At 39.0% G+C, this 243,704-nt stretch overlaps 3 protein-coding genes, 1 non-coding gene and 1 pseudogene across 7 annotated transcripts; 3 read left to right on the top strand and 2 right to left on the bottom strand.

Moving 5' to 3' along the window:
* Positions 1-10,392: 10,392 nt before the first annotated feature.
* Positions 10,393-42,538, bottom strand: ERLEC1 (endoplasmic reticulum lectin 1). Of its 2 annotated transcripts, XM_059187654.1 has the most exons (14): positions 42,199-42,538; positions 34,600-34,704; positions 33,391-33,471; positions 32,743-32,820; positions 32,546-32,609; positions 31,811-31,845; positions 29,519-29,742; positions 29,297-29,426; positions 22,290-22,451; positions 21,400-21,459; positions 16,990-17,114; positions 15,192-15,269; positions 13,574-13,649; positions 10,393-11,301 (listed from the first exon to the last, which is right to left on the bottom strand). In XM_059187654.1, the coding sequence occupies exons 1-14, from the start codon at positions 42,406-42,408 to the stop codon at positions 11,230-11,232; spliced, it is 1,500 nt and encodes a 499-aa protein (XP_059043637.1). In that variant the 5' UTR covers positions 42,409-42,538; the 3' UTR covers positions 10,393-11,229. The 2 variants fall into 2 exon arrangements, with proteins under 2 accessions (XP_059043637.1, XP_059043638.1); XM_059187655.1 differs by lacking the exon at positions 13,574-13,649.
* A 57-nt stretch (positions 42,539-42,595) lies between these two features.
* ASB3 (ankyrin repeat and SOCS box containing 3) lies at positions 42,596-147,553 on the top strand. Of its 2 annotated transcripts, none has more exons than XM_059187652.1 (10): positions 42,596-42,735; positions 70,658-70,866; positions 81,465-81,623; positions 103,775-103,887; positions 104,479-104,614; positions 107,921-108,098; positions 110,780-110,977; positions 123,916-124,173; positions 131,532-131,662; positions 146,860-147,553. In XM_059187652.1, exons 2-10 carry the CDS (start codon positions 70,671-70,673, stop codon positions 147,063-147,065), a joined length of 1,575 nt encoding a protein of 524 aa, XP_059043635.1. In that variant the 5' UTR covers positions 42,596-42,735; positions 70,658-70,670; the 3' UTR covers positions 147,066-147,553. The 2 variants fall into 2 exon arrangements, with proteins under 2 accessions (XP_059043635.1, XP_059043636.1); XM_059187653.1 differs by lacking the exon at positions 42,596-42,735 and adding an exon at positions 66,981-67,485.
* On the top strand, positions 53,295-53,428 carry LOC131808728 (small nucleolar RNA SNORA70). The gene has a single exon (XR_009344929.1). It is a non-coding gene; the product is annotated as a small nucleolar RNA SNORA70 (small nucleolar RNA).
* Positions 57,368-66,859, bottom strand: CHAC2 (ChaC glutathione specific gamma-glutamylcyclotransferase 2). Of its 2 annotated transcripts, XM_059187656.1 has the most exons (3): positions 66,597-66,857; positions 60,096-60,131; positions 57,368-58,394 (listed from the first exon to the last, which is right to left on the bottom strand). In XM_059187656.1, the coding sequence occupies exons 1-3, from the start codon at positions 66,729-66,731 to the stop codon at positions 58,011-58,013; spliced, it is 555 nt and encodes a 184-aa protein (XP_059043639.1). In that variant the 5' UTR covers positions 66,732-66,857; the 3' UTR covers positions 57,368-58,010. The 2 variants fall into 2 exon arrangements, with proteins under 2 accessions (XP_059043639.1, XP_059043640.1); XM_059187657.1 differs by lacking the exon at positions 60,096-60,131 and having other exon boundaries at positions 66,597-66,859.
* Positions 147,554-214,635: 67,082 nt separating the features above from the next.
* On the top strand, positions 214,636-216,793 carry LOC131807922 (large ribosomal subunit protein uL22-like; annotated as a pseudogene).
* Positions 216,794-243,704: the final 26,911 nt, after the last annotated feature.

Genomic DNA, 243,704 nt, shown 5'->3' with positions numbered 1-243,704 from the left:
CTTGGCAGTTTCTTACCTGTTCTGAATGGCCAGTTTCACAGTCATCCTCGGGCCCTTCCTATCACTGGTTCGCTTGGCAATCTCATCACCAACCATTTTTCCAGACAGACCCAGTGGGGCCAATCTTTGGGGCCAAGGCATATGTGGTACAAACTTCCCCACTTTGATCTCATTGGGGCCAAAAAATTTAGGCAGCATGGTGGAGGTTGCTGGTTTTAGATGAACTCAGATTCAAGATGACCAAAGACAGCTGCAATTTCTCCTCCTCTGAGCTAAAAGCCAAGAGCAAAAATGTGTATCCTAGAGTTGGTAATCTATATGGTGTGTATAAGCTGGGGGAAGCCTCAAAACTGTGGTCCCTTGACAAATAACTTAAGGATCTCTCTCTCTTTTTTTTTTTTTTTTTTTTTTTTTAAGGATCATTCTTTGAAACTATTATTTGGAGTAGTTTCTTGGTTAGCAGCTCTACATTTGGGAGAAATACCCTTCTACGATTCCAGGTTGGAATTCTTTTACGAAGTGGGAAGGGGGCAGTAACAGATGGACAGTGGCCAAGAAAAAGTAGCATGAGATCTTGCAGAGTTAAGGCACAGAAGCTTTTTTAAAAAAAATTTTTTTAAGATTTTTATTTTAAGTAATCTCTACATCCAACATGGGGCTCAAACTCACAACCCTAAGATCAAGAGTCCCATACTCTTCCAACTGAGCCAGCCAGGCATCCTGGTACAGAAACGTTCTTAAACAGCTCAGTTTTAGGGTATTAAAAATGAGCATCTGTAAACCTCCTTTTTCATTTTCAAGTCACTCACATCCCAGTTGGAAGACTTCCACTCCAAGCCACCAGCAACACGCCTTGGGTGCTGACAGTCTTGGGTTCCTGTCCAGCTCTGACTTGTGATTATAACGCAGTCTTAAATAATTCTCCATAATCTAGCCAGGCCAGGTCATGGAGGCTCCCTTTTCAAAGACACCCTCCTCCTTCACAGTCCAGGGGCAATGTGTACCTAGTGAGATTTTTTTTTTTTAAGATTTTATTTATTTATCAGAGAGAGAGAGGGGGAGAGAGTGAGCACAGGCAGGCAGAATGGCAGGCAGAGGCAGAGGGAGAAGCAGGCTCCCTGCTGAGCAAGGAGCCCGATGTGGGACTCGATCCCAGGACGCTGGGATCATGACCTGAGCCGAAGGCAGCTGCTTAACCAACTGAGCCACCCAGGCGTCCCCCTAGTGAGATTTTTGACTCCCAGAGAGACCTGTGTTTTCTCCTGTATCCACTGAAAGCAGTTTTCTTTTCTGTCAATGAAAGAAGCTTACGGTTCCACCAGAGAAACTCGCACCACTGTTCTCCTACTGGAGTTGAAGGAAGGCCAAGTGTCAGTGAAGATCCTAGGCCTATGGAGCGGTAAGAGAGGCAGGCAGGCTGCCAGGAGACAGCTCTTCACCATCAGAGATTCAGGCTTTAGGGAGGCTTTAGGTCTGGAGTGAGCCTAGCACACAAAGCAGCAAGCTTCACCACTGGGAAGACTCTGCTGGGGCAGGTGACAGCAGGATGAGCTTCAGTGGGCTCAGCCCAGCTGCACTGGCCCAAACGTGATGAGATGCAAGGGAGCCAAAGTCACTAGTTGGTGCAAAGACAATGACCACTTGAAGCCAGATGGGGTAATCTTTGAGAGGCTGAAGAATAAAAAGAGGAGAAGAAAGATAGGAAAATAGCCCTCTATTCCCTCCCCCTACCTCTACAGATGGATCTGTAAGCTGAGAAGCAGGTGCGGGCAGTAATTATAATGATTTTCCATCTTCTGGCTTTCCATACTATTTAAATGCTAATGACACTCAATTTTAGATCTCTAGTCCTAACCTCTCCCTGAACTCCATGCTGGTCTATCCAATTGCCTATTCAGCATCTCCACTTGGATGTCTAATGGGCATCTCAGATTTTAACATGTGCAAAACTGAACTCTTGATTCAACCCTACTCTTTACCAAACTTGGGTCTCCTGCTGTTTTATTATCTCAGTAAATGGCATGGCAATTACCCAGTTGCGCAGCTCAATTTGTTGTCCTTGACTGTTTCGTTTATAGATCACATCCAATTCTTCAGGACAAATCCTGAACTATCTTGAAAATAAATTCTGAATCCAACTCCTTCCTAGCTCTTCATCCCCATCCCCTCTAGCCCATGGGCCCGTCGTTTCTTTCTCAGAGTATGCAACCCGCCATCGCCATTTCCCAGCTTCCAGGCTCTCTCTCATGTAGTCTCCTTGCTTTGTAACTGGGGACACTTTGGAGGTATATTATATTTGCCATTCGTCTGATTAAAACTTAGAACAAAAGCTGAAGTCCTTTGCCACGACCTGTGTGGCCCTAATGATCTGGCCCTTGGTTTCCTCTGTCTCCATTTGTTTTCACTTGCACCCTACCTAACGTGCTTGGAATGCAACAAGCTTTCTGGCTCTTTCTCACATGCCTCAGTTTTGTTCCCATGTCAGGGAATTTAATTGCCCAGAAATACTTCAGCCTGGAATGGTCTTCCCCAGGGGTCTTTCCTAGTTGCCATATCCAACAGAGTTCCCACTCCATCTCTCTCTATCCTTCTGCCATATTTGTTCATTTCATGTTTCTTACCATTACTCAACATCATGCTACTGCATTAGTGTGCTTGGGCCACTATAACAAGTATCACAGTGTAGGTGGCTCAAGTAATAGAAATTTATTTTCCCATAATTCTATAGGCCCAAAGTCCAAGGTCAACAAGCCCTCAGTGTTGGTTTCTTGTGAGACCTCTTTCCCTGGCTTGTAGGAGGTCACCTTTTCATTGTGTCCTCACTTGGCCTTTCTGTGTGCATGCAGGGAAAGAGAGGGGCTAGGGGAGGGAGGGAGAGAGTTGGGATTGGGGGCTCTCAGGGTGTCTCCTCCTCTTCTTATGTGGATACCATTCCTCTGAGATTAGGGCTCCAATCTTTTGACCTCATTTGCCCTTAATTACGTCCTTAAAAGCCTTATCTCCAAATAGAGTCACTGGGGGTTAGAGTCTCAAATATGAATCTTGGGAGGGGTGGGAGGGACACAATTTTTAACAGTCACGTGTAATCGTTTACTGGTCGTTTCCCCATTAGAATAAAACGCTAGTAGGGCAAAACTGTGTCTGTTTTGTTCAGGGCCATATCCCTAGTAACTTTCAGTCCTTGGCCCGGATGAGTTGTCAGCGTGTAACTGTTGAATAAATGGGTCAGATGATAAATGATTGGCTGAAGCCTGGAAGTGATATTAGCCCAAATCTCTATCTGGCTGGCTTTGTTTCCCCGTGTTTGTTGTTTTTCATATCCCTCTCTACATTCCCAGGGTGGTTATCAGCAGGACTCCGATGAAAGGGGACATGGGTCCCGATTTAGGATTTCTGACTGTTTACTAAAGGAACTAGCTCTAAGGGCATCTTTTCCCAGGGGACCACCCTAGCTGCCCAGGAGCTGCCCGACGACCTGCATTCATCCTCGCTGGAATTCTTTGGCCCATTATGCAGCCTGAGGACATTGAAGATGAAAAGAAACTCCTCAGCAACCACAGAGGAGTTCAAGGAGAAAAGGGGTAACTGTTTCTTGGAGGGAGAGAAGGGAGAATACCAATTACTTTAAAGTATATGGCAATTTGGGGGGGAAAAAAAGGTTGCAGATTTAATGAAATCCTCGTTTCCATAAAGAGATAGTTCACAGGTAATCTTTCTAGGTTCAGTGCCTTTGAGATTAATTTTGCCGAAGTAAAAATACCACTTCATCAGGAGGGAAAGTAATGAATTTTCCCTCCTCTCCTCCAATAAACAGATAATTTTGCTTCTTTTTAAATACATTTAGCTCATGCCAAGATAAGTTGAGTTTGTTTCTCTGAGTTGCATTTATGTGAAAGTTTGCCCTTTTGACACTTTCTTGAACCTTTAGCTGCTTGTAGCATGCTGATGAGTGGGAGAGCTTTCATCCCACTCCCAGTGTGGGAACCTTGATTTTCATGCAAAGCCTGATGTTTTGCGAAATGCAGCTTGTCCAGATGCCAGATAGACCTTAAAAAGTGGAGCAGTCTACAAAGGCTGCTTTATGCCTGTCTTCTTGGACCTGTGGCGCTAGGGTGAGTTGACCTGGGTCACTGCTTAAGGTTCAGTACATTTCCTATCTGATTTTCGCAAGAGCTTATGAAAGCTTTTTGTTTGTTTGTTTGGCTTTGGCAACAAAGTATGTCAAAGAAATGTAAGAAGTGATTTTATTAATAATATTACAATGAGTAAAGATATGGCTGGGAATTGTGTTCTTCACAGAGAATCATAATGTTAAGACACTTTCTTTGAGGAATTCAGAGTACCTTGGAACTGGAGTGTTTTCAGTTCATGGAGTTGGAGGTGGAAAATTCAGTTCTTGACCTGACAGATCTGGGACTTCAGTCAAGGCCCACAAATGGGGGAAATGGAGACACAGACACTGTCTTCTTGTTAGGGAGTGGTGTGGAATTTGAGTGAAAAGGCATACAAATAGGACATCATTAATTCTTTTTATTTCCCAACCATTATGAAACTGGGGAAAATACTGTTTTCCTTAAAGGACCAAACACTCAAAAATCAGAGCTTGTCGGAAACTCCTCGGAATTGTGGTTGGGGAAGATTTTATAAGGTGTGGGCAAGGGAGGATGAGTGTTCATTCATTCAGCAAATATTTGTTGAGTATCAATGCTATGCAAGGTATGAGGAGAAAGTCCTGAGAATGAGAATAAGACATAGTCTTTACCAATAAATTAAAGATGAAAGAATTATTTTTTATCATTTACATAATAAATATAATCTGATTCTAGATAAATTGCCAGTGCCCTTGCATTATTTACCAACACTAAATGATTATCAGAGAAGGGAGGGCTTGATGACATTTAACAGAGCCAGAACTCCCAAGGTGACACTTTAATCTTATGAATTTCCTTTGCCAGATTGTGGGTTGCATTCACTTAAAAGAGAAGTTAGTGGCATTCCATGATTTAAAAACAACAACAACAAAACTGTATGGGGAAAAAAATGAGTACCATACATTCGTGACAAGATAAAAATCAATCATTTCGCTCAGCATTTTGCTGAGCCCTTTGGGAGTGTTCCTTCAGGTGGGAGGCGATGGCACAGAGAGGGGCAAAAGCTGGTTCTACGAATAGAAAGCTCTGTCATATATTATTTACAAACATGGACTCCACAGTCTGAACTGATTCCAAAGCTGGCTCAGCCACAGGCCTTTGAGTTCCCCTCTTGGAGCCTCATTATCCTTATCTGGGAGTTAAAGATAGTAAGGCCATCTCACAGGGTTGTGATGACAAGGTGTCTGACGTGTTTAGCATAGTGCCCCGTATTTATCAACGTGCAGAAAGTGGCAGCTACCATTTTTATTATACACCAGAGTCTGGGGTAGTCTGTCATCTGAGATTCAAGGAATAATGACTCAAGATTGTTCACAACTGGCTTGTTTGGGGCTGAAACACTTTCTTGAAGGTGGTTGACAAAAGCTTTTCCAACGAATGATTTCTGTAACCATGACTTAAGAACACTAAAACCTATAAATACAAAAACTAATTCAGGGGTGGGGCGCCTGGGTGGTTCAGTCCGTTGAGTGACCGACTCTTGGTTTCAGCTGAAGTCATGATCTTAGGCAGTGAGATTGAGCCCCCTTTAGGGCTCCATACTCAGCACAGGGTCTGCTTGAGATTCTTCCTTGCCCTTTGTACCGCCCCTCCCAACCCATGCCCATGCTTTCTCCCTCTTTTTCTCTAAAATAAATAAGTGAAAAAAATCTTTTTAAAAATTAAAAAAAAAAAAATGATCCAGGGGGAGAATGACTCCCAATTTCCTTGAACCGCTGTTGACATTTAAATCTATGGGTAAGGGGCGCCTGGGTGGCTCAGTGGGTTAAGCCACTGCCTTCGGCTCAGGTCATGATCTCAGGGTCCTGGGATCGAGTCCCGCATCAGGCTCTCTGCTCAGCAGGGAGCCTGCTTCCTCCTCTCTCTCTCTCTGCCTGCCTGTCTGCCTACTTGTGATCTCTGTCAAATTAAATAAATAAAATCTTAAAAAAAAAATCTATGGGTAATATTTAAAGCTCTGATAGGATTCTTTAATGAGTAAATCATGGGGCACCTGGGTGGCTCAGCTGGTTGAGTGCCTGACTCCTGGTTTCGATTGGGGTGTCCTGATCTCAGGGTCATGGGATCCAGCCCTGCACTGGGGCTCTGCGCTGAGTAGGAAGGCTGCTTGAGGTTCTCTCTTTACCCTTGGCTTCTGCCCCTCCCCAGCTTGTACTTGTTTTCTCTATGGTAAGTCAGTCCTAAAAAAGAAGTCTTAAATGTGTAAATTTGCTTTTACTGCTATTAAGGACCACTGGTGCTAATTTACAAACTAGTATTTTACTTTGAACATAGAAGCTGGTAAAACCTAACAAAGTTTGCTATTTTGGTCTATCTTTTGAGTGAATTTAGAAAGAAGAGTAGATTTGACTAATTGGGTTTTAAACCCCAAGTTGTTGGATTATAAAGGAATTTTTTTAAAAATTATTTTTATTTATTTATTTGACAGAGATCACAAGTAGGCAGAGAGGCAGGCAGAGAGAGCGGAGGAAGGAGACTCCCCGCTGAGCGAAGAGCCGGATGTGGGGCTCTATCACAGGACCCTGAGATCATGACCTGAGCAGAGGCTTTAATCCATTGAGATACCCAAATGCCCCTTTAAAGAAATTTTGAAAAATAAAAAAAATTGGTGGTAGATCACTTTTTTTTTTTTTTTTTTTAAGATTTGCCAGAGAGAGAGCACAAGCTGGGGGTGTGGCAGGCAGCAAGAGGAAGAAGCAGGTTCCATGCTGAGCAGGGAACCCCATGCAGGGCTTGACCAACTGAGCCACCAAGGCACCCTGCACTTTTGTTTTTTAACTGAAATATAGCTGACACACAATGTGGCACTGGTTTCAGGTGTATAGCATAATCATTTGACAGCTCTGTACATTATGCTTTGCTCACAAGCATAGCTATCATCAGTCATCATACAATGCTATTACACCATTGACTATATTCCCTAAGCTATGCCTTTCATCCATGTGACTTATTCTATAGCTCGAAGCCTGTATCTCCCACTCCTGTGAGAGTCTGACCTTTAACATCATACATTTACAAAATCAAAATTATGTACTATACAGGAAACTGGTTTTTTCCTTAAATTCAAGGCAAAGTACAATGTAGTCTATTGAAAGGTACTGGAAAGGAATTTAATAGATTTGAAATATATACACTGTTGTACGTGATGAGACGAGATGTTGAGCATTATTTTACACTCTCACAAATGTCTTCCATAGCTGAGATGGTTACCATTTCCATAAGTTTTACTAGATTTACTTGCTTTTGGTGAATACTTTTTGTTTCAAATGTAAAAAAAGACTTAAAATGCTTAAAAATTTACAAATAGGTATGGACACAGAACACTACAAGCCCTACATTCCACTTGTGAGTAACCTGGCTTTCTTCTTTTGAGTTTTGAGATTGTCAGGAGAGAGAGGCATTTTCTCTAAGTGTTAAAGAATGGAATTCCAATAGTCTTCATACTGTGGTTTCCTCTAACTGCCAGGGAGGAAAGCAGGCTCATTCTTCCTGACACTGCAAAAAATCATTTAAAAAACCCCTGTTATTTCTACTAGAGAAACGTTGTTAGATACCAGGACCACAGTGACTGGAGCCATGGCAGGTGAAAAGTAACCTGTTAACCTCTGATCGGTTATATACCTAATGATGTGTGGTCTTGATGGTAATATTTAAACTGTCAATTCCATTTTCTGGAAAGTGATGGAGGCAGTAATTTAACCTACAATGCTGTATAGGTGGAAGTAAATAATGACGGTATCTCCATCACCTCCACTGCACAGATAATGCTTAACCTTCCCTCAAGTCATTTGGTTATTAAACAAAACCTGATTTATGAATGACTCTGTATACTACTGTTAGTCCACCCATTAAATATTAAATAAAAATAAAAGCTTAATTCTTTTTTCACAGATGAAATTTTATAGAATTTCTAGTATTTCCCACCCCATAAGGCACTGGATCATCTTGCCTGCTTATACAACCTACTTGAAGACTACTGGCCTGTGAAACAAAGCAAGCCACTGGGTATGTAGTTGGCTCTGGTTCCTCTACTACCCCTGCCAAACAACTGAAAAAAAGAAATGGAGAAATGGATTTTCACTTAACCCATGTCACCATGGCAACATATTTTGAAAACTTTTACTTCAGTAACTTACAATAGGAAGGGAATTTAAAATCTGATCTTAGGATAGCTGATATTTTTATTTGAAACTGTGATTGCATGTCCTATTTATTCAAAACGTAACAATTCTTGATTTTCATTTTCCTGTTTAGCTTAAGCCATTTTAGGTTAGATCTTTGGTGCTACTAGGTCAACAATTTGGCCTGATTGTGTACTAGGAAGTTTAAGAGTTGTCAGAAATCAGGTCAGGCCTTTGTCAGACTGGGTGAGAAGTATTGCTCACCAGGGGAGATACACAAAGCTTACTATGCAGGTAACTGAGATAATGTTGCCCTTTGTTGCCAAAGTTCCTTTAGGGAAGGACATCAGGATATAAACTAGAGTTGGGCATAGGCCCCATCTAGTGGTGACTCAAAGAAAAGCAGGTAAAGCTTAAAAAAAAAAAAAAAAAAAAAAAGAAAGAAAAAAGGAAAGTCTTGCCCCAGTCTTTCTGTACAGATCAGCTACTAGTGATTTCCCTGAAACTCTTACCAGGAGGGTTAGAATGTGTGAAATTGTTAAAAGTGAAGTTCCTAAGTCTGTGATTCTCACTGGAGAATATATTTAAAATAAAGAGGACCACTCAGGAATTATGTTTAAAATGCAGATTATACTCTGCTCTGTATGGTGTGATCAGGTAGCTCTGGGACAGCACCCGCCTTCATAGACTTCTCCAAGTGCATCAAGTGTATTATAGACGAGCCCTTTCCTCTCCCTATTAGGAACTCAGTTACTTCTGCAGAAGAGAAGCAGCCTGCACAGCAGAGGTAGCCACACACAATTTAGAGCTCAAACAAGATTTCACAGACTACTAAGGAACCCAAGATTTAGAATGAATATGGAGATAGCTGGCCTAGTCCTTCCTTCAAAGAAGTTCAAACTGTTACCCAAACAGAAAGCTTATTTTTTTTAACTTTTTATTTTGAAATAATTACAACTTCTCTTTTTAAGTATCTTCTGCAGTAAACTATCCAAAGAGTTTTTTAGATTTTTTTTTTTCTCCCTTTTAAGACAAGAATTTGACCTAAATATTATAAAAGTATCTTCTGGCACTAACCTTTCACAGTTCTCATTCCCTCCCTTCCTACACCTATAATCTAAATGTGGGTAATTCTGTTTGCCTAATTAATTGTTGTTAGAAGTATATTATGGGGCGCCTGGGTGGCTCAGTGGGTTAAGCCTCTGCCTTCGGCTCAGGTCATGATCTCAGGGTCCTGGGATCAAGCCCCACATTGGGCTCTCTGTTCAGCAGGGAGCCTGCTTCCCCCTCTCTCTGCCTGCCTCCTCTCTGCCTACTTGTGATTTCTCTGTCAAATAAATAAATAAAATCTTAAAAAAAAAAAAGAAGTATGATTTTATATTAAAGAATTTTTTTTTTTTCTGTTTAGAGAGAGTATGTAAGAGATGGGGGGAGGAGAGAGGGAAGGAATCTATTGTTTTTAAAGATTTATTTATCTGAGAGAGAGAGCCCATGAGAGGGGACAGTGGTGGGGGAGTTCAATCCCATGACCCTGAGATTAAGTTGTGAGCCAAAATCAAGAATTGGATGTTTAACTGACTGAGCCACCTAGGTGCCCTCAAAGAAATAAATTTTAATGGCTGTAGTCTGTGATCTTACTCTTATTAGGAGACAAGGGCAATATTAGGAAGTAACCAACTCTTCCTGGGAACCGGTACTGGGCCTAGGCTTTTACTTACAGAGTAAGTAAGGCACTGCTACAACTATCTCCTAAAATGAGTAGTCTCTCTACCAGAGGAAGTGAGGCTCAAAATGTTACTGATCTGTGCAGGATCACACAGCTAGAAGTTAAAGAGAGTATCTGGACTTCGGTTTGAATGCAAGGTCTGTGCTCTTTCCCTATGTGCTGCTTCGCACTAAAATCTACAAACAGACCTGCAATAATCAACTGCATTAACCATTTCTCAAACGAAAATATCTTTGGCCGGAACTACTGAAAAGGAGGAAAAGTAAAGCATTTTATAGCCACTATTCTGTCCTTATTTAGCTATGTACATCCAAAACACAACAGGATAATGTTCTGTGCAACACGGTGATGGAGAAAATAAAGGAAAGTAATAATCTACTATTGACTACATGACAACGCTGCTTGTGAACTTTTTATTCACTTCAAAATAAATATTGTGCTGTAAAACTGTCCAGAACTAAAATCTGTAGTATACAGCAGACAAGTACAAAGGCTGGCCAGCACAGTGTGTTTTGTTGGAGTAAACCATTCTAAGTCAAGAGAGAAGAATGTCTGTCTACACCACATACACCTCGGGGAAAAACACATTCACATCAGGGAGAAAGAAACAGATTAAAAGTTCCAAGAGAGAAACAACCTCTTACAAGTAAGAGTTTCTTGAAATTAACAGAAGTGAAGAAAACTTAAATGTTGTGAGGCTCTATTATGTGCCCAGTTTCTAGTTTAATACCTGGTAGAGAGCAGTTGCTAAATAAAAATTTGTTGAAAGGATTTCAGGCACTAGAATTTACATATTTTACATGGTCTCTGATTTAAACAACCTCCTATCAATTTCCTTCTTCATTATCTTTAGTTCATTAACTAGTTATATATACTATAATTTACATAATAAATCTATTTTTTAAAACTTTCAATAGGTACAGTTATGATATTTCATTAGGCTGGACTGTGAATTGCTTGGATGAGATTTATTTTGGAATCACATTATCCAAGCAAGAAACACAATCAGTTCATAAGACACAACAAAAATGAAAGAAGTGAGACAATTATCTGCCTTAGAAGTTTATCAATAACCTCTTATATACACATACATATTCACAAAGTGGTTGAGAGTCCTTTTATACGATCCTTTAGATGAGGTTCAGTGGCTGAGAACTCTACAATGAGACACATGGTTGGACAGAAATCATGACTGTCAATGATCTTTTCTTTCCCTAAACTTTATTATCCTTTAGTTGGGGAGAGAAAGAAGTCCATTTTCATCTGCTGTATCTAAGATTTTACAGATCACTGGAGATTCAACCTAAAGACAAAAACAATAAAGCCATTAAAAAGCTGCTAAACTGAATACATTATTCAGTGTTCTACTGCATGAATACAGATGTATAAATGTTAAATGTATATTCATAAAAATGTAAAATTTCCCCAAACTGATAAATAATATCAACCCATACATGCAAAAAGCTCTGTGAACTCTGACCAGGAAAAATACAGAGAAAGCCACTCTTAAGCATCATATAACCAAAGGTAAGACCATAAATTTTCTAGATAGAAACATAGGATAATATTTTCTTTTTAAAAAATTTTTAAAGATTTTTATTTATTTATTTAAGACAGAGAGAAAATGAGAGAGAGAGAGAGCGCATGAGAGTGAGGAGGGTCAGAGGGACAAGCAGGGAACCCGATGTGGGACTTGATCCCAGGACTCTAGGATTGTGACCTGAGCTAAAGGCAGTTGCTTAACCAACTGAGCGACCTAGGTGCCCTAGGGTTATATTTTCATGACTTTGGGGTAGCAACATTTCTTAGAACAAAATAAAGCACTAGCCATAAAAAGGAAAAACTGGTTAAAATAAACTTCATCAAATAAACTTTTGCTCATCAAAAGACATTAGGAAAATAAATAGGTGAGCCACAGATTGAGGAAAGAAAGTGTGCACTATAAATAAAAGAACTCATATCCAGAATGTATTTGAACTTCTAAAAATAAGAAGACAAACCACAACAATAAAAAGGGGTAAAGACTAACAGATGACAGAGTCTCCTTGACCAAACTTAAGTAAAGATCCCCAATTCCTCTTTTTGGCTACGCCTCTTCTTGTACTTGTGCCCTGTAGTCCAGTTGTTGCAAGAATCCTGATAAACCAGTGTAGAGAGAACCCCTCACCCTCAACATCTAATCATCCATTCCATAGCTAATCAAATTCCTCATCTCTCACCTTTGAGAGCTGATCATTCTGGCCTGTCTTCAGCAGTAATCCTGTTGACTCAGTTAAGCTGATGTCTCCTTTTAGTAATTTTCCGTCCACTGAGCCACCCCCACGCTGCCACCTTCTGCTCACTGGCTGTACATCCCCAGCTGTCTTGGCTGTATGTAGTGTTAGGCTGGATCTCTCTTCCCTACTGTGAAAGTCTTGACACACTTATTGCCAACAGTCCTGAATAAAGACTGTTTTAATAAGTGTCAGAATAATTTTTCTTAAAAAAAAACTTGGCTAGGCACTTCACAAAGATCTATGAATGAACAATCACAGGAAAAGCTGCTCAACACCATTTTCCATATGGGAAATACATATTAAAATGACTAAAGTGGCTAAAAGAAAAAAGACTCCGGATACCAAATGTTGAGGAGGATGTGGAGGATGCAATACACTTGGAGTCTTGTGTATTACTGGTAGGAATATAAAATGGTACAAGCACTTGGATGACTATTTGGTATAAGCTAAACATGTATCTAAACTATGATTTAGCTCCACACCTAGGTACTTGCCCAAAAGAAATGAAAATACATGCTCACAAAATGACTTGTTAAAAAAAATGTTCACAGCAGCCTTATTCACATAATAAAAAATGAGAACCCCAAATGTTCATATAGAAAAATGAATAAGCAAATGTGTATACAAGTGAATACTATTCAGTACTAAAAAGAGAATGAAATACTGGAGTGACATGGCTGAGTCAAAAAAACATGCCAAGTTAAAGAGGGCAGGCATAAAAAACGATATACTGTATGATCCCATTCATGTGGAATTATAAAAAAAAAAGGCATAACTGCTCTATGGTGTCAGGAAGCAGAAAAGGGTATCTGTGGGGGCTGGGGTCTTGACATAAAAGGGGTATAAACCATTTTTTTGCAGTGACAGATACCTTTTGGGTGATAATTCCATCGGTATATAAAATTATCAAAGTGTATCAAACTCCACACTTAAGATCTCTGCATTTTATTTTTTGTAAATTGTACCTCAATAAAAAAGATTTTAGCTTTTATGAGAGAGTATGGGAACTATATTAAATTTTGGAGATTGGGGCACCTGGGTGGCTCAGTGGGTTAAGCCTCTGCCTTCGGCTCAGGTCATGATCCCAGGGTCCTGGGATCGAGCCCCACATCAGGCTCTCTTCTTAGCAGGGAGCCTGCTTTCTCCTCTCTCTCTTTCTGCCTACTTGTGATCTCTGTCTGTCTAATAAATAAATTAAAAATAAAATTTTGGAGATTACTGAGGGTCCTTTCAAGACTTAATTCTAAAAACAGAAACATGTTCCCAAACTGAATTCCTGAGTATTATTTCTGTACTTACCCCAAGGATATACTGACAGGAGTGAGGCTCTAGCATATATACAGTAACAGCATGAGGAGAATCTGATTCTTTACACCTGAAAGAGAGAGTACTTTATTTTTATTTTTTTCAAGATTTTAATTATTGATTTGAGAGAGAGATCACAAGTAGACAGAGAGGAAGACAGAGAGAGGAGGAAGCAGGCTCCCTGCTGAGCAGAGAGGCCAATGTGGGGCTCTATCCCAGGATCCTGAGATCATGACGTGAGCCGAAGGCAGAGGCTTAACCCACTGAGCCACCCAGGAGCCCCCAGAGAGCCCTTTAAAGTACTGCCCAAACCATACAAAAGTATTTTTATTTTAAAAAGACTTAATTAATTAATTGAAAGAGTGAGTGAGCGCACATATATGCACACAGGTGAGATGGGGCAGAGGTAGGCGGTGGGGAGGTGAAGAGGGAGAAGGAAAGAGAATCCCAAGAAGACGGCTTGCTGACTCCAGAACCTGACATGGGTTTTGAGCTGAATCAGGGCCTGAGCTGAAATCAGGAGTCAGCTGCTTAAACAACTAGTGTACAAAAGTATTTTTAACTGTTTTCCTTTTAAGCTATACAAATCTCATGTAGGTAACCCTGTATAATTTAATATAATAAATAATTGAAATAATATAAAAATCATTATAACTTACAAATAAATAATTATATTGAAATAATTTTAGTATTTTATTTATCTTTAAATATTTTATTTATTTATATTAGAGAGAGTGCATGAGTGAACAGAGGGAGGGGCAAAGGAAGAGGGAGAGTATCTGAAGGAGATTGCACCCTTAGGACGGAGCCAGATGTGGGGCTCAGTCTCAAGACCCTGGGCTCATGACCTGAACTGAAACCAAGAGTCGGCCACCCAGATACCTCAATGTTTTATTTATTTTTAAAAACAATTTTCTAGATCTTTTAAAGTTTCTTGCTCTCTCTCTCTCTCTTTTTTTTTTTTTTTTTAAGATTTTTTATTTATTTAACACAGAGAGAGAGATCACAAGTAGGCAGAAAGGCCGCAGGATGGGGAGGAAGCAGCCCGACATGGGGATCGATCCCAGAACCCTGAGATCATGACCTGAGCCGAAGTCAGAAGCCTACATCTCTGAGCCACCCAGGTGCCCCCTCCTCTTTCTTTTTTTAATCTCTTCAACCAACGTGGGGCTCAAACTCTCAACCTCGAAATCAAGTCACATGATCCACTGACTGAGCCAGCCAGGTACTCCAATTTTAATATTTTGGAATAAAGTAATAATTTTATATTAAATCAATCCATATATTATTATGCATAAATATAATTATTCACAATTATATTTTACATTTATGTAAACTTTTTTTTTTAAAGATTTATTTACTTATTTGACAGAGATCACAAGTAGGTAGAGAGGCAGGCAGAGAGAGAGGAGAGAGGGAAGCAGGCTTCTCGCTGAGCAGAGAGCGTGATGCGGCGCTCGATCCGCATCAGGACCTCGATCTCAGGACCCTGAGATCATGACCTGAGCTGAAGACAGAGGCTTAACCCACTGAGCCACCATTTATATAAACTTTTACCCACTGGAAGCAGATTAAAGAGAAGCATAAAGCATGAATTGACGGTCCAACTTACTTTAGTTTTACAGTGACCTGTCTTGGTTTGTCAGTTATATCACAAATATCTCCATTCCCATAAAAATGTGACACCATCCTAAACCAGAGAAACATACAAGTTTTATTAACCAAAACTTCATTAATTCAGAGTAATTGTAATGGGGAGGGTGAGAAGATGGTTAGAGGGATAGTTTTGTATTAGTTATATTTTTAGGGTCATGTCACCAAGAAAATCAGATTCTATAAGAAGAATATAAAACTGAAATACTGTGGAATGATTTAATTAATAATCTTCAATTTGCATATCATTTTTTGTGTACAAACAGTTAAGGTTAAAGGGTTTTTTAAAAAGTCCTTTTGAAGTGACCATTTCTTCAGCCCTAGGTATTATTTACTTTGTGGCACATTTTTCCCTTTCTGCCATCCTCCAGCCAGCTCCACTCATTAAAAGACGTCATGCAGGTATACAAAAGTAGAGGCTAGGTTAACATACAATTTTCAGATGAGCAGGATCTAAAAAATTTTTCAATTACCCTAGCCTTATGCTCCTGTGCTTCAATATGCATTGCTCCTAACACCATGAGCTACTTTCACATGAAACATACCTGAATGTAAGAAAAGTCAATCTTGTTTAGCATATTCTAATACTTAAATGCCCATCGCTTAATTTTGCTAACTTTGATTCTGGTCAGCCCAAGAAGTCAATACACTCTTTTTTATTGTTTTTTTTTTAGATGTTATTTATTTATTTGACAGACAGAGATCACAAGTGGGCATAGAGGGAAGCAGAGAGAGAGCAGAGAGCCCGATATGGGGCTCAATCCCAGGACCTTGAGACCATGACTTGAGCCGAAGGCAGAAGCTCAATCCACTGAGCCACCCAGGCGCCCCCATTTTTTTTTTTTTTTTTTAAGATTTTTACTTTTAACCCAATGTGGGGCTTGAACTCACAACCCTGAGATCAAGAGTCCCATGCTCTATGGACTGAGGCAACTAGGTACCCTGAGGTCAGCACACTCTAAAAACAGAGTCTCTTAATGCCATCTATGCTAGGAAGGACAAAGTTAATACCCAAGAAAGAAAGAATGAATAATTTAAGATTGTCCAATTAAGAGACTACAAGAAAACTAAAGCTTAGTTTTTCTTGGAAAAGCTTAGTTATTCTTGCTGTAACAAGATGTAACTCAAAGAAGTTGTGAGATAGTTTTTCAGAGAGCCACTGTTTATTTTCAATCATAACCTCACAGAGGTCAAGTGACAAGGGAAATGCTAGAATAAATTAAAATAGAATTAACTGACTTGAAAAAGGTAAACAGGACACATGGAAGAGGCAATGCTTTCTAACAGCTTTCTGACCTAATGGCTGGAATTAAGCCAGTGTCACGAAGGCAGCCCCCAGCACTCTCTCTTACCACACCACCACCGCTGCTAAAGGCAGCAGCCAGAATTTACTACAAGCTGTTGCAGGCACTTGTGTTACATACATGATCGTTAAAATGTCATAACAATCCTATGAGGCAAATGCCAGTAAACAAGAAAAATGAGACTTAAGAAGATTATGTGATTTACCCAAGGTAGTAAGTGAAGAGCCAGCATTTGAATCTAGGGCCCCCTGCCCCGCCCATTCCTGACACCCACCAATTCTGCAACTGTGTTCTTAACTGTGTTCTTAATTATCTTAGGAAAAGAAAATTAATTTAAAAGATGTCCCTGAGAAAAACTGACTGGAGATTTTACTTAAGTGTTTAAATTTTATGCTTCTCAATATTCTGAGTTTTAAATATTCTAATCCAGAGGCAAATAAGGTTAATCTTTACCTGACTGTCTGGGTACCATCATCTTGAAGGTGATAGGCTCTAGCAGTATTCTTCTTAGCCCATTCAATATGCTCTTCTTGGTTCCATGTACCCACAACCACAGAGGTCTTCCCACTATCTTTGTCCTAATATATGAAAAGGTATTTGTAAGGAATCCTTGATATCATCAAGTACACATTTATCCTGATGGCCTATAAGTTATAGTCCTTATCTTCACCTGCATACTGCAGACAAGTGTTTAGATGTTAGTCAAACAATGCTAGTCAAGTCTGTTACCTTCTTTGTTCCTTGTTTCTCTGAATAATGTAACTACTTCCTGGTCAGGCTAGCTCCACATCCACTTATGTTTGACTCTTTTATTTCCTTCCTCTCCTACATTTATTGGTTTTGTCCATTGTTTTCCTGCAGATGTTCTTGGCTTCAGACTCTTCCTCTACATTTCCAATGCCAGCATCTCACCCCTCCAACCACGAGTTTAATTTCTCATACCTAAGTGATGTAACTGCATACTACTGTGATTCTTCTTTTTTTTTTTTTTTTAAAGTAGGCTCCACACCCATCATGGAGAACAGTGTGGGCTTAAACTCACCTGAGATCAAGACTTGAGCTGAGATAAAGAGTCGGACACTTAACCAGCTGAGCCACCCAGGCGCCCCACTACCATGACTCTTAATTAAATCTCTGGCCTAGATCTCTTACCTGCAGACCCACTGAGCCTACCTCCATTCTACTTCTATTCTTTCAAATGCCAATCTGCAAGTATAGGAGTATGCACAGTACTTATTTGATATCATGCTTATTTCTGTATCAAGACTGTCTGTTCAGAAACTTCCTTCCTCATTATGTTAATTTTTTTAAACATGAACTATATACTGTCTTATATGAGGACTTCTCTCCTTTTATTTCCTCTCCCCTCCCTTCCTTCCAGTTTTCCTTTCCTTCTTCATGTTTCATGCTAGGCATCATGCTGAGCACTAGAATTTAGCATACATGTGATTAATAGAATTAGAAACCCTTACGGTGGCAGATGAAAGAGGCACAGCCACTGCTATTAAGCAGAGCTTACCGCCTAGTGGAAGAGACAATGATTTCACATTCTTTTAGCAACCACACTGTAAGTTACTAGATAGACAGGGACTGAAGCTGCAAAGTGAAATGTTTAAGAGGCTGGATATGAGGAAGTCTGGGTGCCTCAGTGGGTTAAGCCTCTGCCTTCGGCTCAGGTCATGATCTCAGAGTCCTGGGATCCAAACCCCCTTTCTCTCTGCTTGCCTCTCTGCCTACTTGTGATCTCTCTTTCTCTCTCTCTCTGTCAAATAAATAAATAAATAAATAAAATCTTTAAAAAAATCTTTAAAAAGAATAAAAGAGGCTGGATATGGAGCAAGACTGCTTGCGTTAGAACTCTGGTTTCATTATTTACTCTGAATGTGGTTTTAGGCAAGTTATTAAACTCATATCCTCACCTTGGAAGAACAACAGTCACCTCTTAATGGTTGTTATGAGGATCAAGTTAATATGCATACTTAGAACAGTGCCTGGTGTACAAGGAGTATTATATTTGTTAGCTACCATTATTTGTTTATCTTACAAAGCTCCTAGCAGAGTCCCTTAGAAAGTTCTAAGTTATATGACCTTGGGCAAAATGAGTTTGATAAAACCTAGTGTTGGCAAGTGTATGGGGGAAAAAAAGTCATGTGTGTGCATGTGTGTATTTTAAAGTCATTGTTAATGGGAATGCCTTACAACTTTTTGGAAGGCAATGTTATATATTTATTTATTTTATTTGCCAGAGAGAGAGAGCACTAGAAGAGGGAGCGGCAGGCAGAGGGAGCAGGCTCCCCGCTGAGCAAGAAGACTGATGCAGGACTCGATTCCAGGACCCTCAGATCATACCTAAGCTGAAGGCAGACGCTTAGCCAACTGAGCCACCCAGGCGTCCCTGGGAGGCAATATTCAATATGCACACATTTTGACTAGCAAATCCATTGCTAGAAATGTACCTTATGAATATACTTGCAGATGTTTACCAACAAAACTATTTATAAATGCTCACTAAGATGCTATCACAGCAAAAACTGGAAATCATTCAACCATCTGTCGGTAGAGATCTGGCTAAATACATTGTGATTGTAAATATACTCCTCTGTACCTGCTAAGAAAAAATGAGATCAGCTGTTGCTAGCACAGAAAGATCTCCAAGATACTAACTGAAAAGAGTAAGTGCAGAACAGTGTATTTACTAGTTATACTACCATTTATGTATATGCCTTTTTTTTCTTGAGGAGGGTTTTTTTTTTTTTTTTTTTAATTTAAAGATTTTATTTATTTACTTGAGAGAGAGACAGTGAGAGAGAGCATGAACGAGGAGAAGGTCAGAGAGAGAAGCAGACTCCCCATGGAGCTGGGAGCCCGATGCGGGACTCGATCCCGGGACTCCAGGATCATGACCTGAGCCGAAGGCAGTCGTCCAACCAACTGAGCCACCCAGGCGTCCCGAGGAGGGTTAACTAAGAAAATGTTAACAGCAATTACTCTTAGGAAATGGGACAATGGTGGAGGAGAATGTTACTATTCCTTCTAAATTTCTGGAATATATTCCTTTAATTTAAAACAAAGCAACTGGGGCGCCTGGGTGCTCAGTCATTAAGCGTCTGCCTTCGGCTCAGGTCATGATCCCAGGGTCCTGGGATCTAGCCCTGCATTGGGCTTCCTGCTTCTCCCTCTCCCACTCTCCCTGCTTGTGTTCCCTCTCTTGCTGTGTCTCTGTCAAATAAATAAATAAAATCTTAAAACAAAAACAAAAACAAAGCAACTAGGTATTATCTGGGCTATAGTTAGGTAGTATTTTTTTCTATTAATAAATGTTATTAAAAATAAATGAAACTTCTACATAGTAGCAAGAAGAAGTGAGAAGAGTCGTCAAATGGCATCTCTCAGATTTAAGCAGAGAAATAAAATCTCCTAGTTTACAGATGCCTCATAAGTTTTGATTGATTTAAATGTGGAAGGTTGGGGCGCCTGGGTGGCTCAGTGGGTTAAGCCGCCGCCTTCGGCTCATGTCATGATCTCAGGATCCTGGGATCAAGCCCCGCATCGGGCTCTCTGCTCAGCAGGGAGCCTGCTTCCTCCTCTCTCTCTGCCTGCCTTTCTGCCTGATTGTGATTCCCTCTCTATCAATAAATAAATAAAATCTTTTAAAAAATAATAAAAAAAAATGTGGAAGGTTGAGTTGATCTTTCCTGATATGATCTGTCTTGGAATTTAAGACTGACTCATAACATCTCAAGACGGTAAAGACAGTGTCTTTTTTTTTTTTTTTTTTTAAAGATATCATTTATTTATTTGACAGAGAGAAAGAGAGAGATCACAAGCAGGCAGAGAGGCAGGCAGAGAAAGAGGGGGAAGTAGGCTCCCCGCTGAGCAGAAAGCCAGATGCAGGGCTCGATCCCAGGACCCTGAGATCATAACCTGAGCAGAAGGCAAAGACTTAACCCACTGAGCCACCCAGGCGCCCAAGACAGTATTTTTAAATTACTAGTTATTATTTCTTTGGGGGAATAAAAAGAGATGTTTAAAAAGCCAGATGGATATTTATTAATCAATGTTTGTCTTCAACGTCTAGCAGTTTACCTTACCAAACAAGGTACAATTATGACAAATAAACTTATTGAAGCCTGAAGTTCAGAATTTTTTTTTTTTAAAGATTTTATTTATTTATTTGACAGACAGAGATTACAAGGAGGCAGAGAGGCAGTTGGAGAGAGGAGGAAGCAGGCTCCCTGCTGAGCAGAGAGCCCAATGTGGGGCTCGATCCCAGGACCTTGGGATCATGACCTGAGCTGAAGGCAGAGGCTTTAACCCACTGAACCACCCAGGCGCCCCTGAAGTTCAGAATTTAAGCAGTTTAGCTAAAGTGCAGAAGAAAATGCTATCTGATTTATTAAATTAGACATAAAAAGAAGAATAAAAAGCTAATTGTACAATCTTAAAACTTACTTGATTTTAAATATGGATGATATGGTATGTTCTTTTAGCTGAGAAACTTGCTGTATTTACCCTATTTTCCTAACCTGAGCCCTAACTACTATCTTACTACTCACTTTATTAATTTAAAGAATTTTAATGACTAATTTCTCAGTCAAAGCTAAAGAGATTAGTCATAATAGCCTATTATTACTCCAGAGTCCCAGTCATACAAGAATCTGAGGAGTTTATAAATGTTACTTTAAGATGAGTGACTTAGTTAAAACCAAGTTTTCCATTTTCTAGAACTCAGAGACACTTTGAGTATTTTCATATTAAAGTTACTTCATGATCAAAATGCCATTCCCCCCTCCTTTTTTTCACAAACGATTTTTAAAACTTTAATCTACCTAGTGGTAGAATGATAAAAAGGTTATTCTATACCTCATGATATTGATGTACATGTTTGCCATAGCAGAATTCATATTTCCACCAACCAACGCCCTACAGGAAAGAAAACAGATCAAGTTACACAAAGAGAATGGGGGATTGTGGTCTTCTCAGTATTGCCATATGAGAATAACAGAAATATATATAACTAGAAAAATTGTAAGAGTAATAATATGGTTGAAAATTAAAATAAAAAAGTTACTGAGAAATAATGTTATACAGTGAAAGATGATTATACTCGGTGTGATATGCACTGAGTAATGCACAGGGTTGTCAGATCTATATTACACATGCCTGAAACTAACATAACGATGTCAACCACACTTCAGTAATAAAAAGAAAAAAGAAATTACTGAGAAATAATAATTAAAAAAAAGACAAATACAGTGAATAGCTGCTGTATTGCCTTGGTAAAATAAAATAAAAATTCCACTTAGTGTATTTCCCATTGAAACTATTAGTTTATTAGGGGCAGAATTTAACCTTTGTAGACGTTAACTCAAGTTTTAAAAGTGATTGCCACATAAATAAAACGTAGGCTATTCAATTTTTTTTTTTTTTTTTAAGGCTATCTAGTCCTTGATGCCCATTCCAGCAATCAATCAGAATCCCACATGACTTAGTTGTATGTATTTTCTGTCAAGTAAAGGTCAAGTTTAGCTTGTAAGTAAAGGTCAAGTTTTAGCTTATGAGCAAAGGAAACATAATGGCTATTACTTAGATTATAGTAAGATGCAGACAGAAAATATCGATTAGGAGGCTTCCAGAATCCTGCCATTTCTCTATTGACAAAAATTTTTTTCAGTGCTGCTGATGCCCTGTGACTAAAGAGCACGTAAGTGAAGGCTGTTAAATAAATATTGAAACCAAAGTTCACTTCTCACCCCATGAAAGCAGTAGGAACCACTAAGGAACTCTTTTATGAGTTGGTCATCTGTCAATTTGGATATGTGGGTTGTTCCAACAGTGAGCATAGGCTGAGAACCAACAGCAATGGGTTTGTGGATTGCTGGAAATCTCTCTTCTTTAGTGGACTGCAACTCTTCCTAAAATTAAACACATATGTTAAGGGCTTCTATATCATACTTTTTTTAAGTTATGACTTTAATTACTATTTTTAAACTGAAGGAAATTAGGAAAATAAAAGTTGCCCACTCATTTTTAATGTGTTTTAAGAAAATGAGTTTTGCAACACTTAATACGATAGAGAAAGCTCTAGACAAATTAGTTCCCTCTATCAGGGGGTATGATGGCCATTCTTTTTTTTTTTTTTTTTTTTTTTAAAGATTTTATTTATTTATTTGACAGAGAGAGATCACAAGTAGACAGAGAGGCAGGCAGAGAGAGAGACAGGGAAGCAGGCTCCCTGCTGAGCAGAGAGCCCGATGCGGGACTCAATCCCAGGACCCTGAGATCATGACCTGAGCTGAAGGCAGCGGCTTAACCCACTGAGCCACCCAGGCGCCCCTATGATGGCCATTCTTAACATACAGAGATAATTGCCATTTCACATATTTTTTTTCATTTTTCTTTTTTTTGATCAGAGCAGCTAGAGTTATTCCAATGCAAATACCTAAGCTATGTAATATTCCACCTTACTAAAACACACACACACATTATATACACACAAATACAAAGATATATACACAAATAGACATCAGCACTTTTTTTTTTTACTATTTCTAATGGGACTGTAAAATTCCACAATTCTTCTCAAGTACAATCTGATAGTATATATCAAAACCCTTCAATATGTGCTTACCTTTGACCTATTTCTAGAAATTTATCTGGAGTAAAGAATCACCACTGATGGATGCAAAAATTTAGCTCCAGTGACATTCAGTGTGGCATTCTTCATGTTAGCAAAAAATTGTGGGTAACAAAAATATTCAAACCAGTAAATAATTTAAGTAACTTTTGGTACTTTAAACAATGAAATATGTGAGTTAATTAAAATAATATAGATGATTATGTCATAGGAATGTAAAAATGATATATTGTTAAGTGAAAACAAGTGAAGATATTTTATATATTTACACACAAACAGAGCACACAGTTTGGTCCTAATTATTTTTTTTTTAATGTCTATCTCTCTGTGTGTTATGTATCAAAAAAAAAAAAAAATCCCCAAAAAGACTGAAAGGAAATGCACTAAAATATTATTTAACCACTTGTTAGATTTTGTCTCTATATTTAGTTCTGGAAAATATGGTTACAATGGGTAAATAAAAGACAACAAGAAGGGTAAAGAGGAGCTGAGTGGGAGTAAATATGAATATTAATTATAATTATTAAAATGCAGCAGGATCTGGTTGTTGTCCTGAAGGATGCTACAAGTTGGTCAAGAAAGACATCCACTAAAGGGTGCAGAGAATAGCAGATTCAGAGAGGGAGTGGTAATTCAGAGAGATTTTGATGAACACTTGAAACATGAAGACTTGGGGCGCCTGGGTGACTTGGTGGGTTAAGCCTCTGCCTTCGGCTCAGGTCATGATCCCAGGCTCCTGGGATCAGGCCCTGCGTCGGGCTCTCTGCTCAGCAGGGAGACTGCTTCCACCTCTCTCTCTCTCTGCCTGCCTCTCTGCCTACTTGTAATCTCTACGTGTCAGGTATATAAATAAAATCTTTAAAAAAACAAACAAAAAAGAAACATGAAGATTTCATAAAGAGAAAACTCTTGATTCTTGAAACATGAATAATTTCTGATTTATGTAAATGTCTGCAGGTTTTGTGTCTGTGTGCACATACACATGTGAACCTGAGGAAGACACAAGAAGAGCAAAGACGTGGGGTGTAAAACAATATTTAAAACTAAAGAGATAAACAGGTATTTACTGGTAAAAAAAAATTGCATTAATTCTAAGAAATTTGGATATTATGGATTTTAGGCAAAAATATGGGATTAGATTTTTTATCAGATTTTAAGTAATACTGTCACAGTAGCAGAAAAGGAATAGTAAGAACAAATCCTGAAGTGGGGAGCCACATTGGCAGTTGAAGTAACCCAAGCCACAGAGGAAGAGACTCTAAAGGAATGACAGAAGTAGGGTGGAGAGAAAAGTTATGAAAGAGGATAAGGAGTTAGAATCCAGAAGAAAACTGGGTTTTGACAGTAAGAGGTGAAAATGAATCTAGATCAGAATTAAAGGAGTATACCAATTAAAACTGAATAACAGGGCGCCTGGGTGGCTCAGTGGTTAAGCCGCTGCCTTCGGCTCAGGTCATGATCTCAGGGTCCTGGGATCGAGTCCCGCATCGGGCTCTCTGCTCAGCAGGGAGCCTGCTTCCTCCTCTCTCTCTCTCTCTCTCTGCCTGCCTCTCTGCCTACTTGTGATTTCTCTCTGTCAAATAAATAAATAAAAAATCTTTAAAACTGAATAACATAATTAAAAAAAAATAAATAGTAAAAGGGTTCTTTGTAAGTATATAGTGGATATGACGCCTCCTTTCACCTGCTGTAGTTGCCATTAATCAACTGTGGTTCTTTTCTCCTTCTTTGGCTGGTGGGAGTCATTGGAAGGTCACTCTAGAAACCAATGACCTTACCCTTCTTCTCCTCCAAAATTATAGATGAGCACAAAGACTGCCATATGACATCTTATTTTTTGAAAGGATCTTGGATTTGGGGTTTATTTATTTTTATTTTTTATTTAAAAATAATTTTTAAAAATTAATATATAATGTATTATTTGCCCCAGGGGTACAAGTCCATGAATCATCAGTCTTACACATTTCACAGTACTCACCATAGCACATACCCTCTCCAATGTCCATAACCTAGCTACTCTATCCCTACCCTGCCACCCCCCAGCAACCCTCAGTTTGTTTCCTGAGATGAAGAGTCTCTTATGGTCTCCCTCCCAATCCCATCTTGTTCCATTTTTTCCCTCCCTAACCCACACAACCCCTGACCTCGTATCAGAGATATCATATGATAAGTGGAAAGGACCTTGGATTTTATGTATAGTCTTTCTACATTCAGAACATACTATGCTCCTGGTACTGTTTTAAGTGCTGAGTATTAAAGACGAAGATGACATAGTCACTGCTAAGTGACTAAGTAGCTAAGTAAGGTCTAACAGACTAAACAAATTACTTAGAATGCATGAAACCTGTAGTAAGGTTAGTGAGGAAAAACATTACTAATGCATAGTGAAACCTTTAGCTCAGATAGGGGAAGAGGTAGGAAGGACAGAAGTATGACCATTTATTATTGCTTCTTGTGGACAGAACATCTTGCATTGTTAAGAAAATTATTCCAATAAAAGCAAGATGATAATTTTTATGGTAGGGTTTGGAAATTCATAAATCATCTAGTAATCTCCAAATAAATGTATTATAATAACAGCACCGATAGCACCAAATTAGCCTCAGCAAATTCATCCCATTTAAAGGCATGATGGACCTATGCTGTCTTTCACTGGTCTGACCATTTAGCAAGAATATCTGTACCATCTTTAGGCACAGAAGATGTGATATAGCATATAGACAATTAATTATACCCAGAGGATCCTCAACAATAGTTACCATAGCTTGACACTCATGAACAACAGAGATGAGATGATAAAGATGTGAAAGGCCCTATCACAAAACAGAATGGCCTTGGATGTACTCACCTTAGCACAAGGGGGCACATCAAACCAAATGAAGCGTGTATAAGCCTGATAATTCAGGAAGTATCACTTATGCTTTAAAAGACATGCATACAGAGATACAGGCATAGATGGTCCTGTGCGCACTTTAACCCAGTAGTTATCAAACTGGTTTAGAGTCTGGGGGACATGGTAGCAAAATTATTACTCATTCTTAGTTGTGTCAACATAGGTCTCTTTTCTTGCTGTCTCTACAGCTGCGTGGATTATGCATTCAACCTGGACACTGTCCAGTCAAGGAGCTCCTACTGCAAAAAAGCCCTTCTCTGATGGCCTAGAGAATATCATCAAAGAGGTGGGCATATAAGACTCTAAGGGGTTGGTTTTGAGGGGTAGGTGATAGCTAGACTAACATCATCCTGGATCAATCTGCTACAATGACCCCCTCTGTCACTTGAAGCCTTCTTGAGTACAGCTCCCCCACCATTGTGTCCTTTGTTCAACTAGGCCCTTAAGGACACCCTTGGGGCGCAACATTCTTGTTCTGCTGGAGAAGTGACTATGACTCACACCTATCTTTTTTTTTTTTTTTTAAAGCCTCATTAAGACTTTATTTAGTGGGTTATCTAGCAAATAGTTTCTATAGTAACACTTATTCCTAAACATTCTCTTGGGTGGTTCCCTAGTGTGTACTCCCAGCCTTTAGGGTTAGAAAAGCAGATCTTTACAAGAGGTGGGGTTGTAGAGATCAGGATGTCATATTGTCTATTTGCCATAGCCCAAGAGGCCTTAGTCCTAATGCCCCTTAATAAACCCCTTCATGGGGGCGCCTGGGTGGCTCAGTGGATTAAGCCGCTGCCTTCGGCTCGGGTCATGATCTCAGTGTCCTGGGATCGAGCCCCGCATCGGGCTTTCTGCTCAGCAGGGAGCCTGCTTCCCCTTCTCTCTCTGCCTGACTCTCCGCCTACTTGTGATCTCTCTCTCTGCCAAATAAATAAATAAAATCTTAAAAATAAATAAATAAATAAACTACTTCATGTCAAACAAAACAAAAGTTAACAGGTATTAATATCAAAACAAAATTCTGATAGCCAGATATGTATTTCTGTTTAAAACAGAAAAAAAATTCATTATCTTTATGGTTACGTTTATTCCACATTTAAAAGGCAAACCATATGACAAATACCATTTTTTTAAAAAAGTTATGCATAATAACTAGATTTATAAAGGAAAGGATTTTGAGAAAAATATCATTTTAAATAACTACTTGCCCTACAGTATTACCTAAAGTTTTCATCTACAATATGTATTCTAAAGGTCCTAAGTATTTTGAAAGTATTATCATCTGTAGCTTTTTAAAAGTAATTTTTCTCAAATGGCAGATTAAACAGATTAATTAGAGAAAAGTAAGCTGCCATTTCTTCTCTAAAGAGTAATTAAAGTTAGGATTTGTTAAGCATTTTGATTGAGCTGACTTCTAAGTACCTGTCAGTATTTAAATCACTATCAGGGAGACAAAAGAAGAGAAATCCATGTCCAATCTCTTAATTGAGCACTTCAAATCAAACACAGATTAATAAGATAGTTTTTCCTTCCTATCAGAATGGCAGCATTCACAACAACTACAAAGAGTTGGGCAATACTTTTACCAGAAGTACTCAAGAGAAAGGGGAGAAGTAGGCTTTGCAGCTCAATGTTAGTTATTAGTTAATTAAACCATTACTAAGTACCCACAGTATACCAGGTATCATTCAAGGAGCTGGAAACCTCAAAGTAATAAAGCATAGCATATTCTCCCTTGATCTTAATGTAAGAATCATAGGAAAATCAACCAATTTTAGCCATGTAAGTGCTATAATGGAGGACTGAATAAAATACAAGATCAAAAAAGAGGAAACACTGATCTCTTCCTGGGGAAATTAATTAGAAGTCCTCTCTCATTTGCAAAGGAAGTAACATGGCTTTAAAAACATGGAGGAAGAGATGCCTGGCTGGCTCATTAAGAAGCATGCACTTTTAATCCTGCGACTGTGAGTTCAAGTTCCATGCTGGGTGTGGAGATTACATAAAAATAAATAAGTAAGTAAATGAATGAAATTAAAAAACAAATAGGGGAGATTAGGAAAAGATCAGATAGCACATGGAAAAGGAGAAGCAGCACTGAGAAGTGGTTAAGAGGACAGGTTCTAGAACCACACTGTTTTGATCTTCATCTCTAACCCGGTCACTTATCACTTCCCTTCTCTGAACCTCAGTTTCCTAATCTGTTTAGGAGGGTGATAATAGTATAGTTTGTAGGTTGCTGTGAGGATTAGATAACAGCTGTTAATATGCAATCCATGTTAACTACTGTGACTGTGGTTTGAGTTCAGGAGAAAGGTCAACGTTGAAGATGTGTATTTGGAACTCATGGGCGTATTAAAGGAAGTTAACAGAATGGGCCTGGATGAGTTCACTTGAGATGGACTATACACACTACAGAGAGAAGGAACTAGGCTAGAACTGTGGGGAACATCAACATTTTCAGCGGCAGGAAGTAGACAAAGACCTAATACACAGGAGAGAAGAACAGAGAGAACCAGAGAGAATGACTTCAAGTAAAGGTAGGAGAGAAAGTTTAAGCTTCACATGTTCAGTGTTTTATGTGCTAAGATCAAGTTATGCATATGTCCAGTGAACTAAGACCCAGAAGACTGATGTTGAATAAGAAGTTTCAGAAGAATGATGGTTTGCTGACATAGAGTAATGGGTTGAAGAAATAACGCATTAGAAGATGAGTTGTAGGGGCGCCTGGGTGGCTCAGTGGATTGAAGCCTCTGCCTTCGGCTCAGGTCGTGGTCCCAGGGTCCTGGGATCGAGCCCTGCATCGGGCACTCTGCTCAGTGAGGAGCCTGCTTCCTCCTTTCTCCTCTCTCTCCGCCTGCCTCTCTGCCTACTTGTGATCTCTGTCTGTCAAATAAATAAATAAAATCTTTAAAAAAAAAAAAAAAGAAGATGAGTTGTAGTCTGTTTCTTCAAGGGGCCTAACTGGGAAGGCCATTCAACTACCTAAAAATTCAACTTCACCACAATTAATAGGATGTCAAACTCTAGAGTATGAAATCATGAGAATAAGATAATGATAAAATAGTTTCTGAGAAGTACAAGAATTAGGAAAATAGTTAAAATATTGGAACTTAACATTTGAGTCAGAAAAATAAATTACTATTACCATGCTAAGGAATGATTAAAATATTGATACATGCTCTGAATTTTGGAAAAGAAAGCCCTGAGAAAATACCATTAGATAATTCTCATACCTCTTTATTTCTCCTGAAAGGCACCCTTAATATTTCTTCCTGTTGTTCCAGTTGTCTCAGGGTGAGGGGTTTGAATGGTGATCCTGGCAGGGACTGGCAAAATATGTCATTCACAGGGGATGCTCTGAATCTATTCAGTAAGAACAAAGCATTAAAGCTAAGCATATGACACTTTAAAGCATGTGAGCATTTCATGTTTAAAATACTAAATCCATATCCTACCTATATTTAGGATGATTGCACAAGAGTGGTGTCAAAATGACAACTTCATATTCACAAGTTGTAACTTCAGCTACTGAAAGAATTTCATGCTTAGATTCAGGATGACATATATACATCACTGTACTTGATCTGGGCCGGTTCTGTTTCAAACTACAAGGTGTACCATTTCCCATTCCCACAGGATAGTAGGGTGTCATCTGACCTTCGATATTTTTAGTGGGAATCTTAAAAAAAAAAAAAAAGAGTGTAAGACCGACTTTTCATTAGAAATGGAGGTAGGGGTGAGAATGGGAGAAACACTTATTCTTAAAGGAAGAAAACTACATTTTATTTATAAACTAACATTTATAAAGGTAACATTTCTATATTTTCTATAAATTCTTCCTCTAACATTCTTTTGATTCCTAAACTCTTATTTGAGCTAATACTTATTTTCAGACCTAGTTTTATATAGGAAAAAAGGGAAATTTTATTCAGTGCTAAAATTAAGATGTAAGATAAGTGTACATTTATATAAAAGGATATAATCTCTTGATTAATCTAATTACTTCTAACACTTAAGAAAGAGATTAAGATAAAATACAGGAACTTACTCTACTGGACTAGTCAGAATTTTCTATACTAAATTCTCAGTGAAGGGCTGTGTTATACTTTAGCTTCTAGAGGTTTGAAGTCTAATTTGTCAAAGTGGGGCTACTTAGTAAAACAATATCTTCTAAAACAGGAATCTTAATACTGTGCTCATTCATTAATCTGCTTACTCTTTTCCCCTGTCATTAATATTAAAAGCCGTACTTTTCAACATAAACTCCCATATAAATCTTTTCAAGGCCAGCAAAGGACAAATGAAGAAATGTTCATGGAATGGAGGAACAAAATAGATTACCTCAGAAGATAAGGATTATTAAGGAGCTAGCTCCCATATTTTATCTACATAAACCAAAGAAAAATCTAATATAAGGGCTCTAAAAAATATATTGTTAATAATATCTCCAAGCAAGCTCTTTGGAGGCAGGGAGCTCATCTTGTATCACTTTGGTACCCTGTCAGTGCCTTATCTAAAATAGGCAATAAACAAATGTTTCCAGGAAAAAAATATTTTGGTTTCTTGTATGCTATTTTCATGCTAGTATCTAGAATTAGAAAATCCTGGGTTCGAAGCCAAGCTTTGAATTCACTGGCTTTCTGACTTTGACCAAATTTCAGTTTTATCATTTGTAGAAGGAAAATAATAATATATACTCAGAGGTTGTGGGAAAAATTAAATATTACCGTTTGTTACATGCCTGACACAGTATGTGGCTTATAAATTGGGGCTCAGTAAATGTTAGTTTTCTTCCCTTACCCTTTTCTTCCTCTTCCTTTATCATTTCACACTTTGAATTCCATCTTGCTATCCTCCAGAGCCACAGTAAATAAATATTTTATCTCAAAGGTAGTCTGTAAAATTAAAATCTTTTAAAATAGCAATGCTATGTGTATTCAAGCTTAGCTTATCAATTCCCCCCAAAGCCACCCTTTTAAGTTATAGGCATCCCTTTTAAGGCTTTTTGCCATTTCACTTTTCTTCTAATAAAATCATCATTATGAGATAAAACCACTTACAGAAATATCTTCTAACAATAGGTTATTAACTCTATGGGAGTTCTTAGGATTCAGAATGTATTCCTTGAACTACAGGGGCATTTAAAAATTGTGATTAGGTACCCTAAGGAATCATTCTTTTTAAACAATCCTATTTTTCAGTCATCAATTATGCATTCACATTCAGTACACACTTATGAAGTGCCTATATTATATCTAGCACTGTGCTTTGCACTGCGGGGTAAAGAGATAAAAGACAGTCCCTGCTTTGAAGATGCTTGCAATCTGGTAGCTTGTTATTTACATATGTAGTTTATCTGTTTTACCCATGGGAGACAGGGACCAAAGCAGGGGGAAAAAGCAAAAGCTCATATTTATAATTGTTTCCAATGTCAAACAGAGGGAACTACTGTGAAGCCTGGAAGTGATACAGTGCCATTATGAAAACTTTCCCAGACACATCTTTGGCAAGTTCCTTAATTTTCCTATGATTTTAAAAGTAAAGAGAAGTATCACAGTATAACTATTCTCAGAAAAACCTAACATACTGCAAATTTTCTTTGGCTGAATCCTTTGAGGTATTTGATAGACAGGTAAAGAATGCACGACTACATTCTGTCATTTAAATTCTGTCATTTCAGTAGTGCAAATTCAAGTCTCACTAATAACAGATGTTAAAAGTGAAAAAAATCAACACTTGTCACTTGCCTCTTTTGATTTTTCCTTTTCATCTGACTCTTGATCTGTGGAATAATATAAGATATTACCTATGTAAGGTAGGTGTAAAAAATGACCAGTGACTTAAATACAAAATACAAATGATTAAGTTTTCAACCAACTTCGTAATTTTAAATTTCTTTCTAAAAAATGATAGAAAACATACATATAATTTTTATCATACTGCTTTTAGCTAGCTGCCTTGAAATGGTTTTGTTTGAAAGGACAGTCAAATTTAATCCTTACATCTTTACCTAAGAAATACTCCATTTGAGGCATAAAAATGGCCGTAACACTTTTCTTTTGAAGTATTTTTATATCAGTGAGAATTTTAATCTTAACTTAGTTGACTTTGAGTAATACAGATTAACAAAAATATTTCACAATTTTAGAGACACATCTACATTTCTATTTTCATGTACAGCAACTAGGCTTACAGCAAGCAAAACACTAACATTAACACTATATAACATATAAAGATATAAAGATAACATGTGTTACCTTACCAAATTTTGAAAAAATTCGTAGACAAAAAGCATAATGTTTGTTGACATAGAAAATAATGAAAAGATCTCTTCGAAAAAGTTTTCTAAGGGATTGTTCAGGAATTTATTTCAGTGTTTTAAAATGCATACGGTTTCCTAAAAGATCTTTTAAATTCCAATTTCAACATATGCTTTCAATGAAATTCCAGCATTACTATCACATCACTCTGTCGAAACAAACCTTTTTCAGATAGAAGGTTCTTAGCCAACATATTCCCAAGGTAGTACTCGTGAATATTTACTTTCTATATTGGAATAAAATAAAAATATAGTAAGTATTTTGCAAATACCTAGAACACAACTTTAAAATCACAAATCTCATTATTAAAGTTCTCATTTTATAATGTTCCATACTTCATTTTTTGAAGAAAAACATACCTGACCACTTTCTTTCTCTTCATGGTATTGTCGAATGTGTTTTCCATGACATACTTCGTAAGTCCAATAAGACTCAATCTAAGAAAAATGGATGTATTTAGATATACAAAAGTCATACAACTCAACTGATTACTTCTTGATATTTTATGTAGTTGAGTAGATTTCCCTCAAGATTTAGAGTAAGCTTTCATTAAATGAAACATGCCTCAGAAAAATGTGAAGATTCTGAAGCCTAGTAATTGTTTTTACTAATTAAATCTCTGTGAAAATTCTGTGAAGAAAACAGGTCTAGACTATACCTGGGATCTGAACCACCTGGCTTAGGGACCATATTATACATAGTCAAAAAAATAAGAATTAGCATTTTTTATTAAAATTGTGTATATGGAAATTTTCTTTTGATCTGAAAAACATTCAGGACAATTTGGGAAGTGATATTATTTGAAAATGGTTTTAGTGGGTGTTTGCTGCATCTACTATACAGGAATTAAAACAAATAAAATACTACTAAGCAATATCTTTGATTTACAATGAACTTAAAATCTGATACAACATAATAAAGTAAAAAGAAATGCAGAATTATTTTTAAGGGTCTACTGGCTATTGGAAACTTATTTTCTACTTATTAAGTGAACATAAAATACGTACTCTGTAGGAACAACTGCTTTGTTTAAATAGCGGCTCCAATAGCTCTCTTGGATTAGGGCCTTTATAATCCTTTTCTTCTTCCTATGAAAGAACTAGGATTTAATACTTACAATTATCTAGAATTTTACCCAACTCTGCTGTCTGGGTATTAACCCATTGTTCAAATCACAAATGCTTAGAAATAAAAGGGGAAAAACAGTCAAAACTTTTAAAAAGGTCCTATGGTTTGCCACTTCTTTCAAAAGAATTGAAGGATAAATAAGGAGCCATATAATCTTTCATTCTTTCTTCTCTTAAAAAAAAAGTTTTCTGAGTATCAGTTTCCTGAACAATTCTTATGAAACGATTTCAGAAGTTTTAAATATTTGCATCTGAACAAATTCTTAGAAAAGTTGAATCTTGTAGAAGGTATAGAAAAGTTTTAAGGTACATCCCAGTTTCCTATATATTTTTACATTTCAGACTTGAATGCCATATGCATATGCAGATGATTGTGCACATATGTATTTGTGTCTTAATAAAATTTAAAACAAAATGAACAGAGCTATCTTTCACAGATTTCAAATCTGAACAAAACCTAGGAAAGCACTCACTGAGTTTATAGTATTTCTATTTCACAGACTGTGAAAGTATTACATAAATAGCTCAATAAATTTATTGAGTGGAAGAACTGAGTTTCAAATTTGTTCAAGGTTCCACAGCTAACTGTAGCCTATACCTCAGCCTCCTGGCTCCTAGGCTGGTGTCCTTTTCATTTTATCATGCTGACTCTCCTGTTTCATCTTGAAAGAAGCCATTGCCTTGAAGGATGGATAAGAGGCAGTTAGGGCAGTTCTGGGAGGAAGAAACGGGCATGAGCTAAGGTAGGGAAAAAGTATAGGTACCTATAGATTTGTTGTTAGAAATTCTTTATAAAAAAGTCACAATTTTATTTAAAAATTATATCCTGTTTCAAAACCCTCATTTCTATTAAAGAAAGCAAGAGTGGAATTAGATTTTCTTTAAAACTATGAATAGTTGGTTGCCAATTTTCCCAAGTTGAACTGTAGAATCAAAGAATTCAAGAACAATAAAAGTGAATACTACTTGTATGATAAACAGGGTTACTGAGAAACTTGTCATTCAGTTTTACTTTAAAATATGTGTTTGCAATGTTTTAAATATGCATCTTTGGTGACAGGAATTATTTATATATTTATAAAAAGTTACCTCATCCCCATTTGTCACAAGGGGCAGAATGCATTTATATTTTTCTTTATGTGTGGTTGTCATGATGACATAATTATCTTCTTTATACAAAACTCCAGTTGTAGGCTAGAATAGAACAAAAAATACAGTTTTTTTTTGTTGTTGTTAAGTTGTATTACAGTGAATAAACTACAGTCTTAGGTCAAAGTAATTCATCATGTTCAAGAGAAGATTTTTAAGGGGGAAATATTCCACATATTATTTAAGATCAAAATGAGGATGACACACTATAACAGAGAAAAAAATGAATGAAAATGAAACTTGGAATATAGAAGAAAGTAGTAATGCAACAGACTGAAGTTAAAATAGGGATTAAACAGCATTAACAGGCGGGGAACTTGGGTGGCATAGTGGGTTAAGCATCTGGCTCTTGATCTCAGCTCAGTGTGGTTAAGATCAAACCCTGCATGGGCTCCATGCTCTGCTTGGGTTTCTCTTTCTCTCCCTCTGCATCCCCTATTCCCCCAAAGCTCTCTTTCAGATAATAAATAAATCTTCAAAAAAATGCATTAAGAGGCAATGAATGTTTACTGATACATCATTACTGAATACTTATTACACCTATTAAAAATTACCACCTATATGTGAGAACCAACAGCACTTTACAAATGTACTCTCAATTCTGTTGGAAAGGACACTTGGACATAATAGTGGTGCATAATTTTTCATATGTGGATAAATTACTTTTAAAAGAAAAATCTCCAGGGGGGCCGTGGGAACTCAGTAGGTTAAGCCTCTGCCTTTAGATCAGGTCATGATCCTAGGGTCCTGAAATCGAGTCTGCGTTGGGACTTCCTGCTTGGTGGCGAGTCTGTTTCTCCCTCTCTGTCTCCGTCTGCCTCTCTCCCAGGCTTGTGCACACGCGCGCTCTCTCTCTCTCAAATAAATAAATAAAATCTTTAAAAAAAAAAAAAAAAAGAAAAGAAAAGAAAAAGAAAAAGCGATCTTCTGTTCTGACTTAACTTTTTTTTTTAGTATATATCCTGGGTCAGCAAACTCTTTCTGTAAAGGGACAGGCAGTAAATATTTTAGGCTTTGTGGGTCATATGATCTCTGTTTCAACTATCCAACTATCAATTGTAGTAAGACATTGTATAAGCAATAGGAAAATGAACAGGTATGGCTGTGTCCTGAAAAAACTTTATTTATAAAAATAGATGGCTAGCCAACACAAAGGTGTAGTTTGCCAATTCTTGGTATGTATCAACGAAACTATTCAAACTTTCACAATATAAAACCAAACAAATTCACAAGTCAAACAGGAACCAATGTAATTCAAATGAACATTTCAGTTAATATAATTCACATTATTTAACCAAAAAGAAATCTTCGCTTTGTGATAGTAGATGTGTCACTAAGACAGAGGTTTTTTTTTTTTTTTTTTTTTTTTTAAAAGATTTTATTTATTTATTTGCCAGAGAGAGAGAGAGAGAGAGAGAGCGTGAGCAAGCGAGCACAGGCAGGCCAAGTGGCAGCAGAGGCAGAGGGAGGAGCAGTCTCTCCGCTGAGCAAGGAGCCCGATGTGGGACTCGATCCCAGGACGCCGGGATCATGACCTGAGCCGAAGGCAGCCGCTCAACCAACTGAGCCACCCAGGCGTCCCAAGACAGAGGTTTTTATGTTCTGTGATATGTGTTCTGTGATAATTCAACTCAACTTCTTATCTTACCATAGTGTGAAACCACTATACCATATGGCTATCCCTTAATAAGAGCCACTCTTATTAAGTAACTCTTCTTTTCTCAGTTTAACAAGGACTCATAACCTTAATAAAAGCACTACTTGATCCAATGTTATCTCACACACAAATGCAAATTAGGGCAATGTTTTTCTAAGACAATAAAACAAAATAAAAAAAATAATAGTAAATATAAGCTATATTAGCTATATTGAAGTTTTAAATCCTTAACATTTTTAACACATCAGTCTTCAAGACAGGCTTTCTACCTATTTTCAGAAAAGGAAACTGAAACCCAGAGATTAAATAATTTGTACAGGGCAGGACACCTGGGTGGCTTAGTCAGCTTAAGTGCTCCCTGCTCAGCAGGGAGCCCACTCCTCCCTCAGCCTCTACTGCTCCCTTTGCTGCGTGCTCTCTCTCTCTCTTTCAAATAAATAAAATCTTTTTTTCTTTAAAGATTTTATTTATTTATTTGACGACAGAGATCACAAGTAGGCAGAGAGGCAGGCAGAGAAAGGAGGAAGCAGGCTCCCTGCTGAGCAGAGAGCCTGATGCGGGGGCTTGATTCCAGGACCCCGGGATCATGACCTGAGCCAAAGGCAGAGGCTTTAACCCACTGAGCCACCCAGGCGCCCCATAATAAGTAAAATCTTAAAAAAAAAAAAAAAGAAATTTGTACAAGGTAACACAGCTAGTAAGTACCACAGTACAGAGATGAACCCAGTCAGACTGGTTCCATATTCTGTGTGCTCTTAACCGTTTTAACATATTTGAATCAGTGTTTGTTAACATTTTTTTAGATATATAGATTTATTTTTTTAGATATATAGATTTATAGGCTCCTGGATTATGATGAAGGATCCTTTCATTTAAAAGACCATTGTAAATGAAGAGGGGAACCAAAGAGATTTGAAAGTGAGAGTTGCAAAACCAAATTTATGAAAAAGGGATCCTTAGAACCATTTATTCAGTTGTGCCAACAAATTGCTATAAGATATAACATTTACAATGGTTTTCCACATTTTTCAGATAGATGCAGAATGTATGCAAAGTTGTTAAAATCATGACTCACACTTGCTTAGCAATGGCTGGTCTGAAGCCTTGCCATATCATTCCTGTACGGTAGTGAAGGCAACCAGCAGCATATGACTTAAGTGTATTTACCTCTATTTGTGAAGTACCTGCAACTCTAATGTTCAGAATTGAATTCCACAGCAATACTGATTTACTAAAACATTCAGCACAATGCCAACAATGGAAAAACAACTGCTTGCTTGGAACCACAGCAAAGACAGTAAGACAATCCTTTCTTTGTAATAAAAACCACTCTTGGGGCTTTATGTCTATATGTTAAGAAATTCATTCCTCTTGGAAAAGGACTTCAGCTCCCTCCATTTTGACCTCAAACTTTCTAGTTGGGTGTTTCCTTCCAGCTTGTCTCTTGGCTCAGACTAGAAGATCCAGGGGGCAAAGCATCCTCTGATGGGAATCTCAACTACCCCCTCAACCAAAAAGGACCATCTGAGCCAGCAAGACGTCTGCCTTCCCATGACTGACTTTAAGACAAGGTTTGATTTGACCTTCAATGCCTCCTTGAACAGACCCATGCCACCTATGCCCCATATATTTCATATATAAACATATATATTTTTAGCACTTTGGAGACAGTTTTTGAATTGCCAGTCTGTTGTCTTTTCAGTGCTGGTCTCACTGAAATAAATCCTTTCTTGTTTTACCATCATTCATTTCTCTGAGTTTGGATTTTGTCAGCTGTGAGTGGCAGAACTTCGTTCTGTATGGAATCCCCAGGCCTCAGTGCTTCTGCTTGCCTGTGTCCCAGCTATATTCTGCCTACTGTTTTTAAGGTCTAGGTAAGGGGTAATAAGAAATAAAAGCCATCACTTGTTTGAAGATGCAAAGATTTGTCTTTCATTAGTTTTGGAATGGTTGCTTTACTCTTCAATAAAACGGATCAAGGAGCAATTCCTCTGTCTGAAAACTGCTGAAATAGTGAGTCACTGATTGTGAACTAAAAATTTTAACAAATTTTACCCTCTTTTTCAGAACAGAAATTACTGGGAAAAAGTTAACCTCTTCTGATTTTCTAAGTTAAAAAAACTTTTTTGATCTGCTACTAAAAATGTTTTCTTTTGATTTAGTAAAACAGTTCCTTAGAAAAATGAAATATAATGAATTCTGAATGTATAGAATTGCAGATAGTGTAAAAAAGTTGTTCCACATAACATCTTAATGTATTTTCCATGTAAGAGGTCTTATTAGTGATTTGATAAAAATTAGATATTAATATAGTGAAATTAATCCAAGGGGGCATGGTACTTTAAGGTTAAAAAACTTAAAAAATATGTTGGCGGGAGAGAAATTCCTAATGTTTGACAGGAGTCTGGAAGAATTAAGATAGAGGATGAGAGACAAAAGAGAGAAGCTGTAAAATAAACTCAGTGGTACAACTTCTCAGCATATATAAACATGTTTGGGAAAAAAAACACAGACATGCTTGGAACTCTGGAGTTGGTTATCATTCTTCCCAAGCATAGTGTTTGGGTAATTTTTTTTTTTTTTTTTTTAAATTAAAGTAGGCTCAGAGCCCAATGCAGGGCCTGAACTCATGACCCTGAGATCAAGATCTGAGCTGCAATCCAGAGTTGGAGGCTTAACTGACTAAGCTACCCAAGTATCCCATAGGAAATTTTTGAGTGGGAATACACTTCCAAGAGAAGTAAAGACAAAACTGGACTTATTCTGTGGTTTTTACTATGGTGAAATTTGTGAACTCTGTGAAGTAATGAAGAATTGAATAGTTTAATGACACAGATGGTATTTCAGAAGAAAAATATATACACACAAAAAACTGAATGCTAAAAAACAGTAAAAAAGGAATATCATAGTCATTAACTAGTTAACAAAAACATTAAGAATATACACAGCTTTGGTGCTTAATAATTTTTCTAAGTAAATTTGAAAGAAAGATTATAAAGATTATATATTGTTTTGATATATCTGAATGGGGAGAGGATTTAAAGTACAGAAGAATTTTAAGACTAAAAAATAAAATTCACATCTTCTAATCTAGTCTCTTCCAGTTTCAGATAGTAGAAAGATAAAGGCCCTTATTCTCGTTCATACAGCTGCTTAGTTATATATGTCCAACCAAATGGCCCATAAAAGAAAACGACAGTGCCAGGTGAGGAGGGCTGTAATGTCAATTACATGAAGTAGGGAAGGAAAGCCTTAAGATTAAATAGTACTAAAACAAAACCCAAAGGCCAATGATAAAAGACTCTTACAGTTTATTTTTACATGAGGGCCACAGATATTTTGCCAACTCAGAGAAAAAGGTCTCTAGATTTTCCTCAAAATAACTTAAAAAAAATTTTTTTTAAAGATTTTATTTATTTGTTAGAAAATGGTGGGACACAAGCAGGGGGAGCAGCAGGCAGAGGAAGCAGCAGGCTCCCTGCTGAGCAAGGAGCCGGATGGGGATGTGGGACTCAATCCCAGGACCCCAAGATCTTGACCTGAGCTGAAGGTGGACACTTAAATGATGAGCCACCTTGGCGTCTCTCAAAATAACTTTAAAAAAAAATATGAAAAAAAACACTTCAGAGGTGTCCATCTTAGCTTACATTACACTGCCAAAGAGAATTTAAAAAATTAAAATTCAAAATAACATTGACAGACATATGGAAAGTTGGTACCGGATACATGTAAGACAGATCTTCCATAACCTCTTTTAAGCCAGCAAACAACAGTGCCAGAAAGAAAACAATAACATTTGGTAGTAACCTCTAAAAAGGCCAGTTTTAGTTATCCATTTAAAAGTCAGGAAGTTTTCAGGGCTGCCTATCAGTATGTAATTTTTAAATTAAAAAAACAAAAACAAAAACAAAAACAGGGCTCCTGTGTGGCTCAGTCAGTTAAGTGTCTGACTTCAGCTCAGGTCAAGATCTTGGGGTCCTGGGATTGAGTCCCAGGTTGGGCTCCCTGCTCAGTCTGGAGTCTACTTGTCCCTCTTCCTCTCTATCTGCCTCCCCTCGCTTGTGCTCTCTGCCTCTCTCGCAAATTGATACAATCTTTTTTTTTTTTTTTAAGATTTTATTTATTTATTTGACAGACAGAGATCACAAGTAGGCAGAGAGAGAGAGAGAGGAGGAAGCAGGGTCCCTGCTGAGCAGAGAGCCCATTGTGGGGCTCGATCCCAGGACCCTGGGATCAAGACCTGAGCGGAAGGCAGAGGCTTAACCCACTGAGCCACCCAGGCGCCCCCAAATTGATAAAATCTTTAAAAAAAAAACCAACCTGACAGGAACAAGAGTAAATTTAATGACCACATTCTGTAACACTTCCCATGTTTATTCTTTGTGGTCTTTTGAAAGGACAATAGAAGTTGGATTAAATTATTCTCACTTCAAGACTGCTAAAGTTATATCTCACTTACAACAAGCTTTTATATAAGTATTTTATTTTTTAAAAGATTTTATTTGTTTATTTGAGAGACAGAGAGAGAGAGCACAGCAGTGGGGAGGGGCAGAGTGAGAGGGAAAAGCAAGACTGCCCACTAAGCAGGGAACCCGACTTGGGATTTCATACCAGGACGCTGGGATCATGACCCCAGCTGAAGGAAGACACTTAACCGACTGAGCCACCTAGGCACCCTCTAAGTATTTTAATACAATAGTATTTCATGGCATTAATACAAAAATAAACCTGGCTCCTCAGGTAGATATTTATTTAGATAATGTTGAGAACCAATGAACTACCAGAGCAGGAGAACTGAAAAGAAGAGGGATGGAGAAACAGAAGAGTGTGAAATATTTGCAAAAAGCGACCATTTGTAAATGGAAAGCTGTTGGGGTAACCATAACATCCGTTGTCCTGGTAAATCTTGCTTTGACATCATGCTATCCCTTACTCTTGTTTCAACAAATTAGTAATAGAACAGAATGGTAATAGAACAAAACGGTCATCCCAAGTGGAATGACTGCAGGTAACTGGAACAAGAATTTTAAAAAAGCTTTTGTATGTTCCAAGACTTCAATTTGAAATAAATAAATTAATTACTACACGGTAAGCATCTTAAGAGCACAGTTTTTTTTTTTTTTTTTTTTAATTGGCCTACAGTGGTAGAAAGACTTTAAAGCAGAGTAATCCCTAAAGACAGAAGGATCGCACATTTTCCTTACTGTGAGGTTATAAAAATGTTCATCTCTAGGAAAACTGATCACGGAATTTCAAATTCTGGGGTGTTAAATAACAGTCGTAATACACCAGCGCTGTACTGCTTATTCTGAGTAGAATGTAGATGTTAATACATCTCAAAGGCCAAACAGCCCTCTCGGAAACAACCCTGAAGGAGAAAGAGCTGTGAGAATGTACATATGCACGTGTGTGTATACGAGACAGAAATAACCAGTCCGAGAGGGAACTCTTATCTGCAGTACCACCGGTTTTGCAGGTAGGGTGGAACTACTGAAGGAGAGAAGGCGGCTGGTGGAGGAAGAACTGCAGCTGACTTTCTAAAGAGAAGATAAATACCTGTGTCTGACGTGATTCTAAGAAAGCTTCTTCCACGGGGTGGGAGTGTTGGTAAGCACTGTCTAATGAGCCATATTGAAAAGGGGCAGAGCAGGTGACCGCTGGATCCTCAGTGCTTAGCATGGAGGGCAAAACCACATAATGTGCTCGCTAAACACTTGCTGTATGAATGAATGAATGCGAGGTAAATGAACCTTTGGATTAGGGAAGGAGGCATTCGCCTGCAGAGGTGGTTCTGGAGGAGAAAAGCGCAGGTACCGAGGGAAGGGCCAAACCCTAGTGCTAGGAGGGACAGAGATGGCTACAGGATTCGCGAGGGCACTGACCAGAGAGAACTCGGTGCCGGGCCAGTTGACTCGGAAAGGGATGTCATCGCTGAGCTGGGGGAGCGCTCGGCCGCCACCGGACGCCTCTAGGAGGCCGCAGAGGACCAATAACACCGGCCCGCCTGCGACCAGACTACGCGCGCCGCCTCCTCCTTCCTCCATCCTCCGCTGCCGATTTCTCCAGCCGCCGCCACAACCTCCTCTTCCCATAGAGGAGAGGAGGGGGAGGAGGAGGAGGAGGCGGCGGGACTTCTAAGCACCCAGGCAGCCCCGGGCCCAACCGCCGCCACGTCTCCTTCCGGAGAGCCGGGCAACCCCACCTCCGCCCCCTTGGGCCTCCCGCCACCGTTTCCGGGGCAGGCGGCATATCAACATCCGGGTCCACCAAGCCGCCCGCCTACGGAAGCCGGGACGCCGGTCGGCGGTCTCGGGGTCGGGGGAGGGGAGAAATCGAACATTGCGACCTGCTAGCTGCTGACTCCGAAAACCTGGCCTGAGTCCAGGCTTTTCCGCGGAGACGTGAGGCACCGAGAGTGGGTGAGTCCGGGAGGCGGCGGCTGCTCCCGCCTGCCCCCCTCGCGGCTCTCCAGCGGGTAGGCGGTGTCTTGGCTCGCCCTGGAGCTGGAAGAGCGTGAACTCGGCGGGTGTAGTCATTAGATGCCAGAATTGGAGGTGGCGAGGAGAAGTGGCGGTGTTCCTGACTTAGCCACCCTCCAGCTGCTTTTCTTTTTCTTTTTCTCCGCACGTAGCATCTGTACACTTCATTTTTCCCGCTTGAAGCTTCTCTCCGCCTCTTCTCCTATGGGTTGTGGTCATCTCAGTTCCTTGCAGCCACTGACAAACCCAGGGCCGTTTGCTCAGTCTCTGCAGCGCTAGCTTAGGGGATACCGGATCTGAGGAATCCTGTCGTACCCCAGTGTAAGAATCCTGTGATTCTCTGAGGTTGTTGTGGACAGAGACTCCTCGTGGAGAAGGCAGCTAGACCTCACAGCCCCTGCGTTTTCACCAGTGCGGCTTCTCCTTCATCCCACAGTTGACATTCAACTTATGAAATGAAGTTGACATTTATGGAATGGAGATGACATTTCAACTTATGAAGCTGTTAAGTTTCCGTATGTGAGGTTCGGGGCCAGGCGAATGTGAAGTTATGAATTCACCTGAGGTTAAGACATGCCTGATTGCGTTCAAAATAAGACAAAAAGTTTTAAATTCCCCTCTCTTTTAAAAATGCCATTGTTTTCATTTCCAGTATAATGGGTTATACAGTGGTAGCCATGGAGCACCTAAAATTTTCTTTCTGGATGTGGGTAAAGCTGGACTCTCCCCTCACTCCTCGAATTTGAACCAAATCAAAAAGCAGGAGGGGCAGGCTTATTTTTCATCTTAAAAGTTTTCTCTCCCCCATATTCTATTATTTATTTATTTATTTATTTATTTATATTCAGCGTAACAGTATTCATTGTTTTTGCACCACACCCAGTGCTCCATGCAATCCGTGTCCTCTCTAATACCCACCACCTGGTTCCTCCAACCTCCCACCCCCTGCCCCTTCAAAACCCTCAGATTGTTTTTCAGAGTCCATAGTCTCTCATGGTTCACCTCCCCTTCCAATTTCCCCCAACTCCCTTCTCTCCATCTCCCCTTGTCCTCCATGCTATTTGTTATGCTCCACAAATAAGTGAAACCATATGATAATTCACTCTCTCTGCTTGACTTATTTCACTCAGCATAATCTCTTCCAGTCCTGTCTATGTTGCTACAAAAGTTGGGTATTAATCCTTTCTGATGGAGGCATAATACTCCATAGTGTATATGGAAAAAGTTTCCTTTTTTTTTTTTTTTTAAATATAAGGAATCCACAGTTTCAAAGAAAATTACTTTGGTCCAGCTTTGAGGTGTTGTTTATTAATTTGTTTAGTACTTATTAGTGCTTTGTTTGTGCCAGACCAGTAGGTTTGGTAAAATGGTAAATAAATGTGTCTCCGCCTTTTGTCCCTCTTGGTCTAGAAGGCAAATTACACAAATAATTGCAACCTATTGTGGTAATAAAATAGTAGTTAACATTCACTTAGCATTTATTGTGTACTAGACATTAATCTAAATACTCTATATATGAAGCAGGTACTATATATTATAGAGTAGAGGGATGTAAAAGTGGAGATAGAAAAAAGGAAGTGAGGAACTCAAGGGTTGGACTCGAAAGGCTTTCCAAGAGAGGTGGCTTTAGACCTGGGGTTTTAAGGATTTGTAGGAAGGAGTTCAAGCAGATGGAGAAGTGCATTTCAAGCATAATTTTTTTTTAAGATTTTATTTATTTATGACAGAGAGGTAGCAAGGGAGGGAACATAAGCACAGCGGAGCTGGAGAGGGAGGAGCAGGCTTCCCACCAAGCAGGGAGCCAGATCCGGGGCTTGATCCCAGATGCTGGGACCGTGATCTGAGCCAAAGGCAGATGCCCAGCAACTGAACCACCCAGGCGACCCTCAAGCATAACTCTTTTTGATGACCCATTAGGACTTTTTGGTGTAGTCAGAGGACAGGATAAAATGGAGTCATCAGGCACCTGGGTGGCTCAGTGGGTTAAAGCCTCTGCTTTCGGCTCAGGTCATGATCCCAGAGTCTTGGGATAGAGCCCCACATCGGGCTCTCTGCTCAGCAGGGAGCCTGCTTCCCCCTCTCTCTGCCTGCCTCTCTGCCTACTTGTGATCTCTCTCTGTCAAATAAATAAATAAAATCTTTAAAAAAAATGGAGTCATCAGCAGGAGATTGGTACTACAGAGGGACAGAGGCAGTCAGTTCAGGGAAGGTTGCATATAGAGCATATTCTGTGCAGAAGTGTTTGAACTTTATCCAGTAAGTCCCAATTGTTGCAGACTTTTTGCATCGGAATTATCTGATGTGACCCCTGTTTCTCAAGTATACAAAGATTAATTCCAAACGGATTAAAGATTTAAGTGAATCACACACAGTAAAGAGAAAAAAATTACAAGAAAATTTAGGGGTATAATTAATCTTTGCAACTGAAATAGAAAATACTTGTGTCATCAAAGAAAAATACATATTTGAGTAAATAAAAATGAAAAGTACTTTCAAGGCGCTAGTTTAGTATCTGGGGGTTATAATAATGGAATCTGGTTCAATAGAGCTTATGTTCAAATAAGAGCTTCAATAAAAAATAAATAACATACTTTCTGGTACTGGCAAATACTGCTTAGAAACTTGGGTTATACGAAAGAGAAGACCTTTGAGATGTGCTGCTTAGGCAGATGATCAGAGTAAGCCTCTGTGATGAAGTAACACTTGAATGGTAACTTGAAATGATGAAGAAGGTGGCGCACCAAATTTTCCAGGCGGAGGTCCTGAGGCAAGGATGAGTGTGGTATGTTGGACTGACAGAAAGAAGGCCTGTGTGGCTAGAGTGTAAGAGATGATGTTTGAGAGGCAGGAAGAGGACACAGACCTGTAAGCAGGAGAGTGTTAGGGCCTGATGCACATTCATGAGGATCATTAAGACTGTTGTGTGGAAAATTGATTATAGGGGATGTTATGGGCTGAATTGTGTTCCCCTAAAGGATATGGTGAAGTTCTAACCCCTGGAACCTTGTGAGTGTGAATTTATTTGGACATAGGGCCTTTGCAGATGTGATCAAGTTAGGATGAGGTCATATTGAATTAGGGTGGGTCCTTATCAGCCATCCCCCGATGGTCTGTGTGAACAGTCATTTCCCCATTATGTATGTTTCTTTGGTCTAAGCTTGAATATGCCAGGATGGCTTGGCAGAAGCTAGGGGTCTTCTCTCCTTTTAAAGTCAGAAAGTGTTCATTCATGAAACAAGTATCTGCTGAGCACTTATTACACGCCAGCAGGGTTTTCAGAATACACAGTGCTTCGCTCTCCTGGTACCTCTCTTAGAGAGACCTCAAGTTTGTGTGGCTGCTTGATTGCTGTTAGTTGTCTGTGGTTGATGCAAAACCGTCTGTAACCAGGTGGATAACTTGTTTGCCTATAGATGATCACTGGGTCCTGGGTGTCTGAATGTCTTTCCTGGAGCTGGTCCATTGTTAAATGATACCAGCCTCTCATTCAGTCAGGAAGCGTTTTCTTCCCTCTCTGAGAAAACACTCCTGCACAGATTCTCATGGTGACACCATGATTTTAAGATCCAGCTTCTCCTTATGGGCAGCTCTTTGGATTTACAGAGCTGGGAAAGGCCTATTTTAAGTGAACGAAAAAAACATGAGCCTAAGACTTATTGAGATCAAAAGTAATTTGGTTTGATGGGGTGCCTGGGTGGCTCAGTTAGTTGGGCGTCTGCCTTGTCTCAGGTCATGATCCTGGGGTCCTGGGATTGAATCGCGTATCAGGCTCCCTGCTCTGCAGAAACTCTGCTTCTCCCTGTTCCTCTGCCTACCACTCCCCTTGCTTGTGCTCTCTGAATCTCTGTCAAATAAATAAATAAAAATCTTTAAAAAAAAGGTAATTTGGTTTGAGTACAAGAAGGGAGTTTGGGAATGACATAAGGAGTTTAAAATGTGAAGGGGTGACATTTCACTGTAGTGGGAAAGGATTTTTTTTTTTTTTTAAAGATTTCATTTATTTATTTGACAGAGATCACAAGCAGGAAGAGAGGCAGGTAGAGAGAGAGGGGGGAAGCAGGCTCCCTGCTGAGCAGAGAGCCCAACTTGGGGCCTGATCCCAGGCCCCTGCTTTCGGCTCAGGTCATGATCCCAGAGTCTTGGGATAGAGCCCCACATCAGAGGCCTAACCCACTGAGCCTAAGGCAGAGGCCTAACCCACTGAGCCACCCAGGTGCCCCTAGGATGTTTTAATTAATAAATGATGTGAATATAATTTGCTGTCCATTTATAAGAAAACCAACGAGATGCCCTCTTCATAAAATACACAAAAACTAAATTGTAAATGAGTTAAATATATATATCTATGTGAAGAGATGAGGAGAATATTTGTGTAACTGGAATAGAGATGACATTTCTTAGTAAGATAAGAAATCCAGATACTATAAAAGGGAAAGCTGGACCTGCTTTAATAAATGTTTTAAAATTAGTAGTTTCTGTTAAAATTAAAAACGTGTAAAACTCTGACCTAGTGATTTCACTTTTTGGACTTGCCCTGATACATAAGAATGTGGGTACAAAGATACTCATTGTGTCATAATCTGTAGCAGCAAAAAAACCCCTCTGGATAATCTGATTTTTCAGCAGTTAGGCTATGGCTGAATAAAGAATTAGGTACAAACTCTGTGCAACTGAGTTGGTTAGGAGCAGAGACTTAGGAGTTAGGCCAGTTAGGTTCTGATCCCAGTCCTACCACCTAACCACATGTCTGACATTGGGAACCTTACTTAACCTCTTTAGAGCTCAGTTCTTTTTCTTTTTCTTTTTTCTTTCTTTCTTCTTTTTTTTTTTTTTTAAGATTTTATTTATTTATTTATTTGACAGAGAGAGAGAGAGAGAGAGAGAGATCACAAGTAGTCAGAGAGGCAGGCAGAGAGGGGTCAGGGGAGAGAAGCAGGCTCCCCACCGAGCAGGGAATCTGATGGGGGGCTTGATCATGACCCTAGCTGAAGGCAGAGGTCTAACCCACTGAGCCACCCAGGTGCCCCAGTTCTTATTTTTCAAATGGAGAAAATAACAAGTGGTAATATGTAAGAACTAATGATGATTCAATTTCTTTATTCTATTCATGTACTAGATGTTGTGTCCAGGTACTATTTTAAGCACTTAAAAGATAAAAACTTATTTAATTGATTTAGGCTCATAGTCTAAAAGGTAGGTTTTATTGTTTTCCCCATTTTACATGAGGAAACTGAGACACAAGTTAATACAATATTGTAGTATAATTCACACAAACATAAAGTTAATATATTTATGCCACACTATAAAATATGCCTGAATAAAACTGTAAAAAATTTTTTTTAGTTGAAATTTTTATGAATCACAAATGAGAACTAAACAGTTGGGCTTTAAGTTAAAAGTTACCTCAAATCTCTTTATTATTTCTCATTTATTTTTATATATTTATTTATTTTTAAAGATTTTATTTACTTATTTGACAGAGACACAGTGAGAGAGGGAGCACAAGCAGGGGGAGTGGGAGAGGGAAAAGCAGGCTCCTGGAGAAGCAGGGAGCCTGATGTGGGGCCTGATTTCAGGACTCTGGGATCATGACCTGAGCCTAAAGCAGACACTTAAAGACTGAGCCACCCAGGTTCCCCTTGTTTCTCATTTATACACAGAAAGGGCAAAACCACTAAAAACAAAGCTATTTGCTCAACTGAACAGCTGGTGTGCAGTCTGAGGTTGTATAGCACTAATTACCCCAGAGGCTGCCTAAGAATATAATTGTCCTTTTCTCTTTATTTCCAGTACTGATTTTTTTCCCCTCGAGTTCCTCCTTTGAATATAATTTACTCTACAGTAATAAAAAAGAAGACATAAGAGAACTGAGATGCACATTTTGGGAAAAATAAAGGAAAGTAAAAGCTTTTGGCCTTCACACAAACACAGGTGACAGAATGCCAGCAAATATACAGGTGCACATGTGAATATTGTATGTGTCTCTTAGGCACAGGGGGAAAAAGGAGAGTGGACGTTTGATTTCAAACCAAGCTAGCATGATTCTTTTTTTTAAACCCATGCTTAGTATCTTTAAGTTTTTGCAAAGAATTTTCTACAAGAATGAATTTTTAAAACCCAAGTATACCACAACACCAGTGTAAAACAAAACATATGCTGGAAAGAATTTTCCAAACCTAAGAAAATAATCAAATCCAAATGTGGCACTGTACAAGACCACTGGCCTGGATGTTGAAAAAAGTCAGTGACTAAGAAAAGGAGACTGCTTTATAACCTAAGATTTATACTACTTTGGGTCTTGGAAAAATAACAATGATTTCAATTTTTACAATTTATTTACCTTTTTCCCTTTCAGGGTCCAAAGTTCATGCCTTGCATTTGATTGTTGTCTTAAAGTCTCCTTTAAATTGTAACAATCCCAGGACGCCTGGGTGGCTCAGTTGGTTAAGCGGCTGCCTTCGGCTCGGGTCATGATCCCAGCGTCCTGGGATCGAGTCCCACATCGGGCTCCTTGCTCCGCGGGGAGCCTGCTTCTCCCTCTGACTCTTCCTTCCACTCTGTCTGCCTGTGCTCGCTCTCACTCACTCTCTCTCTGACAAATAAATAAATATAATCTTAAAAAAAAAAAAATTGTAACAATCCCCATTTGCCATTTATTTTAAGGCTCACTATTATTTTTTAGTACTACTAAGAAAGTAACTGCTGCCAGTTAAAGTTATGACATGCCAGTGAGTATGAGATGCCTCTCAATTTCAGAAGTCATGACATTAATATATTAATGAAGTATGGCAGATTGCCAGAGGCCATCACCACGATAAGCAATGGAACTGGATATCAGACTATAAGCAGTCTGGCTCCTGAACCCATTCTTTTGGACAGTACTCAATGTTGTCATTTTTTTTTTTTTTAAGATTTTTATTTATTTATTTGACAGAGATCACAAGTAGACAGAGAGGCAGGCAGAGAGAGAGAGGAAGGGAAGCAGGCTCCCTGCTGAGCAGAGAGCCCGACGCGGGACTCGATCCCAGGACCTCGAGATCATGACCCGAGCCAAAGGCAGCGGCTTAACCCACTGAGCCACCCAGGCGCCCAATGTTGTCATTTTTTAATTCCAGTGTAGTTAACATATGGTTATATTTGTTTCAGGTGTACTGCAGTTGAACCTCCCTCCTTTTTAAGATTTATTTATTTTAAAGAGAGAGTGTGTGTGTGTGTGTGTTCATATGAGTGGGAGGAGAGGTAGATGGAGTGAGAGAGAATCTCAAGCAGACTTCGTGCTGCATGCAAAGCCTGAAGCAGGGCTGACTCCCAAGACCTGGCGATCATGACCTGGGTGGAAACCAAGAGTCGGTAGTTTAACTGACTCAGCCACCTAGGCACCCCTGCAGGTGCTCTTTTTTAATGGATGCAGTACCTTCATGAATTTCTTTTAGGATAGCATTTACAAATTTTAAACATTTATCTTCTGTTCGCAGAAACAGCTATATTTCCTTCAGGTCAGCTGTTTATTTTCACACTTTTTTCTTGTGCTTTTGCTTTCCTTAAAAAAAAAAAAAATAGTGATTGTTGAGCATGGTGTCAATTATTGGGCCTCACTTTGGGGTCCATGGATGAAATGCAGGAAGAGAACTGCTCTTTCATCTCCCTCTAGCCTATGTCCACATAAGGAAGGTTTTGTTAGGGATTATGAAGATCCTCTAACGCTCTCAGGGTAGATTGTTAAATTAAGAGAAACAAATGTAGTTTTAGCTAGAAACCAACACTGTTGCTTATAGACTTTCTGTGTGTAAAGGAATGGGGTATGAGGTTTGGGTTGACTGTTCATATACATCTTTTAATCATCCTAATTTTATTTATTTATCTATTATTTTAAATCATCCTGCTTTTAATCCTACAAACCCCTCTAGCTTTCTCTTGTTTCCAGGTTTGGTACTTTTCCAGGCTCTGTTGGCAGGAGTGTCTTCTCCATGGGTGTAGCCTTCTTGTAGGTGTGTGCATGTTTGTTTTAGACTGCAGTTTTTTTTTCTGCACTGGCTTAAACCCCAAAGTAGTCCCATCTGTTTTCTCTCTTCTAGAATGAATGAATGCATTTTAGTGGAATTTTGGTAGGAAGTAGAGGAAAACGATTGCCCTTAGTTTGTCTTATACAGAGTAGGTAATTCATAAATATTTGTTGAATAAATTAGTTAATGCTGTTGAGAAAATTGGGCAAAGCATATTTTGTTTAAATTTTTTAAAATTATGACTGTAGGGTATGGGTAATTTAATGAATCCTTTTTCTTTTTTCATCCTTTTAATTTATCCTATTTCAGGAAAGAATCTCATTGAGGTTAAAACTTACAAGCAGAGGGACAAAATGAGGAAACTCCTTTTTCTCACAATTCTTTTTTAAATTAAGAGCCTTAATTCCATTTGTTTCTTTTTAGTGTTTAGCACAATGTTTGGTATATTTTAAGTATTCAATAAATGATAGTTATTATTTTTATGTTTAACTTAAACTCTTTTTTAAAAAAAATTTTATTTATTTATTTGACAGAGAGAGAAAGATCACAACTAGGCAGAGAGGCAGGCAGGGGGTGGGGGAAAGCAGGCTCCCCGCTGAGCAGAGAGCCGATATGGGGCTCAATCCCAGGACCCTGGGATCATGACCTGAGCTGAAAGCAGAGACTTTAACCCACTAAGCCACCCAGGTGCCCCTAAACTCTTTGTCTCTCATTTTCATCATCTAAGAAAATGGGAATTAATATATCTATCAACAGAATAGATTTTGGCATATATACTGTTTGTTACATAAGGTTAATTATTATTCTTTGATCTGTAAACAGCTACTTATTTTTTTCCATGAGGCTTTTTCTGATCTTATTAGTTTGAATTAATAATTTGTAGTTCTGTATTATGTTTGTATTTTTTGTCACATTGATTTGCTTGGTTATATGTCTTTCCACTAAATGTGGTTCTTGATAGCTGGGTACTCTTTTTTCTTGGTAGTCTTAGTGCATAGTTACTGCTTGACACAAATCACAAGTCCCTCATTTTTGCTGGGTCTTAATGGATGAGGAGGATGGGGTGACAGGAACATGGGGTGGGGTACTTTAGTGGGAAGTGAAATGTGTGATAAGTATGCTGACACCATATTATAAATAGTTGAATACCAAGTTAAAGAAATTGAAATTTGTTTTGTATGCTGTGGGAGGCATTTTTGATTATTGAGCAGCTTAGTTCCATATTTTAGAAACATAATTCTCATTGCAGAGTAGAAAATGTATTGGAAAGAAGAAAAGAGATTGGTGGTAAGAAAAAGATGTAAAAAACTCTGGCTTTTGCGGCGCTTCAGTGGCTCAGTGGGTTAAGTGGCTGTCCTGGGATCGAGCCCTGTCAGGCTCTCTGCTAAGCAGAGAAGCAGAGAGCCTGCTTCTCCCTCTCCCTCTGCCTTATGCTCTGCCTACTTGTGCTCTTTATCTCTCTGTTGAATAAATAATAAAAATATTTAAAAAATAAAAACAAAACTCTGGCTCTTGCTATATTTCAAGTTTCCCATTTTAGCTGAGAAATCTTCCAGCTCATACTTGAAGGAAAGGTTTTATCATCATGTAGTATTTCAAGCCACATCACAGATAGGCTCCAGCTTTTCCCTGCTAACTGTTCTTCGACTTATTAAGAAATGTTATGTAAAATTTTAAGTAAAATAAAAGCTAAAATTTTGTATATTGGGAAAATATCATTCATTTTCAGAGCACCTGGGTGACTCAGTGGGTTAAAGCCTCTGCCTTCAGCTCTGGTTATAATCCCAGGGTCCTGGGATCAAGCCCCGGCATCAGGCTCTCTGCTTAGCAGGGACCCTGCTTCCCCGTCTCTCTCTTTGCCTGCCTCTCTGCCTACTTGCGATCTCTCTCTCTGTCAAATAAATAAATAAAATCTTTAAAAAAAAAGAAAATATCATTCATTTTCTCTAGAAGCTTGTTAATTGATGAGTATCTTAAACCTGTTTGTTGTATTTTCTGTTCAAGTAATTGTTCAACCTTTAATGTGTGTTATGTGGGATGAAGTTTTCTTCTTGGGAAAAGAGATGAATTCTGCTTTTAGTATGCTAAGTTTCAGGTGCTTGTGTAGCTCAATAAGGTATATGAGATACCTTACATATAAGACATAGAGTCATAAAGAATTTGAGAAAGATTGGAAGTTTTCTCAATAAAGATGGTGATTGAAACCTAGGACTTGGTGAGTTTGTGTATCTGATTAAAAAATCTAAGATGTAACTAAATACAACGAAATGTTCTACTCTTTTGGACTTAGTGAAATGAGATTCTTGCTTACTAGTCTGGTGTATCAGAATTGTAAAGGATGAAACAGAGATCTTTGGGTTAAATCAGGAAAGAGTCATTGGTGACTAAAGACTACACTGACTCCTTGAGTACAGCAAGAGCAAAGGTAGATTGGAGGGGCATTAAAAGGAGCTGATAGGGCAATAGAACATTGTAGTTTAAAAATTCTGTGAAGGACTGCAGCCAATTAAGCCGACTGTGCTCTTTGTCTATGGGGGCCCAGTGTGCCATGGCTGCAAACAGTAGCCTCCTCGGTAGTGTATGCAACCTGTTGATTGTATGGGTTGCCCTAAGGGACCTTGGAGACAACCCTTTTTGGTGGATGCTGGGGTCTGACCTCATGGCTATCTCCAATTTAGGCTGCAGACAGGTATGCGGGGTGCCTTTGGAAAGCACAGTAGCCAGGGTCCACATTGGCCAAGTCATCATGTCCATCCATATCAAGCTGCAGAACAAGGAGCATGTGATTGAGGCCCTAAACAGGACCAAGTTCAGGTTCCCTGGCCGCCAGAAGATCCACATCTCCAAGAAGTGGGGCTTTACTAAGTTCAATGCGGATGAATTTGAAGACGTGATGGCTGAAAAGCGGCTTATCCCAGATGGCTGTGGGGTCAAATACATCCCTAACCATGGCCCCTTGGACAAATGGAGGGCTCTGCACTCATGAGAATCTTGGCACTATCGCTTCCCATCATATTCATGTCCACAAATAAATCCAACTTTCTGTCAAAAAAAAAAAATAATTCTGTGAAGGATAGTAAAGTAGGAAGAATAAAAGAAATTACAGGGGTAAGTGGTGGTTTTTTCCAGTTACAGAATGTATGTTTATTTGTTGTCAAACTTTTTATAAAGACAAGAAGGCTTAGTATGATTAAATGAAACCACCAAGAGATTAGTGCTGAATATATAATGTTTTAGAAGGGAAAATGAACCTTAAGTAGAATGAAAAAACCCGGAGATTCAATAAGGCTTATTTTCATCATATCATTTTGACATACAGAAACAGAAGAATAATTTTAGTAGTTGTCTCTTGAGAAGTTAAAATTCTTTGAAAAGTAGCCACAGGATTAAAAAAAATCATCCCGCTAATCTTTGAGTTTCTAATATATGCTTAGGGTGAATTTATTTTAAGGCTTTAGAAGGCATAAAAACAGATTGTTGAGAGCTGAATAAATACATAGAAAATATAGTCACAGTATCTTTGGTGAGAAAAGATGAGCATAATTGGAATATTTGGTATGTAGATTTTAACAGGATGTGATGAGAGAGAATTTTAAGTGCATCCATCATTTGACTGACTGAAAGAATCAGGGATGATAAATTATAGGAGTATGATGCATCGATAGTTACAACTGTTCCAAAGTTATAATTTAAAAGCTATGTATCCATGGAAAAGAGAAAACTAATATAATGGAACGAAATGTTGACTATAAAATGTTTAAAAATTTATAATAGACCAAATATGGTTCTTAAATTACAGGCATGATTGTAATCATTATGAATCTCAAAGAGATGCTCAACACATGTACTCTGAATATATAATGTAAACCAATACTAGGTAATAGTTTTTATTATGTCAGGTATTCCATAATGCTTTACATATGTTAAAATTAAACGAGCACCTTCAAGATGTAAAATAATACACATTTCAGGTACTTTATTAGTAGAAAGTGAAAAAAAAATCCTTTTTAAGATGAAATGTATATCCTGTAGACAATGGCTAAATTTTTTAACTCCGTCTTAAAGAAATGAGTCAAGTTCATTCTTAAAGATATTCAGAGTTGACACCACAAACCTTTGTTTACCTAACTGGAAACCTTTTATGTATGGAGGCTGTATCTAGATGGTACTTAATATTTGTGGTAGATCAAAAAGTGACTGTGTTTTCCTGGGAGTGGGAAAGGGAAACGTAATAGTGGCCTGCAGTAAGAGTGTAAAGACCTACTTAAAAAAAACCCCACTTCATTAGAGATCTATATTAAAAGTTTCTTTTCTTGGGGCGCCTGGGTGGCTCAGTGGGTTAAAGCCTCTGCCTTTGGCTCAGGTCATGATCCAGGGTCCTTGGATTGAGCCCCACATCGGGCTCTCTGCTCAGCAGGGAGCCTGCTTCCTCTCTCTCTCTCTACCTGCCTCTCTGCCTGCTTGTGATCTCTGTCTGTCAAATAAATAAATAAATAAATAAATCTTAAAAAAAAAGTTTCTTTTCTCAATGCAGGGTTTACACTCATACTTTCTCTGAATTCCTGAAACTTGAAACTTAACTAGTAGTTATATTCTGAGGTATGAGTCTTGAGTTTTGTGTGTGTGATTAGGGAGGAATGAGAAAAGATGCTTTCAAGTGAGATCCAAGGACTGTAGAGAGACAGTTTTGCTGACAGGATCTAGGTTATGATTCCTTCTACCTGGGAGGCTTCAAACCCTAGCTTCTCTCTAATAAAGTACTGTTTAACTTTTCCATTTTAGTCCTGTTTCTCCCCATCCCAGTGAATATCCCTGTTTCTGGGCTTTGAAATATGGCTTCCATATAAATGCTTATGGTACACCATATGTGATATGTCACATTTTTCTAGTCTAATTGTAACTGAAAGCCTAGAAAGACATATAAATGGGGATCCCAGAGTTATCTCTTGCCCTTTATATTTTGTAGCAATTATATATTAAATGATTAAAGAATCACTTTGGGGAATTCCAAACTCCTTTGGACTTAGGTTTGTTTGTAAAATGAAAGGCTGTATTTCTGAATTCACCTACATGATTCTGAGCTATAGAATGTGAATCTTGGATTGGCTCATTATATTTGTGGGAATCAATATACATCTATCAAAATGAACTCTAACATCTTTATGTAACAAGCTACATACTATTTCCTTATGCAAAAGTTAATTTTGTTTACCTCCTGAAAAAAAAGATGGTGGATAGTGAAGATGGTGAAGTTCAGGTGGGTTTTTAAATATATTGTAGAAAGATCTTGTGTTTTAGAGTGAGAAAGACCTGGATTTCTGCTACTTAACATATGTGTGTAGCTGTGCAAGGTACTATGGAAACAAGCTCAGGGAGTTACCCAGAAAATGCTTCCATATGTAAAATACCTAGCATATTGTTATGAGATACTCATTAATGAATGCTAGCTCCTTTTCTTGTTTTATAGGACAAGTGAAATGCCTTCTAGAAAACTAATACTGAAAATGTTGGGAAATTATTTAAAATAGGTAGGGATGCCTGGGTAGCTCAGTGGGTTGGGCCACTACCTTCAGCTGGGGTCATGATCCTGGGGTCTTGGGATTGAGTCCTGCATCCGCATCAGGCTCCTTACTTGGCAGGGAGCAATTTGTCTTTCTGACAAATAAATAAAATCTTAAAAAAAAAAAATAGTTATGTAGCTGAGTAAATTACCAAGTTAGGTGTTCATAAATAAGAAAAACATGGAAAGGACTACTTTTCCTACTGTGTAGGACAACTTTGTTTAATGTGAAAATTTTCTGTTTTATTAGTTGTGCTGGGATTTGAAATGTTTTTATTAAGTTTCATAATAAATTTAATGTGATACTGAAATTCTTTTTTTTTTTTTTTTTTTTTTTTTTAAGATTTTATTTATTTATTTGTCATAGAGAGAGAAGCGAGAGCAAGCACAGGCAGACAGAGTGGCAGGCAGAGGCAGAGGGAGAAGGAGAAGCAGGCTCCCTGCCAAGCAAGGAGCCCGATGTGGGACTCGATCCCAGGACGCTGGGATCATGACCTGAGCCGAAGGCAGCCGCTCAACCAACTGAGCCACCCAGGCGTCCCCTGAAATTCTTTTTATGTTAAAAGATTTTAGAGACTGTCTTTTTGAAGAAGAAGGAACTATAATCAGAAATTATCTTGATTAGAATCAAGATCAATTTTACATGAGTTAATAATGCACATGTAACTTTCCTATTTGAGTAGCATCAGCAGCACTCCTAAGTGGATATCTTTGTTTTGCTGACAAGACAGAAGGATCAGGTAATGCCACTTCTTTAAAAAACTACAATTCTAAAGGTCATTTCAAACACCAGACTTTGAGCATATCTATGTTTCTATTAATTTATAATACCAGAATTGTCATCTCTCTTTTTTTAAAGTTTCAGTATAAGACTCATACAGTGACTGAATGACATGCTGCACTATTAATGGACACAACTTGTATAATGTAATTTGTGCCTTTTTAGCTGAATGAATTTTTTCCCATGTAGTAAAATGCATTTATTAAAAAAAAGGAGAGGTAGAGTACATTAGAATTCCAAGGAAATTTTTATATTAAAAATGCCAGTCTTTTTGACTTACATTGGAAAGGGTCTTTTTTTAATACCTGAACAAGGAGATTCACAATGAAGGCTGAAATCTTGTTTAATTACCATATATTTCTAATTACACATTATTTCAAGCTTGTGTATTTTAAACCATGGTTATACAATTATTGTATAGGAATATATTGAAGGTATTACCTTATTATATTTACTGGACTTTGGTTTAATTCTCTACAACTTCAAAATAGTATTGTGATAGTAAACAACAGAATTATTTTTTACTGTGATAAAAATAAGCTCTGAACTGAGTCCTTCACTGTATTTTTCTAAAGAACTCACTTCTTATGAGCAAGTGTTCAATATCATTTAGTTAGGAAACCATTATATTATTATTATAACTTGAATTGTTTCTTTAACTATATCCCAGTATTTTAAATATTTATGTGTTTCAGGATATATGAAATTAAACTACACATTTTGATCATATTTTGGCTACAACATTAAAATTAAATAAGACCTTCAAGTAAACAGGTTTCCAAATCATATTGCCAGTGTACGTGAAGCTATAGCTCTTCTCTGAAGACTAAAAGCTCTGCTTGTTTGGAAAAGTCAGTGATTGATTAGGTCTTTATAAGCAATTGAGGTTCTGTTCTCCTTCTAAACGCTCCTTTACTAATTTTTCCAAGGAGAAAAGATGTTCATCTGCATCTTCTGGCACAAGGTTCCTAATTGAATTTGCAAGTTCAAAAAGATATTCTGTATTTCTTCCACTTGGACCAGCTGCATTAAAAATTTGTTCAGCAATGTCTTCTAGCGGTGCAGGACCAAGATAATTGGGATTGTCACATGTTCCAATATATAGCACCACAGTGAATGGTTTTGTTGTGGGATCTTTTGGATAAAAAATGACTGTTGTGGTCCTGTAGCCTCCTTTCTCTCTGAAGTCAAGGTATGCTTTTACTTCTTCTTCCTTTCCTACTGGCAGTCTATAAGCAACACCCCAAACACAACCCTGTTGAGAAATGAAAATATAATATTTAGTATTTATAGGGCTAACTTAGCTGAAGATACATTGTGCTCTCAGAAAGTGTCTTATATATTCTTAGAAGTCAATGTAGTTTTGCATTACTTAAAGTGCACCTAGAGGTACAAGCTCAACAAAAGAGGAGGCCATTTAGTATTCTGGATGGAGTAATTTACAAAGGATATTTGAAAGTTTCTGCAATGAAAAAATGAACAAATAAAATGAATTTGCTATGGCCTTAAGTAGTTGATTACTTTCTTTCAGAATCCTTTCTGCAAACAAGGGAACACCTATTACATTAAAAAAAAAAAAAAAAAAAAAAGTGATGCTGAGCTCTAGCTGAAGCAGGTTTGGGTATCAAAGCCCTCTCAGCCAGCACCCAGCATTATATCCACTTATGGTAGGCTTCAGAGTGGCTACAACACTCCATGAAGCAGTTTGGAAACTACTGCCCTATACAATTAGTGAAATGTTTATGGATTTAAAACCTGAGAACTCTATTTTTAATGACCAAGTGAAGACCTGGTATTTTTTATTTCAGTTCCACTAGTTAAAAGACATAATTTTTAAAACTTAAACAATGATAAATAACCTAGCATACAAGGAAATTATTCCGAATGAAGATTTTTAAAATGCTAATTTCCTTCATTGTTTAGTTTGTCCACACAGTATTGGTAAAAATAATGTATTTTGGCTGCAAAGATTTTGTTTGTGTGTGTTAATACAATATCTGTGCTATAAGCAGGATTTACAGTTCATAGTATAGATTTTCTAGTTTATTCACAATCTTTAACTATTAACTTTAAAAACCAAACTTTAGGTTGCCAAGTATCTTCTTGAGTTAATTTAACATTCTATAGAAACGAAGTGCTGTATGTTAATTTTCATTAAGAGTAACAGTTACCAGTTCGAAGCATTTTTTTTTTTTTTAATTAAGTAGGCTCTATTCCCAATATGGGGCTCGAACTCAGGACCTTGAGATCAAGAGTCAAATGCTGTACCAATGGGCCTAGCCAGGCACCCTGAAGCCATTTTTATATATACTTTTCTTAATGCAAATTATGAAAGCATTTCATTTCACTATTTCACTTATTCATCAGCCGTTGATAGCTGCTTATTTTTTGTACATCAAAGTTCTTTCCAAAGTTAAATTCTTAACTTCAAAATATAAAAGTCTGTATCTAGACATCTATGAAATGATTGAAAATATTTAAGAAACAGAGAACTATCAGCTAATTATGTTTTCTAGTGCTCTAGATCTCTTTAAAAACCCATTTGCTATTAGTAAAATAAGGCCATAAAGAAAGTGGTAATTCCTGACTGGGATTTTTGCTGAGAATAGGAGACTCCTAGCAAATGTGACGAGTTTTAAGGGTTCCATTTGAATTTTGAGGGCTGGCTCCATCAATTCTTAATCAATAAACTGAACAAGAAAATTTAAAAAAAAAAAGAAAAGAAAATGAGACTATATGCCATTTGGTTTTATTTTGTTGTCTACTTGAAGTCTGCATTCCAACTTTTCCCAACAGTTGAAAAAAAACACAACAAATACAGAGAGGAATTCTAGACCTAGTGTTCAAACTGTCTGTGATGGTTGTTAATAAAATTTTACTGATTATTTTAAACTGAGAAACATCTCAACATTTTATATGATTAAAGACTATACAAAAAAGAATAATTATACCATACCCCAGGATCTTCAACAAGAGTCACAACTCTTCCAGGCTGTTTTAAAAAAAGTTAAAAAAAAAAAAATTTTTTTTTTCTGAATCAATTTTTCAACTAACCAAGCATTAGCAATTTATTGTTGACATGGAATATTTTAATTTCATTTGTTCATACTAAACACTTTCTTAGCACTTATTTTTTATGATAAATGTTCAAGTGGCTTAACTAAGAAAATAATATACCTTATGTTTTCTAAAGGATTCCCTTCAATTTGTGTATATTATGTTCATTTGAAATTGATATATTAGGGATGCCTGGGTGGCTCACTGGGTTAAACCTCTGCCTTTGGCTCAGGTCATGGTCCCAGGGATCGAGCCCCACATTGGGCTCTCTACTCAGCGGGGAGCCTGCTTCTACCCCCCCCCCCCTGTCTACTTGTGATCTGTCAAATAAATAAATAAAATCTTTAAAAAAAATAAAAAAATAAAATTGATATATTAAAATACACACCTGTGACTAAGTCTCATTTAAAATAAAGGTAAGGGAAGAACCTATTATAAATAAAAATTCTGGTCAGATTCCTTTTTTTTTTTTTTAAGATTTTATTTATTTATTTGACAGACAGAGATCACAAGTAGGCAGAGAGGCAGGCAGAGAGAGAGGAGAAAGCATGCTCCCTGCAGAGCAGAGAGCCCAATGTGGGGCTCAATCCCAGGACCCTGGGATCATGGGCTGAAGGCAGAGGCTTTAACCCACTGAGCCACCCAGGCACCCCTACTGGTCAGATTCTTATAGTTTTGTTTTTTTTTTAAGATTTTATTTATTTGACAGGGAGAGACACAGAGAGAGAGAGGGAACACAAGCAGGGGGACTGGGAGAGGGAGAAGCAGGCCTCTGGCTGAGCAGGGAGCCCTATGCAGGGCTCCTTATGCAGGGCTCCATCCCAGGGCCCTGGGATCATGAACTCAGCTAAAGACAGACACTTAACAACGGAGCCACCCAGGCACCCAGAATCCTATAGTTTTATTAGGGAACAAATATGCTCTTCCAGAGTGCTTTCCTCTAATAGGGAAGTAGTTCTCAAACTTCATTGTAGATCAAAATTACCTGGAGATTGGTTAACATATTGCTTAGTCTACAGTCCCAGAATTGCTAATCCTGTTGGTCTGGAGCTCTCTGAGAATTTGCTTTTTTTTTTTGAAATACACTTCCTACCTAGTGCCAAAGGCTATGTATCTGTTGACATGTTAGCGTTATTAGTTGAGAATGCTCTGTTGACATGTTAGCGTTATTAGTTGAGAATGCTGAATTGTAAGCATTTTAACATTTGTTTGCCCACTGTTCTGGTACACACTCTCTATAATCATTCAGATATTTGTGTCATCTTCATTACTGTTTCCTTAGTCTTTGTCTATTTGTATAGATAATTTGTAATCATGGAAAAAATAGGATTTTGGATTATATTTCTTATTTAATTACATTTTCTTTTTAGTCTTCTCATACATTTTAATAATTGCATAATACTGTATTATCAGTGAGCTATAATTTAAATATTTTTGTGTTATTGGTCATTTAGATTTGACTTGTTTTCTGTTTAAGAAAATGCTACAATGAGGACACATATATTGATGTAGGTATTACCATATTACTTTCGATTTCAAAGTGAATTAGCAGCTATTTGCTGAATCCCTAGCTATGTTGTAGAGAAAACAAAACCTTGATTCTTGCTTTCAAGAGCTTATACTGTAATTCTGGAACATGAACTTAACACGTGAAATAGAGAACACTTAAGGGCTAATATGTATAGTATGAATGCAGTAAGAATTCTGAGTCTTAGGTGGTCAGAAAGTAAGACAAAATTCTGGTGAAAGGGCATAATTAGTAAGTGTGGTCTCAAGTGTGGACCTAAAGGCAAGACTGACTATACAGGTTAAGTGTCTGACTTTAGCAGATGACCCCAACACATAGAGAAGATGATCCCAAGATAACTGGAGAAACAGGATAGTCAGATTTGAAAAGCCAAGGAATAGAGGTGCAGTTAGGGGACAATGGAAAATAAGAAGCCAATGACATCTGGGAGAAATAGGAATTTAGGAGCTACTGTAGCACTTGAGGAGTGGATGACTTGGTATGATAAAAGAAATGTTTGGGAAAGATCTGAGTGGTAAAGTGTATAGTATGCAAGTTAGAGTGGGATGGAAGTAGACTTTTGAGTAAGAAATGTTAGAGGTCCAGGTGATAAATTCTGTATTCCCGTTTTCCTTGTCTCCCTTATATCCAGCCCAGTCATCAATTCTTAGTAGCTCTATCTTTTGATTCTTCTGTATCTGGTTCCTCTGCATTCTTCAGTGGCTTCTTTAGGGACCTCACTGCCTGCCTGTATTTTGTTTACCTCTAGTTTGTTCTCTTCTTGACCCTGGAATAACTTTCTGGTGCAGAAATTGGGCCACTCACTCCTGTGCTTTGAATTTTTCAGGGTTATAATATTCTACAGGATAAAATAAAAATTCCTCAGCATAACTTAACTACACACCTCATTTCTTACCACTTTCCCTCTCAAGCTGTACTGACTTATTTGTAACTTTTACAAACATTCATATCTTTGTATATACCAGTACTCATTGTGGAATGCTCTTCCTTTTATATCTCTGGAATATCCTCCTGCCATTCCATCCATAAAGGCTTGGCTGACTCCCCAGGAAACTCTGTAGCAGAAATCTCCTAAAGTGATTTGTCCTTTTATACCTCACTTCCTTGTGGCACTTGTCAGGTATTGTTTTTTGCATAGGTGTTTCCTACTTGTATATGTACGCACTCAGTAGTAACTGTTGAAAGAGGGAGGGGTGGTAGAAAAGTCCTGGACTTTAGGTGGTGGCATATTTGAAACAGAAAACAAGGAATCATTTTAAGGGGAAATAAATGGACTCCCTGTGATTGCTTATATATGATACAGACATAGACTTTTGGCACTACTGATAAATTTACTTGGAAATATTTTCTTTCTTTTTTTTTTTTGAAATATTTTCTTTTTTAAAGATTGATTTATTGGGGCACATGGGTGGCTCAGTGGGTAAGCCTCTGCCTTTGGCTGAGGTCATTATCTCAAGCTCCTGGGATTGAGCCCCACATCCAGCTCTCTGCTCAGCAGGGAGCCTGCTTCCCCATCTCCCTGCCTGCCTCTCTGCCTACTTGTGATCTCTCTCTCTGTCAAATAAATAAATAAAATATTCACAAAAAAAGAGATTGATTTATTTTAGAGAGAGCATGCGAGTGGGGGGAGGGGCAGAGGGGGAGGGAAAGCATCTCAAGCAGACTCCCCACGGAGCAGGGAGCTGGCTGCACTGATCTCACCACCCTGAAGAATGACCTGAGCTGAAATCAAGAGTTGGATACTCAACCGACTGCGTCACTCAGGCACCCCTTGGAAATATTTTCTAAAACTTAAACTTTTTGTACCTAAAATAAACATGTTATTGAGAAACAGTGTCCATTTGTAAATCACATGAACGCTTTTTGGGGGGATTGAAACTAAAGAAGGGGTTTTTGAAGCTGAATAGGATTAGAAGTTATCATGAAATATGGGGCATTATGGGTGCTTTGAATAATGAGTTATTTTTCTGATCTAGACCTAGAACAGAGATTTAGTAAATGTTAATGATTATCTTTTGTGTTAAAATGCTTCCTCTTTTTGAAATCGAAATATATTCTCTCTGTTGTGAAAAAATGTTCACATTTAAATAAATCCTTAATTTGGTGAGATGCTATGAGTTTTGTTATATATAAATGAGATGCTTAATTAAACTTAGGAAGAAATTGAAGTTTAATATGCTAAAAAGAAAGTATGATTGAATAAACCAAGTAGGTTTGGTATTTTTCCCACAAATGTCACATTGCAGTGTGTGGAAATGAGCCTAACATTTGTTTAATAATATCACATTTCATGTGTACTGATGACTTACTAAGAGCATATGTTGCTGTAAGAAACAGTCCTATAAAACATCCATGTCATTCTTCTAATTTTCTGGGTATCTCTGTAGCCTTTTGTATTCTTGTTTAACAGTTAAGATTTATATAAAGCTGGTGATCCACTGTAATAAAAAATGTTAAGTAAAATAATAATGTTCTTTTCAGCTTTTTTTTTTTTAACAGAACAGTATACTTAGAAAATGTCCATAACTTAGACTTTCCTTTAATTTGCTATGTTGGATCCTTTAAATAAAAGTAGATGTAATAGGGGTGCCTGGGTGGCTCAGTGGGTTAAAGCCTCTGTCTTCGGCTCAGGTCATGATCCCAGGGTCCTGGGATCGAGTCCCACATCGGGCTCTCTGCTCAGCAGGGAGCCTGCTTCCTCCTCTCTGTCTCTGCCTGCCTCTCTGCCTATTTGTGATCTCTGTCTGTCAAAAAAAAAAAAAAGTAGATGTATAACTATTAGCCATTGCAGTCCATTGCAGTCTCCCTGTCCCCTAACTTACCTGCCCTATATTTTAGTAAATATAAGTTAAAAAAAAATACTGGCTTTTATACCTCCTTTATTCTTTTAAAGAATCATGAGCTGTTGCATTGACTTGACAACTTCTTATTGTTCTATTCCTCCATGTGCTATATAACAAATGCATCATACAATTGGATTGAAACTAGAGTAGTAGGGCACCTGGGTGGCTCAGCATCTGCCTTCTGCTCAGGTCCTGATCCCAGGGTCTTGGAATCAAGCCCCACATGGAGTCTGCTTCTCCCTTTCCCTCTGACCCCTGTTCATGCTCTCACTCACTCTATCTCTCAAATAAATAAATAAATAAAAATCCAAAAAAAAAAAAATCCCCTACAATAGTAAAATATGCTATTAAGACCATATTTCTGGGGCTCTAGTGTGGCTCAGTCGATTAAGCATAGGATTCTTGATTTTGGCTCAGGTCGTCATCTTAGGGTGGTGAGATCAAGCCCCTCATTGGGCTCTGTGCTGGACATGTAGCCTCTGGACATATAGCCTGCATGCACAAGGTTCTCTCTCTCCCTTTACCCACCCCCCCACATTTGTGCACAGATGGCTCATTCTCTGTCTCAAAACAAAACAAAACAAAACAGCATATTTGTAAACATTTAAAATTTGGAGGCTGGGTTAAGGCTTTTCTCTTCAGAATAGAAGTTTTAAGTGTTCATATCTGACAACTCAAAAGGCATTTTACTTTACTTAAACTTTTATTAACAAGTTTCACTTTACTTAACTCTTTAAAGTCTTAAATATTGTTCTATAACATTCTCTTTTTTTAAGAACGATTTTATTTTTTAAGTAATCTCTACACCCAATGTGGGGCTCAAGTTTACAATTACGAAATCTAGACGTGCATGCTCTCCCCGTTTTATAACATTCCTGAAGAAATTTTTGCCATTAAGTTTCTGTTGTCTTACCAATATGCATTTGCCTTAAGTTAGTCCACTGTTTTCAAGTTATCTGCCTACCTTAAAGCCAGATTGTGTTTTGGGGCCAATATTAATTTCTTTTTAAAAAACAGTAATCAAAAAAAAAAATAAAAAACAGTAATCAAGCTTATATAACTCTCAGAGTACTTTAGAGAACATATAAACAGTAAACAATTTTGTACCCTCCCAAAAGTTAGGAGATTAACTAAAACACGTATTTATGGTATCCAAATTGTTACCCAAAACTTAGTTTTCCTTGTGGATTGGTTGTTTTGCAGCCAATTCAAGTCTGATTTGCAGAAGCAGCTCACTGCTACTCCTTCGTAGACATATTTTGGGATGAATGTCTTTGTATGACCAAAAAATGGATCAAAGAACTTATATTTTACATTCATAATTCAAAAGAGAAACATGGAGAAACATTAAAATAATTTTGGATATAGTAATGGGTACTGTGTTACTCAAATTACAAACCAGGAACTCATTTAACTTTGCTGGTACCCGACAACCAAACTAAGTGATCCAGGTTAGCTCCTTAGTAACCGCAGATATTTTTGGAAACTAGTTCTGTGCCCTTAGGTGTCATAAAATAAAACCTTTGGAAAGATACAAAGAACCCTCAGAAATAACACGCTTGTTTAAACTAAAACCAATGAAAGTCTGCCAGAATGCAGAAATGCCAACAAATTTAACTTTAAAAAGTTGAATGTGCGAGTTGATTTTGGTATTTCAACTCCGTGGTGCCACGAAGATTGATCTTCCCGCCTGTTTTTTTTTTTTTTTTTTGGCATAAGTTGCCAAGAGATGGGGTCCCCTCCCAGCACGTCAGCCTTGTGCGAGCTTGTGTGCTTGTGCCCACGTTTCCTGCTTCCTTAAGAAACTATCCACCCGCATCTCAAGTGATTTCGGAAGGAATGCCCTTGGTTTGGGAGAGAGGTAGGGGGCAAGTGGTCGAGGAAGACGGGACCGAAATAACAGCTTTATTCCTAACCCACTTGCTCAGCCCTCAGAAGCGTTGGGGTGTAGCTCCAGCAAAGCTGGGCCAGGAGTTGGGGAGCGGCGCTGCGAGGGCAGTAAGGGTGGGGGTACTGGTTGGCGCCTCACCTTGCCGGGGACCCCGCGATGGTCGGTGCTTCCCTGCCAGAAGCGCCTGTTGTAGCCCGTGATGTATCCGACCATCTTGTCCTGATAAGGGAAGTCCACCTTCCAGATCAGGGACCCATAACCAAAAACCCACATCCTTCCCTTGCTCCTCTGCTGCGGTAGCGGTCGACCCTCAGCTGTGGTCTCTACGGTGCAGGCACCAGCCGGGACTGCAGCTTCACCGACGCAAGTAACCGGCTGGACGGCCGCAGGCGCAGTAGCTGCACTGTCTGCTGGTGGGGGGGAGGGCGCAAAGCACACTGGGGCACGTAGTTCGAGGATCGTCTTCCGACTCGGTCAGCGTTATTTTATTTCGTTGCTTAGGTAGGGTATCAAGTAGGAACGCCCTTCCGTATGTTTAGCAAAGGATTCTTTCGTAGTCGCTGCAACTCACCCTAACCTTCTAGTGCGTCTCTGCAGAGGACTACAATACCCACAATCCTTTCCTGGGATTTGTGACTTGCGGTTGGAATTGTGCGCTTTTGAGCGGGTACAAGGAGAAGCGCCTCGCCTGTAGTCGCTGCGGATACAGTCTAGATACCCGCAAGAGATATAGGGGCACCGCGTTTGGCATGTAGGAAGACATTTTGTTCTTTGAAAACTGGGTTTCTGCCAATTTAACAGCAGCCAGAGGAGCGCGAGCTGTGAATGGCGTATTTGGCTTTATACTTAAAAAACGGAAACAAAACGAAACCAAAAAACTTCTGCCTGTCTTCCTTTTACATAAAGCAGAAAGTGTATCATAGAACTTTTACGACTGTGAAAGAGCTATCGTTTCAACTCATTTAAATTTTACGCGCAAAACAACCTTATTCATCTTCAGTATTCTCAGCTGCTCACTCAGAAAAGGGTAAGCAAAGGTTCTCGCCTCATGCACAGGCTTTAGAAGGGATATGTGGAACTTAAAATTGAATACAGAATTTGAGGTCTGTGTGCATTCTTCTGGGGAAGTAGCTTTATAGCTTTCATGAGTTTCTCCAACAGGTCAAGACTCTAAAAAATGTTAAGATCTGCTGGTTAGAACTACTGCTCCAAAATATTTTTTTAGGGAACTGACTTGGACCAACACGGCTGTGTTTCTGAGTGTAAAAAGAGAAGCTTTAGCAAATTCTTGTTCTCTCTTGAGGATTTATTTCTATTTCACAGTCTTTAGCTACATAAAAGAATTTTAGAACACCCAGATTGGAAGAGTATTATTTGAACTCTTAAGAAACCAGCAGGAAACTGCTACAAAAACGAAACAAAACAAACTTAGCTTAAGAATCACCAGGTCCTTTCATTTATTACCCAACTTTAAGTTTCACATCGCCTGGAATGTTTGGTTTCTACCAACTCTGAACTTTTTCGAAAGATTTCACATATACGGAAACAATTTTTAAAAAGTATAGTCATCACTCATATACTCTCTACTTGGATCCAATAACTGACATTTTGCCAGCTTACTTTTTTCTCTATATATACTTTTTAATTTAAAACATTTGAAGTAAGTTGCATGTGTTACTTTTCACTGCTAAATACGTAAAGAATAAGGACTTTCTCCTAATAACCACAATGCCATTATCACATCTAAGAAAATTAACAAAACTGCATCACCAAATATATATTACATATTCAGATTTCCTTAATTGTCTCACAATTGCTTTTTGTAGCTGATACTCTCTGATACTGCTTTCACCATCCAGGATCCATTTAAAGTTTATACATCACATTTGGTTGTTTGACCTTGTACTCATTCAGTCAAGAACATTTAAAGGCTTTTATTAGAAAGACATCTTGTATACAGTTTATGTGTATTAACTAGTTGTAATTAAGGGTTGAGGGGAGTGATTATGCTGTGATAGTACATTTCTTTTGGCTTCTCCTTCCCTTAAGAGTTTCAAAGATCTTACCCAGTTCTGATTTTTTTTTTTTTTCAGGTTATTGCCTGTTAATCTAGATCCGTTAACATTATTTGTAACTGTAAGAAAAGCCAGTAAATTTGGAAAGGGATTCATACTTGTTTTTCCTCAAACGCTCTTTTTTAATGTCTTTGGAGGGGTATTCTTATGTGTGTGTGTTTTTCCTACATAGAAACAGTTCTTGTATTAGGTGAATATGCCATAAATTTGCCGTATATGTGTGGTCTTTTCTTTTTTTGTGAAACTTGGATATAATGACCTTAGCTGGGAATTAGCATCTTTCAACAAAGTGTAGCCTAGCATTCAAGGTTCTGCACAGTTTGGCATTCAGCTACCTCTGTAAGCTCCTTTTTCTCCTGTTCTTTGTTTAGCTAATCCTCCTTCAAAAGTGAGCTAATTGTTTCCCTTACTTGCTGGCCCTAATTCATCCTTGCTTGTTCATTTACATAATGTTTGTTGTGTTTCTCCTGCCATGGAACGCCCTTCTCCCCTTTTTCTCATTGTCAGATCCTCCGCATACTTTAGGAGCCAGCTCACATTCCTCACAAATTTAAGTAGTTTCTCCCTTCTTTGACTACCCCTGAACTTCTCTTGGAGTACTTTCTTCTTTTTGTTTTGGATAACATGTGTTTATCATTTCTCTGAGTCTGTGTCATCTTTATATCCACCACATTACTGATGACTAGTTGGTGCACAGTAAATAACCGTCAACTGCATAATTAAATGTGTGATAAAAATATTCACGTTCCTAGTAAGGGACCAGTTGATCCAATCAGACTTATCCATAGTGTACTGTTAGCTGTTTGGCGCACTAGAGAATCTACTTCTGCAGTTACAGCTTTCTATTTAAATGTGACCATGGATAAATTTAAATTTCCTATAGGAAATTCTATGCACTCCCTTTTAACCTCTCCTTTTAAAGATTTTACTTATTTATTTGACAGAGAAAGAGAGAGCAAACACAAGTGGGGGGAGAGGGATAGCAGAGGGACAGGAAGAAGCAGGCTCCCCACGGAACAGGGTGCCTGACTTGGGGCTTGATCCCAGGACCCATGATTCCTGGGATTATGATGTGAGCCAAAGGCAGACATCCAACCGACTGAGCCACCCAGGCACCCCTTAACTTCTTATAAAACCTTCGTTTTCTGGAAAAAGTATTTAGAATGTGGTTCTAGAAAGTTTTCACCTGTATTAGACTAGACATGTCGGCATTTCCAGAACCACCTCCTAAAATCATTAGAAAAAATCAGGAAGGCTGGGCTAGGAGTGCTACTGTGAATGATTGCCCCTTGGGAGGTAACTCTTCCCCTGAGAATCCTGAACCTTAGCATCCTAGTGTAATTAACAAGAAACTGTCTTTGTGAGAATCATACTGAGAGCTATAATGGGGGAACATAGAATGAACTTTAGAGGAAGATGATGAGGAAGAGGCACTAATGCAGTCAAGAACTTTCTAGGCTGGTATAGGAAAGCTAGACTCATCTTTTTATGATGCTCTTGTTCATTTCAGTATATTCAATATATTCCATCAGTGGGACTGTTTCATCAAGGAAAGAGAACATGAATGTTAGTCTCTTTTGGAAAGGACCAGAAGAAAAACTACAGTTTTTACTTATCTTTGTTTTTCCCTTTTGTTCATTCCTTTTCTAGCTTTTTTGGGTCTAGCTTTTTCCTGGAGAGGACTGCAAATTAATTCTTGAGGCTGAGCATTGCTGTTAGCTAAATGGCCATCTCTATGTAATAGAGTACACATTTGGGATTAACTGCAGGTGTTTAACTCCTTCATCTACAGAGTTCCAGTGAAGGCACTTTGGCGGATATGAACAGGAGCAGAAACTTGCAGGAAGGAGCTGCTCAGACATTTCCAGAAGTGGAATGATAGAACACTTGAAACTCTCTTGATATCTTTAATAAGAGCATTCCAAGGAATCCCAGTTCCCCAAAGACACTTCATGGTTTAGGCTCTAGAAGAGGCTGTGTCTTGACAGGTTGCTTTCTCCACCTCAGGATTTTCCACAGCGGTCTTGTGACAGATGCAGGACAGGCCTGCTTCGATCTGCTAATCTCTAGGAGTGCAGTGTTGTTTTATTGTCTATAGTGTTTTCTTTCTGCCTTGTTTTGTAGACTGGTCAAAAGAATGGATTTTACAGAGGCTTACTCTGACACATGCTCCACCGTTGGACTTGCTGCCAGAGAAGGCAATGTTAAAGTCTTAAGAAAACTGCTCAAAAAGGGACGTAGCGTTGATGTTGCTGATAACAGGGGATGGATGCCAATTCACGAAGCAGCTTATCACAACTCTGTAGAATGTTTACGGATGTTAATTCATGCAGGTAAAGTAAATTCAAGGTATGGGAGGCTGGGCCTACAAGCTGGATTAATAAAACAAAAAAATGGCAATATATGATTTATTAACGGTAGTGTTTGTTTTCTTTTTCTTTGACTCATAAAAGAACTGCCTGTGCATTATTAAGAATGGTAAGATTGCCTGCCTTGGGTTATATAAGTATGGTGTTTGAGCTGGATATCTGTAAATGTTGTCCTTGATACGTAACTTGCTGTGCCTGGCCAATTTTTACTGTCTGAGCTTTTTTTTTTTTTTTTAAAGATTTTATTTATTTATTTGACAGAGAGAAATCACAAGTAGACGGAGAAGCAGGCAGAGAGAGAGAGAGGGAAGCAGGCTCCCTGCTGAGCAGAGAGCCCGATGTGGGACTCGATCCCAGGACCCCGAGATCATGACCCGAGCCGAAGGCAATGGCTTAATCCACTGAGCCACCCAGGCACCCCTGTCTGAGCTCTTTTAATTAAGCATTTGGTTGTTACTAGTCATGTTTATTCCTTCTTCCTTTTCCAAACAGAAGGAACAATGTTACTGGAATTGAGGGTGTGTGTGCTTTGGTTGAATTAGTCTTTTTTTTTAAGTACTTTTCAGTTTTCTTAATTTCAGGACTCTTTCCAATTACTTTTTGTATTTTTTTTTTTTTTTTTTTTTTTTTAATCTGAGGTCACATTAGAGAAGAGGATAGACAAGGTCCCTGCCTTTATGGTGCTTAAATTCCTATCAGGGGAGACAGACAACACCTAAACATTTAAACAAGATAATTTCAAAATATAAAAGTATTGTGGGGAGAATAAAAGGGTAATGAGACAGAGACTAGCCATGTGCTATTGTGCATCTCTTTCCAATTCTGTCTTCAGTTGACTTCATGCTTGTAACCTGAGATCAGTCAGGTGGGAATATTTACATGGCAGAGGTCAACCGGTACTGTAAACCAAAGCTGTAAATTTGAGCTTTTTTCCCCTTTCTGAGAGCCAGTGATATATTTGTCAGCTCACTACTGAGAAAAGGGCTCAGTAAAAAAGACTACATGAGATTGTGACAGGAGATGGTGGGTGGGGGTGATGGGGATAATGGTGAGTGAGTATTGCTTTTTAACAGTCCTTGTACTAGGTACTTGATTTACATTGTTTAATATGTACCAAGGCTCAGAGAAGTTGACTTATCCAAAGATTATGTAATAAACTAGAACCCATTTCTTTCTGATTCTAAAGCCCACTTTTTTTTCACTATAGCATGCTTCCAACCTTTAATCAAAGTAAACATTTTTAACATCTAGGTAATTTAACTGAGATTGAATGTTAACACTCTGTTGTAACAGTCAGTGAAGCATGCTACTCAAAATTTAGCTACTCAAAATTTAGACTTCTGGTGCCATATTTCATCAGAATTACTAACTCATGGCTTCATGGGTGGGAAATAAAATAATTCTTCCATTTTTGGGGAGCACTGATTTTTATTTGTTTTGTTTTAAGGAATGAGGGATGGCAAGGCTAAATTCCCCCAGTAATAATACAGGAGGTTCATTTGACTGCTGGGCCCATGTTCTAGAGTCTGTTATAGTTGACTCTTAGAAGGTAGTAGAAAAATAGACTTTATGCCTTAAATTTTAAAAACTTGATATGCAGTTTTCAGAATTTGAAGTTAATTCTATAGCTTGAATTCCCAGACTAGTGATAAATAAAGGCATGAATTTAAATACTCTTTTCTAGTTAAAAAGGTCAATCCCAATGTTTTTTTCTCCCCACAGCAGGTTAGTAGTGTTTATGTTACAGTTTTTTGTATAGCTGCAGAATAAACTTAGGCATGCTTTTGACTAAATGTATTTGAATGAGTTGTTCAAGTCATCTGTGTTTTCTGTTAGAAATCTTAAGGGTCACTTTCATTTTTAATGATTATTCTTTTTTTATGCTTGTTGTTTTAGGAGGATAAGATACCCCCATGTAGTTAACTATCGTGAATAGTTGATATAAATTGTCAAATAAAAAATTCTCACTGTATTTTTATTAGAGTTCACTGTTATGAAACAAACTTTGGATAAATCTGATTCACCTGTAGTTTGTATACCAGGATTAGGAAGTAGGGTGTGTAGAGAACAGGAAGCAGCTATAGGACTTGTTTTAGGTGGTGACATTTTTGGTCTCAGTCTTCCGTGAGCTTGGTTGTTCTTTGTAGTTGGAACTAGTGCCCAAAATTCTGTCACATCTGATTATTGATTAATTAGGAAAAAACTGGAATGAGGCAGAAAGGCTGTATAGCCTATTGGTCACTTTAAAAAATGTTCTATATGTTCTTATGGCCCATCCCCCCCCCTTGGAAATTAACTAAAGTCCATAGTTTATTCAGATCCCCTGTCTTTATTTTAATTATTTTATTTTATTTTTTAAATTAACATATAATGTATTATTTGTTTCAGGGGTACAGATCTCTGAATCATCAGTCTTACACAATTCACAGTGCTCACCATAGAATTAATTTATTTTTTAAAGATTTTATTTATTTATTTGTCAGAGAGTGAGAGAGAGCATGCACAAGCAGGGAGAGCAGCAAGAAGAGGGAGAAGCAGGTTCACCCCTGAGCAAGTAGCCTCATGTGGGACTTGATCCCAAAAACCTGGGATCATGACCTGAGCCAAAAGCAGGTGCTTAACCAACTGATCCACCCAGGAGTCCCTAGATCCTTTTTAAAAAAAAAAATAACAGTTTAAACTTACCTGGATGATTCAAGTTCAGGAACATTGACCAGTGAGGAACAGTAGCTGCTTACTTTGTAAAAGGTCTAGCTAGGGTATAGCTACGTGTGAGTATGTATTTTATTTTTTGTTATGTTTTATTTGCCACCATGTAGTACATCATTAGTTTTTGATGTAGTGTTCAGCGATTCATTAGTTAAGTGTAGTACCCAATGCTTATCACAACATGGGCCCTCCTTAATACTCATCACCTGGCTACCCCATGCCCCCAACCCCTTCCTTCTGAAACCCTCAGTTTCCTGGAGTCCATAGTCTCTCATGGTTTGTCTCCCTCTCTTATTTCTTCCCCTTCACATTCAGTTTTCCTTCCCTTCCCCAGTGGTCTTCTGTGCTGCTCTTTATGTTCCACATATGAGTGAAACCATATGATAAATGTCTTTCTCTGCCTGACTTGCTTCACTCAGCGTCATCCCTTCCAGTTCCAGCCATGTTGATGTGAATGGTGGGTATTCATCCTTTCTGATGGTTGAGTAATATTCCGTTATATATATGTTCCACATCTTCTTCTTCTTCTTTTTTTTTTTTTTTTGAAGATTTATTTATTTATTTGAGAGAGAGGCAATAAAGGAGAGCATGGGCGAGGAGAAGGTCAGAGGGAGAAGCAGACTCCCCGTGGAGCTGGGAGCCCGATGCGGGACTCGATCCCGGGACTCTGGGATCATGACCCGAGCCGAAAGCAGTCATCCAACCAACTGAGCCACCCAGGCATCCCTGTTCCACATCTTCTTTATCCATTCATCTGTTGGAAGGGCATCTCGGGTCCTTGTGAAGATGTATTTTATTATATTTTTTAAAAGATTTTATTTATTTATTTGACACAGAAAGAGAGAGAGAGAGAGAGAGATCACAAGCAGGGGAAGAGGCAGAAGCAGGTTTCCTGCTGAGCAGGGAGCCTGCTGTGTGGCTTGATCCCAGGACCCTGGGACCACAACCTGAGCCAAAGGCAGATGCCAACCAGCTGAGCCACTCAGGTGCCCCTGAGGATGTATTTTAAAATAATGATGAAATACAGGGGTTTTTAGTCTTTAGGAGTGAAGTAAGGTCTCTTTTGCTTATTGCTGACAGTAGCATCTTTTATATCTATACCAGTTAACTTGGTATTCTGGGTTAATCTTAAAAGTTTCCAAAGCAAGTATGACATTTCTGTTATTCTTTATACTTGCTATATACTGTGTTTTATTTAATTCATAATTCTCTTATCTTTTATAGCTCTTCTGGTGTACATAGAGTGTCTTTTATTATATAATTTCTATCTTCTTGAACTTCATTTAATATTAGTGAACTGCCAGAGATTCTTAAAACATACCTTTTATTAGTGTGCTAAAGTTATGGAAGTGCTCAGGCCTACACAAAAAGAATGGAAGCATTTCAGATATTTAGAAGGTTGTGCTTTACTGTCTCTTCAGTTTAGATCCAGAATCTAGCCTAAGGATCATACATGGTCTTCTCATTCACGTTGGAGAAGAGCATTCAATTGCAGTATGGATTACTTAGAAATTTAATACACATGTATATTTTTTTCACTTTACCTTTCTATTTGAAGTATTAATATAAATAACAGATTTGCTTGTCTTCTTTCCTGTACTGGAAGTTTATGTGATAGATACTGAGATTTTGTGCATTTTTTCATCTTGGAGGACAATAATGATCTTCAGTGGCCGTTAATCATGCCATTCGATATTAAACCACTTACTAATTAAAGGTCACTTAAAATCTTGTAATTAACTGTAGCATATCCACCAATAAATATTTTTATTTGGCAAATATGTGAACTAATTCGTAGTACTTTTCATTAGTTCCTGTTAGAAAAATATTATGCTGTCATACGAGGTATGATAACAGATGCTGAAGATCATTAGGTAAAGACCAGTGTAGCAGTGATGAAGAGCTGTGTTCAGATGGACCTGGGTTCTGCTAACTCTGCCACTTTATTGGTGTGGTCTTAGGCAGGTCTTTTAACTTCTTGGTGTCTCTGTTTCATCTATAAGATTAGAAATATTCCAACATTTCAGGGGCGACTGGGTGGCTCAGTCTTTTAAGTGTCTGCTTTTGGCTTAGGTCATGATCCCAGGGTCCTGGGATCTAGCCCCATGTTGGGCTCCCTGCTCAGTGGGGAGTCTGCTTCTCCTTCTGCACCCCTCCCCCCCGCCATTCCTATTCTCTCTCTCTCAAATAAGTAAAATCTTCAAAAAAAAAAAAAAAAAAATTCCAGCATTCCAGCTCAGGCCAGAAGCTGTGGGCCATCTTTAATTACTTTGTTTTTCTTATATTCCTCACCCAATCAGCAAATCTTTATGTGTGTATGTGTGTGTGTGTGTGTATCTGTGTGTGACTACATGTAACATATATTCACATCATTTCTCACTACTTCAGAACCACTGAGATCTTGGACTGAACCACATATCTCTTGGCTTACATTGCTGTAATAGCATTCTAACAAATCTGTTTCTGCTTTTGCTTCTTCCATGTCCTACCACAGTCTAGTCTTAGTGTATCAGAACATTTTACAATATGTCAGACTAATGTCCTTCTCTTTTTTTTTTTTTCTTTTTTTTTTTTTATAATTTTATTTATTTATCAGAGAGAGGGGGGGGGAGAGCGAGCACAGGCAGACAGAATGGCAGGCAGAGGCAGAGGGAGAAGCAGGCTCCCCGCTGAGCTAGGAGCCCGATGTGGGACTCGATCCCAGGACGCTGGGATCATGACCTGAGCCGAAGGCAGCTGCTTAACCAACTGAGCCACCCAGGCGTCCCCTAATGTCCTTCTCTTATGCTGAGAACTCTGCAGTTGCTGAGAACTCTGCAGTAGCTCCTCATTTCATTCTGAGTTAAAGAACTGTTGCATGGTGTTTCATAGAGTATATGTAATGTATTTGATCATTCTTCTGTTGATAGGCATCTTGTTTCCTGAAATTTTGCTATTATAAGTCATGCTTCAGTTAACATCCTTATAACTTTGTCCACATGGGTGTGTCTATAGGATAGAGTTTGAGAAGTGATGTTACTGGAACAAAAAATATACAGGGGTGCCTGGATGGTTCAGTGGGTTAAGTATCTGACTCTTGGTTTTGGCTCAGATCTTGATCTCACTGTTGTGGGATTGAGCCCCGAGTTGGGCTCTGGGCTCATTGCAGAGTCTGCTTCAGATTCTCTCCCTCTCACATGTTCTCTCAAATAAATAAATAAATAAATAAAATCTTTTTTTTTTTTTTTTTTTTTTTAGATTTTATTTATTTGTCATAGAGAGAGAAGCGAGAGCGAGCACAGGCAGGCAGAGTGTCAGGCAGAGGCAGAGGGAGAAGCAGGCTCCCTCCCAAGCAAGGAGTCCGATGTGGGACTTCATTTCAGGACGCTGGGATCATGACCTGAGCCAAAGGCAGCCGCCTAACCAACTGAGCCACCCAGGCGTCCCAATAAAATCTTTTAAAAAAAGAAATATGCAAAGTTAAAATATTGATAGACACTGCTAAACTATTCATAATATTAATCAGAAAATTTCAGTAAGGAATGAAAAATGATTCAAACTAGCTTGCACAAAGATGTGTATGAGCACCAGGTGTTGTGTATAAGTATTGAATCACTAAATTGTATGCCTGAAACTGATATTACACTGTATATTAACTAACTGGAATTTAAATAAAAATTTAAAAGAAAAACTTACAAAAAAAAAAAGAAGGGGGGGTCCGTGATTGGCTCAGTCGGTTAAGTGCCTTTGGCTTAGGTAATGATCCCAGTCTCCTGGAATCGAGTCCCACATCAGGCTCTCTGCTGAGCAGGGAGCCTGCTTCTCCCTCTATCCCCCACCCCACCCCTCTGGTGCACTCTCTCACTTTCTCTCTCTCTTACTTATTTTTTAAATAAAAATCTTTAAAAAAAAAAGAAAAGGAGGGTAAGAGTGGTAGGTCCCTTTAGGAATTGCTGGATGCTTTTATTGAAACGATGTCAACAGGACTCAGGGTCTTACTTTTTCTTATCTCTGCATTTCTCTTATGTTCATTGTATCCTCCTTGTAGCTGTTCTCTTTGGAGACAACCTTTTCTTAGAATTCCTAAATAGGGCACCTGGGTGGCTCAGTGGGTTAAGCCGCTGCCTTCGGCTCAGGTCATGATCTCAGGGTTCTGGGATCGAGTCCCGCTTCGGGCTCTCTGCTCAGCAGGGAGCCTGCTTCCCTCTCTCTCTCTCTCTGCCTGCCTCTCCATCTACTTGTTATTTCTCTCTCTGTCAAATAAATAAATAAAATCTTAAAAAAAAAAAAAAGAATTCCTAAATAAAGCACAATGAGATGATGCACATTGTGCAAAGTATGTGACAACGTAAACTACCTAAAATGGACAGTCACCACTCATTGTGATTGGCACATGTTATTTGTTTAGTCATCAAATTGTTGCCCAGGTGTTGAGGTTCTGATCTTAATACTTAACCTGTGTTAACTTCTACTTAAATATTTAACCTCTACTTAAAACCATGTGCTTTTGCTTTCCTTCTTAGGGCTTTGCAGAAAAATAAAGTCTATTATCTTTCACTGAAACAAGTAAGCAAGTTTACTATTTATAAGTAAAGGGACACTTTGGGTTAGGAAACATAAGGTTGTGGTATCATTGCCAGAATGTTAAAGTCAACTCTTGTCATTGCCGTACAGGCATCAGATAGCTGGAATTGGTCCAGCAGACACGGCCCCAATCGTGAAAGTGCAGCCACGGAAGAACTTGCAGGTTGTTATAAAAGAACTGAAGTGCCTATTATGGGTTTGTTCACTGTGAAGTCTTCAATGCCTTTATGTTTAAAATTTTAATAAGTAGAATAGAAGCAGAAACTACTTTGCCTTCCAGTGAGAAGTGGAGGTTAAGGCATTAAAAACTGAGTATTATGAGCTATTTCCCCAAGAATCCTTTTAAGGAAAGGAAGACAGAGAGGTGGTTGATAGTGCAGTCCAAGATAGATAAGATCCCTTTGGTTCCCTCATACCAGTTAAGGAGGGCAGGATACTATTGGAATTTCCAAAATCAATTTATACTGGGTCCTGATGGTTTTCTTAAAATGTTATTTTGGAGCAGCACCTGGGGGCACAGGCGGTTAAGCATCTGACTTGGTTTCAGCTAGGGTCCTGATCTCAGGGTTGTGGGATCAAGCCCTGCATTGGGCTCCGTGCTCAGTGTGGAGTCTGCTTAAGGTTCTCTCCCTCTGCCCCTCCTTCATGTGTACACACTTGCACGCTCTCTCTCTTTTAAGTAAATAAATCTTTAAAATGACGTTTTGGGGGAAAAATGTTTTGGAGACTTTCCCAAATTTCTAACAACTGTGACAGTACATAATTATTGTAATTCTGTTGAACCCCATTGAGGGTTTAGGCCAGCTGTTTTGTTTTTGTTTTACTGTTAAGGAACCTGTACTTCAGAGAGTTTGAATAATTTGCCCAAAGGCTAATCCAATAGAGAATTGGTGGAGCCAGGATTGCAGCCCAAATCTTCTAACTCCAAATCTACTCTGTTTCCCAGATCGTTTTACTTTCCTGATCCAGTGGTTTTAGAGTTAGCTATTTAAATGTATCTATTTTTTTCTATAGGTAAAATCTTTTAGGATCTCAATTTAGTAGTTAACTGACTTCACTCTTTTTCCTCCTGAGTGAGAAGTGCCTTTTCTTTATTTCATAGTTAATTGTACAGGTGTTTTTATTTCACTTTCCTAAGATGGGTGTGTGTACAAATCACTAAGGGTGGCCATCACCTAAGTGGGAATTTAGCTCCTTTCCTTGGGGGGGGAATATCTACATAAATTATATGGAAGTTTTCTGATGTTTAGAATATCTCCTCTCTTCCATTTATTCAATCACTTATATATGCCAGGACTCATATGTATTAACTTTATACATTGGGTTCTAATTGAATATGATTTTGCTGATTTTGTTGCTCAGATTGTTCTGTCTTTTGTCATTGAGTGCTCTTTCAGATTGGCTCTTGTGTTTCTTTGATGGGTCTCCATGTATTTGTTTTTGTTTTTTAAAGCTTTTGTTTATGTGAGAGAGAGCAGCAGCGGGAGAGGCAGTGGGAGAAGGAGAAGCAGGCTCCTTGCTGAGCAAGGAGCCCTATGCAGAGGTTGTACTCTGGACTCTGGGATCATGCATGACCTGAGCCAAAGGCAGATGCTTAACTGACTGAGCCCACCCAGGCACCTCCCCACCTCCATGTTTTATTTTTTTGAACACTTCTTTTACTTGGTGAACTTGGAAGATGCACCAGGCTCATTTTGTATATTCTTTGTGCCACCCCTGGAATCAGCCTTTTTCTTAAGAGCCTGTTTCCTTTGAGAATGGTACTCAAAATTAAGATCTGGGCACTGAGTATGCTTAAGGCTACTGGCATGTCTTTACTTTTAAGCCCCTTTAGCAGACAGAGCTAGGAAATATATTTATTATAACCTATATGTATACACATATTTATAAGTATCTCTGTATCTATCCATCTGTATCTGTATTAAAGCTAAATCCAAGTTCATTGACATCTGGATTCTGATCCAGTACCATATGGTTCATTCTAGCTTTCTTCTTTTCTTCTCTGTAACCTCCCTTCTCAAAAGTGAGACCATCTTTGTCTACCATACATTCATTTGCTTATTTGATCTTATTGTACATAGATAGTGGTTTCAGAATTGTTAATCTTTTGCCCTGCGAAAAACAACTTTATCAACTGGACTACACTGTGTATGTACAATTCCTTTTGTCTTTAGCCTTACAGTTTCTAGTCATGATGGAACCATTTTCTAATGGGTCATCCATTTGTAATCCAGTTAGATGCTTTTGTCGCAGTCCCATTCCATCCTGAGATTTTTAAATGGCTAGGATTAAGCCTTATCTCTTTTTCTCCTTTCTCAGTGGAAGAGAACATAGCCACCATCTCTTCTCTTCTTGCTTCTGCTGACTCTTCCTCCTCTTCTCCCTCAGGCACCCTCCTCTTCCCTTGTGTCAATGCCACTTTGTTTTGCTTATTCTAACTTTAAGATCCGGATTAGTATATAGGGTAAGTCCAGTCTCCTCTCAGTACTTGCTTTCTTTATTTTTCTAACTTCTTTGTTATTCTGACCTGCCAACTCCTACCCCTATTAACTTTAGTCACTTTACCAAGTATAAAACCAATCAACCAAAGAACTGCCAGTTCTTTTGGCATTTTGATTAGAATTGTAATAAATTTATTAATTATTTTGGGAAGAATGAGCATCTTTAGAATATCAAGATTTCTGTGTTTTTGAGCTGTCTGTGTTTCTATATATATCTGTATGTTCCTGGTTTTTGTCTTAACCTTTTTTTTAATATTTTTTTTAACCTTTTTTTTTTTAAAATATCTGAATAAAGGTCAGTTTTTGACTAATCTGGAAACACTGTTTTTGTGATATGAACTACCCTCATGTTATTAGTTGAGTACAAGGAAGTAATGCTTGAGATGAGACCATTTCTCTCATAGAAACTTAGAAATAAAAAAATTTATCAGTTTTTCAGTAAATCATGTTTAAGCAAATATATAGTGCTACATCCTCTTCAGACCTTGCTTTTGTGTTACCTTTCAACTTCTGTCACACTCCCCTTCCCTTACCCATCAAAAATTAGAGAATAGAAAATGAGTTTGTGGGCAGAATTTGTATGTTAAGAATACCAGAGAGCTTTTCACAGCAAGACGCCTGTAGAACTTTTTAAAAAATTTTCTAGAGAGTTTTAAACTCAGACCTCCCATTTATAATTGTATTTTAATATTGCACTAAATTCTTCTTGGTGTCTTTGCTTTTTAATCACAAGAAATAGCAGTGATATCTTCCAGTTGACCTTTTTTTTTTTTTTTTATTTATACATAGATTCGTCTGAAAACTACATTAAGACAAAGACTTTTGAGGGCTTCTGTGCATTACATCTTGCTGCAAGTCAAGGACATTGGAAGATTGTACAGATTCTTTTAGAAGCTGGGGCAGATCCTAATGCAACTACTTTAGAGGAAACCACACCACTGTTTTTAGGTGAAGTATGCTCTTTTTGGTATAGATGTCATTTTTTATTTTTTATTAATTTTTTTGTTAAAGAAACTAAACTTAATTTCCCCTCAAGCTGTTGTACTACAGTATTTTCCTTTACAAATATTATATTGCCACTTCTTTGATTCTGAAACTGAAAAAGTATCCCTGTTGTTTTTCACCCTTCGGTAATAACATCTGGAAATATTTTCCAAACATTTGCTTAAAGTTGTAGAATCTTCTGAATTTTAGTCACCATCATTGTTCTCAATATTGTTCTGAAGACTGGATAGCTTAAATTGTAGCAGTAGTTGTAAGGTTACTTATAAATGTTTTATTTGCTTTTGCTTTTTCTTTGTATTAAGAAATTGAGGTTTTATGGAAGAAATCACCAGCTAATTCTTTAATGTCATTTAATTTGTTGCCTATATAGATTACTATTGAGACTTCTTCAATTATGAACTATTTTTAATTCCTTAAGGACTAAAGGTCAAATTCTAAAGGGCACAGTTCCACTACCTGTTTTCTTTTTCTTCCTTCCCTCTCGTTGATCCTGTTTGTCTTTAGGGACATTGTGGCCCATAAAATTTAGTAGAACATGAAAAATCAGGAGAATAAAATAGTTGTTTAGAATCAATGTATCTGGACTGCAATTTTGGTCCTACCATTTGTAATTTGTATGTACATTTATTTACTATAGTTTAGTTTCCTTGCTTGTAAAATGAGAGTATGAGAGTATAGGTACCTACATAGTTTTTATTGGACTGAGAATAAAATGAGGTGCCTATGGAAATACTTTATTTCTTTTGAGCATAATGTGTACTTAAAATTTATGTATAGTAAAAGTCATTCTTCTTAGTGTATAGTTCTGTGAGTTTTGATGTGTGCATAAAATTGCGTAATGACAGTAATGGTCAAGGCACAGAACAGTCCCATCACCTCCCACCCCTCAAATTCCATCATGCTGCCTATTTTATTTCATGCTGCCTATTTTTAATCAACCTCTCCCAAAACTTTACTCCTAACAACCTCTATTTTCCTCCCTGTATTTTGCTTTTTTTGAGAATATCATAAATATATATAGCATAATACAACATGTAACCTTTGAGGCTGACTTCTTTCATTTAGCATAATGCTTTAGGGATTCATAATGTTGTGTTATCAAGAATTCATTCCTTTTTGTTGCTAAGTAGAATTCCATTATATAAATGTACTACAGTTTATCCATTTACCAGTTAATAGACATTTGAGTTGTTTTTAGTATTTGGTGATTGTGAGTAAATTGCTACAAACATTTGCATGTAGGATTTGTTTGAATGTAAGTTTTAATTTCTCTTGAATTAATACCTAGGATTGTGGGGTCATGTGGTAAGTGTATGTTTAAGTGTGGAAAACAATTCAGAAGTTTCTTACAAAGTGACTATACAGCTTGCATTCCCTCCCTCCAGTAATGTAATGATAGCTTCACTTGTCCCACATGCTCGCTAATAGTTACCTTTGACAAATTTTTCTTTTTTGCTTTTAGTGACATTGTGGTTTTTCTGGTTGCTAATGTACTGAACATCTTTTTATGTGATTATTTGCCATCTTTCCTTTTTGTTACCCATTACTTTTGTATTTAGACATTTTATTTTGAAATAGTTTCAGACTTTTGGAAATGTTCTGACACTACAAAGGACTCATACTTTCCCCTCAGATCTTGTTATTTCACTGTGTTCATTTTACGATTTTATTTCTTTCTCTGTATTTATCCGTGTATTTTTTCTGAACCCTTTGAGATTAAATTATAGACATAATGCTTCTTTACCTATAAATACTGTAGTATGCGTTTCCTAAAAGCAATGAAATTGTCTTATATGACCGCCATATGATGATCAAAATCAGGAAGTTAACATTGATACAGGTTTGTTATTTAATCTACAGCTCTTATTCAATTTTGCAAATTGTTCCACTAATGTCCTTTATAACAGCAACAAAATTTATTAGTGCAGGATCCAGTCTAGGACATTTGTTAAATTTAGTTGTTAGGTCTCTTTAGCCTCCTATAATTAGGAACAGATTTTCACTCTTCATCTTTTATGATTATAACCTTTTTTTTAGTTTAACATTTTTGAATAATTCAGAACATTTATTTTGTAGAATGTTTTTCAGTTTGGGTTTGTCTGATGTGTTTTTTTTTTTTTTTTAAGATTTTATTTATTTATTTGAGAGAGAGACAGTGAGAGAGAGCATGAGCGAGGAGAAGGTCAGAGAGCGAAGCAGACTCCCCATGGAGCTGGGAGCCTGATGTGGGACTCGATCCCGGGACTCCGGGATCATGACCTGAGCCGAAGGCAGTCATCCAACCAACTGAGCCACCCAGGCGTCCCTCTGATGTGTTTTCTTGATAAAATTCTGGTTATGCATTTCTGGCAGGAATATCAAAGAAATGAAATGGTATCTTAGTACATCTTATCAGGAAGAATATGACCCATTACTGGTGATGTTAATTTATAAAAGTATTTTGAATAGGTAAAATGTATAATTATGAAAATGTTTAATGGAAGCCTTTCTGTAATATAGTTCATATTTCCTTGAGGGAAGATTGCTTTTTTAGCTAAGGTTTTTGTTTTTTGGTTTTTGGTTTTTACATGCGCATGTAACCCACTTTGGATATTGTGTACACAACTACATAGTAAGCTTTCATTGTGGCCTAGCCATGTACAGCCTCTGTTTGGGTTGCTGTCTTTTTTTTTTTTAAAGATTTTATTTGTTTATTTGACAGACAGAGATCACAAGTAGGCAGAGAGAGAGGAGGAAGCAGGCTCCCTGCTGAGCAGAGAGCCTGATGTGGAGCTCCATCCCAGGACCCTGGAATCATGACCTGAGAGGAAGGCAGAGGCTTTAACCCACTGAGCCACCCAGGCGCCCTGAAATCTACCATATAGAGGAATGAACATAATTAGGTCCTATGAAAGAGATAAAAATAAAGTGTTCAAGATATTAAAAGAAGGGGCGCCTGGGTGGCTCAGTGGGTTAAAGCCTCTGCTTTCGGCTCAGGTCATGATCCCAGGTCCTGGGATCGAGCCCCAGATCAGGCTCTCTGCTCAGCAGGGAGCCTGCTTCCCCCTCTCTCTCTGCCTGCCTCTCTGCCTACTTGTGATCTCTCTCTGTCAAATAAATAAATAAAATCTTAAAAAAAAAGATATTAAAAGAAGGCAATATTATTCCCCTAGACATGTGCATAGTAACTGTACTAATAGTAACTAAAACATTTATTGAGCAGTGTATGTACCAAACTCTATGTCAAGTGTTTTACATGAATTAACTATGTCATAATTTTCACGATGATTCTGAGATATGCACTGTTATTTCTGCTTTCAAAGATGAAGAAGATATAAAAACATTATATTTAGGATCAGAAGAGCTGTATTTGAGTCTTGACCCTGCTGTTGTCTGCACATTGGTTAGAAGAGCACTTATGGAATTGATTTGATGAGCTATTAATAGAATTAATAGATCTTCATTGACAAAAGGGCTCCTGATCAACCTGTGTTTGGGAAGTACTATGTACTGTATTGTATTCCTCAATGTAGAAAAATAAAAAACATTAGCTTTGTAGCTCAATGTGTCCATCCAGAGAGAAGTGTCTTCTGCCCTCTTATCCCATTTTCTTGTCTTCATAGCTCTTCTCACTGTACTGTATTTATTTCCTTTTTTGTTAATTGACTGTCCTCTCTACTAGAAAGAAGGCTCCATGAGAGCAGGCATTTTATTTCTCTTGTTCACTGTTGTAACCTCCAAACCCAGATAAGTGCCTGATGTGTGGTGGCTTTTAGTAAATTGTTTGATGAATGGAAGTGTCTCTCAGACCTGTTATAAAACAACACTTGGGTTTTTTTTTGTTTTTTGTTTTTTAAAGATTTTATTTATTTATTTGACAGAGATCACAAGTAGGCAGAAAGGCAAGCAGAGAGAGGAGGAAACAGGCTCCCCGCTGAGCAGAGAGCCCGATGTGGGGCTCGATTCCAGGACCCTGAGATCATGACCTGAGCCAAAGGCAGAGGCTTTAACCCATTGAGCCACCCAGGTGTCCCAAAACAACACTTGTTTTAACTTTAACGGCATTTTGAAGTGTATTTGACCATAATATTCTTTTTCTTTATGGAACACTTAGAAAAATCTCAAAGAACATTAACATTGCATGGAACGATTTAAGAAATGTTAGTTTGGTACTTTAGTTTACAGTTTCAAAATATAATAGTCCTGTTTATGAAATTCAGTATTGTGCTTATATAAGTATTTAGAGAAAATCAGAGATGCAGTTTTAGTGATTTCTATTTTAGTATATCGTTAACTTGTAATTTTTTATGTTACTGAAAGAACAGTTGCTAAGATAATTCAAACCAGTGAATAGCTTTTTATTTTTTTTTTTAAAGATTTTATTTATTTATTTGACAGAGAGAGATCACAAGTAGGCAGAGAGGCAGGCAGAGAGAGAGAGGAGGAAGCAGGCTCCCTGCTGAGCAGAGAGCCCGACGCGGGACTCGATCCCAGGACCCTGAGATCATGACCCGAGCAGAAGGCAGCGGCTTAACCCACTGAGCCACCCAGGCGCCCCGTGAATAGCTTTTTAAATCACTTATTTTTAGTAACAGGATTTACTTAGTTTCTTTGGCAACAAACTGACTATCCTAATTATGTTTTATATTGGTTAATACAAAAAATAATTTGATGCAAACAAGGAGGTTAACCTCAAAAAGATGTAGTACTTTTATGTGCTCAAGTACAGTACAATTATATTAAGTCCTGGTTTGAAAGTAGAGTATTTCTTTAAAAAGAGAAAGAGAAAGTATACCTTTAGCTTTTACAAGAACAAAGGTCAAGAGATGGACCCATGACTCTTCAGTTAGGTGATCTGCACACCAGCGTCTGCTTGCCCTGTAAATAATATGACAAACTTAAGCAGTCTGCTTTGCTTACCTGTATCTACCTCTTTTAAATAACTGTAGTGATCCACGTTTCAATCTATAATGGAAGAGTTTTGTTTATTGAAACAAATCTCGGACACCTCAAGATTTGCAACAAACTACAAATGATAATGTCTTGATGAGCAGAGTGGCTGGACCAGCTGAACTTAAAGCCCATCTGGTGTAGCTTCCTTCCCCATCTTTTGAGTTCTCTTCCAAAACTGTTCTTTGCTAAAACTTTTAAGTATTGAAGTATGTTTTCCTCTCCCTCAAGGGAAGCTATATTCCCATGCATGTTGTAGTACCTGTCCTGGTGGCCCAGTTTACCACCTAGCCTGTTGCTGGAGGCTGTAAAAGTAAACCTGGAGGGTTAAGGGATAGAAAATGAATATAAAACTATGGAAACTTGATAGGTGACTTAGAAAAGTAATTGATATTTGTGATGTTTGAATATGATTGAAGTGAAAGCTATATGCAGAGAGAAATTATACTACACCACCATTTATAATGGGAACATATTTTCTACACAGAACTCGTCAAGATTTTTATTTTTTAATTTTAATTTTATTTTTTTCAATTAAACTGCGTGCCCAGCATGGAGCCCAGTGCGAGGCTCTATCTCACAATCCTGAGATCAAGGCCTGAGCTGAGATAAGAGTTGGATGCTTAACCAACTGAGCCACCTAGGTGCCCCTCAAGATTTTTATAAAAATGAGTTCTAAAGGAAACTTTTCAGTTTGATGGCAGTAAGAATCAAAACTAGAAAACCTTGCAAGAAGGGAAATTCAGGGAACTTCTTTTCTTTCTACATGACAATTGTTCTTGAACATCTTTGTGTTAATGTGCAGTTTAAAGTTTATATTTTATCAAAGAGTCTGTCCCCTTGTTTCTTTTCTTTACTCTTGCTTTTTCTCCCCACTCCTTTTTCTTGCCTCATAAATGCATGCATAGTAAATAGTCGAGGGTAGATTTGTCAAATTGCTTTGAAAATAGAATATCATAATTTATAAATATAGTAGATTCTAAGTAAAAGCCCAATAAATTTTATAGGACTTATGTTTTCTTTTTATTTTGCTATATATAAAGCAACACTGATAAATTGGAGTCTCGAATCCAACGCAGTGTGACTTCATAGAACAGTTTTTATGGTAACTGCACAGCATGCAGTTTTGGCTTTTGATTGATTATTTTCCATTTTTTGTTCTTCTGTGTGTCTGCTTATCCTGTGTAACCTTCAATGTTAAGCATAACAGGAATGCTTAGTAAGAACAAAGTAGTTTATAAAGTGTTATGTAAGGCTGCTTATTTTAGTAGTTAACTGTGAAATGTGTCATACTTAAGTTCATGTGGCATATCCTTTAACTCTGACTCCACTGATATAGTCCAGGGTTGAACAAACCACAACATATTTCACTTTTCACTAGTAGTTTCACAAATTGGTGATCACTAATAGGGCTAATTTTTGAGATGCTAGCAATTTTGAGGTTTCAAATTCGTATATTTAGTATGTATTCTAAAGATAAAGTAAACTTTATCTTTGGAGTTACTTTTAGATTTTTCAAGAGATCAGTTATCATCTTCAGGAATTGTAATGTGAGCATTTTTATAATTGAGGGCATGTTCTTGAAAATCGAGTTTGATTTTTCCCAGATCAAAAGTATGGTGTTCACCAGAAAGTTAGTTATATCATATTTGCATATTAGTGGTGGTAACATCTATCCTGTTCTGGCATCTTAATTCCTTCTTTTAATTTTATTCTTAGTTCTATGGTTAAATAGCTTAGAAGTTTGTCACCAGTTAGTTTACCATGGCTTTTCCAGCTTTGCTTGGCTAACTAAATTCTTCCTTTATAGAATCCTCTAAAAGGACCTACGGAAATAATGTTCCCTGAGATTTGCATGTGAATTGAATAGTGATTTTGTACTTGGATTTTGTATTTGTGATTTTGATTTGTAATTGAATGTGATTTTGTATTTGGACAGCAGTTTGATTAAGTGTATAATCCTTGGGTTACCTTTCTTTAGGAAGTTTTTTTAATAGCAATCTATTATGTTTTAGAGTTAAAGTTGAAGGACAGCCTGATTTTCTTTTCTTTTTTTTTGTGACAGTATTTTTTGCGTGTCTGTTTTGGATCATTTTTTTCTCCTGAGACTTGGTGTACCATTTCAGTAGATTTATTTATCTATCTGTCTTTCTATCTCTACACCCAGTTTGGGGCTTGAACCCACAAATTGGCCATCAGAAGGCTGGCTTCTGACTGAGCCAGCCGGGTGCTCCTTCAATATATAGATTTAGTTTTTCTTTATTTTATTATTGTAGTACAGCTTTTTGAAATTATATCTTTAAATATTTGTCTTTTCTATGATTATGAGGTCTTCTTGGGCACCAGTTATTCATATGTTGGAGATCCTGTTTTTTATATTATTTTCTCTCTAATCCCCTCTTAAATTTTTTTTACTTTATTTTTCCTTTTTTTTTTTTTTAAAGATTTTATTTATTTGACAGACAGAGATGACAAGTAGGCAGAGAGGCAGTCAGAGAGAGAGGGGGAAGCAGGCTCCCCGCTGAGCAGAGGGCCTGATGTGGGGCTCGATCCCAGGACCTTGAGACCATGACCTAACTGAAGGTAGAGGCTTTAACCCACTGAGCCACCCAGGCGCCCCTATTTTTCCTTTTTTTAAAAAATGCTGTGTGTTCATTTTCAGAAATATCTATTCTGTGTAGTGTTTTTTCCCAGTTTCAACAGCATTTCTATGATGTTTCATTTTTCTGGGTCTTTCTTAAATAATTTATGTTACATAATTTTCTATCCTCTAGAAATCTTTTACTTGAGCTCCTGTATCCCAGTGTTATGCCTTTTTTCCTTAACTTTTTTCTTTTTTATTATTACAGCAAAAGTTTTAGCTACAATTTTCATTTGACTTTGTGGCAATATTTTTGTGGTAAGAGGGGGTTTTTTGGTTTTGGTTTTGGTTTTGTCTACTAATAGTTTTCTTGACATTTTCTCCCCCCTGCCCCCTTTTTGGTAACTATATATGGATTTGTGCTTGTTCCTATGTGATAACTCATCTGGAAATGTAAGTTTTTGCATGGTCATTTATTTTTAGGAGACTTTTAAGAGAAAGGAGCTAGATCCACATTCCAGACTAGCTAGGGTTCTTGGTTGTTGAGTTCATTTAGCTATTTTACCAGTCACTGGGCAAGGCAGCAGCTGTGGGGTTTTTGTATTATTAGCTTCTTTTCTATGGAAGTGACAACAGACTACTGTTGCAAGTATAGTTTCTTGTGTGATTCCTTGTTAGACCCTGTTCGTCTGACTTTCAGATTTCAGCTGGGTCCAGGATGTTTGTTGATGGCCCACAAATTCTATCCCTCTGCAGGGAATTTATCTTTCATAACTCAGAGCAAGCCTCTCACCTTTGAGGAGTTTACTTTGCTAGTTCTTTCTGAGATGTAAAGCTGAGCCATCTCTCCCCTTCCTCCCTTAAGTACCCAGGATTGACCTCATTTCTTTAGGAAGCTCTTATACCTATTTTTGGTCTGGAGTTTTAGCTGGATCCTAGTTTTGCTAAAAATGGAGAGTTTGTTTTTATTTCTAATTTTCTTTGCTGATTTTAGATTCATTGCTTTTGGATGCTTTCTAAGAAGAGTAAGGTAGAAATGCTTACTTTATGCCCCAGTGATAAAATTGAAAGTCCATAATAATTTTTAAAGTAGAACAAATATTCTTGATTTCAGTATTTTGCAATAATGTAATATTCTAATATAGACCTAGATGGGATACCCCTCAACCCCTACCCTACCCATATAGCGCTATCTCTGTTCTCTTTAGATACCATAGAACAGTACTACAGAAAATGTCAGTTTGTCGATACAAGGTGCTTGAGCCAGAATGTAAATCAGCGAGTGCACTGCTTCTTTTGTTAGAGAAGTCTCGTTTAGAAAAATGCCAGTGGAACTAAACAGCGTGCTTAGGGACATAATTGAATTATATTCTGGTCAAATCTTACTTTGTTGAGGACTGGGGACAGTTTGCAGATTGACAGCCAGTTTATGAACAATATTGGGTTTCACTGGTGTACATTATGGATGTGTGGCTGTCAAACTGGATCATTGCATACATAGTTAATGGAGTTGTCTCTTCATAATTGTTATTACCATTGTACAATTAATTGTATATGATTTTCATTGGTTAGTATGCTGAAATGGAAGTAACAGAGGTGTTGCTTCTGTATAAATAGGAGTCCTTGGAATGAAAGACAGTTTGCTGCCTACTTTTTCTCTGATAGGGACTCTTCAATGTAATGATTTGTTTCTCTAAGCCATAACATGGAGATCATACTTACAGAGGTAGTTTCCCTAGAAGGAGAATACTGTTATATGAATGTTTCAAAAATGTGATTTGGATAATTACAGAAAGTGGTAGAATTCAGTGTTATAGCTCAAGAAGATATAAGTTTAGGGGTATGCTGTCTGAATCAAATGTTGGTCTTAATTCTGTTGCTGAAGAGAGATAGGGGAAACTAATCAATATGTAATAAGATGGTAAAATTTCAGGGTTTTGTCTAAGACTTTCTTGTGATTGAAAGATGTCTTTTCTTAGATATGGTCTCCAATGTCTAACTGGCCATCAGAATTCTATCTTTCTGGGGGTTCCTGGGTGGCTCAGTCAGTTAAGTGTCAGACTCTTGATTTTGGTTCAGGTTGTCATCTTGGGGTTGTGGGATCAAGCCTCAGGTCAGGCTCTTCATTGGGTGTGGAGCTTGCTTGGGATTCTCTCTTTCCCTCTGCCCTTTGCCACCCCCCCCCCCTTTTAAAAAAATCCTTTCTTTTTATCAGAAACCATGGGACATGTCAGTGGCAACATGTAGATTGGGGTATTGATTACAACTTTATTGTTAATATTCCTAACGTAATGGACTTTGCCCATGAGCCCGTGGTTTTTCCCATTAGTATACTTCTTTAAGCTTTAGTCATTGGGTAGACATGAAGTACTTGATAAAAAAAGAAGTGTAACTTCATTATTATTATGAAGTTACACTTTTTAAAAATTTGTCTAAATGTTTAGAAATGTTTCTAAATATCAGTACAACACTCTATTTCAAACTAAACATTCATGGCCAAGAGACAGTATGGAACTCTATCCAAATATACAGAGAAAATGGTTTGAAATGATGCCTTTATCCTTGGTGTAAAGACTTTAGAACCATTGTGAGTATAAACTTTAATTATGAGTTAAATAACTGTGGGCAGTCCTACTTAGCCAGTGTTTTTTTTTAAGATTTTATTTATTTATTTGACAGAGATCACAAGTAGGCAGAGAGGCAGGCGGAGAGAGGGGGAGAAAGCAGACTCCCCGCTGAGCAGAGAGCCTGATGTGAGGCTAGATCCCAGGACCATGAGATCATGACCTGAGCCCAAGGCAGAGGCTTTAACCCACTGAGCCATGCAAGTGCCCCAGCCAGTCATTCTTGAAATAATTCTAATCCTTCCCAGTCATGTTACCAAAGTGAATTATTTCACAGTGTGTTTAGTAGTTTTCTATAGTTCAAATGTGTTCAAAATGTGTTCAGTAGTTTTCTATAGTTACTGATTGTAACTAATATTTGCTGTCATTGGAGTTAGTATAGTATTTTATTAATTTGGCTATTGGGTATAGATAAAGCTTTGGAAAAACATAAGCTCTGAAGTCATATTGAATAAATTAGCCAAAAAAAAAAAAAAAGAGAGAGAGAGAGAGAGAAATCCCTTGTCATTGCAGTCTAATTCTTTCCAAGTACCACCAGATGTCAGTGTAACCACAGGACCAGAGAAATACTGCGGTAGATAAATGGCTTATGAATGTTTTAAATTTATAAAAAAAAGTTTTATACTTATTAGTATACAACAAAAATGTTATTTTGTTGTTGAATTATACAGAAAAATGAAGTGCATAACGGAGAATAGAGTACATGTAGAACCTAAAAACCATAGATAAAATTAAAATTTCATATATAAATCAAATATACTAATAGAATACATAGGTGATCTCTGACGTTCTCAGAAATTGCTATCCTGATGCTGTAAGAAGAGGAGGTGGATAGCCTGCGGTTGAATTGTCCACTTTAGCCTCACTAACTGTGATGATTACTGTCAAAATTGGAGCTTTAAAAATGAAAGTATATTTCTAGCTTATAGATGTAACTCATCTCACTGCGATTTGCATTTGGTGTAGAACTTGTCTATAGTAGTTTCCCAGAATACATAGTCATGTTAGGCATTTTCCCAAAAGAACATTCAGTAGGATAATTACATTTTTAAAAGTTCCTCTTTTAAAAATATATTCTTTAATGAATGTTGCATTATATGATGATCATTATTTACTATTCTTAGTTAGAACTTAATATTCCTAGGTAGAGTTATTACTTACATTTATGTGTAGGTTTGCCGTATTTGTTCCAAATGAGAATCCTACATTGAGTTCATGCCTTCATGAAGTCTTTATCTGGGGCTTTGGACTGTTCTTAATGTGCTCCTGCCTGAACTAAATTTTGATTTTGTTTAGAAGTTTTATATGGGTCGAAGACCTTTTTCAGTTCTTTGATTTCTTCTTTTTCAAAAATATTTTGTTACTCAGGATGCTTTCCCAGATTAATTCTTTTTCCCTTTAACTTAAGAAATGGAGGAGCGTGTTTCTTCAGCAGTATAAACTGTCTCCATAGAAATTATTGAAAGTGTCATCTTTGTTTTCTTAGATATTTGCACTTATAGGCTTCTCCAGCACTATAATATAGTTTCTTGAAGGAGGCCCTTCCTTCAGAGCTTTTCTGGTTTTTCTTTTCACTGTCTCAGCTGGAGTCTTAGAGAGACAATGCCGATACCTGTTTAGATCGAAGGGAGGAAAGCCCTTCTCCCATTCCTGTGTGCTCCAGACATTTTGAGCTCTGCTTTCCAAAGTGGGGTGTTTTGTATATTCTTTTTTTTAGAAATTTTTCAGAGATAGCATTTCTTTCTTTTTTTTTTTTTTTTAAAGATTTTATTTATTTATTTAGTTGACAGAGAGATCACAAGCAGATGGAGAGACAGGCAGAGAGGGAGATAGAGGGAAGCAGGCTTCCCTCTGAGCAGAGAGCCCGACGCGGGACTCGATCCTAGGACCCCGAGATCATGACCCAAGCCGAAGGCAGCGGCTCAACCCACTGAGCCACCCAGGCACCCCTATAAAATGTAACTTTAAATTATATTATTAAGTAAGAATGTTCAGTTAAATTTTTATTCTGATATGTTTTTTAAAATTCACATTTTATGCATATTAAGAATATTTCAGATATGCAAAGTGCTTTTGGAATTCCCATTTGAAATTCTCTTCAAAATTTGTGGCAGTCTTAAATATAAAGATAAAGGAAATAAATTGCCATGTACCTGACACTGAACTTCAGTAGTTTTCAACTTAGGGCAAATCTTGTTTCATTTATTGTCTCTACTCTTTTATTTTGAAGGAAAACTTCATTCATCGTATAATTTAACACACGTAAACATTTGTGTATGTATCTGCAAAGGATAAATATGTTTCTTTAAAAAACTATCACAATGCTATTATTGCTTTTAAAGATAACAGTAATTCATCAGTGTCATCAAACATCAAATTGGTTTTTTAATCAAATTGGTTTTTTAATTTCCCTGATTGTCATGTATATATGTTTATGTGTATTCTTTAGATTGTTGAAATCAGGATCCAGTTAAGGTCTCTACATTGTAATGAGTGTGTCTTTTATTTCATTTTTAGTATGTTTCATCATTTCTACCTCATATAATGTTTGTTACATTATATGATCTGATTTGATTTGTTTTTATTGAAGACTTTATTTGACAGACAGAGATACAGTGAGAGAGGAAACAAGCAGGCAGAGTGGGAGAGAGAGAAGCAGGCTCCCCCCTGAGCGGGGAGCTGCTGAGCGGAAGCCCGATACAGTACTCAATCCCAGGACCTTGGGATTATGACCTGAGCCAAAGGCAGATGCTTAACCAACTGAGCCACCCAGGCGCCCCTACATGTTCATTGATTTTAGAACAAAGTCTTGGATGGATGAGTAGGCAATACTCTTAAGCATCTGCCAAGAATGCTAATGGTGTTTTAAAAGAATGCTATATATTTATTTGCAAGAGGTGATTTAATTTTCCGTGTTCCCCATACAGTATCTTGTGCAGCTTGTTACTGATGCTCTTGTGAACACATGTTACTTGAAGATTCTGATTGAGAGATATTATGATGTTGGTACATACTAAGTGTGATACCACAAGAATGCAAGGGGACTTAGAGTTCCATGCTGCTGAAATGTCTGGTCCTAGTTATTTGTACCCATGAAGTAGTTACTTTTTTTCCTCCTTCCTTTCTTCCTCTTCTGTTCTTCAAAATATCTTACACTTTCTGTGTATATGGCCATCTAGTATCATGTAGAAGTTAGTTTTATGTGATGATATGTACAAATCACTGTTTCTCTGCTCAGTATCACTTGAATTGTGAAAATGCTTCTAAACCAAAGGAAGTTGGTATTACCATCTTATTGAGGAAAAGAAATAAGTTTTAGTTAACTGCCTATACAGTGTATAGATACATAGGTGTGGTTTAGTAATAATATTCCTTCAAAAGTAAATAATTCTTCAGCCTTGCCATAATGATTAGGTTGCTGAAATATTTTGCAGTAAAACACATTAATAGGCTTCTAGGATATGATTGATAATGGCAATAAACACATACACTTAAATTATAAATTCTTTCCCAAATTTAGGTGAGTAGAAATTAATTTCCAGTAAAGACTTTGCTGGGATTAGATTATGTAAAAGTACCAAAAATCTGTAAACACTGAAGAGTGTAAGGGTTTTTTTTGTTGTTGTTGTTGGTTGGGAGGAAATTGAGTTGTAGTCGTTGGTGACTGTTGAGTGTGAAGCCGGTGACTGTATATAGCCCCAGTATGACCAGGCAGAAAGTATGTATGCAGTTTATTGTCTTGGAATTTAAGTCTCTCAAGATTTGTCATTGTCTGTAGCTGAAGCCTAATCTTACTGAGACATGAGAAAATGAACAAATGATACTAATTAAACAGTCTAAGGAAATGTCTTTAGAGTCAGTGAAAACTTGGACAGGAAATAGAAGGACAAGAAAGAGCATAAAGGTTCTGTGTTAACAGCTTCTGCCTATAGGCCCAGTTGTGTTTTTTGGAAGAGAGGAAAATCTGGCCGATGAATGGCTGTTTGTAGAGTACTGACCATGGAAAGAGGATTATGGGCTTTGCATTTTTTTTTTGCAATGGGAAAATAGTGTGTATGTTTATAAGGCTGGTTGAAAAAATCAATATAGGGACGCCTGGGTGGCTCAGTTGGTTAAGCAGCTTCCTTCGGCTCAGGTCGTGATCCCGGCGTCCTGGGATCGAGTCCCACATCGGGCTTCTTGCTCCGCAGGGAGCCTGCTTCTCCCTCTGACTCTGCCTTCCACTCTGTCTGCCTGTGCTCGCTCTCGCTCGCTCTCTCTGACAAATAAATAAAACCTTAAAAAAAAAAAAAAAAGAAAAAATCAATATAGTTGTGGAGGAGGAAAGGTAAACATGTTTATTTATACCAATAAAACTGGTCATAGGTAATTATTCTGGAGAAAATAAATCGGATAATAAGGCTTACTGGGTCCAGCAGGTGGACTGTAAGTGCTGAGGCCTAGAGAATGTTAGAGGCTATTGAGGAAAGTGAAACCTAGTATAAAAGGGACAGCCACTACTTGCTCTGGCCCAGTGTTGCCAAATTGCTAAGTACCAAATATGAATATATGTATCTTTTAATGTGAAAATTCCCAGTTTTTAAATGTTGCCTCAACTATAAAACAAAACAAATGAACAAAACCAAATAAAACTATGTGGGCTAAATAAAACACATGGGATATGATAAGCTGTTCAGTCTGTGACCCTCAGTAGAATGTATTTATTCGTTGTTTACAGAATACAAACTAATGGATAGATAAAGGCTTATTTTTTGTCCCCTGAAAGATGACTTCAGAGGTCTGTTTTTTTCTGCACATAACAGATCTCTTTGATCATAATGAGGAAGCAGGACTGTGTTCTAGACATTTGAATCACCTGTCTGCCCCTACAGTGTTACTTTACTAATTCTGTAGTCTTTTCTATATGCTTCTGTATTCTAGGTTGTAACACAAGATCTGAAATCTTATTATAGGGAAGTGCTGTAAAAAGATTGAGTCCTCACACAGGTATTATATAGAAATTTCTGTCTTATGGTATTTAAATGTAATTTTCAATTGTTCTTTGGGCTGAAATTCTGTTTAAAGGCTGATATTAAATTGTGCTTGAAGACTGTGGCCTTGAGTCACAACAGCAGAAGTATCATCTTGTGGTAAAAAAATTTGTAGACTTTGGAATAAGCCAATCTCCAAATACCACCATATAAATTTTTGAAATATGATAATGTAGTTGAAAAAATTGTTAATAGTGAGACAGACAAGTAGATATATGCTGAAAAGGAGGTTTCTGTATTAACAGCATAGATAACACAAATTTCACTTTTCTCTATTGTATAAACAAAGCAGATTTTAAGAAGAAAAAAAATTGTCCCTTATCCTACACATTTGTATCTCTAAGAATTCCCTGCAACCCCTTATGGGTAGATATTTTATGTAATTTATACAGAAATTCATGTAGATATTTTATAATTTAAAGAGGCACTTCCCATTTTATTTTATTTTATTTTTTTAAAGATTTTATTTATTTATTTGATAGAGATCACAAGTAGGCAGAGAGGCAGGCAGAGAGAGAGGAAGGGAAGCAGACTCCCTGCCAAGCAGAGAGCCTGATACGGGGCTCTATTCCAGGACCCTGGGATCATGACCTGAGCCGAAGGCAGAGGCTTTAACCCATTGAGCCACCCAGGCGCCCTGGCACTTCACATTTTATATAAGGTATCATACATATATCCAATTTACTTTTTTTTCATTTAATCTGCTCTAAGAATTTTTTTTACATTTCAATACTGTCTTAATAGTTACAGTTTTAGATATTATTTTACCTACTGAAGGTATCATATCATAATGTTAGACATTTATTTTTGTTTTATTACTAGTCACTTCATGTTTGAAAAAAATAACTATGAAATTTTTCCACACAACAGATTTTCACTTGAAGGATTAGTAAATAAAAAATAAGCATTTTATTACACTTTCATATTAACCTTATTAAATCATTGAAAAGTTGGTAAATCCTCACAAGGACACCATTTGCATAACATATTTGCTAATTTAAGAAATACTACCATGCTTATATGTTTTCCCATATCTGTTTATTTCTCATACTTTATTTATGAATTTATTCATGTCACTCATCTGTAAGATTCTTCATGTTCTTCTTACTAATTTTTATGAGTTCCTTATATTATTAAGCTCATTTTTATGTTTGGTGAAAATTATTGTTTCTCTGAGCACTTGTTTCCTTATTACTTTTTCAGTTCTGTTGTATATGTATCTGTTGTAATCCCTTTATCTTTTACTTTGAGATTATATCTATGGCATTAAGGTTTAGAATATTTTTCTACTAAAATCTGATAAATGTGCAATTCTGGTTTTTTAAATTTTTGCTTTTTATTTTTTGGTCATTGTATGGTAGAAAGTTTGGAACTAAATTAATTTTTCCTTTAAAAACTGCTAATCGGTTACTCTAACACCTCTTACCACTCTTACCAAGTCCCATCTGTGTTCCCACCACCCCCACCACCATGATTGATATTTTAATTAATGCCGATGAGCCAAAAATTCTGGTAACTACATTCAAGGTGCTGATTTTCCAGGGGAGTAAGCCAGAAAATACGTTGAGAAAAAAAGTGAGGGTAGAGAGGTAACTAAAAGAAAGTCTTTAAATAGAGCCTGGACTTGATGGTTTTGAAAGTTCTCAGCCTCCACTAAGAGCAAAAGGCTTAAACTAAGAAGACTTAAATTAAGATTTATAAGCAAATATCAAATCCAAGGCACTATCAGGAAAACCTGGTATCCAAGTGAAGTCTCCTGTATAACTGATCTGTTAAAATCTGTGTGTGATAGGGACGCGTGGGTGGCTCAGTCAATTAAGCTGCTGCCTTCTTGCTGGGTCATGATCCCAGGGTCCTGGGATCAAGTTCCGAATCCGGTTTCTTGCTCAGCACGGAGCCTGCTTCTCTCTCTGCCTCTGCCTGCCACTCTGCCTGCTTGTGCTCTCTCTCTCTCTGACAAGTAAATAAAATCTTTAAAAAATCTGTGTGTGATAAAGGTGGTGCCTCATAGTAGTATTCAGTGAGATGAAAGTTTCTCTAAAGATTTTAGGGTATGATTTATAGGCACACTCAAACAGTGGGGCTTTAAGAAGCTTAGGGGTGTTGTTCCTCAGCAGAAGCCTAGGGCAGAGAAGAGCTTATCTCAAAGAGCTTCGTGAGTGTGGTTTTTGTCTTTTAAAGAGAACCCTAAGAAGATTCACAGAAACCCGCAAAGTTTTAAAAGAAAGATGTGATAGAAACACTTCTGACTTGAAAGAGGAGAGATAGCCTGGAAGATAGTACAAAATGTAGAGACTGTCAGTTATAGGGGCCCCTGCATGTGGTAGCTGTCACTCCCCACTCCTTCCCTCTCGCCCCTGACAACTATGAAACTCCTTTGTGTCTACGGAATTGCTTCTTGACATTTCCTGTAATCACACAATATGTGGCCTTTTATGTCTGGCTTTTTTCATTTAGCATAAAGTTTTCAGCGTTTATGTTGTAGCATATATCAGTACTTTATTCCTTTTTATGGCTGAATAGTATTCAGTAGTATAGATGTACCACCTTTTGTTTATCCATTCTTCAACTGATGAACATTTGGGTTGTTTCTTCTTCTTGGCTATTATGAATAATCCTGCCAAAATTGTTTGTGTAAATGTTTTTGTGTGGATATATGTTTTCTGGTTGTTTTGTGGAAATTTCTAGAAGTAGAGTAGTTGGGTCATGTGATAACCCTATGTTTATGTTTTTGAGGAACTACTGGACTTGTAAAGTGGCTGTACAATTTTATATTCCTTCCAGCAATGGATGATGGTTTCAGTTTCTCCATATCCTTGTCAATACTTATCCATCCTTTTGATTATAGCCATCCTAATGGGTATGAAATGGCATCTCATGGTTCTGATTTGCATTTCCCTCACAACTAATGATGTTGATCTTTTTATGTGTTTATAGGTTATTTAAATTTTGATTACAGCAGTAAAATAACTCATTATGTGAATATCTCATTTAATTTACAAGTTCCAAATAAATACTTATCTAGATTTCATTACTTGAATCTTGTTTCTGTTTTAATATCAATCATGGGCAGGTTTATCTTTCTTGTGTAATAGCAAAGATCTGATTAGTCAATTTGAGAATCTTGCTTAGTGTTAATCTCAAGTGGTTTTTTCCCCTTCTGCTCATTTCTATTCTTTTAATATTTGCAATGGTGTATGTTTGAAGTGACCAGTCAGCATAAATCCTCTTCTGTCTTCTGTCATCTATCTAGCTAATATCTACTGAGTGGCTCTTATATGTCAGGCATAGTAGTGAGTGAGGTTTATAATCTGGTGTGGAATTTATAGCAAGTATACATGTAAATTATAATTGCAGTCTATTAATGATAGAGAGGAATGGGACATTATGGTATGATAAAAAATAATAGGGGGACCTGCTTTAGTTGGGCTGGTCAGTGAAAATTTTTCTTAGTTGTTGAATTCTAAAAGCATGGAAAGAACCATTGAAACAAGGCAAAAGGAGTATGGCTAGAACACAGAAAAGTGAGGGGGAGAAGCTCACAAGGTGAGTCTGAAGAGAGCTGTTTTCCTTTGAGTAGCTCCTGCTGAAAATTGTTTTCTTAGAATATAAATAAATGAACAAACAAATCAGTCAGCAAATTAATTAAAACTTCTGACCATGCCTTACAAAATTTGACTTCTTCCTGAGACCTCCTTGGCTTTATTTCCTCTCCTTAACTTTACACTTCAGTCACAGGGGCCATCTTGGTGTTCCTCAAACATACCCAGCTCTTGGCTCCTCACACCCTTTATGTTCCTGTTTCTTCTGTTTCCACTGCTGTTCCTCCATCTCTTCGTGTGACTTACTGCTTTTTATCTTTCATTTCTCTCCTCAGCTGTCTTTGTTTCAGAGATGACCTCTATCGCCTTTTCTAAAGTAGCACACTTGTATAATTTATACTTGTATAAAGTAGCACACTTGTTTATTATTTTACTCTGTTAATTTATTTTATTTTATTTATTTATTTGACAGACAGAGATCACAAGTAGGCAGAGAGGCAGGCAGAGAGAGAAAGGGAAGCAGGCTTCCTGCTGAGCAGAGAGCCTGATGTGGGGCTCAATCCCAGGACCCTGAGATCATGACCTGAGCCGAAGGCAGAGGCTTTAACCCATTGAGCCACCCAGGTGCCCCTACTCTGTTAATTTCTTTCACAGTATTTTTATGAGAACTCATTTTATTTATCTATGTTTGTTGATTATCCATCTCTTTGACTAGAAGGGAAGTTCCATGAAGGCAAATACCTTGTCTCTTGAGTTGACTGCTATAACCCTTGTGCTTGGTGCAGTTCCTGGTACTGTTGAATGACTGGATTAATTAATTTATTATTGTAGAATCTTGAAGGATATGGTGAAATGGTAGATTTTAAGTGTATGTAGGAGCCCTGAAAAAAAAAATTAAACTGCTAATAGGCTGTTAAGTTGATTTCAGTAGCTGGTTTTTTTGCCTCTTTTATAATCATGGAAATTCTTCCACAGAACTGTCAGGTATGTTCATATAATCATCATTGAATTACATATAATGTGAAATCATAAGTGTATGTAGGAGCCCTGAAAAAACATACCCATTAAATTTGCTTTATATTGAAATAATTAGTGAGAACTATAAAAATGCTCTTTATCTGCTCATGTATTGCTTTCACTCTTTTGCCATTGGGAAATTTTTTCAAGAAATGCAGATATCACATATTAATGTATTTATGATGTTAAAAAATTGTTGTGTTCTATAGTGTATTTAATTACCAAAACAAAGTTTTTTGACTTTCATTTTTTTAAGGTCAGCCTAAGTCATGAAAAACAAACATCTTTACCCTGTTTCATATATCACTGCCGACAACCTGATAATCTTCAACTCAGGGTCTGGCTATAGAATGATTTTTGCCCGCAATCACTGATAATGATGTATGAATTGGATATGAAACAAAGTTTCTTCCGTTTCTCTTATGACCTTCCATCCAAAATTAGATTGACTTTAGATTGATTATAGAAAAAATAGCTTGAAAAGCTGTTGTTTTTTCCTTGGTAAAATGCCCTTGAACATTAACTTAGAAATAAGATAGGTGAAACTTCTGTTACAGCAATGCTATCTCAACCATAGTAGTTTCTGAACCACCACATTTCTGAAACCTCCCTGAATAAGAGAATTCTTGACCATGGAACTTTTGACAGTCCTTATGGGGGAACTGTGCTTTGGTTTAAATTCAATATATAAACTTAATAGAATATTACTGACATGTTATTTATCTTCAAAATTAATGAGTACATTTATTGTTTCTTGCTTTCTACTTTTAAAATATTTTATCTTTCCTACTGTTTGATGTATGCTAGCATTTTTCATGTGTGGCCCTTCATTTAAAAGTCTATTGCCTTTCTAATTTTTTTTTTTTAATATTTTATTTATTTGACACAGAGAGAGAGATCACAAGCAGGCAGAGAGGCAGGCAGGAAGGTGGGGGGGCGGAGCAGGCTCCCCGCCAAGCAGAGAGCCCGACACAGGGCTCGATCCCAGGACCCTGAGATCACGACCTGAGCCGAAGGCAGAGGCTTTAACCCACTGAGCCACCCAGGAGCCCCACCTTTCTAATTTTTGACTGAGAGTTGTTAATTTTCACTTCCTACCTGCAACTATAGTAGAAGGAATAAATATATAAAATAATTAAATTTTAAAAAATAAAATAAATAAATAAAATTTAAAAAATCGTACTTGTTTTTCAAATCTCTTTTCTCAATACCAAGCACATTAAGTCAGACCTTCTTATACACATCTGTCTTCTTTCTTATATATACTGATATTTCCCCAAACTTATAATTCCAAGAAGTCATTACTTCTTGTATAGCCTCACAGCAACATCATTCATAGTGTACCTGGTTTGCTAATGGTGTATTTGTGTGTGAACTTAATTCTGTATGTACTATATACCTCTGTTCTGGTGTGTGTTTGTTTTTTCACTAAGTCCTCCAGAACCAGTGGCACCTTCAATGCACAGTTTTGTAGTAGATAACATTCTGGGAAGTTTAGTCCCACTTGTGTGTTGTATCAACTTAGTAACATCATACCTATGTTCTTCCTCACAAGGTAAGATTTATAAATTGTTGTATTTACCTGATATTAGGTAACACCTATCTTTGGCTCATGTTAAATTAGATGCATAAAAGAAGGAATAATTTGGTGAAATTAGTATAAAGGGTAAAGGATTTTTAGGTGTCTGTGGGCCTGCGAACTCTTCTTTCAAGGGTCTAGGTTAGCAGCATGTTAGGATCCATTAGTTTCAGTTACTGTAGGTAAGTGGTATGCCACTCTTTCATAATACTCTTCAGGTTATGTGGAGTCTTCTTTTCAAATAAACAAGAGTTTTACTATGTTTTCATTGACTGATACAAAAACGGCATCTTAACAATGATTGTCTGTGATGGCAAAAAATCTCTACAATGCAAAACTTGTAGTGTTGCTTTTTCAGGTTGACGGTGACTATTGTTATTTGTGGTCAGATAATCAGCAAAATTCTCAATCCTTTGGAGACTGTTTCTGTTTTTTCTGAGGCTTTCACCCCTCTCTCCCACTTGCATTTTTAACAAAACAGAAACATTGTCTTTATTAGCAGAGAGAATAAATGTATGCCTCTTGTTTCCATTTTGTCTGTGTCTTTTAAATAGGTTTGAAAATAATTTTGTTTGTCCACAGAACGATAGTATATGTTAATAGGCCTGGGCTAAGATAATTGTGATAAATGTTTTGGGATTGTATAGGGAGTATGTGTTTTGATTTCCTGATAGGAATGATCAGAGCATTGTGAGTTCCGGGGTGAATAAGTGATGAGAACATCACCAAAGTGTCCAGTCCTACAAACATGCCTTTGTACTGACAATAATTGTTTTGACTGCTGTATTGCAGCTGTTGAAAATGGACAGATAGATGTGTTAAGGCTTTTGCTTCGACATGGAGCAAATGTTAATGGATCCCATTCTATGTGTGGATGGAACGCTTTGCACCAGGCTACTTTTCAGGTAACCTCTGAATTTATTATTTCATTTCCATGTAAATTATGTGTTTTACCCTTTTAAAATGACAGTTCTATACAGTTTTTGCTTCCTACTTGCCTGTGATTTATGATGGTTAGTGCAGTACAGAAAAGGCAGTCTAAATGCTAATGATCATTCTGAATAAGCCAACTGCTCTGGTAGTTCCAGCAGCTTTGGGCTTCAGGGATTATCTAGGTTTTTCATATGTTGATAGCATAGTTAAGAGACCATCAGAATATTTGGGATATAAATTGATAAGGAACAGGGCTTATTTTATTTATAGCAGTGTGTTTAGAAACTGGTAACTCCTTAGTGTTTGGGCTAGCAAACTAGTTTTGTAGGCTTTAAAAGGATTATGACTCTTAGAGATCAATGTTTCATCTGTTTATGTTTAATGGGCTAGCTAAAGGTATAGAATAATCTGATTGTTTAGTACTTCCTTCTCATTGAACCATACACTTAAAAAAAGTTTTCCTTTAGTGAGGATTTAAAAAACCCCAAAACACAGCAATAAGAATAGAGACACCTTCTATTTTCTTTGTTTTCTCCTATTTAAAATATGAATCTGTGCTTTAGGAAAATGCTGAGATCATAAAATTGCTTCTTAAAAAAGGAGCAAACAAGGAATGCCAGGATGACTTTGGAATCACACCTTTATTTGTGGCTGCTCAGTATGGCAAGCTAGAAAGCTTGAGCATACTTATTTCATCGGGTAAGATTAATCCATTAGCCTTTGCACTGTTAAGATCTTGAGTTTCAACTGTGTATCTTCCTAGGAAGTATAATTCTTAAGCAGATATAGATCAGGTTATGAAATTTATGGTTTTATGTTTGTGGTAAATAAGATTACATAGAAGTGGATTTATAAGCTTGGTTACTAACTATTACTAACATAATGTGATGCACAGCTACTAATTTATCTGAGGAGGAACATAATGATCTATCCCTAAAGCAGGTTTATTGGCAAGTTGAATGATGGGTCTGTTCTTGCTTATGGGGACCTGAGGAGTTCCAGCTTTCTAGGGCACGAGACTAGATATGCTTAATTAATTTATTAGATAGTTATTTTATATATTAAGCCTTTGGGTTGTATGTTTTGATAAATTGTGTGATTATTTAAATGGGTTTATTTGAAAGCATGTTTACTCTTTATTATGTTCGTAGCAACATAAACCTGCTAATGGTTTCTCTCTGACAATTATCACACATTCAGCATTGTGGGAAAAGATGGTGTTGAGGCGGCATTCTTATGCTGTATGATATTTTTGTGACCAGAAATGTTTGTTATGTAAGGGCTTTTCGATATCTTCAAACACTGTATGGGTTCACAGTACTAACCTCATGAAGCATGGATAGTTAAGAGCTAAAGGGAAATATATCAGATTTGCCACCAGGTTAAAAAAAAAAATTAATACCTAGGCTTTTTATATATGTCTATAATAATACTTACGTTTTTAATGAATTACCTCCAAGGGGCACTTGGGTGGCTCAGTTGGTTAAGCCTCTGACTCTTGATCTCAGCTCAGTTCTTGATCTCAGGGTCATGAGTTCAACAGCTGTGTTGCAGGTTTGGAGCCTACTTTTTAAAAAGTTACCTCCAAATATACAAAACAGAGAAAGCACACATTTTCTTATTTCTGCTTTCTGCTTACAAACCTTCAAATGCTCAAATTGAAGTTTGAAAGAAAGAAAATATTAAATGCCAAATTAAGATATTGTTAGAAATATTGAGTCTGTAAATCTTAGAGTTGAGTGGAAATCTCCAGAATCAATTATTTAAACATGTATTTTTTTAGATTAAGAATCCCAGACCCTGATTTAAATGCCTTGCCAAAGATGTAGAAAATATTTACTGGCAGAATCAGGGCTTGGAATCAGGTCTTCTCATGTGACTTCTCTTCTTTATGTGGTACTTTCCTGATGCTGTCCCAGTTTATTTTATGGCTTCCAGTCCTATACGTTCCAATTATTAGTGTGCAACTAATATTTAGAATAAAATGGGTTATGGGGCACCTGGGTGGTTCATTTGGTTAAGTGTCTGCCTTTGGCCAAGGTCATGATCCTGGGGTCCTGGGATCAAACCCTGCTTTGGGCTCCCTGCTTGGTGGGGAGCCTGCTTCTCCCTCTCCCTCTGACTGCTGCTCTGCCTACCTGTGCTCTCTCTATTTCTTTGTCAAATAAATAAATAAAATCATTAAAAAAAGAAAAAAAATTGGTTAAACTGCACCTTAATGACTATCTCTATGCCTAGCATGTCTCCCAGAATGCTAGGTACCTGTTTTGTTTTGCTTTGTTCCTTTTTTCCTCCTCTCCTCTCCGAATAGTTATGAAAAGCAAATTGAAAAAGTATGTAGGTATGTTTATAATGTAGCTATATATGTTTCTAACTAAAATGATTTTTCTTTTAGTAAATTATCTGTCATTTTTCTGACTTTTCTACCTATAATTTTATAGGACCTGGTTCTGTATTCTTTTTGATAATTTGAAATTGTCAGTCAAAATGAAGTAGTGCTTAAAAAGGAAACTTAAGTAAATTTTTTTCTCAGCTTAATCTTTTCTCAGTGATTAGTGTTCCCCTCTTTCTGAAGCTTTCAGTAGATGAAGCATCTCCCTTGTATAGATCAAGAACATTCTACTTGTCTGGATGTGTTAGGTGTCCAGTTGGAATTTCCGACGTTCCGCGCACCCTTTAACTTAGTATTTATGTTTTGCATAGTTTAGCTTAAGTTAGGCCTGTGGTTTATTCCAGGTGCATTTATGGAACATTCTTTCAAAAAGATTTTATTTTTTTCCTTGAGATGAAGAAAACTTTTCTTCTGAGACATATTCGAGAAATTTAAAAATTCTCACAGTCATGTACTAACACCATACTTAGCATACTTAACATGCTGTTTGTCAATGAGAAAAATTGGGGGAGATTTGCTATTTTTAAAACCTTCCTAAAAAGTGAGGTCACTCTCAGCTTTTTTACATCTTAATGCCCTGGCATTTAAACAATTGATTAGTTTTTGCTCTTGAAAAATCAGCTCAGAAACCCATTTAAATAGACATTTTTCATTTCATTACAAGGTTTTATCATGGAGTGGTCCCCAAAAAAGGGACTTAATGAAGAGTATAGTCAAAATTAGGGTTTTTTTTTAAAGATTTTATTTATTTGACAGAGAAATCACAAGTAGGCAGAGAAGCAGGCAGAGAGAGAGGGGAAGCAGGCTCCCTCCTGAGCAGAGAGCCAGATATGGGGCTGGATCCCAGGACCCTGAGATCATGACCTGAGCTGAAGGCAGAGGCTTAACCCACTGAGCCACCCAGGCACCCCATTGTTTTTTTGTTTTGTTTTTATTTTTTTTAAAAATTTTATTTATTTATTTGTTAGGGTGAACACAAGGAGGGGGAGCAGGAGCCAGAGGGAAAACCAGGCTCCCCACTGAGCAAGGAAGCAGATGAGAGACTAGATCCCAGTGCTCTGGGATCATGACCTGAGCTGATGGCAGACACTTAAAGGATTGAGCCACCCAGGTGTCCCTAGTCAACGTTGGTTTTAAGGCATAGCCCCAAGGTGTATCATAATCTACAGGAATTTTTTTCATAAATCTTAGCCTGAATTGATTAATGGCATCTATTAATTCTTATAACTTAGGTATTTATCTTTTTCTGTAATAATCAGACATTCCATATTTGTTGGTTTGCATTTTTTGTTTTTCAGTGATTACTTATTGGGCTCACAGATGCTTGCTGGAGGACAGATTGGAATGAATTGAATCCTTCATTGAATAAGATTTTTGTTTTAGCTTAAAAATGAATTCTAAAGTACTAATCACTTGTTTTCTTGTTAACATAAAAGTGAAAACAATTTAAATGATTACCAGCAAATGTGGAAAATCAGTATGTTTATACAGCAATATCCACTGGGATTGGAAAAACTATTGTACTCTAAAGCCCTTTTGAAATTTATGTTAATCATCACCCTTTTTTCCCCCATGAATTAGGATTGTCTGTTAAATGTTGTATTTTGTATTAGGTGCAAATGTCAATTGTCAAGCATTGGACAAAGCTACTCCCTTGTTCATTGCTGCTCAAGAGGGCCACACAGAATGTGTGGAGCTTTTGCTGTCCAATGGGGCAGATCCTGATCTTTACTGTAATGAGGACAATTGGCAGTTACCTATTCATGCAGCTGCACAAATGGGCCATACGAAGTAAGTATTAAAATAGAAAATAAAAATGGTCTCATAATCAAAAGGTAATAAGGACGGGTGCCTGGGTGGCTCAGTGGGTTAAGCCTCTGCCTTTGGCTCAGGTCATGATCTCAGGGTCCTGGGATTGAGCCCCACATTGGGCTCTCTGCTCAGCGGGGAACCTGCTCCCCACCCCGCCCAACCTACCTCTCTGCCTACTTGTGATCCCTCTCTCTGTCAAATAAATAAATAAAATCTTAAAAAAAAAAAAAAAGGTAATAAGGAATAAATTTTCTGGGCCAGACCCTTTATTTCTAGGCAGAATCCTTGGTATTGCCTTCTCTGCTAACCTACTGTATGACTAGATCCACCCCTGTATCTGTCCCCTCTGCCATCCTGAGCTCCTCTTAGTCTTGGACTTTCCTAGTGTGAGCAGAGTGGCTAGAGACAGAGTTCCGGGGCATCCTCCAGGTGTTTAGCTCTTTCCTCTGGTTTCTCAAGCTGTGGCCATGCTCTCCTACTCTGCTCTGGTTTTATCCCATGTGTCCTTAGTTAGCGATCTGAAGACCTTATTCAACTTACTTATGATAACCTCCCTGACCCCAGAAAGCTTTTGAATTTGTAACCCCTTTTAGGTCGAGTCTTTCTTTTATGTGAGCTGAGTAGTTCTCTCCATTTTGAATCCTTTGACTAGACTTCCCTTTATAATCTCAAGTCCAGCTTGGTACTCTTCCTTGCTTCTGTTACTCTTCTTTCTTAGCCAGAAGTTCTTATGGAATTTTTGCTATTTTCTGGAGAGAGGAAGACGTAAAGAAATTGGAACTCTTTGAAATGGGGGGTTCCAGGAATCTTAGAAGCTAATAACCTGATTATACCTATGAGAATTTGGTTAGCCCATCTTCACATAAATTGACAATGAATACTTTTAAAAAATATATGCCTAAAGTCTTTAGAGTTGTAATTCTAAAATAATAGTTTTATAGTTGTTACTGTTATTTAATTTAAAAAGTAGTAGTGGAAATTATCATTACTTTAGTGTGATTACATAGTAGGAAAACAAATTCTGTAATTTGGTTATTATGCCACAAGGTGGCACGATATTTTACTAATTCCTCAAAGGTATTTGTAAGTATTTTTGCACCTTGTATAATTTTTCCAACCCATTTTTAAAAATTAAACACATTTATTAAGGGACATTAAACAGGTTATTTATTTTAACAGAATACTTGGGTTTTAAGGTTAGGTATTTTTTCTTAAAATTCTTGATTTATTTAAACCTAAGTGTTAGGTACAATTATACTGGGATCTTTAAATTGATACCAAAACCCACTTGGGATTTGCCCTCAATTTTGGGAATTCTGTTTGTCATTACAGTTTTCTAATATAACCCCTTCTGTGAGTATTAATTTCTACTTAAATGTTAACATCTTAAGCCTACATTACAAAAAGAAAGGAGCTTTGGAGTAGCCCTGCCTTTCTTTTCCCAGAAAGGGGGGATTTCATGGCTGACCTTATCCCTACAGTTTTATTTTTAATTTTAGAAGAGTAGACTAGTTCTTCCTTTCTAGCTGAATCCTGGAGGTAGGTTTACAAATAATCTAAGGACTTAGGTTTTAATTATTTTCTTAAGAAGTTCCTCTATTTAGCTACCAGTTTCTCTAAAATCTACGTTAGTGTTTAAAGAGCTCATATTCTGGGGCGCCTTGGTGGCTCAGTCCTTAGGCGTCTGCCTTTAGTTCAAGTCATGATCCTAGGGTCCTGGGGTCAAGCCCCACATCGGGCTTCCTGCTCAGTGGGGAGCCTGCTTCTCCCTCTCCCATTCCCCCTGCTTGTATTCCCTCTCTTGCTGTCTCTCTCTCTGACAAAAAAGTAAACAAACTTAAAAAATAATAATAAAAAAATAAAGAGCTCATATTCTTTTCAGAGAATAGAATATTTTAGCAACAATTTTTATTTCTTGGGGCACCTGGTGGGCTTAGTCAGTTAAGCATCTGGCTTTGGCTCAGGTCATGATCTCAGGGTCTTGGGATGGAGCTCCACATTGGGCTCCCTACTCAGTGGGGAATCTGCTTCTCCCTCTCCCTCTGCACCTCTGCCTCCCCCTGCTTGTGCCCAATCCCTCCCCGCCCTTGTTCCCTCACTTGCTTGTGCTCTCTCTCAAAGAAGTAAATAAAATCTTAAAAAAAAAAGAATTCTTATTTCTCCCTTATGAAAATACTGTTCATTTCATGGCACTCACCGTACTTAAATATTCTTACTAATTAGAAAAATAAGATTTTAGTTTATTTTAAAAAAGAGAAGTTTATTTTAAAAAAAGAAAGGAAATTATTTTCTTGATATAAGTTCATATATGGTATAATGAAGTTTTTAATTATTAGATCCTAAAATAGCTAACAAAATTTGAATTGGGAAGAGGTGATGGTGCTGACAAGATAAATAGTGGGAAAAAAAAGTATAGCCTGTTTCATATTTATTTATGGTAAAAAGATTAAATTCTGTTTTAGATAGATGTGAGGACTTTTGTATAAAGCAACAATAGTAAGGGTAACATTTTGGAGTGTACAGCCTGTAATTAATGTAGGTAGAAGACAAAGACTTTACATCAATCAGTGGGTGACTCTTAAAATATGTGCTATAGAAATGTTGCCTGCACTCATGTATGTGTAAAAACATTAAATGCTCCTGAATTTGTGTTGTTACAGAATCTTGGACTTGTTAATACCACTTACCAACCGGGTTTGTGACACTGGGCCAGACAAAGTGAGTCCTGTTTACTCAGCAGTATTTGGAGGGCATGAGGAGTGCCTAGAAATGTTACTCCAGCATGGCTACAGCCCTGAAGCCCAGATGTGCCTCGTCTTTGGATTCAGTTCTCCCATGTGTATGGCTTTCCAAAAGGAGTATGTATATTTGTTGTTTTTATTCTTTTTTGTATGGAGAAGTATTACCAAGTGATTTTCTTTTATGATGAAACTTAATATCTCATATGCTAAATTGTTGACTTAACAAATAAATAGCCTCTGTGATGTACTTTGTTCCATCAAAGTATTGTGAAAATGAAGTGATAACGTCAGAGATTTTTTTCTCTTCTCTTTTTAGACCTGGATTATATATATATATATTTTTAAAGATTTTATTTATTTATTTGAAATAGAGAGAGATCACAAGTAGGCAGAGAGGCAGGCAGAGAGAGTGAGAAGCGGACTCCCTGCTGAACAGAGAGCCCGATGCGGGCCTCGATCCCAGGACCCTGAGATCATGACCTGAGCCGAAGGCAGAGGCTTAACCCACTGAGCCACCCAGGCGCCCAAGACCTGGATTATATTTTCATTGTAGCCACTTTAGAGAATATTTTCAGTGTATTAAAGTAAATGCAGGGTGGGCACCTGGGTGGCTCAGTTGGTGGAGCATACAACTCTTGATCTCAGGATTGTGGGTTTAAGCCTCACGTTGGGTCTAGAGACTACTTAAAATTAAAATATTAAAAAAATAAAGTAAATGCAGGATTTCTCTGCTAATTCTTGGTTTTCAAAACAATTCAAAAATTAAGATAAACATTAGTTGTATGATGAGTAAGGCCTGAGGATCTAATGTATAACATGGTGACTATAGTTGATAACATTGTATTATATAATTGAAATTTGCTAACAGAGTAGAACTTAAATTTTCTCACTAAAAAAAGAAAATGATAAACGTGACATGATGGATGTGTTAATTCTTTGTGGGGGGAATCCTTTCACAGTGTGTATATTTATGAGATTATTATGTTGTATGTTTTAAATAAAATCTTTTCTGTCAGTAATACTTTAATAAAGCTGGGGGATGAAAAAAGAATTTAAAATGACTTTATCAAGTAAGGCATTGATTTTATTTCAGTTTTTTTTTTAACCATTTGAAATTTTTAAGACTTGTTATTAGCCTAAAAATGAAACTTTAGTTTTGTAAATATTATTGTACTTTTAATGTATTTAGTATGTGGCATTTCTTTATGTGAGTAGGGTAATTAAAAAGTCTTAAAATATTTGTTCTGCTAATCTTCTATGATCCTGTGAAGTAGAATAAATGAAGAATTACTGCTGTTTTATTAGCTTCTGGCCAGTACTTGTCTGTCAGACTCCTGAGGTTTTAAAATAGATAGTAAGAATGAGGCCAAGTGCAAGAAAAACCATAGAGTAATATGTAGGGTCCATACATTAATGGAATAAGTTGTGCAGATAGACAATCTTGGTTTTTTTTTTTTTTTTTAAGATTTTATTTATGTATTAGAGAGAGATCCCAAGTAGGTAGAGAGGCAGGCAGAGAGAGAGAGAGGGGAAGCAGGCCTCCTGCTGAGCAGAGAGCCCTGCGGGGCTCTACCCTAGGAACCTGAGATCATGACCCGAGCCAAAGGCAGAGGCTTAACCCACAGAGCCACCCAGGCACCCCGACATTCTTGTTTTTAATGATACAGAAGAGGTTGTAGGCATGCCCCAAACTTCATTGGCTCTCCTGAATTCACTATTATGGATAGCTCACCACTATTTAATTGAAATGTGTATCAAAAATTTATTTTCTAAAAAAAAAAAAAAAAATTATTTTCCAAGCTTTTCAGTCTACCATTTTTAAACATTTGCTGTGTAAAATAGTAGTTAATCTTATTTATTCTGAATGTAAGCTTCCAGGTATATATTGTAGTCTGAATATTTGGGGCCTGGGTGAATCTGAGTATCTGGGACCTACTTTATGCATTACTTTCATGATTTCATAGTAGTGTGTTGTGTATCCCTTCAAGTTTTATCTTTCTAAACACTTCTAGTTTTTCTTCAGTAGGGCTGCATGGGTAACTTTAGTTGTTTCAGTTGTCTTTCTTTATATGTATCTAAGTCCATTATATTTTATTATTAGGTCAGAATTGAACTTGTAAAAAATTATATTGGAATATAATGGTTTTGCATAGTTTTTATGTGTTTGTCCAATATGATGATAGTCTTCTCTGGCCTTCAGTTTACCTTCTGGAGAAAGAGCAGCTAAGCTCATCCCTCATCAGCTTCTAAGTGTTGTTTGAATTAAACCATATGACATAGTGGCGTGTTAACCCTGAAACACTTTAAAATAAAGTTTTTCTGCCTGAAGAATCAGGTAAATTGAGCCTTATGGGACAGAGAGTGTGAGGGGAATTCTGGAGAAGAGAGAGCTGGAGAAGGGTTCTCTCTGATTCTCGGTATGCATCTGCATATGTCCCAAGGTCACTCCAACCTTTGAATGACAGGCCCAGATTGCTGAAAACAAGATTTAAACTGTCACCCAAGTCTCAGAGTAACCCCTTAATGGCACATTTGATGGGACCAGACCCAAAATGGCATAATAAAGGCTTTGAGAACTGAATTGACATTGCAACTACAGTCTGTGGAAGGTGAAACAAATTGTAGTCTGAACTTACTAGGTTATATGCCTGCTAAAATAAACAAGCTAAAATCAGTATTCTTCAAAGGACTAATATAGGACACAGGACATAGAACCTATACAACAGTAACATCACAATATCTAGGATATAGTCTAAAATTACTTGTCATGTGAGGAACCAATAAACTATGCCCAGTTCTCAAGGGAAAAGAATTAACAGGTGTCAAACCTGAGATAATTCAGCTTTTGGAAATGTCAAGTAATTGAAAACAGCTGTTATAATGTGCTATTTAAGGTAAACATACTTGAAATAAATGAAAGATAGAAATTCTCAAGTGAGAAATAAAAACTGTAAAAGAGGAACCATGTGGAGATTTTATAACTGGAAAATATAATATCTGAAATGAAAATTTCTCTGAATGGGCTGCATAGCGGAATGGAACTGACGTTAACTTGATGATAAGCCAATAGAAATTATCCAAAGAGAAGAACAGAGAGAAAAATTGGGAGAAATAAAAAAGGACAGAGCCTCAGTGTCCTGTGGGACAGTATCAGCAGGTTAACGTTGATATCATTAGAGTCCAGAAGAAGAAAAAGAGATTGTTGCAGGAAAATTATATGAACTCATAATAGCCAAAAGCTTCCCAGCATTTGATAAAAAATACACATTTATGGATTTAGGAAGCTCAGTAGATCGATAAAGGATGAAGCCAAAAAACAGTAACAAAAAGTGTGCTCAAAAATAATCATATGGCTGAAAACTGAAGGTAAAGCAGCAGCAGTGTGCTATACAGTGGTCCTTGGTCATAAACATGGGCTAACAAGCTTGATTTTTGCTACTCGTGGCAATTTTGCTCTGTGAAGTAACCCTCTAGACCACAACTGAAATCTGGTTTGGTGGCTTTAAAAGGGCTTATCAGCTATTTTTTTTTCCCTCTCCCTTGTGGGAACTTGTAATTGGACCAAATGTGTTCTTAATTAGCAAGGTAGGTTTTTCAGTGAGAAAAGTCACTCGAAGATATTACTTGTTAGCCTATGGGGAAAAGCTTAAAACATCAAAATACCTATTTTATGAGGGTACATTCTCCTAGTCTTTCTACTTTTCATTTGTTTGCCTGAGATCCATTGCAATAGATTAATTTTGAGACATCTTTGCCATTATTACCTGCTTTGTGGGGAATTTAACTGAAAGGGAAGCCTTTCAGAAAGGACTAAATCTAAGCGATAGTAGCATCATAATCACCTATGCTCACATTTAATGTGTGTATATGAAAGAGTTGACTTAAGTATAGTACATTGCATAATTTTGGGTACATAATAAAAAAATACTAAGGCTAATTTTTTTCCTCCCTGCCATCTTCCTTTTATCTAGAAAACAATATCAATTAAACTTTAAAATCTGTACATTTATATTAGCTAATAAATGCCTGCTCTTAGTTTACATGTCAATCACTGTACATGCAATGTGAGAATCATTTGATTATTTTGGAATTCCATATAAAACTTTGCTGATCAAGCAAGGAAAGTGTCATTCTCCCAATAGGTTTTGTTTTAGTATATGAAGAGGGTAAAATAGCCAGGTGTCTGGAGGAAAAAATCAAAATAGGAGAATTTGTTAATCTGTTGTTATTTCTTTTAGCAAGTATAGCATCTTAAAATTTCGATTCTCAGGGGCACCTGGCTGCTCAGATGGAAGAATGTGCTACTCTTGATCTCAGGGTCATGAGCTCAAGCCCCATGTTGCATGTAGAGATCACTTAAAAGAAAAAAAGAAAAAAAGATTTGGATTCTCTATAGTCACACACTTAAAAATTAATTAAAACAATTTAAGTTACCATTTAAAAAGCCAGGATAATTGAATATAATTTTCATTTAAAATAACTATTATATGCTTTTGTTCCATAATAAAACAATATATGAGTTTCCTTTACTCCATTTATCAACTATTAATAAGAATTTGAGTTAACTTGGAAGACTCTGTTTTCTGAAATTAATTATTATTAAATATTCAAATTTTCAGAGATTTGGTAAGATAATGATCTAGGTTTAGTGGTGATAAATTTTGAAATTTTATTTTTATGGCAACCATATGTTCTTATAATTTTAGTTTGTTTTTTGCATTTGTGTGTTTTTTGATAGTTTTTAGCATTTCTCTGAGAAATTTAGTATTTGTGGCCCTTGCACTTTTGGCCTGTTGTGTTTCAGTAAGTTTTCATCTGCTTTTATGAATAGTCCAATGAATATTGAAAGGTGATGAAAATAATAAATATAAATAATGGCTCTGGGTTTTAAGTTTTGCTTTTTTTATTTTTTTAAAGATTTTATTTATTTATTTGACAGAGAGAGAGAGAGATCACAAGTAGGCAGAGAGTCAGGCAGAAAGAGAGGGAAGCAAGCTCCCTGCTAAGCAGAGAGCCCGATGCAGTGCTCTATCCCAGGACCCTGAGATCATGACCTGAGCTGAAGGCAGAGGCTTAACCCACTGAGTCACCCAGGCACCCCTTAAGTTTTCCTTTCTTAATTGTTGTTTTTTTTTTTTTTTTTAAGAATTTATTTATTTATTTGACAGAGATCACAAGTAGGCAGAGAGGCAGGCAGAGAGCGGAGGAAGCAGGCTCCCCGCTGAGCAGAGAGCCCGGTGCGGGACTTGATCCCAGGACCCTGGGATCATGACCCGAGCCAAAGGCAGAGGCTTAACCCACTGAGCCACCTAGGCACCCCTTAAGTTTTCCTTTCTTTATTGTTTTATGTTTTATTCAGCCAAGTTAACTTTTTAGCTCAGGATTCTAAACATTTTTGTTCTTTATCCCTTTGAGAGAGGATAAACTTCTATTTGAAGCAATGATCTTTAGCTCTTCTCACCACAGTTAGGAATGATGGAAAGGTGTCTCCTCCGTCACTGTACAAAAAGCAGTCTTGTTCTTTGGGGCTAAGAAGTTAACAGCTGCAGTGACATGAAAGCATCTTTCAAAAGCATGGTTAAGTAATTCAATTCAAATGAGAAGATATAAGAAAAAGACTTCTTTTAACGAATGGGTGAAGAACTAGGGAAACTTAAACATTTCAGTACAATTTGAGCAAGCGTTATTGCCTTTTATAGATGATTGTAGAACACGATCATGGCTTAACTGACTAGATTTTTGTCTTTTTAATTGATACTGATCATTGTTATCACATTAGTTTTATAGAAATTGTGTCCAATCTCATCATCATATCACACATGGGTACACCTGACAGGACCTAATGTCTTCATTTTGTTTTCAACTGTTAGTGGAGAGCCATTCAGTAAAACTTATTATGTGCCCTTTTGATAATTCAGCCAATAAGTTGGTTAGATGTTTTGTTGGCTAATTGGACATAAAATAATCAAGATGTTTGTCTGTTTTTAGTTGTTTAAAATAAGTCTTGTTATGTTGAATTTCCTTTTACTGTGCTTCTGTTATCAGGATAATGTTTCTGTATACATTTTTGAATTTCAAAGACCAGAATGATAAAAAGGGTACAATCCCTAAAAATAAGGCCTAGGCATTGTTTTTTTAGTTTTTAAACTTCTCCTCCCTATTATCTATTGATTTTCACTATTTTATAACATTGCATTCTCTTAATGTGTCAGTTAGCTCTTGATATTCATGTTAAATAAGATGGACTATTTCTTTTTAATTCATAGGCTTTTCAAGAGTTTTCCAGTTCTTCATTGGGGTTTGAGAGAAAATTTGTTTTAAGTGTTAGGGGACTTAACATGCTTATTTCCATGTAATCTGTATTTTCACCAAAGATTATCTAAGCCCTAGGGTCTATTGTTGCTCAATGGTATGTGATAAGCTCATTTAGAACATAAGTTCCTTGTGTTTCTGGGTTTACACATATATTTGAGGCTTTCTTAATAGCTTCCCCAAAAGCTCAGGGCATGCTGACAAAGTTTTATGATCATCCACTTCATTTTATGTTTATTATTTGCCATATAAATGGTAGTTTTGTTAGAGAAGGGACTATAAATGTGGTACTAGGTGGTCACATAAACCTTTTAGGAGTGTGCTCTTGTCCTAACACAAGGCTGATAATTGGAAGATGTTTAGAGCTGGGTTTTCCAAAGTGTTTTTGTAGGATGTTAATTCTGTGGGTCATTAATAGATATTACATAGGACACAGGGGTTTCTATAGTTAATTAAGTTTCGGAAACACAGAGTTAAGCAAGGTTCACTAAGTTTTTTTCCTGAAAGGTTTCCAAGAATTTTTCTTATGGTGATGTCTATGAATTCTAAAGAAGAGAATGAGTTTACACAAGTTTGAGAAGTCTGAAAACAGGGCAGAGGGAGAGGAAAAGAATCCAGGGCAAACACAGACTTCTGTAGAGCACAAAGCCCGATACGGGGCTTGATCTCACAACCCTGAGACCACGATCTGAACTTTTGTTCCTGTGTTTAAAGACTTTTTGGAGATTTTAAAATCTCTTTATTATTTTCAGATTAACAATTGGACCTGTTAAAAAACTCAACTGAGTAAATTTGAAGATCTTAATTGGCTTTATTAAACAATTTATGAATCCAGTGGCATCCTGTCTAGCCAGTAGAGGGAATCACCACTGAACTAGACTAAAGAAAGGTTTTTAAAGGCAAAGAGAGAGCATAAAAAAAAGGAGACAGGAACTGACTATCAAGAAATGAATGCATTGTTTAGACAACGTTGGCCTCCTAAAGGGTTGGAAGAGTCCCTCAGTATTTTCCAATATTGACCAGGAAATTCCATGTTGACTGGTTAAAGGTCACATTCCTTACGGAGTTGAAACTGCAGTTAGGTTATGTTTTAAGTCTTAGCTTACTGACTTGAGGCCTTAACCCAGGTGATGCCATGTGGGGCCCATGATTTTTTTTTTTTACAGATCCATGTCTTTAATTTTAAAGAAAATTCTTCTGGGGTGTGTGGTTGGCTCAGTCAGTTAAGTGTCCGACTCTTGATCTTGGTTCAGAATCTTGGTTCTCCCTCTCCCTCTGCCCTTCCTCCTGTTCTCATACTCTCTCTCCTCTCTCAAATAAGTAATCTTAAACAAAAAATACTTCTTGGGGGAAAAACACAATACTGCTTCTGAGATGTGTCCAGAGGTTGAAGAAGGTGTTTTGGCATTTAATTTGAAAATGTGACTAGCATACTTTATTTATAATTTTTTTCTAGCATTATTTTAAAAAATAAGTTCATTCTATAGTTCTCTCTTTTCTGACCTCAGTGTATACCGTAGAGGATTTCTCAAATATTTTCATCATGGAGCCTTAGTCATATGGATCATTTTCAGGGTCTTGTGTTCCTTGGAACATACTTTGGGAAACATAGGTCTGGCCTTAAAATATTCCTCAATTTGATTTAACTATTTCATGAAGCATTCAGTTTTCATAATAGAGAAGCAATATTTCATATATTTGCTGTATTCACTGGTAGATTCACTGGTATATACTCACTGGTAGATTTTGGTTTGATATTATACCAGTTCTACCAGTTACCAGTTGTGTGACTAAGCGTCACAGTTTTTGTGTCTAGAATGGAGATAATAGTATAACTTACTTCTTAGGGTTCTTGTGGGAATTAAGGCAAATTTCCCATGTAACACATTTAACATAGTGCGTAGTATAGAATAAATACTCATTAAAATTTCTTGTTTTAAAGAATTATATGCGTGTATGTTCCTCCCACATTTTAGAGATGAATGGTTTATCTTTAGGCATTGTTCTTAAAATTTTCTTAGCAGGAGCCACATGTCTGGGTGCTATATTAAAATTTTAATGAGAAAGTCACTAATTGTTTTATAGTTTTTTTCTGAATAGAAAATGGCTAGGGAACCCATCTGTAGCACTTACTCTAACAGCTTGCATTTAGGATTCTCATTTACCTTTGTATTCTGTAGCAAAAGTGTGTTTCAAGAACTAAATCATTAAGAGCTAAAGTTATCAGTGGTTAAGCTGTTGATGGCTTCAGAGCACTTGAGGGAAGAATTCAACCAGTCCCTGAATTGCACATGTAAACACTCATGCCTTGAAAATTGCCAGGCTTCTTGAGAATTATATATCACACTTGTAGTGAGGCAGTTTTCTCATAGTTTACCTACATATTTATTGGAACTCGTTCAACAGTCCATGTGTAGCTTGTCTATTCTATAGTGGAATCAGCAAGTAATAACTGCAGGCAAAATAATGAGAGCCTAGTCAAATGAGGTCAAAGTGGTTGAAATAAATTGGTGATAACTGTTTAGAGCCATCAATCAGAAGTATATTCTTTTTTTTTTTTTTTTTTTTTTTTTTAAAGATTTTATTTATTTATTTATTTGACAAAGAGAAATCACAAGTAGATGGAGAGGCAGACAGAGAGAGACAGAGGGAAGCAGGCTCCCTGCTGAGCAGAGAGCCCGATGCGGGACTCGATCCCAGGACCCTGAGATCATGACCTGAGCCGAAGGCAGCGGCCTAAACCACTGAGCCACCCAGGCGCCCCCAGAAGTATATTCTTTAGCATTTTTTGTAGTGCAAGACTGCTGCCAGCAAATCTCTCAGCCTTCTTTTATCTGAAAAGAACCAAAGGAAAAAATATATACCTACAGGACTATTTTCAAGAATAGTAATATGAATGATGGACTTCAAATCAGGAACAAATAGCAACATGGTAGGCAGGCAAAAAGGTTTTAATTTTTATGAAGAAATTTTAGAGGGGTGCTTGGGTGGGAGAAATGGTTGAGCATCCCATTCTTGTTTTCAGTTCAGGGCTGTGAGATCCAGCCCCATGTTGGGCTCTGCCTGCAGCGTGGAGTCTGCTCAAGACTCTCACCCTCTCCCCCTGCTGTCCCCACTGCCCCCACCACACAATCTCTCTGTCTTCTTCTCTCTCTCAAATAAATAAATCTTTTTTTTTTTTTTAAGATTTTATTTATTTATTTGACAGAGATCACAAGCAGGCAGAGAAACAGGCAGAGAGAGAGAAGGGAAGCAGGCTCCCTGCTGAGCAGAGAGCCTCATGTGGGGCTCGATCCCAGGACCCTGGGATCATGACCTGAGCCGAAGGAAGGGGCTTTAACCCACTGAGCCACCCAGGTAAATCCTTTTTAAAAAATTTTAGAATTATTGATTTTCCTTTTAATTTTTTTTTTAAGGATTTATTTATTTGTTTGAGAGAGAGAAAGACCACAGTGGGGAGGGGCAGAGGGAGAGAAAGAGAGTCCCAAGCAGACTCACAGACTCACACTGAGTGCAGAATGCAATGCTGAGCCTCCATCAGGGGCTCAGTCTTCGGATCAGCTCAGAGATCACTACCTGAGCTGAAACCAAGGGTCAGGTGCTCAACTGATCCTGCCACCCAAATGCCCCTCAGTTTTTCTTTTCCAATTGCTATGTAAATAACTAAAAATAAAGCAGATACTGTTTAAGGTTTTAACTAAAGAAAAGCACAAACTGGAGATTAGAGGACATGGATTTATAAAAATACACATAGATTAGGTAACAGTTTACTTGTTTACCACTATTTGTTGCTATTTACTGCTTATTAAAGTTTACTGCTTTAAAATTTTGATTTCAAATTATATGCATAAATCCTCAGAAGTAGTTGGTTTCACATGACAGTGGCTTAAACATTTTGTATTTGTTTTATCTATAATTTTTATGCTCTTATTTACTTAAATTCCATGATATTGTGATTAATAAAATATTTTTTGTATTTATAGTTGTTTAATATAGCATTAATGCCATGTGCAAAGGGAGAATGATTTTTTTTTTTTAAGGTTTTAATTTATTTACTTGAGGGAGAGAAGAGTGAGAGGGAAGGAGGGAGAGAGAGAATGAGAAGGAGAGGGTGAAGCAGACTCCCCGCTGAGCAGAGAGCCCAATGCGGTGCTCCATTTCAGGATTGTGAGATCATGACTTGAGCTCAAGGGAAGTGCTAAGCTGATTGAGCCACCCAAGTACCCTGAGAGAATGATTTTATTACATATTTTCTTCCACAGTTGTGTACATAGTTATTTACTAAGCTTTGAGAGAGTTAAACTTAAAGCATAGTTTTTAAGATGTGGTCACAGGGCCATCAGAATTGCAGTTTTTGATGACTGTATCATATTTTGTACTTATCCACTATTATGTTGTTAAACAGGTAATTTCTTTGTTTTTGAAGTCTGTTACAGATAGTGCTATGGTTAATGTTGTACAAATAGGATATAATTTCTTTTTGTCTTGGATAAATTCCCAAGATTTATACTTACTCTATTCTATTCTACTTATTATTTTTTTACTATTCTACTTCTTTCTTTCTTTTTTTTTTTTTTTAAGACTTTATTTATTTTATTTGACAGAGAGAGAGAGCACAAGTAGGCAGAGAGGCAGGTAGAGACAGAGGAGGAAGCAGGCTCCCTGCTGAGCAGAGAGCCCGATGCGGGGCTCAATCCCAGGACACTGAGATCATGACCTGAGCCGAAGGCAGCGGCTTAATCCGCTGAGCCACCCAGGCACCCCTCTACTTATTTATTTCTTAAAGTAAGCTCCACACCCAACGTGGGGCTTAAACTCATGACCCTGGGGTCAAGAGTTGCATGTCCCATTGACTGAGTCAGCCAGGTATCCCCTATTATGTTTTATTTTAATTGTTGTTTTATTTTAATTAATTTTAATTAATTATTAATGGTAACATACTATACATATAATTTTATTTTACAAATACTTGTATAGTGTTAGTTTTGTGTGCCAAAAAGGTAAAGTAATTGGTTCAGAGTTCCATGGATAATAAGCTGAGCATGCTGGCTCCAGAGACTGTGCCTCTTATAACTTTGCTATGATATCTCTTTTGATACGTCTTGCCCAGTTAGCTTTCTCAGAAAAGGGTTACTCTTATTTTCAGTCAGTTCAACCACCACAACTTACCAGTATTGGATGATACATTAAAAAAAAAATAAAAGTAACCAATTTAATAGATATAAAATGATATACTTATATTCTACAAAAGTATTTGATAAAGAAGATTAATTCAGAAATATAAAACTAAGTTAAATTTTTGTTCATAAAGAAGCTTTTCTTGTTTTTACCATTATAAACTTAAAATAAAAGGGAAATTAAGACTCTTGCTAAAGGAAATGGTATCTTGGAAATTCCTAGAGTGAGTCAGTCCTCTGTTTTTAGGGATTGATGACATTTTTTAAAAAACTTTGCTTCTGGGGCTCCTGAGTGGCTCAGTGGGTTAAGCCTCTGCCTTCGGCTCGGGTCATAGTCTCAGGGTCCTGGGATCGAGCCCCATATCTGGCTCTCTGCTTAGCAGAGAGCCTGCTTCCGCCTCTCCGTCCGCCTGCCTCTCTGCCTACTTGTGAACTCTCTGTCAAATAAATAAATAAAATTTTTTTTTTTAAGATTTTATTTATTTATTTGGCAGACAGAGATCACAAGTAGGTAGAGAGGCAGTCAGAGAGGCAGACAGAGAGGGAGGAAGGGAAGCAGGCTCCCTGCTGAGCAGAGAGCCTGATGCAATTTGGGGCTCGATCCCATTACCCTGGGATCATGACCGCAGCCGAAGGCAGAGGCTTTAACCCACTGAGCCACCCAGGCGCCCCTAAATAAATAAAATCTTAAAAAAATAAATAAATAAAATAAACTTTGCTTCTAAGTATTTTGTTGTAAGTACTTAATTGTATGAAAATACCACAGTTTGAGAAGAGTTTTCTATTTGTCAATGATAATTTTAAAAATTATCTACTTAATATGAATGTTTTAAATTCTAAGGGCACTACGTCTTCATAGTTGAAAATTAAAAACCATGCAGGAGGGTAATATACTTAAATAAATACTTAATTAAAATCTTTAATTAAAAGGTAAAATACTCCCTTTACCCTGGTACCCTAATCTCAATTCACTAGACCCATGAAGGGGTTGCAGGATGAGAGGCCCTGAAATGTATCACTTCAGCATAAAGATTGTTTTGAGTTAAAAGTAGTAAAAACCCAGCAGATGCAAGAAAAGCTCTCTGCCTCTCCCGAAACTACCTAACTTTACATTGGAAAGGAGAGCCTGCAACAGAAAGAGAACTATTATCAGAGACTTCCCTTTACCTAGGGAACTCAATCTGAATAATAGGGCAACCTTATTTTTCCAAACCCCTCATTTCACCTTTCTGCTAATGAGCTCTCTTCCCTTTGTATCCTCAGGCCCATATCCTGCTCCTTATAAGGGTCATGTTGCTTCCTTGTCTTTGGAATTTCATGTCTATATGGATTCTCCATACTTACACCTATTAAATTTTATTTTCTCCTGTTAATCTGTCTCATGTCAGTTTGATTCTGAGTCCAACTAGAAGGACCATAGGGCAGAGGAAGTTTCTCCTTCCTGACGCATGTCACAGCCTTCTGCTATCCCATCTGCCATTTATTTTCCAGCCGTAAGTACTATTAAGTATTTGTAAGAATTTTTTAATATAAAAGTCTAACTTTCTTTCTCTCTTTCTGGTGGAGCTGCGAATTTTTTGGAATTGTGAATATTCTTTTGAAATATGGAGCCCAACTAAATGAACTTCATTTGGCCTACTGCCTGAAGTATGAGAAGTTTTCAGTATTTCGCTACTTTTTGAAGAAAGGTTGTCCATTGGCACCGTGGAACCATGTTTCTGAATTTATAAGTCATGCGATTAAAGCACAGATGAAATATAGGGAATGGTTGCCATTTCTCCTGCTCGCTGGATTTGACCCTCTGAATCTACTATGCAGCTCATGGTAAGAAATCCTACCATAGTAAAACTTTTCCTTTTTGAGTGAAAATACTACCTTCAATTTCTCCCAATTTCTTAAGATTCCCATATTGGGAGAAGGGTGTGTGTATATGTGTGTTTGTGTGTGTGTATGTTTGCACATGATGGCTAGGTTAGAGTGAAGAAGTAGGGGATTCCTAATAGTGAGATTGAATGTAAGAGTCCTAATAAAAATTAAGAGGTGACTGGAAGGGAGTAGGGAAGGATGGATTCTTTGGAGAGGGCTATTTTTTCTACTTAGGCCATCTCTCATGCTCTTAAAAATGTCTGTAACTCATGGAACCAGAAAAGACTTCGAATAGCGAAAGGAATATTGAAAAAGAAAGCTAAAGCTGGTGGCACCACAATTCCGGACTTCAAGCTCTATTACAAAGCTGTCATCATCAACACAGTATGGTACTGGCACAAAAACAGACGCATAGATCAATGGAACAGAATAGAGAGCCCAGAAATAGACCCTCAACTCTATGGTCCACTAATCTTTGACAAAGCAGGAAAGAATGTCCAATGGGAAAAAAAAGTCTCTTCAACAAATGGTGTTGGGAAGATTGGACAGCCACGTGCAGAAAAATGAAATTGGACCATTTCCTTACACCACACACGAAAATAGACTCAAAATGGATGAAGGACCTCAGTGTGAGAAAGGAATTCATCAAAATCCTGAGGAGAACACAGGCAGCAACCTCTTCCACCTCAGCCATAGCAACTTCTTCCTAGGAACATCGCCAAAGGCAAGGGAAGCAAGGGCAAAAATGAACTATTGGGATTTCATCAAGATCAGAAGCTTTTGCACAGCAAAGGAAACAGTTAACAAAACCAAAAGACAACTGACAGAATGGGAGAAGATATTTGCAAACGACATATCAGATAAAGGACTAGTGTCCAGAATCTATAAAGAACTTAGCAAACTTAACACCCAAAGAACAAATAATCCAATCAAGAAATGGGCAGAGGACATGAACAGACATTTCTGCAAACAGACACATGAAAAAGTGCTCCATATCACTTGGCATCAGGGAAATACAAATCAAAACCACAATGAGATATCACCTCACACCAGTCAGAATGGCTAAAATTAACAAGTCAGGAAATGACAGATGTTGGCGAGGATGCGGAGAAAGGGGAACCCTCCTACACTGTTGGTGGGAATGCAAGCTCGTGTAACCACTCTGGAAAACAGCATGGAGATTCCTCAAAATGTTGAAAATAGAACTGCCCTATGACCCAGCAATTGTACTACTGGGTATTTACCCTAAAGATACAAACGTAGTGATCCAAAGGGGCATGTGCACCCGAATGTTTATAGCAGCAATTTCCACAATAACCAAACTATGGAAAGAACCTAGATGTCCATCAACAGATGAATGGATCAAGAAGATGTGGTATATATACACAATGGAATACTATGCAGCCATCAAAAGAAATGAAATCTTGCTATTTGTGACAACGTGGATGGAACTAGAGCGTATCATGCTTAGCGAAATAAGTCAGGTGGAGAAAGACAACTATCATATGGTCTCCCTGATATGAGGAAGTGGTGATGCAACATTGGGGCTTAAGTGGGTAGGAGAAGAATAAATGAAAGAAGATGGGATCGGGAGGGAGACAAACCATAAGAGACGCTTAATCTCACAAAACAAACTGAGGGTTGCTGGGGGTCGGGGGGTGTCGGGAGAGGGTGGTGGGGTTATGGACATTGGGGAGGGTATGTGCTATGGTGAGTGCTATGAAGTGTGTAAACCTGGCAATTCACAGACCTGAACTTCTGAGCTAGTAATACATTATATGTTTATAAAAAATTTTTAAAAATTAAAAAGAAAATGCCTGTGACTCAATAGCCAAAATATGGAAAGAACCTAGATGTCCATCATCAGATGAGTGGATAAAGAAGATGTGTATGTATGTGTGTGTGTGTGTGTAAATATACATATATATACTTACATATATATATATAAATATATATATATATATATAATATAATGGAATACTATGCAGCCATCAAAAGAAATGACATCTCGCCATTTGCAACAACCTTAATGGAACTAGAGGGTATTATGCTGAGTGAAATAAGTCAGTCAGAGAAGATGATTATCATATGATCTTCCCGATATGAGGAATTTGAGAGGCGGTGGGGGGGCTTTGAGAGGTAGGGAAGAAAAAAATGAAACAAGATGGGATTGGGAGGGAGACAAACCATAAGAGACTCTTAATCTCACAAAACAAACTGAGGGTTGCTGGGGGGAGGGGAGGTATGGATAGGGTGGTTGGGTTATGGGCATTGGGGAGGGTATGTGATATGGTTGAGTGCTTGAAGTGTGTAAGCCTGATGATTCACAAACCTGTACTCCTGGAGAAAATAAAACATTATATGTTAATAAAAATAATTTTAAAAAGGCCTGCAAAAGAATGGTTGTAGCTGTTTTGGAGATTTCTGTTGTCCTTTAGTCTATTAGAGTGAATACATTCATCTTGTAGCATCTTGTCTATTTGAACTTGGTCTCCCTTAATAAATACTGATTTGTGAAGTAACTGATGATATATGAAAGTTGAGTCAGGATTTTTCTTGGGCAGGAAGAGGACACTGTTTCTACCAGTCTTCAGCTGTTGCAAAAGTTTTAAGTGTCTGGATAGAACTGAGAAGGTAATTGTAGCAATGAAAGAACTCTTTTTTTTTTTTTTTTTTTAAGATTTTATTTATTTATTTGACAGAGAGAGATCACAAGGAGGTAGAGAGGCAGGCAGAGAGAGAGAGAGGAGAAAGCAGGCTCCCCACCAAGCAGAGAGCCCGATGCGGGACTCGATCCCAGGGCCCTGAGATCATGACCCGAGCCGAAGGCAGAGGCTTAACCCACTGAGCCACCCAGGTGCCCGCAATGAAAGAACTCTTGATCTGATAAGTCCAATGAGAAAATAGAATGAAAGTCTCTAAGAAAATGGAGCACATGGATATTTTATAAAATTTCAGTGAAACATCTAGATGGCTTCATTCTTGTGCTTCAAAAACTAGTGTTCCCCTCTCTCTTTGCCTGCCTCTGCCTACTTGTGAGCTCTCTCTGTCAAATAAATAAATAAAGTCTTTAAAAAAAAAAAAAAAAACTAGTGTTCACTGAAATAATGTTTAGTCAAATACTATATTTTGCATTTCAGCAGAAAAGTGCTTTGATATCTTGCTATTTGAGTTTTTCATTAGAAAAGAGGTTCTCTTTTTGGTTCATGCTGGCAACATTAGTGTTCTGTACTTGTATGTTTAGTTTGTACTTCTGGGACTCCATCTTTCCCTTGGTGGCTTCTACACCTGCATATGATGAACACGTCTGTATTCATCATGTTTATTAGGAAAAACTGCTTTCTGGTAGGTTGTTTAAGGAACATAGAAGTAAAAACAAAGTTGAGATATGCATTCTGATTCCCATTTTACTTTTTTGTGTATAGCTTTACAAGAGGTGGAATACCTATTTGTATTTACTTCTTTCCCACTGGCTGACTAATACCCATTCATTTGTCAGATACTCATTGTTGCAATTCTCTCTATATCTTTTCATAAAATTTCATAGAAATCCATTGTGTTTTAGATAACTGAATGAAATATAAAAATTATTGACAATTCATTGAGGAATCACTGATCTTTAAAAGTTATTTGTATGTGCTTATTTGTCTCAAACCCCCATACATGTGCATGCATACTGAAATAGAAACACTTGCTAAGAAATGGTCTCTCTAGCTGTTGACTAAAGTAATTTAAGTACCCTTAACTATTAGCTTAGTGAATTTTATGGTTGTTTTGGGCTCCTGACAGCTAACAGCAGTTGCCTCTCAGATTTCTAGGATTCACTCTCCAACTGCTGCTATAAACCCAGGCCAGCATGTGGGGTAGCTATGGACAGCCCTGACAGTATGTCTATGTTTCTCTGTCACCCAATGAGGTGCTTGTCCTCATGGGTCCTACTTTCTTCTCAGCAGTATTCTTTGTGTTCCTCCACTGAAGCTACTAACTCAACTCTATACTACTTGTCCATTACTTTCAGCCTTCACACTAACTTCTGGTTTCTGGTTTATTTTTTTTTAACCAACACTTAGTAGGCACTGTTTTAAGTTTGGTACTGTATTAACTCATTTAATATAGAATACAGTGGATACTGTTATCTTTGTTTTACAGAGAAGGAAGTTGAGGCCCAGAGTATTGAACATACTTGCTGAAGCTCACATAGCTAGTTAGTGCTAGAGATTAGGTTTGAACCTAGGCTGTCCTGTAGTGTGGTTCAAGTCTGTCTTTCTAACCACTGTGCTCTGCCGCCTTAGTCCTGTGTGTCCACATGGGCCCTATAGTTACATCACTTAATTTCAGCTCTCTTAATCCCTTGGCTAACCTGGGAGGGATATGTGCCAACTTCTCTTGCTTCTTCCTATTCCTGTGTTAGGAAGAACCTATACAGGGAAAAAAAACTAAACATTGCCTCTTTTCCTTTCCTCCTCAGCCAATCACCTAGGCTGCTGGAAGGAGAGGGAATTATTTAGCTTTATTCTCCCAGAAGGCTTTGTACAATACACTCTTCCAGTCCCCAGTCCTGATACAGGATCCGCCCTCTCCCCATGTGAATAGTTTGTTTAAAAATTTGTGTGTTATATAGAGTACCTAGGTGGCTTAGTTGGTTAAGGGTCCAATTCTTGATTTCAGCTCAGGTCATGATCTCAGGAATGTGAGATTGATCCCTGTGTTGCAGTCTGGGGACTCTGGACTGGGTGTGGAGCCTGCTTCAGATGCTCTCTCTCTTCTCATCCCTCTGCCACCTGCCCCCCCCCCCATGTCCCCCCACCCCCCCAGGGTGATGCTCTCTCTCTCTATAAAAGAGGGAAAAAAAACAGTATGTGTCTTACATTTCTTCATATTTCTGTGTGCTCTATTCATTGGGTGTGTTAGGACAGAAAAGAGTTGAGAACCAGTAAGCTACAATTTATTTTGAAGTAAATTGTAAAACTTCCATCTATCTGGACTGAGAATACCACTTATATATATTTTACTCCAAATGAGTAACTTTAGTCATTTTATATTCATTAGGAAAATACAATGGAAAACTTCACTTTAGCAATGAAAATGCTTAACATGGTCAAAGTTTTGTTCACTGATCTTTTATTGAATGTATAAAGCTAGTGTTTATGCTGAATATGATAAATGTTTTGCTTTCTTTGATCAAATTTACATTCAAAGAGCTGTTACAAGAAAAATTCTCCCATAAAAATTCCAATATGTTGTTAAAGTGGATTTTGGTTGTATCTTATTTTATCACACATAAGTCTGTTGCTTACTCTTTGTCATGTAAATTATAAATGTCTTTCCTAGTATTGCTTGCCTTAAACAGTCTTAAAAAATGTATCTGGCTGAATAATTGCCTGTCACAATATAATCTACAGAGTTGAAATATTTTTTCAACTTTAAATGCAAGGCTAGGTACATCCCCCAGCCCTTGCCCAAATGTAATAGGTGAATAATAGAAAGTAAATGTCATCTGTGCATTTAGTTGATTAACTGTCACTTGTTTATGATTGTACAACTGCTTTGTACAATGTAATGGTCAATGTAGTACAGTAACAATACATTTTTAGTGGCATTATCAGCATTTGTAGAATATATTCACCATTATATTAACTAAAGCTGTAGAAACAGATTTATTTTTTACGTGTGTGTTAGATAACTGCATAAAAATGACTTTGTGTTTGGTCATAGTGAGACTTAAAGCACACTTTAGCAGAAAAATGAAGCCATTAAAAAAGAAATAAGGAGCTAGAATTAAGTAACCTTTGGTGCAGGGTACTAGAAAGTCAAGGGAATTGTTTACTTTTGAGTATATTTTATCATTTTATTTATTCTCAATATTTCCTGATAAGTTATGATTTCACTGAGAGCTTCCCAAGAAGTAGAAGATTTTCCTAAAGCATTTGTGCTATACTTTAAGTTCTTTCTTATTTATGCTTGCATATTAGAGAATTAAGAATTTGGGAAATGATTTTCATGCTCTCTAATCAGTCATTTCAAGGACACTCTGACCCTGAGTTATAAGAATTAAGTTATCTTTGAGATGATATATTGAGAGCATTACTCAATTTCTTTCCTTTCATTCTATTTTTCCCCCCTTCTTTAGTCCTTGCTTGGTAATGTCTTCAGAAAAGCAACCTTGGAAAAAAAAAAAAAAAGCAACCTTGGAAGGAATTTCTGAAGTAATTACCAGAGGCCCTAATCATTTTATTTTTATTTGAACAATGTGATAGAGTAGGGGAGTATCTAGTTGAGTACAACTTAGGTAATCCTATTAGAATTTGGAGTTAACCTTAAGCTGTGACTAAATTTCATGTGTATAATATTTTAAGTCCTATCAAAAATGCAATACTGAAAATTTCAGACAACTTCTAGAAATAGCAAATATTTATGTAACATTTTTGTTTTAAAAAGTATGTTTATATATTGTTTCATATTATTTTCACCAAAGTGAACTGAGATAGGCAGATTAAGTATTATTTCCATTTTAGAGACCAAGATCTAGGGCTTAAAAAACTTAGGAAAAAAAAAAAAGAGAGAGAGAGAGAGAGAAAGGAAGAGAATTTAGGCAACTATTTGTAAGTAGCAGAGGTGGTATTAGAAACCAGAACTTTTCTTAGACTAATGCTCTGTTCAGTGGGATTCAAGTGCTTATAAAATTGGGGGGAAGTCTCCTCTGGCTGGATTGGTAGGAAATTTTGATATTATTTTGAAAAAATAGAGGGAAAACTGTTTGTCTTGAACACCTTTCAGTCCTTAAAGACAAAACTTATTCTGGTACATCTTTTAGAACTGAATCTATAGTGGGGAAGGTTCCTAGAGGGGTACAATTTTATGTCCCTGGGAGTTGGACAGAAAAAGTTCATCTCTCCCATATATTCGGTTTATAGTTAACTTTGGGTGTTTGGGCATTATCCTTTCAGGGGTGTTAAATTGTGTGTATGTGAGGGGACCAGTCTAGGTTCAGCAAGATGGTCCGAGTTGGAGGAGGTAATGGCAAATCCACAGATGGTGCTGGTGCTGTTTCTCTTTTTCTTACCATTGATGCTGAGAAACGGGGATTCTCTGGTCATCCACTGGACAACTATACACAGAATTGATTTGTTTTCTTGCAGGAACCTGTAGATGATTATTTGTATCCACTGAACTTCTTCCAGTTACACGATTATTTTCTGTGCCTCAGTTTTTGTTCTTCCTTCTATACTGCAGTGTTGTAAGAATAGTTATGTGGTGTTTGTTTTCAGGATGAACCCTTTTGTGTCTAATGGTGTGTTAACGTCTTCCCAATATAGGATTGACTCAGTCAGTGATGATACCCTTATCTTCACTTTGGAGTTTACCAATTGGAAGAGGCTTCCTCCAACTGTTGAGAAGATGCTCTCCACTCGTGCCTCAAACTCTTGGGCTCTGCAGCAACATATTGGTAAGAAAGTACAATTTTTTTTTTTTTTTAAAGATTTTACTTTATTTATTTGACAGACAGAGATCACAAGTAGGCAGAGAGGCAGGCAGAGAGAGGAGGAAGCAGGCTCCCCGCTGAGCAGAGAGCCCGATGCGGGTCTCAATCCCGGGACTCTGGGATCATGACCTGAGCCGAAGGCAGAGGCTTAACCCACTGAGCCACCCAAGCACCCCAAGAAAGTACAATTTTAAACATGTTTCACTACTTTTTCTTCTCTTCCTCCTCTAGCTATGTTATAATGTTAAGCGACCAGAGTCAATGGAGAGCATACATTAAATTGGGCATCATTTGCATTTTCTTTATGTGGGGAAAGGATAGGGCTGTGGTGGTGGTGATGGGGGTCGTAATAATTTCCTTCAACAAAAGTCATATCTGATTTGGTAAGTTTAGCCTCAGGAACGGCTATTTATTGATATTTTTATTTAATGGTATCTTTTTATTTCTCGTAAGGATTATTTAAACAAAAGTGAGTCCTAAAATTGTTGTTAGTCTATATTTAGTTTGTGCTCAGAAAAATGCTGAACCTAATTTTCCTCTTAGGTGTGTGTGTGTGGATTTGTGTTCTCTCTTTAATAATTTGTCATCTCTAAAAGGAAATAATACCATCCCTTATTTATACCTGTTCTTACTGAATGCATGCCAGTGTGTTGGTATGATAAAACTGTCAAAGTGAGCTTGGTGAAAATTCTGTGAATTGATTGATACTTTAAATGACTGTTTCAAAAGAAATTCTCAACTTCCTCTCACTAAATTTTTTTAAGCTAGTTATAAAAAACGCATACAGCAGAAGATTTTACACAAGGAAACCAGTTTAAGCTGAACATAATATATTGCCAAGTATTCCTATTTACTTATTCAGATTTATTTTACTTTAACTATATTTTGTTAAACAGATGATATGTCTTAAGTTGGGAAAATTATTTCTTCGCTATTTTTGCATGAAATGTAGCTCTTCATAAAACATGTTGAATAGGTTTTTAACAAGTGAACTTATGCATATGTAGAAATGTGTCTTGTAATTTCTTGCAAAATTACATTTAAGAAAATTTTTTCAATCAAAAACAGACATTCAGGAAAATATGTTCTTGAACTGAGGTGTATTCAAACTCTTAGAGAGTTTCTATTGAAGAAAAAAGTAATCTGTTTGGAGTTCTGAGTCTTTTCATACAGAATTTCTTTAATAATAATGTTGGAAAACTCACTTGCATTTAATTCTTAATGTTGAAAATTGCATCTTCTTTTACTAATTATGTATCTGAAGCAGCAGAGAACAAATATCTATTCAAATTAGATAGAATATGAGACAATGGATTTTGGGAACAAAAGTCAAATGAGGAAGCATATGCCAAATGGGAAAATTATTGCAGTGTATCAATTAGTAAAGATATGTGGGAGTTTACTCTGAAGACTCTAACATATGGCAGGTTTGTCCAGATGAAGGTAAATCTTGTCCATGAGTACATTATCCTGCAGTGGACTAAATCCATCAAGGGCTTCTTTATTTAATTAGGCACTAGGTAGAGCTTGTGTAGGGTAATAATCATTATCTCTAAGAGGATTTTATTTTGGCTGAAGATTTGCAGAAGTCTTTCTCAGAAGTACTAATGTAGCTGATGCTTTTTTGGCCAACTTCTCTAGCCCAGTCCTCTTTTCTTGGTTCCATTCCCATGTATACAGCTGCCCTTTGTATTTCCCACATTTTGACATATCCAAAATGTTGAACTTGTCAGTCATTTTTCCAACTAGTTCTGCTGTTCCTTCTGTATCCTGGTTTGAGAGGTGGAATGGTTTGGAGCTATTGACCCAGAATTGTGAGTTATTCTTGGCAGCTCTTTGTTACTTGTTTCATCGTGAGCAGTCTTGTTCAATAGGGATGATTGTGCGCCTGCTACTTGGCAAGGTCTGCCAACATTTTTGGTTGTCACAGCTGGTAAGGGGGCTCTTGTCATCTAGGGGGTAGCGGTGAGGGATGCTGCTAAACATCCTACAATGTGCAGGGCGGACAAAGAATTAGCTGGACTCCAATGTCAGCAGTGCTGAGTTTGAAAGACTGATTTACATGGTCTCCTGGGTTGTCTGGTTTTAGGAAGGCCTTTTAATTCCTATCATGGGAAGCCTTTTCAACCCTGTTCTTATTGCACACTACTTAGGAAAAGCTTGCATTCTTCTGGCTAGTTATACTGGTCTCTCAAGGTATACGTTACTGGTTCTTCTTGTGCAGATAATGGGAGTCATTTAATGTCAGATTTTGTTTTAGTAAGGCTGAGGAAAAGATGTCCATCTACTCAGTTGTCTGAATTTCTAATAGTATTATGCTTTTCTTCCTTTCTTTAGTTCTAGGCTCTCTCTCAATATACCCAGCTTCCCTTTTTGCCTTCAGTTTTCGGGACACCATGTTTCTTTCTTTCTTTCTTTTTTCTTTTTCTTTTTTCAGTAGGATCCAGGCCCAGAATGGAGCCTGACTCGAGGGTTGAACTCATGACTCTGAGATCAAGACCTCAGCTGAGATCAAGAGTTGACCAAGCCACCCAAGCACCCTGACACTCCCATTTCTGTATATAGGTTATCTTTATTTGGATCTTTAGTTGTAAGATTTCTGGTGAGCAGAAACATGACCAGGAACACCACCAATGGGAGTGAGCCCAGAAAAACAACTCTTGGCTACCTCTCAAATAGATGACAGTCTTGCTTTTACCCACTTTCTCCAGTAACTTATCATGGTAGTAGAAACTACATTGTCAATATATTTCTTTAAATTTTTTTTTTGAAAAGATGCTTCTTGCAGCTCTATAACTATTAGTGAGCTCTTAGATAATTTCAGCTCAGTAGCTGGTTAAGTATATTGGTATCTATCTCAAGGAAAGGATTTTCTCCATTTTTTTAAGGCCTTTTTCAAGTCTTGGAGATGCCATGTACTTGGTCAAAATTCTCCTTTCCTTACCTTTTTCCTCTGTAAGAAAATAGCAAGTTGCTCTGGTAGTTTATAAATAAAAAGGACAACTAGTCCCTTGCTGCTCATCTTTTAATCATGAAGTCAGATTTGTCTTCAAAAAGTTGTTTTTGTTTTTGCATGCAGGTAAAATTTACTGACTGTTCACAGCTTTAATGACAATTTTTAAATCATGTGCCTTATATACACATCTTAGAAACATCATTTTAACCACATAGTAGTAGACTTTTTTTTAAAGATTTTGTTTATGTGTTTGATACAGAGAGAGAGATCACAAGTTTAAAACAGCAGGCAGAGAGAGAGGGGAAAGCAGGCTCCCTGCTGACCAGAGAGCGTGATGTGGGACTCAGTCCCAGGACTCTGAGATCATAACCTGTGCCAAAGACAGAGGTTTAACCCACTGAGCCACCCAGGAGCCCAGTAGTAGACTTCTTCATAAAAAAAAAACTTGCCAATCCCTGACCAGCTGTCCAAGATAAAGTCTAAGTAATTACATTCTTAGGGATAAAAGCACTTGGCTTAGTTCATTCCCCCTTTAATGATCAAATATGTATAATTCTATCCATAGTAATATAAGAATCTGAATTCTACAAAGAATCTAAAAGGGCCCCAGGAAACTCTCTTGATCTATTCATTTCAGTATTCTGCTTTGTTCTAAAAAGGATTTAAAGTAGTTTATGCATGTAGATTATCACAGAACAGTGAAGCAGAAGTAAAAAGTGAAAGCAAAAGAAAAATGAAAAGTAATATTGAGGATGGATCTAAAATGGAGTCAGGGAGAGCTTATAGATCCGAAACCTGTCTGTGGATAGGCTATAAGTCTGGCGCTGACTAACCTCTCTAGTCATTGACACTAGGTTACAGAGATCATTATGTAAAACAAGCTTATTGCTCAGAAGTAATATTCATGGACGATTTTCTAGACAATATCTTGGCAGCCATAGTTTCTCAGGACTTTATTTTACCAGTCTTCAATGTGGGCTCTTGCTATCATACCTGACTATAATTCAATAAAAGTAGATCTTCAGGGATCATCAGTCAGTGTCATCCAGGTATTAAGGTATTTGTTACTCTGAATTGACCAGGCTGGCTTTGTAATTGACCGGGCTGGCTTTATAATATCTGGAGGAGTGGATGACCTATATGTACTTCAGCAGTTCTCTCTAAATATTATATCTTTCAACTCCATTTCTTTAAAAAATTTATTTATTTAAGTAATATCTACACCCCACACAGGGTTCAAACTCATGACCCCAAGATCAAGAGTCACAGGCTCTTCTGAATGAACCAGCCAGGCGCCCCTCAACTCAGTAGTTGTAATAATAGTAGTAGTTAACAACGAATCTAAAATTACACTACTTAAAAAGCATCAGTGTACAGCTATTTTATGTTGCAGGTTGAGTTGAGAACATATTTTTAAGAGATAGTTGAGCTTCAAAATAGAAGCAAAACAAAAATGGAACATAAACGTTGATTTGTGATAGGTTAAATGTTCTGTTTGTGAAACCCAAAGAACATTATGAGAACTCCTTGCTAAATATGACGGGCAGAGCAAGTATCCACACCCAGCGTCTCCTCTGAAACTTTGAGCAGTACTCATAGTTTTGGAGCAGTCTTTATGACAACCCCTGCCTGCAGTAAGTACACCAAACTGACAACATGTAGCACCTTATTTTAAGAGATTGTTACATTTGCATTTAAAAAATTGAGGAATAACTACCAGAAACAATTTAAATTTAGCAATGGCTTATCTATAACCCTTTCTTATACTATTTTCCCCCCAGCTTTATTGAAATATAGTTGATGTATATAACATTGTGTAAGTTTGAAGTATACATTTTGGTAATAATTAACTAGCATTCCAGTTGTCTACTCAAGCCATTTCTAGTTTAAGGTAATAAAATGTATCCAGTTTTAAAAAGAACATTTTTCTGTTATCTACAGAAAGACTGTATATTTTATGCAAAAGGTGAATCACATTTCTTGAAGGTACATCTTTCAATTTATATATATATATTTTTAAAAGTTATTGATTTATTTACTTTGACTAATCTCTATACCAGCGTGGGGCTCAAACTCCTGACCCTGAGATCAAGAATGCCATCCATGCTTTACTAACTGAGCCAGCCAGGTGCCCTTTAAGATGTATCTTTTATAGCATTAAGTTACTTGTTAAAAAGATGGGAGGTGTGGGGCACCTGGGTGGCTCAGTGGGTTAAAGCCTCTGCCCTCGGCTCAGGTCATGATCCCAGAGTCCTGGGATCGAGCCCCACATCAGGCTCTCTACTCCGCGGAGAGCCTGCTTCCCCCCTCCACCCCCCTGTCTGCCTCTCTGCCTAATTGTGATCTCTGTCAAATAAATAAATTTAAAAAATGGAGAGTTTTAACTCTTCTGCTACTTTGTCTCTTATAGTAGTGACATATCCATGTCCAAGGAAAGGTCAATAAAAGCTACAAATAGTATAGTGGTGTATTTGGTAATGAGTATTTATACAAATGCTGTGTGGTGGAATTGCTCAACTAAAACCTACCTGCTTATTTTTTTTCTTTCTTTTTTTTTTTAAAGATTTTTAAAATTTATTTATTTGACAGACAGAGATCCCAAGCAGACAGAGAGGCAGGCAGAGAGAGCGGGGAGAAAGCAAGCTCCCCGCTGAGCAGAGAGCCCGATGCGGGACTCGATCCCAGGACCCTGAGATCATGACCTGAGCCGAAGGCAGCGGCTTAACACACTGAGCCACCCAGGTGCCCCCTACCTGCTTATTTTAAATACTGATGAGCAAAAGTCCAACCTGAAGTTTTCAGATAATTACGTTCAGTAAATTGAAAGGTCTAAATTTGGTAGGGATCAGGAAAATATTTGGAGTAAAGAGTTGTTCTTTTAAGACGACAGGAAAAACGGTGTATTATATAGGACCATGCCCATAGAATTAATAAAGCTCCATATTTGGTGAGACTCAGAAGCCACTATTCATGGTGGTTTTCAACTCTAGAGGCATTTCCTCTGGTTTGAGGCATTATCACTAAGAACCCCAACAGTAATTGCCTCTCATCTTGAAAAATTAAACATGTGATCTTCTATTTATAGAGCAGGAAACTTGACCTCCAAGATTCCAGCCATATTGTTGGCCTTTATAACTCTAGCAGAATCATGCCTTGATTAACAGTGTCCTAAAGACTGCCCTTATGGTTAGATTTAAAAGCCAGACTTAGTTCTGTTTTTTTTTTTTTTTTTAACATTTTATTTATTTATTTACAGACAGAGATTATAAGTAGGCAGAGAGGCAGGCGGGGGGGGGGCGGTGGAGGGGCAGGCTCCCCGCCGAGCAGAGAGCCTGATATGGGGCTCGATCCCAGGACCCTGAGAACATGACCCGAGCCGAAGGCAGAGGCTTTAACCCACTGAGCCACCCAGGCGCCCCAGTTCTGTTTTTTTTTAAAATGAGGAATTTATAGTTAACTTAAAATTTTAACAAGATTCCATCTGCCCATTTATAATTTTAGCTTCACACAGTCTCTTACTAATCCAAGTGCAGCATCACATAGCATTTCTTACTAATCCACATGTCTGTGTGTGTGTGTGTGTGTGTGTGTGTGGTGGGGAAATTCTTGCTAAACTAGGTACTAATGGGTTGTAGCTATAGTTGCTGGGATATTTTGCCAGTAAAACTGTTCTGATGTTGTCAGTAGTCTGTTGGTAAGCTAAGAGAGGAGAAAATGTTACCCTAACGCAATTACAACAGAATATTTAATGATTTTAAAAAAGAAGATATTATTTATTCATTTGACAGAGTGATAAGAGTGAGAGCACAAGTAGGCAGAGCAGCAGGCAGAGGGAGAGAGAGAAGAAAGCTCCCTGCTGAGCAGGGAGCTCTAGGCAGGGCTGGATCCCAGGACACTGGGATCGTGACCTAAGCTGAAGTCAGACGCTTAGTCGACTGAGCCACCCAGGCACCCCTAAAACAGAATTTTTTTAAAAAGTATTCCAGGTATCACATCATCAATATTATTTGAAAGACCATCTTACTCCTCCTGCTTATGTACAGTGTTGGATATGTGCACAGGCAGATCCCAGGGACAGCTGTATCCCAATTTAAAAAAGAAAAAATTATTTTCTAGACCCAAAATATCTATTTTAGGGTGGAAAGCCAATTAGAATAGAAGCTTTAGCTCCTGATAGCTAGTTCATTTGAGAATTTTTAAATCATTCAATCTGTAATTTTAGTTAGTTATAAATATGGACCACAGGCAGAAGTCTTCAGTAAAGAGAAGCTATCATGTAAGTATTTCTGTAGGTGGACATTTACAAATCTCGCTGTTTATATCCATTAATTCCTTAGTGAGTGGATTCTTTAATTACATGTCAGCTCTGTGTTAGACACTGACAGAATTTATGAATGAAGAAATAAAGTGAGCATAGTTCTTTAGTGCAGTGACTAAGGGAATGATGATGCCAGGTCATGGCAGAGGCTTAAGTTGTTTTATAGATTAAAGGGCCTCAGTTTGTAAAAATAAGAACATTAAAGATTTGATTAGATAAAAGTGATTATTTATGTAATAAGATTGCAGATAAGCCAGAGGGAGATGGGATTAACTTTAAAGAGGCCCAACTCTTTGAGAGAAGAAGAACAATGAAGTTGTTGTGGTTGGAGATAAGTTTGTAGTTGGAGAACTAGACTTGCAGAGAGAATGGGCCCTGAAGACCTCCTGTTTCACTTTGAAGGAGGAAGGAAATGGCGCTGAGGAGACTTAAGTGACAGTGGGGTGGGAACTGGGTTTTTGAGAATGGTGGTTGTGAGAAATGAATGAGGGACTAGGAAAGGAGGTCCCATGCAACCTTACAGACCTGGTAGAGGTTGCAAGTGGTACTAGCTCATATGATTATGGGATCATTTTTTCCCAGCATTGATTCTCTTTCTCCGTGTTGAAGTGCAGAAAGAGAGTGGTTAGATTGGTCCTGGGGAACTGGTAGAGCCTTTAGAGAAGAATTGAGGATGATAAAATAATATAAGTGAGGGGCCTCCTGGAATCCAGTCTGAATTGGAAAGGACATGAGAAAGGAAGGGATGTGATAGACCAGTGGTAAGAAGAGTCTGGGGACCCGAGGTCTCCATGATACTAAAGATGGAGTGTACTGGCAGTAAGGGAGAACAGAGTCTGGATGGACAGGTGATAGTATATGCTGGAATTTAAAGACAAAGCCATAGGTCTGGAATTGGTGCAGCACTGTGAGAATGCTCCATTTGCCCCCTAGACTTTGTGGTAGGTGTGACAGGGGTGGAAGAATGAGAAGATTCTGTGTGAGAAATTGGTCAAGGAAGTCATTTCCCGGCGAGGATCAGGCTTCTGTGAGGACAGAGGTGGAGAGAGTTTTCTCTACAGAGTTCTAGATGTAGGTGAGTTTGTTTATGGTAAAATGGGGTATCCCGAAAACTTTATGGAATAGTTCTAGGGGCAGTTAAAATTTGCTTTATAATATTGAGTCTCATTTTTTCCTCTTGTCAGATTACTGTGTTATAATACCCTAAACAGGGTAGGGTAATGAAGAATGTATTTTTCCGGGAGATTTTAAGACCATGATTCATTTTTTATTTTGATAACCACTGGAAATTGCTTTGGCTAGATGGTTTTAGTAACTTGCAAATATTCTAGGTTCCAGAGAGGCACTCTAAAGGTGTGAAAGAAGAAGATGAAATTACTTATCAATGATTAACTTCCCTTTCATTTTATCTTTTCTCTGCTAGTGATACAGTTGTAAGAATTGAGTTTTTGTCTCTCCCCTACCCCAACTGAACACACATGGCCCAATGCTTTGTACTTATATTTCCACATGAGTTAGAAAAATGTTTTTTGGAAAATCTGTGTAAGAATGACTACTGATGGCTGGGGCATCTGGGTGGCTCAGTTAGTTAAGCAACTGCCTTTGGCCGAGGTCATGATCTCGGTGTCCTGGGATTGAGCCCCACATCAGGCTCCCTGCTCAGCGGAGAGCCTGCTTCTCCCTCTCCCTCTGCCTGCTGCTCTGCTTACCTGTGCTCTCTCTCTTTCTAATAAATAAATAAATAAATAAATAAATAAAATCTTTAAAAAAAAAAAAAAGAATGACTAACTGATGGGGCAGCTTACTTTTCTGCAGATGTTAGGAAATGGAGATAACATGAAATGAATTTATTACATCATTAATAGGCTAATACAGGAAAGGAGTTGAAATGCGAATAGCACAAAGTAATACCGTGGTGGTTAACTTCCTAAAAACAAGACTTTTGGAAATATATTAGAGTCTTTGTAGTACTTTATAGTGTGATGGGAGTGACCATAATAATTGTTTATACAAATAGAGGTTTGCTCATTCTCCTATGATGCAGTATTTAAGAGTCCTTGAACTTAAAGATGGATTATATACTTTTTTTTCCCTTAAAATACCACTGTTCTGATTTTTCTTAATCTCTTTTTCTTGGTGATAAATAGGTATCAGTAGTATGAATCCTAGTGCATATTTTCTAAAAATTCATTGATTTAAGATAAAGGTGATGTTTTAACTGAGTGAAAAAGAAACCACTTTCTGAAAGAAAGCTTTGCTTGGGAAGATAATTCTGAAAACAGATACTAGAAAGTACTTCTATTGTTAAGTGATTTTCTTTTCTTTGTTTTTTTTTTAAAGATTTTATTTATTTATCAGAGACAGAGAGGGGGAGAGAGCGAGCACAGGCAGACAGAATGGCAGGCAGAGGCAGAGGGAGAAGCAGGCGCCCCGCTGAGCAAGGAGCCCGATGTGGGACTCGATCCCAGGACGCTGGGATCATGACCTGAGCCGAAGGCAGCTGCCTAACCAACTGAGCCACCCAGGCGTCCCTGTTAAGTGATTTTCTTGACAAAAACAATATGTCACCTAGAAAAACTCTCATATTGATGCATTTAAAATACTTAGAAACCATTTTCTTGAGTTTTGAATGCATTTAATAAACATGTAGAGAAGCAAAACTTTCTAATTAGCTTATAAACTGATAACAAAAAAATTGGTTAAATTTTGATAAAAACTTTTTTGCATAATTAGTAGGTGGGATCGGATAGTATCCTGATTAGTTCAGTTAAGCTACAATGTATTCCTCCCATTTGGACCTCGTACTTTTTTTTTTTTTTTTAAGATTTTATTTATTTTTTTATTTGACAGACCGAGATCACAAGTAAGCAGAGAGGCAGGCAGAGAGAGAGAGGAGGAAGCAGGCTCCCTGCTGAGCAGAGAGCCCAATGTGGGACTTGATTCCAGGACCCTGAGATCATGACCTGAGCCAAAGGCCGAGGTTTTAACCCACTGAGCCACCCAGATGCCCCTATGGACATCGTACTTTTATTTTTTTTATTTTTTTTTTTTTTTAAAGATTTTATTTATTTATTTGACAGAGAGAAATCACAAGTAGATGGAGAGGCAGGCAGAGAGAGAGAGAGAGGGAAGCAGGCTCCCCGCCGAGCAGAGAGCCCGATGCGGGACTCGATCCCAGGACCCTGAGATCATGACCTGAGCCGAAGGCAGCAGCTTAACCCACTGAGCCACCCAGGTGCCCCGACATCGTACTTTTATAAGATATTTTTTTTAATCTAGTATCTACATATCTAATATCTAATAGCTACATCAGCCCTTATATCCAAATATTGAAATAAACTGGACCTAGAGCCAAATCTTGGAATTGCTAAGTCACTAAGATTTAAATTTGTAAAGCTTAGGGGGCGCCTGGGTGGCTCAGTGGGTTAAAGCCTCTGCCTTCGGCTCAGGTCATGATCCCAGAGTCCTGGGATCAAGCCCCACATCGGGCTCTCTGCTCAGCGGGGAGACTGCTTTCTCCTCTCTCTCTGCCTGCCTCTCTGCCTACTTGTGGTTTCTGTCTGTCAAATAAATAAACAAAATTAAAAAAAAAAAAATTTGTAAAGCTTAGTCAGCCACCTCACTCTTGTTAAAATATTATTAATATGAATATTTTTAGTAAAAGTAAAAGTTTTATACCTCTAATAAACATTTTTAGAAAATTTTTTTTTAAGATTTTATTTATTTATTTGACAGAGAGAGATCACAAGTAGGCATAGAGGGAGGCAGAGAGAGAGAGAGAGGAGGAAGCAGGCTCCCTGCTGAGCAGAGAGCCCGATGTGGGACTCGATCCCAGGACCCTGAGATCATGACCCGAGCCGAAGGCAGCAGCTCAACCCACTGAACCACCCAGGTGTCCTAATAAACATTTTTAAAAAGTATTTCTTATTTTAGCTTATTTTTAAAATTTTATGTGTTTTATAGTACAAATATTATTAACCTAATAGTATATACATATTATTCATATGTAATTAAGTATTTACACATTGGGATTATGTACTCAAAGACTTTTCCCTCGTTGAGTGTACAGTCAAAACATTTGGGGAATCACTAGATTAGATGTTGTCTAGGATTTGTATGTTATTGTATAGTTTATAACATTCCTATACAAAATTGAATAATTCTGTATAGGAATGAAAGGTTAAATGTTGTTTGCTACTGGATGTATAGATAAACTAGGTTTAATATACTAAAGTGATTGGGTCAGAAAAGTGACTTAAAATTATAGTATGGTTTCAAACATGATTTTCTAGGCTACGATCAGTGCCATAATTCAAGAAGACAGACATCTATTTAACAAATTAAAATCTGGTTTTAACAGGTTTTCATGAACGTATGTTTTTACATATGTAGAGCTTCTGGGCTATTTCCCTATTATAAATTCAAGACATGGCTTGATCTTCTATCAGCCTAGTGGTAACACATCTGGAAATACCATGCATCACTAAAACTTTCATAGGAATTTTGAGAGCTTTGAAATATTGCATATATGACTATAAAGTTCCCTTAGTATTCACTGGTATATTAAACTAAGATGTCACTGAGGTGTGTATTATTGTCTGTGTTAATAATCTGCAGATGAAAGATTCCCTTCAGTTCAAGTGAATATAGTTCTTCCCTCTCAGTGTTCATGGTACCATTATCTATTGTGCTCACAGGAGAAAAACCAAAATGGTACAATTAGAATTGTAACCAATCTCAAGTAACTATATGCTTTTTAAAAAAAATATGAAATGGAAAGATCTTTTGATAGTTTAGGATAGTTTCAGTGGCTTAGAAGATGTTAGAGAACTGTTTTGGGTTTTTCAAACTTCAAGGAACCCTAGACTTGGAATCAAATCACTTGGATCTAATATCCGCTCTTCTGTTGATGTATACATTGTCAACATGGGCAAGTTACTTAAACTTCTCATACCAGATGTGTGCTGGTCCCAGGGGGCTTGATCACAAATGATTACGTTTCCACATACATATTACATATACATACATATACACACAAACAAACAAATAAATGGTTTCTTTAACTTTGAAGATAGTGGGGTGGGGTAGTCAGATGGCCTGGAAAGGCTTATTGGCAGGAGGCTGTGGGGCAGCCAGAGGAGATCTCCTCAGCCTGAGGAGTTTGTAAATCGGTGATTTGTCAAGTCAGAGAAGCTGCTGAGGCATTGAGAATCCTTTAGCCCCAGGTGGGCCATTCTCCCAGGTTCTACAGCCATCCTTCTGGATGTGTAATAAGGCTCTATGTCAAAGGATTTGCAGAAAGAAGAGATTTCAATTGAATAAGATGCATATTAAACCCCTACCTAATATAAGTAAAAATTCTCTTAACTAACCTCTCTGTAACTCACATATTCCGATCTTGTCACTTCCTCTGTCAGTCCCACCTGACCATGCCCATGGTTTGCTTAGTGTTTGCAGCAGACAGGCTACTTTCTAGTATGCCTTCGTGCTGGTGTTCATACAGGCTGAGTTGTGTGCTTCTCAAGAATCAATTATGCTTGTTTCTAAAGCTTCTATGACATTTGTACATACCCATTGGCCTTAGGCCCAATTATTGTTCCTATCTCACTGGGTGAGAGGGCTTCTTTATTACATAATAGTTCAACATGGTTAACCTACTCATTGAAGTTGAACCCATTTACTCATTTGGAAAACTGTGGGCTTTGCAGTTTGGGCATGCTTTTTGTATGCATTCTTGCTTATCTCTGTGTTGTTCTCCTCACCTGTGTTTTCCCATCTTAGAAGTGAGAAAAGGATTCTTCCTTTAAGTTTGCAGAATAGGGTAAAATTTAAACAAAATATAGATATAGAAACACTAGAAATAAATGTGCTATGTATTATAGATGCTTTAGTCCTACTGTCTGTAATGGGGAGTCTATGAGTTATGGTTTAAGAAAATTCTCGTCTTTTCTTAGATTCAGGATTATGTACCAAATCAGGTAACTCCTTAGCTTTTCTTATTTGGCATTTTGCAAAACTGTGGTTTGAGGAGTTTCCCACACTCTTAATAGACTACATTTAAGCCAGTAAGCTTAAAGTAAAATGTTAGATGATGGATTAACTTCAGTGGTTTAGAAGGTGTTGAAGATACTAGAAAATCACAATGGCAGGTCCTAAAGGGTATTAGTTTAAAGAACACTGGACTTGGAATCCAGCTGGTCTGATATCAGCTGGGTTCCTGATAGTACTTGCCTCTGCTGTTCTGATCCTGGTCTGTTACTCATTATTACATTTCATGAGGATTTATTGAGAAGTTCTTAGACTAATAAAAGACTTTAGATTTGATTCATACATAAAACCAATAGTTGTTTTTAATAGTCTCAGTTTCTATGGACATTAGGTTCTTTTTTTTTTTTTTTTAAAGATTTTATTTATTTATTTGACAGACAGAGATCACTAGTAGGGAGAGAGGCAGGCAGAGAGAGAGGGGGAAGCAGGCTCCCTGCTGAGCAGAGAGCCCAATGTGGGGCTCGATCCCAGGACCCTGGGATCATGCCCTGAGCCGAAGGCAGAGGCTTTAACCCACTGAGCCACCCAGGTCCCCTGATCCTGGTCTGTTGATCATTATTACATTTCATGAGGATTTATTGAGAATTTCTTAGACTAATAAAATACTTTAGATTCGATTCACACATAAAACCAATAGTTGTTTTTAATACTCTCAGTTTCTATGGACATTAGCTTCTTCTTCTTCTTTTTTTTTTTAAGATTTTATTTATTTGAGAGAGAGAAAGCATGCAAGCATAAGCAGGGGTAGGAATAGAGAGAGAGGGAGAAGCAGACCGTCTGCTGAGCCAGGAACCCGATGTGGAGCTCCATCCCAGGCCCCTGAGATCACGACCCAAGCTAAAGGCAGACGCTTAACTGACTGAACCACCCATACACCCTGACATTAGCTTCTTTAGTTAACACTTCTCATCTTAGAAAATGAAATGCTATCTTAACGATTCTTGAGTAAGTACCTCTGTATTGTCCCTCAATTGGTAATTAGCTTTTGGCAGCAGTAGTTTTAAGTGTGTGTGCATGCTTTGGGGTCAGAGGCACTTGAGTTTGAATCCTGGCTCTACCATGTAGAAGATGTATAACCTTTGGAAAGTTACCTAATCCTCTTAAACCTGTTTTCTTACCTCTATAGGGGTATCGATAGTATATACCTCAAAGGGTTAATGAAGATAGAAAGATAATGTTTGTGAAGTGTATGGGCATGTGACATAGCAGGTACTCAGTAAATGCTCCTTTCCTCTCTATATCAGTTGTAAATTTGCATTCTTTGTCATGAATAAAAAGAGGAAAACTTCTGCAAATTACTTATTCACTTGATGTGGTCGGTCTAGAGACCATTTGCAATAAAACAGAGTCAGAGGGATATGGTATTTGCTGCTGTAAGTTTCTGTCATTTCTAAAATTCATCCATTTTTTAAAAAAGATTTTATTTATTTATTTGACAAAGAGAGCTTACAAATAGGCAGAGAGGCAGGTAGAGAGAAGGGGGGAAGCAGGCTCCCCACGGAGCAGAGAGCCTGATGCATGACCTGAGCTGAAGGTAGAGGCTTTAACCCACTGAGCCACCCAGGCGCCCCTTGCCACATCTTTAGAATGTGAACGTTTAGTTTTATATGACCCTGAAACTGACTTTTCAATGTGTGGCCAGCAACTGGAAAGAGAGGAACTGGAAGAGTGTAAAAAGAATAAAAGGAATAAATAAAGTTTGTTGTGGTCATCCCCACCCAACAAATCTTTCAAAAGTAAGCTAAGTAACATCTGCTTTCTCTTTTGCTACAAAGAATTGGAAAGATTTTTAAAAGAAAATTTAAAAAAATTTCATCTTTCCTTTTTTTGTTTCTCCAGCCTCTGTTCCATCCCTCACCCACCTTTGCCGTTTGGAAATTCGGTCCAGTGTAAAACCAGAACACCTACGATCTGACAGTTTTATCTGTCAGTTGCCACTTCCCAGAAGCCTACATAATTATTTGCTCTATGCAGAAGTTCTAAGGATGAATGAAGTTCCAGAATTGGCAATTACTCAAGATGGAGAAGTCAGCGAAGCTACTTAATGCAGCTCATGTCTTACTCTGAAAACCACCAAAACAAAGACCCATGCAGTACAAATTCTTCATGATTTCATAGTCATAAAAGATGATTTTTGTTTGTGTGGTTGGTTAGGTTTGTGGGGGGCAATAGTTAAATGCAAATGTTTACAATTGGGCTTCCTGGTTAAAAAAAAAATACTGTTAACCTCACTTATGTTACTTTATCACAGATTCATCACCAGCACATTTTTATGTTGTAGATTCATTTACCTAACATTTTTTGCTTTATTCTGTTAATGAAATGTGATGCTGCTTCTAGTGCTAACCATGGCATATTTCCGCCTATGATTCTGTGTTTGCCTAGGGCTAGGAGCTTAGAAAGAAATGCATAAAACTTTCCTGGAAGTGTACACACAATGGGGTTGAATCTATTATTATTATTATTATTATTTTATTTGAGGTTGTCTATCTTTTATGTTTATAAAAAACTTTTATATTCCATTCTCATTTCTTTTTTTTTTTTTTTTTTTTTTTTTTTTTTAAAGATTTTATTCATTTATTTGACAGAGAGAGAGATCACAAGTAGGCAGAGAGGCAGGTAGAGAGAGAGAGGAGGAAGCAGGCTCCCTGCTGAGCAGAGAGCCCGATGCGGGACTCGATCCCAGGATCCTGAGATCATGACCTGAGCTGAAGGCAGTGGCTTAACCCACTGAGCCACCCAGGCTCCCTCCATTCTCATTTCTTAATTTAGTAAGTTTTATGAAGAATTTCTTCTCATTGGCTTCTCACAGATAAACTCAGGGGAGAACTTTTTTTTCTTTAAAGAATATAGAAAATGAATAATTTTGCTGTTATTGTTGTTTGCCCCCCAGTTCCTTGATACTCTCTTTAACTGAAAGAAACTCCCATTTCTGCAAAAGCAAGACCAGACTAAACTCTGAAATAGGCTCAGTTGGAAAAAATTAGGTCAGTGTTGAAATAAAGAAGCATTTTACCACATTTAGAATACAAATCAGGAGATGAGAGGGGCCTATCTGTGGCACCAGATTCTTTCAAAAAAGAAGCCTGTGTATTTCTGAGTCACTTAGTATCAAATAAAACATTCGAGCTCTGTTCAGCCTCCAAATCTAAGGGAAGCTTTGATCCTATGATGCAATGATTGCCAGTTATATTAATGTTACAATGTTCTTCCTTTTTATTATCTAGATAGGTTATCACATGGTCCTTGATCCTATGAAATTTGGACCTCAGAATTCTAGGTTAATGAGACACCACCTCATTGGTTTTACAGATGCTTAATATAAATCTATGGTCAGAGAAAACTAATCACTGGATCAGGTGAGCTGTGGTAATATGCCGATGGGACCAACCTTAAAAGAAAGTTTATGAAAGCATTACTGTCATGATAGACAGCTAGAAAGTGGGTCCACAGGAGGGCAGGTCTTCTGTCCTAATGGGATCCTGTGGCTTGAAATAGATGGGAGTGTGTCAGCCAGGCCATCCCTGATAGGCCTTTGCTATTTGATAAAAGCAGTGATGAAGACCAAATAATGGAGCATTGTTAGGGTCCAGAGGGACAACTGAACTCAGTGCAGATTATAGCTATAGTTGCTGCCTTTGGGTGGAGATGCTGTTTGAATGTGGGTATACAGCAGAAATAAGTGTAGATGTGGAAAGCCAGGTGGAAATTCTGATACTTAATAAAGAAATTCCAAGAGTGTATGTACTGTGTAGTAATTTTTAAATGTTGTTCCAATCTTTATTTTTCCAAACCCTAGGTCTCCGATTTTGAACATAACTGGTTTATTGTTAGGGCCAAATGCACTTGGAATGTTTCATTTGAGGGTGAGCCTTCTTATGTGTTTTTGTTCATGTTCACATGTGTAGTAAAACTTAAACTATCCAATATATCATTTAGATCTTGTTCTTAAAAATCTGAAAATGGGTATTTCAGAGACATTTAAAAGACCCTGCTAGGGGCGCCTGGATAGTTTAGTGGGTTAAACCTCTGTCTTCGGCTCAGGTCATGATATCAGGGTCATGGGATTGAGCCCTGCATTGGGCTCTCTGCTCAGTGGGGAGCCTGCTTCTCGAGCTCTCTCTGTCTGCCTCCCTGCCTACTTGTGATCTCTCTCTCTGTGTCAAATAAATAAAATCTTTAAAAAAAATAAAAGACCCTGCTATTTAAAACATAAATAATTTTACTTACTGTATAAAATATGTCTTTCTTTTAGATTACTTTATAATAAAATACTGATTTCTATGACTTACAACAAAGATTCAGTGAGAAATCTGAAAGTATTAACAGGTAGTGACTTATAGTTACCAGTAATTTTTTTTTTTTTAAAGATTTTATTTATTTGACAGAGAGAGAAATCACAAGTAGGCAGAGAGGCAGGCAGAGAGAGAGAGGAGGAAGCAGGCTCCCCATGGAGCAGAGAGCCCGACGTGGGGCTCGATCCTAGGACCCCAGGATCATGACCTGAGCCGAAGGCAGAGAATTTAACCCACTGAGCCACCCAGGCACCCCAAACAGTTATTTTTTTATTAAGATTTTATTTATTATGGGCCCCTGGGTGGCTCAGTTGTTGAGTGTCTGCCTTCGGCTCAGGTCATGATCCCAGGGTCCTAGAATAGAGCTCTGCATCAGGCTCCCTGCTCTGCAAGGAGCCTGCTTCTCCCTCTTCCACTCCCCCTGCTCATGTTCCCTCTTTTGCTCTCTCTGTCTCTCTCTGTCAAACAAATAAATAAAATTAAATTAAAAAAAAAGATTTTATCGGGATGCCTGGGTGGCTCGGTTGGTTGGACAACTGCCTTCGGCTCACGTCATGATCCCGGAGTCCCAGGATGGAGTCCCGCATCGGGCTCCCAGCTCCACAGGGAGTCTGCTTCTCTCTCTGACCTTCTCCTTGCTCATGTTCTCTCTGAGTCTCTCTCTCAAATAAATAAATAAAATCTTAAAAAAAAAAAAAAGATTTTATCTATTTAAGAGAGTCCGTACAGGAGAAAGCACAAATGGGGGAGGGGCAGTGGGAGAGGGTGAAGCAGAATTCCTGCTGAGCGGAGAGCCCAACATGGGGCTCCATCCCAGGACCCTGGGACCACAACCTGAGCCGAAGTCCGACACCTAATTAACTAAGCCACCCAGCCACCCCTATAGTTATCGAAATGATACCTCTGGTTAGCGAGAACCACAAGTCCTGCCCTATGTGCACAGTGATGCTATAATACTCTCCATTTTTATTTTTTATTATTTTAAAAATATTTGTGGTTTTGTTTTTTTTAATACTCTCATTTATGTTTTTTTTAAAAAAGATTTTATTTATTTATTTGACAGAGATCACGAGTAGGCAGAGAGGCAGGCAGAGAGAGAGGAGGAAGAAGCTCCCTGCAGAGCAGAGAGCCCGACGTGGGGCTCGATCCCAGGACCCTGGGATCATGACCTGAGCCGAAGGCAGAGGCTTTAACCCACTGAGCCACCCAGGCGCCCCTTAATTTATGTTTTTTAAAAAGATTTTATTTATTTGACAGAGATAGGGAGAGAGAGCGAGTACAACAGGGGGAGCATCAGGCAGTGGGAGAAACAGGCTCCCCGCTGATCAGGGAGACTGATGTGGGACTCCATTCCAGGACAGGATTATGACCTGCGCTGAAGGTAGGTGAGTAACAGACTGAACCACCAAGGTGCCCTTAATACTCTGCTTTTAAAGTCACAGTGAGTCTCAGGAAGAACCTTATAGTACCATAGTTCTTTAATGGTGGTGCTTATTACTAGAGCTGGCTGCAGTTTTAATAACAGTTGTCAAGATTTCACACACACACACACACACACACACACACACACACTCACATACACACAATCCTGTGTTATCCTTTAAGTTTATATCCTGTTGGTGCTTCCTGTCGTAGGATATTTTTCCATGATCATTTGATGGCACAGTGGTAACCTGAACATTGTTTCTTTATATTTCTGTCTCTTTTTTGCCAAGTAGCAAGTGTCTTACTGTGCTCCTTGCTAGTGGCTCTGGTTCCCAGATATGAGTTACACTCCTCTTGTGTTCCGTCCCCACCCATGTCAGTGATAAAACTTGTAGGCAGCCTAAGTGGCATATTTATATCACATGACCCTTTGATATCTCTGACTTAAGATCTCTTCTTTCAACCTAAGTCCATCTGTAAATCTGCATGAAAATTGTGATGTTTTATAGATTTTCAAGTATTATATCAGGTGTAGCTTGAAAACACGAGTGTTTTTGACTGATTACTACTAAAATTCTAGTATAATTTTGTTGGTCCTCAAAAATGTATCATGAGGGCGCCTGGGTGGCTCAGTGGGTTAAGCCGCTGCCTTCGGCTCAGGTCATGCATGATCTCAGGGTCCTGGGATCGAGTCCCGCATCGGGTTCTCTGCTCAGCAGGGAGCCTGCTTCCTCCTCTCTCTCTGCCTTCCTCTCTGCCTACTTGTGATCTCTCTCTGTCGAATAAATAAATAAAATCTTTAAAAAAACAAAACAACAAAAAATATATCATGAATAATAATTAGTACAAATGTAAATAACCCCGTCTTCTTTGAAAAGTAGACTTGGTAGTTCCATGAGCATGGGATATAGAAAGAAGTTGGGAAAATCCACCTAAAAGTTTGCCTTTCACTTTTATATACCTTTGTATTCTCAGAGATATATTCCCCTAATTTTATTTCTTCATTAGTCATAGAAATATTTGAAAAGGAACTTCCTGTACAATTTTTTTTTTTTTTTTTAACCGGCAGGTACCTAGTGCTATTGTGGATAGATTTTAAGTTGCTGTGAGGTTGCTAGTAATGTGACCATTTTCAGTTTTATGATCAAGTGTTTTGTTTATAAATACTATTTTAAAAGATTTTATTTATTTGAGAGAGAGAGAGAGCATGAGTGGAGGGGAAGGGCAGGGGGAGAGGGAAAAGGCAGGCTCCCCACTGAGCAGGGAGCCTGATGTGGTGCTCAGTCCCAGGACCCTGGGACCATAATCTAAGACCAAGGCAGATCCTTAAAATACTGAGCCACCCAGCTGCCCCTATGATCAAGTGTTTTAGATCTAACAATTTAAGAGAATAGCCAATAAAACTCTACACTGCCTTCTTCCTGTTTCATGAGTTCATCCTTTGTAAAAGCAAATGGAGGCTCAACACTGGCTTCATACAAATATTCAATTTAAAGAGAATCTGGAAGCTAAAGCTTCTAGAGCTTTTCCTGTGAGCTGGGAACATGATAATGGTACTATGGGTACTGTTATTTCCTCTGAATTTCTTGTACTAGAGCACTTCCCTCCTCCCTTCTCTCGTATCCCAAGCAGCCAGTCACATATAACTGAGTATCAAGACTAATGTGTAGAAGAGAGCCCATACCAAGTTACTCCATTACTCATGGTTCTGTATGAACTGGAGTAGTTAGCTGAAAGATAATTTGAGAAAAGTACTGTATTTTATTTAGAGCTCATGTTGGATCCCTGAGTCTACCTACATATTCTCCCTAGGAAAGAATAAAATAAATCTGGCCCATGTTTGAGGGTGTAGAGACTATCACTTTTTGGGTTTTTTCCCCCCTCTTTACCCTTTACCCTGTTTTAACAAAACATTTATGGGAAATGTAATATTGCTGTGTGTGACTATTGTGATTTCCTGTTTTGCTTTCTCTTTCATTGTTTTTCTGTTTGAGGCTAAATTAATTTATCCTCTGTATTTATTATTATTACTACTATTAAATGACAGGCAACCATTGAAAAATAGTACTTTGCAGTAAGTAACCTTTAATTACTTGGTAGAAAAAATATAGTTTATGTTAAAGATTAACTTATTTGAGAAAGAGGAAGAGAACATGAGCTTGGGGAGGGTCAAAGGGAGAGGGAGAGAGAGTGAATCTCAAGCAGACTCCCCACTGAGCATGGAGCCTGATGTAGGGCTTGATTTCACAATCCTGAGATCATGACCTGAGCTGAAACCAAGTTGGGTGCTTACCCAACTGAGCCAGCCACATGTCCCCAATACAGTTTTATTTGCAACTATATGTCAGTAATGTATACTGAGAGAATGCCAGTCTGAGTTATATTTTTTATGTAAACATATACTTTGAAACAAACTTTGGGTGCAAATTTTAAGTCTATCTTCTGTAGTTACTTTAGTGATAAGACATTTAAATTTTAAATAAAAGAACACTTATTAACCTCTCCCTGTGCTAGTAAAAATCTTAAGAAGATTCTCATATAGTAATAAAAATAGTAGCACACTTTATTTCACTTTAAAGAAAAAAAATATTTTAAAACTAGGAAGAGGTAGGGGAAGGCAGATAGAGCCATACATAGTCTTATCATTTGGACCCAATATTAATGTTAGCTTATATATTGAAATATTTTACTTCTCTCAGGCTTTTAAAAAATCTGTACACAAGTTTGATGAATGTTTTTCCCCCATAGTTAGAATCAAGCCACTTACGGTTTTGTACCTGATCAAGCCTTTTGTTTATCATGTTAATGATACCTGTAGCTAGCCGAGTTCAAGCTGTAGCCATAACCACAAATTATGAATAGGTAAGAGTGAGAAATGACACATTTCTGGGTTGATACTTTTCCTAAGACATCTGCATAAGGCAAAAAAACCCCTCTCACCTACTTGGAGAGGAGAGTGGATGAGAGACCGTTGTGAACCTGGGCTAGTCATCTGGTTTCAGCACGGGTTGGTCCAGCAGTTGCTTATCCTTTGCAAGACTCTATTATAACTGTGTATGCTATGTATTTTTAATGAAGAAATTTAAATACTATTGTTGCAGTAAAGATTATTGTCTGCACGGTTTTCCTGTCTCTTGGCTTCTTTCTCAGGCGTAACAGTAATAGATGAAGCAGAACAGGTGGTAATTGCCATTGGCGCACTGAGAGTTGTGAGTAGCATCTGTTTATGTCTCTTTTACCATCAAATGGTTAGCATAACCTTCTCTTCACTGCTTTCCTATGTAGATGATAAAAGTCTATCATGAGTCATTATAAGGTACTAATTTATACTCTTTTTCTAACATGATGGAATAGGTGAAGAAGCAAGTCCATCTGGTAACTAAATATGACTATGATTTGAATCAAACAATTAAAAAGAAGGCATAATCCTTCTGAGTTTATTGCAGAATATTGGATCAAATGGTATGTGCCAAAGATAATCAATTCTAAGCTGAGTAGTTCCATAAATAGACGTGTTAATTAGCAATGTGTACTCTAGATTTCAGTTTTGACACTTAAAAATTATTTGCTTTGTTTTAGATAAAACATTTGAATTTTTTCAGTCTTCATCTTGCTTGTAATTATTTGGTTTTATTAAGCCCACTTTTTTTATTTTTTATTTTTTTGGTTTTTTTAAAAAGATTATTTGTTTATTTATTTGACAGAGAGAGATCACAAGTAGGCAGAGAGGTAGGCACAGAGAGAGAGAGAGAGAGGAGGAAGCAGGCTCCCTGCTGGGCAGAGAGCCCAATGCGGGACTCGATCCCAGGACCCTGAGATCATGACCTTAGCCGAAGGCAGCAGCTTAACCCACTGAGCCACCCAGTCGCCCTAAGCCCACTTTTAAATGTCACGGTGTGGTATCTGTGCATGTTGATGTAAGTGTGTACTTATTCTTTTTTATCCTTTTATTATGGAAAATTTCATGTGTACAGAAAAATAGAGAACTGTATAATGAACTTCCATGTTCCCATCACTCAGCTTCAATAATGACCAACTCATGGCCAGTCTTGATTCCTTTTCCCCATCAATTCCCTCTGTCCCATAGCCATGTTGAAGCAAATTCCAGATAAATCATCTATAAATATTTTAGTCTATATCTCTAGAAGTCAAGGACTCCCTTTTAAAAACGTAACTGTCAGGGTGCCTGGGTGAGTCAGTCGTTTAAGCATCTGCCTTCAGTTCGGGTCATACCCCGGGGTCCTGGGATTGAGCCCCATATTGGGCTCCCTGCCAAACAGGGGCCTGCTTTTCTCTCTCCCACTCCCCCTGCTTGTGTTCCCTCTCTCGTTGTGTCTCTGTCTGTCAAATAAATAAATAAAGCCATTAAAAAAATAATTATCATTACACCTCCCTAAAAAAAAAAATTTCTTGGGGCGCCTGGGTGGTTCAGTGGGTTGGGTCTCTGCCTTCAGCTCAGGTCATGGTCTCAGGGTCCTGGGATCAGGCCCCACATCCTGCTTTCTGCTCAGCAGGGAGCCTCCTTCCCCCTCTCTCTCTGCTTGCCTCTCCACCTGCTTGTGATCTCTCTCCCTGTTAAATAAATAAATAAAATCTTTAAAAAAATTTCTTAATATCAAATAATCCTGTTAGTATTTACATGTTTTTCATTGTCCTATCTATAGCTTTTTAAATGGTTTGCTTCAGTACAGATCCAAAAGTTTCACTGTGATGTGATTCTTTTATTTGATATGTTTTGGTTGAAGACCGGTTATTTTCCTGTAGAGTTTCCAGTTTGGATTTTGCTGATTATAACCCAATGCTGTCATTTAACCCCATGCTGTTTTTTTCCCCCTTGTATTAGTTACATATTCATGTGTAATACATTGCCTCAAAACTTAAAACTGCCTGACATAGTTTCTGTGGGTCAGGAATTTATGAGTGGCTTAGTTGAGTGATTATGGCTGAGGGTCTGTCAGGAGGTTGCCTTAAAGTGTAAGCAGAGGCCGCGGTGACTTAAAAGGCTTAATTGAGGCCGGGCCTTCTATTCTGGGGAGGCTCATTCACATGGCTGCTGGCTGGAGGCTGCTGGCCTCGTCACATGGATCTCTCTGGCTGCTCTGTTTGAGTCTCTTCACATTTTAGCAGGCTTCCCCTGAGCAAGTGATCTTAGAGGTGCAGCAAGGTGGATGCCACAATGCCTTTTGTGATATTACTCTTGCAAGTCGCACATCATCATATCCAGTACATTCTATTACAAGTGAATCAAGGAAGGAGGGCTTAGGCTCCACCTTTTAAAGGGAAGAGTATCAGAGAATTTGTAGCATCTTTTTAAGCCACCACGCTTTATTTCCTGTAAAATCGGTGAGCAGATGTAGACAGAGACTGGCTAAACAGTTTGCAGGGTCCAATGCAAAATGAAAATGTGGAACCTCTTGTTCCCCTTTCAAGACAGAGACAGCAGAACATTAAATCAAACTTGGGGTACTTCTGAGCACAGAGCCCAGTATGAATGCACAGATGATACCAGGAAACCAGCCCTAGATATAGAAGCTTGGTGTGATTCAGATTCCACACCCATACACTTTTTTTTCTTGAAGTACCACTTCAAGGTGTTGGGTATTTCATTCCTAAGTGATGTTAGTAGATACCAGTGATCATTAGCTAGATCTATTTGTTATAGTTTTCATTATTGGCTGTAATACTTCCAAAAAGATAACTTCCCCTGATTATTTGGTTATCCTGAGGTCTTGTACATACAGGAGAAATAGTGAAAATCTTTAATTCTTTAAAATAATGAATTGATTCTCCAATATCCTTTAAAGATGATCGCTAAGTTTTTCTTTTATTTAGTATTAATATAAACATGGATTTTTGATGTGTTCTCATCTTTGCAGTTATTACCATTATTGATGTTCAAATTGTCCCACTTTTGCTAGCATTTAAGTGGTGCTTTTTTAGTTTTCTGGTAATAAGATATTCTGATTTTTTAAAAAGATTTTTATTTATTTATTTGACAGGCAGAGATCACAAGTAGGGAGAGAGGCAGGTAGAGAGAGAGAGAGAGGGAGAAGCAGGCTCCCTGCCCATCAGAGAACCCAATGTGGGGCTTGATCCCAGGACCCTGGGATCATGACCTGAGCGGAAGGCAGAGGCTTTAACCCACTGAGCCACCCACGTGCCCAAGATACTCTGATTTTATCTTGTACACTTTTTCCCTCAGACCTGGAATTGACCATTTCCCCAAAGACCATTATTTATTCAGAAGTGGTATTATATAGACTGTAGTACATATTTCATGCATACACACACTCATATACACACAGTAATCTCAGCATTAGGGTTGTTCCTTTCTACTGATTTGGTCACTATTCAGTGAACAGAGCTAAGAAATAAGTCTGTATTCTTTTCATGTTCTTCATATTGATATTTCAAATTCTGGAGTACACTTTAAAAATACAACTTCAATGATCTTTTTTTTTTTTTTTTTAAGATTTTATTTATCCATTTGACAGAGAGAAATCACAAGTAGACAGTGAGGCAGGCAGAGAGAGAGAGAGAGGGAAGCAGGCTCCCTCTGAGCAGAGAGCCCAATGCGGGACTCGATCCCAGGACCCTGAGATCATGACCTGAGCCGAAGGCAGCGGCTTAACCCACTGAGCCACCCAGGCGCCCCTACAACTTCAATGATCTTAACATCTGTGTATTTACTTTCTTATATGCCAAACATCCTACTTCTCAATGTCAATGACACTAACAATTACCCATTTATTTTATGCAAGACTCATACAGTAGTCTCAGAATAGCAATTTCTGTACTATCATCAATACTATTAGTGAAAACAGTTTAAAAATCTTATCCCTCCCCCAATTCTTTGTTATTTAGGTTTATGTCATGAGGAATGTACAAATTGTTATGTTTCCAACTCACTTGAGTGCACAAGATCTTGTGTTTCATTTTTATTTTGTCTTAGGGATTTTTAAAAAATGTAATTTTGTGTTATAATTATGAGAAATATTTACATGATTAAAAGTTAAATATACAGAAAAAAGTATATTCGGAGGAATCTGGCTTGTATCTCCTATTCCTCCTATTTCCTCCCTTTCCTATAGAAAGCCTTTTTTTTTTTTTTAATAGATTTTATTTATTTTTTTGACAGAGAGAGTGAGAGGGAACATAAACAGGGGGAGTGGGAGAGGGAGAAGAATGCTTTCCACTGAGCAGGAAGCCCGATGCAGGGCTCAATCCCAGGACTGTGGGATCATGACCTGAGCTGAAGGCGGACGCTTAATGACTGAGCCACCCAGGGGCCCGCGGAAGCCTTTTTATGGTATAACTTATTTTAAAATTTATTTTAAATGTAAGCATGTATTTTCCAAGCCCTTCCTAAGATAAGCAAAAAAAAGAGTATACACAACTTTCTCCTTCTTGCATTTTTCAAGTAATATAATCTGGAGATTGATTTAATAATAATAATAATAGAGATGGTTCTCATTCTTTTTATAGCAACAACTGTGCTGATATAGCAAAGTTTATTCAGTCTTTCCCCTACTGCTGGACATTTGGAATATTTCTTATTTTGTGCTATTACAGATGGTGCTCCTGTGAATAAATTTATGCCATTTGTATTTTTACCAATTTAACATTGTAAGGTTCCTAGAATTGGGATTATTTGGCAAAAGGGTAAATGCATATGTGAGTTTGCTAGATATTGCCAATTTCTTTTCCATAGGCAAATAATGTGTACCATTAATGTTTGAGAGTGCCCATAGAGAGAGTCATCAAACATTTAGCTATTTGCTAGTCATGGGTGAGATATATCTGTCAGTATAGTTTTAGTTTGCATTTCTCTAATGAGCAAGATGGAACATCTTTTCATATTGGTGGAAGGAGTGGATCCAATTTCCACGCGACTATTCAGTTATCTCTGCAACCTTTATTAGAAAATCCATCTTTTCCTCACTGACTGAGATACTATCATTCATTGATACTACATTTCTATATGCTTTTTTCCTTTTTCATTGGTCTTCTACTTATGTATCAAATGCTTAATTACAGAAGATTTCTAATGTATCTTGATGCCTGGCAAGACAGCTCCTCCTTCTTCTTCATTTCTTTGACAATTTGGTGGCCTTTGTTTGTTTTCCCAGGTAAACTTTAAATAATCCTGGCTGTAATGTAAAATACTTTATAGTATTTTTATTAGAGTTTTACTAAATCAATTAATTTAGAGAGAACTAACATCTGTGTGATGTTATCTTCCTATGCAGATATGTGATTTGTCTTTCCTATTGTTCAAATCTTCTTTTGTGTCTTTCAGAAGTATCTTACGGTTTTCATTTATATCTTCTAGGGGTTTTTTTGTTTATAAATATGAAAACTGTTGATTTTTTTAATCAATTTTAGAACCACTGCTTTATCTCAGTTATTTTTTGTTTTTAAAGATTTTGGGGTGCCTGGTGACTTAGTGGCTTAGGCCACTGCCTTCCGCTCAGGTCATGATCTCAGGGTCCTGGGATCAAGTCCCGCATCGGGCTCTCTGCTCAGCAGGGAGCCTGCTTCCCTCTCAGTCTCTCTACCTGCCTCTCTACCTACCTGTGATCTCTGTCAAATAAATAAATAAATAAATAAATAAAATCTTTTTTAAAAAATAAAAGATTTTGTTTATCTGAGAGAGAGAATAAGAGAAAGCACAAGATGAGGGAAGGTCAGAGGGAGAAGCAGGCTCCCCACTTAGTCAGGATCCCAATGCAGAACTTGATCCTGGGACTCTGGGATCATGAACTGAGGCAAAGGCAGGCACTTAACTCACTGAGCCACCCAGATGCCCTATCTCTCTGTTTTTAATAATTTTTTTCTGTCAGTTTCTGTTGATTTACTATTATTTTGCCAGATATGTAAACATGACACCTAAAAATAGAGACGTTTTCTGTCTTTGTTTAGTTCTTAAACCTCAGTTGTTTTCCTCCTGTCTTATTGAATTGGTTAATTCTTCCAACCTCTGGAGAACATCCTGATGCATGAACACCTTGAGGTGCTGGGAAGGTGGCACACCTGGAGAAGGTGTGGGAGTTCCTTGCCCTATGTACCTTGTCCATTTGGCTGTTCCGGAGTTACATCCATTATAGTAAATGAATAATAGTAAGAAAAGTGCTTTCCTGAGTTCTGTGAGCCATTCCAACAAATTATTGAACCCAAGGAAAGGGTTGTGAGGACCCCTAACTTGTAGCCAGTTGGTCCGAAGTATGATAGGCCAGGATTGGGTCTGAAATGAGGGGCAGTCTTGTGGGACTGAGCCCTTAAATCGTGGCAAATGACATTAACTCTAGGTAGATAATGTCAGAAGTGAATTGAGTTGTGGGACTCCCAGCTGACATCAGAGAATTGGTCAATTTGGGGAAAAAAGCCACTCATTTGTGTCAGATGTCAAGTATTAAGAATGATGAGAAGAAAAAGCAAAAGTGTTATAAGTAGTACAGTAAGAAGGAATTTTTTTTTTAAGATTTTACTTATTTATTTCACAGACAGAGATTACAAGTAGGCAGAGAGGCAGGCAGAGAGAGAGGGAAGCAGGCTCCCTGCTAAGCAGAGAGCCTGATGCGGGGTTGGATCCCAAGACCCTGGGATCATGACCTGAGCCTAAGGCAGAAGCTTTAACCCACTGAGCCACCCAGGTGCCCCAGAGGGAAATGTTTTGTTTTGTTTTTCCTATTAGTGTTGGCTGTTCCAGATTGATTTTCCCATGTATGTGGTATGTCATCTCGGGATATAAAGTTTTTTTTTCTAATTTTATAGTTTTTATTTGTTTATTTTCAAAATTTTATTACAGTTCTAGTTAGTTAATATATAATGTAATACTGGTTTAAGGAGTAGAATTTAGTGATTGATCACTTACATAGAACACGCAGTACTCATCACAGCCAGGGCCCTCCTTCATATCTGTCACCCTCCTTAAATGCCAATCCCCTACCCACCTCCCCTCCATCAACCCTCAGTTTGTTCTCTCTAGTTAATTGTCTCATGGTTTGCTTCCCTCCTTTTTTTTTTTTTTTTTTTTTACCCCATTCCCTATATTCATCTGCTTTATTTCTTAAAGTCCACATATGAGTGAAATCATAACAGTATTTGTCTTTCTTCCCTCTATCAGCCCTTGGTCTGTTCTCTCTAGTTAAGTGTCTCTTATGGTTTGTGTCCCTCTCTCTCTCTCTCTCTTTTTTTTTAACCCCATTCCCTATGTTCATCTGTTTTGTTTCTTAAATTCCACATATGAGTGAAATCATATTGTATTTGTCTTTCTCTGGCTGACTTATTTCATTTAACTTAATACACTCTAGCTTCATTCATATCATTGCAAATAGCAAGAGTTCATTCTTTTTGATGGCTACTATTCCAAAGTACGTGTGTGTGTGTGTGTGTGTGTGTGTGTGTGTATTCACTGATGACTGTTCATCAGTCACTAAACATTTGGGCTCTTTCTATAGTTTCGCTATTGTTGATAATGCTGCTATAAACCTCGGGGTGTATATATCCCTTGGAATCAGTATTTTTTTTTATCCTTTGGGTAATTACCTACTGCAATTGCTGCCTCATAGGGTAGTTCTGTATTTAACTCTTTCAGGAAAGTTCATACTGTTTTCCAGTATGAATTCCCATCAACAGTGTAAGAGGATTCCCCTTTCTCCACATCCTTGCCAACATCTGTTGTTTCCTATGTTGTTAATTTTAGCCATTTTGACAGGTGTGAGGTAGTATCTCATCATGGTTTTGATTTGTATTTCCCTGATGATGAGTGATGTTGAGCATCTTTTCCCACCTGTGGGCTGTCTGGATGTCTTCTTAGGAAAAAAGCCTATTCATGTCTTCTGCCCATTTCTTAAATGGATTATTTGGTTTTGGGGGTGTTAAATTCGGTAAGTTCGGTAAGTTCTTTATAGGTTTTGGATACTAACCCTTTATCAGGTTTGTTGTTTGCAAATATCTTCTACTCTCTAGGCTGCCTTTGAGTTTTGTTGATTGTTTCCTTTGCTGTGCAGAAGCTTTCTATCTTGAAGAAGACCCAATAGTTCGTTTTTGCTTTTTTTCCCTTTGTCTAATAAGAAGTTGCTACAGTCAAGATCAAAGAGGTTGCTGCCTGTGTTCTCCTCTAGTATTTTGATGGTCTCCTGTCTCACATTTAGGTCTTTAATCCATTTTGAATTTATTTTTGTGTATGATGTAAGAAAATAGTCCAGTTTCATTGTTCTGCATGTTGCTATACAGTTTTCCTAACACCATTTCTTGAAGAGACTGTGTTTTTCCTTTTGGATATTCTTTACTGGTTTGTTGAAGATTATTTGATCATATAGTTGTCGGTCCATTTCTGGATTTGTTTGCTTGCTTTCTTTCTTCCTTTTCTTTCTTTCAGTTATTCAACATATAGTATATCATTAGTTTTTGATATAGTTAATGTTCGTTTCTATTCTGTTCTGTTGGATCTATGGGTCTGTGTTTGTGCCAGTACCATACTATATTGATTACAGCTTTGTAATATAGCTTGAAGTCCAGAATCGTGATGCCTCCAGTTTTCTTTTTCAAGATTCCTTTGGCTATTTGGGGTCTTTTATGGTTCCACAGCTCTATGAAAAATGCTGATGGTATTTTGGTAGGGATTGTATTAAACATGTAGATTGCTTTGGGTAGTATAGACATTTTAACAATATTTGTGTTTCCAATCTATGAAACATCCATGAATGTCTTTCCATTTCTTTGCATTGTCTTGAATTTCTTTTATTCATGTCTTATTCTTTTCAGAGTATAGGTGTTTCACTTCTTTGGTTAAGTTTATTTCTAGATATTTAATTGTTTTTGGTACAATTGTAAATGGGATTGATTGCTTAATTTTTTTTTAAAGATTTTATTTATTTATTTGACAGACAGATCACATAGGCAGAGAGGCAGGCAGAGAGAGGGGAGGAAGCAGGCTCCCTGCTGAGCAGAGAGCCCGATGTGGGGCTCGATCCCAGGACCTGGGATCATGACCTGAGCCGAAAGCAGAGGCCTCAACACACTGAGCCACTCAGGCGCCCCAATTGCTTAATTTTTTTTTCTGCTGCTTCATTATTAATATGTAGGAATGCTACAGATTTGTACATCGACGTTATATTCTGCAACTTTGCTGCATTCATGTATCAGTTCTAGCAATTTTTTTTTTGAAGTCTTTTGGGTTTTGTACATAGAGTGTCATGTTGTCTGCAAAAAGTGAAAGTTTGACTTCTTCCTTGCCAATTTGGATGCCTTTTACTTCTTTTATTTCTTTCTGTTGTCTGATTGCTGAGGCTAAGACTTCCAGTTTTATGTTAAATGACAGTGGTGAGTGTGGACATCCTTGAATTGTTACTGACCATAGAGGAAAAGCTTTCAATTTTTCCCCATTGAGAATGTTATTAGCTGTGGGTCTTTCATATATGGCCTTTATGATGTTGAGGTATGTTTCCTCTATCCCTACTTTGTTGAGTGTTTTTATCAAGAATGGATCCTGTATTTTGTCAAATGCTTTTTCTGCTTCTGTTGAAGGGATCATGTGGTTCTTATCCTTTCTTTTATTAATGTGGTTGTATCGTGTTGATTGATTTGTAAATGTTGAACCACCGTTGCAGCCCAGGAATAAATATATCCCACTTGATCATGCTGAATAATTCTCCTAATGTACTGTTCGATTCAAATTACTAGTATCTTGTTGAGAATTTTTGCATCCATGTTCATCAGGGATATTGGCCCATAATTCTTTTTAGTGGGGTCTTTGGTTTTGGAATCAAGGTCATCCAGGCCTTGCCAAATGAGTTTGGAAGTTTTCCTTCCATTTCTGTTTTTTGAAACAGTTTGAGAAGAATAGGTATTAACGGTTCTTTAAATGTCTGTCAGAATTCCCTTGGGAAGCCATCTGGCTGTGGACTTTTATTTGTTGGGAGATTTTAGATAACTGATTCAATTTCATTGCTAGTTATTGGTCTGTTCGAATTTTCTATTTTTCTATTTCTGCTTATTTCAGTTTTGGTAGTCTGTATGTGTCTAGGAATTTATTCAATTCTTCCAGATTGCCCAATTTGTTGGCATATAATATTTCATAATATTCTCTTATAATTGTTTTTATTTCTGTGGTGTTGGTTGTGATCTTTCCTCTTTCATTCATAATTTTACTTATTTGGGTTCTTTCTCTTTTCTTTTTGATATGACTGGTTAGGGGTTTATCAATTTATTAATTCTTTCAAAGAACTAGCTATTAGTTTTGTTGGTCTATTCTACAGGGTTTTTGTTTGTTGGTTTCTACGTTATTTATTTCTGCTCTAATCATTATTTTCCTCCTCCTGCTGGCTTTAGGTTTTATTTGCTGCTCCTTTTCTAGCTTCTTAGCTATAAGATTAGGTTGTGTATTTGAGAATTTTCTTGCTTCTTAAGGAAGCTTGTATGGCTATATACTTCCCTCTTCTGACTGCCTTTCCTGTGTCTCAAAGGTTCTGGACTGTTGCATTTTCATTTTCATTTGCTTCCATGTTTTTATTTATTTCTTCTAATTTTCTTGGTTAACACATTCATTATTTAGTAGGGTGTTCTTTTGTAGTCTTTCCAAATTTTTTCTTGTGGTTTACTTCTAGTTTTGTAGTGTGTGGTCTGAAAATATGCGTGCTATGAGCTAAATCTTGTGGTACTTCTTGAGGGCTGATTTGTGATCCAGTATGTGATCTTTTCCGGAAAATGTTCCATGTGCACTTGAAAAAAATGTGTATTTTGCTGCTTTAGGATGAAATATTCTGAATATATCTGTTAAGTCCATCTGGTCTAGTGTGTCATTCAAAGCCATTGTTTCTTTGTTGATTTTCTGCTTAGATGATCTCTCAGTTGCAGTGAGTGGAGTGTTAAAGTCCACTGCTATAATTGTATTATTATCAAGGAGTTTTTTAAAAGTTTGTTATTAACTGATTTATATAATCTGAATTGTTTTTTCTCTCCTGTCAAATCTCTAATCTTCTCGTTTGAGTTTTTGAAATTCTAATTTGAGTTGTTCTTCAATCCTCTATCATCATCTTCCTTTCTTTTAGTTCTTTTAGCTGAAACATAAAGCAACAGTTCTGTTCTGTTTGTGGGCATGTCTCTGGCTTTTTGAATATTACCATTTTAAAAATTATTGTAAAAAATTAAAATTACTCTATTTTTACTATTTTTATTGTTGTATCTGCTTTTTATGAGATACACTGTGTGTGTTCAGTATATATTTTCTAGTATACTGTTTTAATTCCTTCGCTATTCTTTTTACCATATATTTTAGAATTATTTTCTTAGTGGTTGCCCTAGAGATTATAATTAACATCATAGCTTATTACAAGCTAGCTCCAATTAATACCAATATAATCTCAATATTACGCTAAAACCTTGCTGTCCTGTGTAGCTCCATTGTCCCTGCCCTTTGGGCTGTTACTATCATACAAATTCAGTTTTATACATTGTGTGCTCCTCATTGCAGATAAGTAATTAGTGTTTTGTTCAGTTGTTTCTAAATCGAATAGGAGGAAAACATAATTACAAGCACAAAAAAAATGCATCTATGCTGTCTTTATATTTACCTATGTACCTTTACCATTGCTCTTTATTTCTTTGTGTGGATTCATTTCAGGCTGAAAATTCCCTGTAGTATTTCTTGTAGGGAAAATCTTCTACCATGGTTTCTCTCAGTTTTTGTTAAGCTGGGATGTGAATCTGGGAACACTGAAAAAAATAAAATAAAATTAAGATGTTAAAAAAAAGAAATGAAGCAAAATTTAAAAAATAGAAATGGGTAGTTTTGCTAGATGTAGAATTCTTGGTTTACAATTTCCACTCCCCCCACCCCCCGCAGCAATCTGAATAAGCTCTTCTCCTGCCTTCCGGTTCTGTGGTTTCTGATGGAAAAATCAGCTGTTAATGTTATCAAGGATCCCTTCTATGTGAAGAGTTTCTTATCTTGCTGTTTTCAAGATTCTGTCTTTGTTTTCATCTTTGAACAGTTTGATCATGATGTGTCCGGTATAGGTCTATTTGAGTTTATCCTACTTGAACTGTATGGAGCTTTCTGGATTAGATTAATGTTTTTGTTAAATTTCTTCTAATATACTTTTTGTCCCCTTTCTTCTTTCCTCTTTTCCTAGGGCTTGTATTATGCATATTACAGGCTGAATTGTTGTCTTCCTGAAATTCATATGTTGAAGTTCTCACTCCTAGTACCTCAGAATGTGCTCTTATTTGGAGTTGGATTTTTGTAGATGTAGTAAGTTAAGGCAGTAGGGTGGGCCCTGATCCAGTATGACAAGTCCTTATAAAAAGAAGCCATAAAGACGTAGAGGGATTACAGTGTGAAGAGACATAGAGATAACACAGCCATCTACAAAGCCAAGGAGAGAGGCCTGGATTAGAGCCTTTCCTTCCTCTCTCAAGGAGAGAGGCCTGGATTAGAGCCTGTGCCCTCAAAAGGGACAAACCCTACTTACACCTGATCTCAAACTTCTAGCCTCCTGAACTGTGAGACAATAATTTCTATTGTTTAAGTCACTTGATCTGTGGTATTTTGTTACATCAGAAAACTAATACAGCAGGTATTTGGTGTGCTTAATTGTGTCCCACATGTCTCTGAGGCTCTGTTCATTTTTTTCATTTTTTCTTGCTGTTTCTGAGACAGGCCAATCTCAATTCACCTTTTCTTCTCTCTTTCTCTCTCTCTCTTTCTCTTTGGATTCATTTTAATGCCTGCTCAAATCTTCTGTTGAACCCTTCCAGTGAGTTTTTCATTTCATTGTTAAGCTTTTCGATTCAGAATTTCTATTTGTTTCTTTTTTAGATTTCTTTCTCATTAAGAGACTCCTTATTTGGTGAGACAATGTTTTCATACTTTAATTCAGTTTTTCAGATGGTTTCCTTTAGTTCTTTGACCACATTTAAAATAATTAAAGGTTTTTTTTTGTTTGTTTGTTTTGTTTTTACAGTTTTAACGTATTTTTAATATCTTAATACAATACACTGTCTTTGGCAAGCTAAGAAACATTATGTCCAGCCACCATGGAAGGTGATTATATTTGCTTTTCAAATATTCACATTTCCTTTCCTTCCTCCCTTCCTCCCGCTTTTCCTCCTTCCTTCCTTCTTTCTTCCTATTTGTTTTCCGTTCTTTTTTTAATAAGTATTTTAATTTTATTTTTTATAAACATATAATGTATTTTTATCCCCAGGGGTACAGGTCTGTGAATCATCAGGTTTACACACTTCACAATACTCACCATAGCACATACCCTGACCAATGTCCATAACCCCACCCCCCTCTCCCAACCCCCCTCCCCCCAGCAACCTTCAGTTTGTTTTGTGAGATTAAGAGTCTCTTTTAGTTTGTCTCCCTCCCAATCCCATCTTGTTTCATTTATTCTTCTCCTACTCCCTTAACCACCCCCCCCCCATGTTGCATCTCTACTTCCTCATATCAGGGAGATCATATGATAGTTGTCTTTCTCCAATTGACTTATTTCGCTAAGCATGATACACTCTAGTTCCATCCACGTCGTCACAAATGGCAAGATTTCATTTCTTTTGATGGCTGCATAGTATTACATTGTGTATATATACTACATCTTCTTGATCCATTCATCTGTTGATGGACATCTAGGTTCTTTCCATAGTTTGGCTATTGTGGACATTCCTGCTATAAACATTCGGGTGCACATGCCCCTTTGGATCACTACGTTTGTATCTTTAGGGTAATTACCCAGTAGTGCAATTGCTAGGTCATAGGGTAGCTCTATTTTCAACTTTTGAGGAACCTCCATGCTGTTTTCCAGAGCGGTTGCACCAGCTTGCATTCCCACCAACAGTGTAGGAAAGGGGTTTCTCCACATCCTCGCCAGCATCTGTCATTTCCTGACTTGTTAATTTTAGCCATTCTGACTGGTGTGAGGTGATATCTCATTGTGGTTTTGATTTGTATTTCCCTGATGCTGAGTGATATGGAGCACTTTTTCATGTGTCTGTTGGCCATTTGGATGTCTTCTTTGCAGAAATGTCTGTTCATGTCCTATGCCCATTTCTTGATTAGATTATTTGTTCTTTGGGTGTTGAGTTTGATAAGTTCTTTATAGATTTTGGACACTAGCCCTTTATCTGATATGCTGTTTGCAAATATCTTCTCCCATTCTGTCAGTTGTCTTTTGGTTTTGTTAACTGTTTTCTTTGCTGTGCAAAAGCTTTTGATCTTGATGAAATCCCAATAGTTCGTTTTTGCCCTTGCTTCCCTTGCCTTTGGTGATGTTCCTAGGAAGAAGTTGCTGTGGCTGAGGTGGAAGAGGCTGCTGCCTGTGTTTTTTCCTCAAGGATTTTGATGGATTCCTTTCTCACACTGAGGTCCTTCATCCATTTTGAGTCTATTTTCGTGTGTGGTGTAAGGAAATGGTCCAATTTCATTTTTCTGCACGTGGCTGTCCAATTTTCCCAACACCATTTATTGAAGAGGCTGTCTTTCTTCCATTGAACATTCATTCCTGCTTTGTTGAAGATTAGTTGACCATAGAGTTGAGGGTCTATTTCTGGGCTCTCTATTCTGTTCCATTGATCTATGTGTCTGTTTTTGTGCCAGTACCATGCTGTCTTGATGATGACAGCTTTGTAATAGAGCTTGAAGCCCGGAATTGTGATGCAACCAGCTTTAGCTTTCTTTTTCAATATTCCTTTGGCTATTCGAGGTCTTTTCTGGTTCCATATAAATTTTAGAATTATTTGTTCCATTTATTTGAAAAAAATGGATGGTATTTTGATAGGAATTGCATTAAATGTGTAGATTGCTTTAGGTAAAATAGATATTTTCACAATATTTGTTCTTCCAATCCAGCAGCATGGAACATTTTTCCATTTCTTTGTATCTTCCTCAGTTTCTTTCATGAGTACTTTATAGTTTTCTGAGTATACATAGTATACATTCTTTGCCTCTTTGGTTAGGTTTATTCCTAGGTATCTTAGGGTTTTGGGTGCAATTGAAAATGGGATTGACTCCTTAATTTCTCTTTCTTATGTCTTGTTGTTGGTGTAGAGAAATGCAACTGATATCTGTGCACTGATTTTCTATCCTGACACTTTACTGAATTCCTGTACAAGTTCTAGCAGTTTGGGAGTGGAATCTTTTGGATTTTCCACATATAGTACATATCATCTGCAAAGACTGCGATAGTTTGACTTCTTCTTTGCCGATTTGGATGCCTTTAATTTCCTTTTGTTGTCTGATTGCTGAGGCTAGGACTTCTAGTACTATGTTGAATAGCAGTGGTGATAATAGATATCTCTGCCGTGTTCCTGACCTTAGCAGAAAAGCTTTCAGTTTTTCTCCATTGAGAATGATATTTGTGGTGGGTTTTTTATAGATGGCTTTGATAATATTGAGGTATGTGCCCTCTATCCCTACACTTCGAAGAGTTTTGATCAGGAAGGGAGGCTGTACTTTGCCAAATGCTTTTTCAGCATCTATTGAGAGTATCATATAGTTCTTGTTCTGTCTTTTATTGATGTGTTATATCACACTGATTGATTTGCGGATGTTGAACCAACCTTGCAGCCCTGGAATAAATCCCACTTGGTTGTGGTGAATAATCCTTTTAGTGTACTGTTGAATCCTATTGGCTAGTATTTTGGTGAGAATTTTCGCATCTGTGTTCATCAAGGATATTGGTCTGTAGTTCTCTTTTTTGATGGGATCCTTGTCTGGTTTTGGGATCAAGGTGATGCTGGCCTCATAAAATGAGTTTGAAAGTTTTCCATTCATTTCTATTTTTTGGAACAGTTTCAGGAGAACAGGAATTAATTAGTTCTTCTTTAAATGTTTGGTAGAATTCCCCTGGGAAGCGTCTGGCCCTCGGCTTTTGTTTGTTTGGAGATTTTTGATGACTCTTTCAATCTCCTTACTGGTTATGGGTCTGTTCAGGTTTTCTATTTCTTCCTGGTTCAGTTGTGGTAGTTTATATGTCTCTAGGAATGCATCCATTTCTTCCAGATTGTCAAATTTGTAGGTGTAGAGTTGCTCATAGTATGTTCTTATAATTGTCTGTATTTCTTTGGTGTTAGTTGTGATCACTCCTCTTTCATTCATGATTTTATTTATTTGGGTCCTTTCTCTTTTCTTTTTGATAAGTCTTGCCAGGGGTTTGTCAATCTTATTAATTCTTTCAAAGAACCAGCTCCTAGTTTCGTTGATTTGTTCTATTGTTTTTTTTTTTTTTTTTTTTTTTTTTTTGGTTTCTATTTCATTGATTTCTGCTCTGATCTTTATGATTTCTCTTCTCCTGCTGGGCTTAGGGCTTCTTTCTTGTTCTTTCTCCAGTTCCTTTAGGTGTAGGGTTAGGTTGTGTACTTGAGACCTTTCTTGTTTCTTGAGAAAAGCTTGTACCACTATATATTTTCCTCTCAGGACTGCCTTTGCTGTGTCCCACAGATTTTGAACCGTTGTATTTTCAATATCATTTGTTTCCATGAATTTTTTCAATTCTTCTTTAATTTCCTGGTTGACCCATTTATTCTTTAGAAGGATGCTGTTTAGTCTCCATGTATTTGGGTTCTTTCCAAATTTCCTCTTGTGACTGAGTTCTAGCTTCAGAGCATTGTGGTCTGAAAATATGCGGGGAATGAACCCAATCTTTTGATACCAGTTGAGACCTGATTTAGGACCCAGGATATGATCTATTCTGGAGAATGTTCCATGTGCACTAGAGAAGAATGTATATTCTGTTGCTTTGGGATGAAATGTTCTGAATATATCTGTGATGTCCATCTGGTCCAGTGTGTCATTTAAGGCTTTTATTTTCTTGTTGATCTTTTGCTTGGATGATCTGTCCATTTCAGTGAGGGGAGTGTTGAAGTCCCCTACTATTATTGTATTATTGTTGATGTGTTTCTTTGATTTTGTTAATAATTGGTTTATGTAGTTGGCTGCTCCCATGTTAGGGGCATAGATATTTAAAATTGTTAGATCTTCTTATTGGACAGACCCTTTGAGTATGATATAGTGTCCTTCCTCATCTCTTATTATAGTCTTTGGCTTAAAATCTATTTGATCTGATATAAGGATTGCCACCCCTGCTTTCTTCTGATGTCCATTAGCATGGTAAATTGTTTTCCACCCCCTCACTTTAAATCTGGAGGTATCTTTGGGTCTAAAATGAGTTTCTTGTAGGCAACATATTGATGGGTTTTGTTTTTTTATCCATTCTGATACCCTGTGTCTTTTGATTGGGGCATTTAGCCCATTAACATTCAGGCTAACTATTGAGAGATATGAATTTAGTGCCATCATATTGCCTGTAAGGTGACTGTTACTGTATATTGTCTCTGTTCCTTTCTGATCTACTTTTAGGCTCTCTTTTTGCTTAGAGGACCTCTTTCAATATTTCCTGTAGAGCTGGTTTGGTGTTTGCAAATTCTTTCAGTTTTTGTTTATCCTGGAAGATTTTTATCTTTCCTTCTATTTTCAATGATAGCCTAGCTGGATATAGTATTCTTGGCTGCATGTTTTTCTCATTTAGTGCTCTGAATATATCATGCCAGCTCTTTCTGGCCTGCCAGGTCTCTGTGAATAAGTCTACTGCCAATCTAATATTTTTACCATTGTATGTTACAGACTTCTTTTCCCGGGCTGCTTTCAGGATTTTCTCTTTGTCACTAAGACTTGTAAATTTTACTATTAGGTGACGGGATGTGGACCTATTCTTGTTGATTTTGAGGGGGGTTCTCTACACCTCCTGGATTTTGATGCTTGTTCCCTTTGCCATATTAGGGAAATTTTCTCCAATAATTCTCTCCAATATACCTTCTGCTCCCCTCTCTCTTTCTTCTTCTTCTGGAATCCCAATTATTCTAATGTTGTTTCGTTTTATGGTGTCACATCTCTTGAGTTCTCCCCTCATGGTCCAGTAGCTATTTGTCTCTCTTTTGCTCAGCTTCTTTATTCTCTGTCATTTGGTCTTCTATATCACTAATTCTTTCTTCTGCCTCATTTATCCTAGTAGTGAGAGCCTCCATTTTTGATTGCACCTCATTAATAACTTTTTTTATTTCAACTTGTTTAGATTTTAGTTCTTTTATTTCTCCAGAAAGGGCTTTTATATCTCCTGAGAGGGTTTCTCTAATATCTTCTATGGCTTTTTCGAGCCTGGCTCGAACCTTAACAATCGTCATTCTGAACTCTGGATCTGACGTATTACCAATGTCTGTATTGATTAGGTCCCTAGCCTTTGGTACTGCCTCTTGTTCTTTTTTTTGTGGTGAATTTTTCTGCCTTTTCATTTTGTCCAGATAAGAGTATATGAAGGAGCAAGTAAAATACTAAAATGGTGGCAAATACCTCAGGAAAATATGCTTTAGCCAAATCAGAAGAGACCCCAAATCATGGGGGGGTGGGAAGGGGATAAAAAGAGGTTCAGAAAAAAAAAAAAGAAACAATTAAAAGAAGAAAACAAATAAAGAAAAAATATAAAAAAGAAAAAAATATATGTATTAGATAAACTAGTTAAAAATGTTAAAAAAGAAAAGGGTAAAAATTTAAAAAAAAATTTAGCAGAAGAAGAAAAAAAAATTAAAAAAAAAAAAAAAAAGAACTGCAAGACTAAAGAATCATGGGCAGAAAGCCATGAGTTTCATGCTCGTCCTCTGGAATTCTGCTGCTCTCCTTGGTATTGAACCTGCACTCCTTGGTGGGTGAACTTGGTCCTGGCTGGATTTCTTGTTGATCTTCTGGGGGAGGGGCCTGTTGTAGTGATTCTTAAGTGTCTTTGCCCCAGGCGGAATTGCACCGCCCTTACCAGGGGCTGGGCTGAGTAATCCACTTGGGTTTGCTTTCGGGACCTTTTGTTCCCTGAATGCTTTCTGGAGGACGGGAATGAAAATGGCAGCCTCCCAGTCTGGCCGGGAGTAGCCGAGAGCTTGGTGCCCCACTCCTCAGTGCACCCTCAGAGAATATAGCACCCAAACAATCCCATCTCCCGGGCCTCTGGCCATGCTCCGAGCTCACTCAGCTGCGACCAGTTCAAGGTAACCCCGAGCTGAGAGCTCACTCCTCCGGTGTGTCTCTGTAGCCAGCTTCCCCGTTCTAATACCTGCAAGCTCTGTGACACTCAGACACCCCGGATCCTTCTGTGACCCTGCGGGGCCATGCTGACCCCGCATGGACTTCACCCCGGTTTAGCCTCTGGAGCGATGTCCCTCATCAGAAGAGACTTTTAAAAGTCCTGATTTAGTGCTTCGTTGCTCTGCCACTTTCCAGGAGCTGACCCCTCCCCCCATGGTCTATCTTCCCCACGCTTTGGATTCACTTCTCCGCCAGTCCTACCTTTCAAAAAGTGGTTGATTTTCTGTTTCTAGAATTGCTGTTCTTCTGTTCATTCCCCCGTTGGATTTGTAGGTGTTTGCAATGTTTAGATAAGCTATCTAGCTGATCTCCTGCTACCTGATGTAGTCTCAGCCTGCTACTTCTCTGCCACTTTGACTCCTCCCCTTGTTTTTTTTTTTAATGATTTTATTTATTCGACAGAGACATAGAGAGCACAAGTAGGCAGAGTGCTGTAGACAGAGGGAGAGGGAGAAGCAGGCTTTCTGCTGAGCAGGGAGCCTGATATGGGGCTTGATCCCCAGGACCCTTGGATCACAACCTGAGCTGAAGGCAACCGCTTAACAGACTGAACCGCCCAGGTGCCCCTAATTATTTAAAAGTTTTAAGGGCACCTGGGTGGCTCAGTCAGTTGACTGTCCGAGTCTTTGTTTCAGCTCAAGTCATGATCATCTCAGATTTGTGCGATTGAGCCCTGCATCTCTCACCCTCTGCCCCTCCCCCAAATTGCATGTTCTTTTTCTAAAATAAATAAACAAAAACTTTTAAAAGTAGAGGTTTTATCTAGTAAGTCTAATATCTGGCTTTTTAAAGGATAGTTTCTGTTGTTGTTGTTTTTTTTGTGTGTGTTTTTGTTTGTTTTTCCTGTGTTAGGTCACCTCATCCTTAAAGATTTTAGTTAAACTCCACAGCTCTGAAAAAGTTGATTCTGATTATTTTTGTCAGTTTTCTCCTTGCTTTTATGGAGAGAATCCATACTGTCAGGAATACAACTGATTCCTAATTAAAGAACTGACCACATATGTCTGAATGGTATCATAATAGCTATGGATCTGTGACTTTTGTGTGGGTTTTCTCCTTTTTAAATGGTAATTATCTTATCATTTTCTAACTATTTTATATTGGGTTTATGAGGGTCATATAACTTGTCTCTTTAGTTCACAAGACTTCAGACCAAGAGAACCTGAACTCAAGGAACTGAACTTGAGACACTCTCTCTGAGGAACTCTCTTTAAGGAACCTCTTCTATAATTGAGCCTGCTTCATATGATGTTATACTTGCCCTCAAGCCTGAGCCTGTTGTCATAATAGACAAATCTTCAGGCACCTTGGAAGGGGAAGAGTATAATTTGCATGTGGGAAGAATTAATTTTGATCACAGGGTAAACTCTAAATTCTTAAGCATTCTTCCCATCAAAAAGAGAAGTCTTGAATATGGATTGGACTTAATGACTTGCTTCTAACCAGCAGAATGTGTTAGAAGTGTTAACAAGAATCTAGGTCACAAGACATTACAGCTTTTGTCCTGTGTGCCTATGCTCTCTTCTTCTCTCCTCCCTACCTTGGAATGTAGCCCTGTATTGTGAGGAAGACAAATCCACGAATAGTGGGCACATGTTCAGCAAAAATTTCAGCCACTAGCCAATATCAACCACTAGACATAAGTTAATAAGACTTCACATGATCCAACCTTCAAATTTTGAGCTACTCCCCAACAGATGCCAGGTGAAATAGATTTAAGCTAGCCCCCTCAATCTATCCATACTGCAGATTTGTGAGCAAAATACATGCTGTCATTGTCTCAATCCACTAAACTGGGGTAATTTTTAAAGCAACAGTACTTAACACCAAGTACCCATCACCCACTTTAACCCAGAGTCAACATTGTTTCATTTTACCCCCATCCCATTTTCCCAACTAATTTAAAGCAGATTCCAGACTTCATTTCATTTCTTTCATCTTGTATACAGATGTACACAAGTGTTCTTTTTAAACAACATAAGCACAATATTACCAAATCCAACAATTCCTTAATATCCTCAAATATCCAATTAGTGTTCAGCTTTCCCTTGTCTCACAAATTTTTTTAACAACTTATTTGTTTGTATCAAGATCCAGTTAAATTCCATATATTGCTATCAGTTAATTGTCTTTTAATCTTCTTTAAAAAATCTGTAGGTCTTCCTTTTTAAAGGGCCTACTTTGTGCAAGGCTTTAGGAAGTTGGTAAAGGAAGATAGATAGCCTTAAATTGATCAGTAGGAAAGAGAAATATACATTCAAAGATGATGAAACATAATGTGACAGGAGTTAGATGAATAAAGTGTTGGGAGATTTAAGAAAAGGAAAGGAATACTTCTGTCATCTTCATGCCATAGTGGCTGTGGTATTCAGAGAGGCCTATGCAGAACAGAAAGCAGACAAAAACAAGGGAAACAAGTTTCAAAGGAAACCTCCAACAAGTTTCAAAGGAGTTAACAGATGTCACATCTGTGAGCTAAAGGAGTAATATGTTTGGTTGTTGGGTTTTTTCCATGATTTTTCTTAAAATAACCTCACTTGAGATTATTATTGATCCTTGCAGCCAATTTGATATTTCATTCTCAGTCATCAGCTCTTCATCTGCAGAAGCTCCTAAAATAATTTGCATCACACTCTCCGTATTACTGAGGAGTCCTTTAAAGTTGAGACTTTACTTTAGGAGAAATGGATGTGAGAGTAGTTTTACTATAACAAGAGTAACCATAAATATTTTCAGTGTGATTCAGACAGAGGGGGAAATCTCAGCAGAAGGAATTCTTGCCCATTCAACTTTGGGGATGTGATTTGTTGGGCAATGTAGAATTAAACTATATTGTTTCTGTTTGCAAAAAAATTGCAAATAATACTAGTCTTAATCTTTTGACTATCTCTTCAGAATATTTGTAAATGTAAGTAAGATGATTTTACCTTACACAAAAAGACCACAGTAAATATTATTTTCAGTGGGGAAAATTTTCCCTTGAGGTCAGGAACACAGAAGCGATGTCCATTCTCACCACTGTTGTTCAACATAGTACTAGAAGTCTTAGCCTCACCAATCAGACAACAAAAAGAAATAAAAGACATCCAAATTGGCAAAGAAGTCAAACTCTCACTCTTCCCAGGTGACATGATATTCTACGTGGAAAACCCAAAAGACTCCACCACAAAATTGCTAGAACTCATACAGGAATTCAGCAAAGTGGCAGGATATAAAATCAATGCACAGAAGTTAGTTTTATTTCTAAACACCAACAACAAAATGGAAGAAAGAGAAATTAAGGAGTCGATCCCATTTACAATTGGACCCAAAACCCAAAGGTACCTAGGAATAAGCCTACCCAAAGAGGCAAAGGGTCTGTACTCAGAAGACTATAGAACACTCAAGAGAGAAATTGAGGAAGACACAAAGAAATGGAAAAATGTTCCATGCTCATGGATTGGAAGAACAAATACTCTTAAAATGTCTATGCTACTTAAGTAATCTGCACATTCAGTGCAATCCCTATCAAAAACCATCAACTTTTTTCACAGAGCTGGAACAAATGGTCCTAAAATCTGTATAGAACCAGAAAAGATCCCAAACAGCCAAAGAAATGTTGAAAAAGAAAACTGAAACTGGTGGCATCGTGAGTCCAAACTTTAAGCTGTATTACAAAACTGTAATCACTAAAACAGTATGGTACTGGTCCCAAAACAGACATATAGATCAGTGGAACAGAATAGAGAACCCAGAAATGGAAACTTAACTCTGGTCAAGTAATATTTGACAAAGCAGGAAAAAATGTCTAATGGAAAAGAAGACAGTGTCTTTAACAAATGGTGATGGGAAAATTGGACAGCCACATGCAGAAGAATGAAGCTGAATCATTTCCTTACACCATACTATTGTATGAAAGACCTAAATGTGAGACAGGAATCCATCAAAATCCTTTAACAGAACACAGGCAGCAACCTCTTTAATCTCAGCCACAACAACTTCTTCCTAGAAACATCACCAAAGGCAAGGTAAGCAAGGGCAAAAATGAACTATTGGGACTTCATCAAGATCAAAAGCTTTTGCATAGCAAAGGAAACAGTTAACAAAACCAAAAGACAACTGACAGAATGGGAGAAGATATTTGCAAATGACATATCAGATAAAGGGCTAGTGTCCAAAATCTATAAAGAACTTATCAAACTCAACACTCAAAGAACAAATAATCCAGTCAAGGAATGGGCAGAAAACATGAACAGACATTCTTGCAAAGAAGACTTCCAAATGGCCAATGGAGACATGAAAAAATTCTCAACATCACTTGGCATCAGGGAAATACAAAACAAAACCACAATGAGATATCACCTCACACCAGTCAGAATGGCTAAAATTAGCAATTCAGGAAACTTGACAGATGTTGGCAAGAATATGGAGAAAGGGGAACCCTCCAGTAGTCTTGTAGGTAATGCAAGCTGGTGTAGCCACTCTGGGAAACAGTATGGAAGTTCCTCAAAAAGTTGAAAATAGAGTTACCCTATAACCCAGCAATTGCACTACTTGGTATTTACCCCAAAGATACAAATGTAATGATCCAAAGGGGCACCTGCACCCCAGTGTTTATAGCAGCAATGTCTGCAATAGCCAAACTATGGAAAGAGCCCAGATGTCCATTGAAAGATGAATGGATAAAGATGTAGTGTATGGAATACTATTCACCTGTCAAAAAATGATATCTTGCCATTTGCAGTGACGTGGAGGGAACTAAAGGGTATTATGCTAAGTGAAATAAATCAAACAGAGAAATAATTATTAATGATCTCACTCATATGTGGAATTTAAGAAACAAAACAGGGTTATAGGGGAAGAGAGGGAAAAATAAAACAGACGAAATGAGAGAGGAAGTCGAACAATAAGAAACTCTTTTTTTTTTATGTTCAATTAGCCAGCATATAGTACATCATTTTTTTTTTTTTGCTTGTATTTTATTTTGTATTTCTTTTATTAACATATAATGTATTATTAGCCCCAGGGGTATAGGTCTGTGAATCACCAACATCATTAGTTTTTGATGAAGTGTTCAATGATTAAACCATAAGAGACTTCTAAACATGGGAAGCAAACTGAGGGTTGCTGGAGCGAAGAGGGATGGGGGGATGAGGTGATTGGGTGATAGAAATTAAAGAGGGAAGGTTATGTAATGAACACTGGGTGTTACATAAGACTGATGAATCACTGACCTCTACGTCTGAAACCAATACACAGCATGTGTTAATTAACTGAATTAAAAAAAAAAAAAGTAAAACTAAATAAAAATAAATAAATAAATAAATAAATAAATAAATAAAACAAGCTTAAAAAAGAAAAAAAAAAACCAGAACACAAGATGTTTTTAACTGGTTGAAGGGGCAGATTATTCATTTTGTCCTACTTTAATCCCCTAAAGATCCATTGTAAAAAATAAGGGATATTTATGACCTGTGACTAATACCCAGTAATCATGATGGACAATGACTTTTGTCATTTAAGAGCTACTTGAGGAGGAGAAAGACCTTCAGTGATCAGTAGGGCATTTTAAAAATCTAATATACTGCTATTACTGTTTCAGTAATAAAAATGTAATGGCTTGTTAGACATAAAAATTGCATGAAATTTATTTAAAGACAATTTTGGGGTCAGAATGGGAAATTTACATATGTGATTATCCTGTTGATCAAGGTGAAAATGAATAACTTGCTTTTAGTAAAAAATGTAAGAGGACATGCTTATTTTGTTCTTTTTGTATGTTATGAGCCTTGGAAAGATATAGATATTGGTGCAATTTCAGAGCAATTATTGTATGGTGATAGTTTTTCTTTTCATTTTATTCAAATAGGGTGACTTTGGAGAGGTTTGGAGGGAAAAAAAGTGAGTACAGAACTCTGAAGTTCAGAGTTCTATCCAGGGATGCTTTGAATAGTCAGGACTTCTTTCCAGGATTTTTTGAGTCCAAACATGAATAACTAGAGGAGCTGACTGGCACCTTAGTTTTATATAAAGGGCAGAATTTGACTCACCAATTAATTTGTTCTGTCCATTTTTCTAATGTCATTTCTGCCATCCAAAAATATTGAAATTACTTAGTTGTTCTTTTCTTCTTTATATATTCCTCAATATAAATAACTTTAATATTATATACTGCTGCACAACAAATTACTACAAATTTAGTGCTTAGAAACAAGATGTATTTATCATCTCACAATTTCTATGGGTGTGAAATCTGGGCATGGATTAGTTAGGTCCTTTGCTTGAGGGTCTCTCATGGGTTTGCCAGCAATGTGTCACCCAAGGCTAGGGTCTCATCTCATAGCTCGACTGTAAAAGGATCTGCTTCCAGAATCATGTACTTGTTGGCAAGGTTTAGTTCCTTGCAGCCTATTGGACGGAGGGCCTCAGTTTCTAATTGGGTGTTGGCCAGAGGCCACCTTACATCTTAGTTAGTTATTGGCCAGAGACTACATTCAGTTCCTGGCCACATGGATCTTCCTAACATGGCTGTTTGCTTAATCAGAGTGAGCAATGTAAGAAGGCAATAGAGTCTCCTAGCAAGAAAATGTCACTATTATGAAACTTAACCGGGGGAGTAACAACTTGTGCCATCTCTTATTGTTTAGAAGCAAGTCACATACTGATCATGTTCCTACTAAATGAGAGGGGATTACACAGTGTGATTAGGAGGTGAAGAAAATTGGGGGCTATTTTAGAGTCTGTCTGCCACAATATTATTTTGTTAAAAGATATGGTCTTTTAAAATGAATAAAGATATGGACAGAACTTGATGGACTTTTGTACAGTCTGTCTGATTTCCTTTAGCATTCTTGCAAGCTAGTAAGTAATCTTCTATACCATTTTAAATGGGTGCTTAAATTTATGCTATGATTAGACCATGGTTTATTTAACCCAGAGGTTGGCAAACTTTTTATGTGAAGGGGAAGATAATAAATACTTTAGCCTTTGAGGTCTGTTGCATTTATCCAACTGCTGTCCTAGTACAAACAAACATGTCGTATGTGTGAGTGTGGCTGTGTTCCAGGAAAACTTGATTTGTGGACATTGAAACTTAAATTTCCTATGAATCTTGTGTGTTATGAAATCAGTTATTCTTCTGATTTATTGCAATCATTTAAAAATGTTGAAACTATTCTTAGCTTGCAGGTTAGACTTGGTCTATGGGTCATAGTTTGGTTTATTCTATTGTTTCTAGGTAGATATTCAGCTAGTTCCATATTGCTAGTATTATAGTTAATGCTGAAATTAAAACTTTGGTAGCTAAATTTGTGTGCCTATTTGTGATTACTTACTGAGGACAAATTAATAAAAGTAAAGTTATTGGGCCAAAGGTTATGTGTGTAAAACTCAATACCTATTAGTAAAGTAGCTTCTATAAAGGTGGAGTCAAGTTTACATCATCACCAAAGTATATGGCTAGGCTTATTTTTCTGTGAGCTTTCCAACACTGAATGTTATCTTTTTAGGAATCTTCTTAATATGATAGGTTAAAAACTGCTGAAGGGGGGTGCCTGGGTGGCTCAGTGGGTTAAGCCTCTGCCTTTGGCTCAGGACATGATCTCAGGGTCCTGGGATGGAGCCCTGCTTCCGGCTTTCTGCTCAGCAGGGAGCCTGCTTCCTCCTCTCTCTCTGTCTGCCTCTCTGCCTACTTGTGATCTCTCTCTGTGTCAAAACAAAAAACACAAACAAACAAAAAAACCCCTTTATTTCAAATCTGTGATTTCTGTCTTTCCAAGTATACATCTAGTGTCTTAAGATAACTTGCCCAGCTGAATGAACCTGAATGAGCCTGACATGCAAATGTAGTCAGGCTGAGAGCCACTTGACTATAGAGAATCACTAACATTGTGCTAATGCCTGTTACAGAAGATTACTGATTAAAACTCTGACTGGTAAAGCCTCTGTCTGTTTGAGGCCACTGGCATTAAAAATGAATTGGCCAGGGCGCCTGGGTGGCTCAGTTGGTTGGGCAACTGCTTTCAGCTCAGGTCATGATCCTGGAGTGTCAGGATCGAGTCCCACATTGGGCTCCCAGCTCCACGGGGAGTCTGCTTCTCTCTCTGACCTTCTCCTTGCTCATGCTCTCTCTCACCATCTCTCTCTCAAATAAATAAATAAAATATTTTTTAAAAAGTGAATTGGCCATATAAACAATATAGGCATTTTATAGTATTTAAGGTAAAGAGTTGATTATAACCAGGAAGAAAATATGCTAATAGCTTTGGGCCATTTTGAGAAATGGACAAAATGAAAAACATTTTAATTTATGTCCGTCTATATTATAATCCTCTTGTATATTTTAGGATTTGATTCTGTTTTCTTCTTAAAACTCAGATACAATTATGTCACTCACTTTTTTTTTTTTTTTTAAGATTATCTATTTATTTGAGAGAGAGTGCACAAGCAGGGGGAGGGGCAGAGGGAGAGCAAGAAGCAGACTCCTCACTGAGGGAGGAGCTGGCTATGGGGCTCAATCCCAGGATCCTGAGATCATGACCTGAGCCAGAGTCAGACGCTTAACTGACTGAGCCACCTAGGCACCGCTGTCACTCCTACTTTAAAAATTTTTCCTGGTTTCTTGCTTACCTTCTGAAATCAGACTTCTTAGCATATTGTTCAAGATTCAACAAGATCTGTTTTTAGCTTATTTTTGTAATCTCATATAATACTGATTTCCCATAGGAAATAATAATAAAACAATAACAAGTAGTGTTTATGAAGTCTCAAACTGCCACATAATTGCAGTGAGTGCTTTGGAATAGATAGTATTATTTTTACTATTTTAAAGATGGGAAAATAGGCATAGAGAATTTAAATAGCTTGCAGAAGATCAAACAGTAAGCAGTTTCTACCCTTCTGTACTCAATACCCTAAAAAATTGATTCATGTTTTGCTAGTGTAAGGGCTTCAGTTGACTGCTTTATCTAACAGACTCCTGCAGAGTCTCAGAGAAAAGAGGTTTTCTCCTGTCTACCTTGGAGGAGCTTTAAGAGTTCCAATGGCTCCAGCACTCTGTTTATTTCAAACAGCAACAGTGTAGATGAACTCTGGAGTGACGTGATAATTCCCCTTTTCTGTACATCTGGAGCATATTAGAATGACCGAGAAGGGAAATACTGCTCCCTACAGAATATTCCATTGGATAATAAAATTCTTGAGCTGCTAGCTTTGAGTTGATGATCTATGGTAGTGTGTATATTTTATCTTTATAATCTGTGGGTTTATATATATAATTATAGCAATAATAATTCAGGACAAAAGTGACAGTAATAGATTGTCAACTATTATTACCTTTAATGAAATGAAAGTCTTATTGGAAAATGATGGGAAATTAATGACTTGAGCAATAAGATGAAATCACTATACCTTGTACAAAAGAAATGGCAGGACCATCTCCTTTCACAGTAACTTTTCTCCTTCTGGCTTAGAAGAAGTTATTTGGAAGCTGAGAAAATGCCTGAGTTTATTAGGGAGAATAATGTGGCTATTCCTACCTACCAAGTGCTTGGAATCCTGAGTCCCTACTGTTGTGTATGAACCACTATAAGGTCTGTTGAAGGTGCAATATAATGTATGGGTTTGCCACGGACAGTGCTTGCATCTAAAAATCATTCTAAGCTCACAAACTTGAGAGCCCTCATTAGAAGGCCCTAATTTAAATAGCTCGTACAGCATTGCTGGTCCCTGACTCCCCTCCCCACCAGGCAGAGGACATTCCCTTAAAAGGTATCACCCAGGAAGCTGTACCACTTCATTCATTTTCTTGTACTGGATTCTACCCAGGATGACTATCGGTGGGCTCCTGTGTGAACAGTGTCTGAAATTCCACCTGCCTCTTAGTTCAGGAAAATCTGGCAAAGGAACGATGAGAGTGGTTATTTTTTTCACCGACCACACTATGCCAAAGTATATGTTCCATTTATTAATCTTTGTCCCTAAACATATGCAATCAAAAAATGTGTCTTAGGTTTTGCCTAGCCTCTCTCTTCTCCTTCCATTTATTGAGAGAAAAGTACACTAGTCAGGTTGGTGACTTTCTTGGCTCCCTCTATAACTAAGGCTGCTGACACCCTATAAATTGAAAGGCACGTAAGTAGGAGGTTTTCCCATATGTGTTTTTTCCCACTGGCTTATTAGGCCCGGATCTCATTTAGTTCTGTTGGTTTACACCTGGGCACTTGGTCTCTGTCCCTAGCCTCTTTGGATGAGGAGTCAGATGAACTGTCTGAGTGGGTTTGGGTTTGGCTCCTTCCCAAGATGCTGACTTCCACTGTAGCGTATGGGTAACTGATAGATCTTTGTGTGCCTGGGCTCCTGGGTTCTCCCACCTGGCCCAGACCTCAGTCCTTTGGACCTTCATTTGCCTGGAAAGAAGACCCTGAATTCACAGCAATACTGAAGGTAATGAGGGCAAAAGTGATTGAGAGAGAGATCAAGAATTAAGAGGGAATGTTTCCTTCTCTCCAGCAGGTTGTTAGGAAGGGTAGATGAGAAAGATAATTTATAATTCAGATAGTATAATTCACAGGACATTGTAGGATAGCTGTGAAATCATTTAGTAAATATTTACTGTGCATTTACTTCCATGGTACTTAAAAAATTGACCATGTAGTACCATAAATTATTACAGGGTATAGTTGGGATGGAATACCTTTTGTTCATTCCAGAATTGGCTCCGTATCTATTATATGAAGTATATTTATTTTAGTGACATTTACTAGAATATACTCAATTGTAAAGTCATGCTTAATTAATTAGAGAGAGGCAGAGATAGCTAGAGCGAACAGGAGCTGGGAGGAGAGAGAGAAGTAAGGACCCTGATCTGGGGCTCTATGCCAGGACCGTGAGACTGTGACCTGAGTTGAAGGCAAATGTTTCACTGACTGGTGCCCCATACTTGATTATTTATATTTAGTTTTATAATTTAATGTTTAAATTTACTCTCTCTATATGTAATATACCTGATTGAAAAAGGTCAAATTAACCATTTGGGTTTTTGTTTGTTTTACTAGTTAGACAATAAGTTACATAATACTGAATATGCTTTAATCTTGAATGATTAAGGAGGTACACTGTGGGCTTGCATAGCCTCAGGGCAGATCAAATGAGGTTATATGCATATTGAAATATAGATACATTACCCAGACACAAGTGAATTTATGGTAAATACGCTATTGGATAGGATAGGAGGCAAAAGTACCTGGTCAATGAACAGAATGCTGAGTTTATCCAAAGTTTAACTTTATTTGGGGGTGGAAATATATAAGCCAGCACAGCTGGGGAAAATACAGCATTAAACACTCCTATTTAATCCAAATGTATTGAAATGTAAGCTATATATGAAGCATCTGGCCTTGGTGACAAGGTACACAGCAGGCCCTGCAAAGGACCTGGAGAGTAGTAACTGTTCACCAAGAGTTTTGACTGTGTTAAAGAAATAAGATGAAGACCCAAGTGGGACAGAAGCACTTGTGTTGGGAATTGGAGAGGGAATGATGGAGTTATGTTCAATGACTAAAGTGCACCATTAGTTTCTCAAGCTCTTAGCCATTTTGGAAAGCAGCATAGTGCTTGAGTTTTCTGGAGCCTCGGTCATTAGAGGGTAGGGTGTTGAAAAGTTTGGGAACCCAAGGTGAGGGGAAGGAGGTGGAAGATATCCATGGGTTTGCTCTTTCCTTCCCGCACAGAAGGCCAAGACTTTAGAGTCAGAGGGGCCCAGATGCTAGTTCTGCCTCCACTGTGGTCCTCAGGAAGGTCATCTACTAGTTATGAGCTGCCAATAGTCAGCCTGCCCAACCGCTGCGGCTTCACACCCATGCTAAGTCTGAATCCTACTAGATTCATGAAAACAAGTCAGAAGAGGTGGTTTGGTCCCCAGCACCGTCCCACCCCCCATTTCTCTCCACTGATGGGATAAGCAGGGGGTAAATGAAGACCAAAGCACCAAAGAAGACAGTCCTGGGAATTGATAGGGTGCCTTTTTGAGATGTTCTGTCCAAGCTCCCATTGTTCTCCCTTGGCTCTGTCAGGAAAAGACAAGGGAAACAGTTTCTCCATTCCCGCTAGTGTATCTCATATGTTGGTGCCTGAGAGCCATTTCCCTACCCCACCCACCTCCTCAGGGAATCAAAAATTATTCCCATCCTACAAAACACCACAGAAAAAGATAGAATTCTCACCTACCATCTGTAGTTTCAATAGAAGTAACCATCTCCAGGCCCGCACAGCTGATCAAGGCTATCAGGGTTATTCCCCTAAAAATTTCAGTTTGAGTATTTTGCTGGTACAACCCTAACCATGTACTAGTATTTGCTGATGCCAGTTAATTTTTTCTATTCATTTGAGAGAGTGAGCACAAGCAGGGGGTAAGGTCAGAGGGGGAGGGAGACGAAGATTCCCTGCTGAGCAGGGAACCCAATGCGGGGCTCCATCTCAGGATTTTAGGATTATGACTTGAGCCAAAGGGAAATAGATGCTTAACCTACTGAGTCACGCAGGTGCCTGATGTATCTGTGTTTTTGATCACAGCCTTTCGGTTGCGCATGGTTACCGGGGGCACGGGGTGGCCAACTGCAACTATATCCCGGGAGAGGGGCTGGTGGCGTTCAGGCCCAATGAGGGTGCATGGTGCATCTGGGATTAGACTCCTTTTTTATCAAGAGATAAGGATCCCTCTCAGCCAATGTCAGCCTTATTACCTTGTGTGGAAATATCTTTCTCCTTTTCATGCTTAATGAATGTTCTTTTGTCTCTGCTTAAAGAGTGTGGGTCATGTATCCCCTGGACAATTCCACTGTCATATTGTAATTGAACTAACCTGGGTTTGCTCCTTGGTGAGTTACAGATTGAGATTACAAAGGAAACTTCATTTGCAACAAATAAGAAGATCCTGAGGAATAAGTTCCAAGGCCTTGACTCCCTGAGTCAGGGTGAGTGGGTTTCTTTTATTTAGGGTCAGGATGAATATCCAGAAAGGGGAGCTTTGTCATCACACGTAGAGTTGGGTATAAGGTCGTGCATGCGTACTTCGGGAAACTGCCTATGCATGTATAATATGTTATATTAATGAAATTTGTGTGCCTTCTTGGGCAGACACTTTAACATTATAATGAATCAGAGGCAACTGTCAGGCAAAGGGAGGGGGCAGTGGGTATGCTTCAAGAACAGGAATAAACCAGTTGGGGTCTTGGGCCCCTTACAGATTAGGAATGCAGGAGCCTTGCTTACTTTGGAAACAGCACTGGGAGTTTTTACCCCTGATACATTGTCTCTGATGTGGTCAGGCTGTTTTCTGGCCTGGTGGAGACTTATGTTTTGCATTACCTTTGTTCCCTTAAAATCCTTAACTGCTGAGGCTTTTGTAATTCTGACTCTCCTAGGAAGTTCTGCAAGAAGTGTGTTGGGGCAGATAGAGCTGGTAAGGTGTAGATCCTGGAAAAGAGCGGGCGCCTAAAATGACTTCTCTTGTGTCCAAAAGCTGTGTCTGGTCTTTCTTTTTCTGGAGACTCTTACCTCTTTCTGCTTTTAGTACCTATTCTCTCTGGGGAGGGGAGAGGAGAGGGTCTTTTTATTGTGTACAGGAGGGTTGTGCACAGGCAGACAGTCCTGTGCTGACCCCTGGGAGAGACCTTTTGACCATGGGGAACTGATGCCCACTACTGTACATGAACTTGTGCTATCTCCCCTCTGTAAATAAAACACTGTTCCATCCAGTGCTTGACTGCATCATGTCAGTCAAGGGGACTCCGTTACCAAGAAGCAGAGGGCAGAAGCTTTTAGAATCCTCCCTGGCATTGGTAACCATGGCACAATTATCTGCTGGACAATCTGAGATTGAACTGGTAGAGTGGGAGTGATTTATTTGTCAAGGTTAACTTGCGGGTATGGCCTGATGTTTGTGTCCTCCCAAATTTATATGTTGAAATCCTCATCTCCAGTATGATAGTATTTGGAGGTTGGACCCTCGGGAGATAATTAGATTTAGATAATGTCCTGGGGTGGGGGCAGTTTGGATTTGTGCTCTCACAAGGGGAAAAAAAAGAGACCAGATTACTCCCCCACTCCCACTCTCCACTATGTTGAGAATAGCAAGAAGGCCAGGAAGAGAGCCCTTGAAAAGAGCTGAATCTGCTGGTACCTTGATCTTGAATTTAGCAGTCTTTAGAACTATGAGAAATAAATGTTTAAGCTACCCAGTAGCTGTAGCATTTTGTTATAGCAGCCTGAGCTGACGAAGACACATCCTCTCTCTGTTCTGCTCCTTTCTGTTCTGGTGTCTGGAGTGTGTGCGTGTGTGTGGCGGTGTGTGTGTGTGTGTATGTGTGTGTACTGACAAAAATAAAATCATCCGCCATTTTTTAAAGATGATGCATTGGAGCCACTGCTTTACTTAATTCAATCAGGCCCATAGGAAAACAAGTGGGACACAGTCACTTGAGACTCTTCCTACTAACAAAGGACTGAAAGAATTTTCTATGGCATTTATAGCTACCAGGTTGAATACAGTTTCCCATGACAACCAATTAGTATGTGTGAGATTAATGGTTACATTCCACAGGAGATACTGTTAAAGTTTTGAAGTCTTGATATCTTAAGGGGACATATTACAAAGAATTTAGCAAGGACACATTTCTTTTGGTTACAAAATACTAAGTAGCATGGTTACAAGATAGGGAACAGGTATAAATGGACCCCAGGGCCTACTTCCAACAGGTGGTTTAGGATTCCTATCCTTGTGTTAGTAGCCTTTATTTTTTTTTGTCTAAGAAGTTCTTCTAATGGTTATGCGACCAGCATTTGTCTCTGCAGCTGCTCATGTGACAGCTACCACTGATCTTAGCAACTGTTTGTAAAATGGTTCAGAGATCCAAGCGAGTTGCAGGAATTCAGAAAGTTCTTGTCCTCATTATTTGTTTACATTGTTTCTGTAACCTTGACCATGTCCACCAATTCCCTCTTCTTATCTGAAAGCTAGAACTTGTGCTTCACAGGATTTGGGGGAAGACTTGATGATCACAGATTACACTGAAAAATGAAGTTTTAGATAAATAATGAAGCCTGTACATAGGGTTGTTTATTCTAAAACTCAATCATAGGTCATTCATTCATAATATAATTTTACAAGTTTTCTGCAGCCCCATTTTAATTTCTTTATGAACAAAGCTTCCTGCTGGGTTTTTAAAAATTCTGATCTCCTCAAATTAAAGATGTTGTAGAGAATATATACTCCTGTGCTGAGTCACTTTGAAGGTTAGAAAGGTGTGTATTGGGCGCCTGGGTGGCTCAGTGGGTTAAGCCGCTGCCTTCGGCTCAGGTCAAGATCTCAGGGTCCTGGGATTGAGTCCCGCATCGGGCTCTCTGCTCGGCGGGGAGCCTGCTTCTCTCTCTCTCTCTCTTTCTCTCTCTCTCTGCCAGCCTCTCAAACTACTTGTGATCTCTCTCGGTCAAATAAATAAATAAAATCTTAAAAAAAAAAAAAAGAAAGGTGTGTATTCCGAGTACTGATTTAATAAGAGATATCGTCTACTAAATGCAGATTCTCAAATGTCCAGTTTCTCACCACAGAAGCATGATCTCCCATTAATTTGTTCTTTTGTCAAAATCTTCACTAGTTCTTCAGTATGGTAGGGCCAAAATGGGGTGAGCTGCTGCTGGCAATCTGATTGTTGCCCCCCAATACTCTCATTATTTCTCCCAGTGTTGACTCTGTTTCAGTCAGACCAAATCACTCACTGCCCTTTACACGTCACCCTGTCTCCCCTTTTTGTAATGTCTCCTGCTTTCCTTTCCGGTCTGTGCCCTTCCCATCCTGAAGGCAACTCCGGGCTGCCCTAACCTGCACACCCCCTACCTCCCACCCCAGGGTGGCTTCTTCCTGAGTCGCTACTCTTTCATCCATCCTCCTCCTATCTATGTCTTGTCTCAAGGATGGATTAGAAGGTCCACTGTGGGCACAGCTCTATTTTATATTTCTTTGCATCTCCTCAAGTTTTTGCAAACCTATGTGTAGATGATTTGTTAGTGGGTATTGTGAATAGACTACTTGATTTCCATCCTCTGGTATTGCAAATAATGTTTAAGATTTACCTGGTGGGACTAATCAGCCAAGTCATATAAGATTACCAAAGGGTGCCTGAAAGATAAAACAGATTAGCCTTTTAAATGGCTATCTCGGATGAGATTAATGTGAAAACTTAGATTTTGAAATGTTCAATATAAAAAAGGCCAAAGATTGCATACATTTATTAGTAACGTGAATCTCTTCTTTAGTATAAATGTCTTTAAGCAGAGAAGAAATGAAAAATTGCTAACACAATGTAATTTTTAGCGCAATTAAAAAGTAGAAACTGTAGCCCTAAAAGGATCTAGTTCTATTTTGGCAGGCAATTGTAAGCTTAAATCTGAACTTCCCTTAAGCTATTTGCTTATGTCTGCAAGTATTTCTTCATGAATTTACCATTTCTTAAATATGTTATTTCATTCACTCCATAGTTTTGCATTCACTGAAGACTAAAACAGACCACAACAACTCAATAAATTAATGAAATGATGATTCTACAGGAAATAAGCAGGAGACTGAGATAAGTCAGGCATAGTGTGCCCAGAAGAAAGGCCTGAAGGTTAGCACAAAGCCTGGGAGATATTAGAGCTTCAGGACTGGAGATGAGACCAGTGTGATGGTCACTGTCAGAGGTGGAGCTAGAATGAAAAGAGGTGTTGTTAAGGAGGGAGCAGGAGGAACGATCAAGCAAGGCCTAATAGAGCAGAAGAGGAGTTTGGGTTTTATTTAATGGGTGATGGGAAACCTTTGAAAGGTCTGAGGGAGACCCATGATATGATCTGATTACATTTTAAAAAATATATTTTATTTATTTATTTCACACACAGGGAGATCATAGGTAGGCAGAGAGGCAGGTAGAAAGAGATGGGGCAGGGGAGAGGGTGAGGGAGGTTCCCCGCTGAGCAGAGAGCCAGATGCAGGGCTCCATCCCAGGATGGAGATCCTGATCCTGATCTCCATCAGGATCCATGATCCTGAGATTATGACCTGAGCGAAGGCAGAGGCTTAACCCACTGAGCCACTCAGGTGCCCCGATTACATTTTTAATAGGATCTCTCAGCCTATTGTGGGAAGAATAAGTTGGAAGGGTCAAGACCAGAAGGAAAAATGTCAGTTAAGAGATTGGTGCCATGGTGCCTCCAATGCTGGCTTTGGAGATGAAGAGGTCTGTATGCTTTTGAGATAAATTTGGAGATGGGACCTATAGAAGTTTGTAATGGGTGGGATGTAGATGGCCAGGTAAGGGATGAATCAAGGATGGGTCCCATGACTCTTCATCTATATGCTTTCTTTCTTCTTGGGTTATGTTTGCTTTTACTAAAAATTAAGTCTTTTAGATCTTAAGGAAAAACAAAAGGCATATTGAAAAAATGCCTTCATGGCTTTAAAAAATATTGTGAATTTCTTGCTTAGCATTCTGAACGCTTAGTCTTACAGTAGCTTTTGGCCAAAGGCAATAAAATTGTAACGTGCACATTGGGTGCCTAGCTGGCCAGATTGTGGCATCATTTAGAAAAGTATATTGAAAAATGTTTCTGTCTCTCGAACCACTTCCGATTGTAATATAAGTTCTCCCAATCCAACTAATTTTATATGCACAGAAAGTGGTACGACTCCACGGGAAATATAAATTTTTCATTGACTAGCAGCCTGTAACTGCTTTAAGTGTAATTACACATTTTTCATTTAAGATCAATTTCACAAAATCGTTTTTATGACCTAAGGCTGCCTTCTTAATAATTGGGTGCAGCTAATTTATTAGGGTTTGCGTGTGTTGGTATTAGTGTCATTCTTGCCTGAGTTTAATAGAAACACGCTCCGTGTGAATATGGAAAAGACTGTCTGGTTTCATATTTATTTCCCTTATGCTGATCCAGTGAACCTTCTTTTGTTTTCAGCATATACAGTTCTGTAGAAAGCCCATGATAACCTGTTCTTAAAACAGCTCAGTAGACAAATGAGGATATTTTTCATTTAATGGTAGGGAAGATGCCCCCTCAGAACATAATTAAATCTGATCTTTCTCACTTGAAGCAGCATGAATAATTCATGAAGTTTAGGCATAATCAGGTTCTAGGCTTTGGGAAATTTTTAGTTGATGTGCAAAGGTTAATTTTTTTTTTTTCATTAAAGGAAAAGATCCTACGGAACTGTCTTCTCTGCCATGATTCAAGTGCTGTGGAGATTCCAGTAAAAGAGTGTGTCGGCAAGGCTGTGTCACTTTACACAGAGGAAAGTGTACCCATGTACACCCATTCCTCAGTATGCATCTTCTCTCTTACATAAATAGGAGCAAGAGGCCTGACTTTACTGGAGGGGAGGAGCCTAGAAATAAGGGATACATCCCCAGACTCTGGGCTTTTTGCCATATGGATCATTAGGAGGAACTTGGCCCTTGGATTTTGTCCTCTGGCTATGTCCTGGGTCAGTGGTCCTAGAGAAGAAGCCAGAACAGTTGCCCAAGGAAGTTCTGTGTGGACTCAGACACCATCATTTCTATTCCCTTCAGTAGGAACAGACTGGAATTTTTAATCCCGTCCCTCCTTTCCGTTCGTTCCCTTTCCCTCCATCCCTCCCTCCCTTCCTTTCTTAAGATTTTATGTATTTATATGAGACAGAGAGTGAAAGCACAAGCAGGGGAAGTGACAGGCAGAGGGAGAGGGAGAAGCAGGCTCTAGGCTGAGCAGGGAGCCCAGGGTAGGGCTTGATCCCCGGACCCAGGGATCATGACCCACACCGAAGGCAGATGCCCAACCAACTACGCCACCCACGGGCCCTTCCTTCTATGAGAAGTAAAGGTCTTCCCCTTTTCTCCAGCATGCCAACAGGGCATCTTTGTAGATGCTAAGTATGAAAATGATAGTACATGGTTACTGCATTCAGAGCTTCTTGCTGGGGTATTAGGAGCTAAAACAAATACACATGAGAAGCTGACCGGCAGGACGGCAGTCTGTAATGAGTGGCACCGGTAGCAAAGCTGGTGCTCCTGGGTGGAAAAGATCACTTTGTACTGGGGTTGGAGGGTTAGGAAAGGCCTTTAGGCAAGGGAACTTGGGGTCGACTTTGAGTGATTTAGGGAATTTTGATGAAAAGGAGAGGGCGTCTTTAAAGGCTCTTCATGGGAAAGCACCCAGCTTGTGAGGTAATGGGGGGATGAGCACAGGAGGTTTGTAGCCAGCTGGTGAGTTTGGGGCCAGGTTATGGAGGCCTTAAATACTGGAGTGAAGTATTTGGGTAGAAGGCAATGGGGAGCCTTGGAAGACTCCTGGGTAGGGAGAATGCATGATCCAACTAGCTTTTTAAAAGCAGGGTTAGTAGCAAAATTTACAGTTAGTTTGGTGAAGTAAGAACTCCAGGCAGGGATCTAAGATTGTAGACCATCACACTTATCCATAGTGTTAAATGACCAGTGCATGTAGGGAGAATTGATGGCTTTTTCTCCTCATGAATTCTGGTCTTGTACCCAGATTTCCGAGCTTTTGAAATGAGGAGCCAGTGAGAGTAGCGGGTGTGAGAGTAGCGGGTGTGTGATCCTGGCTGCAATTCTCCTGAGATATGAGTGGCAGGATAGCATCTGTGGCAAAATATGTGGACAATACTATTTTAGACTTGAGCCTAATTGCCCTGTGACTCTGTGCTGCTGTGGTGTGATGAAACTGGCCTCGAGGGGCCTGTCATCCAATGAGCCCTCCTTGTTTTTGGCCAGTCCACACACCCATAGGATGGCTTGGAGATCCTTAGACACTGGACATTTGGGCATTTGTCCTGTGGCTCCCAGGGCATGTTGGAAAGCTGAGGAAACAGCACAGATGTTGGAAATGGCAGGGACTGCTAATCAGAAGACTATGACCTTCTTGAGGGCATGAATTCATTCACTCTGCTCATCTATAGTATATACACAGTAGTGAGTACCCATAAACTTATTGTACAGGGTCTGGCACATAGGAGGTGCTTTAAGTGTTCGTTGAATGAATAAATGAATCTTGTTGGATACCCTGCAGATCCTCTGGACATCTCAGCTGCCTCACTGGGTGAGATATCTGTATGTATGTATGTATGTATGTATGTATGTATGTTTGTATGTCTGTTTGTATCTACCTATTTACCTGTCCATCCAGAGGGAGATGGAGATAGACCAAGACCAAGAGCCATCAGACTATGCCTTCAATGAAAATTAATGGGCATAGAGCAAGTGAGTGAGAGTCTTGTCAGTCACAGCAGGGAGAGAGGTTCACTTGAAGGAGTGTGTGTGACCAAGCAGCAGCTCAGGTGTAACAATGGGCTTGCTTTTTGGTCTAGTCCACTGGGACTTTGGGGGCACTGGCTGAGAGATGAGACATAAAATGTCTTTGAACAGTCCATTTACAACATCAGGTTTCCCTCCACAACTTGGGAGTGCAGCACTAGTTGTGTGACCTGGTGACCCATCCAGGAGCATGTATTTACCATGTCTGTGGACAAGTAGAGAACAGTGTGACCTGCACCCAGAGCAAAGGCCATGCTTGAAATAATAGCAGTGAGGCTGGAGGCTCAGGTTTGCATCTTACTGTGGAGAGCCTTGTTTGCTAAGGAGCCTGGACTGTCTCCATAGATAACAAGGAGGGGGCTGTTACCAAATTTCAAAGCAGGAGAACTCCAATACTCTAGTTTACGTTCTAGAAACATAACACAATTGGAAAGTACATCGAATTGGGAAGGAAGAAAATGTAAAGCAGAGAACCCACTAAGAATGCCATTACTCTGCCCCAGTGAGCAGGATTTTTCTATTGTCATGTTGGTGAGGATGCGATTTGCCCCATGATGCAGCCGAAGGTGCAAAAAGGGCAGAATTCTTCTGTATTTCCATCATAGTTTGGTAAGTTATATGGTTAATTATGGCTATTGATGAATCGACAAATTAAATTCTGGGATTTTGCACCTGGCAGAATTGCATCTCCTTATATTTTGTTCTTTGCTGAAAAGCATGCTTTTGGCTATCTCTTTTCTTCTTTTAAAACACGAGTTGGAATCACTTAAGGATATAGAAGAACCCTATTTATTCAGAAGTGCTGGTGAGGTGGGCCGCCAGTGCCTTGAAGGAATTGGTTTATCTATCAGAGCTCCGAAATTACACACATGCAAGGAGGAAGTTAGAATTAGGCTCACCTTCACGGAGGGCCACAAACACACAGGTTCTCGAGCTTTGGTCAGAAGTAGTGTAAGAACTGTTACTTACTTAGCCTGTTGAAAGTGATGCCCATTGCTTCCCCAGTACCTGCCCTCTATCACTACATTTCCTGGGATTGCCTGGGCACATCCTGAGTTTATTCAGGGCTAGGTATTTAGAGCAGCATTTTAAACATGAGTTTGGACGGGAGAATTTGAGAATTATGTTCTTAGTAAGAGGAAGGGGAAGTTACCGTGTTTTCTTTGTGTTTGTTTCCACTCCGTGAATCTCTGGTGACATAGTGTGATGATTAAGACATGGGATTTTCTTGGGCACCTGGGTGGCTCAGTGGGTTAAAACCTCTGTCTTCAGCTCAGGTCATGATCTCAGGGTCCTGGGATTGAGCCCCACATCGGGCTGTCTGCTCAGCAGGGAGCCTGCTTCCCCCCACTCTCTCTCTCTGCCTGCCTCTCTGCCTACTTGTCATCTCTGTCAAATAAATAAAATAAAATCTTTAAAAAAAAAAAGAGACATGGGATTTTCTTGTTCTTGGCTGAGGGATCATACCAGCCTTGGCTTACTGCTAAGTTGGAGATCCCACCTGTAAGAAGAAACTTGCCATCTTCAATTTAGGCCATGGGTCAGCATACTTTTCCTGTGAAGACAGGCGGTAAATATGTTCGCCTTAGAGTCTAATGGGCCACGTGTCTCTGTCACAGCTACTCAACTCTGCCGTTGTGGTGGGGAAAGCTGCCCCAGGCAATACTCAAGCCAACCAGTGTGACTCTGCTCCAGTAACACTTAATTTACAGAATAGGTGGTGGTGGCAAGATTTGGAACTGTGAGCTGTGAGCTGGTCTCTGCAATTACTAATTTTAGAGAGGTGGCTTGAGGTAAAGACTACTGCATTGTTAGGTCATCATGCTACATTTCCCTCCTAGTTTTTCACCATGTTTGCCTGTAGGTTTCTTCCCACAAATACAACAGGAAACTATAGCACCCTCCAAACTCTGCCACTTGTTTTATTTAAGAACCCAATGTCATGGTTCAAGGTGAACAAAGGAAGTGCCAAATATACTTGTGGATATGCTGGCCAATGCATTTCTTGATATATAGCATTGATAAACATTAGCTATGGAGCAGGGGATGGTCTTGTAGAAAGGGCTGGTTCACATGCAAGTGAGAAATTTATATTTTTTGTTTTTCTCGGGTACCCAAAAGAAGACTGGTTCTTTTCTGCTTGGCTGTGAATATTTGAGTTTCTCTCTCTTCACGTGCCACTTACTTTCCAGCTCTAGTTTTATCATCGCCCATAGGTTACAGATGCTGCACTTGGAACCATTGGTGTGTGAGGTCGCCTTACTATTTTTTTTCAATGCTTAGAAAACCCATTGCATTACACCTTCTAGTGTAGGTGTTCCTATTTTCTCAGTCTCACCAGTCTCTTGATCCAGCTGTGTGGAGCTGAGTGATGTCCCCCAGGTACAACGTGACTGCACCCTGCTCCCCTCCAGAGCTCTCTAGTTGGACACCGCGGTGGGCGTCCGTGCTGACTTCTTTAGAACCCACCAGTAGTGAACTTTTAACAAACAGGCATGGGAACCAGTGGATAAATTCTTTACCTTTCCCCCGATGTGGGATGATACTGGAATGGTACTACACAGCTTCTCAGAGATGCAATCTTGCAAATCAAGGAATCAGTCCCACTTGGTGGTGGACAGTTGAATGATGCCTATTGGCAGCTTAGTTGGTCTGTGGTCCCCTCGGCTCCTTCCTCACTCCTGCTCCCTTGAGCCCTACCCCGTGACTAAATGCTCATTTACAAGTCCTCTGGCGCAGGCTCTGCTTTCTGGGGAGCCCAGGCTAAGTCTCTGGTTGAGGAAGAAATAGCTCACATGCCAAAGGAATTCCGGACCTCAGAGAACCCGTGCAGGAAGGACCTTAGGAATGTTGTGTTGCAGAATCTAGATCCAAGGGAAGCAGCCATTTCTGCTGGAAGACGCAATGGAACTAAGGATCCCACTGTTTGTGGTGAGGGAAGTGGTAATCTCGACAGGCAGCCGTAGTGCAGTTACTCAGGCTTTCTCTCACCTTCTGCGCAGGTGGAATGGGAAGCCCTGGGCTGTGGCCTGCTATGTTGATTGAGTAACATGGGGCAGGACAGTGATGAGGATGGTCGGTAGAGTGCTATGGCTTCTGTTAATTGCATTGTAAGCCTTAAAATTTTTTTTTAAAAAGGACAATAATAGGCTAGTGTGATCGATATCCAACTCATTACAACTGCTTTGTAAGGAGGGGGTCTCTGTGACAGCTCTGAAGGAGACTGTCATTGCATCTAGCTTCAGGGAAAGCCTTTGGAATTGTAAGGATTTGGGTGCAGGGGAGACAAAGCTACCAGCGAGGCTGAATGGAGAGCCATGGCAGGTCTCTCTAGTCAGAGTAAAGGCCCTGAGAAGGAACAAGCGGGCATCTAAAACTTGGCCTGGGGCCATGTGGGGGATGCACCCGAGGATGGTAAATCCCCAGGTTCCCTCAGAGCCTCCCTGGTTAACAGTGGGAGCCCCCAGGAGGCTGCATGGGAACCTTGCCTGGGGCACATCCTTGAAAGCGGATGCTCACTCTCAGGATCTGTCCCTTCCACTGCTGTTACTTGCAAGCTGGTTCAATGAAGTCAGGTCCCAGCACAGCCTAAAGGGGGGAAGACGGAGCTCCAATGCCACAGGTATTGTGGGTGCTGGAGGAAGCCAGGTAGGAGGAGATTCTGTAGGCGTGTGACGGGGGAGGCTGCCTGGGGAGAATGCATTCACACGGGGACTCACCTGTGACTCTGGACTCGGTGTGCTGGCAGTAATTTCTGGAACCTGCACATAAAGCCGTGGGAACTGCCTTTGCTTCACTTCTCCTGGTGCCTCCTCTTCACCCCATTACTGATGCCTGCAGGGCCCATTTTGCTGCCTGATGCTCTCACATTTTAGGAGTTTGCCCAGAATGCAAAGTAACCTCTGGCTGTGATTTTGTTCTGCCTTTTTCCCCCTGAGTCCACGGGAGGGAAGAGGGGTATACTCTGTCCTGCATTTTCTAACACATCCTCATCTCAGCCCTGGTGAAGAGGCCTCCGTTCTCTGTGAACAGCCTTGGCCAGCAGCCTTGGAAGGCTTTGAGGATGTAACTCATGGCAAGCAGAATGTGGCCCAGGGCTTCCAGCTGGGTTTGTGGCATTTCAGAAGGTAGCAAGAATTCTGTTCCAAATCTGATCTCAGACTTGGAACCGGGTCCTAGAAATCCCTCTGACCACACCATAGGGATGGTGGGGAAAAAATGAAGAGTGGTCACAGCAAAGCAGGTTGCTCTCTCCTTGCCCTGGCTTGGTGCCTTAAAGGAAAGCTATACTACCCATTGCTAACACATGTCCCTACTAATGCTGATGTGAATAATTATTTCTTTTCCTCTGGCAAATGGTCCTTCCAGCTCATTTACCCAGCATTAAAGATTCTGATTCAGCACTGTCTTCTTCTTCTTCTTCCTTCCTTTCTTCTTCTTCTTTTTTTTTTTTTTAAATCAGCCTCTAGGATTTTTCTGTTACTTTTCTTGATCGTATTAGTTTCATGCTTTAGCTGTTCATGCTTCCATAACTGCATCTGCATTTTTGTCTCTAGTCTCAGGCTGATTTTAAACAATATCATCAGTGTTAGAGCGTTAAAAGGAAAAAAAAAAAAAAAGAAAGAAAGAAAAGAAAAGCTCCAAGTAGATTGAGTGGCAGAAAAAGAACGAGACAACATCTGGGGCATCAACAGCCCCTACTGCTCAAACCTCCTGGTTCGCAAATGAATTTATAGAGAGTTTATTCACATATTTTCATTTGCATGTGTCCCTAGCCTCCTTCCTACTTTTGAGGCAATGATAGGAGATATTTTTCTCAGCTTGTTTTTTCTTCCTGATGAGCTTCCATTAGCAGCCCTGAATTTCTCAGGGCTTGTTGAAAAGGTGTGAACTTTGTTTCTTTGAAACCCATTTAATGAACACAAAGGAAGTTGGGCTTAACCTCTCTTAAGTAACTCTTCAGTTACATTCAAAGGTTTGATCCTGAGGTTGTCTCAGGTTGTCAGAAAATTTCACCCAAGGGGAAATGCACATGGTTCTGCAGTGGTACAAATGCACCTCAGCCTCTGAGAACTATGATCACATAATTGTTTTCATCTCTCTTTGATGGTAATCCCTGGGAAAAAGAGGATTACATAAGAGAATAAGTATTCCTAGTGCATGAACAGGCTGATGCAAAGCAATGATCAAATCTTCCTTCTATTGTTATTAGTTATGCTGTAGACATTATTTCTTCTCTCTGCGGTTCCTTCTATCAGTTGCAAAACTTTGTTGGGTTGGTGTAAGATTAAAGATTAAAGTTAAACAGCTCACATAAAGCACATGGTAGATACAAAAAGTAAACCATTGTTTTTATGAGGTAGGTAGTGACTTGTATATATGTTGATGCTTCTCTGCTTATTTTGCAGTCTTGGGTTGGGTTTGCTCAAATTGGACTTTAATATTGTTATTTTTTAAAGATTTTTTATTTATTTTAAGAGAGAAGGGGAGGCAGGTGTGGAGGAAGGGTGAGAATCTCAAGCAGACCCCCAGGTGTGCACGACCTTGAGGTCATAACCCGAGCTGAAACCAAGAGCCAGACACCCAACTGACAGAGCCACCCAGCGCCCCATCAAAATGGACTTCAAAAGACCAATGATAATCTTGTGGAGGGAAAGAATAAGTAACAGTACCATTTATTACGAATAAACAATTTTGGGGGTATGCTTAGAAGATCCTCTTCCAACAATGTCATTCATTGAATGGGAAAATCATTAGATTAGGAGATACATCAAAAAAACACAATCAATTTATTTGCCTGTCCAAGATATTATACAATACACAGAAGGTGTTTAATTGGACACTTGATGATCCACAGCTTATCTAATGCTCAAATGACCCTGGGAAGCAGGCACTGTTACTACCTATGTCTTCCAGGGGAGGACCCTAACCTTGAGAGAAGATGGATCACCCGCTCACTGGAAGTGGGATGAGGAGCTGGGCCTCTGCTCAGTCTGTTTGACTCCCGAGTTCTTAACCCACTATGTCCTGTTGCGCTTTCATACAAGGCAAGCAGAGTACTGCCTTAGCTGTAGCCCTAGTGGCATATCCTTTCAGGCGTGTTGGAGCCTGAGGCCAAAGGACAAGTGTGTGCCTCCCATATTTTGAGACAAGTGGGATATCCTTCCATATTTTGAGACAAGTAGGAAAAGTTACTACAGCTATACAGTTGTTGTTTTTTTTTTAAGATTTTTTATTTCTTCATGTAACAGAGAGATCACAAGTAGGCAAAGAGACAGGCAGAGAGAGAGGGGGGAAGCAGACTCCCTGCTGTGCAGAGAGCCCGATGTGGGGCTCGATCCCAGGACCCCAAGATCATGACCTGAGCCAAAGGCAGAGGATTAACCCACTGAGCCACCCTGGCACCCCAGCTATACAGTTTTTTTTAAAAAAATGACTATCTATAAAACCCTGTGTTTTCTAATCTGTTCTTATACCACTGTCTACCCCCATAGATTCACTCGGTTGGAGACCCAATGGCCTCACTGCCTGGGAAGCATGGGCTGATGGGGGAACTAGCGTTTCCATTGTAAAAGGACACAGAGTAGTAAACAAACAACAAGAGCATATCTTTAGTTAGTATTTTGATATTTTGTTCATCATACTTTTTTTTGGTTTTCATTTTATATTAAAAAAAAAATACTGTAGGGACACCTGGGTGGCTCAGTGGGTTAAACATCTGCCTTCGGCTCAGGTCATGATCCCAGTGTACTGGGATCGAGTCCCTTGTTGGGCTCCTTTTCAGTGGGGAGTCTGCCTCTCCTAGTGCCTGCTGCTCCCCCCGCTTGTACTCTGGCTCTCTCTCGGACAAATAAGTAAATAAAATCTTTTTTAAAAAAATAAAATACCACGTTAAAAATTTCAATATCTTAATTCGGAGTTTTTTGATGCTCCTTTAAATGTTTGTGTTTGAGATAAGAGCCTTATGCCCATCACCCTAGTGTTGGCCTGACTTATTTGGCATCAAATTTCAAGGAGATGGTTGTCTTTGCTCTAAAAAAATTCCAGCTGAGGGGGAAGGTGAGGGCTGAGACTCCAAGGACAGAAGCAACAGCGGCGCAAAGGAGAGGAAAAAAAAAATTTCTTTTTTTTTTTTTTCCCTGAGAGGAAGAGGAGAGGAGAGAGATGGAAGGATGAGGACACAGAACAGCATGAAGAGCTGAAGAGCGGCTGGGCTGGGTAAGGGGCAGGGCCAGGAACAACCCTGGTCCCATAGCTACAGCTGGATGTGAGAGCGATGCCCCTCTTGGTTCCTTTTGAGAAGATGAGCCTTCTTGTGGTCTAACCCATCTTTGCCTCACTGAAATCTTCAGTAAATCATGCTAAACGCACACATGTTCTCAGTTGTAGAAATCCAAAAAGGGTCTGAATTCATGCTTCGTGGGTGTTGTGGGAAACAGATCGATTTCAGCAGGAGCCTGGAGGCAGAGGCCCTGGGAGAACCTGGCCACCTGGAGATGTGCAGAAATCATGGGGAAGTCTTTGTATTTCCACAGAGCAGTCGGGTTGGGAGAGGGTTCGAGTCAGGATTATAGAAATCTTTAGGAGTAGGGCAGGCCCAAAGACCCCAGTTTTTTCCTGAAAAAAATTCTGGAAGAAACTCAGTGGATGAGATTCTAGAAAGGGTTATGTCTTCAAGCTAGCAGATACAGGATTTTAGATTTGCAAACGTTTTTCTGTTTCTCTTTTCTTTAGGTCCAGGAACACAGTCTCACTCATATGCCTTACATGCACTTGGAGGATCTGTTCCTTCTTGTTCCTCTACCCTTTGACCTTACCTCCTCCTCAACTCAGATGTGTCTAGCCAGGAGGGAGCTGTGAGCGTTGCACGCTGCCTTGGCATTCATGTGTGACCCCAGGGTATCTGCGCTCCTTTGCTTTCTCCCAAAGTGTGTTCCTCCCTACATAACCGGGTGATCGGAGGCCACGAAGGAGCACAGCGTTCCCCAGTACCGAGGGATCTTCCCCGCCCTGCCCCTTTCCTTTAGTGATCTCACCTTCCAGCCTGTCTCTGGGGGAGTTCTGCCAGAGCGTGAATGTGGACGAAGCCTCCAACTGCCTGGAGTCTCCCTGCTGCTCTGGTTCCTGATCCGCAAACCTCACAAGCCTATTAGGCAAGTTTATGAAATTTTTACGGAAGGGACAAGGGAATCTCAGAAGAGTGGTTCGCTGTGTGTTTTACCTTACTAGACACTTCAGAAAGTGGGGAGGCCTTTTCAGGCTTGGAGCTTTGCTAGGAGGATGTTCTCCTGATCCACCCCACTTTCTCTCCAGCCTCCATTCGACGTGCACCCCTTTTGCAAGCCCCTGAGCTGGGCATACTCACAAACCACATTCTGTGTGGTTCAGTCAGTAATTTTGGCTTCGGGGTTGGGGGGCGGTTTCCTGCTATTGCAGCAATGACCAATGCCTCGGGATTCACCAACGGCCCCTGGAAGATAGTGGGGGTGGCTCTGATTCTGTGCATAGGGCCAGTGTGAGTGCTCTGAATGCTGTTATGTTTCTCTACCAAGAAGTTTCTGTGGCTGATTTTCTTACTTGGCTCCTTAAGAAGTAAGTCACCTTGCCAAGTAAGCACTTTAAAACAAAAACAAAAACAAAACAAAACAAAAAACCACAGCTCAGTCTCAAAGGAGAAGGAATATTTCCTCCACCCAGTATGCTTTTGGCCTTGCAGATTTTAGGACTAAGTCCCATTGTCACTGAGCTGGGAAACACTATGTTCTTTCCTGACTCCTCTGAGCCTGGCCTATTTTGTTTTGTTCTGGTTTTTTTCTTTTATTTTTCTTTAATTTTCTTCTTCTTCTTCTTTTTATTTTTTTATTTTTAAATTTTTTTTTAATTTTTATTTCTTTATTTGACAGAGAGCTCACAAGTAGGCAGAGAGGCAGGCAGAGAGAGCGGAGGAAGCAGGTTCCCCACTGAACAGAGAGCCCAATGTGGGGCTCGATCCCAGGACCCTGAGATCATGACCTGAGTCAAAGACAGAGGCTTTAACCCACTGAGCCACCCAGGCACCCCTGCTTTTATTTTTCTAGTTTCAAGTATTTATTTAAATTCCAGTTAGTGAACATACAGTATAGTATTGAGGCTGGTTTGTTTTACAGAGAAACTGCGTCTGCTCTAAACATACCATTACTACCCAAGGTATGGCAAAGTTCTAATCACACACCAGTCATTCCACTCATTCCTATGTCAGTTTCTAAAACCATACATGATTTGGGAGTGCAGAATATTTTACCACCGTGCATACTTATCCAAAGGAGGCCTGGAACCCATTCTGGTCAACCCTACTGTGCTATAGCTACTTTCCAAGCCAAGATATGGTGATGATGATGATCTGTTGGAGAAGGGAGAGTCTTCTTTCCTTAAATTGGAAGGGGCCTCTGGTGAGGCCCCTTTTCCTGGCTGCCCTTCCCCTCCACACACTTATACACCTTCTTTCCTGGAGGAGGAATGATTCATCTGGTTGCTAGGTTTTTTTTTTTTTTTTTTTTTTTTAAAGATTTTATTTATTTATTTGACAGAAGAGAGATCAGAAGCAGGCAGAGAGAGAGGAGGAAGCAGGCTCCCCGCTGAGCAGAGAGCCCGATGTGGGGCTCGATCCCAGGACCCTGCGATCATGACCCGAGCTGAAGGCAGCGGCTTAACCCACTGAGCCACCCAGGTGCCCCTGGTTGCTAGGTTTTGATGAAAGAACAATGTAAGTGGCTCAGACCCTTCCTCCCCAATTTGCTTGCATGCACCTGCCTGCAGAGGGTTTGTAATTTTGTTGACAGGCCCCCAGGCGTGGATATCCCTCAGGAATCCGGAGCTGCCCATGCCTGGGAGAATGTGTGCTCCTTTTTCATGCCTGGTATTAGTAAGCCCATTGTGCTTACTAATGCCTGAGACGCATGCTGCTGTATAGGCTTTACTGGTAATATGGCTAATATTTCAGTATTCATCTGCCTGACACCTATCTCTGTGTCCTAATTGGTTCTGAAATTGGGGTTGGAAATGGGAAATGCTATATATGAATTCTTCAGACCCCAACAGTATCCTTCAAACAGGTCATCAAGTTCCATTGATTCCCTGGTCTAGATAGCTACTAAATTCATTTCCTCCTTTTGGCCTTTCTGCCACTGCATTAGTGTGGACTCTCAGCAGTCCTGTGATAGCCTCCAAACTGCTCTCATCATGAATCGCCGGCCCTGTCCTCCTCCTGCGTCTCTGCGCCCCAGAGTGCCAATGTGACCCTGACATGTGCTGCTCACAATCCTCAGATGACCCCCTGTGACTCCAGGACGTGCACTTCCTTAGCACCAAATACAGAGCCTTCGAGGTCTGGCTGCCCCTTCTCCTTCTTAGTCACTTGTCTGCTTTGAGTAGCCTCTGTTCCAGCCAATTAGAGCTAGTTGTTACCTTCTTGGACATAGCAGTTTCTTTTCTCTTCCATGGCTTTGCACATACTCTTTCCTCACTTTAGACTGCACTTTGCCCCTGCAGACTTGGCTGCCATGAATTTTCAAGCCATTAGTGTAACGGTTGTCTTCCCAAGAACGCCTTCCCTTGTCCATTGCCTCCACTCTCCATGTGGGCTTGTACGGCACTTGCCCTGCGGAGTGGGTGCTGTTAGTCCCTGCCTGTGGTCCCCACCATATGCCTAGGCTCCATAGTACTGAGGAGTACTATGGAGGGTCCTTAGGAGGAGTCGTGCGTTCATACCTTCCTGCCCAGGCTGATGAACAGATAGTTCAGAGAAGAAGAAACCTGAGCAGTTGAATGAACATAGGAAAAGCAACTCACCTGTACGAGTTAAGAGGAAGAATTTCAAACTGAAACCACAGTCAGATGCCATTTCATTCCTTTAGGTCGACAAAAATTAAACACTCTGATGAAACCCAAGTGCTGGCGAAGATGTGGACACAGGTCCCGCCATGCCCTGCTGATGGCAGTAGGGATCAGACCAGCTACCCTGCAGTGATCCTATGCCAGCTGGTGAATTTGAAGGTGCATGGGTGCTGTGACCATGCAGTTCTACTTTCTCTTATATACTCCGGACAAATCCTTGTAAAGTGATATACTTTAAATACCTTATAAAGTTATATACTCTGGACAAATCCTTCATCAAAGTAAAAATATGTTCACTGCAACATTTTTATTTGTAATAATAAAAAGTCAAAGGTAAATTAAATGCCTGTCGACAAAAAACCATGATAACAGCATGACGTGGAATATTATATAGCAGAGAGCATAAACTAGAGCTAAGCTCATCTATGTGGTGCATTTCATTTCACACACTCACCACAATGAATTGTAAAAGAATACTTACAGTGTGCCATTTATTAAAGTTTAAGGAAACATGCAAAACAATGTCACATATTGCTCAAGCGCACCAAGGTAGGTAGTAAAAATGTAAAGGAATCATTATGAATGATAAACACCAAATTCAGATGTATGGTCACCTCTGGGAGGGACGGAGTGGAATGAACATGGGACCTTTAGCTATATTTGTAATGTTTTATTAAGCTATGTAGTGGGGCATAGGTGTTCACTGTGTTCACTCTATTATCCTTTATTACTCTATTATCTTGTATACCTTATTTTTTCAAATGAGCAAATCTTTCCTTGTTAAAATAAATATGTATTTTTAAAAAGACCCAGGCTTGGAATTGCACTTAAATACAAATCCTTGTCTCTCTCTCTTTACTAGCATGAGCAAGTATCTTAAACATTCTGAGGGTGCCTGGGTGGCTCAGTGGGTTAAGCCTCTGCCTTCGGCTCAGGTCATGATCTCAGAGTCCTGGGATCGAGTCCCACATTGGACTTTCTGCTCGTTGGGGAGTCTGCTTCCTCCTCTCTCTCTGCCTGCCTCTCTTCCTACTTGTGATCTCTGTCTGTCAAATAAATAAATTAAAAAAAAAAAAAAACATTCTGAGCGTCACCTTCCCCAACTATTAAATGAGGATAGTAATTCCTTTTTCCACAGGATTGTGTTAGTAATGAGATAATGCAGGACAAGTAGGTAGTTAGTATTTGGCAGATGTATTAAACATTCAGTTAATATTATCTATTATAATTCTAGAAGGTTCTTGATACAACCTTGTTAAATTTCAAATGAAACAATGTCAGTTGTCATGGGACATGGGGGAAATGGGTGAAGGTGATCAAAAGGCATAAACTTCTAGCTATAAGGTAAATAAGTTCTAGGGATGTAATGTACGGTGTGGTAACATAGTTAATGATCGCGTAGCATATATTTGAATGTTGCAAAGAGAGTAGATCTTTAAAGTTCTTATCACCAGGAAAAATAACTATGTGAGATGATGGATGTTAACTTATTGTAGCAATCACTTTATGATGTATACATAGATCGTATTATGCTGTACACCTTAAACAGTCTTATAGGTCAATTCTCAACAAAATCTCAACAAAACCGGAAAAAGAAATAATGTCTGTCAATAGCAAATATATCGTCAGTTCCCTTCCTGCCTACCAAACTCCCCCAAACCTCAACCTAAAATGTGTCCAGTTTCTCATGTTCAGAGTTTACGTCTTTTCTTTAAGGATGTGTTCAGTTTCTCATGTTCAGAGTTTACGTCTTTTCTTTAAGTCATGGCCACACAGGTCAATATTTGTTTTGAAGGCTGGGTTAATTTCCCTGACTTCCTGGGTAATTTAGATAATGCTTCAGGTAAAGCCTATCTAAATGCATAGTTTGTTCAACACAGGAGAATGTTGACGCATTAAATGTTCTCTGTCTCTCTGTGTCTGTCTTTCTCTGTCTGTCTGTCTCTCTCTCTCTCACACACACACACACTGCAATCCATCTTGCACTTTGCATCTTTATTCTTCTTGCTTTAAGGATTTTTAGTGGCTTTGGGTTACTGCCAGCTCACTTTGAACTGCATCCCGCACACTGAATCCCCTCAGCCCGGGACAGCTTGATTGCCTGCACTACCCCACCCTTCCAGCCTGTCCATTCTCTATTGAACCAAAGCGATGTGTCATCCTACTTCCAGACCTGTGCTGCCACCTCCCAGACAGGTGCTGGGATGGTCTTGGAATATGCAGGCCTGCTTAGCAATTTGACTTCTCATGGGGAAGAGGAAGGAACCAAGGAACCAAGGAACCAAAGGAGAGGTTTCCGGAACAAACTGCAGAGAGAATAATGTAAAGAGGCAAGGCAGACATCAGAAAGCTGGGACAGATTCAGGGAACAGGTTGGATTTTTGTAGTGCAGTTTGTAAGAATCCCCTCCTACGATAAAATTGTTGTATAATCAATTATGAACATCATGAATTAATTTTCTAATTAAATAATTTTCTAATTAATTAAAACCACGTGGAAGATCTAAAAGTCTAGTAAAGATCTTCAAGTCTAGTAAACAAATCTTTTGGTACTGAAAACCTTGTCCAAACATTCTGGAGCCAGAATTCCAGGATCTGAGTCCTGACTCTTCTACACAGAGAGGTTAAGTAACTTGTGACCTTTGGTAAGTCATTTTACCTCTGCGCCTCTTTATTTTTAATTTTTAAAGAGATTTATTTATTTAGCTGAAAGAGAGAGAGAGAGAGGGTGCATGTGCATATGGGGGAGGGGCAGAGGGAGAGAATCTTTTAAGGAGACTCCCTGCTGAGTGTGGAACCTCACAGGGGGCTCAGTCTCAAAACCCATGACCCCACCACCTGAGCTGAAACCAAGAGTCAGAAGCTTAACCCACTGAGCCACCCAGGTGCCCCTCTCTCTGAGCCTTTTTAACATAGGGGGACTTAGAGCATCAATTCCATAAGTTTGTTTTGAAGATTGAGTTCATAGGTATAAATCAAAGAGTGCCTAATAATAAAAAGTATGCAATAACTATCAGTTATTATTCTCTGCCTAACTATTGGTCCAGAAAAAATTTTTTGTGTGTCTTCATGTAGGCTGGTGTTTTAAAAACACAAACCATGAAGTCTAAGGTGGTAATCATGTTGCAGTATATGAGTGCTTCAAGTCACTACTGTACACCTTAAACTTACATAATGTCACATGTCAGTGTTATCTTAATGAAGCTGGGAAAATAAAAAGTAGATTGATTTGACCATGTTTTAACAGGATTCACTGTTAGTGAGACAGAGGAAGAGCAGAAGAAAAAGCAGGAAGCCCAGCTAGAAGGCTTTTATAGGACTCTAGGGGGAGGACGGTGGTGGCTTGTACAGGGTGAGAACAGTTGAGGTATTAGCAGGTTCTCACAACAACTGACTGAATAATCTGTGTTTGGTGGTGCCCGTCTTTCTCACAAATCAGGCACTTCTTTGTGTGTGTGGTATGTGCCTGCACGTGCCTGTTGATATCTCCATCCTGTGTATGTTCTGTTCAGTTTATCTACATATTTCTTCCTCTGCGTGAAGTTACTGTGAATACCAAGGCTTTGGTATTCATGTGTTAATGTCTGGTCAAGTGAGTCCTTTCTTTTTGCTGCTTTTCGAAATTAGCTTGGTTATCTCTGTTTTTTATTCTGCCATATACATTTTGGAATGAATTTATCATGCTCCACAAAACAGAAATTTTGTTTGGGGTTATACTAACCCCAAAGTCGGGAAGTTATTTTGGAGAAACTGGCATCTTTATTATGTGGTTACTATATCCATGAACATAGTTGAGCTCCCCAGTTAACTCATATCCATATTTTATCTCCTACAATGAGTAACTTACAATATTCTACATCAAAGTCTTATATGTTCTCTTTAGGTTGATAATTCCCAAACACTTTCTTGGAAAGAGTGTATTATTTTCTATTTGACTATGACTAGAATAAAGGAATATTGATTTTTATAAATTGATTTTGTTTTCAGAAACCTTGTTGAAGTTTCTTTTTTTTCTTAAATATTTTATTTATTTATTTGATAGAGAGAGATCACAAGTAGGCAGAGAGGCAGGCAGAGAGAGAGGGAAGAAGCAGGCTCCCTGCTGAGCAGAGAGCCCAATGCGGGGCTCGATCCCAGGACCCTGAGATCATGACCTGAGCCGAAGGCAGAGGCTTTAACCCACTGAGCCACCCAGGCGCCCCCTTGTTGAAGTTTCTTATTAGATCTTATAATATATCTTTTTATTTTATTGACTTCTAATATTTTTTGTTATTGCTTATAGTTTGGAATCAAATCCCAATTCTTGGCCTAAAAGTTGAATTTCTAATTTTAATAAAAATGAAGAATTCAAGACTTTTCCTTCTCATAAGGGTTAACTATACATACAATTCTAAAACCTTAGCAAAACAATTGGGAATAAGTATTTGTCCTATCACAAGTACAGCAAACCACCCAAAAACAGTATCTTTCTTACTGATAATGATAATGACAGCAACAACAAAAATACTTATATTTCAGTTCATGTATAGTCTTAGTACAGTAATTCAGGAGCACATATGGATATCTGCATCCATTATATGTTTAAATTTATTATATCAGAGCTAAATACTGTGTTTTTATTTGCCTTTAGTTGCCTTTGTTGATAATATGAACATTAATGTTATATTGTTTTCCATCTTGTTCATATATTGCAAACATCCATTTAATACAAGGTAGGATTTAGAACTATATATCAAAAGTAAAATTCACAAGGTACTTAAAAATTTAAACACAAGACTATAAATGGAATGTATTTTCAGTTTTGTTTAATTTATATTCTCTCACACAAAAGGATGAAGAAATCCATAAATTTTCAACCAATTCTGAATTGCAACTTTTCCAATTTACAAAAGATCCATTTCTATGGATTTACAGTGAAATTCTGTGAACTACTCAAGTAACAGATTACAGTTACATCACATTGTAGCAAATATAAACACTCAAACGTGGTAGTAATTTAAAATTTTCTAATCATAGTAACTGTGTTTATGCCTAATAAAATTCTAAGAGATACCATTCCAGTCGGGGACAGTCTGGTGAAAACCCTGGCATAACCGTGTGTTTCTAGAATGTTAACAAAAATTCATTCTCTATGATATGATATTGGAATTTGAAATATTCCAAGGAAAGGAATAAGTTGCATGCCAAAAATGTCTCTTGAAAAATTAGAAGTAGCATAACTGGTCAAAATTAAGGAAATAATTACATAAATTATGATGTGTCTACTTGATGGAAAACTGGGCAGCCATTGACATTTGAAAATTATAAAAAAGTATGCTGCTAAGTAAAGAAAGAAAATCAACAAAAATTGAACAAATACAAGTAACTTGACAACATGTGTGTTTATTTATTTATCTTTAAAGATTTTATTTAATTGAGAGAAAGCGAGAGCAGTGAGAGAGAGAGAGAGAGAGCAAGCTTGCACTATTAGGGGTGAGGACCAGAGGGAGAAGGATAAGCTGACTCCCCGCTGAGCAGGGAGCCCGATATGGAGGCTCGATCCCAGGACCCTGAGATTATGACTTGAGCTGAAGGCAGACACTTAACCGACTGAGTGACCCAGGTGCCCTGACATTTTTAAAAAACATGTTCTTGGGGGCGCCTGGGTGGCTCAGTGGGTTAAAGCCTCTGCCTTCAGCTCAGGTCATGATCCCAGGGTCCTGGGATCAAGCCCCGCATTGGGCTATCTGCTCAGAGGGAGCCTGCTTCCCCCTCTCTCTCTGCCTGCCTCTCCGCCTATTTATGATGTCTGTCTGTCAAATAAATAAATAAAATCTTTAATAAAAAACAGAAAAAAAAAACCCCAAACGAAAAAACCTCACGTGTTTTTGGCCAAGTAAGAAATGAAATTGTTACAAGGTAGTGAGATCATGGGAGAATCCTTCAATCTCCAAATGCTCTGAAGTAATAATAAAAGCTGCCGCAATGTCTAGAGTATTTGCTTTTGTGCCAGGCACTGTACCGGACACTATGTGTACCTGATTTCTATTTGTTTGTTTGTTTGTTTATTTATGAGCAGGCTCCACACCCAGCACAGAGCCCAACACAGGGATCAAACTCACAACTCTGAGATTGAGAATCTGATGCTTAACTGACTGACTCACCCAGGCACCCTGGTACTCGTGATTTCTAATCTTCACAACTCCCATCTCAGTGCTTCTCAAGCTTTAGTGAGCATCCGAATCCTTTGGAGGGCTTGTTGGAATATAGATTGCTGGGCTTCACCTTCAGAGTTTCTGATTCTGTAGGTCTGGGGTCGAGTTCAAGAGCTTCCATTTGTAATGAGTTCCTTAGAAATGTTGTTGCTGCTGGTCTAGTGCTATAGGACTGAATGTTTATGTCCTCCTAAAATTCATACGTTCAAATCCTAACCCCCAAGGTGACTGTATTAGGGGGTGGGGGCCTTCGAAAGATAATTAGGTATTTTCTCTTTTTAAAGATTTTTATTTATTTACTTGACAGAGATCACAAGTAGGCAAAGAGGCAGGCAGAGAGAAAGGAGGAAGCAGGCTGCCGCTGAACAGAGAGCCAGATGCAGGGCTTGATCCCAGGACCCTGAGATCATGACCACGAGCCGAAGGCAAAGACTTAATCCTCTGAGCCACCCAGGTGCCCCAGAAAGGTAATTAGATCTTGAGAACAACACCTTCATGAATGGGATTAGCCCTTCTAAAAGAGACCCCAGAGAGCTCTCTTACCCTCCCACCATGGGAGAACATAATGGAAGGACTACTGGGAGGCAGGTCTTCACTAGAGACTCTGGCCACTGATCTTGGACTTCCCAGCCTCAAGAACAGTGAGAAATAAATTTTTGTCGTTTATAAGCTACCCAGTCTATGTATTCTGTTTTCGCAGCCCGAACTAAGACATCCAGGGTCTAGACTTTCAGAACTGCTGAGTTATAACATAGGTGTTTCCTCCATTTTGTAAGTGAGAACATCGTGAATCAGAGGTTAAATAACAAAGCTAGCAAGTTGTAGAGCCAGGGTTTAAACACGAGTTTGTTTGATTCGGAAGTCTGTTGTTCTTGCTCTATGTTTTACTTGTCCTATAAGCGCGATCCTATTGCTCAGTCACCAAGTGTGTTAGTTATCTTGTCAGGGTCATTCATTAGGACTGCTGCATAATTGGGTACTTGGTCATCAGGAGTCTTCACAAGATGGCATATATCTGGGGAGATCAGGGTCTGGCTCTTCGGGCTCCAAATTCAGAAACAGATCTTATTGCTCTTTCTGAGTTCACGGAGCTTACATGATAAAAGTGAAACTATTTTTATGATAAAGAATAATAAGATTGTGTGGTTTTAGGTAAGGTTTTTTGAATATAAGGATTTGACTCAGGACCCAGGTCCAAACTGCTCAAACTATTGATGAAACAGATTTGAATTTCTGCAGTTTAGTTTTTTTTTTTTTTTTTTCACAAATGTGAACAGTTAACTTTGTACAATCCTTGCTCTTATGAATCCTCTTAAAGACAGACTTTATTAAATGTCATTATTTATGTAGCATTGTGTTTGCTTCTGTGAGGGATATAAGATGTGTAAAACGTGGATTTTATCCCGAAGAAGCTTAAAAATCCAGATAAAGGGACATAGCTAACATGTGTGGAGAAACTTGACACAACACTCTGTGCCTGAGGTGAAGAAATTTTTCTTGTCTCTGGCCTCTTCGAGGAGGAATTTTCCTGAACACACACCAGACTTTTGTCTCCCTTTTATTACGGCTACCCCTATGGAGGGGAGGAGGGACCCATGTGATTGGTGAAACATGCTTTAGGCAGTTCCATCCTTCTCCTCTTGGGGGCGAGCTTGTCCACATGGGCTCTCCGTGACGCTTCTCTTCCAAGTTGTATGTTGCTCCTGGACACTTAGCTATTGCTTGCCCTGGTCCAGGGCTGCCTAATATTGGGAGCAAGTCTGCCTAAATAAATCCAGGAGTGACCCTAACAAAACCACTTGGTAATAAAGTTGATATTTGACTCCCTTTATTTATTCTCTGTTTTAATTGTTTTTACAGAAACCAGGTTGAGGAGAGACCTGAACAATATATGATACTGCAGCTAACATTCAAGGAAAATCAGTGTGGACTGTGAAAAAGTGGTTGGGGAAGACTTGATGAAACCTCACTGGGGCTGGATCTTGAAGGATGATGAGGATTTAGAAAATAGAAAGTAGGGCATCTTTGTAGCCTCATTTACAATCTCTAATTTCTAGACTAACGTGATGGGGAGAAATAATGAGTTAACGTGTCTAAATGCAAAATGTTCTCTAAAGAGGTGGCATTTGCCCAAACCCACTAGTTAAACACCTCCGAGCGCTGGGAGCAATGGCTCAGCCAGCCAGAGGACGCTGATGCCTTGAGTGTCACTGGTTGAGAGCAGGAGGGGTTGGGGGCCACTTCCTAGAACCGCTCAGCATCTTCAGTGCTTCCCACTTCTTCAGGATCTTCAGGATGGACACTGGGAATGTCAACATGGAGCATGGCCTTCTCAAGGTATATTTGGAAGGGCCTGCTCTGTACCTTCATGTGACTGTGGGCAGTTCAAGCGAACGCTCTGGACCTTTCTCCTCCTGGATCAGATCCTGGGCTAAGTGCGGCCCTGGAGGCCACTGCCAGGTTCTGGACAGAGCTTTCCATTAGAAAATCTGTGGTCAACCAACAAATTTTTGGAGCTGTATAAAACCTTGGGGATTCGAACACAAACAAATAGAAAATGTCTATTATCTCCAAATTAGCCCTCCTGCTGTGGTTTCAAGTGGATCTGAAATGCCCATTTACATGCTGCAATGGTGAAAAGGCTCTCAAAGGTTATTTGAAATCTGAGCTGATTGCAAAAGGATTGATTTCCGGCAAATGTGGCAAATGACCAAGAGGGATTCAGGGCAGCATCTTACCTACTGTGATGCGCGATGGAAGGCCTTTGACTCGAGATGAAAAGCAGGATTCCTTCGCAGCAGATCGCAAGCCGTCTTGTGCCTCGCTGCTTCCTCCCCTTCCTCCCTGCTCCACTTCTCCCCTCTTTCTATGCCCAAACAAATTACCAAATGTTAGAAGAGGAACGTTGGAGTCCTGCTGTGTTTATTTTGCTTTATTTGTTCTGGATTTAGATTTAAAACCTTCCAGTGGATGAACTGTGTCGAGGGCTTTTCATCTCATATTGCGAAATGTGTTGTTATGCACAGTTCATTCTATTAAGAAACAAAACGTGTAAACCTAAATTAAAATGCATAGCGTGGATCCCTCAGAGGGGGCTTCTGAAACAAGCCGGGCATGAAATGTTGCATAGATTTCTTGTTAACCAGAAAATTATTTTAGCGAGCGACCCTTCCTGAGGCCTTGGGAAGGAGCTGGGGTGTCATAAGCCTCTGAAGCTGTGTGCGGGGCACTTGATATTACGCACATTTATCTCGGCTGCCAGGAACTGTACATTGCCATCTGTCTTAAGCTTCGCCAGAAGCTACCTGTGGTTTAAAAGGACGGAAAGGTCTGGACAACCAGGGGCTCAGGGAAATAATGTGGAATAAAATATTCGCGATTTTGTCATTCACTTTCCTCCTGACACACCACGTGAGGCATTTGCCCTTCTTTCTCAGGTTTCCCGCTGTGAGGATACTTCCGTGACAAATTTTTTAAAAAGGCATAAGTAACTTCCAATGGTGGCCACAGTCATAACACATTGTCTAAAAATACGGCTCTGGGCCCTTCTGTCAGGGCTGTTTGCTAACGGGCCGGATGGAGCAGCCGGCTGCTGGGTGGAGAGTCCTCTGTGAGAGGAGACCCGAATGATTTGAGGGTCCTAGGTTCCTCTATAGCCAAAGGTGATAAGAGAACCAAGACAGCCATCAGGACTTAGAACAAATCCTCTTTCAGGCGGCATTTCCAGAAATTGTCTCAGTGCAGTGGCATTAATGCTGACATCTGCCCCTTGTGCTTTCTGCAACTGCATTCTGCAGAAACAGCTTTGGGAATCAGATTTAACATTGCAACCAGGGGCCCCTGGGTAGCTTAGTCATTAAGCGTCTGCCTTGGGCTCAGGTCATGATCTCAGGGTTGTGGGACCAGTCGGCTTCTCCCTCTCCAGCTACTCCTTGCTTGTGTTTCTTCTTTCCTCTCTTGCTATCTCTCTTTGTCAAATAAATAAATAAAATCTTTAAAACTGCAGCTCTCCGGTGAACTGTGGACCTCTGACTAAGGCTTTGCCTAGATTGAAGGGGGATCACAAATTGCCCAGATGAAGGAAAATGTCACAGGAAACATGTGGTGTGTTAATTTCAGCCTTATGCCCTATTTTCCAAATCCATGCAATATAATCCCCCAAAGGGCACCCGGGAGACTCAGTGGGTTAAGCCTCTGCCTTTAGCTCAGGTTGTAATCTCAGTGTCCTGGGATCGAGCCCCGCATTGGGCTCTCTGCTCGGTGGGGAGCCTGCTTCCCCCACTTTCTCTGCTTGCCTCTCTGCCTACTTGTGATCTCTCTCTCTGTCAAAGAAATAAATAAAATCTTTGAGAAAAATATAATCCCTGAAAATGAAGCAGTGAGTCTAAATGATAATTGGCCAGCCGTTCGAAAAGATCGAGCGTGGTCCAACTACTTCATTACTTGCTCTGTGACCTTAGCCAGCTTAACTCCTGCTTCCTGATTTCTAAAGCGAGGAATGTTGAGGATCTCATGTCATACCTCATGGGACTCACCAAGCCCAGTGCCTGGCACATTGGACATTGGAGGTTCAATGTTTCTACCTTTTCATTTCCATCCCTTTTCCCTATTTTATGTTGTTTTCAGTATGACAAGGTTAAACAGTTGAAGTAACAAAGTGACATCAGAAATCATGCTTTTCTGTTTACTTTTTAAAAAGATTTTATTTTTTTGACTGAGAGAAAGAGTGTGTAAGTAGGGGGAACAGCAGAGGGAGAGAGAGAAAAGCAGGCCTTCACTGAGCAAGGAGCCCAATGCAGGGCTGGATCTCACAACCCTGAGGTCATGATCTGAGCCAAAGGCAGATGCTTAACTGACTGAGCCACCGAGGTGCCCCTCCTGTCTACTTAAAAACAAAAACCACTTCTTTCCATAAGCGGCTGGAGGTGATCACTGAAAATGGCTTGCTATTTACTTGACTCAGAGAACCTTACAAAGTCATGCCCATCAAGAGGTTCAGATCTTCATGTTCGCTTTAAGAGCACATGTGACCCTGTCCAGGCCCTATCAGTAGCAGATAGGAAAAGCCACCAAGTATCTGGAGTTTGTCACTCTGCAGAAGCCATGAGTGACATTCCATCACTACAATGGTGGAGCTGGTAGGTGTGCCCAGACCAAACTGTGAGCGGGCACACAGGATCCACTGCCCAAAAAGAGTGCTGGATTTTGACTGCACATGCTTCAGAATGCAGAGAGTGATGTTGAACTTAAAGGTTTAGAGGTAGATTCTCTGGTCATTGAGCTCATCTCTGTGAGAAAAGCTCCTGGGATGCGCTGTAGAACTTGTAGCTCATGGTTGGATTAACCCATACAGGATGTCTCCCTGCCACACTGAGATGATTCTTCCTGAAAAGGAGCAGATTATTCCTGTACTAGAAGAGGACGTTGCACAGAAAAAGAAAGAACATATCCCCGAAGAAACTGAAGAAACAAAAACTTAGGGTCTGAGAGTAAATTCTGCATAAAATAAATACAAATAAAAGTAAAAAACAGAAATGAAATCATAATATTAAAGACGTTTTCCTTGGTAATATGAAGTAAAGAAGTTGCCCAATTATGAAAGCTCATCACTATAAAAACAAAGATTTTGTTTGTTTTGTTTTGTTTGGACAGTTGCTTGATTTCAAGATGACCTGGTCTGACTCATGAAACCTTGCCTATCCTTCTGTACTTCCTCCATGATACTCCTTAGTCATCTCTTGCCTCCTTCATCAGTAAATGCTTGTAGAGCATCCAGTATGTTAGGGGTAAACGTAGCTTTAGGATCTTTGGAAGAGCTGGGCCCTAGGAAATGGGGATACTGTGTCTTGGGGCTCCCTCTCCCTCTGACTCCCTGTGATGTCTTGGGTAGCCTCAGATGAGAAAATTAGATTTGTTAAGGCTGAGTTCTCTTCCTGCTCCTGTCTGCACCCTCCTTTCGGATGGAGACAACCTGAGCCCCTGTCCTTGAAGAGCTTCCAGTGTTCAACTTGGAGATAGCAGGAGAGTAATATTTCATGAGTTCTTTTTTTTTCTCCCCCTAAGACTTCCATTTATTTATTTATCCGAAGGAGAGAGAGAGAGAGAGGGCGAGAGCGAGAGAGAGCATGAACCCATGAGCAGAAGCGGGTGAGAGAATCTTAAATAGACTCCATACTGAGCACAGAGCCTGACCCTGGGCTTGACCCCACGACCCTGATGTCATGACCTGAGCCAAAAACCAAGAGTCAGATGTTCAACCTACTAAGCCACCCAGGGGCCTCTCATGAGTCCTTTTAATGAAAGTGCATAGTTCAGGAGTTCCCTGGGCCCATGGGGCTGGGGAAGTAAATGAATGAAGCTAGGAGTCAAAGAAGACTAGAAACGCGGGAGGAGACAGGTTGGTTGGAGAGCAGAGCCCGTGTAACTTTTTACGAAAATCTTCCCATCCTTATCTGAATGAGCACCTATAAAATGGCATCTGCAGCTGGGTTTGGCCTGTGGTTGCTGGTGGTTGAGATTCTAGTGTGGACAGTGGGTTGGAAGCTCAGGTGAACCTAAGAAAGGTGTTGACCAGCCTTTTCTAGGTGTTGTTCTTTTTGGAAGGGGTAGGCCCCAGTCTGACTTGCAGTTATTTTTTCCCCCCACCCTTTTTTTTTTTTTTTTTAAAGATTTTATTTATTTATTTGACAGACAGAGATCACAAGTAGGCAGAGAGGCAGGCAGAGAGAGAGGGAGAAGCAGGCTCCCCACTGAGCAGAGAGCCCGATGTGGGGCTCGATTCTAGGACCCTGGGACCATGACCCGAGCCAAAGGCAGGGGCTTTAACCCACTGAGCCACCCAGGTGCCCCTCCTCCCACCCATTTCTAAAAGATTTGGCCTCATTAAAACCATTCATCCTGGAAAATCAGCAGGATTTTAACAGCCAAAATTTCCTTGAGTCAGCATGGAATGCTGATATGGTCTTAGTCACACCTTTGGTTTGTTTTGCAATTCAGAATTGGGTTTCCCTGCTGTGGCTAATGCAGTTGGCTTTGGTTATAGTGCAATATATTCAAATAAACATTTATGAGGGTAAGTAATCATATTTTATGCAAACAAATTATTCTTCCGTAAAAGTCACTTTTTAAAAATGCATGCTATTTCTTTTCTCAGTCAGCATATCAAGCTAATAAAGGTTATTGTACCATCAAAATTCCCTTCATGACTGTGTACTCTTCCATTTATGTTACGTTTGGAGGGTTGGTCTTTACTTTGTTTCTCCCCACCCATTAAAATTTTATACTTTCACCACTCATATAAGAAATCATAATTAGTTGATGTGTCACATAATTATGGCAAAACACTAGAGAAAGCTACTTCTGAGAGAGGAAAGTGTCCACTAAAAAATGTATGTAGGTTTCAAATCCAAGGAAACACATGAATTACTAGCTCATTAAAATTGGACTTCAATATTAAAACAAAGTGCTTTGTGACACCAAGTGTCTTCTTGGCCAAATAATATGAAACTTTTCTGGCCCATTTTAGTTGACTCTTTTGCTCCCTTCTCAAGGAATGCCTGGTTGGTGCTGAGGAATCTGTGCAGGGTGGGATGGAAAACAGTCATCCTTAGCCACCTCCTCTCCTGGCCGAAGGAAGAACATACTGAGACTCGGGCGCGTCATCTCCATGCCCGTGTTTGAGCATGCGCGCTTGAATGCAGGAAAGTGCTTCTGTGCAAGACCCTGGGAGATGCTTTCAGTTCTAAGGGAGTCTGGAACAGAGATGAGGAAGAGGAAGTTATGGGAATGAAGGATTGGGGTAAGTGAGGTGAGTCACTGTAGACAATAACCATTCTGAAGTGTTCTGCTGGGGGAGACACTAGGCAGGTAATCAGTATTTGTGAAGTATCCCCAGGTGGGTGGCCCATTCCATGCTACATGAAATGGCCTCCAAGGAGCCAGCAGTCTTCTGTGGGGAAACATTCAAAGCCTCTGAAACCATGGACTGAACTGGGCCCCCCAGACATTGCTGTGGGGAAGGACGCTCCTGCTGAGGACGCTGTTCTTCGAAAAAGACACCCTCTGACACCCACATGAGTTTTGTTTCCATTCTTCCTGAGTCAGTAGAGAGTCTGGTTACTTCTTGGTGACAGATCCTAATTCTTTAGAGGAATTTTCTGATAGGTTCTGAAGATGATGGTGTTGGATCAGGCAAACCTCGAACCCAGAGGAAGCACCTGCATGTGAGCCCCCTAAAGACTGAGATGGAGGAAACAGGTAGGAATACAAAACAAAGACTCAAGCCAGGTGATACAGGTCTCCGTCTTCTTTGGCCACTTCCTAGCTGTGTGACCTTGGGTAGATAACTTGATCTTTCTGCACTTTTGTTTCCCCATCTACAAAATACTGTTAATGACACCTACTTCTTGGGGTTATTGTGGGTATTAAATAAGGGAATGGATATAAAACACCTCTCATAGTACTTGGAATAAAATAGATACTCAAAGAATAGTAGCTTATAACTTTTATGATGGTGATTTCCCAGGACTGTAACTCTAGCATAAAAGAGTTAAACTGATTTGCATGTACTACTTAGAGATGCAGTTCGCTCTGGTTATTTAAATCCATTTTTATTCTATATTCAGTTTGAAGTACAGCTCATGTCATGAATATTACTTTCAGTCTTTATACTAGACACACTCAGGAAATTATTGCCAGGAATGTATAATAATTATAATATTTTTGAGTTCGTGTTTTAAAAAATAACCAGTCATACTTATAAAATATCTAAGTGTAATATTTCCCGTTCTACTGAAGGGAAAATATTTTTCATTTATTGCAGCTCTACCTCTGAAAATAAACACCATGGTATAAACATACCAGCAAGGCTGTCTTGAGCTTAAAAATCAGTGAAAATAAATTTAACTTCGGGGAACAATAATGAATGCACACCTCAAAAACCCCTGTTGGAGAAGATGTATGTCCTAGGAGTAAAGGTGCTGAAGAGTAACTAGCCAAAAATGGAATGCTGTCTCAAATCCAAATCAATTGCAACTCAAATGGAGCTGCATTCGTTTCCCCCAGGAGCACTTTGCCTGTGCAGTTTCCATCCCTTTTATCCCAGCCAGACTCTGTTCCTCGGGCCACGCTTCCCTCTGTGTTTGGCATCAACTACCCTTCTTCCTCTGTGTAGACCCTGACTCCCTAGGGTGTCCGATTTGTGATGGCGGTCTCATGATTCATTTGTCCAGCTGTATTCTCCCACCTTGCCTTTCTAGGTACCTCTTGAGCCACTGGCTTCTGGCTTCTGTCCCCAGAGGCCACTGCAGTCACATTCTGAGTTGCCTCTGATCTGGTCCTTGGCTTGCTTCCTCCACCTTTGGCTGAGCCTCAAGTCCCACCACCTGGCGGGAACTTCTTCACCCGAACTGGTCACCGTGGGAACTGATGCTCTATTTTGAGCCTCACTATGGTCAAATGAGTTCATGCTGCACAGAAAGCCAGAGTAAAGAAGAGTTGACTTTTTTTTTATCTTTTCTGGCTCAGAAACCCATGCCATGGGCCAGATGATGTCTCAGCGGGCGTGTGTGTATATCGATGTAAGATGGATCTTTCTACCTGTGGTGGGAAGAACGTTTGGTCATTTTCAAATGTTGGTCACTTTAGGAGAGTGTATGCGAGCTACAGTGAGATCCCTTAGTAGGTCATGAAATCAGTGTAACAGGTTGCAGCCAGGTATAAGCTTTTCTTTAAAAAATGAAGTGGAGGGGCACCTGGGTGGCTCAGTGGGTTAAGCCTCTGCCTTCGGCTCAGGTCATGATCCCAGGGTCCTGGGATCAAGCCCCACATTGGGCTCTCTGCTCAGCAGGGAGCCTGCCCCCCCACCCCACTGCCTGCCTCTCTGCCTCCTTGTGATCTCTGTCTGTCAAATAAATAAATAAATAAAATCTTTAAAAAAAATAAAAAATGAAGTGGCATTAAGAAAGGAAATAGCAACGAGTATTTTAGTGAGATGTCAGTATCTCTATAACTCTATCTACTCCTCACCTAGTATGTCTGTATGTACGTATATACTGGGTTACAGTGTAAATGTATTTCTCATTGAGATTCTCAACCAAGAAAATTTGTTGCTACACTTTAGTAGCATTAGAGCAGGATTTGGTGATTCTCCTGTTTGCCCCTCCGCCACCTCCAACTCTGCTGCTACGTGGTCTGCTCAGAACAGGATGTTCAAGAAAGAAAACTGACAAGTGTCACCACCGCTGCTTTCACCCTCCCACTCCTTTTCTGTGGTTGAGCCCAGGGCTGGGAGTCCCTGCAAACAGATGAGAGAGGAATTCGGGAGAGGTTGCTGGAGGGGGAGGTTTGGGGGATATATATAGAGGACAGAGGGACAGACGGATGGAAGGACAGAAAATATGGAACCAAAGGTGGCACCGTGGAGGTAAGGGAGCAAAGAGAACCCAGGCAGAAAGAAATTCGTTAGGAGGTGGTGGGCTGGAGGAGGGAGACTGTGGGAGGAAGTGTGAAGGGAGAACCTGAGAAACTTTTGCACACGGATGTTCATTAGTCAGTTTTCAGTTGCATGTTCTATGCTGCGCTCCATTACTTATAAATCCTCCCACAGATAACTTCCTCTGCTCACAGTTTTGTGCTTAGAGTATTCTTTTCTTTCTTTCTTTTTTTTTTTTTTTTAAAGATTTTATTTATTTACTTGACACAGAGAGAGAGACAGAGAGAGAAGAAAACAAGCAGGGGGAGTGGGAGAGGGAGAAGCAGGCTGTCTGCTGAGCAGGCAATCTAATGCGGGGCTTGATCCCAGGGCACTGGGATCATGACCGGAACCGAAGGCAGATGCTTAACACCTGGGCCACCCAGGTGCCCCGTGTTTGTGGTATTCTTCAGAAAGAGGGTAAAAGATGGTGGTCTCAGAACTCCCATGATCGGCTAAGAGTGCTGGGTGGGGTCCAGAGAGCAACTGTGAAGCAGGATTGAGCCCTGTGGGATGCTAGATAAACCTCCTCCTCTAAATACATGGGAGGAGGGTGACCTTTGAAAAGGCAGGAAGGGTAAGTACTGCTATTTTGTGGGGTTGGCGTCTTCTAGCTAAAGACCACCAGGAACACATGCGTGGTTGAACAGGTTGAGGCTATTATGAGTTGGACCATGTGGCTTCGCAGTGAGAGGGTGTTTGGAAGCACAGGATTCAGGCTTGTGTCGGGGATTGTGGGAGAGGGCTTGACAGAGCGGGTCTTTTGCTCCGACGGATGCTGTCAGGAGATGGGGTGATTCTGTAGCTTAGCCATCTTCACTGTAGAGAGGGCAGGCTAGACGGAAGCCAAAGGTGTAACGGGCAAAGGAGAAATAGCTATCTGTATTACACTGCCAGAGTAGGGGGCGTTTGGGGGTTTTGTGTGTTGGGCAATGTTCACAGACACAGAGCAGTCTTGTTGCTCCATGATGACTGCAGAGTGGCCTTGCCTGATATTGTTGTTCCATAAAATTATTTAGGTTTGGCAGAACCCCCAGGCCTAGCTGGTGTGTGCCAGGCCAGCTCCTGGAAGTAGGGGCTGTGTTTCTTTCTCTCCAGTGTGGTTGTTTAAGTCATTTTACTTGAATATTAAGATAGACTGTTAAGATTGGGGACATGATGGTGACAAGCACAGATCTGTATGCTGACATATGTGATATAGTTCACATACACATAAAGGTTGCCTAGGTAGATGTTGACTGTTGACATGTATGTTAAGTACTAAGCTGCCTCCTCGAGAAGAAGGGAAATTCACATCCTCCTCATTAACTGAAGGAAATTCCACAATCTCTTATGAATCCCATTCACCATCCTCGAACTTTCAGATTAATAAATTAGGAAATTGGCTCCCTGAATCAGAATTCTTTAGTATAATTTGAGTGACAAGGTCAGATGTCTTTAATGATGGATGGATTGATTACCTCCATCAATTATGGTGGGATCTTGTGGATGTGGAGTTGCAACATTCTTAGGTAAAATCCAGAAGCCCCATGCGTGGTCTGAAACAGGCAGCTTCGAGGCAGCTGGCTGGGCTGGGGAGTGATGCTGGAAACATAACGTGTCTGTGCAGTGGAATTCAGCTGAGCTCCATTTGAGAGACAGCTGCTTGGGGTGCAAAGGAGAACTTAGAGCTATGATGAACCATTGCATACCAGAGTGGGTGAATACCATCCTATCACTGGGAGATTGTTCATACTGATGGCAAATTATATGGTGCAACAATATGCTGACTTTAATTCCTGTGCCATATGGCTTAAGGTTTTCTTTTCTGCCTTTGGGGGTGGGATGCGATAGTTTAAGGCTTTTTGCATAGAGAAGATCATAAAAGCTTGATGTTATTTTATTAGGAGAATGGAAATTTCAGTAAAATATAGACTTAGGACAGAAAATGGAGATGGAGGAAGATATAACAAATGCAGAAGAACTTTTATTATTGTGTTGTCAATGAGAGCTGGGGGGGGGGCGTAATTTTCATGCTTTTGGAGGCAGCGAGTGACTCCAGAATGCCCAGCCTCTGCTGTAGGGCTGTAGCGTTTAGTGCACACCTGTCTCAGGTACTTAGATTCGGGGTGGGCACAGAAACATATACGTCTGAGTTAAGAATTTTGCAAGGGCAATGGCCGGATTGAGTGGTGATCATTCTAGTAATAACTAAACAGTTTTAAGTACTTAAAATGTGTCAGGTTTTCATACATCATTTCAATTCATTCCATAACAAATCTGTAAAGTAGATAACACTCATGCTCCCATTTTAAAGGATGGGTGCACCAAAACTTTGAAAAGTTTAATCAGGCATCCAGAGTCACACGGCTAATAAATACAAGCTTAAATTGATGTAGATAGAAGAGAAAAATGAAAATATGCAGTGTTCGGAATACCAAATGTTGTTTTAGGAGGAGGAACATCTGTTGAGATTTCTTAGTCCAAGTAAAGCAGCAAGTGTTCACTTAGCCTCTACCCTGCAGGGGGCTGGGACAGGCTCTGGATCCCCACTGTCCTGTGAACAAGTCACTTAGGAAAGGGGGAGTATGGAGGAGCCTCAGAGAGGAGCAGGGGATACCTGGGGGGTGGCAGGACAAGGGTCTGTGTCAGGAAAGTGATGGGCTCCAGTGAAGATCTCTGTCCAGCACATTCCATCCTTTTTGTATGTATCACCTGATTTAAAGTGCAGCCTACACATCCCTACAAAGAAGGTGATAGTCTCCCCATATTATAGAAGAGAACTTTGAGGTTGAGAGGCATCAACCAAGTGGTTTAAAGTACACAGGACTGGGGTGCTTGGCTGGCTCAATTGGTGGGGCATGGGATGCTTGATCTCAGGGTTGTGAGTTTGAGGTTATTTAAAAATAAAATTCTAAAAAAAAAAAAAAAAAGCGAAACAGTGACATGGGACTGAATGCTGTGCCTTCCAAATATTAAACTCATTTCAGATCACTACAGGTGCAGGTCAGCTGTCCCTGTGTTCACATAAACGACTTTACCGGTTGCCCTGGTCTGTATCCCTGTTCCCCGTTCTAGCCAAACGCTCATTCCTGGATCACCTGTGAACCCTGCATCAGCCAGGTGCTGGGATCAGTGCCCTCAAAAGTTCTGTGAGTGCCTGGAGTCAGTGCCTCATAAGGCGGTGCTGATTGGTCAGCTGTAAGTCTCAGGATCCTTGGTCGGGCTGGGTGGAGCAGGTCGAGGCTGGGGGCCTGGCTGGTGGACTCTGGTCTCAAGTCTTGGCCTGAGGGTCCTACTTCTTCTTGTCTCCTTTCCTGAGCTCTGGACTGATTTACTCCAGTAACTCCTGCCTGCTGTTCTCCATCCCAGGTAATCTGCCTATCTATGACTTTTTATGTAGTCAGTGAGAGCTGATATTTTTCATGCTTCCTGAGGCAGCGGGTGGTTCCAGAATGCCCAGCCTCTGCTGTGGGGCTGTAGCGTTCAGTGCACACCTGTCTCAGGTACTTGGATTAGTGATCTAACCCAGGTTCTAGGACCTGTGCTTTGTTATCTTTTTTAGCCTTCTAGGCCTAAATCCTTCCATCATCATCATTGTCATCATCATTATTATTTGGTAGGGTTTTGTTTGATAGTTTTTATTTTTCAAATATAAAGTTATATTAAAATGTTGAATATGCTTTAAAAATGCATCTATATTCCTGCCAGTAGATCCTGGGACATTGCTAATATGTCTCAGCTATGCCTTTCTGAGATTTTTATACTGAGTCATTACAATCCTCTAGCTTAGAGGTTCTGAAACCTGGTTGTCCACTAGAACACCCCAGGGAGCCTGAAAGAATGTCTGGGCCCCACTCCAGGGACTCTGATTTATTGCGCTAAAGGGTAGGTTCGGGAAGCCACAGATAATTTTAATAAGTAGCCTGGATTGGGGACTATAGAGCTAGCACCACCAATATTTTTAGTTTTAGGTGAGGCATTGAGATCTGCCTGAAGAGGTAGGGTTGTCAGATTTAGCAAATAAACATACAGGACGCCACGCCAAGTTTGAATTTCAGATAAATGATGGACATATTTTTTGTGTAGGTATGTCCCATGTAATATCTGGGACACAGTTTTCCAAAAAGTCATTTGTTGTTTGTCCGAACTTCAAATTTAACTGGGCATCCTGCATTTTACTTGGCAACTCTGTTTTTAGGGGGAAGGCCCAAACTCTGGAGAATTTTTTTTCCCTTTTCTGATTTGAGTGACACTCAAACTATTTTTTGTACTCATGTCCTACTGAAAAGGCCCCAGACATCAAGCTTGCATATCTAAACTGTCCTGGGAATTTCTATAGGAGAAAGCTTATATATGCAAAGAAGCAAATATTCAGCTAACAATGGATTCCTCACTGTCTAACCCCCTCTTACTTTTGAATGGTCTGGTTGGTGGCTTATCCTGGCAACTCGATTGTCATTTCTTGATGCTAGTTTCTTCACTGAAATAAACCAGTCTGTAAGTCAGTCTTCTTGGTTTGGGACAAGAGAAGATTCCAAAGAACTCATTTTTTAAGAACTAGGAGGGTCACGGTCACAGGGACAAAGCGTTGCTGCCGAAAGGGGAGGAACGTGTGGTGGGATGTGGAGAAAGCATGGGCAGCACTGGCTTTGTCAAATGAGAAGAAAGTGATTGTGAATCAAGATTCCATCAATAATGCATTATTATTTAGAAGACATTAGAACTAACTAAGTGTTTACAAGCTTTATGATAGTTCTGACATTTTAATGGGCCCTTAAATGAAGTGAATTATTAAAAAGCATACTTTGGATGAGGTCATGGATTCTTTAAGTTTAGGAATCAATAGAAATAGCCTGTGTGTGCCAATATGGCTAAATCTATGCCAGTAATTTGTGTTGTCAGGTTATTCTATTATAATAGAATCTCCCCCCTCCGCCCCTTACTGCCCATTCCCCTCTAACACCCCTAAAAGCCAGATATAGACTAAGCATTCAATTCTGAAAGCCTCATCTTTTTCCATTCTTGTATGGAAAATACACATGTATGTTGACCTTTCATTAAGTTCTTATACTCAAAATAACAAGAAGGGGCGCCTGGGTGGCTCAGTGGGTTAAAGCCTCTGCCTTCGGCTCAGGTCATGATCTTGGGGTCCTGGGATAGAGCCCCACATCGGGCTCTCTGCTCAGCAGGGATCCTCCTTCCTCCTCTCTCTCTCTCTGCCTGCCTCTCTGCCTTTTTGTGATCTCTGTCTGTCAAATAAATAAATAAAATCTTAAAAAAAAATAACAAGAAGAAAAAGAAAAATAACAAGAGGATAGAGATGGTATCTTCTGTCTGTTTCTCCCATCATGGGTTGACTGCTTATTTTGCCTGACTGAAAACATCTGAAGGACTCCTAACATTAAGAGTGTTGACTAGTGATTTAAACTAAAAAGAAAAAGAAAAAAAAGGAAAAAAATTCTTTTCTTTAAATGGGATGTTCTGTACAAGACCAATATACATGTGATATAGACAGAAGCAACTTGCCAGTTGAAGAGAGGGCCAGAACTGAGCTCTATGCGCTCAAAGGCTCCTACCCTGTCCTGAGGGTTCACTTGGGTTCTACAGAGCTCTGTGTGAAAACCACTGGTGTAGACTAATCATCTGAGTTATTTGAACTTTTAACTTCAGGTTGTTTATTTGCAGTTGTTAATAGGTTGTTAATAGGGCCAACCCTTGTTTTTCTGTGGCAGGATCTGTACAACCTGGCAGTTTGGGGCCCTTATTACCAAAATCTTGTCAGCAGAGTGCTCCTTTCATTGTTTTGTTAAAGATAAAAAGGTGGTGAAAATTTTGCATTTAATGACAAGGGAAAATAGCACTTGCCATTTGCTGCAACTCATCCTCTTGAAGGCTGTAAATACTTAGGGTTCTAGATTTGTAAATGAGAAAAGAACCCTGACCACAAAGGCATTTGGAACATGGGAGAGAAACTGTTTGCAAACTCGTGGGGTAGAGAAGGTTCCAAGTGGCCTCTTCTAGACGTGCTGGCTTTTGACCTCACCCGTGATTCAGGAATCCAGTTCATAAACCTGTAACATAATTTCTAAATGGTATGAGAAAAATAAATGTGCAAGGGGAAAAATATCAGAGGTCTTAAAATCTAGGATACCTTCAGCTGAGAATTAACAGAAAAGTCACCTGCAAGTGGCTTCAAATAGGAATATATATTCTTACACACAACGTGTTCTTAGGTAGGGCAATTCTAGAGTCCATTCATTCTGTGACTCGACAACATATCTAGGACCTGTGTCGTGCCATTTCGTCTGCTGTCTCTAGCATTTATGCATTTATGTTCTCACTTGCAAGTTGCCTGCCAGGTTCCAGGCATTACAGGTCAGTGGCAACTTTGATGGCACAAGAGGGATCTCTCTTCTTGTGGACTTTCCTTCTTTTTGTTCAGTGGGAAAAACTATCCCCAGAGGCCCCCAGGGATTTCCCCTTCATACATCATTGGTCAACATGGTGAGATAAGCCTAAGCCTAAAATGACCAGAAAAAGGAAATACTTGGTTTGAGCTAATCAGGATGAGCATCTGGGGCTGGGGAGGAGCCCAGTACTTCAGAAGCGCTTGTTTCTCTATCAGTAGGAATTAAAAAGGCAAGAAGTCTTGATCAGTGGTGTCTAGCTCTAGTCCCAGCTTTGTCACTCCTTACCATTTTGGTGGGACACTTCAGTGATCTCCAGTGAGCCCTTGCAATATTGTAAAAATTTTAAAGCCAACTGACTCTAAACTATTTTTAATAAAAAAATGAAAAAGCAGAAGAAGACTTTTATGAAATACTCTGCATTCTGGTGCACCTGGGTGGTTCAGTCGGTGAAGCACCTGTCTTAGGCTCAGGTCATGATGCCAGGGTCCTGTGATTGAGCTCCACGTTGGGCTACCCATGGCAGGCTCCTTGATCAGCAGGAAGTCTGCTTCTCCCTCACCCTCTCTCCCTTCCCACTGCTCCTGCAAACTTGAGCTCTCTCTCAAATAAATAAAATTTGTAAAAAAAAAATACTCTGCATTTTGTACTATACTCCAAAACAAATCACATAGATTTGACAATAAACAAAATACCTCTTCATTTATAAATTTTAGAGAAAATAGATGACAATAGTAGTTCATTTCAGGGGAAGAATGTGAGCTCTCTTAGCTCTGCAGCCATAGAAAGCCATAGAAAAAATCGCATAAACATATTGATATATTTATGGATTTTTGTATAATGAACAAGTAAACTAATAAAAATGGACAACTGGCTGGAAAAACGTTTTAATGAAAGGTTACAAAGTTTAATATTTCTAATCTGCAGTTTTACATTCAAATTTATGAAAAAAGTACATTAAAAATAGAATAAGCATAAAGTACAGGAAAAGATAATTCACAAGAGGGAAAAGAAATAGTAATTAAACATAATAAATATATTAGGATGGAGGAAATTCAAATGAAAGCAAACTTCAGATGCAATTTTTTATTTCTAGGGAAACTTTGAAAGATTATAATACAACCATGACAGTAGTATAACTAATACACTTACTCATTGCTGATAAATTGATATATTCTTTTATAAAAGTCAATATGACAATATGTAATGAAAGCCACAAAGATGTTTGTACTTTATCAGTAAATCAAATATAGACTGTTTATTCTAACCAAATAAATCAACACAAGCAAGAAGCTATATATTCAAAAATATTCACTGCAGTAAAAGCTCTCTTGGAAGAAAAAAACTAGAAACCACCAAAGCATGCAATTTATGGAAATGGTTTAATAAATTATGGTAAAATACTATTTGAACACTTTAAATGTTAACTATGAAGACATTGCAACAACCAGGGAGGCGTTCATGATAAAACACAAGAAAATACAGAAATAAGAATTATATTTGCATTATGATAACAATTATATAAAGCATATCCATTTGGAAGTAATATCCAAAGATGGAAACCAATGTTAGGAGGATAAAGTATTGGTGATAGTTTAATTGAGCAAAGTATTTCTAGTATTTTTCTTTCTTTTTTCTTTTCTTTTCTTTTTTTAAAGATTTTATTTATTTGAGAAGAGAGAGAGCATGAGAAGAGGGAGGGTCACAGGGAGAAGCAGACTCCCCGCTGAGCAGGGAGCCTCATGTAGGACTCCATCCAGGGACTCCAGGGTCATGACCTGAGCTGATGCCAGTCGCTTAACCATCTGAGCCACCCAGGCGCCTGAGCAAAATATTTCTTTAATATAGCTGTATTAGTTATCTATTCCTTCACATTATGCTATTTCCCAAATTAGTGGGTTGAAACAACAAACATTTGTTATCTCACAGTTTCTGTGATCAGAAATTGGGGAGCAGTTGGGTTGGATGGTTCCAGCTTGCGTCCCTCATGAGGCTGCAGGGCTCTGAGCCCCAGTTGAGCCCCTTTTTTTCCTCTGAGCTCTAAGCTTCCATGGCTGTTGGTGGCAGGAGGCTCAGCTCTGCCTCCTGTGGGTCTCTTCATAGGGTGTCTTGGGTGTCCTCATGGACATTTCTTTCAGAGTGAGCCACGAGAGAGAGAGAACAGGAACAAGAAAGAGGAGGAGGAGGAAGAGATTAGAAATTGCAGTGTCTTTTATGATCTAGTCAGTCAGTTCTACACCATCATTGCCATTTTATTCAGTCAGAAGTCAGTCACTAGGTGTAGTCCACATTCAAAGAGAAGGGAATTGGGCTTCACTTTCTTTCTTTCTTTTTTTTTTTAGATTTATTTATTTATAAGCGGGGTGTGTGAGTGGAGGGAGGGCAGAGGGAGAGTGAGACAGAGAATCCCAAGCAGATTCTCCACTGAGCATGGAGCCTGACTGGGGCTCGATCCCATGACCCTGAGATCATGGCCTGAGCTGAAATCCGGAGTTGGCTGCTTAGCCAATGGAGCCACCCAGGTGCCCTGGGCTTCACCTTTTAAAAGGAGACATATGGCATATTTGTGTACATGTTTTAAATCACCACAGTATTTAATATTACTTTTCATGCTGAAACGGGGGGACCTGGGTGGCTCAGTGGGTTAAGCCCCTGCCTTTGGCTCAGGTCATGATCTCAGGGTTCTGGGATTGAGCCCTGCATCGGGCTCTCTGCTGGGTGGGGAGCCTGTTTCCCGCTCTTTCTCTGCCTGCCTCTCTGCCTACTTGTGATCTCTCTCTCTGTCAAATAAATAAATAAAATCTTTAAAAAAAATATGCTGAAACAGAAATGTAGATGACCCATGTCGCATGTGTGAGGCATGGCTGGGGAGAGGAAGTATGAAAAAAAAGTGAGAGGAAGTGGTCTATCATGACCAAATTAAAATGCCAAAGAGAACTTACACTGTGTTCGCAGGTGAAGGTAATTATTTCTGTGACTGTGGTGGCCAGAGCAGTGGTACTGATGGTTTGTTTCTCACACAGATCCAGAGGGAGTAGGTGGAGGAATGGCATCTAGCTGGCAGACGACAAGAAGTTTTTTTATTTCTAGCAATACTGCCCAGGTTAAGCATAACATTTTCCTCCACCATCTCTCAGGGACTTGAGTACTTGAAACCTCTGGTTGTTATCTAAAGAAACACAATACATTTTGAGCTCAACTGTCTTAAGAAAAATCATAGAATTTGAGCTATGGTCTGTAAATACTAAACACATATAGAAAAGTGAAAAGCAAACACCATTTAGTGCTGGAACCACAATGAGGTACCCAGAGCATACTGCTTATTCTGAAATATTTTCCTTAGTATATTTAGCTTTCAATTTTCATGGAGAATAGGGACTGGGCATCCTGTTCTGCTATTTTTTAGGCTGTCTTCCTCTTGCTAAGATTCTGGTGACTCTAGAAGTTTCTGGGTCCAAAATTAGAGAGCAAGGGAAAATTGTGATGAGGATGATGATGGTGACAGTAGAACTCTGAGATATCTCTGAGGGGAGGTTGGATCATTTTTTATGGATTTTTTAAAAATATTTTTTTACTCCCAGAAGTCAGTGCTATATAGAGAATGGAACATGGGCTTTGGAATTAGATCGATCTGAGTTTGATTCCTTGCTTTGTTGCTTTTTTCATTGAATAAAGGTTTATTGCACCAGACATTCTGATTGATGCCAGGGACATAGTGAAGATGTGGCTCTACCTTCAAAACTTCAATCTAGTGGAGAAAACAAAGAAACAGTTAAGTCCCAGATGCTAAGAGAACAAGCAAGATGACTGTTACCTACTCTTGGGAGTGGTGGGTGTTGGGAGGTGTCCAGTTTAGGAAGATAAAGAAGAGGAAACTTTTACATTTAGCTGAAGGGAGAACAGGTACAAGGATACGTTAATAAGAATGAGCTTTGACACATTGTACCTTTGAAAGTAGCTCTGGAAGACTGAGCGGCAGACATTGCTGTTGACAGACCTGAGAACCATTCCTGTCTTCTTTTTTCCTTTCCACCTTCCATCATGGAGGCCCCCCTCTCTCTGTCTATTTCTCTCTTTCTCAAGTAAACTCTACACCCAATGTGGGGCTTGAACTCACCACCCTAAGATCAAGAGTGTTTATGCCCTACAAACTGAGCCTATCAGGTGCCCCACGGAGGCCTCTCTTGTGGATAATAACGGCCATGTGATACAGCTCTGGACACTGAAATATTAGCATGGTTTGCTGGAAAGATTCCAGGAAAGTTTTGTTTCTCATGATTAAGAAGGGAAATTTGGCTGGCACAGACTTTTTTGGCTTCCTCCTCCCCCGGCTTTGAGTGTTGATAGGATGCTTATGGAAACAGCTGCTATTTTGTGTCCATGAACAACATAGTGTACGAGAACAGTGTGGAGAGGAAAAATAGAAGGACCTTGGGTTCTCGCTGATGTCATGAAGCCATTGTAGTGGCCCTGCATTTCTCAACTACAGACTTCTTTGTAGGAAAACAGTAAATTCTGTTTAAGCTACTAACAGCACTTTTCTAACTGATAGAAGGTGCAGTGTTAGAATGGAGATGGAGCCAAGAAAAAAGATGAGGTTGGAGTTATAAACCATATTAGGAAATTTAAGTCCTATCCCAAGGGCAATCGGAAACCTTTAGAAATAACTTCTCTAAGTTTCTGTTTCCTTATCTGTAAGGCAAGAATGACGTCTGTGGTGTGGCTTCTGATTAAGTGAGATTATAAAATGTCCAATAGTGTTTGCACTGAATAGGCAATATAATGTACAACTCTTTTTATGATGAGAACAATGATAAAAGTTTCCACTGTGTGTGCAACCCTGAATTGGTAGACATAGTATAAACCTTCTCTGTGTTCTGTAATTCCTTTATTCATTTGTCCATCCATCAATCTACCTACCCACCCACCCATCCATCCATCAGGCAAATACATATTAAGCAGCTATTGTGTGTCAGGCACTTTGTTAGGCCAGGACAGAAATGATCCTTCCTCTCATAGTATTTAACATTCCATTGGGAAGAGACAAAAACAAACCAACAAACGGGAAACAAGATCATTTTGGCTGTGACTGACCCGTTGTCTAGGTATGTATTAACTTGGTGACAGGAAGCCACAGAAGAATTCCTGATAAATCCTGATGCACACCAAGGGAAGTGCAGGTGGTAGAATGAATGTGCTTCCTTAGCAGTATTAGAAGGTACATGGTGTAGCCTGGGTAGAAGGGAGGCATAGAGAGGGAGAAAGAGCAGAGGTGTCCTGACCAGCCCTCTCATTAGACGATGTCTCCAGTGCTCAGTGAGTTTCCTTCTGTGTCCTACACACAGAGCACAGCCGAGGGGCGCTCTCTGGCCAGGGAGCCCAACTATACCTTAACCTTCAGGAAGCCTTAGATAAGCCTTAGATAAGCATTTAGTAGGAAAATAGGGCTAATTTTCCTGCGTGTGGTGCAGGCTCTGGAATTAGACTGTCTGGGTTCAAACTAGACCCCACCCCTTCACAACTAACTGTGTGATCTTAGGGAAGTCCCTTAACCTTGCTAAGTCTCCATTTCCTGAACTGTACACTGAGGAACAGTAATAGTAATCGCCACGCAATGTCATTTTGATGCTCGAGTGAACTGGTCCCTGTGAAGCGCTCGCTTGCTGTGCTCTCACGGTAATCACTCAATAAATATTAGCGCTCTTGTTGCCTGCCATCAGCTTTCCCAGTGACAGAATCTCACCTCTCATCTCGCCTATCGAGCTCACCCATCAATTCTGGAGCGTTTACAATCTTTCTCTCTTTTTAGGACTATGAATATGAATTATTTTTAAAAGAACATTTTCTTTTTAGTATGAAGGATTTTATCCTCTCAGATCTTATGAGGAGGCATCTGAAGATGACCGGCCGTGGTCTGGTGCTCTCAGAAGGCAGTTCTCTAAGAAAGCTGTAAGCAAGCCATTCAGCCCCAGAGACTTGGGTTTATAAAGCTGGTGGGCTTCGCTTCAGCCCTCCACTGGGGTGTTCATCAGAAACCGGCCATCCCCGCCATGGTCTGTGTGAACGGTCATTTCCCTGTGCTCTTATGTTTCTTCAGTCTAAGCCTGAATATGGGCAGGATGGCTTGGCAGAAGCTAGGGGTCTTCTCTCCCTTCAAAGTCAGAAAGTGTTCATTCATGAAACAAGTATCTGCTGAGCACTTATCACACACCAGCAGGGTTTTTCAGAGCACACAGTGCTTCGCTCTCCTGGTACCTCTCTTAGAGAGACCCCAAGTTTGTGTGGCCGCTTGATGGCTGTTAGTTGTCTGTGGTTGATGCAAAACCGTCTGTAACCAGGTGGATAACTTGTTTGCCTATAGATGATCACTGGGTCCTGGGTGTCTGAATGTCTTTCCTGGAGCTGGTCCATTGTTGAACGATACCAGCCTCTCATTCAGTCAGGAAGCGTTTTCTTCCCTCTCTGAGAGAACACTCCTGCACGGATTCTCGTGGTGACACCATGATTTTAAGATCCAGCTTCTCCTTATGGGCAGCTCTTTGAATCTTTATTTTCACTGGGCGTCGTTTTTCCCTCTTGTACCTGAGCCTCCCAGCACAGCAGGGTGTTAGCTGGCTGTGAAAAAACTTTTCTGTGTGCCCAGAGCAGACCTCGGCCCACGAACCGAGCCGATTTTCTTTGTCTTGACTAAGAGAGTTTTGAGCAGAGAGTGTGAAGCACTGTTGTCATCTCTGTGCGGGTTGGTCCTTCACCAGGACAGAGTTGGAGGTACTTGATGTACATATGAATGGTGAAGCTGAATGAATAATGGATGATAAAGGGAAATCCCAAATAAACACAAAGACATTTTAAGCACTAATGTTGTTCAAGAGAAACCTCCTCATTTTAAATCCTTCTACCAAAGCCATAGAAGGTAAACACATATTTGAATTAACACGGTCTTATTTCTACTGTGAACAACAGAAACCCCAACTACAGGCTTATTTTTCTCACGTAACAAGCTGGCGTTATTAGTTCAGTGGCTCAGCGATACGAGACCTGGTATAACTGAGTCCAAGCTCATTCTGGTGGCCACAGGACAGCCCAATAAGTTGAAGGTTACGGAAGGAGACTTTACTTGGAAAGCCCAGTTCTAAAGAAACATTTCTCCCAGTGAGTACGGGACAGCTGGGGTAGGTAGAGAGGGATAGATCGGAGGCTGTGCGATCAGGCTCACAGAAATCCCCCACAGGCAGAAGTGTAAGGAAACCAGAGATAAGGGAGCAAACTAGACCACCATGCCTTCGGTGTTACAGGTGAGGTCTTGCTACAACTGTCCCTGTGACCAACAAAGAATTACCAGACTCAAAAACGAAGCCATTAAAGGTGTTAACGCTATCATCAGAAATGTTAAAAGAATTTCAATTCCCTGGTTAGCCTTCAATAAGGACCAACCATCAAAGCCCTCAGCGGCAATCCTGGCAGGACCCCTCTCACTCCAGAGACCTTTTTCTGTATCCTCACTTAATAAAACTCTGTATCACTTTTCTCACTCTCCTTTGTCCGCAAGATTCATTCCCTGCCTCTGTGAGGCAAAAACCTTGTTTTTCCACTTCACCAGTGTAAGAATTGACCCTTTATTTCATGTTAGGAAGAGGGGGAAGCAGGAAGGGTTGGAGTCAAAAGGTGACTTGTCTGTAGACATCCGAGGAAGGTCGTATTAACTAACTTCTTTGTTCTTGGTCAGTTGATCTTTGAGTACAGGAATCTGGTCATGTTGTTCCTGTAAATCTTAAATGTGGCATAGTTATTTCTGTACATATTTCCTTATCTCCTTGGATGAGGCAAATTTCAGGTAGAAAGCAGTTTTTGCAAATCTTAGCTGTCACATGCCTATGTGTGGGGGTAAGCAGAAGTTTCTAAGCTATAGATCACAACAACAAGGGAAATAAAAGCAATATGGAGTCAGACATGCTATGTTTCTCCCGGTTGCACTGGCATCTCTGATTCTCTTGGCCTTCCCCCACACCCCCCTGCCCCCATGATAGCAAGATGTCCCAGTTCCTGACATCACATCTGTGTGTTCAAGGCAGGAAGAAAAGGAGAAGAAAAACATAGTGCCAAACAGATCTTTCACTTTTATTAGGAAACTAAAGCTTCCCTCCCAGGCTCCTGCCTGACATCTCTTGGCAGGTTACCACAAAGACTGGGTCACATGGCGTTAATGCACGAGTGTCTGGGTAAGTGGGCAGCGGGGTGGTCAGGATTGATTTATACTAATCAAAATTCGTTCCCCGAGATGGGATATATTTTCACCTCAGTCAAAATTAAAATCTTATTAACAAGAAGGAGGAATGGATACTGCTGAGGCAGCTAATCCAGTGTGCCCCCTAGACTGTTTTCCCCCTTTTTGCCATCAGGAGCCCCACGGAGCCAGCTGTTAGACAGCACTTACGAGGACCGCGGTCTCAACATCATCCTCACTGTGACTCAGAGCACAGCAGGAACCATGGACGCCCACTTTGTAGGCGGGGGAATGTTCTCAAGTAGTCGTCGTTCGTGTCTTTTCGGGGGCACTACCTCCTCCGGTTCACTCCTACATGGAGACCAGTTGGCCTCCTTCATTCCCCAACCTCCCTCTAAGCTTGGTTCCAAAACCTTCTGATGGCTGCTGAGCCAACAGCAGAGTTTTTGTGCTCATCACACCCATGCACACCTTTTTGGGCTGATAATAGAGGGGGAAATGGGATGTCAGTAGTAGATGACTATTTCAGCCAACAGAGCCTCTTCGTATTTCAAATGAAAAGCAAAACAAATCTCCAAGCCCTGAACATTAGAGATCCAGAGATAATGTATGATGAAAGAATTTAAAGTTAGCATCACAGCTCTACCCAGCAGAGAGGAAACAGTTTCATCATTTGTGGCAGATAACTTGAGTGTCTACAGGTTGACTTGTTATTTCAGCCTTGTCTTACATCCTGTGTCTTGTCCTAGAATGTCCTGCACATCATACCAATAACCAGTTGGTCTGGAGAACTGTTTTGGGGAGTGGATCCTAGACATCATTGCAGGGAGGTGGGGTAAGATAGATAGGGAATACTGAAGGCAGTTTGTCCCCATGCCTTTCCAAGCAGCATCTCTTCACCAGGACCACACTTGCATTAGTGTAGACAAGAGCTGTGATCTAAGTAACTTGACTTAGTGTTTGTATTACCTTTCTAGAGCAGAGGTGGGCCACACATTCGGTATAAAGAAAAGCTTTCTCACCACCCATGTGGGATTGCTAATCTTGACGCCTCTCATAGGTAATTTCTCACTCCAGTTTATGGGTGCAGCCATAGTGAACTCAGCCAAAGAACTCAGCCAAGGACTTGTATGCAACGAGTCCTTTATTTTTCCAACTACTGGATAAAGAATTTTATTGGCTTCTGACTGAAGTTTGCAATTAGATTCCAAATGTCCAAGTGGCCCCATTATTGACATCCCGAGAGGGGGACGGACAGTTTGATCGTGCGGCTCTCTTTAGAGTCAGTTGTAAGGCTGTGAAGGAATAGCCGCGAACAGTATGTGAGGCTGGGGCTGCACTTCTCAGGACAGAAGCACATTCATCTAAATTGAAATCTAAGGTGAGTTGTCAGCCTTATATTCAGTGACAAAGACCCAGACCTTACAGTTAAATTAAAAATGTGGGAGGATTTGGGAGAATTCCCCAGGCAAGCCATCCGTTCCCAGGTTTAACATCATAGAGGAAGTTTTCCTTCAGCATTTATGCTTTACCGGATATGCCAGTGAGTGGAAATGCGAACTCAGGATTTTTAGAAAGAAGTCTAGATTATTGTTATGTCTTTTATACTTTTAATGGAAAGCATTAAGAAACATGGAATTCATGCATTGCTTTGGCAGCAGGTAATTTTAAATGGAAAATGAAGTTGGTGCTGTTTCCTTCCTTCCCTCCTCCTATGCTTTCAGGTTTAAGAGTTTTTACCGCCTGGGTGGCTCTGTGGGTTTAGCCTCTGCCTTTGGCTCAGGTCATGGTCTCAGGTCCTGGTATGGAGCCCAGCATCGGCTCTCTGCTTAGCAGGGAGCCTGCATCCCCCTCTCTCTCTGCCTGCCTCTCTGTCTGCTTGCGATCTCTCTGTCAAAAAATAAATAAAAACTCTTTTTTTTTTTTTTTTTTAAAAAGAGTATTTCATTTAATGTGAAGGAAATAATTGAAACAAAATGACTAAATGATAAAAAAAAAACCCCAATAAAAACAAAATCCCAAACAAACAAAAACCCCAGTTTCTTCTTGACTTTCCTGTCTCTCAGTTCCTTCAGTTAACTTTTCCTTTATCTGCCTGGCAGGTGAAAACCCTAAAATGGCAAAAGGAAGAAATCTTTCTGTAATTCCAGAATAAAGAAGTGTTTCCATCTCCAAGATAACTGACTTCTTTGCCCCGGGGAACCTTTGTTTCTTCTGATTCAGCCTCCCTTCAGTTCCCAGCAGGGTGGGTTTACCAGCCCTGACCCGCCCGCTGAGCCCACTTGGGGAGGGCAGGCCTCTTCAGCTTTCACGGGAAGGTCTGCCCCCGGGCTTTGCGGGAAAGGATGTTGTGGGTGGAAATTGTCAGTTTTAACCTTTCTAAACTCGATTATCTTATTTCTATTGTATGTTATTTCCTGAAATGAGCTTTTGCAAGTGTGGTTTCCAGAATCATTTTAACTTGACCTTTTCGTGGATAATCACTTTCTCAGGAAGCTTCTATGGGGAAGTGTCTTCAGCTGCCTTGTGGTTTTGTTGTGTTTTGTTGTTACGGCATCCCAGTTCACAGATGAAGACACCGAGGCAGTTCTTTGGGGGAGAATTTCTCTACAATGGAAGGGCCGACACGCAGCAAATGTGAGGTGAGGAGATACGTGTGTCTTCTGCTTTAGCTTATTATTGCTCCGCCTGATGTGGCCGTGAATAATATACCATTTTCTCAGGGATCTTTTCTACGGAGCTGATTTGGGCGGAATTAAAAATTCTTTTCAAATTTCATCTTGCAAAGTAGGAACGTTGCAAGTGTTGGGGAAATGTAATTAAAAACTAAATTATCTCCCAACCCAGAATCCTCTCCACAAAACTAGTAGAGAAAGGGAAGAGTATTATTAGCGAATAAGCATTGACTTGGAATGTGATACATATCATAGGTGGTTGTTAAGAGACTTCGGGGACAGAACGGAATCTCATTCCTGGATTGGGCCAAGCACATACAACCCAGCATATACATGTTACAAGATGAACAACAACTGGTCCTCCAGTAGGAGGACTCGATGGTTCCATTTGTCGCTCTTAGTTTATCCTAACTTTACATGGTGGTTAGGGTGACCATCTGTGTTAGCTTTTGGCTTCATTCAGAGGCAAAGGAACCTTGTGTCTTTATGACGGTAAATAGTTTTGCAAATTGGAGCAAGGCCCCCGGGGAAGTTAGGCTCCTACCTTCCCACAGAAACTGGGTGATGAGGTGCTATTCCCCTAGATTATTCTTTTCAAAGAAATGGTTCCCAAGTCCAGGAGGAAGACATTCCTGGTTCCCAAACCTATCTGGTTTTCAAAAGGATCTTGCACATTTAAAGGGGAGAGAAAATGCTTACAATTTTAAATTTTCTTTTTAAAAGAGATTTTATTTATTTATCAGTGGGAGAGAGAGCACAAGCAGGGGGAGCAGTAGGCAGAGGGAGAAGCAGATTCTCTATTGAGCAAGAAGCCTGATTCCGGACTTGATCTCAAGACTGGGATCATGACCTGAGCCAAAGGCAGACGCTTAACTGACTGAGCCACCCAGGTGTCCCCCAATTTTAAGTTTTCTAAAGCAAATAAAGAAAAGGAGATGGGAGAAGTCACCTCTATTATTTCCACAGGGAGAATTAAGCTTCTTATTTTTAATTTTTAAAAAGATTTTATTTATTTATTTGACAGAGACACAGTGGGAGAGGGAACACAAGCAGAGGGAGAGGAAGACGCAGGCTCCTGGATGAGCAGGGAGCCCTCGGGATCATGACCTGAGGCGAAGGTAGACGCCCAACAACTGCCCACTTATTTTTAATTTTTATTTGTCCTTATGATACCACTGACTCCAGTGAAAAAGGTGGGCAGGCACTAACCATGGGAAAGCTAACCACGCTAACCCTAGCTAGAGCCTTTAAGAAGAGAGACTGTGCCTTTCAGGCTTTAGCATGCATTACTGGAGGTCATCAGAGGACTGACCTCCAGTTGACCTGTAACTCAGACCTGGGCAATGGGAGGCTTCTCACCCCTCTCCTGTCCTTGGGTTGTTCGGTCCACCTATCATTGTCACAGCTGGAGCCATTTCAAGGACACAACCTTGAGGGAGTAAGGCGGTGTTGAAACCATCTGGATGACAGTACCTGTCGCTGAGGCCCATTATGGACTCCATATAAACTCTCATGATTCTAGTGGACAGTGCAGGGAGCTACTTGTCCTGCAGCCTCCAAGACAAGCCTTGTTGGTAGGTTCTCTTGCTCATTAACACCTGCCCCGCCTAACTCCCCACCCACCCTGCTTTGCCTTCTGTGGATAGGGGCTAGTAGCAGATTTCAACCAGGAAGCGCCTGAGGTTTCCAACTAACAGCCTGGGGAAGAATTACCCAAGCAACTTGTTTAAACTGCAAATTCCTGACCTCTAACCTTTAATCACAACCCCAGAGAGCTTAATTCAGTCCATCTGAAAAAGGACTCAGGAATCGGAACTTTCAGCATGTGATTTTAATACAGATGGTTCGCAGATCACACTTGGAAAAATACTGAGCTCTGGAGTCAGAACAACCAATCCAGTTTTGGATCGTTACCAGCTGCACAGTCTCAGGAAAGTTACTTGTCTGATGGTCAATGTCTTTATGTACTAGGAACATTTACTTGTCAGGACTGGGTGTGGATGATAAGAATGAATGTAAATGCCCTAAAAAGAGCCTGCAGTGTAGCATGTGCCATTCCTATTATTATTGTGTAGGCCATCAGTATGTATATTTATGTATAAATGTTTGGAACTGGGCCTCCAACATGAAGGCCGTGTAGCCTCTGAGGTGTCTATGATTGAACAGGTGAATCTGTCCTCATAAATGCATTAGACCGGACGTTTTCTTTTTTAATTTTGCAAGTGATAGAAATGAGCTTGAGCTAGCATAAACAAGACGAAAGAGAAGAAAACACATTTATTATGGGATACTGGGCGTTGCCAGGAAAGTGTGGCTAGGAATTTAGCTGCTGAATATTTGGGAGATTCAGGAGGCTGAGAATCTGTGCTGGGGGGCTCCCCTTTGGTCTCTTCTCTTCTTCTTCTTCTTCTTTTTTTAGAGGCTGCTTTATTCTCTCTTGTCTCTGTGGACGACTTCCATCTTGACTGTAAACCCGAGGCCTGAGGTAGGTGGGGAGCCCCTTGCTGGCAACCAGGAAGGTGTAGGCAGGAAGTTGAAAGTCAAGAAGCTTAGAAAACAGAAAGATCCAGTGTCCCTGGCAGCATCATGGAGCCCCTGTATCCGCCCTGACCTGCCTACCCAGACTCCTTGTCAGGGGAGGCAAATAAATCCCTCTGTTTGAGCTTCCAAAAAATTGGCTTTTCTGCTGCTGATGTCCAAGCACTCCCCCTACTGAAGGGGGAGTCTGGAGAGTTAGAATCATGGAACAATCATTCCCAACTGGCATGGGAACAGTTGCATTTGTTCTCCTCTGGCCACTTGTTGTGGGGAAATTGTGCCAGATTCTGACTTGATTCGAGTGCAGTGTTTGACTGGAGTATCCCTTCCCTTGGGGGAATGCATGCAGTCTGGTCTCTTTTATGTATTTATTTATTTATTTAAAAGATTTTGTTTATTTATTTGACACAGAGAGAGACAGCGAGAAAGAGCACAAGCAGGGTTAGTGGGAGAGGGAGAAGCAGGCTTCCTGCGGAGCAGGGAGCCCGATGCAGGGCTTGATCCCAGAACCCTGGGATCATGACCTGAGCTGAAGGCAGAAGCTTAACCGACGGAACCACCCAGGTGCCCTCTTTTATTTTATTTTATAAAGATTTAACTTATTTATTTGAGAAAGAGAGAGTAGGAGCAGTGGGGAGGGGCAGAGAGAGAGAGAAAAGAGAAGCAGACTCCCAGCTGAGCAGGGAGCTCCCTCACGACCTGAACTGAAAGCAGATGTTTAGCAGTTTAATCCACTGAGCCTCCAGGTGCCCCCCTCGCCTGATTTCTTTGAACTAAGTCTCTGTATTGGGAAGCAGCCTGCTTCCAAAGGAGGGCCTGCCTCTCTTCCCAGACATGACAAGAAGTGGCAGAGAGTTTTGCCAAAAGCTCTGGGTGCCCATTGTCCTGAATCTATGCCCTTTCCTCTCTCCCCTTCCCATGGGCTTCCTGAGCCCTTTGCCAAATCTGGTTTCAGTAAGGAATGATACTCTCCCAGGCAGCCATTTTTGCTCTACCTGGTTAAGTTTTCCTGTATTATACTCTAGGGTGTGTCTAAGTGAGGTAACCCGTACACTGTGTAGGCGGTGTGCTGGGGAGATGGCACCAGCTTTCTTGCAGAACTTACTAGAGTGTCTTGTAACTTATCAGTTGCACGCCCATCTTCCCAGCTCATCCCTGAGTCTGTGTGTCTGCATTCCCAGTATTCACTTCAGGGTTGGGCCCTGGGTCAGTGCTCAGTAAGTATCATTTGAATAGATGAATCAGCAGATTGACTACGCACCCCGCGTGTGTTAGATTTAATTTTCTTGCAAGCTGTTTTCAGGTTTGCCGCAATAAAATATTTGTCTAACTGTGGCATTAGTTAGCACTGACGCTGGTGCCCATGTTGAGTGGTCTAAAACAGAACTAACCTTTGCTGACCTCTCAGAGTGATAACCACTCATTTCAAGGGATGACATCTGAAGGGGCATTCTTGCTCCTAAGCTGAAACATTAAAATTTAATGCAACAGCTTCATGCTTTGTTAAGGGTTATCTGATCAGGCAGGGATAAGAGAAGGAGGAGAGATGATAGACTGCTTTTCACCCACTCTTTTTCCAATGCTACGGCAGGATTGGTAGGGGAGTTAAAACAAGGAAGAATACCTATGCTGCATCTGTTGACAAAGCGGTAAAAAATAGTTGGGAAATTCCATTTGTATTTAAGTTTCCATTCCATTCCATTTGTATTTAAGTACATTTCCAACCCCTCCCTCTGGTCACCCAGGCCACTTGACATTTTTCTCCTCTGACCGCTTGGAGATAGGAATTTTGTAAATGTCTCTCTTAGAGTTAGTTTTAAAGAAAAGGAGTACATGCTAAGTGCAATGGCTAAATTAGAAACTTAATCAAACCTGTGATTTAAATAAGCCCCAAATAATAATAGGCTGAGAGCCTGTCAGGCTGTGTTGGATCTGGTTTGTTTTACGTGGAGATGACAAAGGAACCACAAAGCGTAGCCCTTTAAGTGCTTCTACCCATTAGCTTCATCAAGTAATTGCAGGCTTGTGGGCATCAATAACAATGAAGGTTGACACCTTGGGAAGGAGAAGTGAATCTTCCCCCTCACAGCCCTGGCAGGAAAGAAAAGTGCCCTGTGATGAATGGGCTGTGGGTGTGAGGATGCTTAGGTCCCCGGGGGAGGCAGGAAGGTGAGTGGGGGACAGAGGAGCTCTGCCTTGCTCTCAGGGCCACCTCAGTTCTTTCCAGCATGGTCCGCTTGGCTCATCGTGCATGCGGTAGGAGCTCAGAGGCCGACTGCCCGTCGGCTCAGCATGAATATTCCTCAGAAAATGCTGTTTCTGAAAAAAATATAAATTAAAAAAAAGAGCAAAACCTGATGTTGAGAGTGGGGAGGCAAATAGCAAGAAATCTCTCCCTTACTCCAGGTTAAGCGGGGAGAGAAACACAGAACAATGAGAAAGCACAGGAGAAAAAAGCTCTATCTGAGCCAAGAATTTTTTCCTCCAAATAATTTGTGAAAATTTCGTATTCTTGGTTGATATTCATCTTGAAAAGGTCACAGTTTTCTCCAGTTAGAAATATTTATTAGTATTCCTGGAATGAACAACATGAAAATCTTTGGCTCTAAGACAAGTTTCAGGTCACTAAAACAGTCAAATATATATCTAAATTAACTTTATATTAAAGAAATGTTGACTTTAGAGATTGAATTGCCAGATACTGTTTCTTTTGGGTAAAATAAATTATTGAGAGTTTTCTCACTGTTATTAAAACATGCATTTTTACTGTCAATTCAAAATCTACAGAGAGAACCACAAGTTTGAGTTACCTCTTGAAATTAGTTTGGGATTGTTTGGAGGGGACATATTTTGGAGGAAGGAAATCATACCTGAAGTCATTTCGAATATTTCTTCTTGTATTTAGCCACATATACCATTCCCTAAGGGTGTGAAGGGCCATTGACACTGGCTACATATGGGAATCACCTGAGGATGTCCAGGATTTCCCTAGATATTTGAATTTAATTTATTGTGGTGGAGAGAATGGGAGGGGCATTGATGTTTTCTTTCCTCGCCTTTTCTTCTTCTCCCCCTCTGCTTTCCTCCTCTCCCCTTCCCTTCCCCCTCCTTCTCCTCCCCCCACCTGCTGCTACTGCTTCTTC

Source organism: Mustela lutreola, chromosome 9, assembly GCF_030435805.1.
Source record: "Mustela lutreola isolate mMusLut2 chromosome 9, mMusLut2.pri, whole genome shotgun sequence".
NCBI lineage: Eukaryota > Metazoa > Chordata > Mammalia > Carnivora > Mustelidae > Mustela > Mustela lutreola.
The sequence above is the reverse complement of the archived record's forward strand: the minus strand, read 5'-3'. Positions and strand labels throughout refer to the sequence as shown.

Bases quoted from the DNA above. Each gene is read 5' to 3' on its own strand.
- ERLEC1 (XM_059187654.1), bottom strand. From the start codon at position 42,408: ATGGGAAGAGGAGGTTGTGGCGGCGGCTGGAGAAATCGGCAGCGGAGG. The intron at 34,705-42,198 runs GTCAGTGCCCTC...GTTCTATTCTAG, and splicing joins CCGGCACCGAGTTCTCTCTG to CCTACAACTGGAGTTTTGTA. The intron at 22,452-29,296 runs GTATGAGAATTA...GTTTAATTTTAG, and splicing joins CTTTCAGGAGAAATAAAGAG to GAAGAGTTGCAGTCCACTAA.
- CHAC2 (XM_059187656.1), bottom strand. From the start codon at position 66,731: ATGTGGGTTTTTGGTTATGGGTCCCTGATCTGGAAGGTGGACTTCCCT. The intron at 60,132-66,596 runs GTGAGGCGCCAA...TTTTTAAAACAG, and splicing joins ATCGCGGGGTCCCCGGCAAG to CCTGGAAGAGTTGTGACTCT. The intron at 58,395-60,095 runs GTATGGTATAAT...ATTTCTCAACAG, and splicing joins CTCTTGTTGAAGATCCTGGG to GGTTGTGTTTGGGGTGTTGC.
- ASB3 (XM_059187652.1), top strand. From the start codon at position 70,671: ATGGATTTTACAGAGGCTTACTCTGACACATGCTCCACCGTTGGACTT. The intron at 104,615-107,920 runs GTAAGATTAATC...ATTTTGTATTAG, and splicing joins GAGCATACTTATTTCATCGG to GTGCAAATGTCAATTGTCAA. The intron at 110,978-123,915 runs GTATGTATATTT...TTTCTGGTGGAG, and splicing joins TGTATGGCTTTCCAAAAGGA to CTGCGAATTTTTTGGAATTG.